Source organism: Somniosus microcephalus, chromosome 10, assembly GCF_052327205.1.
Source record: "Somniosus microcephalus isolate GS21.2 chromosome 10, FLI_Smic_1.0, whole genome shotgun sequence".
In the NCBI taxonomy this organism is placed as follows: domain Eukaryota; kingdom Metazoa; phylum Chordata; class Chondrichthyes; order Squaliformes; family Somniosidae; genus Somniosus; species Somniosus microcephalus.
Window position 1 is genome coordinate 145628637 of NC_140996.1, and position 288358 is coordinate 145916994.

Consider the following 288358-nt stretch of genomic DNA (forward strand, 5'->3'; position numbering starts at 1 on the left):
GGCACACCAATATGACATCGAGTACAAAGGAACTAAACAGCATGGAAATGCTGATGGATTGTCACGCCTACCGTTGCCGACGGTGGAAGAAGAAGACCTTGCAGTGGATCCAATGGAGTTATTCCACTCGACCATAGTCGAATGTCTCCCTGTGACGAATGCAAACATAGAAAAGGAAACATGGAATGACCCGACACTATCACGGGTCTATGATTTAACGGTGAAGGGATGGCCAGCACACGGCGAACCACTGCTGCCAGGATTCTCGCCGAGAAGAGAACAGCTGTCAGTGTGCAGAGGAACCTGATGTGTGGATCCAGAGTAGTAATTCCACCTAAGTTGACGGATAGAGTGCTCAATGAGCTTCATGAAGGTCATCTGGGTGGGGTAAAAACGAAGAACTTAGCCAGAGCGTTTGTGTGGTGGCTGGGAATCGATAGAGAAATCGAAGAGATGACCAAGAGCTGTGCAGGATGCCAGAAGGTCCAAAACGCCCCACCACAAGCTCCTCTGCATCCATGGGAGTGGCCCTCATCTCCATGGCAAAGGGTGCACATTGATTTTGCTGGTCCCTTCATGGACTCGATGTTTTTAATTGCGGTGGATGCACATTCAAAGTGGCCAGAGGTAATAAAAATGTCCTCAACCACCACGGAAAAAACTATCACAGTTTTACGAACCATATTCGCCAGGAATGGGCTGCCTGAACAGATTTGCTCTGACAATGGACCACAGTTTGTGTCTGAAGAGTTCCGGAAGTTCTTAAAGAACAATGGTGTTAAGCATTACACATCTGCCCCATATCATCCAGCCACTAATGGATTGGCCGAGAGGTTTGTCCAAACATTCAAGAAGGCTATCAAGGCAATGTGTAATGAAGATATACCCCTACAACACAAGGTGGACAACTTCTTGTTTGCCTACCGGAATGCGACACATGCGGTTACCAACCAAACTCCAGCCATGATGTTCTTCAATCGAAGACTACGATGCCGCTTGGATTTGGTTAAGCCAAACGTCCGAAGAGATGTGGAGAACAGGCAGTTTCAGAATATGAATGAAAGGCCGACCAGGAGTTTTAAGATAGGTCAACCAGTTTTGGCCCGGGACTACCGCACTGAGAAATGGCAGCCAGGAACGATTTGTACACGACAAGGACCTCTCATGTATACCGTGGACATTGGGGAGAGCATTGTAAGACGCCATGCTGACCAGATTCTAGAGTCACTGGAAAACGTCAACTCCACACCACGATCTGATACACCTGGTAATGAAATCGACGTTCCAATTGCAGCTACCGCAGAACCGGTAATATTGGAAGCAGATGAACCAAACAACGACATTGATCCCGACTCAACATTACCAGAAGAACCTGATACCCCAAAGAGGCGTTATCCAGGCAGAATCAGGAAGCCTCCTCAAAGACTGAACTTATAATTGCTTAAACTTAACCAATGTATCTAGCAACCGTAATTGTGATTGTAATTAGTTATCATTTAGTTGTTAAATGAATGTTATGTACTGTTTATCTAAAAGGGGAGGAATTGTTGTGTATGTACCTTTAAGAGAATAACTGGTCTCAGACTGCAGTACCGGCAGTGACCACCCCTGTATAAAAGGCGCTAGTGAGCCTCTGTTGTTTTCAGTTTCACTATTGACTTCCATCAGTAAAGACCTGTTTTGTTCAACTCCTGCTGTCCGTGTCTCAATCATTCATGGACGTAATACGTTGGAGCCTCTGTGGCTGTCTCTGCTCCTAGCAACAGTTGATCTGTGTGTCTTCTCCAGACGACGTCCTCAGCAGTCTCAACCGTGTAAGACACAGGGCCCATCTGCGCGATCACCGTAGCAGGAACCCATTTTGGTCCAGTGTTGTAGCTTCGAGCTAGGACGTGCTCTCCAGGATGAAACCGTCTCTCCTTGGCTCTTTTCTCTCTCCTTTCAACTTGAGCTTGTTGTTGATGATGGACAACCTGCTCTGCCCTTGAAGGTTTGAGTAAGTCAAAACTTGTCCGCAACTGCCTCTTCATCATGAGCGAAGCGGGGGAAGTTTTGGTTGTGGCATGCGGCTCTTTCCTGTAGGACAACAGGAAGCTATTCAGACGTTGGTGGATTGAGCCCTGACCTTGCGATGCCTTCAAGGCGTGCTTCAAAGTTTGCACGAACCTTTCTGCCAGGCCGTTAGTAGAGGGATGATAGGGCGCAGACCTGATGTGTTGGACACCATTCACATGCAGGAAGGTTGCAAACTCCTGTGATACAAATTGTGGACCATTGTCACTTACAAGTTGTTCTGGTGAGCCATAACGGTTGAACATCTCACCCAGTTTCTCAATTGTTTTCTCTGCCGTGGTAGACCTCATCACAGCGACCTCCGGCCACTTGCTATGCGCGTCCACAACCACCATAAACACCTTCTCTTCGAAAGGACCGGCGAAGTCCACATGTACTCGCTGCCACACTTCTTCAGGCCAATCCCAGGGGTGTAGGGTTGCCAGCTGTGGAACATTCTGGACCCTTTGACATGGGGAACATGTTTTGGCTTTCTCCTCAATATTTCCATCGAGACCTGGCCACCAGAAGTAGCTTCTTGCCATTTCCTTCATCCGAACCATCCCACTGTGGCCTGTATGAAGTTGTTGCAATATAAGTTCCCTCAGAGGTGGCGGAATGATGACACGGCATCCCCAAAGAAGACAACCTGCCTGGACGGAGAGCTCATTTCTTTTTGAAACGTAAGGTTTCAAACTAGGAGAATCTCCTATAGCTCTTCCTCGAAGGACATTGCCCATTACCTCAGACAGGACTGGATTGTTGCGGGTGTACCTTCGCACCTGAACGGCAGTGCTCCCTCCACTTGTCTAAAGTAGAAGATGTCTATCTGACGAGGCTCTGGGGGAGTAACAGGCAAGGGCAGCCTCGAGAGACCGTCTGCGTTGCCGTGCAAGTCTGATTTGCGATATTTGATGTCGTATGTGTGTCCTGACAACAGTAAAGCCCACCTTTGCATCCTGCTTGCAGCAAGAGACGGAATTCCGGTGTGGGGCCCGAAGATTGAAGTCAATGGACGGTGGTCCGTCAGGAGTGTGAACCTTCTCCCAAACAGGTACTGATGAAATTTTCGTATTCCAAAAACGATTCCCAAGGCCTCGCGCTCAATCTGCGCATAGTTACTCTCGGCCTTGTTCAAGGTGCGTGATGCGAAGGCGATAGGTTTCTCTTCCCCAGAAGGCATGATGTGGGATATGACTGCTCCCACACCATATGGTGATGCATCACATGCTAGCTGCATGGGTAGCTTTGGGTCGAAGTGTGTCAGGACCTCCGACTTCAGCAATGCTTTCTTTGCTTGGGCGAAAGCTTCGTTGCACAGTTCAGTCCATTTCCATGTTTTGCCTTGACATAGCAGCTGATGTAACGGCTTCAGCAATGTTGCTAAGTCTGGAATAAACTTCACATAGTAGTTAAGTAGCCCCAGAAATGAACATAACTGGCTCACATTCTGGGGTGCTGGGGCCTCCACGATTGCCTTGACCTTTGACAGCGCCTTATGCAGGCCAGTAGCATCAATCACATGCCCCAGGTACTCGACTGAAGACTGAAAGAATTCACATTTGTCTTTACGAACTCTGAGTCCGTACTTTTTCAGTCGCTGTAGTGTCGCATCCAAGTTCAGAAGATGATCCTCCTCATTTGTCCCAGTGACAAGGATGTCGTCCAGGTAGCACTGAACTCCTGGCAGTCCACTCAAAATCTGATCCATTGCCCTTTGGAATAGAGTAGGGGCCGACGTAATTCGAAACGGAAGGCGGCAGTACCTGTATAGCCCCTTGTGTGTCACAATTGTCAGCAGCTCCTTTGATTTGTCATCGACATGCATTTGTAGATAAGCCTGGCATAAGTCTATTTTGCTGAACTTTTGCCCTCCGGCCAGGCCCGTAAAAAGATCACCAATGAGGGGAAGAGGGTACTGTTCCGCAGACAGCACCGGGTTAATAGTCACTTTAAAATCCCCGCAGATTCGAACAGATCCATCCTTTTTCAGGACAGGAACAATGGTTGTGGCCCATTTGCTCACGCTTACAGGCTCCAGGACTCCATTCTCGACTAAGGCCTCCAAGTTAGCCTCAACTTTTGGCCTAATTGCATAGGGTACAGGTCGGGCTTTGTGAAACTTCGGCTTGCTGTTAGGTTTAATGTCCAGTCTCACGCTGATCTTTTTCATGCTCCCAAGTTCACCATTGAAGAGTTCTGCATGTTTGTTTAAAACTGCAGTTAGATCTGACTCCCCTTTTGACATCATGCGGACTGCAGGCCAGTCCAGCGTGATTTTCTCTAGCCACGCACATCCCAGTAGAGATGGGTAATTTCCCTTTACCACATATAGTGGCAGTTTCGCAGTCTGTCCATTCAATTTAACTGTCAACTCAATGGCGCCTCTCATGACCACAGGTTCGCCGGTATACGTCTTTAGCACAATGTTTGTTGGCTGAAGGGTAAGATGCTTTAGCATTTTGTTGTAGATAGTGTCTGAAACAAAGGACACAGCCGCGCCTGTGTCCACCTCCATCCACACTGATTGTCCCTCCACCAGTGGTGACACCCAGTAGCCATTTGGACCACCTGCAACCGTCAGTATGTGCACCTCTTCCTCCTCAGAGGTGTAACTCCCCTCTGTTTTGCTTGTTCCATCATACTGCACTGAATGAACACTCTTTTTCTTCTCTTATCCAAATACAGACATTTTGCTTTAATGCTTCCCAGCTCTGTCTGTTCTTTTTTTTTTACCTCTACAGGCACGTTTAATGTGACCTTTTTTTCCACAATTTCGGCATTCCAGCTCCGTACACCAGCAGTCATTAGCGTGATGGCCCGTTTTCCCACAACGGTAACATGTGCCGTTCCGCGCACCTTTAGGCTCAGACGACACCTTGTGAACTCTCCCTGTTGAACTCAACTGGTGAGCCTCCTTTTCCGCCATCTCCATGGAGACACTAACTTCAATGGCCTTTTCAAGAGTAAGGTGGTCCTCAGTAAGAAGGCGCTTCTGTGTGGCTGTACTTAGCAGACCACACACAAGTCTGTCTCTAATGGTGTCATTCAGCACCTCCTTGAACTCGCAGTGTTCTGACAACCTTTTTAAAGCAGCAATAAACAAACATCGTCACTGATTCCCCCTCCTCTTGATTCCGTTTGTGAAATCTAAATCTCTCAGCAATAACCAGAGGTTTTGGTGAAAAATGTGCTCCAAGAATTTCCACTAGTTGTTTATATGTTTTAGTTCCTGGCTTATCTGGCTGTACAAGGCTGCAAAGTAAATTGAATGTCTTTGCCCCCATTATACTCAAAAAGGTAGGCACGACCTTTTCATTTGCCACCGCATTCGCCAAAACAAAATAGTCAAAACGTTCTGTATAAGCGCTCCATTGCTCCACATTTTCATCAAAATCACTGATGTTTCCTAATATAGTAGCCATCTCACATTTCAAATTGTATTTTCTGTTTACTCACTGCACCCGTAACGTTAATGTGATGCTGCAATCTCTGTTCCGAGTGTTTTGTAGTCGAAAACAAGAAAGTTCCCACAACGCAGATTTATCCAATCCTCGTCGCCACTTTGTTGTGTCTGTACCTTTCTACCTAGACACAATTTAGTACTCGGAACTCAGAGATTCAAACATGAAGTGCTTTATTCAAAAAGAAGGTTCTGGAGGGTACCGAACAAAGAGAGCTAAAGCTTATCCAAGAGAACAACCCCAACCATTTATCTGCTGTGACAGCGCCACCGCAAGTGGGAGGAGAACACCCAATACATAACAGATAACCTCGCATTTATCCACGTTATATTGCATCTGCCATGCTTCTGCCCAATTACCCAACCTGTCCAAATTATACCAGAGTTTCTTGGCATCCTTCTCACAGCACACACGCCCACCCAGCTTTGTGTCGTCTGCAAACTTGGAGATATTACATCTAGTTCCCTCGTCCAGATCATTAATATATATTGTGAATAGCTGGGGTCCAAGGACTGATCCCTGCGGTACCCCACTAGTCACTGCCTGCCACTCGGAAAAAGAGCCGTTTATTCCAACTCTTTGCTTTCTGTCTGCCAACCAGTTCTCTATCCAAGTCAATACCTTGCCCCCAATCCCATGTGCCTTAACTTTACATGCTAATCTCTTATGTGGGACCTTATCAAAAGCCTTTTGAAAGTTGAAATACACCACATCCACTGGTTCTCCCTTATCTATTTTACCAGTTACATCCTCACAAAATTCCTGTAGATTAGTCAAGCATGATTTACCTTTTGTAAACCCATGTTGACTTTGTCCGATCCGGTCACTGTTTTCCAAGTGCTCTGCTATTACATCTTTTATAATGGACTCTAGCATTTTCCCCACTACCGATGTCAGGCTTACTGGTCTGTAATTCCCTGTTTTCTCTCTACAACCTTTTTTGAACAGTGGGGTAACATTAGCTACCCGCCAATCCATGGGTACTGTTCCAGAGTCTATCGAATTTTGGAAGATGACCAGCAATGCATCTACTATTTCTAGGGCCACTTCCTTAAGTACCCTATGTTTCCCGACATCTCTGGGAGGTTATTTGTGTCCTCCTTTGTGAAGACAGAACCAGATTGGAATTGTCCTGCTTTTTGTCGACAGGACATACCTGGGCAGTTTTCCACATTGTCGGATAGATGCCAGTGTTGTAGCTGTACTGGAACAGCTTGGCTAGAGGCGCGGCTAGTTCTGGAGCACAAGTCTTCAGCACGACAACTGGGATGTTGTCAGGCCCATAGCCTTTGCTGTATCCAGTATGCTCAGCCGTTTCTTGATATCATGTGGGGTGAATCGAATTGGCTGAAGACTGGCTTCTGTGATGGTGGGGACCTCAGGAGGAGGCCGATGTGGATCATCCACTCGGCACTTCTGGCTGAAGATGCCTTGTCTTTTGCACTCACATGCTGGGCTCCACCATCATTGAGGATGGGGATATTCATGGAGTCTCCTCCTCACGTTAGTTGTTTAATGGTCCACCACCATTCACGACTGGATCAGGAGTGTTGTGGCAACTAAAAAGTAGCTACATTTATTCTTCAAAGTATAAAACTTGGTAAAATTAATGGGGGCTGTACTGACAGCCGACCTCGCCCTCCAGGATCTACAGCGGAGGGAGCGGAGGCAGCGCAAAAGACTGGAACATGTGGCCAGAGGGAGGAGGAGGGCCATCAGGGCTCTCAACAGGAGGCCTTATCCTCTGAGGGTATTCCGAAAGCACTTCTCCTACTTCCAATTAAGTGAGGAGCAGTGTATTAGAAGGCTCCGCTTCACCAAGGAGGTGATCACAGAACACTGCCACCTTCTGCAAACAGACCTCCAGCCTCAGATCAGGGCGACCACGGCACTCTCAGTGGCAGTCAAGGTCACCATCGCCCTCAATTTCTTCGCCAGCGGATCCTTCCAGTCTGCAACAGGAGACATAGCTAACATCTCGCAGTTCACCGTCCATCGCTGCATCTGGGAGGTCACAGAGACTCTCTACAGCAGGAGAAGGGACTACATTTCCTTCCCCATCAACAGAGAGAAGCAGGACGAGCATGCATGTGGCTTTGCCAGGATAGCGGGCTTCCCCATGGTGCAGGGCGCCATTGACTGCACCACGTGGCTTTGCGGGTACCGCATAACAATCCTGAGATCTTCTGTAACCACAAAGGTTACCACTCACTTAATGTACAGTTGGTATGCGACCACAGACAGCAAATCCTCAATGTCAATGCCCGCTATCCTGGCAGCAGTCATGATGCCTTCATCCTGCACCAGACTGGTGTGCCAGCACTCTTCCAGCCACCACATCAAGCTTGCGGCTGGCTGCTCGGAGACAAGGACTGTCCGTGCTACACCTGGTTCATGACTCCTATCCGCAACCCCAACACTCATGCCCAGCACTCATATCATGAGAGCCATGCTGCAACAGGAACATCATTGAGCAGACCATCAGCCTGCCGAAGCAATGGTTCCACTGCCTTGACTGCTTGGGAGGAGCTGTCCAGTACTCGACTGAGCGGGTGTCCCATTTTGTGGTGGTCTGCTGCATGCTCCATAACTTGGCCATCATGAGGGCCTAGCCCTTTCCACCAGGGATTGCGGGAACACCTCAGGAGGAGGGAGAGGTAGAGGAGGAGAAGGAAGAGGATGAAGAGGAAGAGGAAGGCGAGAAGGAGGACGAGGAGGAGAAGGAACAGGAGCGAAGGAGGAGGCAGCCACTCAATCAGCCTTCCGGAAGGGCGGTCCATGATCGCCTCATCAGTCTGCGGTTCGAATGAATTAAACCCCAGATCCCTGTTGGTCCCCACATCCCTATCATTCTATCCCTCTTGCAGGCCATATCACAGCGCAAAGCTGGAATGAGACACACCACAAAAGAATTCAAACTGAATTAATAAATTTATCAAAAATCAGTGAACACATATTTACAACAAAAATATTAACTATTCACCCCTATGCAATCCCTTAGTGCCTTTCGTTACTGGGTCTTTGCCTACTCTAGTGCTCCTACAAAGTGTTGGCCCAGTGGCTGCAGCATGGCTGGCGGAAGGCTGCTGAGTGTCCGTGCGGGAGACTTCAGATGGCCTTGCAGGCTGCCCTTGACCCTAGGGATGGGCAATAAATGCTGGCAAGGCCAGCGACGCCCGCATCTCATAAACAAATGAAAAAAAAGCCCTGGGCCTGGAAGGCCCGTCTGTAGACTGCACCACCTCAGCATGGGCAGCAGCAGTCTGGGTTGGCTGGATGACAGGCAATGACAAGGGCAGTGGCAGAGTGGCAGTGGTGGGAGCAGGAATGCTGCCATCCTGAGGGAGGACAGCAGGTTCCTGCTCCACTGACCCACTGCCACTCCCCCGGGGCAGCACCTCAGCATCTCTAGCAACCTGCTGGAGCACAGATTGCTGGCCTGTTGCAACATTGTGAAAGCCCCAGTCGACGGTGGTAGACCCAACCACGATGGCAGCAGTCAGAGCTTGCTTGGCATCAAGCTGAGCCTGCATGAGAGCAGTCTGAGATTGGATGCCACCAAGCATAGACTCCATTATGACACTAAGACATTGTGTTGCTTCCGCCTGTGCTGCAAAGAAAGCTGCCTGATCGCCCATCACACGCGGCATCAGGTCTGGGTCGCCACCGTCTCTCTGGGAGTCTACCATCCTTTGCAGACTGGAAGTGATGGGCTCCATGGTGCGCGCAGAGCCTTGTGCAATGTTGGAGGCGGACCCCTCCACACTCCTTATCATTGCCGAGAGGCTCTCGGTGTGTGAAAATTGTGGTTCAGATGGTGGTATGTAGCATTTGTTGAAGCATTCACTCACCCTGACCACCTGAGTGAGGTTGTTAAATTTCTTCCTGCACTGTTTATGTGTCCTGGGGACCACAGCGCTGCCCGAGACCTGCTGCACTATCTCCCTCCACATGGTGCAGAAGACTTTTGGCGAGGGCCTCCTGCTACTTGCCGGGTAGAGCACCGCCCTCCGATTCTGCACAGCAAAAACCAACGCCTCCAATGCTTCATCGCAGAATCTGCGGGCTCTCTCCCTAGGGCATGGATCTGCCATGAGTACACCTGGTTCAGTCCTCCAGCTCCTTCTCCTTGTCTTGCTTCTGCTTGCTGAAGCAGCTGCTCAGCCAGCAATGCTGAGAATGAGGTGCTGCGGCATCAATGAATTTCCACTTTAAGTACTGAAAAAAGCCTGTGGCAATCATGACTTGCAATTAGACTGCACCTGATATTGGTCCACCCTTTGAGTGAATGCCAATGAGTTTAGGCTTTAGGGGGGAGAAATTCAGTATAGCCCCGTTTGGGGCGTTAAAACTTTAAAAGTTGAAAAATTAGCGCCAGGCACTAATCATTTTCGCCTCCCCCATCAGCTCCAATAGGGAAGTGGAGCGTTAAATCAAGTGCTAACTACTTCTCTTAGGGCGCTAACGTCCGAGAGCGGGGCGGTAGCAGCAGAGCGCTAAACAATTTCCAGCGCATTGTAAATGGCACTCTTTCATCACAGAGGCTGCTTCCCTCACTTAAAGGGAAGGGCCAATGCGGCAGCTGAAAATCATTCCCTTTAATTACTGCTCCCGAAGCGGCCAGCCGAGTTCACAACGCCACCTCTTGCTGTCGTTGTCGGCGTGAGGCGATAAAACGGGGCGAGAGTCAATTTTCCATCTGGGGCAACAATGGGGCGCTGCGCACTTTAAGAAGTCACGATCTGCAAGGTGCTAGAGGCCCAGGCGCTAAACCGGCATTCGCTGCACCTGGGCACAAACCCATTAGCGCCCTGTCAGCGCTCCCGCCAGGCACTAAGGGGAGGTGCTAACATACTGAATTTCGTGGCCACAGACTTGAATTAGGACTCCAATCATTTCTTTGAGCAGTGAGCATGAATTTTGCGTGCAGTCTAAAGCTAATTCTCCAACTTTTCTACTGACACCGCTCATTCCTATGCTATAATGCATTTCTAGCCCAGAGAGTTAGCATGCAGGTACAGCAACCAATTAGGAAGGCAAATGGCATGTTGGCTTTTATTGCTAGAGGGTTGGAGTACAAGAGTAAGGAAGTCTTGCTACAATTGTACAGGGCTCTGGTGAGACCACACCTGGAGTACTGTGCACAGTTTTGGTCTCCTTATTTAAGGAGAGTAAGCTTGCAGGGAACATAAAAACTGACTGTAAAAGCTTTTATAGATATGTGAAGAGAAAAAGATTGGTGAAGTCAAGCATAGGTCCCTTGCAGTCAGAATCAGGGGAATTTATAATGGGGAACAAAGAAATGGCAGACCAATTAAATACATATTTTGGTTCTGTCTTCACAAAGGAGGACACAAATAACCTCCCAGAGATGTCGGGGAACATAGGGTCTGATGAAAGGGAGAAACTGAAATAAATCAGTATTTGTAGGGAAATGGTGTTAGGGAAATTGATGGGATTGAAGGCTGATAAATCCCCAGGGCCTGATAATCTACATCCTAGGGTACTTAAGGAAGTGGCCCTAGAAATAGTAGATGCATTGCTGATCACCTTCCAACATTCGATGGAATCTTGAACAGTACCCATGGATTGGAGGGTAGCTAATGTTACCCCACTATTCAAAAAAGGTGGTAGAGAGAAAATGGGGAATTACAGACCGGTAAGCCTGACATCGGTAGTGGGGAAAATGCTAGAGTCCATTATAAAAAATGTAATAGCAGAGCACTTGGAACGGACAAAGTCAACATGGATTTACAAAAGGTAAATTGTGCTTGACTAATCTGCTGGAATTTTTTGAGGATGTAACTGGTAAAATAGATAAGGGAGAACCAGTGGATGTGGTGTATTTGGACTTTCAGAAGGCTTTTGATAAGGTCCCGCATAAGAGATTAGCGTGTAATGTTAAAGCGGATTGGATTGGGGGCAAGGTATTGACTTGGATAGAGAACTGGTTCGCAGACAGAAAGCAAAGAGTTGGAATAAACGGGTCTTTTTCTGAGTGGCAGGCAGTGACTAGTGGGGTAACGCAGGGATCGGTCCTTGGACCCCAGCTATTCACAATATATATTAATGATCTAGACAAGGGAACTAGATGTAATATCTCCAAATTTGCAGATGACACAAAGCTGGGTGGGCATGTGTGCTGTGAGGAGGATGCAGAGAAACTCCTGGATGATTTGGACAGGTTGGGTGATTGGGCAGAAGCATGGTAGATGCAATATAACGTGGATAAATGTGAGGTTATCCACTTTGGTGGCAAAAACAGGAAGGCAGATTATTATCTGAATGGCAATAGATTGGGAGAAGGGGAAGTGCAATGAGACCTGGGTGTCCTTGTGCACCAGTCGCTGAAGGTAAGCATGCAGGTGCAGCAGGTGGTTAAGAAGGCAAGTGGTATGTTGGCCTTCGTAGCGAGAGGGTTTGAGTACACGAACAAGGATGTCTTGCTGCAGTTGTACAGGGCCTTGGTGAGACCACACCTTGAGTATTGTGTGCAGTTTTGGTCGCCTTATCTGAGGAAGGATGTTCTTGCCATGGAAGGAGTCCAGCTAAGATTCACCAGGCTGATACCTGGGATGGCAGGAATGATGTATGAGGAGAGATTAAAATTTTTTTTTTTTTTAATTCATTGATGCGATGTGGGCGTTGCTGGCTGGCTAGGTCTGCATTTAGTGCCCATCCATAATTGCCCTTGAGAAGATGGTGGTGAGCCACCTTCTTGAACCGCTGCAGTCCATATGGTGTAGGTACACCCACAATACTGTTAGGAAGGGAGTTCCAGGATTTTGGCCCAGCGACAGTGAAGGAATGGCGATACTGGTCCAAGTCAGGATGGTGTGTGGCTTGGAGGGGAACTTGTAGGTGGTGATGTTCCCATGCGTCTGCTGCCCTTGTCTTTCTAAGTGGTAGAGGTCGCGGGTTTGGAAGGTGCTGTTGAAGGAGCTTTGGCGAGTTGCTGCAGTGCATCTTGTAGATGGTACACACTGCAGCCACAGTGCGCCGGTGGTGGAGGGAGTGAATGTTGAAGGTGGTGGATGGAGTGCCAATCAAGCGGGCTGCTTTATCCTGAATGGTGTCGAGCTTCTTGAGTGTTGTTGGAACTGCACTCATCCAGGCAAGTGGAGAGTATTCCATCACACTCCTGACTTGTGCCTTGTAGATGGTGGAAAGGCTTTGGGGAGTCAGGAGGTGAGACACTCGCCACAGAATTCCCAGCCTCTGGCCTGCTCTTGTAGCCACAGTATTTATATGGCTGGTCCAGTTCAGTTTCTGATCAATGGTAACCCCCAGGATGTTGATAGTGGGGGATTCAGCGATGGTAATGCCATTGAATGTCAAGGGGAGATGGTTAGAGTCTCGCTTGTTGGAGATGGTCATTGCCTGTCACTTGTGTGGTGCGAATGTTACTTGCCACTTGTCAGCCCAAGTCTGAATGTTGTCCAGGTCTTGCTGCATATGGACACGGACTGCGTCAGTATCTGACGAGTCTCGATTGGGTCGATTGGGCTTGTACTCGCTGGAGTTTAGAAGAATGAGAGGTGATCTCATTGAAATTTATAAAATTCTGACAGGACTGGACAGACTAGATGCAGGACGGATGTTCCCGATGGTCGGGGAGTCCAGAAACATGGGTCACAGTCTAAGGATAAGGGGTAGGCCATTTAGGACAGAAATGAGGAGAAATTTCTTCACCCAGAGAGTGGTGGACCTGTGGAATTCTCTACCACAGAAGGCCAATTCATTAAATATATTCAAGAAGGAGTTGGATATATTTCTTAAGGTTAAAGGGATCAAGGGGTATGGGGTGAAAGCCGGGACCGGGTACTGAATTTGGATGATCAGGCACGATCGCATTGAATGGCGGAGCAGGCTCGAGGGGCCGAATGGCCTACTCCTGCTCCTATCTCCTATGTTTCTATGTTTCTATGAAGGAGATACTTGCCTTAGAGGCGGTGCAACATGTTATGTCCGTGTATAATCAGACACAGACTGCGGAGAACGGTACAAACGGTGTTTACTCAACGTGGCTCAGACTGCAACTGAACTGTACAGATTACTACACAACGTTATATACAGGTGTGGTCACTGCCGGTACTACAGTATACATGAGCTGTAAAAAGTAGTTCTCCCCCTTAAAGGTACATACATTACAATTCCTCCCCTTTTAGATTAACAGTACCATAACACTCATTTAACAATTAAATATCAACTAATTACAATTAACACTTTTAACATGCAACATTAGCTGAAAATAGTCTATTTATAAATTCAGTCTTTGGGGAGGCTTCCTGATCCTTTCTGGATAGCGCCTTTGCCGAGTGTCTTGCTCTTGGTGCGGAGGCAATTCTGGACCCCTGTCGTCGGTTGGTTCATCAGCTTCCGATGCTACTGCTTCTGGGGTAGATGCGACCTGTATGTCGGGTTCATCACCAGGTACGTATGGGCGAGGCATGGGGTTGACTTGTTCCTGTGACTCTAGGATCTGGTCAGCATGGCGTCTCACGATGCTCTCCCCAACGTCCACTGTGTACATTAGTGGGCCCTGCCGTGTGCATATCGTTCCTGGCTGCCATTTTTCTGTTCGGTAGTCGCGGGCCAAGACTGGTTGCCCTACATTGAAGCTCCTTGTTGGCTTCTCATGGATGTGCTGGAATTGCTTACTCTCAACATCTCTTCGTACATTTGGTCTGAGCAAATCCAGGTGAGATCTTAACCTTCGGTTAAAGAACATCATGGCTGGGACCTGGTTGGTGACTGCATGTGTCGCATTCCGGTAGGCGAACAGGAAATTGTCCACCTTGTGCTGCAGCGGAATGTTGTCATTGTACATAGCCTTTATTGCCTTCTTAAAGGTTTGTACGAACCTCTCAGCCAATCCATTTGTGGCTGGATGATACGGGGCGGATGTGTAATGCCTTACCCCATTCTTTTGCAAGAACCTCCGGAACTCTTCGGACACAAACTGTGGTCCGTTGTCGGAGCAAATCTGTTCTGGCAAGCCATTCCTGGCAAAAATGGTCCGTAGGACTGCAATCGTTTTCTCCATGGTGGTGGAAGACATTTTGATGACCTCAGGCCATTTCGAGTGCGCATCCACGGCTATTAAAAACATTGAGTCCATGAATGGACCAGCAAAATCAATATGCACCCGTTGCCATGGAGATGAGGGCCACTCCCATGGGTGTAGAGGGGCCTGTGGTGGTGCATTTTGGACTTTCTGGCATCCTGAGCAGCTCTTGGTCAGGTCCTCGATTTGTTTATCGATTCCCGGCCACCACACATAAGCCCTGGCTAGGCTTTTCATTTTTACCCCTCCCAGATGACCCTCATGAAACTCATTGAGCACTCTATCCCTTAACTTGGGTGGAATTACCACTCGGGATCCACACATCAAGGTCCCCCAGCACACTGACAGCTGTTCTCTCCTTGTCGAGAATGCTGGCAACAGTGAGTCGCCATGTGCTGGCCATCCCTTTACCGTCAAATCATATACCCGAGACAGTGTCGGGTCATTTCGGGTTTCCTATTCGATACAAGCGTTAGTTACCGGTAGGTATTCAACTATAGTCGAATGGAATATTTCGACAGGATCCACTGCTGGTGCTTCCTCCGCGGTAGGCAGTGGCAGGCATGATAGCCCATCAGCATTTCCATGCTGTTTCGTGCCCTTATATTCAATCTCATAGTGGTGCGCCCCTAGAAAAAGTGACCATCTTTGTAGTCGTTGCGCAGTCATCACCGGTGTAGTATCCGAGTATAAATAATACACGGACTGCAGGAGAACAATAACAGGTATTTACTGAACAGAGGGTAACTTAAGACTGAAATACAGAAGCCTGCTATGGCTTTATATATAGGGGTGGTCGCTGCCGGTACTGCAGTATAGAATCAGTTCTTCTCTTAAAGGTACATACACAACAATTCCTCCCCTTTTAGATAAACAGTACATAACATTCATTTAACAACTAAATAATAACTAATTACAATTACAATTTTCTCTGTACTATATACATCAACTGAAATAATCATTTATAAGTTCAGTCTTTGAGGAGGCTTCCTGATCCTGACTGGATAGCGCCTTTCTCGAGTATCCTGTTCTTGCGGCGGAGTTGATTCTGGCTCATTGTCATTGGTTGGTTCGTCAGCTTCCAATACCACTGCTTCTGAGGTAGACGCAATCTGTACTTCGGGTTGATTACCAGGTGCACCTGCTCATGGTATGGGTTTGGCTTGTTCCTGTGACTCTAGAATCTGGTCAGCATGGCGTCTTACGATGCTCTCTCCAACGTCCACTGTGTACATTAGTGGTCCCTGCTGTGTGCATATCGTTCCTGGCTGCCATTTTTCTGTTCGGTAGTCGCGGGCCAAGACTGGTTGCCCTATCTTGAAGCTCCTGGTTGGCTTCTCATTTATGTGCTGGAATTGCTTATCCTCAACATCTCGTCTTATGTTTGGTTTGAGCAAATCCAGGCGACATCTTAGCCTTCGGTTGAAGAACATTATGGCTGGAACTTGGTTGGTGACTGCATGTGTCGCATTCCGGTAAGCAAACAAGAAATTATCCACCTTTTGTTGCAGTGGTATGTCGTCATTATGCATTGCCTTTATTGCCTTTTTAAAGGTCTGAACAAACCTCTCAGCCAATCCATTTGTGGCGGGATGATATGGGGCAGATGTGTAATGCTTCACCCCATTATTCCTCAGAAACCTCCGGAAATCCTCTGACACAAACTGTGGCCCATTGTCGGAGCAAATCTGTTCTGGCAAGCCATTCCTGGCGAAGATGGTCCGTAGGACTGCAATAGTTTTCTCCGTGGTGGTGGAGGACATTTTGATGACCTCTGGCCATTTCGAATGGGCGTCCACAGCGATTAGGAACATTGGCCTAGAAATTCAGTTGCCTTAGCGCCGCTTTTGAGGCGCTAGAGGGACTAGCGCCAGAGTTATGGCCAGTTTAAAAATTCCCTGGGGCCCTAAATCGGCGTTGCACCGGTAGCGCTGCGCCAGCACCGATGACGTCATCGGTGTGCGCAGCGTCCCGGTTGCCATGCTGACGGGCCCTAGCGCCGAAATTCAGTTGCGGCCGCCTCGCCCGTGGCAGCCGCAACTAAGACTCTGGCAACAGAGTCTTGCATGAGTTTGCGCCGGCGCATTAAAGGCCCCGCGGCGGCCGGCCGCTTTCCCGCCGGCCGCCTGCCCGCAGCTCCCTCCCCGGACTTCTCCCCCCCACCCCCCGGAACAGATGCAAGCCCGGCACTTGTCCGAGGTGCCGGGCTCATTTTTAGACAGATTTGCGCGGGCCGCGGCCGGGTGCAGGCAGCTCCTCCTTAACGGAAGGAGGAGGCCTGCACTTCCCGAGCCTGCCGCACCGCATCGGGTGCCGCAGCGCCGGAATTGCGGCGCAAAACGGCAGTTAGCGCCGATTTACCGCCGCAAAGACCCTTCAGTAGCGCCGGCAGCCGTTTGGGCGCGGCCCTGCTGAATTTTTGGTGCGCGCAGGGGGACTTAGCGCCGGCACTAACTTCCGGCGCTAAAGCCCTGGCTAAGCCAAAACTCAATTTCTAGGCCATTGAGTCCATAAATGGACCAGCAAAATCAATGTGTACCCGTTGCCATGGAGATGAGGGCAACTCCCATGGATGTAGCGGGGCCTGTGGTGGAGCGTTTTGGACCTTCTGGCATCCTGTGCATCTCTTGGTCATATCCTCGATTTCTTTATCGATTCCCGGCCACCACACAAACGCCCTGGCTAGGCTCTTCATTTTTACCCCTCCCAGATGACCCTCATGAAGCTCATTGAGCACTCTATCTCTCAACTTGGGTGGAATTACCACTCGGGATCCACACATCAAGGTCCCCCGGCACACTGACAGCTGTTCTCTCCTTGGCGAGAATGCTGGCAACAGTGAGTCGCCATGTGCTGGCCATCCCTTCACCGTCAAATCATAGGCCCGAGAGAGTGTCGGGTCATTTCGGGTTTCCTTCTCTATACTTGAGTTTGTAACAGGTAGACATTCGACTATGGTCGCATGGAATATCTCAACAGGGTCCACTGCAGGTGCTTCCTCTACCGTAGGCAACGGTAGGCGCGACAGCCCATCAGTGTTTCCATGCTGTTTCGTACCCTTGTACTCTATGTCGTACTGATGTGCCCCTAGAAAAAGTGACCATCTTTGCAGCCGTTGCGCCGTCAGCACCGGAACGCCCTTCTTTGGGTTAAAAATGGAGACCAGGGGCTGATGATCAGTCAGTAGGGTGAATTTCTGCCCCTGCAGATAGTGATTGAACTTCTTCACCCTCCACACCAGGCTGAGGGCCTCCCTGTCAATCTGGGCGTAGTTACGCTCAGCTGAGGTTAACGAGCGCGACGCAAAGGCTATTGGCCTCTCTGAACCATCAAGGAATTTGTGTGACAGCACCGCTCCGATGCCGTAGGGAGACGCATCACATGCTAACCGAATCGGTAGTGTTGGATTGTAGTGGGCCAATACTTCTTTTGAAGTGATTTGGCATTTACATTTCTGAAAGGCACGTTTACACTCATCACTCCATTTCCATGTTACTCCAGTTTGCAGTAGGGCGTTCAGTGGGTGCAGAATTGTAGATAAATTCGGCAAGAACTTATGGTAGTAGTTCACCAACTCGAGGAACGACCTCAGTTGCGACACATTTTCCGGTGCTGTAGCCTTGATTACAGCCTCAATCTTGTCCGGCGACTTATGCAACCCTTCCTCATCAATCATGTGGCCACAATACGAGATTTGTCTCCTGAAGAACTCGCATTTGGGGCGGTTGGCTCGTAGCCCATATTCCTGTAATCTAGTAAGCACCTGCTCCAGGTTGGCAAGGTGTTCACTGTCATTTTTGCCCGTAACCAGGATGTCGTCCAAATAACACTGGGTCCCCGGGATCCCTTGCAGGACTTGTTCCATCGCCCTCTGCCAAATAGCCAGGGCTGATGCTACCTCGAATACCAGTCGATTGTACTGGTAAAGGCCTTTGTGAGTGTTTATCGTGAGGTATTTCCTAGATGCTTCTTCCACCTCCATTTGTAGATACGCTTGGGCCATATCAATCTTTGTAAAGCGTTTCCCTCCAGATAGTGAGGCGATAATATCTTCTATCCGTGGAAGTGGATATTGTACTGTCTGCAGGACTGGGTTCACAGTCACCTTGAAGTCCCCACAGATGCGGACCTTCTTTGGTTCCCCAGGCGTGCTGCTCAATGTTTTCTTCATTACAGGAACGATGGGTGTGGCCCACTCGCTCCAGTCCACCTTGGACAGCACACCCGAACGCTCCAGACTTTCCAGCTCTGCTTCAACGGCTGGGCGGATCGCGTAAGGTACGGGTCTGGCCTTAAAAATGTTTGGGTTTGCGTTATCTTTGATTTTTATCGTTGCCGTTACTCCTTTTAGAGTCCCAAGTCCTTGTTGGAACACCTCTTTCACGTCAGTTAGAATTTTTGACAGTCATCCAGGTGTGACGTCATCATCCTTTTTATCAGTCACAGTTAGCGCCTGAATGGAATGCCAATCCAATTGTATTTTTCGGATCCATTCACGTCCCAATAATGGTGGTCCTCCATCTGGTAGTATATATAGATACAGTTTCTGTGTTTCCTTGCCGTTGTATTCAATTGGCACCCTTATTTTTCCTCTGGGGTAGACTTTTTGCCCCGTGTATGTCTTCAATACAATGGGCGTGTCCTTCAAGGGTATGTGTGAGAATAGCCGCTCATAGTCTCGTCGATTCATGACAGTTAGGGCTGATCCTGTGTCCAATTCCATCTTTACTGGGGACCCTGCTATCATGAGGGTGACCCAAATGGTTCGGTGGTCCTCCTTTGCGATCACGTTGTGTAACTTTAGACAACTTAGTCTCCTGCTCCTGGAGTCCTTATCGCTCTCCTGATCTTCCGAACTACCGTCTGTCAATTTCTTTACTTTCTTGTACTTTTCCTTAGTAGTTCTTGTAGTGTTGGTTTTCTTTCCCGACCTGCAGACTCTTGCTATGTGTCCCATTTTCCCACATTGCCTGCATACTTTGTCCTTAAACCAGCAGTCCTTCTGATCATGGGTTGTTCTGCCGCAGCGATAGCACTTTTCTGCTCCATACGCCATTTTGTTAGCGCTGTATTCTTGTGGTTTCTGTTGTATTTCCGCAGCTCCCCGTGCTGCTGCTTCGTAGGATACTGCCACGCTGAAAGCCTGTTCTAGCGTCAGGTCCTTTTCCGAAAGTAGTCGTTTCTGGGTTCCTTCACTCTGGAGCCCGCAGACAAACTTATCCTGTAAGGTATCTGCCAGTCCTGCTCCGAACTGGCAGTGCTTTGATAACTTGCGTAGTTCCGTAAGATAGTCAGCATTGCTCTCATCTTTGTGCTGGTTTCTTTTATGGAGCTTGAATCTTTCTGCTATCAGCAGCGGTGTAGGGTTTAGGTGTTCCTGTAAGATATTAACAATCTCTTCAAAACTTTTCTCCATTGGTTTAGCTGGGGTAATTAAATTCCGCAATAGGCCGTATGTTCTCGCGCCCATCAAATTTAATAATACCGACGCCTTATTTCCATCGGCCACCTCATTTGCCTTGCAGTACACTTCAATTCTTTCCACATACGTGGTCCAGTCTTCTACCTCGTTGTCGAAAGCAGTGATACTGCCACTTTTCGGCATCTTGGGTGATTTAAAATGGCGCCTCCCGCGCTTTTTCTTCTTCACCAATGGATTAAAATGGCACCTCCCGCGCTTTTCCTTCTTCCCCAATGGAATAAAAGGGCGCCTCCCGCACTTTTCCTTCTTCCCCTTGCTGCCACGCTGCTCCTAGCGTTCTGCAGGGTAATGGCGGCGACCCGCGGCTTCAGCGCGTCTCACTTTTCCTTCCCCTTGTTTTATTTTCGCTACGCTGCCTGGTTCTTGAGCACTGACCACGCCCTGTGCGCTCCACCCTCTCTCTGTCTCTTTTCCTCCCGACGACGCTACACGGCCCCTTTGCAGAGCCGCTCGATCGAGCTCGAGCCCGCCGCAGTCCGGAAGGATCAGCGCACTACCTGCTACCAGCACGATTTGCTGGAACACCTTGACTGGGGAGCCAAGCCCAGCTCTCCACAGCCTCTCCTGCAACTCTCCGAACTCCGATGAATCCTTGGGCAGTTGCCCGCGGTCGACGCCCGTTGTTCTGACTTCGACCTCCAAGAAGCTTCTTCTCAGGGAAAGATCCCCGTGAGGTGATGCAGTACTGCAGGTGAGTTTGAACCTGTTCGTCGCCAATGTAGTGTCCGAGTATAAATAATACATGGACTGCAGGAGAACAATAATAACAGGTATTTACTGAACAGAGGGTACTCTTTTTGTTTGGACCCAAAAAAACAAAACCCAATTGGACTGTAAATAAACAAAAGTTCAACTAAAACTTAACAAATCAAATTAAAATTTGGTTTACCGGGTTGATAATGCACTCCAGTCCCCGCGGCGCCCACCGGTCGCGGAAATACTCAAGCGCGCTGGTGGACACCGCGTGTTCCATCTCCAGGGCCACCCGGGCGCGAGCATGGCCGCGGAAGAGGGGCAGGCAATCCGGCTGGACGACCCCCTCGACCGCCCGCTGCCTGGACGAATTGATGGCTCTTTTAGCCAGGACCAGGAGCAGGCCCACAAGGAGGTCCTCCAACCTGTCCGCTCCCCTCCGCACTGGGTGACCATAGATCAAGAGCGTGGGAATGAAGTGCAACCAAAAATTGAGGAGCAGCCCCTTCAAGTAGTGAAAGAGGGGCTGCAACCTCTCACACTCCATATAAACGTGAAACACGGACTCCTCCAGGCCGCAAAAAATGCAGGTGGCCTGGGAGTCCGTGAACCTACTTAAAACCTTATTGCACGGGACCGCTCCATGCAACACCCTCCAGGCCAAGTCCCCGATGGAACAAGGGAGGACTCCCGCGTAGAGAGCCCTCCATTGGGGACCTCCGCCACCGCCAGTCGGCAAGACGCCACGCCAAGGCGTGTCTGGATGGTAGACGAAGATGGCAAAGTGGAGAGTGTGCAGGAGCAGCCCGTACAGGAAACCCCTCCACGCAGAATGAAAAGGCACGGAGGGTATTTCCTCGAGATGGCTCAAGTTGTGAGGCGCCGGTTCCCGAGGGGAGTTTCGGGATCGGGCGCCGATGAGGAATTCCGTCCGAACGGGGGTAAGCTCGGACGGGATCGCCCCACGTGCTTGAGCCACCTCGATACACCTAGTGGAGTCGGGGCCCAGTGCCGCTTTCACTGATTCGATGGCTTCGACCGCGAGCTGGACGTTGGCCCAGGACAGGCGCCGCGCCAGCTCCTCCGGCGCCATCCAGCCCGCTCCTCCACCATCGAGCAGGTCCCCGACTCTGGTCACCTTGCCAAGCACAGCCCTGCCCTCTGCCAGCCGCCCGAACCCGCGTTCGTGGAGGTGGGGATTCCTGAGCAGCGGCTCCCGAAGGAGAGCTGCCGCTCCTGACGGGGGAGAGCTCCGCCTGGAAGCGACGTAGTTCCAAACCCATAGCAGTTCCTGGTAGAAGACAGGCAGCTCCCCCAGGCCGGCATGCCTGCCGCCCACTTTCGCGAACAGGAGCTGCGTGTCGTAATTGAGGCCGTGCAGCTGGCGGAAGAAAAACGTCGCCAGCGCACACCATCTCGGAGGATTCTCGACGTACAGGTATCTCTACAGCATCTGAAGACGGAAAGTCGCAGCCTGGGTGCGAAGGCACACCAGCGCCTGACCGCCCTCCCTAAGCGGGAGACACAGAACCGCGGCAGAGACCCAGTGCTTCCTTTTGTCCCAGAAGAAGTCGATGAGCTTCTTCTGCATCTTGGCGACAAACGCAGGGGAAGGGATCAAAGTGACCAACCGGTACCACAACATGGCAGCCACCAGCTGGTTTATGACCAGCGCTCGACCCCTGTAGGACAACACTCGGAGCAGTCCTGTCCAGCGTCCGAGGCGAGCGGTGACTTTGGCCTCCAGCTCTTGCCAGTTCGCCGGCCAGGCGTCCTCGGCAGGGCTAAGGTAGACTCCCAAATAGAGGAGGTGCGTGGTGCTCCAGGTGAAAGGCCTGAACTCCTCCAGCAGGGAGTCCACCCGCCACTGACCCACCAGGAGTCCGGAACATTTCTCCCAGTTGATCTTGGCGGAGGATGCGTCCGAGTAAATCTGCTGGCATTCTCGCATCCTCCGCAAGTCAGCGGGATCCGTGACCGTGAGGAGCACGTCATCGGTGTAAGCCGAGAGGACCACCTCCACGCCCGGCCCTTGCAGAGCCAGTCCCGTCAACCTCTTCCGCAAGAGGCGCAGGAAAGACTCCACGCAAATGGCGTATAACTGACCGGACATGGGGCATCCCTGACGCACCCCCCTCCCGAAGCGAAGGGGCGCCGTCAAGGACCCATTAACTTTAATCAGACACTCCGCGGCGGCATACAGAAGTCGGATCCGGGCAACGAAATGCGTCCTGAACCCGAATGCGCGCAGAGTCCCGAAGAGATACTCGTGATCCACCCTGTCGAACGCCTTCTTCTGATCCAGGGAAAGGAAGGCGACCGACAGACCAGCCCTCTGGGAGTGGTGGACCAGGCCCCAGACCAGATGGATGTTATCGTGGATGGTCCGGCCCGGGACCGTGTAGGACTGGTCGGGGTGGATCATGTGGGCCAGCACGGTGCCAAGGCGAGCAGACATGGCCCTGGCAAAGATTTTATAGTCCGTGCTGAGGAGGGAGACCGGGCGCCAGTTCTTAAGGAGGCGGAGATCGCCCTTCTTAGGCAGCAGGACAATGACCGCCCTGCGCCAAGAGAGGGGCATCTCCCCGGTCGCCAAACTTTCCCCCAGGACCAGCGCGTAGTCGCCCCCCAAGACGTCCCAGAACGTCCTGTTGAACTCCACGGTCAGCCCGTCCAGCCCCGGGGACTTTCCCCTAGAGAGCTGGCGGAGGGCGCCGGTCAGCTCCGCCAGGCTTAGCGGAGTGTCCAATTTTTTGGCGCCCTCCGGGCCGACCTTCGGCAGGTCCTCCCACAAAACTCTGCGCGCATCCTCGCTGGACGGATCCGGAGAGAACAGAGCCCCGTAGTAAGCGCAGGTCTCCGCGCTGATTCCCTCCGGATCCGAGACCAGAGATCCGTCATCGGCCAGCAGCCCCAAGAGCTGCTTACGGACCCCCCGTCTTTTTTCCAGCGAGTAGAAGAAGGGGGAGCCGCGGTCCAGGTCCCGCAGGAGCTGGATCCGCGACCTCACGTATGCGCCTTGGGACCCGACGAGCTGCAGGTCCTTCAGCGCGCCCTTCTTCTCTTCGTACACCTTCCGCAGGGCCGGGTCCTCGACGACCTGACCGAGACGGGACTCCAGGTCGAGCACCTCCTTCTCCAACTGCCCGACCCGGGCCTCCCGCCTCTTGGTTGACCCCTTCGCGTACTCCTGACAGAAGAGACGGATGTGAGCATTGCCCACTTCCCACCATAGCCTCGAGGAGGGGAAGCCCCCCCGCTTTCTTCTCCAGACGGCTCAGAACCGCCGAAACGAATCCCGGAACCGCGCGTCCTCCAGCAGCAGGTTGTTAAAATGCCAGTACGCGGACCCCCCCGCGCGCGCAGCGGAGCGAGCTCCGCCCACACCAGGTGGTGGTCCGTGCATGGCACCGGCTGCATGGAAGCCGCCGGGACGCAGGAGGCGTACGCCCGGGAAATGTAGAGGCGGTCGATTCTGGACCTTCCTCCTCCAGACCTCACGCTAGAGAAGGCGCTGGAGTCAGGGTGGAGATTTCGCCAGACGTCCACCAAGTCGAAGGACCCGACCAGGTCCCTCAACTTCTCCATCGCCGCCGGGCTTCGCGGGGGACCCGAACGGTCCCTCGCCTCGAGGGTGCAATTAAAATCCCCCCCGAGGATGACGCACTCGCCCACTTCGACGGAGCCCAAAAGAGCGGACACTTCTTCGAAGAAGCGCACTTGCTGCGCACCGGTCTGAGGGGCATACACGTTCACTAGATGGAGCGGCATGCCCCCCAGGCGAACAGTGACCTGGAGCAAGCGGCCCGGCACGTGCTCCTTGACCCCCAAGATCTCCGGCTGAAAATGCGGGGCCAGCAAGATAGCCACCCCGCTGGAATTGTTGGAGAGGTGACTCATGCTGACCCCTCCTTGCCACTCCAGGAGCCACGTGGCTTCGTCTCCTGGAACGGTGTGGGTTTCTTGCAGGAAGCACACCGCATACTTCCCGTCCCGAAGGACCGAGAAGTTATTGAATCTGCGGCGCGCCTCCCTGCTGCCATTGATGTTGAGGCTGGCTATGGTTATCTTCATGTCAGAAGCATAGTGCAACCTCTACCTACACCTAACGGGGGGAGGAAATGCAGCCGCTGGTTAGCCGCCACTTCCTCAGCAGCCCAGTGAGAAACGTTCTGAGCCGACGCAGCTCGAGCGGGTTCACACCCTCGTCCGCGCCGATGATCTTAACGGCGGCGCGGACGGATACGATGATCAGCGCCAGCTCCGATCACCTGTCGAGGGCCAGCCGGACCTTATTGCGCCGACCCAGGCACGTGGCTATAAAATCCCGGAGTTCCCTTACGGGAATGAGGGGAGACTCGGCAAGGGGCATGAGGTCATCCATCGCCTCATCGGCGTTGGAGTCCGAATCGTCCTCCGTGCCCATCACCGAGTCCCCATCCTCCTCCAGGGGGTCGTCACCAGCAGCCGACCCGTCCACCGCGCAGTGCGCAGCGAACGGCTCGGCTGCACCAGCCAGCCCCGCCTCCGCCCGGATCCCACCCCCAGGATCGGCGGCAGAGGATTCCTCCCTGGGCTCCTCCAGGGGTGCTGGGCCAGAAGACGGCGGTGGTTCAGAGCTCCCCTCCGCCCCAGACACTGGAACGACCGGAGAAACCGGGGAGAGAACAATTCCCAGCTCCTCCAGTACGTCCGGCACCAGAGACGCAGCCAGGGGGCCATCCTCCTCCCCGCCACCAACCTCCGACCCAGCGGATGGGGTGTTTTGAATTAAAACCTCCACCAGGTCGAGCAGCCCCTGGGAGATGTCCGGGTCGCATTGGGTGAGCTCATTATCCTCGAGCTTGCCCGACGCAGACCCCAGGCCGCCCGACCCGACGAGGGGTAACGGCACCGATAGAATGTCAATTTCCGCCACGGGTTGTTCCGCGACCCCCCCCACGGGCAGGGTCTCGTCCCCATCCCCGGGAGGCACGCGCCGGACAGACACATCTGCCTCAGCCTCCCGAGGGACAGGCGACCCCTGCCGATCGCTGGTGATGACGACAGCGGGGGGGGGGGGCGCAGTACCCGCGGCGGGCGACGACTCCCCCTGCTCGGAGGGACCTTCCTCCTCCCGGTCCTCCTCCTCTTTCAGGGGGTTGCGCCTTCTTTTTAGCACGGAGGGAGCGAGGGAGACCTCCATGTCTGCAGAGCCCTCCTCCTCTGCTACCTCTGGCGGAGCAGGTTTGTCGGGTTCCTCGGGCCCGAGCCCGGCCGCAGGTATTGGCGTTACCGCTGCGGCGGTTGCGGCCACAGGCTCGGGCACGAGGCCCCACCCGCTCGCGTCTGCCCCGATTAACTCCGCGAGGAGCGCGGGTGTAAGGGGCTCAAGGGGCAAGGTCTGGCCCTCCATGTGGGGACCCGCCCTAAGGTGTTTTGATTTCATCCGCGCCTTCTTTCCAGCCGGACGCGCTCCCTCCCCCCCGCCGGAGGCCTTGGTGGCATCGGCCCCCGACGTCAACTGCGCGTCAGATGTTCTCGACGCGCGGGCAGATCCGGGGGGAGGAGCGGCGGCGGCGCCAGCCTCAGCCGCACGAGATGATCCGGTGGCCTTGGAGGCGGGGCAGTTATTCCTGATGTGCCCCACCTCCTTGCAGGCATGGCACCGCACACCGTCCGACGTCCAAAAGACGCGGTAGGCGGTCCACTCGTGGAGGACGACGAACGCCCCGTCGGTGTCCTCCTCCCGCGCCAGCTGGATAAACAGCTGGCGCTGGAAGGAGAAGACGTGGCGAAGGCTGGCCTCCCAGAAGCCGAGCGGGATGGGTGTGATCCGCGACCTCACCTCCCCAAGTTGGCGTAAATGGGGAAGGAGGAGCTCACCAGGAACATAGGCGGACGTTGGAAATGACGATCCTCTGCGCGGTGGCCTCGAGAGGATCCACCGGCAGGAAGTTCCCGCCCACGGTGAGCCCCTTGGCGACGGCCAGGGACACCGCCCGCTCCGACCCCAGGAAGAACACAGCCTTCCCATACATTTTTGAGGCCGCGACGATGGCTGAGGGGCCGACAACCCCAGCCATGGCTTTAACGCAGGCCACAATGGTCATAGTGGGGTGAGTGTAGCTCTTCACCCCAAGCTTTTTTGTCATCAATCTGAATGGTGACGGGGCAGCAGAAGCAGCGGGAGCAACTGTGGCTGTGGCTGTGGCTGCCACTCCCGCATACGTTTTGGTTGGCCCCGTCACCGGCGAAGATGCAGTCGCCATTCTGGGGTGGTATTATAAAGGGCTACACTCACCCCAAGTCACAGGCTTGAAGGTGGAAATGGCCTCAGGTATTTTTTGGTCCTCTATTGAACAGAGAGAGCTGTTTGAAATGAAGGCACACCTCTCCCCTTATTGACTGAGATTGGGAGAGGGGCCTTCTTCCCTCTGCTCAATAGGCAATTAATAAAAAGAGATGAAATTGAGGTGCCTCAGAGAAATAGGCAGAGAGAGACAAAGAGAGAGAGAGGGGGGGGGGGGTGGGAAGGAGGGTGGCCGCAAGGGCAGGGTTGCCACTCAGGATGGTGGGTGGATGTTGGCAGGGGTGCACTCTCCGATGGGAATTTAAAGTCTTTGAAGGTGGTCTTCTGGCAGGGGGAGAAGATATCTTCACCTGGGAAAGTTGGAGATGCCCCAGGCTCAGTCCCACACCAGGTCTTAACGATGTAATTGGACTTCACCTAGGCAGCTCCAGCTGTCCCAGGTCAGGCAATTGAAGGGATGCTTATTAGTGGTGTGTGTGGCCTAGATTTAAAAACAAGAGCCACACACACACACACACACACACAGACACCCCTTGTTGATCCAGCCTTGTTTCTTCTTTTCTCCCCCCACCTAAAATACAGTCTTTGGGAGAGTGCATCAAATAACACCCACCTGAAAGATGATGTTGTTCTTCCCTCCTTCCAAACAGTTGGTGGTTGTTGGTTGTTTCTCTCCCCTCTCTCCTTCTCCTGAAGTGGAGGCCAATTTGGGGAGGCAGTAATGGAAAGGCCTCTCCCCTGGTTGGTGTTGTTGCTGGCCTCCCTTCTCCTTCTCCTCCTCTGTCCTCTCTCTCCAGGCACCTCAGTTGCTGTGATGATGGTGGAGGTGGAGGTGGTGGTGGTCTATCGATATCCTCCTCTTCCTGGTCAGGAGACCACCACTTTCCACTCTCCTGGTTTGGCTGCTCCTTCTCCTCCTGCTGACTGAGGCAGCTGCACAGCCAGAAATGCTGGAACAGAGGGTAACTTAAGACTGAAATACAGAAGCCTGCTATGGCTTTATATACAGGGGTGGTCACTGCCAGTACTGCAGTATAGACAGTTCTTCTCTTAAAGGTACATACACAACAACCGGAACGCCCGTCTTTGGATTAAAAATGGAGACAAGAGGCTGGTGATCAGTCAGCAAGGTGAATTTCTGCCCGTGCAGATAGTGATTGAACTTTTTCACTCCCCACACTAGGCTGAAGGGCTCCCTGTCAATCTGGGTGTAGTTACGCTCGGCTGAGGTTAGTGATCGTGACGCAAAGGCTATTGGCCTCTCTGAGCCGTCCGAGAATTTGTGCGACAGCACCGCTCCAATGCTGTAGGGTGACGCATCACATGCCAACCGAATTGGTAATGCTGGGTTGTAATGGGCCAATACCTCTTTCGATGTGATTAGTGTTTTGCTCTTCTGGAAAGCTCGTCTACATTCGTCACTCCACTTCCATGGCACCCCAGTTTGCAGTAGGGTGTTCAGTGGGTGTAGTATTGTAGACAAATTTGGCAAGAACTTATGGTAGTAGTTTACCAGCCCGAGGAACGACCGCAGTTGTGACACATTTTCCGGTGCTGGAGCCTTGACTACAGCCTCAATCTTCTCTGGGGACTTATGTAACTCTTCTTTATCAATAACGTGGCCACAATACGAGATCTGTTTTCTAAAAAACTCGCATTTGGGCGGTTAGCTCGGAGCCCATATTCCTGCAATCTAGTGAGCACCTGCTCCAGGTTGGCAAGGTGATCACTGTCATTTTCGCCCATGACCAGGATGTCGTCCAAATAACACTGGGTCCCTGGGATCCCTTGCAGGACTTGTTCCATTGCCCTCTGCCAAATAGCTGGAGCTGATGCTACCCCGAATACCAGCCGGTTGTATTGGTAGAGACCTTTATGGGTGTTGATTGTGAGGTACTTTTTTGATGCTTCTTCTACCTCCATTTGCAGATACGCCTGGGCCAGATCAATCTTAGTGAAGTGTTTCCCTCCAGATAGTGAGGCGAAAATATCTTCAATCCGCGGAAGTGGATATTATACGGTGTGAAGGACTGGGTTCACTGTTACCTTAAAGTCCCCACAGATGCGAACCTTCCTTGGTTCCCCAGTCGTGCTGCTCAACGACTTTTTCATCACAGGGACGATGGGTGTAGCCCACTCGCTCCAGTCTACCTTGGACAGTACACCTGAATGTTCCAGACTCTCCAGCTCTGCTTCGACGGCTGGGCGGATCGCATAAGGTACCGGTCTGACCTTAAAAAATTTTGGACTTGCGTTTTCATCAATTTTAATCGTCGCTGTCATGTCTTTTAGTGTTCTGAGTCCTTGCTGGAACACTTCTTTCGCATCAGTTAGGATCTTTGACAGTCGCCCAGGTGTGACGTCGTCATCCTTTTTGTCAGCCACAGTCAGTGCCTGTATGGAATGCCAATCCAGTTGTATTTTCCGGATCCATTCACGTCCCAGTAATGGTGGTCCTCCATCTTGCAATACATACAGGTCTAGTTTTGGTGTTTCCTTACCGTTATATATAACGGTCACCCTTATTTTTCCTTTGGGGTAGACTTTTTGCCCCGTGTACGTCTTCAAAATAATTTTTGTGTCTCTCAAGGGTATGTGTGAGAATAGCCGCTCATAGTCCCGTCGGTTTATAACTGTTAGGGCTGATCCTGTGTCCAATTCCATCTTTACCTGGACTCCTGCTATCTTGAGAGTGACCCAAATGGTTCGGTGATCCTCTGTTGTGATCACATTATGTAATTTCAGACAACTCAGTTCCCTGCTTTCGGAGTCGTTATCACCCTTTTGTTCGTCTGAACTATTCTCCGTTATCTTATGTACCTTCTTGTACTTACCTTTGGTCGGTTTCTTATTGCTGGTTTTCTTTCCCGACCTGCAGACTTGTGCTATATGTCCTACTTTTCCACACTGTCTGCACACTTTGTCTTTGAACCAGCAATCATTCTGGTCGTGTGTTGTTCTGCCGCAGCGATAACACTTCTCTGTTCCATATGACATTTTGTTTGTGCCATATTCTTGCGGTCTCTGTTGTATCTCTGCAGCGCCCCGTGCTGCTGCTTCATTTGATACCGCAATGCTGAAAGCCTTTTCCAGCGTAAGGTCCTTTTCAGATAAAAGCCGTTTCTGGGTTCCTTCACTTTGAAGCCCACACACAAACTTGTCCCTTAAAGTATCTGCTAGTCCCGTTCCAAACTGGCAGTGTTTCGATAGCTTGCGCAGTTCCGTTAAATACTCAGCATTACTTTCATCTTTATGCTGGTTCCTTTTGTGAAACTTAAATCTTTCTGCTATCAGCAGCGGTGTGGGGTTTAAGTGGTTCTGTAGGATTGCCACTATGTTTTCAAAATCTTTTTCTACTGGCTTCTCTGGGGTTACTAGGTTTCGTAGTAAGCCATACATTTTTGCACCCATTGAATTCAACAATACCAGCGCTTTCTTGTCATCTGGCACTTCATTCGCCTTGCAGTATACTTCTATGCGTTCGACATATGTCGTCCAATCTTCTACTTCATTGTCGAATGCTGTGATACTGCCACTCTTCTGCATTTTTGGGTGTGGTTAGACTGGCTTAAAATGGCGTCTCCCGCGCTTTCCTTTCTTCCCCGCTGCGGCTTAAAATGGCGTCTCCCGTGCTGCTGCCAATGCCGCTCTTGGCGGTCCTCGTGGCAAATGGCAACGCCCTGTGGGTTTCGCGCGCTGCTCCTGCGCTGCTGCCAACGCCGCTCTCTGCGGTCCTCGTGGCAATGGCAGCGCCTCGTGTTTTCCTGCGCGCCTCTCTCCCCCGTTGACGCTGCTCGGCCCTTGAACACCAGCAGCGCTCTGCTCTCTCGTCTCTCTCCCCCGTTGACGCCGCTCGGTCCTGAACACCTGCTGCGCCCTGTGCGCTCTGCCCTCTCTCTCTCCTCCGTCGACGCTGCTTGGCCTTTTTCTGTGCCGCTCAGTCGGGCTCTAGCCTGCCGCTGTCCGGGAAGGGTCTGCGCAGTACCTGTTGCCAGCCCGTTTCGCTGGACCACCGTGACTGGAAAGCCAAGCCTGGCTATCGACAGCCTCCCCTGCGATGCTCAAATCTCTGCTGGATGACTGGGCGGTTGCCCGTGGTCGACGCCCGTGCTTCTGGACTCGACCTTCTTCCACTGTTCTCCAGGAGCGAATCCCTGGGAGGTGATGCAGAGTTGCAGGTAGGTTCGAATCTGCCTCGTTGCCACTGTTATGTCCGTGTATAATCAGACACAGACTGCGGCGAACAGTACAAACGATGTTTACTCAACGTGGCTCAGACTGCAACTGAACTGCACAGATTACTACTCAACGTTATATACAGGTGTGGCCACTGCCGGTACTTTACAGTATACATGAGCTGTAAAAAGTAGTTCTCCCCCTTAAAGGTACATACATTACACAACAAATGTTCACTAGATTGATTCCTGGGATGAGAGGGTTGTTCTATGAGGAGAGATTGAGTAGATTGGGCCTATGATCTCTGGAATTTAGAAGAATGAGAGGTAATCTCATTGAAACATAAAATATTCTGAAGGGGATTGACAGGGTAGATGCTGAGGGATTGTTTACCCTGGCTGGAGAGTCTAGGACTAGGGGGCATAGTCTCAGGATAAGAGGTCAGCCATTTAAGACTGAGATGAGGATGAATTTCTTCACTCAGAGGGTTGTGAATCTTTGGAACTAGGGGTTGAAATTGGGTGTTGCCCCATTTGGGGCGCTAACTTTTGAAAATTTAGCGCCAGGCGCTAGGGATTCTGAACTTCTACTAAATTGGGTGTTAGCGCCCCAGGAAGGAAGTGGGGTGCTAAATCAAGTGCTCATGACCTCAGTGGGGTGCTATAGGGGCTACCAGCAGAGCGCTAATGAATTTCAGGTGCAATGCATTCATCAATGATCCTTCACACCAGTTCCTTCCAGCTCTTAAAGGGGAGGTTGCATCATTGTGCAGATGCTCATTTGCAGCATTGCTGGCTTTGAGGCGACCTGTGAGCAAGTGAATCCCCTGATGGCTACGGCTGTTCCCACTCCCAGGGAGAGAGCTCGTCGGTTCACAGACGTGGCATTGGAGGCATTGGTGGCTGGAGTGGAGCAAAGGAGGGCAATTCTTTCCCCAGCCACTGGAAGGAGGCCATCGCCTCAGGTGTTCAGGGCAATGTGGAGGGAAGTGGCCCAGGAGGTCTCGGCCAGCAGTGTGGTGGAACGCAGGCTGACACAGTGCCGCAAGAAATTCAACGACCTCAGTTGGGTGGTCAAGGTGAGTACATGCTTTAACAGCTCCTGCATACCAGCATCTGAACCTCAGTCTGTGCACACTGCACAAACAACCACACCGCCACCACTCACCCACCAAACATCTTCACCTACTGAAACTCACATCCACATCTCACACCTTGCCTACAATCACAGCTGTTCAACGACAGCAGGCATATCTCCCAAACACATAGCTGGACTCTGACTCAAACACATTTGGTTCTCTTGCAGGCCAAGATTGGGGTTATGCACAGCTCCAGCAGCTCTCAGACCTTGAGGAGCAAGTGCTGCGACTCATTGGGCAGCAGGTCGTGGGCGCCACGGCCGTCGGCGATGTCGACCTGGTTGGGGGCAAAAACAGTATCTTCAGCCCCTCTCCTTCTCTCATCCCACTTCCCCCTCACACCACGAACCTTTCTCACTTTCCACCTGCTGAGAATGTCTGCATTCCTTGCTCCATTCCTGCCCCCCTGCCCTCACCTTAATGCGAGTGTTGTGCCTTTATGCTTTCAGATAATCAGCAACCAGATGACCAGCCTGTCCCTGAGCCCCCCACTGAGAGTGAGGAAGGAGAAGAGGAGGAGGAGCAAAGCACCGCGTCACTGCATCTCTCACCCGCAGGCACCACCTCAGATACTGGCACTACGTGATCTTTAGAGGCAAGTTTAGTAGAGGGGTCTGCACTGGATGATGCACTGGGGACAAGTGGGCTGCAGCAAGGCCAGGGGGAAAGGGTAGCTTGGAAGCCAGCTCCCTGGAGGGCGAGTTTGCAGGCAAGTTCGTGCGTGAGTTCTACTGCTGCACAGGACTCAGATGAGGACCTCGATGGGGAGGCGTTCACAAGAAGGGTGATGTTCATGCACAACGAGATGATAAGTGCAATGGCAAGAGTGCCCGAGAGCCTCTCGGCAATGGTAGGAGGAGTCTGCTGTGGGGGGTGGTGTGTGGGGTCAGCTTCACCTCTGACTTATGAGTGGTTTGAATTGCACCCACTCCCTTGGTTCTAGACCTTGGACTTATTTGGGGGTTGTGATAAAAGTGCAGCAGACAACTGGTTTTGGTGCAAGAACTTTGAATTTTATTTGAGAAAGAAAATACAACACAACAATCTTAACACTCTAATAAAATGGGGAAACACTTCGACATACACGAGGGAAAATTACAGCAGTCAAATATCTCACCCCTCCCAATCCCACCTTACTAGCTAAGTTAGGCTCTAAAGGACCAGGGATAATGCTCACCAAATGACTCCTTGACAGTTGAGCTGGTTCGCGATTTCGGGGTTCGCTAGATGTGTCGGTTGCAGCCTGCCGTACCCCGGCCGCGGTAGAGGACTTTACCTGCGTATCTGGTCAGCCTTTGCGAGTCCGCAGATGCGGTAGGATGCGTACTGGATCTATCAGGTGAGTACCCAATTTTCTTTGGTTAGAAATAGGGCTTAGAGTCTTTTTGAATAAAATCTTACCCAGGGGTAAGTCAGAATAGTTTGTAGAGTGGAAAAACTTGCGGATCTTCGGTTTCTTTCGAGTTGGTTTTCCGTTGGTCGCGGTGGCCCAATATTACCCGGTTGGCTGAGGGTAATATTCGGTTGGTTGTTTCGTGGGGCCCTTGGTGCCGCGAGGTGTCCGATGGTGTGTTACTTCACACAGAATCACACAGAATCCCCACAGTGCAGATAGAGGCCATTTCGGCCCATCGAGCCTGCACCAACACATATCCCACCCTATCCCCGTAACCCCACATATTTAATCCCCTAACACTAAGGGTCAATTTATCATAGCCAAGTCAACCTAACCCGCACATCTTTGGACTGTGGGAGGAAACCGGAGCACCCGGAGGAAACCCACGCAGACACAGGGAGAATGTGCAAACTCCACACAGACAGTCGCCCGAGGCCGGATTTGAACCCAGGTCCCTGGCGCTGTGAGGCAACAGTGCTAACCACTATGCCACCGTGCCCCCCTAAGATTGTGCCCCCTTGTTCTGGAATCCCCCACCAGAGGAAATAGCTTGTCTCTATCTACTCTATCGAATCTTTTTATCATTTTAAACACCTCAATTAGATCACCCCTCAATCTTATAAACTCAAGGGAATACAAAAAAACCTGCCCGTCGAGGAATTGAACCCCGGTCACCCGCGTGACAGGCGGGGATACTCACCACTATACTAACATGGTACTTCCTCTTCTTCTTCTTCGAGAGAGAGCTGCTTCGAGATGCTTGCTCCTTGACCTTGATGTTACTTGATGATGGCTCTTCTTGAGCTCCTTTCTTCAACTTGTACTTGGAACTCTTTTTTACTTCTTGAACAGGCCTCCAATTATACTAATTGAGGCCTGCTAATCTGCGCGCCAAATCAGTCTCGGTTCATTGTTAGATTTTGGCGGGCTCGATTTAACATTAAGTTGTTTAAAGTGGTTTCAGGATGGTTCCATGAGCTGTTGAAGTTTTAAGAATGTGTGAAGTGGTTTCGGGATGGTTTCCTGAGCTGTTGAACTCTTACTTGATTGTAGTGAAATTGTCCTCAGGCTTTGAGTTTCCTGTGGGGCCTGAGATTCTTTGTAGGTTGGCGAAGCGATTTGTTTTATGCATGTTTTTGGATGGGTCCTATAATTTGGGTGGTGACTGCTCTTCCGTGGGTCTATTGTTATAATGTAAATTGTCTGATAGGGGCTAAGTGACGTTTACAGTTCCCCCAGACAGTTTATTTAACTGATTAACTCCAATACTCAAACTGTCTATTAGAGAGGTTGATCCCAAATTCTGTAACAGTCTTTTCTTTACAAGCCCGAACATGTTTTTTTTTTAAATGCCAAGTCTGTTTTTAACCTTGAATCTCCCTGTTAGGCCCAACATGCCTTTTATCCTCCTGATGTTTTTAGCAAGGGTCCAAAGTCATTTTTAATAGGGTTTTCTTTCATTTTGGGGGATCTGTTAATTTTGAGAATCCTACACCGCCTCCAACATTGCACAGAGCTCTGCACACAACATGGAGCCCATCATTTCCACTATGCCGAGGATAGTGGACTCCCAGAGAGACCATGCGGATCCAGACCTCATGACGCGTGTCATGGGCGATGTGGCAGCTTCCATTGCAGCACAGGCGGAAGTGACGCAAAGTCTTAGTGCTGTAATGCAGTCAATGGTTGCTGCCATCGAGTCTCAGACTGCTCTCATGCAGTGTCAGCTTGATGCCATGAAAGCTCTGACTGTTGCCATCATTGCTGGGTCCACCACAATCCATCAGGGATCTCATGGTGTCACAGCAGCCCAGCGATCTGTGCTCCAGCAGATTGGTAGGGATGCTGAGGTGCTGCCCTGGGTGAGGGTCAGTGGGTCAGTGGTGCAGGAACCTGCTGTCCTCTCTCAGGATAACAGCATTCCTGAACCCACCACTGCCACCCCGCCATTGCATTTGCATCTGTCATCCAGCCAGCCCAGACTGCCGCCACCCAGCCTGAGGTGGTGCAGTCTACAGCCAGGCCTTCGAGGCCCAGAGCTGGTCGAGGGCGTCCTGCAAGGCCATCTGTAGTCTCTGGCACTGACATTCAGCAGCCTTCCACCAGCCCTGCTGCAGCCACTGGGGAGACACTACATAGGAGCACTAGATTAGGAAAAGGGACTGTAAACAGGGGAGGCAAGGGTTTGCACAAGGGTGATTAGTCAATATTGTTTTTGTATATATGTGGTAAATGGCTTTTGATAAATTTATTATGAAATGTTGCAGATTTGGTGCTGTGTCTCATCTCAGTTCTGGGATGTGGTTGGAATCACAAAGTGATGGAATGATGGCAGCATGCTCAGCAACCGGAAAGAGGACTCCAAATCACTGGAAACAAAGTCTGATGAGATGGTCACTGACCGACCTTGCAGAACGCCGATTGAGTGGCTGCCCCCTCCATCACTGCTGTTCATCCTCCTGTTCCTCCTGCTCCTCTTCTTCCTCCTCCTCCTCCTTGCCTTTGTCCTCATCCTCCTCCTCTTCCTCCTGAGGTGGTGGAGTTATGCCTGGTGGCAATGGCTGCATGACGAAAAGTGACACCCGCTCAAGCCAGGATGAAGGCATTGTGACCGCTGCCAGGATAGAGGGAATTGTCGGTCAGGATTCGCCATGTGTGATCACACACCAACTGTACCTTAAGTGAGTGGTAGCCTTTGCGGTTACGGAATACCTCAGGATTGTTATGAGGTGCCCGCAAAGCAATGTGGGTGCAGTCAATGGCACCCTGCACCATGGGGAAGCCCGCTATCCTGGCAAACCCACATGCACGCTCACGTTGCTTCTCTCTGGTCATGGGGAAGGAAATGTAGACCCTTCTCCTTCTGTACAGAGCATCTGTGACCTGGTGGATGAAGCAATGGACGGCAAACTGGGAGATGTTGGAGATGTTGGCTGTCGCACACTGGAATGATCTGCTGGCGTAGAAATTGAGGGCGATGGTGACCTTGACTGCCACTGAGAGAGCCGTGGTGGTTCTGACCTGAGGCTCGAGGTCTGGCTGCAGGAGGTGGCAGAGCTCTGTGACCATGTCCTTGCTGAAGCGGAGCCTTCTAACACACTGGTCCTCAGTGAAATTCATGTAGGAGAACTGCTGCCGGAATACCCTGGGTGGTTATGGCCTCCTGTTGAAAGCCCTGTTGGCCCTTCTACCTCTGGCCACAGTTAGCACTTTTCCTTTGTGCCTCAGTTGCCTCTGACGTTGACGCTGGAGGGCGAGGTTCAGTGCCAGTACAGTCTCCATGAAAGTATCCAAATATTGCACTTTCAAATCTCCCCTCAATGAAACTGAAGACTCTTTATGTGCCAGAACACTCATTAAAATGCAAAACATTCAAATCGGTCAAAAAGCCTCTTTGCCTATGTGAAACTAACAACGCAGCATTGTTGGCCGATGAAAACTAAACCGGATGTGGATGCCTTTAAATAGCGCTCCTCCAGGGGACATCTGACTGAAAACCGCCTCCTCTACCTGTCGTTGTTAATGGCAGGCGCACAAGCAGGGGCGAGAGGGAATTTTTCTTCCGGGGCGCTACCGGGGCTCTGTGCATGGTAATGACATCATAATCTCCGGGCGCAGGAGATCGGGGCGCAACGTCTTACCGCTGCCGCAAAACTCCCACCGAATTTAGCGGGAGGTGGTGATATCGCAGGCACTAACGGGAGGCGCAAAGGAGCCCAATTTCTAGCCCTGCACAGTCTCAAGAAAAGGAGCCGGCCTTTTAAGACTCAGATGAGGAGGAATTTCTTCACTCAGACGGTTGTGAATCTTTGGAATTCTTGGCCCTAAAGTGCTGTGGATGCTCAGTCGTTGAGTATATTCAAGGCTGAGATAGATAGATTTTTGGACTCCAAAGGAATTAAGGGATATGGGGATAGGGCAGGAAAGTAGAGTTGACGTCAAAACTCAGCCATGATCTTATTGAATGGCGGAGCAGGCTCGAAGGGCTGTATGGCCTACTCCTGCTCCTAATTCTTATCTTCTTATCTTAACTACACTCGGCACCAACAGCAGCACCGTACACCCGGCACCAACAGTGGCACTGAGCGGTGGGACCCTGCAACTACAGCTGGCAACCACACCAACCCCCGGTGGAAGTTGTGGCCAGGCTCAACAATCTACCAATATACATAGAATTTACAGCACAGAAACAGGCCATTCAGCCCAACTGGTCTGTGCTGGTACGATAACAAAATACTGCAGATGCTGGAAATCCGAAATAACAACAGAAAATGCTGGAAAAACTCAGCAGGCCAGGGAACATCCGTGGAGAGAAATTAGAGTCGACGTTTCGGGTCTAACCCTTTTCAAAACTGGAAAGGAAATGAAATAGATCGAAAGGCAGGGCTGGGACAGAACAAAAGAAGTGAAGAGACATTAAGAGGTATTCAAAATGAGACGTTTTGAATACCTCTTAATGTCTCTTCAAATCATTATAAGCTTGTTGTCAGACACTTAAGAGCCTTTTCCCCCCCAACATTTCAAATTTCCCTGCATGGCCACAGGAATCATGCAGCTTGGGAACTACATCTGTCAACCTGAGGTGGAAGTTGAGTGACCATTGCTCCAGCTGATTACTTGATAGCATCAAATGTACTATAAAAGCTCCCACCTCACAGCTGATCACTTTCCTCAGGCAGGAGCTGTTGCTGACTACATTGCCAGCACAGATTTAACTTTCTGCAGGCTGCAAGTGTTTCCAGCAAAGTCTTCAGCCTGTGTCACCTCATTGGAAGAATTTTTCTCACCATTAACAGATTGCTTCTGTCAACTCTACTTGACCTGCCATCTATTCCATCAGCATGGGTGCCATTTATACTGTCTCAATTTGGTCTTCAGAATCGGACCACGATGAGCCCCAACACCAGCAGCACCAGGCACACCAGCAGCACCAACAACAACACCAACCTTCTCCGCAATCACCTGATGCTGCACAGGACAGAGGGCATCAGCACCCAAGAACATTGCTGCCCGGGAGGCCAGGGATGGCACCATCATGGGGAGATTTAGTTAACTTTATGCTGTACACCCATATGTCTGCCACATGCTGTGCCAGGTTGGCACCACCCCACAGCAACACCATAAAGGATCCCTACAATAACCAAGCCATTCCTTTCACACTGACCATCATTGCTGGTAGTTCCGTTATGTCTCACCAGTCACTGCAACTCACTAAGCCACTTCCGAAGGTACACACAAATGTGTCCAAGACGATGAAAATAAAGATTTTAATGGTTGGCAATACATTAACGGAATCTTACCATTAACATTGACTAAAACACCCAAGTGTCCTTGTGAATCTACTTGTGTGTCATCTTTCTCTTCTGCATGCTTCTATGAAGTACTACCCCTGTGGCTTCAGCAGAGGTAGAGACAGCCTGCTCACTTCCCTGTTGCGACTGCTTAGACACTCTTGGCAGATGTCCGCTTGGTTTTGGAGCCTGTGATGGCCCCGCCAAAGTCTGCTCCTCCTGTGACTGTGCAGGGGCAGACTCGGCCATCACGATCCGAGAAGCCATCTGGGGCTCTGACTGAAAGGGTGGCAACAGGGGAGAAGTTTAAGTGCTTTGAGAGGAGCCCATACTTCCCTCTCCCCTCTCACCATCATCCCTCTCATGGGCCACCCGCACTTCCCTGCTTGCAAGGAGCTGGAGAGCACATTGATGCCCATCAGTGGGGCCATGAGGACCCACATCTACGTTGACATCCCTCCTAGACAGGAGGTCTATGAGCCTCTGCCATCTATGCTCCATAGATTGCCATCTATTCTCCATAGATAGCATGAGCTCCTGTGAGTGGCGCATTAGCTGCTCCATGCAGATGGCCATCCTATCCATGGAAGAACCTGCAGTCACCATCACCTGCGACACGGTGGTGCTCATGTTGGAGATGGACTCCTCCATTCTCTGAACATTTGCAGACATCACACTCGCAAAACCTGTCAGAGCCTCCTGCACTTCTTGCTGCACCTCCAGGATTTCCCTGTTTCTCGATGGCCCCCGAGGCTCAGCATCTGCATGCAGCTGAGCAGAGCTGGGAATGTCCTGCGCCCTCTGGCGAGGAGTCCCCACTGCTATCCCTGTCCCCACCATCTGCTCTTGCTCACTCATGACTTGTGACGGACCCAGTGACAACACTACTCTATCTCACGTTGGACCCACTGAGGTGTGCGTATCTGTGCTGGTGCTGGGTGCTGGGTGCGCTCATGTCTGATGATGCTGTGCCCTCAGAGGCTGGAGGCTCCTCTGAGGAGTCATCTTGCTCTTCCTCCTGGATAGTGTGGGGTGGGGGGGATGGGGACTCTTGATGGACCTGTGGGACAGTAAATAGATGAGTTAGCTATGCCATATGAAGAATGGGTGCACATACCATTATGCACATGATGACCATTCAGTGGTTGGTGACATAAGTCCCCGTATGAGTGATTGATGCCTACCATGTAGCTGTTTGATATGTAATTCTGTCACCAGGTTGCAGAGATGTTTCCCTATCTCCGTCTCCCACCTTCAGCTGCTCGGCCACTCTCAAGACTTCCAACGCAGCCTCCTCTGCTGTTGTGAGGGTCACAAATGGTGGATGCCCACCTCCAGTTCTCTCCCTCTCCCTCTTATTATGTGCTCTCTTCTCCTACAAGGAGGTAAAGAAGAGAAGGTTGAGTGAGAGTAATGGAATGAGTGTAAGGAATGGTTGGGTTACATGTGTAGAGGGAGACTATGATGGAGTGGGATGGCAATGCCAAGTGGGCTCCTTGCGTGTTGTTAGTCAGTATAATTGCATTAGGATGAGGGTGCGTGTGAGGGGTGGCTAGTAAGATAGGGATGTGATAATGTAGATAGAGAGGGATGGGTGGACGTGCAAGGTATGTTGGTGTGAATAAGGATGTGCAGGAGTAGGGTTGAGAAGGCAGAGTGATGTGGATGTGATGAGAGGCACAGCAGGATGAAGCTGAGTGTGGCTTTGTACTTACCTTTCCAAATCTAATGAGATCATTGAAACAATTGTGGCAATGCACCCAGGTCCTCCTAACACTCCTGCAATTTGGAGCCAGGCTGTTTTTGTCTCCTGGGGAGGTCTCTTCCGCCCATTGGAAGGGAAGAGGACCTCCCTGCATGCTCTGACTCCTTTCACAAGGATATGGAAGGAGTCATCGGAGAACCTGGGTGCAGCCATTTGCCTCTGTGAAGCCATCTCTCCAACTGGAGCAATGAAAACCCCCATTGTGCTGCCTGCACACTCCTAGATGAATGCAATGTGGCCATGGCCCCTTTAAATCTACCAGCTGAAAATGCGTCATGGGTGATGTCATCAGACCCACACCATTTAATTGAACTGGGTAACGCGCAGGGCGGCCATAATAGGGCCCATTATCGGAAAGTTGTTTTTTGCAGTGGGATGGAAGCAGCAAAGGGGTCGCGACCCGCCACGCTGACCGCCCGCACCCGACCCGCCCAGGTACAGAAAATTCCGGCCTATGAATTTAACCCACTGGCATTCAGTTTTTATCAGGATTGTCTATTAACGAGAATTTATCAGTGCCTTTTCTGCTAGACTGCAATTTCATTTGTCAGTATGGGGTCACGATTGATTGATTGGATGTAATTTGATAATAGAAACATAGAAACATAGAAGATAGGAGCAGGAGTAGGCCATTCGGCCCCTCGAGCCTGCTCCGCCATTCGATGAGATCATGGCTGATCATCCAAACTCAGCACCCCGTACCTGCCTTCTCCCCATATCCCTTGATACCTTTAGCTCTAAGAAATATATCTAACTCCTTCTTGAATATATTTAAAGACTTGGCCTCAACTGCCTTCTGTGGTAGAGAATTCCACAGGTTCACCACTCTCTGAGTGAAGAAATTCTTCCTCATCTCTGTCCTAAATGGCTTACCCCTTATCCTTAGACTATGACCCCTGGTTCTGGACTCTCCGACCATTGGGAACATTCTACCTGCATCTAGTTTGTCCAGACCTGTCAGAATTTTATAAGTTTCGATGAGATCCCCTCTCATTCTTCTAAACTCCAGTGAGTATAAGCCCAATCGACCCAATCTCTCCTCATACATCATTCCTGCCATCCCAGGGATCAGCCTTGTGAATCTTTGCTGAACTCCTTCCATGGCAAGAATATCCTTCCTCAGATAAGGCGACCAAAACTGCACACAGTACTCAAGGTGTGGTCTCACCAAGGCCCTGTACAACTGCAGCAGGACATCCTTACTCCTGTACTCAAACCCTTTCGCTATGAAGGCCAACATACCATTTGCCTTCTTCACCGCCTGCTGCACCTGCATGCTTACCTTCAGCGACTGGTGCACAAGGACACCCAGGTCTCGTTGCACTTCCCCTTCTCCCAATCTATTGCCATTCAGATAATAGTCTGCATTTCTGTTTTTGACACCAAAGTGGATAACCTCACATTTATCCATGTTATATTGCATCTGCCGCGCTTCTGCCCAATCACCCAACCTGTCCAAATCATCCTGGAGTTTCTCGGTATCCTCCTCGCAGCACACACGCCCACCCAGCTTTGTGTCGTCTGCAAACTTGGAGATATTACATCTAGTTCCCTTATCTAGATCATTAATGTATATTGTGAATAGCTGGGGTCCAAGGACCGATCCCTGCGGTACCCCACTAGTCACTGCCTGCCACTCAGAAAAAGACCCGTTAATTCCTACTCTCTGCTTTCTGTCCGCCAACCAGTTCTCTATCCAAGTCAATACCTTGCCCCCAATCCCATGTGCCTTAACTTTACACGCTAATCTCTTATGCGCGACCTTATCGAAAGCCTTTTGAAAGTCCAAATACACCACATCTACTGGTTCTCCCTTATCTATTTTCCCAGTTACATCCTCAAAAAATTCCAGTAGATTAGTCAAGCACGATTTACCTTTTGTAAATCCATGTTGACTTTGTCCGATCCTGTCACTGTTTTCCAAGTGCTTAGTTATTACATCCTTTATAATGGACTCTAGCATTTTCCCCACTACCGATGTCAGGCTTACCGGTCTGTAATTCCCCGTTTTCTCTCTACCACCCTTTTTGAATAGTGGGGTAACATTAGCTACCTTCCAATCCATGGGTACAGTTCCAGATTCCAGTGAATTTTGGAAGATGATCAGCAATGCATCTACTATTTCTAGGGCCACCTCCTTAAGTACCCTAGGATGTAGATTATCAGGCCCTGGGGATTTATCGGCCTTCAATCCCGTCAATTTCCCTAACACCATTTCCCTACAAATACTGATTTCTTTCAGTTCCTCCCTCTCATCAGACCCTATGTTCTCCAACATCTCTGGGAGGTTATTTGTGTCCTCCTTTGTGAAGACAGAAACAAAATATGTATTTAATTGGTCTGCCATTTCTTTGTTCCCCATTATAACTTCCCCTGCTTCTGACTGCAAGGGACCTATACTTGATTTCACTAATCTTTTTATAATAAATGTTGAATGTCTCGTAGTGAAAGGAAAGCTCCTGAGAGGCAAGTTTTAGTCATGTAGAAACTGATAGTGTTTATGAACCACACATAGTAACACCACAGAACCCCTTGGTTATGGTTGCTCCACAGAGATAGGCTAGGTGCAATGTAAATTAGTCAAGCAATTATTTGGGGACATAACTTTATGATGTTGTTGAAGAACAGATAAAATTAATTACTGAACAGGCCTCTGTGTGACTTCTCCACCCGGATTTTACTCCCATTGACATAACCCTCTATCACAGATCACCAGCAAAGAAAGCATTGATATACCAATATATTGCAAAGATGCTAACAGATGATATTACTAAACCAGTCTCAGACCCATTGACAGCTCCTCTGGTCACTGCCGCAAAGCCATATGGGAAGAATAGTTTATGTGTGAATTACATAAAATTGATTGAGGTGACTGTTAAAGATACTTGATGCCTTGAGTGGATGAGTTTCGGACTTCCTGTAAAAGGCCAAATATATCAACATATACTGGACATCGTTCTACATATTCACAAGTAGGCTGTACATTCTGGCAGCAGGTCCAAGGTGTCTTTTCATTCCAGCGGAAGGTTGTTCCAGTTCAAGTTACTACCATTTGAGCTGTGCATAGCCCCAGCTGTGCTCCAGTGCATTATAAATAATAGGTTGGCTGTTCTGTAGTGTACCTGGATGATGTGGCACCACCCAATTATTCGGGACCAGCTGAAGGATTTGCAGCAAGTGTTCTCCCATCCACAGAAAGCGAGATTGACTATAAACCCAAACATGTAATTTTTGTGAAATGAAATGGCATTCTTAGGACATGTTAGGAATCATTTTCCAACTTTGCATTCTCAGTGGGGAATCTCGTCCCCCTGCTCAAGGGCCATTAAATATGGAAATATGGGCATTCACTAGCACAATTTTCTGAGCATTAATTTAAATGGTCAGTGCCTGAATTTGTAATAAGCACTTCCTCCAAGTGCAGTCAGAAAATTACCCATATTTGCTGTGTGCAAATTGGCTGCCGTGTTTCCCACATTACAACAGTGACGAACTCCAAATGTACTTCATTGGCTGAAAAGCGCTTTGAGACGTCAGGTGGTCGTGAAAGGCGCTATATAAATGCAAGTCTTTCTTTCTTTCTCTCTTTCATCAAGCCAACAACGCTGATCCTCAGAAATAACAGCTATAAGTGCATTTCCACACCCTGAAATGGTGTCAAACGTCAGACAGTCTTTCAGAATGACAGAATGCATACTATAAAGAATTTATTAGAAACTATGCATGATTGCAGAACTACTAACTGCATAGACAATAAAGCAATATGGGGAATAAAGTGGCAGATGGAGTATGATGTAGGGAAATGTGAAGTTATTCACTTTGGTAGGAAGAATAGAAAAACAGAATATTTTTTAAATGGTGAGAAACTATTAAATGTTGGTGTTCAGAGAGATTTAGGTGTCCTCGTACAGCAAACACAGAAAGTTAGCATGCAGTTACAGCAAGCAATTAGGAAGGTAAATGGCATGTTGGCTTTTATTGCAAGGGGGTTGGAGTACAAGAGTAAGGAAGTCTTACTACAATTGTACAGGGCTCTGGTGAGACTGCACCTGGAGTACTGTGCACAGTTTTGGTCTCTTTATTTGAGGATTGACCTACTTGCCTTGGAGGTGGTGCAATAAAGGTTTACTAGATTGATCCCTGGGATGAGAGGGTGGTCCTATGAGGAGGGATTTAGCCTATACGCTCTGGAGTTTAGAAGAATGAGAGGTGATCTCATTGGAACATATAAGATTCTGAGGGGGATTGACTAGGTAAATGCTGAGAGGTTGTTTCCCCTGGCTGGAGAGTCTAGGACTAGGGGGCATAGTCCCGCTTTCTGTTAATTGGCCAGTAAGTTCGCAGTGCGGGCTCAACAAGGCCAATCAAGGGAAAATCAAATCTGTAGAGTGGAGGCAGCTGGGGGCAGGACTGGAACCCAGATACCAGCTGACCCACACCCATCCCGACACCGAGGAGAAAATCGCGGCCATAGGTTCGGTCAGTTTAGCTTTTGCAGTTAGAAAGACAAGAAGAAAAGAATACTTAAAAGCATGTTTAAAGGCTAACTACAAAATAATAGCTAAGCATATATAATGTGACCATTTATTGTTTTGTTCAAGAAGCTGATTAGCATAATATCTACTGAAAATATTTACGTGTAATATATTACTATTATATAGTACCATGTTCACCTTTTGCTCAATACATTTGCTTATTAGTTAAAGTTGAAATGAAGTCTGATGTTGTGATCCTTTGCCATTTTTCAAAGACAGAAGAAAGTTTCTATGAAGGCACAAGATAAATCCAGTAGCTAAAAGAATTTACTGAAAGGTTTTCTGCTTGTTATCCCACCCCAGGGGCTTTGCTCTATTGTACTTACAGCAACGGAGTAGGGCCCCTGGATTTTCCAGGCCTTGGAAATGTAATAGTTGAAGTGTTAGTTCTAATTATGCTCCGTATAGGCAGCTTGCCAATTGGGAGGGTGGGCAATCTGACAGGTGGCTGCTACCTAAAGGCACCTGCCTGCTCCTTTAATGGGGGGGGGGGGGGGGGGAGGGGGTGGAGAGCTGGGCAAGAAAGAAATAGTATGATAGGTAAGGAGGTGAATGAAGACAATATGAGTGGTAAATGTATATTGGCACCAGCACTTAGACTTACTTTAGCTACCCTTGTGAGGTCAGTGAACTTCTTCCAATACTTTGTAGCAGATCTTGGGTGATGGAGGTGGCACCAACTACCTCTTCCACCTCCTTCTATACAAACTGCAATACTCTCTTGTGGGGATTCTCACCCTCAGTGCCCAGCAATCTTACTATTCTGGCACTGACTTTGACCAAAAATGGGCTTCAGGTCTGGTTCAAGCATATGGCACAAATCCTGTACAGCCTCACAAATGAAGCATCGATTCCTTAAGCACTGTTCATGTCGAGGTAGGTGTGCCTTGCCCTGTTAATGCAGGGCAGTGAGTACCTACGAGTAGGTGGCAGATGCCATCTGTGTTGCCTGATAAGCCTGTCCTCCATGCATTGGTCCTCATCCACTTCTCCCTCTAAATAGCACAAGTAGAGAGGAATCTCTAATAGATGCAGCATTGCTGCCTGTGTTGAATGAGGTACATAAAGAAAGCCCCAGAAAACAAAGAACAACATTGAAACTAGTAGAAAGATTTGGATCAAAAAAGTGAAAAATTATTTTCAGCGATTGCTCACAAGCAAATTTATAGCAATTTGAAGATCCTATCCTAAAGGTTCACTTTAAATGCAGTTCTACCTGTCAGTATTGTCACTGAATGCCCCTTAATGGCATTCTTAGTGATGGGCCAACCACAAACAGAAATCAGGTAGTTGACATGAATGCCAGCGGGCTGTATTTTGATGGATGCATCTAGCCATTGTCCTAAGGTTTCCAACCGGATTGGCCTGGAGTCTCCAGGAATTGAAGGTTAATTGCCAGGACACTGCTGCAAGTAACCCTGGAGAAAAAAGTCATAGGGGCATTAAAAAATGAACACTTCTGTTTGTTAGTTATAAAAATATTGGCGCTGGGAAAAAAGGCTGTTTGACTGACAGTCAAGAATCATCCAATTGGGCAACGAAGAGTCTTTTTGCTTTCTAATTGGTGTGGGAAGGCAGTGCACCATGTGGATGGATGTTTTGGGCGACCAATGGCAGGAGTGTGGGTGGGAGGGGGGCAAGGCAGTTGGAGGCAGAAGATCATGTACTGAATCCTCCAGGAATATGTCCGACCAGAGTTGGCAATGCTACGCTGTCCTCATGTCAGAGGAACATGCTGATGGCCATTGTTAAGGGGGAAGTAATTCAGCGGAACACCTCACCAACCATTTTCGTCATCCGGCTGTCCCAAAACCAGCCAGGCAGTAAAATGGAAGAAATTCAAGGCCAGGGTAATTCATGCTTCAATTACTAAGAAGATGAAACTGTCCTCTTAGCTTATAATTGCTAGAACAAATCTTCTGTTTACTGTAAAACTAGTAGGAAATATGCTTTTGCTGGAATAATGGAGCCTGTGAAAGGTAAAATTTGTTTTGAGATGCCCTCCACCAGGTGATTATAGTTCTTTTGACCCAGCAAAGCCCTCTCAAGTTTGATTAACCTGCTGACTTGTCTGTTTATTATGACAAAAGACATAAAACAGTAATGTTTTTGATGTCTCCAATTATTATTTACTTTTTCATATAAAAGTGCTTTTTGTTAAAAAAATGTTAAGGCTTGTCCAATTACAATTGAGCAAGATTAACTTTACAATGATCTTTCCAGAAACATTGATGTGGACAAATTGAGGAGCAAGAATCTACAAGAATTTAGGCTCAAAATGAAAATGCATTTTTAAAATACAGAACTATCCATTTTTCGGTCAAGAGGACAATATATTTATACAATAGTCTTCATTTTTACAGTAAATAATACTGTAAAACCATAATGAATTCAGTTTAATACAAATTACTCCAAACAAGAGCATGACTGACTCCCGAGGCTTCATTCACATGTACATGCCTGTCTGTATCTTAATTACTATTATACAATTTTGCAGCTAATTATGGTAATTTGATTGGCTTGGAAATGCCAATTTTCAGATAACAGCACATTTCATCCAAAAATATAAAATCAAAGACAGCAGTGGCGAGGGTGTTTGATACCTTACGGCAGACTGAAAAGTAAACTAATTTTGTATATAAGTTAAATGCATTAACATTAGACAATTGTATACATTATACAATATTATAATTAAACAGAAAGATGTGCTTTGTAAGTAAATAATGCACTTTGACATATCAAACATTCCTTGCTGAAGGAGTAAAATTTGAACTATTTCACAAACATTACAAAGAGGAATAGGTGAAAAGACAATTAACAAAGAAATAAAAAGAGATGTGGCCTGTTGTGACTATAAATAATTAAATAATGGACTAATAATGAACTAAAATGATATTATGGATAAACAATAAATGTTCCCACCAAACTCTTTATTGCAAAAGTCAAAGATCCGACAAGTTGAATATGACAGAGCAGATGTAATGCTCAGTAAGATATTAATCTTTACAGCACTGCTATTACAGAATACTAATGAATTTAATCCCCTAAAGTCTATACTGGTAATAGCTGACAAAATATTACAGCTTAGCATTATAAAATAAAGGGGGAATAATCTCTAGATGAAATCTGAATTAAATTAAACAAGGTTCTAAATGATGATTTGTTGTCATCAATATTGTTATGCCCTTGAAAACCTGTCCCAATAGTTGACCCTGTTTATCTGAGGCTTCTATTTTACTAGTGCTATTACTTATTGCCTGATGACAGCTCTCATTACTATAGTGTAGCTTGGTGGTAGACAAGCAACTCGCCCACCCGACCTTATTGTATATTGTTATTCCTAAAATTAGCACTGAACCTAAAAAATATATTGTAAAAAAGAAAATTCATATTTAAAAATTTCTAGGAAACAGGATGAAGTAAAGACATTTGCTTCTTTCTTTGGAAAGTGTCCTATAACTGATGTTTTGAAGAATGGATTTTCCCATTTTAATTTTGGACTGACACTTCGCTTCCTTTTGCAGAAAAGGTATTTCCTATTGTTGAAATATCATTTACGTAGTATGCCTATTTACTGGACAGAATGTTGCTGGACTCTAGGGGTAGAATTTCCACAGGGGTTCCTCGATCACTGGCTGTAACTTTTGCAGAAGATCGGCAGAAATCCTGGGTCACTTCAGGTTTTCCGCTGATCTTACCCTGAAGTTATGGCAGAAGATTAGAAGAACCCCACGGAAATTCCAGGTGCAGGTCATCTGTGACTGTGTTGAAAATAGAAAGATGGGACAAATTTACAATATTTCCATAATGCTATCTGGACTACTGTACTGAATTTGAGAGAGACAAACATAGTTCTGTAAATAATGCCCAGAATTTTCAACTAACCTGAAGAATGCTAACCTTTATTTAGTTTTTGAAATGACACAATCCTATTTATAAAAAGTTTAATAGCATGAGGTGAGGCAGAATTTTATGTCAAAAACCTACCAATTAATATTTGAACCATAGAAAACCCTTTTAACCTACTCGAAATAAACTCAATGAATCATTTACAATTACTACACACACTCTCACTCATATTTCTTAGACAGCATTTACTTTTTCTAAATTGGAATTCCCTCTCTGTCATTATTAACACCATCATCAGTCTTAACTTAGTTGGTCTTCTGATTAATAGATAATCATTTATTACTTATTGCCATAAATTGCACTTACTCTTTTTACCTTTTGCTATAAAATAAGAATGGAATTTGATTATAATTTTAAATTACTTTATACAGTAATGTATCATTATAGGTAGAAACCTGCAAGAGAAAGAAAATAAAATGTTTGAAGTTTACACATGTATGGTTGTCTGTGAAGTCCCGTGAACAGTCAATATGAACAAATTTATTGTAACTCAAAGATTGTACTATTCAACAACTATAGACGGGTATTTCCTGATGTGAGAGATAGGAGAGTGCCGAGAGACAGGAAACAAGAGGAAAGAGTGCTGAAAAATTGCACTGGTGCTTCTTCAATCTCTTGACATATTCATAGACTGAAGCCTAATACTCTTTAATATCAAGGAAGAACCAAATTTAAGGCTTGACATTCCAATGCAAAGATTTCTTTCAATGTACTCAAGAGCCTTTGAGTAAACCAGCAGTTCAACACTTTAGAACTGAAAGTACATGTAAGCTGCTAATTGGTAAAGCCACTACAACATGTGATTACTGATTCGTATCCAATGCAGTCCTTGTTGAGTGTATTGAACAAGATGTGTCATACTGCTATGTAGTGTTATAGGTCCCATCCGTGCATCAAGGTCATGAAAGAACTCTGAAAAGAGAAGATACTAAAGTTACTTTGTAATGCAATGGGGCATAGATTTTTAAAAAATCACACCATGTCAAAAGTGAGAAGAAAAATAGTAAAACAGATTGGAAGTACATTGAAAAAACAACACAGCTCTATCAACTTCAATGAGTGACACAGAAAGATTTATTTTAAACAAAATAAATATTTCCCTAAAAATGCATGGTAATTGACAGGTCTGATGTAAATCCTAGTTTGATTGCTGGATTTAGGGTTGGCCTGGAAGTAGAAAAATGTATTTAGAAACCATTTTAATTGATCATGATCAGACTTTATCTTAAACTGTTAAATTCCATGGCCTAGAAATTCAGTGGCCTGCGCCACCAGTTTGCGCCCAAAGAGGGCTTTTGCGCCACTGTGCAAACCTATCGCGATATTTAGCGGGGCGCTAATGGTGGCGTTAGCCAGTAGCGCTGCGCCGCCACCGATGACGTCATCGGTGTGTGCAGCGCCCTGCTATCGGCCCGCTGGCCATATTTGGTTGCTGCCGCCTCCCCCGCGCCGGCCGCAAACAGCGACCGGTACACGGGGCCTACCTGTGCCGGTAGTGGGGCGAGTTAAGGTGGAGGTGCGGCCGGCTGCTTTTTCGGCGGCCGCCTGCCCGCACCTCCGTCCCCGGCCTCCTACACCCCCCCCCCACGGCATTGCCGGCTGTTTCCAGAGAGCCCGGCACTTCTCCTTGGTGCCGGGCTCATTTGCCAGCACTCGCGAGCGGGGATCGCGCTGCTGCAGGCACCGCCCCCTTAAGAGCGAGAGGAAGGCCTGCAGTACCGCAGGCTGCCGTGCCGCAGCGGGTGGCGCTGCGGCACTTTGCACGCCGATATTCAGTTTCAGCGCCCCAAGCAGGGCGCTGAAACCCTTGTTTAGCGGCCGGCTTCCACTTGGGGCGCTGAAACTGAATTTCCCGCTGGCGCAAGTGGCTCCGCGCGCAGCGGTAATTCCGACGCCCAGGCGAGCTGGGCGCCCCTAACTGAATTTCTAGGCCCATGTTAAATTTGAAAGTTCTCATTGATATGCAGGTTGCACCAAGGTTATATGATGTTGTATCATGTGACATTATTTGATGACATTCCCATCATTATATGACAATGAATAACTGGTTCATTAAAAAAAACATTAAGCAAACTTTGTAAGACCAATTTTGAGCAAAACAGACTAAGCTTACATCATCCTATTCAGCTGTACCTCAGTTACTATTGGGGATGTGAAAATTGTGTGACAGAAATGTAGGTCAAGCCAAATTATTTTCAATATTTTCATTATGCAGCAATAATTGCAGATTGTATCTAAACAACTGCAGGGAATATTGAGCTGAACATAGAAATATTTGAGATGCCACACTTGGAGTGAATTTGAACTGCCAAAATTAATTTGAACTGAAGGAAATAGAAATGTTATGATTTAAAAAAAATTATGAACATTTATTAACTCCTTTATGGATAATACTGTCAAATTTTCATCTCATGACACAGTTTGAAAGTATGCATGAAATGTAGGCACAGTACATTTGTCAGCTTTTCACCGTTAATTTCCTGTTTACATTCCAGTGGACATTTAGAAATGAAAATGACTTAAGTGTGAGGACTGGAACTTGGTGAACCCAACTGCAGCAAGGCAAACTGAGGCAGAGGTTAGGTTGCAAAAACAAAGATAGACTTTACTTGAAATAAACAAAATAACAACAACAGCACAGATACAGGCTAGCAGGCCGGCAAGCGGTATCACAAGGCAGTGAAACTCAAGACTGAGCAATGAACATAAACTGAGCACCACTTAAATAGTAGGCATATAACAATGCACAGGTGAGTACAATTAGGAATAAAGAAGGACACAATTAAGAGTTCATGGTGCCCTCTGGTGGCGACGCGAGGCAGAATCTGGGTCATTCCTGACAGGACCCCCCCCCCCCCTAGGAACGGCCCCTGACGTTCCCCCAGAAGGTCCATGGCGACGACGACGAAGAAAGTTCTGCACTAAATCGCGATCCAGGATGTTCCGGTCCGGGACCCAGGAGCATTCCTCCGGACCATATCCCTCCCAGTCCACCAGGAACTGGAGGCCCCTGCGAACCCGGCGAGAGTCCATCAGGCGATGGACCGTGTAGGCAGGCTGGCCTTCGATGATGCAGGGAGCAGGAGGAGGCCTCGTGGCGGACGCCAGGGAACTGATGGCCACTGGCTGGAGCCGGGAGACATGGAAGGTAGGATGAATCCGCATGGAGCAGGGCAGCTGGAGATGGTAGGACACCGGGTTGACTTTCCTCAACACCATGAAGGGACCGATGAAACGAGGCGCCAGCTTGTGGGACTCCACTCGCAGCGGGAGATCCTGCGTAGAAAGCCAGACCCTCTGACCAGGACGGAATGAAGGAGCCGGTCTGCGCCGCTTGTTGGCCTGGATCTGTCGCTGCCGAGAAGCTTGTTGTAAGGCCAGCCGCGCTCCCCTCCAGGTTCGTCGACAGCGCTGGACAAACTTCTCCGCGGAGGGAACCCCCACCTCGAGCTCCTGCAACAGTGGAGGCTGAAAACCGAACTGGCACTCGAACGGTGACATTCCTGTGGGGGAGCAGCGCAAGGTGTTGTGCGCGTACTCAGCCCAGACGATGTGACGACTCCAGGTCGCAGGGTTAGCGGACACGAGACACCTCAGGGTCGTCTCCAGGTCTTGGTTGATCCGTTCTGTTTGACCGTTAGACTGAGGGTGGAAACCCGAGGAAAGGCTGACAGTAGCTCCAATGAGCTTGTAGAAAGCTCTCCAAAACTGGGAGGCGAATTGTGGACCACGGTGAGAGACGATGTCAAGAGGCAAACCGAACAACCTGAAAACATGCTGGACCATGAGCTCGGCTGTCTCTTGGGCTGAGGGAAGCTTGGGCAGAATGTGTGTGTTGCCTTGAGATGGTGGAAGACCTGTGATGAAATCCACAGAGAGGTGTGACCAGGGGCAGGTGGGAATGGGGAGAGGATGCAGCAAACCCTGGGGGCGAGATCGAGGGTTCTTGTTTCGTGCACAAATGGCACAAGCTGCCACGAACGCCTTTACGTCCTTCTCCATGGTGGGCCACCAGAACCTTCTGCGAAGGAACTCCAGCGTCCTGGATGTGCCTGGATGACCGGTGAGTCGCGACGAATGCCCCCCCTGCAGGACTTGAGCGTGCCGTGTTGGGAACAAAAAGGCGACCGGGTGGGCCGTTGCCAGGGTCTGCCTCCCTCTGTTGCGCCTTTCTGACCAACGTCTCGATCCCCCAGCGAACCGGTGCTACAATTCGAGAAGTAGGAAGAATAGGTTCTGGTTGTCTCTCCTGCTCGGGTGGATCAAATTGCCTGGAGAGAGCATCAGGCTTGAGATTCTTGGATCCTGGACGATATGACAGACAGGGCAAAGTCAAAACGATTGAAAAACAGTGCCCAGCGAGCTTGACGAGAGTTAAGCCGTTTGGCCCCCTGGATATAGGCCAGATTCTTATGGTCTGTCCAGACAATGAACGGGTGTTTAGACCCCTCCAACCAATGTCTCCACTCCTCCAATGCCAACTTAACTGCTAGTAGTTCCCTGTTCCCAATATCGTAGTTTCGTTCTGCAGGAGTGAGTCGGCGAGAAAAGAAGGCGCAAGGGTGCAGTTTTTTGTCGCTTGACCGCTGGGACAAAACGGCACCCACTCCAATATCCGAGGCATCCACCTCGACAATGAAGGGGAATGAGGGATCCGGAATCACGAGGACAGGAGCAGACGTGAAGCGCCGCTTGAGATCCTCGAAAGCCTGCGCAGCCTCAGCGGACCAACTGAACCGGGTGGAAGCGGTTTTGGTGAGGGCGTTGAGAGGGGCAGCAATGGTGCCGAAGTTCCTGATGAATCTCCGATAGAAATTAGCAAACCCCAAGAAACGTTGCAACTGTTTGAGAGAGGTGGGTGGTGGCCAATCTCGGACAGCTTGGGTCTTGCCAGGGTCCATTTGGATGTTGCCACTGGAGATGATGAAGCCCAGAAATGAAACCGTGGAAACGTGAAACTCACACTTCTCAGCCTTGACAAACAAGAGGTTGTAAAGCAGACGTTGCAGGACTTGCCTTACATGCTGGACATGATTGTGAAGAGTTTTGGAGAAAATGAGAATGTCATCTAGGTAGACAAAGACAAAGCGATTCAGCATGTCTGAGGATGTCATTGATGAGCGCCTGGAACACAGCAGGGGCATTGGTCAATCCAAAGGGCATGACCAGGTTCTCATAGTGCCCAGTAGGTGTGTTGAATGCCGTCTTCCACTCATCCCCTTCGCGGACGAGGTTGTAGGCGTTGCGGAGATCCAATTTTGTGAAGACTGTGGCTCCCTGTAGTAGCTCGAAGGCAGTCGACATGAGCGGAAGAGGATAACGGTTTTTTATAGTAATCCTGTTAAGGCCACGGTAGTCGATGCAGGGGTGGAGACCTCCATCTTTCTTACTCACGAAGAAAAAACCGGCACCAGCAGGAGAGGTGGACGGACGGATGAAGCCAGCGGCGAGGGCGTCACGGACGTAATCCTCCATGGCGGCGGTCTCTGGAGCAGAAAGGGAGAAGATCCTACCCCTAGGTGGGCATGTCCCAGGCAGGAGGTCAATGGCACAGTCATATGGCCTATGAGGGGGAAGTGATGTGGCTCGAACCTTACTGAAGACCTCCTTTAAATCCTCATACTCGGGAGGCACTCGGGACAATTCAGAGTGCGATGGGGACTCCTGGGGCTGGGAAGGAGACTTGGAGCGAAGACAGGTGGTATGGCAGGCGGAGCCCCATTCCGTAAGCCGGCCGGCGGCCCAATCCATGCGAGGATTATGGCAGGCCAACCAAGGGTAACCCAGAACTAATGGAAACACAGGAGAGTGGATAAGGGAGAATTGGATGGTCTCAAAATGTTGTCCTTCCACGCCCAAACACAGGGGGGCAGTAAGATGGTGAATAGTTCCAGAGCCCAGGGGTCTTCCATCCAGGGCGACAACAGTGAGGGGGTGATCAGGATGGGTCAGGGGAATCTTGAGCTGTTTGGCTAAACCTAGATCCATGAAGTTACCATCAGACCCAGAATCCACCAGGGCCTGAAGATCATGTTGTTGATTGCCCCAGAAAAGGGAGGATGCCAGCAGGACCCTAGAAACAGTGGGACCGGGAGAGACGGTTACGCTCATCTCAAGGCCCTCCGTCCTGGACGAGCCCTGGCTTTTCCCACCAACTTTGGGCAAGAAGAGCGAAAATGGCCCGGCTCCCAACAATAGAGGCAAGATCCCTCTCTCATTCGGCGATCACATTCAGGCTGCAAGAGATGAGTTACTCCCAACTGCATGGGCTCCTCTGGATCAGTCAAAGATGGACTCGGGATGGCTCGGAGGTTCTCGGATGGCTTCGAAGCAGGGAAGGCTCTGGTCTCCGGAAGCGGGGTGAAAAAGGAGTGGCGTTCTCTTCGCCTCTCACGGAGACGATTATCCACTCGAATGGAGATATCAAAAAGAGACTCCAAATCACTCACCGGATCTCTGGAAGCCAGTTCATCCTTGATTTCATCCGTGAGACCGTGGCGAAAAGTGGCGATGAGCACCTCCAAATCCCATTGGCTCTCTGCAGCGAGAGTGCAAAACTCAATAGCGTAGTCCGCAACACTACGAGCCCCCTGGCGAAGCCGAAGCAGTTTGTTAGATGCTTCTCTCCCACTGACAGGATGATCAAAGACCCTTCTCATTTCCTCAGAGAAAAGTTGGTAGTTTGAACATGCCGGAGTTTGCTGTTCCCAGACGGCCGTAGCCCAGGTAAGTGCTTTGCCGGTGAGTAGCGAAATGATGTAGGCCACTCGGGAACAGTCACTGGGAAATAATGAACCTTGCAGTTGGAAAGCCAGGGAACACTGGGTGAGAAAACCTCGACATCCTCCTGGGTTACCGTCGTAGCGCTCGGGTGCAGGTAATCGGGGTTCTTTCAGAGGGGGAGGCGAAACCGGAGGAGCGGGTAACAGTGCTGGAGCAGCTTGGATCACCTGACTCTGGCTCTGGCTCTGATGGAAAGCAATGATGAGGGCCTCCAGCTTTCTTTGGCTTCGGGAGAATGACGTGGCGAGGCACCGCAGTTCATCCAAGATCAGTTGTAGCTGTTCAAAGACTTGTCATAGCCATTGGTCCTTCTCTGCTGGGTCCATGTTTTGGCTCAGTCTTGCTGTGAGGACTGGAACTTGGTGAACCCAACTGCAGTAAGGCAAACTGAGGCAGAGGTTAGGTTGCAAAAACAAAGATAGACTTTACTTGAAATAAACAAAATAACAACAGCACAGATACAGGCTAGCAGGCCGGCAAGCGGTATCACAAGACAGTGAAACTCAAGACTGAGCAATGAACATAAACTGAGCACCACTTAAATAGTAGGCATATAACAATGCACAGGTGAGTACAATTAGGAATAAAGAAGGACACAATTAAGAGTTCATGGTGCCCTCTGGTGGCGACGCGAGGCAGAATCTGGGTCATTCCTGACATTAAGAAGGTGCATAAATGGGTGGGCACGTGCTAATGAAATTAAAACGTGTTTCTGCCACTTGCCCTATTGAGAACTGGGCACAGGACCCAGCATCCAGTATTTTAAGGGTAGCAAAGGGGTCCTTGGGAATTCAATCAAAGAGAGGGGCCTGTGGCAACACTCCCAGTGTGCGGACCATGCACATACCCCATCAGTAGGAAAAAAAGATTTTTACACAAAATAAAATATTTTCTTCAGACAGCCCAGTGGCTGTCTTCTTTCTCCCACTGTGGCAGATCCCTAAAGTCTGGTGCAGTAAGTCTCCACTCCCAGTCTGATGCAACTCCCTGGTTCAGGATGGGAGACTACCTCCTGCATGCAAATAACAATGGTGCCACAAATATAGCTGGAGTCAGGGGCCATTTCCAGGGCAGGCAGAAACCCTGCTCTGCTGGTAAAGGAGCCAATCAGAAATCTTAGGTCTATGTGTTAGTCATTATAACATGTGTTATAGTCAATATTCTCCCTGTCCCTATATGAAGTGTGATATTTCTTATCTTTTTATATTGTTCTGATTACTTATCAATAAAACATCAATTAAACATTTAAAAAATCCTGAATTGTAAAATGTTGATAATGATCGTTTTGAGTATGGTAACTACGTTTATACAAACGTGTCAGAAACCACTATAGACATTTACAGGTTGTGATTTGTAATGGTGAAAAAGGGGGAGCTACACACAGGGGGCTTGGCAAACTTGTTTGATTTACTAGTAAATCCTATGTATTTAAATCTGAGCATGGAGCTTGCCTGAAGTGTTCTTTAAAACTACTTCCAAAATAATGGAGACACAAAATGGAAATCTATGAACGCCAGAGAAGGATAGGTAAAGGTGCATGTTTTCATATTCGAAGTTCACATTGTTCTGTTTCTGGACCTCATTTTGTGCATTTGTGAATATTATCTCATTATTATGTACTTTGGAATAAACACCTCAGACAGGCAAGCAGAAATGCCACTGTTAATGCAGTTCAAACTACTGTACGTCATCTCCAATTGAACCAAAATATATACCTTTGTTCTCCTTGGTCAGATTATCAGCCATTTCCCAGTAGTCGTAACTGTAGAGAATGCTGTTGGTGATGTTGACATGGTTAGCAGCCAACTGATGGATACGCTGTGGAATGTTAATGGTTGAAGAGGGGGATGATCCACTGGTACTGGAACTGCTCCCATGAGATCTAACTGAACTAACTGGGGAAGGTGTGGACAACATTGGTGAGGATGTTCTTATGCACCTAGAAAGGCAATAATATAAATATAACTGAAACAATACAGAAAGAACACTGACAGCTTTTTTTGTAAAACCTAAGATTTCTCTTTAAAAAAATCATTTTTTGAATTGTGAAGTTTTTGGGGGCTATGTCAGCTTTGTTTTTTTCCCCTGAGATTTTAGGTTATATATGCGGCTGCTCCTGGATATCTTGCAGGATTACATTTCCGTGCTCTGAAATGATGTGCAGATTCCTGGTGTGGTATTCTTTCCTATTCATGTATGCATTGGGGTTGACATATAGGGGGTAATTTTAACCTGGAGGAGCGTGTGGGTTTGGGTGAGGGTGGGGGTTTAAAACTGGCAAAAATGCGAGCGCATTGGTTAGCCGGCTCCAACCCGCCGACTTCCATGTTTAACTCAAGTGCATTAGGCTGGTTACGCGCAAACCTCTCGGGAGTGCCGGGTCGCCTATTAACATATGATAATCACTCAATTGGAGCGATATTCCACCCACATATGGCAATCCGCGCACCCCTAGATCAACCAGGAGTTCTCGTGAACCGCAAGGGCTTCCACTCCATTAATGTGTGGCTGGTGTGAAACCACAGAAAGATTTTTATGCAAGTGTGCACAAGATTCCCAGGGAGCTGCCATGATGCTTTTGTCCTGCGGCAGCCCAAGCTCCCTAACGTCTTTGGACAGGCAAGCACACTTAAAGAGTGGCTGCTAGGAGACAAAAGATACCCACTTCAAATTTGGCTGATGAAACCTGTCAGAAACCCGACCAATGAAGCCCAACAGTGCTAATATGAATGCCATATGACCACCAGATGTGTGATTGAACAAGCCATCAGCATGCTGAAGACGCACTTCAAGTGTCTAGACAGATCTGGAGGCACTCTTCAGTACACGCCAGCCAGGATGTGATGTGCTGCGCTCTGCATAACATTGCACAGCAGCGAGGTTGGACCTACAGGAGGAACAAGGTGCAGAGCGCAAATAATTTGCGGATGAGGGGAAGGAGGATGAGGAGAAAGGTGAAGGCGGCAATGCAGCACCAGCTACTCACTTTGCTGCCCGGGATGCCAGCGATGCCCTTATTAATGCAAGGTTAACTTAGGTTGCACCAGTGGACCTATGTCAGAACCACATGCAAAGGCTACTCTTCCCACCGCCCCCAATGCCACTGACATAAAGCAGTCCTGCAAACAACCAATGACCCCTTGCACATCCCCCCATTAGTCTCCATAAATTCATGTCTTCCCATTCATCATCAAGCAAGTAAAAAGGCAAGTTACCACCCAGCAACCAAGAATGGGCAAGACAGGAAAGTGGTGCAAAAGAATAACATTTATGTGATTCTACTAAACAGAAACTTCACAACATAACATGTTCTCATACACCAATGTGCATACCCTTGTGCAACTACAAAGGTTTACTCTTCCTTTTCCGACCGCTCCTACATGGTGCAACCCCTGTGGCTTCAGCAGAGGTAGAGGCAGGCTGCTCAGATCGCTGCTCTGACTGCTGACATGCTTTTGGCTGACGCCCTCTGGGTTTTGGAGCCTGTGAGGGCCCCGCCAAAGACTACTCCATCTGCACCTGTGCAGGGGCAGACTCAGCTATTGGAAGAGGAGGCAGCTTGTCGGGTACTGGCTGTGGGGAGGTGGGGGCAACAGGTGAGAAGAAGAACGGGCGCTTTGAGTGGAGCTCCAACTTCAATGTCCCCTTTCACCATCATCCCTCTCATGGGCTAGCTGCACTTCACTCACTGCTACCACTCTGCTGGAGAGCACTTTGGTGCAGATCAGTGCACCACTGTAAGGCCACGGCTAAGATATCTGTCATCCTATTTAAGGCAGCAGACATGTTGGCATCCAGACTATGCACGGCCGTGGTCAAGGCCTGCATGGACTCATTTGATTGCCGCGTTTGATGTTCCACGGATTTGGCCACAGTATCCATGCAAAAGAAGACATCATCACAAAGCCCTGCGACATCAACCCACTTTTGCTTGAGGCAGACTCCTCCATTCTCTCTGCTATCATGGTCCGTGTGCTTGGAAGGCCTGTCAGTATATAGCACATTCTCTGATGCTCCTCAATGATTATCCTTTTCATCAACAGCTCCCGAGGTACAGCATCTGTGTCCAGCTGAGCAGAGGCGGCTGCACCTTCCGATGTGGACTCTCCACAGCTGTCCCTGCCAACACTGTCTGTTCTTGCTCACTTGTGAAGTATGAGACACCAGGTGAAAACCCAACTATCTGAGCTGGTGCATGGTAAGCATGAGTCCTGTGATGGTGCACCCTCAGAAGGAATCAACTCCTCTGAGGATTTGTCATCATTTGCGAGCTCCATGGACTCCTCCTGCATGCGTGAAGGCCCTGGTGGAGAGAAAAGATATGAATTAATGCTGGCAAGGTAAGAATGTTGCAACTTATCATTATGAAGATGATCATATTGCACTCGCTGTTGAAATCAAGTCAACATGATTGGGTGCCGTATGACATGATATTTAATTGTGTCACCAGGTAGCTGGGAGGTCCCCATCTTCGATGGCCAGGACGGCGAAATGCCACTGATCTCTAACACTTCCTCCTCTGCAGTTGTTAGCTGTGAGGTCTGTGGAGGACCACGTCTGGTTCTCTCCCTCTCCCTAATGTGCTGTGCTCTCTTCTGCAACGGGGAAAAACAGACCTATGAGTGACTGTAATAGCATGTGTTCATTTGGTGGATGCAATGCATTTGGTAAGGGTGACTATCAGGGAGAGGCAAGAAATTGCATAAGGATGAGGGTGAGTGGCAGTGGTGGATGGATAGATGGGGATGTGAGGAAGTGCATAGAAAAAGAGAAGGATGGGTGCGCTTGCAAGGTAAGTATGTGTGAGGAGTGATGTGATGGAGTAGGCTTGACAAGACAGAGTGAGGAGGTGGGGTGATGTGCACAGCAGGATGTAGGTGAATGTGAACTCACTTTTCCTGTCCTGGTTAGGGCATTAAAGCGCTTCCTGCACTGAATCCAGGAAAGTGACACAATGTTCTTACTGCTAACCTCCTGGGCCACCTCTAGCCATGCCTTCTTTGTGACAGCAGCAGGTTTCTTCCTCCCATTGCTAGGGGAGAGTATCTCTCACTGGCTCCTCACAGGCCCCAGCAGTACATCAAGGGAGGCATCGGGCAGGATTTTCATTGGGCCGTGGAGTCGGGATTGGAGGCGTGCGGGGGGGTTAAAATCCCGAAATCAGGGGTCCCGACCCCATCCCGCACCCAAACCCGCCTCCATGCCAGTTTCAAAGGAGGCAGGTACCCGCCCCGCACTGGGACCTGCCTACCCGAGGCGGGAAGGGATTAGTGCCAATTAACTGCCTGTTAACAGGTAGTTAACAGGCAGCTTTTAGCCTAATCCCTATTTTTAATGCTGAAGTGTGGGATTCCCGATGGCTCCAAACCACGCCAAGTTAGAGGAGGCAGGCTGTCAGGTTGAAGGACTTGGAGGGGTCGAGATGTCGGTGTTCGGGTGAGTGATGAGTGCATGAGTGCAAAGGTAAGTGTGTTTGGTATGTCTAAAGTGATTAAATAAGTTTTACATACCTTTTCTTACCTTTTCAGCCTTCCTTCCTTTAGGTCTCGGGAGTCCCTCATCTCACCGGCACAGAAAGCAGAATGGCTGCGAACTGTCAAAAGTGACAGCCTGCAGCTTTCTGTGCAGGAGAGATTTCTAACTGAGTCTGTGGAGAAGGACTCATGTTAGAAGTAAGACTGTCAGTGTTTGACAGCTTCAAACAGCTGTGAAACGCTGATATTTCATCTGTCAAAAGCTCTTGACAGATGAAATTTCAGTCTGTGACATCACCTGTTGCTGGGTGGCCCTTGATTGGCCTGCTGAGCCCGCTGGGCAGGCTCAACAAGGTCAATCAAGTCAAAATCGCGTGGATTGGCCAAATCTCGATGGAGGTGGGACTACAACCCCGAAAGTTATAGTCCCGCCTCCAACCCGACTCCTGAATGAAAATCCTGCCCATCATTTAAGTGCGGCAAAGCATTTGAGCATTCTGAATCCATTGCCAAAGTTCTTCCTCTCTTGCTTCCAACTCCAAACTCCTCCAAATTCCATTTTGTATTGGCTCTTTAAATACTGGAGTTGAGATCGCGTCATGCGGGTCCTCATCACGCCCACTGCCATGCAATCAACGCCAAACCCGGAAGTCAAATGATAATGAGGCGGCTCCCTCCTATTGTGAGCCACCTTGGCCTGCAAGAGAAAGGAAAGTATGTGAGTGTGTGGAGCAATTTGTTTGGGTGATATGCCTGCTATAGTTGAATAGCTGTCATTGTGTGCAAGGTGTGAGATGTGGGTGTGAGTGTTGGTAGGTAGAGATTGTTGGTGGGTGAGTGCTGGGGGTGTGGTGCTTTGAGCAGTGTGTGAAGACTATGGTTCAGATGGTGGTATGTATCATTTGTTGAAGCATTCACTCACCCTGACCACCTGAGTGAGGTCATTAAATTTCTTCCTGCACTGTGTGTGGGTCCTGGGGACCACAGTGCTGTTCGAGACGTGCTGCGCTACCTCCCTCCACATGGTGCAGAAGACTTGCGGCTAGGGCCTCCTGCCACTTTCCGGGTAGAGCACCACCCTCCATCTCTCCACAGTGAACACCAATGCCTCCAATGCGTGATCGCAGAATCTGCGGGCTCTCTCCCTGGGGCATGGATCTGTCATGAGTACAGCTGCTTCAGTCCTCCGGCTCCTTCTCCTTGACCTGCTGCTGCTTGCTGAGGCAGCTGCGCAGCCAGCAATGCTGAGACTGTGGTTCTGCAGCATTAATGAACCTGCCCTTTAAGAATTGAAAAAACCCTGTGGCAATCGTGACTTGCGATTAGACTGCACCTGATATTGGTCCACCCTTTGAGTGTAACGCCAATGAGCTTGAGCTTAAAGACTTGAATTAGTGCTCCAATCATTTCTTTGAGCAGTGAGCATGAATTTTGCGTGCAGTTTAAAGCATTAGCGCCTGGCGCTAATTCTCCAACTTTTCTACTGACACTGCCCATTCCTTGGCTATAATGAATTTCTAGCCCCCAGACTCTTGGGAAACCTTCTAGATGGTAAAAGTTCTGCGTCCTTTCCAGATGGTATTTACTTTCCACTGGGAATGTAATGAAGGTGTTTCCCTTGGCAAACATGACATCATTCTCTTGTTTTGTCTACAAAGTAACTGTGCTTACACGTCAAAAGTAATTAATTGGTTGTGAAGTGCTTTGGGACATCTTGAGGATGTGAAAGGTGCTTTATAAATGAAATGTATTTTATACAGGATTTAACTGCAAACTGGTAGATGTCATAGCCTGGAAGAATTGTTTGGTGTAGAAGCTGAATACCATAATGACATTCACAGCAATGGGAAGAAATGTCCTAAGTCCTTGATGTCTGTGGATCAATGTACAGCAATTGGTATAACTCAGTTACTGTCTCTCTTATGAGGCAGAGGTGCCGATAAGAGCTCTCTTCTTGGATACCCAGGTCTAAAACGGAGTGCTTCCAAACCGAGTGTTAATGTTGGAAATTTGGACATAGTGGGAATTCAGAGCAGAGGGGAAAAGAGATGCTGCTTAGTGGCTCAGTTGGTAGCACTCTCGCCTCTAAGTCAGAAGGTTCTGAGGTTCAAATCCCACTCCAGCGACTTGAGCGCAAAGATCTAGGTTGACACTCCAGTGCAGTGCTGAGGGAGTGCTGCAGTGCCGGAGGTGCCATCTTTTGGATGAGACGTTAAACCGAGGTCCCGTCTGCTTTCTCAGGTGGACGTAAAAGATCCCATGACACTATTTCGAAGAAGAGCAGGGGAGTTAACCCCGGTGTCCTGGCCAATATTTATCCCTTAATCAACATAACAAAAAAAAAGATTATCTGGTCTTCATCACGTTGCTGTTTGTGGGACCTTGCTGTGTGCAAATTGGCTGCCGCATTTCCTACATTACAACAGTGACTTCAAAAAGTACTTAATTTGCTGTAAAGCGCTTTGGGACATTGGGTGGTTGTGAAAGGTGCTATATAAATGCAAGTTTTTCTTTTTTTCTTTCAATACGTGTAGTGCCTTGTGTTGCAGGTAAATATTTAATTTAATCTACCTATAACTTAATCTAGATAAAGTAACTAGTTAAAAAACTAAACTATAAGCTAAGTTAATTAAATGCATAAATTTCAATAAAATAAATAAAATAATGTTATTTAGGGATGGCAGTGCAGGTGGTGTTTGTGGAGAGCATCAAGTCTGCATTAAATGTCTGCATCTCGAGGAACTTCAGTTCAGAGTTGTTGAGCTGGAGTCCGAGGTGCAAACATTGCGGGACATCAGGGAGGGGGAGAGTTGCCTGGACACTTTGATCCAGGAGGCAGTCACACCCTTTAGGTTAGCTAGTGGTACAGGTTTGGTTAGTGGTCAGGGACAGCAGGGTGTGACTGCGACTCAGGCACGTCAGGGGACCCCAGGTGCAGTGCTGGAGGAGCCTAGGCCTTTGCCCTTATCCAACAGGTATAAGGTTCTTGCTGCTGTTTTGGATGAGGGCAGAGTTTGCAGGATGGATGAGCAAACTGACCATGGCACCATGGTCCAGGAGGCCATTCAAGTGGGGGGGATTGAAATGGAATGATGTAGTGGATGGGGACAGATTGGTCAGGGGGATAGATACAGTTCTTTGCAGCCCGAAGGCTGTGTTACCTGTCTGGTGCCAGGGATATGGATATCTCCTTGCGGCTAGAGAAGAATGTGGAGTGGGCGGGGAGGATCCAGTTGTCGTAGTCCGCGTAAGAACAAACGACATAGGTAAAACTAGGAATGAGGTTCTGCTGAGAGAGTTTGAGGAGCTAGGGTCCAAATTAAAACGCAGAACCTCAAAAGTAATCATCTCTGGATTGTTACCTGAGCCACGCGCAAATTGGCATAGGGACAAACAGATTAGAGAATTAAATGCACGGCTCAAAGAGTGGTGTGGAGGAAGGCGTTTCGATTCATGTGGCACTGGTACCAGTACTGGGGAAAGAGGGAGCTGTTCCATTAATAACTAGGGCTGTAGATATGACTTTAAAATAGAAAGGCGGGGGAGAGGGGTCAGGTGAGGGGAATTTTAGAAATCTAAAGAGAAAAGTCAAAGCAATGGAGCAGTGTAGTGATTTGGGTAAAGATAAACAGGGTGTGACAGGAAGGGACAGGGAATTTAACGGTAATAGTGTATCAGCGAATAAGGTGATAGCAGGGAATGATGGTGAAAAGTTAAAATTAAAGGCTCTTTATCTGAATGCATGAAGCATTTGTAACAAGATAGATGAATTAAAGGCACAAATAGAGATAAATGGGTTTGGTCTAATAGCCATTATAGAGACGTGGTTGCAAGGTGACCAAGGTTGAGAACTAAATATTCCAGTGTACTTGATGTTTCGAAAAGACAGGCAAAATGGAAAAGGGGGGAGGGATACCCTGATAATAAAGGATAACATAAGGACAGTAGTGAAAAAGGATATTGGCTTGGAAGATCAGGAAGTTAAATCAGTATGGGTGGAGATAAGAAATAACAAGGGGCAGAAAACACTGGTGGGAGTAGTTTATAGGCCCCCAAACAGTAGCTATACCATTGGGCAGAGTATTAATCAAGAAATAATAACAGCTTGTAACAAAGGTAATGCAATAATTGTGGGGGACTATAAAATCTTCATATAGACTAGGCAAATCAAATTGGCAAAGGCAGTCTGGAGGACTAGTTCATGGAATGCATTCAAGACAGTTTCCTAGAACAATGTGTAATGGAACCAACCAGGGAACAGGCTATTTTAGATCTTGTAGTGTGTAATGACAGGGTCAATTAGTAATCTCATAGCTAAGGATCCCCTGGGGAAGAGTGATCATAATATGCTGGAATTTCATATCGGGATTGAGAGTGAAATACTCAGATCCAAAACTAGAGTCTTAAACTTAAATAAAGCCAACTACATGGGTATGAGGGGCGAGTTGGCTAAGGTAGATTGGGAAATTAAATTAAAAGGTATGATAGTAGCAAGTGTCATAAGAACATAAGAAGTAGGAGCAGTAGTAGGCCATACGGCCCCTCGGGCCTGCTCCGCCATTCAATAGGATCATGGCTGATCCGAACCTAGACTCACATCCACTTCCCTGCCCGCTTCCCGTAACCCCTAATTCCCTTATCAGCTAGGAAACTGTCTATCTCCGTTTTAAATTTATTTAATGTCGCAGCTTCCACAGCTCTCTGAGGTAGCAAATTCCATAGATTCACTACCCTCTGAGTGAAGAAGTTTCTCCTCATCTCAGCTTTGAAAGGGCAGCCCCTTATTCTAAGATTATGCCCCCTAGTTCTAGTCTCACCCATCAGTGGAAACATCCTCTCCGCATCCACCCGATCAAGCTCCCTCACAATCTTATATGTTTCGATAAGATCGCCTCTCATTCTTCTGAATTCCAATGAGTAGAGGCCCAACCTACTCAACCTTTCCTCACAAGTCAACCCCCTCATCTCCGGAATCAACCGAGTGAACCTTCTCTGAACTGCCTCGAGAGCAAGTATATCTTTTCTTAAATATGGAAACCAAAACTGTACGCAGTATTCCAGGTGTGGCCTCACCAGTACCCTGTATAACTGAAGCAAGACTTCCCTGCTTTTATACTCCATCCCCCTTGCAATAAAAGCCAAGATTCCATTGGCCTTCCTGATCACCTGCTGTACCTGCATATTAACCTTCTGTGTTTCATGCACCAGGACCCCCAGATCCCTTTGTACTGTAGCACTTTGCAGTTTCTCTCCATTTAGATAATAACTTGCTCTTTGATTTTTTCTGCCAAAGTGCATAACCTCACACTTTCCAACATTATATTCCATCTGCCAAATTTCTGCCCACTCACTTAGCCTGTCTATGTCACTTTGCAGGTTTTGTATGTCCTCCTCACTCACTGCTTTCCCTCCCATCTTTGTATCGTCGGCAAACTTGGATATATTGCACTTGGTCCCCTCCTCCAAATCGTTAATATAGATTGTAAAGAGTTGGGGTCCCAGCACTGACCCCTGCAGAACACCACTAGTTACTGATTGCCAACCCGATAATGAACCCTTTATCCCAACTCTCTGTTTTCTGTTAGATAGCCAATCTTCCACCCATGCCAGTATATTACCCCCAATCCCGTGATTTTTTATCTTGTGCAGTAATCTTTTGTGTGGCACCTTGTCAAATGCCTTTTGGAAGTCCAAATACACCACATCCACTGGTTCCCCTTTATCCACCCTGTTTGTTACATCCTCAAAGAATTCGAGCAAATTTGTCAAACATGACTTCCCCTTCATAAAACCATGCTGACTCTGTCCGATTAAATTATGCTTATCCAAATGTCCTGTTACTGCTTCCTTAATAATGGACTCCAACATTTTACCAACCACAGATGTTAAGCTAACTGGTCTATAGTTTCCAGCCTTTTGTCTACCTCCCTTTTTAAATAAGGGCGTTACATTAGCAGTTTTCCAATCTGCTGGGACCTTTCCTGAATCCAGGGAGTTTTGGAAAATTACCACCAATGCATTCGCAATCCCTACCGCTACTTCTCTCAAGACCCTAGGATGTAAGCCATCAGGTCCAGGGGATGTATCCGCCTTTAGTCCCATTATCTTACCGAGTACCATCTCTTTAGTGATTTTAATCGTGTTTAGCTCCTCCCCCCCATAGCCCCCTGTTTGTCCAGTGTTGGGATATTTTTAGTGTCCTCTACTGTAAAGACTGATACAAAATATTTGTTCAGCATTTTTGCCATCTCCATGTTCCCCACTACTAATTTCCCGGTCTCGTCCTCTAAGGGACCAACATTCACTTTAGCCACCCTTTTTCTTTTTATATAACTGTAGAAACTCTTGCTATCTGTTTTTATATTTTTTGCTAGTTTACTTTCATAATCTATCTTCCCTTTCTTAATTAATCTTTTAGTTATTCTTTGCTGGCTTTTAAATGCTTCCCAATCTTCTATCCTCCCACTAGATTTGGCTACTTTATATGCCCTTGTTTTCAGTCGGATACTATCCTTTATTACTTTACTTAGCCACGGATGGCTGTCTTTTCTTTTACGCCCCTTTTTCCTCAGTGGAATATATTTTTCTTGAAAGTTCTGAAATATCTCCTTGAATGTACACCACTGCTCATATACCGTCTTACACCTTAATCTATTTTCCCAGTCCACTTTAGTCAACTCTGCTCTCATACCTTCACAGTCTCCTTTATTTAAGCTTAGTACGCTGGTTTGAGATCCAACTCTCTCACCCTCCAACTGAATTTGGAATTCAACCATGTTATGGTCACTCATTCCAAGGGGATCCTTTACTAAGACATTTTTTATTAATCCTGTCTCATTACACAGGACCAGATCTAAGATTGCCTGCCCCCTGGTTGGTTCAGTAACATACTGCTCAAGGAACCCGTCCCTAATGCACTCTATGAACTCTTCCTCAAGGCTGCCCTGCCCAATTTGATTTATGCAGTCAATATGAAAGTTAAAATCTCCCATGATTATAGCTGTTCCCTTATTACAAGCCCCAACTATTTCCTGATTTATACTCCGACCAATAGAGTTGCAACTGTTAGGAGGCCTATAGACTATGCCCACTCAGTAGGTGAATATTTAGGGAACAGTGATTATAGTATCACAAGGTTTAGATTAGCTATGGAAAAGGACAGGGAGCAATCTAGAGTAAAAATACTTAAGGCCAATTTCAATGGGATGAGAACGGATCTGGTCCGGGTAAATTGGAATCAAAGATTGGCAGGCAAAACTGTAGCGGAACAATGGGCTTAGGAGGAAATAGTTTAGGTACTGTCGAGATACATTCGCACTAGGGGGAAAGGTAGGGTAACTGAAGTCAGAGCTCCCTGGATGACGAAAGAGATAGAGAGTAAGATGAAGCAGAAAAAGAGCGCGTATGACAGATGTCAGGTCAAGAATAAATCTGAGAATCAGGCTAAATATAGAAAGTTCAGAGGAGAAGTTAAAAAGAAAGTAAGAGGGGCAAAGAGAAGGTATGAGAATAGAATGGCAGCTAACATAAAAGGTAATCCAAAAGTCTTCTATAGGCTTATAAATATTAAACGGGTAGTAAGAGGAGGAGTGGGGCCGATTAGGGACCAAAGAGGAGACCTACACATGGAGGCAGAGGGCATGGCTGAGGTACTAAATGAGTACTTTGTATCTGTCTTCACCAGGGAAGAAGATACTGCCATATACATAGTGAAGGAGGAGGTAGAGGAGATATTAGATGGGGTAAAAATTGATAAAGATGAGGTACTAAAAGGCTGGCTGTACTTAAAGTAGATAAGTCACCAGGACTGGATGGGATGCATCCTAGGATGTTGAGGGAAGCGAAGGAAGAAATCGTGGAGGTACTAGCCATAATCTTCCAATCTTCCTTAGAAACTGGGGTGGTGCCAGAGGACTGGAGAATTTCAAATGTTACACACTTGTTCAAAAAAGGGTGTAAAGATAAACCCAGCAACTACAGGCCAGTGAGTTTAACCTCGGTAGTGGGGAAGCTTTTAGAAACAATAGTCAGGGACAAAATTAACAGTCGCTTAGACAAGTGTGGATTAATTAAGGAAAGCCAGCATGGATTTGTTAAAGGCACATTGGCCTAGAAATTCAGTATAGCCACTTTTGGGGCGGTAAAGTCGGGCGGCCGCTAAAGTTTGCGCCCGGCGCAAAGTCGCGCCACCTTCGCCGATATTCAGTCGCATCGCCCCAAGAGGCTGCTGCTGCGCTAAAACAGGCGATGCACGACTATCATTAGGCGCTAAGCCAGCGATCTGGGGCGCTAACACCGAGGACAGGCGCAGCGCAGGTGCGGCAACTTGCTCAATGAAGGCAGACACGCTGGCGCCGGTCAGCTCTTAAAGGGGAAGGGTCGACTTGTTTGGCTGCCATGCCCTGCACACTGCAGCCCTGAAGCAAGGCCTGACCATTGCTGGTTCATCAGTTCCACGCCCTCAACCATGGGGAAGCCCGCTATTCTTCCAAATCCCATTGCACGCTCTTGCTGCTTGTCCAGGGTCATGGGGAAGGAGATGTACTGACGTCTCCTTCTGAAAAGGGCATTGTTCACCTGGCGGATGCAGCAATGTTCCGCGAACTGGGAGATGTTGGCAATGTCCCCAGTAGCGGATTGGAAGGAGCCAGTGGCATTGAAGTTGAGAGCCACTGTCACCTTCACTGCCACTGACAGAGACGTCCTGCTCCTCAGCTGTGGCTGCAGATCTCTGCGAAGCAGGTGGCAGATCTCAGTGACCACCTCCCTTCTGAATCGCATCCTCCAAACACACTGCTCCTCAGACATGGTCAGATATGAGAACTGCTGGCGGTATACCCTGGGTGGGTAAGGCCTCCTGTGCCGACGCCTGTTGGCCAATCTCCGTCTGGCCATGACTGGCACTCTCTCACGGCGTCTCTGATCCCTTTGAATGCAATGCAGAAAGCCAACGTTTCCACCCATTGCAGCCCCCATTATATGTGGCGACTCAAGGCTATGGCACTGAAAGTGAAATCCAAGTGCAAAGCTCTGGCCTGTAGCCACAAGTACCTGTGCGAGCGCTGAGTCCAAGCAGAAAGCTCTCTGCCTTTGTCTCTCTCCAAATATCCGTCTCTCACACAGAGGGATTGGCACAAAATGTCTGCCACTTAGACGGCAGGAGGAGTCCCCTTTAAATAGCGCCCCCGCGCCCCGCATCGGCTGAGCACCGTTCCACTCTAACAGTCGCTAGGGGTGCCAGGCGCACAATGGGGCGTTGCCACTGAAGTTCCGGTTCGGGGCGCACAAAGGGCGTTGCACGAGGAAATGACGTCATGATCTGCGCGCGCAGCTGAGCGCGCGCAAAGACTTTGCGCCGCCGCTAAATCTCTAGTGAAGTTGGGGCGAGGCGCAGATCGCGCTGCGCCCGGGCGCTAGCCACCTAGCGCCCGACATCTGCTCTGCCTAAGGCGCTAGCGGCTGGCGCAACCAACTGAATTTCTAGGCCATTGTGTTTAACCAACTTGTTTGAGTTTTTTCATGAGGTAACAGAGAGAGTTGATGGGGGCAATGCCAAAAGTCATTCAACAAAGTGCTACATAATAGGCTTGCCAGCAAAGTTGAAGCCCATGGAATAAAAGGGACAGTGGCTGCATGGATACGAAATTGGCTAAGTGACAGGAAACAGAGAGTAGTGCTAAACGGTTGTGTTCAGACTGGAGGAAGGTATATAGTTGTGTTCCCCAGGGGTCGGTTCTATGACCACTACTTTTCTTGATATATATTAATTACTTGGATGTGGGTGTACAGGGCACAATTTCAAAATTTGCAGATGACACAAAACTTGGAAGTATAGTGAACAGTGAGAAAGATAGTGATAGACTTCAAGAGGACATAGACAGGCTGGTGGAATGGGCGGACACGTGGCAGATGAAATTTAACTCAGAAAAATGTGAAGTGATACATTTTGGTAGAAAGAATGAGGAGAGGAAATATAAACTAAAGTGTACAATCCTAAAGGGGGTGCATGAACAGAGAAACCATGGGGTATATGTGCACAAATCATTGAAAGTGGCAGGGTAGGTTGAGAATGCAGTTAAAAAGGCTTACGGGATCCTGGGCTTCATGAATAGAGGTATAGAGTACAAAAGCGTGGAAATTATGATGAACCTGTATAAAACACTGGTTCGGCCTCAACTGGAGTATTGTGTCCAATTCTGGGCACCGCACTTTAGGAAGGATTTGAAAGCCTTAGAGAAGGTGCAGAAAAGATTTACAAGAATGATTCCAGGGATGAGGGACTTCAGTTACGTAGATAGACTGGAGAAGTTGGGGTTGTTTTCCTTAGAACAGAGAAGATTGAGAGGAGATTTGATAGAGGTGTTCAAAATCATGAGGAGTCTGAACAGAGTAGATAGAGAGAAACTGATCCCATTGGCAGAAGGGTCGAGAACCAGAAGACACAGAGTTAAGGTGATTGGCTAAAGAACCAGAGGCGACATAAGAAAAAACTTTATTATGCAGCGAGTGGTTAGGATCTGGAATGCAATGCCTGAAAGGGTGGTGGAGGCAGACTCAATTACGGCTTTTAAAAGGGAGTTGGATAAGTACCTGAAAGAAAAGAATTTGCAGGGCTACGGGGAAAGGGCGGGGGAGTGGGACTAGCTGAGGTGGTCTTGCAGAGTGCCGGCACAGGCTTGATGGGCCGAATGGCCTTCTTCCATGCTGTAACCATTCTATGATTCTATGATACTATAAGCAGTGGCAAACATTTAAAGAAATATTCCAAAATTCTCAACGAATATACACTCCATTGTGAAATAAAAACTCCACAGGAAAAGTGATCCATCTGTGGCTAACTAAAGAAGTTAAGAATAGTATTAGATTAAAAGAAGAGGCTTATAATGTTACAAAGAATAGTCGTAAGCCTGATGATTGGAGAGCTTTAGAAACCAGCAAAGTATGACCAAAATTGATAAAAAGGGAGAAAATAGAATGAGAGTAAACTAGCAAGAGATATAAAAACAGATTGCAAGAGCTTCTACAAGTATGTAAAAAGGAAGAGAGTAGCAAAGTAAACATTGGCCCCTTAGAGGCTGAGACAGGAGAAATTATAAATGGGGAATAAGGAAATGACAGAGACTTTAAACAAATATTTTGTATGTCTTCACAGTAGAAGACACAAAAAGCATACCAAACATAGTGGGGAAACAACAGGCTAATGAGAAGCAGGAACTTAAGATTAAGATTAGTAGAGAATAAGTATTTGAGAAACTAATGGGTCTAAAAGCTGACAAATTCCCTGGACCTGATGGCCTACATCCTAGGGTTCTAAAAGAGGTGGCTGCAGAGATAGTGATCTACCAAAATTCCCTAGATTCTAGAACGGTCCCAGCAGATTTGAAGGTAGCAAATGTAACCCTGTTATTCAAGAAAGGAGGGAAAGAGAAAACAGGGAACTACAGGACAGTTAGCCTGTCATCAGTTGTCGGGAAAATGCTGGAATCCATTATTAAGGAAGTGGAAACAGGGTACTTAGAAAATCATACGATTAGGCAGAGTCAACATGGTTTTATGAAAGGGAAATCATGTTTAACAAATTTATTAAAGTTTTTTGAGGATGTAACTAGCAGGGTAGATAAAAGGGAACCAGTGGATGTAATATATTTGGATTTCCAAAAGGCATTCGATAAAATGCCACATAATGCAAGATAAGAGCTCATGGGGTTGGGGGTAATATATTAGCATGGATAGAGGATTGGTTCACAGACAGAAAACAGAGAGTAGGGATAAATGGGTCATTTTCAGGTTGGCAGGCTGTAACTTGTGGGGTGCCGCAAGGATCAGAGCTTGGGCCTCAGCTATTTACAATTTATATTAATGACTTAAATGAAGGGGCCAAAAGTAATGTATCCAAGTTTGCTGACAATATAAAGCTAGGTGGGAAAGTAAGCTGTGAGGAGGACACAAAGAGCCTGCAAAGAGATATAGACAGTTTAAGTGAGTGGGCAATAAGGTGGCAGATGGAGTATAATGTGGGGAAATGTGAGGTTATTCACTTTGGTAGGAAGAATAGTAAAACAGATATTTTTTAAATGATGAGAAACTATTAAATGTTGGTGTTCAGAGGGATTTAGGTGTCCTCGTACAAGAAACACAGAAAGTTAGTATGCAGGTACAGCAAGCAAATAGGAAGACAAATGGCTTGTTGGCCTTTATTGCAAGGGAGTTGGAGTACAAGAGTAAGGAAGTCTTGCTACAATTGTACAGAGCTTTGGTGAGATCACACCTGGAGTACTGTGCACAGTTTTGGTCTCCTTATCTGAGGAAGGATATACTTGCCTTAGAGACAGTGCAACGAAGGTTCACTAGATTGACCCCCTGGCGATGTCCCCATACTCTCTAAATTTTTCCCTTCAAGTAGTTATTAAATTCCCTTTTGAAAGTTACAACTGAATCTGCTTCCACCACCCTTTCAGCGAGTGCATTCCAGATCACAACAATTTGCTGCGTAAAAAATGTTTTCTCATGTCACCTCTAGTTCTTTTGCCTATCACTCTAAATTTGTGTCTTCTGGTTACCGACCCTTCTGCCACTGGAAACAGGTGCTCCTTATTTACTCTATCAAAACCGTTCGTAATTTTGAACACCTCTATCAAATCTCCTCTTAACTTTCTCTGCTCTAAGTAGAACAACCCCAGCTTTTCCAGTCTCTCCACATAATTCCCTCATCTCTGGTACTATTCTAATAAATCTCTTCTGTACCCTCTCTAAGGCCTTGACGTCCTTTCTGAAGTGTGGTACCCAAAATTGAACACAATACTCCAGCTGAAGCTGGAGTGTTTTATAAATGTTTAGCATAACTTCCTTGCTTTTGTACTGTATGGGCTGAATTTTGATACTGGAGGCGTGTAGGAGGTGGGACTTCAACTTTTGGGGTTGTACATAAGAACATAAGAAATAGGAGCAGGAGTAGGCCAATCGGCCCCTCGAGCCTGCTCCACCATTCAATAAGATCATGGCTGATCTGATCCTAACCTCAAATCTTCTATCACTCTCCATCCCACCCGAACCCATGTGATCTCCCGGGAGAGGCGAAAAACCAGATAAAAAACCCAATGGCCAATTTGGGAGAAAAAATCTGGGAAATTCCTCTCCGACCCATCTAGGCAATCGAAACTCTTCCAGGAGATCACTCTGTCCCTATATTTTCTACAGTACTTACCTTCTGTAAAGGCGATCTCCACCCCAGCCAGGAACAGGAATAAAACCATCTCCTGAACTCTAACACAGAATTAGAACACAAGAAGTAGGAGCAGAACCAGGCTACACGGCCCCTGGGCCCGCTCCACTACCCACAGGGCCATGACCATTCCAAACCTAGATTCATGTCCAATTTCCTGCCCGCTCCCCGTAACCCTTAATTCCCTTTACTTCTAGGAAACTATCTATTTCTGTTTTAAATTTATTTAATGATGTAGCTTCCACAGCTTTCTGGGGCAGCAAATTCCACAAAACTACCACCCTCTGAGTGAAGAAGTTTCTCCTCATCTCAGTTTTGAAAGAGCAGCCCCTTATTTTAAGATTATGCCCCCTAGTTCTAGTTTCACCCATCATTGGGAACATCCTCACCGCATCCACCCGATCAAGCCCCTTCACAATCTTATATGTTTCAATAAGATCGCCTCTCATTCTTCTGAACTCCAATGAGTAGAGTCCCAATCTACTCAACCTCTCCTCATATGACCACCCCCCTCATCCCCGGGATTAACCGAGTGAACCTTCTTTGTACTGACTCGAGAGCAAGTATGTCTTTTCTTAAGTATGGACACCAAAACTGTATGCAGTATTCCAGGTGCGGTCTCACCAATACATTGTATAACTGCAGCAATACCTCCCTGTTTTTATATTCTATCCCCCTATCAATAAAAGCCAACATTCAATTGGCCTTCTTGATCACTTGCTGCACATGCATACTAACTTTGAGTTTCGTGCACCAGGACCCCCAGATCCCTTTGTACTACAGTACTTTCCAGTTTCTTGCCATTAAGATAATAACTTGCTCTATGATTTTTCCTGCCAAAGTGCATAACCTCACACTTTCCAGTATTGTATTCCATCTGCCAAATCTCTGCCCACTTACTTAGCCTGTCTATGTCACTTTGCAGGTTTTTTATGTCCTCCTCACTCACTACTTCCCCTCCCATCTTTGTATCATCTGCAAACTTTGATATGTTACACTCAGTCCCCTCCTCCAAATCGTTAATATAGATTGTTAAGAGTTGGGGACCCAGCACTGACCCCTGCGGAACACCACTAGTTACTGATTGCCAGTCTGAGAATGAACCATTTATCCCAACTCTCTGCTTTCTGTTAGAGAGCCAATCCTCCACCCACGCCAGAATATTACCCCCAATCCCGTGATTTTTTATCTTGAGCAATAATCTTTTGTGTGGCACCTTGTCAAATGCCTTTTGGAAGTCTAAATACACTACGTCCACTGGTTCTCCTTTATCCACCCTGTATGTTACTTCCTCAAAGAACTCAAGCAAATTTGTCAAACATGACTTTCCCTTCATGAAACCATGCTGAGTTTGTCCTATTAAATTATGTTTATCCAAATATCCCATTACTGTCTCCTTAATAATGGACTCTAACATTTTACCAACCACAGATGTTAGGCTAACAGGTCTATAGTTTCCAGCCTTCTGCCTACTACCCTTTTTAAATAAGGGTGTTACATTAGCAGTTTTCCAATGTGCCGGGACCTTTGCTGAGTCCAGGGAGTTTTGGAAAATTATTACCAATGCATCCACAATCCCTACCGCCACTTCCCTCAAGACCCTAGGATGTAAGCCATCAGGTCCAGGGGATTTATCTGGCTTGAGTCCCATTATTTTACCAAGTACCACTTCCTTAGTGATTTTAATCGTATTTAGCTGCTCTCCCCCTAGAGCCCCCTGTTTGTCCAGTGTTGGGATATTCTTAGTGTCCTCTACCGTAAAGACTGATACAAAATATTTGTTCAGCGTTTTTGCCATCTCCATGTTTCCCACCATTAATTTCCCGGTCTCATCCTCTAAGGGACCAACATTTACTTTAGCCACCCTTTTTCTTTTTATATAACTATAGAAACTTTTGCTATCTGTTTTTATATTTTTTGCTAATTTACTTTCATAATCTATCTTCCCTTTCTTAATCAATCTTTTAGTTATTTTTTGCTGTCTTTTAAAGACTTCCCAATCTTCTATCGTCCCACTAGATTTGGCTGCCTTATATGCCCTTGTTTTTAGTCGGATACTATCCTTAATTACTTTACTTAGCCACGGATGGCTATCTTTTCTTTTACACCCTTTTTCCCTCAGTGGAATATATATTTTTTGGAAGTTGTAAAATAACTCCTTAAATGTACACCACTGATCATGTACCGTCTTACCCTTTAATCTATTTTCCCAGTCCACTCTAATCAATTCCGCTCTCATACCTTCATAGTCTCCTTTATTCAAGCTCAGCACGCTTGTTTGAGATCCAACCTTCTCACCCTCTACTTGAATATGGAATTCAACCATGTTATGGTCACTCATTCCAAGGGGATCCTTTACTAGGACATTTTTAATTAATCCTGTCTCATTACACAGGACCAAATCTAAGGTTGCTTGCCCCCTGGTCAGTTCAGTTACATACTGCTCAAGAAACCCATCCCTAATACACTCAATGAACTCATCCTCAAGGCTGCTCTGCCCAATTTGATTTGTCCAGTTAATATGATAGTTAAAATCCCCCATAATTATAGCTGTTCCCTTATTACAAGCCTCAACTATTTCCTGATTAATACTCCGTCCAACAGAGTTGCAACTGTTCGGAGGCCTATAGACTACGCCCACTAGTGTTTTTTTCCCCTTATTATTCCTTATCTCCACCCAAACTGTTTCACTATCCTGCTCCTTTGACCCAATATCATTTCTCTGTATTATAGTGATTCCTTCCTTTATTAACATAGCCACCCCACCTCCCCTCCCTTCCTGCCTGTCCTTCCTGATTGTTAAATAACCTGGTATGTTTAATTCCCAGTCATGCTCACCCTGCAGCCATGTTTCTGTAATGGCCACAAGATCATACCCATATGTAGTTATTTGTGCTGTTAACTCATTCATTTTGTTACGAATGCTACATGCATTCAGATAAAGAACATTCAAATATGTTTTGTGACACTTAGTTCCTGTTTTTTCCCCTTTTACTACTTTACCTTTTACTCCATACCTTCTGTCCCTTCCTGACACGCTCTGTTTTTTAATTTACCCACTGCTACCTAAGTCTATGACCTTCTCTGTTGTCATTTCTGTTATTTGCACTCTAGAAACCTCCCCCCCACTAATTAGTTTAAAGCCCTCTCTACAGCCCTAGTTATATGATTCACCAGGACTCTAGTCCCAGCACTGGCCAAGTGGAGTCCGTCCCAATGGAACATCTCCCTCCTGTCCCAGTACTGGTGCCAGTGTCCCAAGAAGCAAAACCCATTTCTCCCACACCAGTCTTTGAGCCACGCATTTAACTCTTTAATTTTATTTATCCTAGCCAAATTTGCTCGTGGCTCAGAGATTATTACCCTTGAGGTTCTGTTTTTTAATTTGACCCCTAGCTGCTCATACTCCTTTAACAGAACCTTCTTCCTTGTCCTATCTACGTTGTTTGTACCAACATGGACCACGACAACTGGATCCTCCCCCTCCCACTCCAAGTTTCTTTCCAGCCCAGAAGAGATGTCCTTAACCCTGGCACCGGGCAGGCAACACAGCCTTCGGGACTCCCGCTCTTGACTGCAGAGAACCCTATCTATCCCCCTAATGATACTATCCCCTACCACTACAACATTTCTTTTTACTCCCTCCACTTGAATGGCCCCCTGTACCACGGTGCTGTGGCCAGGTTGCTCATCCTCCCTGCAGTCCCCGCTCCCGCCCTCACAGGGAGTAAGAACCTCAATCCTGCTTGACAAGAGCAATGGCTGCGGCTCCTTCAACACTACATCCTGGATCCCTGTACCTTCCTCACTCATAGTCACACCGTCCTGTCCCTGACCACGGACTACATCTGCAGTAATTAATTTCATAGGTGTGACCACCTCCTGAAACAGAGAGTCCAGGAACTTCTCCCCCTCCCTGATGTGTCGCAGTGTCTGAAGCTCGGTCTCAAGCTCTTTAACATGGAGCTTGAGTTCCTCTAGCAGCAAACACTTATCGCAAATGTAATCACCGTGAGCCTCAATGGGGTCCACCAGCTCCCACATTTCGCAACAGTGACACATCACCTGTTCACCCATATCTGTGTAATTAATTAAATTTCTTATTATTAGTTATGAAGACCCTCTGCCCCGATATAGATGATAATATTACACCACTATTTAATAGGACTTACCAACTTAAAGGTATAGAAGAGAAGGAAGAGGACCTACCAACCAGCTGATCACCAACCTCCCTCGTGAATGCTGTCTAGGGGACCTGTCCGGTTGAATTGTCTTGCTGCTCCACATCTGCAGTGTTGGATTAGCCTGAGAGTGGGAAGCAAAACAGAGCAAAAAGCACCCCCTCACCTCCCACTCGCCCGAGCTCTCCCACTTACCAAACTCTACTTACACTCAATGCGACCGCACTCAGCGCTGCCGCACTAAGTCCGCCCCTTTTTATACCCGGATTCTACTTCTGGTTTAAACTCCCCAACAGCTTAATTTACTCTAAAAAATTAAACTTACTTCAAATAATTCACTTTTTTACTCACTAAAATTCATCGAGTTGTGGCCAACCCACGCGGTTTTCACTTGATTGACCTTGTTGAGCCCACCCAGTGGGCTCAGCAGGCCAATTAAGGGCCACCCGGCAACAGGTGACGTTACAGATTGACATTTCATCTGTCAAGAGCTTTTGACAGATGAAATATCAGCGTTTGACAGCTCTTTGAAGCTGTCAATCACTGACAATCTGTACACTAAGTTAATTCCTTCCTCTCAGGCTGATTTAGAGATCTCTCCAGAACAGAAAGCTGAATGCTACAACTTTTGACAGCTCGCGGCCATTCTGCTTTCTGTGCCGGTGAGATGAGGGCTCCAGAGATCTGAAGGAAGGAAGGCTGTAAAGGTAAGTAAAGGTAATTAAACTTCTTTAAACACTTTACACACACCAAACACACTTACCTCTGCACTCATGCACTCATCACTCACCTGAACACCGGACATCTCGAACCCTCCAAGCCCTTCAGCCCGACGGTCCACCTTGCTAACTTGGCGTGGTTTGGAGCCGTCAGGAATCCCACACTTCAGGAATAAAAATAGGGATTAGGCTAAAAACTGTCTGTTAACTACCTGTTAACAGGCAGTTAATTGGCACTAATCCCCTTCCCGCCTCGGGGAGGTGGCTCCCAGCACAGGTCGGGTATCCGCCTCCTTTGAAACTGGCATGTAGGTGTGTTGGGGGCGGGATGGGTTCATGCCCCCCGATTTTGCAATTTTAGCCCCCCACATGCCTCCAATCCCGCCTCCATGGCCCAATGAAAATCCTGCCCTATGCCTCTATTAATAAAGCCCAGGATCCCATATGCTTTTTTAACGGCCTAGTCAACTTGTCCTGCTACCTTCACAGATTTGTGTGCAAACACCTCCAGGTCTCTCTGTACCTGCACCCCCTTTAGAATTTAGTTTATATTGCCTTTCCTCATTCTTCCTACCAAAATTTATCACTTCACACTTCTCTGCATTAAATTTCACCTGCCATGTGTCTGTCGATTTCACCAGTTGGTCTATGTCCTCCTCAAATCTCCTCATTGTTTACTACATTTCTGAGTTTTGTTTCATCTGAAAACTTTGAAATTATGCTCTGTATACCCAAGTCCAGATCATCATTAATATGTTTCAAAAAGAGCAGTGGTCTGAATAGCAACCCCTGGGGAATACCACTGTATACTTCCCTCCAGTCAGAAAAACAACAGTTCATCATTACTCTCTGCTTTCTGTTTATTAGCCAATTTCATATCCACACTGCCACTGTCCCTTTAATCCCAATGGGCTTTAATTTTCCTTACAAGTCTATTATGTGGTACTTTGTCAAAAGCCTCTTGAAAGTCCATGTTCACAATATCAATTGCACTACCCTCATCAACCCTTTCCATTTCTTCATCAAAGAACTCAATGAAGTTAGTGAAACAGGATTTGCCTTTAACAAATCCATGCTGACTTTCGTTAATTAGCCCAGTCTTTTCCAAGTGCCACTTAATTTTGCCCTGGATTAATGGCCCAGAAATTCGGGTCGGGGGCTTCCCGCTGGTGCAAGCCTCCGACCTGCACTTACTTAGCGCGACGGCCGTTGAGCTGTGGGCCCGCATGGGATTCCGATCCTGGGCCTCCTCCAACTGCCGGTGCGCAGTACTTGCGTATCCCAGGGGCGCAATTAGTTCGATGCATCCCCTGGGATCACGTGGGCCATGGAGAGCCAATGGTAGCAGGGAATGCTTCATTCATAAGTTTGACAGGAAGAGCTGTCAAACCTATAAATACTATAAGCCCCCAAACATCACTAAAACTTCAAATAAATTAAAAAAAATAAAATCACATTTTTAAAATAACTATAAATTACATGAGATAACTATTTTAAACAATAATTTAAATTTTTGAAAAAATTAATTACATTTTCTAATGGGACTAAAAATAAACTTACCTTTCTTTAAAGTATTTAAAAATAATAAACCTGTGGAAAAAATGTTTTAATTTTAATTAATTCACCACTTACCTTGTGCCTGCTTTTTAAAAGTGTAACTGCTGGAGACTTACACTCCCGGAGAACCCTGCAAAAAAAACGGAAGTTCCATGTGCACGCGCTGCCTCTCAGGCGCACTTGTTCCATCTGTCAACCCCTTCTTTCAGGGGAACGGAAGTGTCGGTTTCCCGCGCATGCACAATGCATGCACGAAACCGGCACTTTCGATGGGCCTACGTGAGAGTACCCCTTGCGTACTCACGCGTTGGGACCCGAATTTCTGGGCCATTATCTTTAAAAGTTCTCCCACCAAGGACGTTAGGTTGACTGGCCTGTCGTTGCTGCGTTTGCCCTCTTTGTGCCGATAATTGCACCCCAAATGGGGCGATACTGAATTTCTCCCCCGGGGCCTCAGTGAAACATGTGAAATTTGGCGAGGGACTCAATTTAATAATTAGGGTAATACGGGTTGCATATGCTTGCAACAAGGCCTCTTCATTTTGCTCAAAATTACCCATTGGAAAAATAGGCATCAAACGAGTCAGAGGCATGTGGTGAGGTGCTGAATTTTACAAACTACGCCTGCCACCAGTGATGCTCTGTGCTGCTGGCAGAACCTCAGAACAGCTGGGGTTTAAAGTCATCAACATAGCGAATAGATTACTGTTTAGTACTATAAATACTTACTCAAGCTGAAGCATTGAAAGGGAATTAGGTCGATTCCTGACTTAGTAGGGATTAGAGAGATGTGAATATGGTGCAGGAAATAAAAAATGGAAAATGGTTGGATACTGAAACAGGTCCTGGACAATATAGTATGCTTGATGGGCTGAATGGTTTTTTTCATTACTATAATAAGCTTACATGCAACTGACAGGGTATAGAGGCAGTGGAGAAGATTCTGAGTTGGGTAATGTACATGATTCCAGGTTTTAAATCATTGAGCTAGGAGGAGAGCCTAAGGAAGTTAAAGGTACCATTTTAAAACAATGAAACATAGAAACATAGAAGTTGGAGCAGGAGTAGGCCATTCAGCCCCTCGAGCCTGCTCCGCCATTCAATGAGATCATGGCTGATCATCCAAATTCAGTGCCCTGTCCCTGCCTTCTCCCCATATCCCTTGATCCCTTTAGCCTTAAGAAATATATCTAACTCCTTCTTGAATATATTTAATGAATTGGCCTCCACTGCCTTCTGTGGTAGAGAATTCCACAGGTTCACCACTCTCTGGGTGAAGAAATTCCTCCTCATCTCTGTCCTAAATGGCTTACCCCTTATCCTTAGACTGTGACCCCTGGTTCTGGACTCCCCGGCCATCAGGAACATCCTCCCTGCATCGAGTCTGTCTAGTCCTGTTAGAATTTTATAAGTTTCAATGAGATCCCCTCTCATTCTTCCAAACTCCAAAGAGTATAAGCCCAATCGACCCAATCTCTCCTCATACGTCATTCCTGCCATCCCAGGTATCAGTCTGGTGAATCTTCGCTGCACTCCCTCCATGGCAAGAACATCCTTCCTCAGATAAGGCGACCAAAACTGCACACAATACTCAAGGTGTGGTCTCACCAAGACCCTGTACAACTGCAGCAAGACATCCCTGTTCCTGTACTCAAACCCTCTCGCTACGAAGGCCAACATACCATTTGCCTTCTGAACCGCCTGCTGCACCTGCATGCTTACCTTCAGCAACTGGTGCACAAGGACACCCAGGTCTCGTTGCACTTCCCCTTCTCCCAATCTATTGCCATTCAGATAATAATCTGCCTTCCTGTTTTTGCCACCAAAGTGGATAACCTCGCATTTATCCACGTTATATTGCATCTGCCATGCTTTTGCCCAATCACCCAACCTGTCCAAATCATCCTGGAGTTTCTCGGCATCCTCCTCACAGCACACATGCCCACCCAGCTTTGTGTCGTCTGCAAATTTGGAGATATTACATCTAGTTCCCTTGTCTAGATCATTAATATATATTGTGAATAGTTTTACACGCTAATCTCTTATGCAGGACCTTATCGAAAGCCTTCTGAAAGTCCAAATACACCACATCCACTGGTTTTCCCTTATCTATTCTACCAGTTACATCCTCAAAAAATTCCAGTGATTAAGCAATCAATAATGTGGTAATAGGAAGGTATTTCGTGTGACATGCACAATGTTAGTCTTTTCCCATTCTTGCCAATTTTCTCCTCTTTCCTGAAGACATTTGAGTCCTCATTGGAATATAGGTCCAGGTACTGCAGCACCTTATGGTCACTTGCCCCACTGCCATCCCAGCTGAGATTAGCTAACTCAGCTTGCACTGGGAATCAAACCTGAGATACTCCTAGTTCTTATTGCTCATGGCATAAAATTCCCTGAGAGCACAGGCACGCCTAGGAAATTAATTTTAACTGTGAGAGGTGGATGTTAGTGACAAGTAGCAAGGAGACTTGTTGAACTCACAATTGCTTGAATGGGAAACCAATGCTGTAATTAGCAGGCTGGGAGAACAATCACAATCATTCTTCACAAGCTTATATTCTGTTTGACTTAAAAATATTGAAAACATTGTAAACATTGTAAGAAGACCATTTTAATTGAACTACTGTAGTTTTATTTATAGTTTTAAGATAAGACACATAAAGGCACTGCGAGCTATTTTCAAGGGTACTGTCTGAAGAAATACATATCAGTTATAGTACAACTGTTGAGGTATTGGGCCGAACATTTAGCTTGTGGGGTGGCGGGGGGCGGGGGGGGGGGGGTGCGGGATGGGGGTGGCGGTGGTGGTAAGGCGTAAAATGAGTGATATTGGCCTCCCATTATACACCCCGTTCGATTTTGCTTTCCAAATGTGATGTACAACAAAAGCCGATCTGATATTACCCGCTTTATGGCACTGCCAAAGTTGAACGCTCAGGCCATTGTTTTAGTTTTACTTTCATGAAGTTCTATTTTAGGTCAGAAGAAAGAAAAGCATACTTACTTCCCACTGGCACCCCACGTGTTTGAAGTTTGAGCTGTTTCACCAGAGCCCTGTAGTATTAAAATAAATCTATTTCAGACAGAAATTTCCAAATTTTTGTGTGCATGACAAGCCATTTTTGTGTGTTTTAAAATCAAATTTATTTAGAACAACAATATAGCTTGTCAAAAGCAATAGGAAATTAGGTGTAGCCGGGCACTAAAGGAGGATCTAGATAGGCTGAACGGCCTTCCTCACAGAATGTTAGAGCACAGAAACAGGCCATTCAGCTCGTCGGGTCTGCATTGGTGTTTTTCTTCACATCATCTAAACAAATCCCGCCCTCCTGTTTGTTCCCCATACTCATTAATATTCCCCTTTTTCAAGCAACTGATACCCATTTAAAAGAATTTATGGACTCAAACACAGTTTGTGGCAGTGAATTCCACATTCTAACTATCCTCTGTGCAAACACATTTTTTCCAACCTCCCCATTAACTCATTTTTGTGATTAGCTTAAGTTTTTGTTCTCTTCTTACCATCTCAGCAACCAGTGAAAATAATATTTCACTATTTACCTTCTATCACCTTATCATAACTCCTCATAATCTTAAAGACCTTTATCAGATCACCTCTTAACCTTCTCAGCTCTAGTGAATAAAGTCTTAACTTCTCAAGTCTCTCTTCATAACTGTAACCCCTGATTCCTGCCAATAACCAACTGAATCTACATCTTCCTATTGCTTTTATCTCCTTTCTTCAATGGGGACCCAGAACTACACAGAATACTCCAACAGTAGCCTAACTAAGTTCTTGTACAAGTTCAAGATTTCCTCTGGCTTTTGTATTCTATACCTCTAGATACAAACCAAAGGATTGTGCATTTTTCATCGCCTTATCTACTTGTACTGCCACCTTTATGACCAGTGTATCTGCAAAACAACGTCCCTCTACTTCTCTACTCCATTTAAAATCTTGACATTTAAGGTATATTTCCTTTCCCTATTTCTACTTCCAAAATGTAATAATTCACATTTATGTACATTGAACTGTATCTGCCACCTTTCCACCGATCCTGCTGCCCTACTTATGTCCTCCTGCAGTTCTTGACAATCCTCATTCCAATTTGCCTTACCCACAACTTGGTGTCATGAGCAAATTTTGAGATTTTTGATTTTTCATGATGGAGAATTAAATATATATCTGAGCAGAGACTTTCAGCCAGTTTACTGCTGATCTGCTTAAAGTGTCCTTGGGTGAAGCACTGTTCAGATGATTAAACTGCATGTGAGCAAAGTGCAGTACACAAAAGCCCCAGTGGTAGGGTAGTTGGTGCTTAGCAGCCCTCTCTCACCAATGACAACATGAGCCAGTTAATGTAAAAATCATAGCAAAGTCCATACAGAACAAATACACTGCCAAAGAGTTTACGCCTCCATTGTTGAATTAACTCTAGTTCTACAGTTAGGCTAATTCCTACTTAGTTGATTTAATTTCTTCCAAGGGAAAACTGTAACATTTTTCTTTGAAAGTTCATTAACAAAGCCTTGCCAGGTTTTCACAACAGCAGATTAAAAATAAAGTTACCAAAGTCACTCCCCTTTTTTGGATTGAAAACAAAGCGGTATTACAGAAAAAGAAAATAAATGGCAGTTTCAGCACATAGCCTGGTTTTCCAATAATTTTAACATTCACTTTTGTGATCATTACTGTTAAAAGCAACAGCAGAGAATAGTTGCCCATATTCCTTTAAACACCACATTCTTATATTTAATTTTACATTCCTTATATCAGATATGTGTTGGTTGTTCCCATGATATCACACACCTATTCCCTTCACTTGTACAATGACTTCATTATGACTTTAGTCACCTATCATTTTTTACAAAAGGAAACAGATCAAAAATGTACTTGCAGATTCTATGGCACAAAGTTCTACGATTCAGTTGTCACATAATCTGCTTTAAAATGACATTTGCTGTAGAAATTGGTTTTGCTGAACATCAGTCAAAAAATGTATTTTAAAATATCAATACCTCTTTTTGTCTAAAACTGCAGCAATGGCGGGTGTGTGACTGAGCTTTGAACTTGAGTGGTTGACTGCAGTACTGATGTGTGCACAGGTCCTTCTGATGCACAGCAGCGTGTGCAATACCACTGTTTATTACTTCTTTTCTGTTGCACTGAGGCCAGAGAGCAATAAAACATAGTTAATTTGGTCAGCGAGTCTTCTGTTAATGACTAAATGAAAAAACAATAAGGCCAATATTAAAAATGTGTGCCTCTGTTATAGGTGGCCCACAATTTTCTAATGAGCATGGCTGTGGGCAAGGCTCCTGAGCTAACCTGCATTTGTGAAAAATGGCTCGACTGCATATGAGAAGAAAATCAGTATTACTGATGCTTCAAATAGCATTTGCAGTTTAAATGTCATTTTCAGAAAATTGCTTTGAAATGGTGCAGCTTTTAATTTTCTTCTATCAAATTAGAAATATTTTACCAAAGGATTCCATTTCCTTTGATATAAAATCCCAGAGCCATCATTTATATTAGACACAGTAATAGCCTCTCAGGAAATGCATTACAGCTATCTCTATTAAGTCTTTTGATGGTTTTGGACTTGTGTGTACATACTTGCTCTAGATCAACTCAGGACTGCAAACATATCTGTGATTCACCTCTCACCGTCCCCTTGTTAAAAAAAACACAGAATCACTAACAGCCATGCACTAGACTCCCCAGGAAATTACCGTAATCCTTTATTTGGAGAAATGCCAAGTCTGAACAGAAGCCAAAAATAAATAAATTGAAAAACTAACATTCAAGCTATTATTCAATAACTCCAATTATATTCTCACAATGGAGTATCAGCTAGTGTTTATGAAGTAACAGAAGATTCAGAAAATGTAGCAAATATTTACCTTGAAATAGTTGATCAGGGCTTTAGAATACTTAACAGCATTGTCCCTCTTAAGTCTGAACATCCTCCAATAAAGGAGAGCCAAACAACGGTAACTGCAGAGATGAAAAGTAAAGATGTCAAAAACTGTGCTCAGATTTACAATCGGACAGCAATGGTGCATGCTCATAATCACATTTGTTAGTCTACATCTAAAAAAGGAAACAGTTCTATGAATTCAATAATCTTTGGCCGGAATTTTCACATTGCAGAGCATGTGGGTTTGGGTGTGGGTCGGCGGTTCAAAGTGCTGAAATTGACAGCATGTCGGGAACCCACCGTCATCCCGCCGACTTCCCAGCGCGCCATGGACCCGCTCGGGAGAGGCGGGCAACCTCATTGAGGTTTAGAGACCCTTAACAGCCTTTGTAACGCGAGGATTCAACTTTAACTGGTTGTGCACGGGATTCACGGACCTCGGGAAGCTCACCTGTGAAGGGGAGGCGGGAGCTCAGTCATTGTGCGACTTCATTAAGTGACAGCTGGAAAAAGCACGTCAAGACAGGCAGCTTACACTTGCTTCCTTGCCTAAGGGAAAGGCTCTTGCTGACACCATTTTGTGCAGAGATTTTGCTTTCAGGAGTTTGCAGGTGATTTCTACAACCTCAGAAGTCACTCTCACTACACTGGAGGATTATGCCTCTGATCTCCACTTTACCTGGCATCTATCAGATCAGCATGGGTGCTGCTTATGCTGTCTCACCTTGGACCTCAGATTCAGACCAAGATGAGCCCCAGCACCAACAACACCAGCCGCAGCAGCAACAACACCAGCAGCAGCAGCAACAACACCAGCAGCAGCAGCAACAACACCAGCAGCCTTCTCCTCACCGACCTGATGCTTCAGAGAGGGGATCAACACAGGGGTGCACGGACCACAGGTGATACCCGAACACAGGGTCTACAGGCAGAGGATAAGCTTCTTGGACATGAATGAACAGCAGTGCTTCAGGAGGCTCAGGCTATCACACCAGGTCGTGGCAGACACTTGTAGCTTGCTGGAAGAAGACCGGCTGCCCAGAGGTCCTGGTGGACACGCCTTACCAGTGGTCGTCAAAATCACCACCGCCCTCAACATCTTTGCCTCAGGCTCCTTCCAGGGATCTGCAGCAGACATTTACAGGATCTCGCAGTTGGTTGCCTATAAATGCATCACCCAGGTGACCGATGCCATGTTTCACAAGTCAGCCCCCTATGTAAATTTTGCCACTGATGAAGCCAGTGTTACTGAATGGATGCTCAGCTTTGTGGCTCTGGCTGGCTTCCCACAGGTGCAGGGCATCATCGACTGCACACATGTGGCCATCAAGGCACCCTCAGATCACCCAGGAGTGCTTGTGAACCAGAAGGCCTTCCACTTCTCCATGTGCAGCTCGTCTGCAACCATAAAAAGATCATCATGCATGTGTGCGCCAGATTCCCAGGGAGCTGTCATGACTCTTTCATCCTGCACCAGTCCACCCTCCCTCAACTCTTCACACCTCCGAACAGACTTACCGTCTGGCTGCTTGGAGACAAGGGCTATCCACTGAAGACGTGGCTGCTGACATCCTGAAGGAGTCCAAGCACTGAGGTCGAGGAGCACTATAATGAAAGCCACATGTCCACCAGATGTGTCATAGAGCAGACAATAGGGATGCTGAAGATGCGTTTCAGATGCCTTGGCAGATCTGGAGGAGCCCTTCAGTACGCACCAGCCAGGGTCTCCAGAATCATCGTGGTCTGCTGTGCACTGCACAACATAACGCAGCAGCAAGGATTAGAGCTGCAGTAACAGTAAGGTGCATAGTGCACAGCCTCTTTGGAGGAGGAGGAGGAACAGGTAGCACACGAGGAGGAGGAGGAGGAGCAAACTGAGGTGGAGCCAGCAGCAGCGCACATTGCTGCCCGGGAGGCCTGGGATGGCCTCATAATGGTCCGATTTACTTAAGTTGCACCAGTGCACCTATACGGCTCTCAGATGCTGTACCAACTTCCCCCTCTCCACCACCACCACCAAGCAGTCCTAAAATGACCAAACCATTTCTGTCAACCAAACAAACATTGCTCGAGGTTAAGTAATGTCTCACCATTCAGTTCAAGTGACAAAGCCACTTCCCAGGTAGCAGGCAAAATTGGACAAGATGGGAAAGTAGTGCAAAGAAATAAATTTATGTGCATCATAAATAGAACTGAAACTTAACACTAACATGTAGACAAACACCCATGTGCATACCCTTATGCATCTACGATTGTGTCATTTTTTTTCCAAGTGCTTCTACGAGGTGCAATCCCTGTGGCTTCAGCAGAGGTAGAGGCAGGCTGCTCACTTCCCTATTCTGACTGCTTAGACACTTTTGGCAGATGTCCTCTGGGTTTTGGAGCCTGTGAGGGCCCTGCCAAAGGCTGCTCCTGCAACTGTGCAGGGGCAGACTCGGCCATCGGGATCCAAGGCAGCATGTGGGGCTCTGACTGAGGGGGAGGCAATGGGGGAGAAGTGGGAATGCTTTGAGCAGAGCTCTCACTTCCATGTTCCCTCTCACCATCATCGTTCTTATGGACCACCTGCACTTCCCTGCTAGCAAGCAGCTGCACAGCACCTTGCTGCACATCAGTGAGGAGATGAACGCCCAAGTCTATGTTGGTATCTCTCCTTGAAGATGAGGTCAATGAGAGTCTGCAATCTGTTGTTCACAGCAAGCATGTTCTCGTTCGACTGGTGCATTAGCTGCTCCATGCAGGAGGCCATCCTTTCCATGGAAGAGCACATTGGGCCAGAAATTCGGGTCGGGGGCTTCCCGCGGGTGCAAGCCCCCGACCTACACTTACCTAGCGTGCCGGCAGTTGACCTCTTGGCCTGCGTGGAATTCCTCTCCGAGGCCTGTCCCAGAGGCCGGCGCGCTATGCTGGCGTGTCCCAGGGGCGTAGTTAGTGCGAAGCGTCCCCTGGGATCACGTGAGCAACAGGCAGCCAATCGGAGCAGGGAATGCTCCATTCATAAGTCTCGACAGATAGACCTGTCAAAACGTATAAATGCTGAGGCTGTAAAACTGTACTTTACCTTCAAATAAATTTTAAAAAAAATCACACTTTGTAAATAAACTATAAATGACATTAAATAACTATTTCAAACAAAAATTTAAATTTTTGAAAAAAATAATTTTATAAAAAAAACGGGGCTAAAAATAAACTTACCTTGCTTTAAAGTATTTAAACGTAAAAAACCTGTGGAAAAAATGTTTTAATTTAAAATAATTGACCACTTACCTTTGAAAATGAAGTCCTTACGGCTGCTTTTTACATTTCTAAAATGTACAGACTTACCCGCACGTTAAAACCTGAAAAAAAAAGGAAGTTCAACGCGCACGCGCAGACTCCCGCGCGCACGCGTTCGACCTCTGAACCCTTGGTTCAGAGGATCGGAAGTGCCGGTTTCCCGCGCATGTGTAGTGCATGCAAGATTCCGGCACTTCCATCGGGTCCACGCGTGAGTACTCCGTCCGTGCTCACGCGTTGGGACCCGAATTTCTGGGCCATTGTCAACATCGCATGCAATATGGTGCTGCTCATGTTGGAGATGGACTCCTCCATTCTCTGGACAATCGCACACATCGCGGCTGGAAAAGCTGCCAGAGCCTTGTGCATTTGTTGCTGCTCTTCCAAGATCAACCTTTTTGTCGACGGCTCCCGAGGCTCAGCATCTGCATCCAGCTGAGCAGAGCTTGGAGCATCCTGCACCCTCTGGCAAGGACTCTCCACTGCTGTCCCAGTCTCCACCATCTGCTCTTGCTCACTTGTGATGTGTGAGACACCAGGTGACAACACAACTCTATGTCTCGCAGGGCCCACCGACATGCAGGTATCTGCGCTGGTGCTGGGTGCACCCTCAGAGAGTGGAGCTTCCTTTGAGGAGTCGTCTTCCCCCTCCGACTGGACGGTGGGGGGAGAGGCAGGGGGCACTTGATGGACCTGTGGGAGATTAAAGAGATGAATTAGAAGTCTTGTGATAAGAATGTGTAACGTTACCATTATGACATTTCACTGGCTGCTGACATCAAGTCACCACGAGTGGCTGTTTATGCCATGTGGCTGTATGATATTTAAAACTGTCACCAGGTTGTTGGGAGGTCCCCCTCTCTCTATCTCCCACCACCAGCAGCTCTGCAATTCGACTTATTTGTCGTACCTCCTCCTCTGCTGGAGTCAATGTGCTGTAAATTGGAGGGCCACCTCTGGTTCTCTGTCTCTCCCGGATGTTCTGCGCTCTCCTGCAAGGAGGGAAAGAAGTGAACTTTGAGTGAGAGTGAAGGAATGAGTGTAAGGGATGGATGGGCTACATCTGTAGAGGGTGACTATGAGGGAGTGGCGTGACATTGCCAAATAGCCTCCTTCTGTGATGTTACTTCCTATGATTGCATTAGGATGAGGGTGAGTGTCAGTGGTGGTAAGTCATATGGGGATGCGAGTAGGTGCATAGAGAGTGAGGGATGGGTGCACCTTGCAAGTTAGGTTGGTGTGAGGAATGATGTGCAGGAGTAGGCTTGGGAAGGCAGAGTGATGGGGTTGGGGTGTCACACCCATCAGGATGTAGGTGAATGTGGCATTGCACTCACCTTTCCTGTCCTCATGAGATCATTAAATCTTTTGCGGCACTGTAAACAGGAGCGGCTGACTACATCCCTGCTGCTGACCTCCTCGGCGATCTCCAGCCATGCCCTCTTGGTCTCAGTGGATGGTCTCTTGTGCCTGTCTCCAGGGAACAGGATGTCCCTGCCTGCTTGAAATCGCTGGAGCAGGACTTCCACAGATGAGTCCGAAAATCTGGGTGCTGCCTCTGCCGTTGGAACTCCATGCTTCCGTCAAGCCTCAGATCGAAAATCTTTTGTGTCTCACCAACAGCATTTCTCCCAAAGACCTGTGACCCTCCTCCAACAATCTTCAAGTGTGATGCGTGGAAGGCCCCTTTAAATATCTGAGGCGAGTCATTGATAACATCATCAGACCCGCTCCATTTAATTGGCTGGGAAACCCGCATGCCTAACTCAACTGATCTAATTCAGTTAAAGACAAAGTGGACAGCACGCTGCCGAGAGGTTCGTGAGGCCAACCCGCTACGCGGCCCCTCCTGCACCCGACTCGCCTCACAGGTAAAAATTCCGGCCTTTGTCTCCAATCCAAAGCATTTTAAAATCACTACTGTAACTTCTTAGAAACAGCCTCTTTCACACCCACAAATAAAAAAAGAAAAACACAATGACCCTGTTAGATCCGTGTATTAATGGAGACACGGAATGCAGGAGTTGATTTAACAAGTGTTTACTGAACAAAGTCTGGAGGTGAACTAACTACACAAGACGCTACACAGGCTTATATACCCGAGTGGTCACTACTGGTACTACAGTATACAGGGGCTTCAAAAACATAGTTCCTCTTAAAGGTACATACACTACAATTCCTCCCCTTTTAGATAAATAGAACATAACATTTTAAGTAATCATTAAATAACATTTTTACAAGAACAATAATATACACATTTGCTGAAGTTAATCAATTACAAATTCAGTCTCTCTGGAGGCTTCCTGACTCGGTCCGGATAACGCCTCGGTGGTGTAGTAGGTTCTTTTGGCAAGGTCAATTCGGCTTCAATGCCAGTGTCGGGTTCATCTGGTTCCAGTATCACTGGATCGGAGGTAGATACTATGGGTATCTCTGCTTCATCACTAGGCGTATAGAGTTGTGGTGTAGGTTGTCCTTTTTCGGATGACTCTATGATCTGGTCAGCATGGCGCCTTATTATGCTTTCTCCAATGTCCACGGTATACATCAGCGGTCCTAGTCGTGTGCAAATAGTTCCAGGCTGCCATTTCTCGGTACGGTAGTCCCGGGCCAAAACTGGTTGACCTATCTGGAAGGTTCTAGTTGGTCTTTCATTCATGCTTTGAAATTGCCGGTTCTCTACGTCCCTTCTGACGTTTGGCTTGACCAAATCCAGCCGGCATCTTAGGCTTCTATTGAAAAACATCATGGCGGGGGTTTGGTTTGTAACCACATGTGTTGCATTCCTGTACACAAACAAGAAGTTATCTACCTTATGTTGTAGATTTATGTCTTCATTACCCATGGCCTTTATGGCCTTCTTGAAGGTCTGGACAAACCTTTCAGCCAATCCATTGGTGGCAGGATGGTATGGGGCGGACGTGTAGTGCTTAACCCCATTGTTTTTTAAGAACTTCCTGAATTCTTCGGATACAAATTGCGGTCCATTATCAGAACAGATCTGTTCAGGCAGCCCATTCCTGGCGAATATGGTCCTTAATACTGTGATGGTTTTTTCCGTGGTGGTGGAGGACCTCTTTATTACCTCCGGCCACTTGGAGTGTGCATCCACTGCGATTAAGAACATTGAGTCCATAAATGGACCAGCAAAGTCGATATGTACCCTTTGCCATGGAGATGAGGGCCACTCCCATGGATGTAGAGGGGCTTGTGGTGGGGCGTTTTGGACCTTCTGGCATCCTAGACAGCTCTTGGTCATTTCTTCGATGTCTCCATCGATACCTGGCCACCACACAAACGCTCTGGCTAAGTTCTTCATTTTCACTCCACCCAGATGCCCCTCGTGAAGCTCCTTTAGCACTCTATCCTGGAGTTTGGGTGGAATCACCACTCTGGATCCACACATCAAGATTCCTCGGCACACTGACAGCTGTTCTCTTCTTTGCGAGAATGCTGGCAACAGTGGTTCGCCATGTGCTGGCCATCCCTTCACCGTTAAATCGTAGACTCGTGAGAGAGTCGGGTCATTTCGCGTTTCCTTTTCAATGGTAGAATTTGTCACCGGTAGACATTCCACTATGGTCGAGTGGAACATCTCCACTGGGTCCACTGTAGGCGCCTCTTCCACCGTTGGCAACGGTAGGCGCGAAAACCCGTCAGCATTCCCATGCTGTTTTGTTCCTTTGTATTCTATGTCATATTGGTGTGCCCCTAGGAAAAGGGACCACCTCTGTAGCCTTTGTGCTGTCATAATGGGAACGCCCTTTTTAGGGTTGAATATGGAGACGAGGGGTTGATGGTCAGTCAACAAGGTAAATTTTTGTCCGTGTAGGTAATGGTTGAATTTCTTCACTCCCCATACCAGGCTGAGTGCCTCCCTGTCGATCTGGGCATAGTTACGCTCAGCTGAGTTCAATGAGCGTGACGCAAAAGCTATCGGCTGCTCCGAGCCATCAGGGAATCTATGCGATAATACCGCTCCCACACCGTAAGGGGATGCATCGCACGCCAGTCTGATTGGCAGTGATGGGTTGTAATGAGCCAACACTTCCCTGGACGTGATCAAGCCTTTGCATTTATGGAAGGCAGGTTTACAGTCTTCGCTCCATTTCCAAACTACTCCCGTTTGTAGCAGTGCGTTAAGAGGGTGCAGAACCGTCGACAAGTTTGGTAAAAATTTATGATAGTAATTTACTAATCCCAGGAACGACCTTAATTGTGAGACATTTTCAGGCGCTGGGGCCTTTACGACCGCTTCAATTTTTTCAGGTGACTTATGCAACCCTTCTTCGTTAATGACATGGCCACAATATGATATTTGTTTCTGGAAAAATTCGCACTTGGGGCGATTTGCTCATAGGCCCCGTTCTCTCAGCCTCGTGAGCACCTGCTCCAAGTTGTCAAGGTGCTCGTTGTCGTTTTCTCCTGTTACAAGGATGTCGTCTAGGTAGCATTGAGTCCCCGGAATCCCTTGCAGGACTTGCTCCATAGCTCTTTGCCAGATAGCCAGAGCTGATGCCACTCCGAAAACCAGTCGATTGTACTGGTACAGGCCTTTGTGTGTGTTTATCGTGAGATACTTTTTAGAGGCCTCCTCAACCTCCATCTGTAGATATGCCTGTGCTAAGTCAATTTTGGTGAAACATTTCCCTCCGGATAGTGAGGCGAAAATATCTTCTATCCTCAGAAGAGGATACTGTACCGTGTGAAGAACCGGGTTTACAGTCACCTTGAAGTCCCCACAGATGCAAACTTTTCTCTGTTCTTCAGATTTATCATTATTCAACGTTTTCTTCATGACCGGGACGATGGGTGTTGCCTACTCGCTCCAATCTACCTTGGATAACACGCCTGCTTTTTCAAAATTCTCCAGCTCTGCCTCGACGGCTGGACGAATTGCGTATGGCACCGGCCTTGCCTTAAAAAACTTGGGAATTGCCGCATCTTCCACTTTTATTGAGGCGGTGGTGCCTTTCAGGGTTCCTAGTTCCTGTTGAAACATTTCTTTGGCGTTAGCCAAGATTTCTTTTAATCGTCCAGGTATGACGTCATCATCGTTTTTTTTCTTACTGGTCACCGTCAGTGCCTGAATGGAGTGCCAGTCTAAACGTATCTTTCTGATCCATTCACGTCCCAACAACGGTGGAGCACCCTCTTGCAGAACGTATAAATACAACTTCTGTATTTCCTTGCCATTGTATACAACAGGCACCCTTATTTTCCCTCTGGGGTATACTTTCTGCACCGTATATGTCTTCAAGATAATGGATGTGTCTTTCAAAGGTATATGCGGAAATAGCCGCTCGTAATCCCGTCGACTCATGACGGTCAGAGCTGATCCTGTATCTAGCTCCATTTTGACTGGGGACCCCGCTATCGTGAGGGTAACCCAAATGGTCTGGTAATCTTCTTTGGCAATTACATTATGTAATTTGAGACAGCTTAGTCTCTTGTTTCCGGAGTCGCTATTGCTCTTCTGGTCTTCGGAGCTACTGCCCGTCATCATTTGTACCTTTCTGTACTTTTCCTTATTGACCTTTTTACTGTCAGCGGATTTCTTTCCAGATCTGCATACACGTGAAATGTGTCCCATCTTTCCGCATTGCCTGCATGCTTTGTCCTTGAACCAGCAGTCCTTCTGGTCATGGGTGGATCTGCCGCAGCGATAACATCTCTCGAAACCCTGTGTCATTTCATGGGTGCCGAAGTCCTGTGGCTTTTGCTGTATCTCTGCAGCTCCTCTTGCTGCTGCTTCGTATGATACAGCCACACTGAAAGCCTTGTCCAGTGTCAAATCTTTCTCAGAATGTAGTCTTTTCTGTGTTCCTTCGCTTAGGAGACCGCAGACGAATTTGTCTCGTAGATAATCTGCCAGTCCTGCCGCGAATTGGCAGTGCTTTGACAGCTTTCGTAATTCGGTGAGGTAATCAGCGTTACTTTCATTCTTGTGCTGATTCCTCCTGAAGAATTTGAATCGTTCCGCTATCAGCAGCGGTGTTGGGTTTAAGTGCTCCTGTAAGGTATCAACAATCTCCTTAAAATTCTTGTCCATCGGTTTGGCTGGAGTGATCAAGTTTCGTAACAGCCCGTATGTCCTTGCGCCCATCAGATTTAGAAGTACCGATGCCTTTTTATCATCCGCTACTTCATTCGCCTTGCAATATACCTCCACTCTTTCCACATATGTGGTCCAATCTTCTATATCACTATCGAAAGCAGTAATATTGCCAGTCTTCGGCATCTTGAAAATCTAAAATGGCGCTTCCTGCGCTTTTCCTCCATCCCCGATGGATCAAAATGGCGCCTCCCACGCTTTTCTTTCTTCCCCGCCGAGTTAAGATGGTGCCTCCCGCACTTTCCCGCCGCTGCCGCTGCTGCCAACGCTGTTCTCCGTGGTTCCCGTTGCGACCTGCAGCTTTTCGCGGTATTTCTATTTTTTTTTAATATATCGCTTCAATAGTTTCTCCGTTACTTGGAGAACCGTTCCCGTCGTGGAGCGGACCCTCTGGAACTTTCCCCTCCCTCTGCTCGGTCCGAACGCCGACCTGCTTTGCAGCACCGGCCGCGCCCTGAGTGCTCCACTCTCTCTCTCTCTTTGCTTCTGCTTCCCGACTCACTGCCCGGCCCCGTTGCAGAGCCACCCGATCGAGCTCTAGCCTGCCGCAGCCCAGGAAGGATCAGTGCACTACCTGCCACCAGCCCGTTTAGCTGGTGAAACCACAGTTTTTTGTTTTTTTTTGCTTCTGGCTTCGACCTTCGTCTGAGGAATCGATCCCCTTGAGGTGCTGCCGAATTGCAGGTAAGTTCGTTTCTAACTCGTCGCCACTGTTAGATCCGTGTGTTAATGGAGACACGGAATGCAGGAGTTGATTTAACAAGTGTTTACTGAACAAAGTCTGGAGGTGAACTAACTACACAAGACGCTACACAGGCTTATATACCCGAGTGGTCACTACTGGTACTACAGTATACAGGGGCTTCAAAAACATAGTTCCTCTTAAAGGTACATACACTACAGACCCGGATTTTGCTGTAATATTGGCATGGATTTTCCGGGGCCTATGACTGCATACGCGATGCGTAAGTACCCCGCAAATTCTGAGTTTACGCATGGGCTGCGCATGCACGAAAACCCGGAACTTGTCCATTTCCCGGGGATGCAGAGGATCTGTCAAGAAGATTCCGCATCCCTGGGAAATGGACATCCGCTGGTGGAGAGTTGGGCTATTTGCCCAACTCTTGCCCAGCGAGTGCCCATGAAACTTACACCTGGTAAAAGCAGGTATAAGGCCTTCTTTTACCAGTGTAAGGGTGAAAATAAATATTAAAATAAAAGTTTTAAAATCATTTTAACATTCAAAAACCTTTAAAGTTAGTTTGTGTTATTTTTGGCCCCTTAAAAAATGTTTACATTTATTTTTCAAAAGATTACATTTTTGTTTTAAATGTTTAATGAAATAGTATTTTAATTAATTTTAAACATGTAATGACTTTTTATTTCAAGGTTGTGTACATGTGTTTTTTGGGTGATTCCTATTAAGCTTATGGGGATTCCGTACGTAAATAGAATCCTCATAAGCATAATGGGGATCCCCTTTCTGATTGATTGGGCCAGGCCATGTGATCCAAGGGACGCTTGTGAACCGCTTGCGCCACTGGGATATGTGGGCCTCTACACAGGCCTATGCATAGAGGCCCAGGACCGCGAGTATCCGTGGATCCAGGACCATCAGGTAGGTGCGTAGATTTATTGCGGTTTGGAGGTATCCACCAACAGGAAGCCGCCAACCGCAAATTCAGGCCCAATAATAAAGCGCTTGTCATTATTTGAGGGTAAATATGACAGCAACTTCTGGCGTCCGCACATGCACAGTTAAACATGGAAATCCAGAAATTGCTGTCGGAGATACCATGTGCGTCCACAGAGTACACTGTATCCAGTAATAATGTGAGAGGCCAGTGCCGGGAGGAGCAGGGAGCAGCGGTACAGTGAGTACTTAAACTCACTTTTGTGGGCTTTTTTACAGAGGCTTACCAATCTCACAGACCAGTGGTGGCATTCCGGAGCCATGTCACGATTCAAAAATGACGCGGGCAAGAGGAAGCAGCTGATTGGGTGAGTACGGCCAGGTGAGTATTTATACTATATAGTTTGACAGTTAAGATTAATAGTTTATAAAATTTAGAAAGTCTTAATTTGTATGGTTATAGTTTCTAAGGTCTCTGTTGTGTATCGAGGAGTGCTAGTAACCAAGGGCCCTTGAGTATATCATTTAATTGTAGTGTAATTAGTGGTATTGATTTGATTTAATTTAATTTAAAATAATTAAAGGGTAAGTCATGGCAGCACAGCTCGGCCCGTGGCATGCTCCTCCTGCGCTATGTGGGAAATCAGGGACACGATGGGCCGAAGGGCCTCTTTCTGTGCTGTAAAACTCTATGACCATGTGTGTGGGAAGTGTATCCGGCTGCAGCTACTGACAGACCGCATTGTGGCGCTGGAGCTGCGAATGGATACATACTGGAGCATTCGCGATGCTGAGGACATCGTGGATAGCACATTTAGGGAGTTGGTCACACCGCAGGTAAAGGCTGCACAGGCAGGAAGGGAATGGGTGACCACCAGGCAGAGTAATAGGTGCAGGGGTCCCCTGTGGCCATCCCCCTCTCAAACAGATATACCACTTTGGATATTGTTGAGGGAGATGGCTTATCGGGGGAAGGCAGCAGCAGCCAACTTCCTGGCACCATGGGTTGTTCTGCTGCACAGGATGGGAGGAAAAAGGGGAGAGCTATAGTGATAGGGGATTCTATTGTAAGGGGAATAGAGAGGCGTTTCTGCGGCTGCAAATGAGACTCCAGGATGGTATGTTGCCTCCCTGGTGCAAGGGTCAAGGATGTCTCGGGGTGGCTACAGGGCATTCTGGAAGGGGAGGGTGAACAAGCAGTTGTCGTGGTGCATATAGGTACCAACGATATAGGTAAAAAATGAGATGAGGTCCTAAAAGCTGAATATAGGGAGTTAGGAGGAAAATTAAAAAATAGGACCTCAAAGGTCATAATCTCAGGATTGCTACCAGTGCCACGTGCAGAAATAGAAGTAGAAATAGAAGGATATTTCAGATGAATACGTGGCTAGAGAAATGGTGCAAGGGGGAGCGATTCAAATTCCTGGGACATTGGAACCGGTTCTGGGGGAGGTGGGACCCGTACAAACTGGACGGTTTGCACCTGGGCGGGACCGGGTCCGATGTCCTAGGGGGAGTGTTTGCTAGTGCTGTTGGGGAGGGTTTAAACTAAATTGGCAGGGGGTTGGGAACCTGTGCAGGGAGACAGAGGAAAGGGAAGCAAGGATAGAAACAAAAGACAGGAAGGAGAAAAGCAAAAGTGGAATGCAGAGAAATCAAGGGTGTAAATCAAACAGGGCTACAATAAATAATAATTCTAACAGGACTAAGAATGCTAAAAAAACAAGCCTAAAGGCTTTGGCCTAGAAATTCAGTTGTTAGCGCCAGCCGCTAGCGCCTTAGGAGGAGGAGAAGTGGGGCGCTAAGCGGCTAGCACCCGGGCGCGGCGCGATCTGCGCCTCTTACGAACTTCACTCAAGATTTAGCGGCGGTGCAAAACCGCAGTGCCCGCTCAACTGCGCGCGCAGATCCTGACGTCATTTCATGGTGCAACGCCCTTGGTGCGCCCCAAACCGGAACTTCAGTGGCGCCGCCCTTCTGTGCGCCTGGCGCCCCCAGCGACTGGTAGAGGGGAACGGTTCCCAGTCGCTGCGGGGCGCGGGGGGCGCTATTTAAAGGGGACTCCTCTTGCATTATAAGTGGCAGCCATTTTGTGCCAATCCTTCTGTGTGAGAGACGGATATTTGGAGAGAGACAAAGGGAGAGAGCATTTTGCTTTGACTCAGTGCTTGCACAGATACTTCTGGCTTCAGGCCAGAGCTTTGCACTTGGATTTAACTTTCAGTGCCATAGCCTTGAGTCGCCACATATAATGGGGGCTGCAATGGGTGGAAACGTTGGGCTTCTCCATTGCATTCAAAGGGCTCAGAGACGCTGTGAGAGAGTGCCAGTCAAGGCCAGATGGAGAAAGGCCAACAGGCGTTGGCACAGGAGGCCTTACCCACCCAGGGTATACTGCCAGCAGTTCTCATATCTGAACATGTCTGAGGAGCAGTGTGTTCGGAGGCTGCGATTCAGAAGGGAGGTGGTCACTGAGATCTGCCACCTGCTTCGTGGAGATCTGCAGCCACAGCTGAGGAGCAGGACGTCTCTGTCGGTGGCAGTGAAGGTGACGGTGGCTCTCAAGTTCTATGCCACCGGCTCCATCCAATCCGCTACTGGGGACATTGCCAACATCTCCCAGTTCGCGGTACATTGCTGCATCCACCAGGTGACCAATGCCCTTTTCAGAAGGAGACATCAGTTCATCTTCTTCCCCATGACCCTGGACAAGCAGCAAGAGCGTGCGATGGGATTTAGAAGAATAGCGGGCTTCCCCATGGTCCTGGGCGTAGAACTGATGAACCAGCAATGGGCAGGCCTTGCTTCAGGGCTGCAGTGTGCAGGGCATGGCAGCCAAACAAATCGGCCCTCCCCCTTTAAGAGCTGACCGGCACCAGCATGTCTGCCTTCAATCAGCAACTCGCCGCACCTGCGCTGCACCCGCCCTCGGTGTTAGCACCTTGGCTGCCGGCTTAGCGCCTTATGATAGTCGTGCATCGCCTGCTTTAGCGCAGCAGCAACCTCTTGGGGCGACGCAACTCAATTTCAGCGAAGGTGGTGCTAAGTTGCGCCGGGCGTTAAATTTAGCGAATGCCCGGCTGTAGCGCCCCAAACGTGGCGATACTGAATTTCTAGGCCTTTGTGTCTTAATGCGAGGAGCATTCGTAATAAGGTGGATGAATTAGCTGTGCAAATAGATGTAAATGGATATGATGTAATTGGAATTACGGAGACATGGCTCCAGGGTGACCAAGGCTGGGAATTCAACATCCAGGGGTATTCAATATTCAGGAAGGACAAGGAAAAGGGAAAAGGAGGTGGGGTAGCATTGCTGGTTAAAGAGGAGATTAACACAATAGTAAGGAAGGATATTAGCTCTGATGATGTGGAATCTGTATGGGTAGAGCTGAGAAATAACAAGGGGCAGAAAACGTTAGTGGGAGTTGTATAAAGACTCCCAAACAGTAATGCTGAGGTTGGGGATGGCATTAAACGGGAAATTAGAGACGCGTGCAATAAGGGCACAGCAGTTATCATGGGTGACTTTAATCTACATATAGATTGGGCTAACCAAATTAGTAACAACACTGTGGAGGAGGAATTCCTAGAGTGTATATGGGATGGTTTCCTAGACCAATATGTCGAGGAACCAACTAGAGATCAGGCCATCTTAGAATGGGTATTATGTAATGAGAAAGGATTAATTAGCAATGTTGTTGTGCGAGGCCCCTTGGGGAGGAGCGATCATAATATGATAGAATTCTTCATTAAGATGGAGAGTGAAGTAGTTGACTCAGAGACTAGGGTCCTGAATTTAAATAAAGGAACCTACGATGGTATGAGGAGCAAGTTGGCTAGGATGGATTGGGGAATGTTACTTAAAGGGTTGACGGTGGATAGGCAATGGCAAACATTTAAAGATCGCATGGATGAACTACAGAATTTGTTCATCCCTGTTTGGCATAAAAAAAAATAAAAAAGGTGACTCAACCATGGCTAACAAGGGAAATTAGGGATAGCATAAGATCCAAGGAGAGGACATATAAATTGGCCAGAAAAAGCAGCAAACCTGAGGATTGGGAGCAGTTTAGGATTCAGCAAAGGAGGACAAAGAGATTAATTAAGAGGGGGAAAACAGAATATGAGACTAAGCTTGCAGGGAACATAAAAACTGATTGTAAAAGCTTCTATAGATATGTGAAGAGAAAAAGATTGGTGAAGTCAAGCGCAGGTACCTTGCAGTCAGAATCAGGGGAATTTATAATGGGGAACAAAGAAATGGAAGACCAATTAAATACATACTTTGGTTCTGTCTTCACAAAGGAGGACACAAATAACCTCCCAGAGATGTCGGGGAACATAGGGTCTAATGAGAGGGAGGAATTGAATGAATTCAGTATTTGTAGGGAAATGGTGTTAGGGAAATTGACGGGATTGAAGGCTGATAAATCACATGGACCTGATAATCTACATCCTAGGGCACTTAAGGAAGTGGCCCTAGAAATAGTAGATGCATTGCTGGTCATCTTCCAAAATTCTATAGACTCTGGAATAATTCCCATAGATTGGAGGGTAGCTAATGTAACCCCACTATTTAAAAAAAGGTGGTAGAGAGAAAATGGGGAATTATAGACCGGTAAGCCTGACATCAGTAGTGGGGAAAATGCTAGAGTCCATTATAAAAGATGTAATAGCAGAACACTTGGAAAGCAGTGACAGGATTGGACAAAGTCAATATGGATTAACAAAAGGTAAATCATGCTTGACAAATCTACTGGAATTTTTTGAGGATGTAACTGGTAGAATAGATAAGGGAGAACCTGTATTTGGGCTTTCAGAAGGCTTTCGATAAGGTCCCGCATAAGAGATTGGCGTGCAAAGTTAAAGCACATGAGATTGGGGGTAAGGTACTGACTTGGATAAAGAACTGGTTGGCAGCCAGGAAACAAAGAGTTGGAATAAACGGGTCTTTTTCCGAGTGGCAGGCAGTGACTAGTGGGGTACCGCAGGGATCGGTGCTAGGACCCCAGCTATTCACAATATATATTAATGCTCTAGATGAGGGAACTAGATGTAATCTCTCCAAGTTTGCAGACGACACAAAGCTGGGTGGGCGTGTGTGCTGTGAGGAGGATGTAGAGAAACTCCAGTATGATTTGGACAGGTTGGGTGATTGGGCAGATGCATGGCAGATGCAGTATAATGTGGATAAATGCGAGGTTATCCACTTTGGTGGCAAAAACAGGAAGACAGATTATTAGCTGAATGGCAATAGATTGGGAAAAGGGGAAGTGCAACGAGACCTGGGTGTCCTTGTGCACCAGTCGCTGAAGGAAAGCATGCAGGTGCAGCAGGTGGTTAAGAAGGCAAATAGTATGTTGGCCTTCATAGGAAGAGGATTCGAGTACAGGAGCAAGGATGTCTTGCTGCAGTTGTACAGGGCCTTGGTGAGACCACACCTTGAGTATTGTGTGCAGTTTTGGTCGCCTTATCTGAGGAAGGATGTTCTTGCCATGGAGGGAGTGCAGCCAAGATTCACCAGACTGATACCTGGGATGGCAGGAATGACGTATGAAGAGATTGGGTTGATTAGGCTTATATTCGCTAGAGTTTAGAAGAATGAGAGGGGATCTCATTGAAACTTATAAAATTCGAACAGAACTAGACAGACTAGATGCAGGAAGGATGTTCCCGATGGCGGGGGAGTCCAGAACCAGGGGTCACAGTCTAAGGATAAGGGGTAAGCCATTTAGGACTGAGATGAGGAGGAATTTCTTCACCCAGAGAGTGGTGAACCTGTGGAATTCTCTACCACAGAAGGCAGTTGAGGCCAACTTATTAAATATATTCAAGAAGGAGTTAGATATATTTCTTAAGGCTGAAGGGGTCAAGAGATATGGGGAGAAAGCAGGGACAGGGTACTGAATTTGGATGATCAGCCATGATCTCATTAAATGGCGGAACAGGCTCGAGGGGCCGAATGGCCTACTCCTGCTCCTATCTTGTATGTTTCTATGTTTCTAACCTGTGCCATTTACCCAGTGGTTCTGCACTAAAGGTTGATGAAAAAGTTAGGGCTAGTGCATTCAGGAGTAAATGAGTTTTTAATGGTGTAATAAGTGATAATTATGCTGAGCAACCTCTGTGGTCCTGAAAAATTTATTTTAGAAGTGTGGAGTCTCATTTCCTCAGCAGAAAATTACTGCTGCAGATTAAAACATTTTTTTTTTAGTTTTTCTCTTTAATCGCTCTCTTAATCCCATCTGTGTGTCCCAATCTTTATTTTGCTTCCTGTACAATTATTTAAATGTAATTTATATTTCCTGTTTTTTACTTCCTTGTTTGCAGTCTATGTGGCACAGTGAGGATACTTCAATCTGATTGGTGGAAGAGCCTCACTATTGCTTGCTTGCTCACAGATCCCACAGATCCCCTGTAGAGGGTGCTGTGCTGCATCTGATACCCGATTAGTGGAAATCCCCACTGACAAGCCCGCAAAAAGTCTTTGGGCAACTGTACGCAAGGTGAACAGTGAAAGACATTATTTCGTCGCTGTGAGCAAAATCAGGGCCAATGACATCTGGGATGTCACAAAAACTATTCAGATAAAATGCAATATGAAACAAAATAGAATATTCATTATTTAGTAAGTTATATTGCTACATTTAGGGATTTCTTTGGACCATTTTTTCCATAGAAAGGATTTCAAATGTTACATTAAAGTGTTGCATTTTACATTAAAGTGGATTGATGTAGATTTCTAAATCAGCTTACAGCAATATGCTGCATCTGCTGAGACAAAGGGCTGAATTTTTACCTGTGAGTGGTTTCGGGGGCGGGGCGGGCGGGCGGGGGGGAGATGGGGGGTGGTGGTCAGCGTAAAGTGTAGCCATCACAAACTTTCCATCAGCGCGCTCCCCATTGTGTACTTAACTTAATTAGATCAATTGACTGAGTCATGTGGGTTTCCGGACAATTAAATGGAGCGGGTCTGATGATGTCACGATTACTCGCCTTCAGCTCACCTATTTAAAGGAGCCTTGCACACATCAGAGTTGAAGGTTGTTGTAGGAGGATCTGAGGTGGTTGTGAGAGGTGCCTGTTGCTGTTACATTCAATACTTTGACTGTGAGGGTGCAATCATTTATAGCCAACGAAGGAGTTTCAGCGCCAGAAGGCTGTGCCCAGGTTTTCTGATTCCTCCCTGGACATCCTGCTCCAGGGAGAGAGAAAGGATGGAGGTCCGGTTCTCTGCGGTTGGCAGGAAGAGGCCAGCCAGTGAAACAAAGCAGGCATGGCTGGAGACCGCACACAAAGTGAACAGCAGAGGTGTTGTCAGCCGCTCCTGGATGCAGTGTAGGAACAGATTTAATGATCTTATGAGGTCAGGAAAGGTGAGTTCAATGCCACATTCAACTACATCCTGATGTGTGTGTCACCCCAATCCCATCACTCTGCCTTCCCAAGCCTACTCCTGCACTTCACTCCTTACACCAACCCAACTTTCAGGTGCACGGATCTCTCACTCTCTATGCACCTACTCACATCTCCATCTGACTATCCACCACTGACACTCAACCTCAGTCTAATGCAATTATAGAAAGTAATGGCACAGAAGGAGGCTATTTGGCAATGTCATGCCACTCCCTCGTAGCCACCCTCTACATGTTGCCAATCCATCCCCTACACTCATTCCATCACTCTCACTCAAAGTTCTCTTTTTTCCCTCCTTGCAGAAGAGAGTGCAGAACAACAGGGAGAGACAGAGAACCGGAGGTGGCCCTCCAATTTACAGTATATTGAGGCCAGCAGAGGAGGCGGCGCTGGAATTAAACGGAGTGACAGAGCTGCTGGCGGTGGGAGATGGAGAGAGGGGGACCTCCCAACAACCTGGTGACAGAATTAAATATCATACAGCCACATGGCATAAACAGTCACTCATGCTGACTGATGTCAGCAGCCAGTGAAATATCATGATGTGCATAATGGTAACGTTAAACATTCTTATCGTAAGAGTTCTAATTCATGTCTACTCTCCCACAGGTCCATCAAGTGCCACCGCCCCCCCTCCCACTGTCCAGCTGGAGGAGAAAGACGACTCCTCAGAGGAAGTTGCGGTCTCTGAGGGTGCACCGTCAACAGACCCATGTGCACCAAGCACCAGCACAGATACTTGCACGTCGGTGGGTCCTGCAAGACATAGAGTAGTGTTGTCACCTGGTGTCTCACACATCACAAGTGAGCAAGAGCAGATGGTGGAGACAGGGACAGCAGTGGAGAGTCCTTGCCAGAGGGTGCAGGATGCTCCAAGCTTTGCTCAGCTGGATGCAGATGCTGAACCTCGGGGGGCCGTCGACAAAGAGGTTGATCTTGGAGGAGCAGCAACAAATGCGCGAGGCTCTGGCAGCTTTTCCAGCTGTGATGTGTGTGATTGTCCAGAGAATGGAGGAGTCCATCTCCAACATGAGCAGCACCATGTCGCAGGCGATGGCGACGATGCACTCTTCCATGGAAAGGATGGCCACCTGCATGGAGCAGCAAATGCGCCAGTCAAATGAGAACACATTTGCTGTGAACAACAGCTTGCAGACCCTTATTGAACTCACCTCTAGAAGGGATAGCAACGTAGACGTGGGCGTTCATTGCCTCATTGATGTGCAGCAAGGTGCTGTCCAGCTCCTTGCTAGCAGGGAAGTGTGGGTGGCCCATGAGAGGGATGATGTTGAGAGGGGACATCGAAGTGGGGGCTCTGCTCAAAGTGCTCCCACTTCTCCCCCATTGCTCCCCCTCAGTCAGAGCCCCACATGCTGCCTCAGATCCTGATGGCCGAGTCTGCCCCTGCACAGTTGTAGGAGAAGCAGGGGCATTCACAGGCTCGAAAACCTGGAAGACGTCCACCAAAAGTGTCTAAGCAGTCAGAACAGGGAAGTGAGCAGCCTGCCCCTACGTCTGCTGAAGCCACAGGGGGCATACCTTGTAGAAGCACTCGGAAAAGAAAAATGACACAATCGCAGATGCACAAGGGTATGCACATGGGTGTTTGCCAAAATGTTAGTGTTAGGTTTCAGTTCTATTTATGACGCACATAAATTTAATTCTTTGTCCTGTCTTGTTCATTTTTGCCTGCTACCTGGTAAGTGAATGGTGAGACATTACTTAACTTTGAGCAATGGGTGTGTGTATGACAGGAATGGTTTGGTCATTTTAGAACTGCTTTGTGGTGTTGGTGGTGGTGGTGGAGGGGGGGGGGGCGGTGGGGAAGTTGGTACAGCTGAATTGTGAATTGTGAATTGCATTGGTGCAACTTAGTGAAATCGGGCCATTATGAGGCCATCCCGATTAGCAATGTGCACCGCTGCTGGTGCCAAGTCCACCTCAAGTTCCTCCTCCTCCTCCTCCTCCTCCTCATTTTCCACCTCCTCCTCCTCCTCCGAAGAGGCTGTGCGCTCTGTGCCTTGCTCCTCCTGCAGCTCCAATCCTTGCTGCTGCACTATGTTGTGCAGTGCGCAGAATACAATGATCATACTGGAGGCCCTGGCTGGTGCATATTTAGGGCTTCTCCAGATCTGTCAAGGCATCTGAAATGCATCTTCAGCAAGCCGATTGCTTGGTCTATGACACATATGGTTGTCATGTGGCTTTCATTATAGTGCTCCTCGGCTTCATTGCTTGGCCTCCTCAAAGGTGTCATCAGCCATGTCTTCAGTGGATAGCCCTTGTCTCCAAGCAGCCAGCCGGTAATTCTGTTCGGAGGTGTGACTAGCTGAGGGAAGGTGGATTGGCACAGGACGAAAGAGTCATGGCAGCTCCCTGGGAATCTGGCACACATATGCATGATAATCTTTTTATGGTTGTAGACAAGCTGCACATTGAGAGAGTGCAAGCCCTACTGGTTCACGAACACGCCTGGGTGATTTGGGGTTGCCTTGATGGCCACATGTGTGCAGTCGATGACGCCCTGCACCTGTGGAAAGCCAGCCAGAGCTGCATAGCCGAGCGCCCGATCAGTCACACTGGCTTCATCAGTGGCAAGGTGAACATAAGTGCCTGACTTGTGAAACATGGCATCGGTCACCTGGGTGATGCATTTGTGGACAGCCGACTGCGAGATCCTGCAAATGTCTGCTACAGATCCCTGGAAGGGACCTGAGGCAAAGGAGTTGAGGGCGGTGGTGACTTTGACAGCCGCTGGTAAGGAGTGTCCACCAGGACCTCTGGGCAGCAGGTCTTCTTCCAGAAAGCTACAAATGTCTGCCACGTCCTGGCGTGAGCGTCACGATAGCCTGAGCGTCCTGAAGCACTGCTGTTCAGTCATGTCCAGGAAGCTCATCCTCTGCCTGTATACCCTGTGTTGGGGTATCGCCTCCAGCGAGGTGCACCCCTGTGCTGACCCCCTCTCTCCTGTGGAGCATCAGGTTGGTGAGGAGAAGGCTGCTGTTGCTGCTGCTGCTGTTGTTGGTGCTGGGGCTCATCTTGATCTGAATCTGAGGTCCAAGGTGAAACAGCATAAGCGGCACTCGTGCTGATCTGATAGATGCCAGGTGAAGTGGAAATCAGAGGCACAATCCTCCAATGTAGTGAGAGTGGCTTCTGAGTTTGCAGAAATCACCTGCAAACCCCTGAAAGCAAAATCTCTGCACAAAATGGTGTCAGCAAGAGCCTTACCCTTAGGCAAGGAAGCAGGTGTAAGCTGTCTGTATTTACGTGCTTTTTCCAGCTGTCACTTAATGAACTTGCACCATGCCCACTGAGCTCCCGCCTCCCCTTCGCAGGCGAGCTTTGTGAATGCCATGCACAAGCAGTAAAAGTTGAAACCTCAGGTTAAAAAGCCTCTTAAGAGTCTCTCAATGAACTGTTAACTACTTCAATGAGGTTGCCCGTCTCTCCTGAGCGGGTCCGTGGCGCGCTGGCAAATGCGCCTGAGTTAATTGCGGAAGTTGGTGGGATGAAGGCGGGTTCCCAATGCTCTGTCAATTTCAGTGCTTTTAACTGCTGATCCGCTCGCGAACCCGCACTCTCTGCAGTGTAAAAATTCCGGCCAAAGAGCAATTTATGTGTTAATGAACCGTGCATTGAAGATGTGTTTGTGATGAAATATTCCATTCATCACTCATCAGTATTTCTCTGCCTGTGACTGTGGTTGGTTTCAGTTTCATTTCCATTGTATTGTACTGTGTGTAGGGCTCCGCCCATACCTGGCTCCTATGTAAGCTGGCCCAGCCTGCAGCACAGCCAGTACGGCAGACCTCTGGATGGAAGATACATTCTCCTCTGTGTGTTACCTTCTAAGTCAATAAAAGCCTTGTTTTGTTTCGCTAACATCGAGTCTCGGATTTATTGAGGCACATCAATTTTATTGACTTAATTTTCAACACAATGGATCAACTCTTGAAACCCGAACGTTTGGATTTGGACCAGCATGCTTTGGACGCATCGGCACGCTTCGGACACTGGTTTATGTGTATGGAATTCTTCCTGGACAATTCCGCAGCCGTCAAAGACGCTACGGACGCTGAATCTATGTGCGAGCGTGATCTTGGGCCTGGATTTCCAGTACTACCACCAAAGCATCACGCTCAATTACGGTGGGTCCCAGCCGCCCCTCACAGTGTGCGGTCTGGCTACCCTGAAGGTAAAGCCGCCTTCGCTATTCGCGAACCTTACCCCTAACTGCCGGCCAATAGCAACCAAAAGCAGGAGGTACAGCTGGGAGGACAGGCGGTTTATCGCGACCGAGGTAGACAGGCACCTGAAAGAGCGCATTATTGAACGCAGCAACAGCCCGTGGCACGCCCAAGTGGTAGTGGTAAGGGGTAGTGAGAAGAAACGGATGGTGATCAACTATAGCCAAACGATCAACAGGTACACCCAGCTAGACGCCTACCCGCTACCCCGCATATCAGAAATGGTGAACCAAATCGCCCAATACCGGGTGTTCTCCACCATCGACCTCAAGTCAGCGTACCACCAGCTCCCTATCAGACCAGAGGACCGCCCGTACACCGCCTTCAAGGCGAACGGACGCCTCTACCAATTCCTCAGAGTCCCCTTTGGGGTGACGAATGGGGTCTCGGTCTTCCAGAGGGAGATGGACCGCATGGTCGATGACCACCACTTGCAGGCAACCTTCCCCTACCTCGACAACGTCACCATCTGCGGTCACAACCAGCAGGATCACGACTCGAACCTCGAGAGGTTCCTGAAAACCGCACAAAAACTCAACCTCACCTACAACGAGGACAAGTGCGTTTACAACACCACGCGCCTCTGCATACTAGGCAGCGTGGTGGAGAATGGGGAAATCGGACCAGACCCCGACCGATTGCGCCCCCTACGGGAGCTGCCCCTGCCCAACACTCCCAAAGCCCTGAAAAGGTGCCTGGGGTTATTTTCTTATTATTCCCAATGGGTTCCCAACTACTCCGACAAAGCCCGCCCCCTCTTGAAAGCATCCTCTTTTCCGCTCTCTGCTGAGGCCCATGCCGCCTTCAAAAGCATTAAGCAGGATATTGAGCGGGCCACGCTACAGGCAGTGGACGAGAACACTCCCTTTCAAGTGGAAAGTGATGCGTCTGACTTTGCCTTGGCGGCCACCCTCAACCAGGCGGGGCGGCCCGTAGCTTTCTTCTCGAGGACCCTCCAAGGGCCCGAGATCAGACACTCCTCCGTAGAAAAGGAGGCCCAAGCCATCGTGGAGGCAGTGCGCCACTGGCGCCACTACCTAGCCGGCAAACGCTTCACCCTACTTACCGACCAGCGGTCGGTAGCGTTTATGTTCAATAATAAACAGAGGGGGAAGATTAAAAATGATAAGATTCTCAGGTGGCGGATCGAGCTCTCCACCTTCGATTATGACATCATTTACCGGCCAGGGGCCCTTAACGAATCCCCCGACGCCCTCTCACGAGGGATGTGTGCCAGCGCCACCGGGGATCGGCTACAGACCCTCCACAATGACCTCTGCCACCCAGGGGTCACGCGGCTGTTCCACTTCATAAAGTCCCGCAACTTACCCTACTCGATTGAGGAAGTTCGGTCCCTGACCAGGAACTGTCGCACTTGCGCTGAGTGCAAGCCTCGGTTCTACCGCCCAGATAGAGCCCACTTAATCAAAGCTACACGGCCCTTTGAGCGGCTCAGCTTAGATTTCAAGGGCCCCCTCCCGTCCGTCGACCGCAATGTTTACTTCCTGAACATTGTGGACGAATACTCTCGTTTCCCATTCGCCTTCCCCTGCCCAGACATGACCAGCGCCACGGTCATTAAATGCCTCAACAGCCTGTTCTGCCTGTTCGGTATGCCAAGCTACATCCATACGGATAGGGGGGCGTCCTTCATGAGTGAAGAGCTACGCCAGTACATGCTGTCCAGGGGGATCGCCACGAGCCGTACCACCAGCTACAACCCCCGGGGTAACGGTCAAGTGGAGCGAGAGAACGGGACAGTATGGAAAGCAGTCACTCTAGCTCTAAGGACCAAAGGCCTCCCTATCTCCCGCTGGCAGGAAGTCCTCCCAGATGTGCTCCATTTGATACGGTCGCTATTGTGTACTGCCACTAATGCCATGCCTCACGAGCGAATGTTTGTTTTTCCCTGGAAATCCACCTCAGGCGTATCCATGCCGTCATGGCTCTCCACCCCAGGTCCGGTATTCGTGCGAAGGCATGTGAGGGGCCACAAGACGGACCCTCTCGTGGAGTCAGTGCACCTACTCCACACCAACCCCCAATACGCGTATGTCCGGCACGCCGATGGAAGGGAGGACACCGTGTCCATAAAAGACGTCGCCCCAGCCGGTAACGACAACAACCACGACAACAGCAGCAACAACGACCACAGCAACTCTTACCCACCCACTACTCTCTCATCACCCCCGGAAGAACATCGACCAACGGTACCCCCACCAACTACCCCTTCAACAACCCTGGCGGCACCCCCGGCAGAGACCCAGGAGGCCACCGGGGACACCCAGCCGACACCCGCGGCACCACAACAGCCACGTCGGTCGCAGAGGACTATCAAACCCCCGAACAGACTAAATCTATAGAAGGGGTGAATGTGATGAAATATTCCATTCATCACTCATCAGCATTTCTCTGCCTGTGACTGTGGTTGGTTTCAGTTTCATTTCCATTGTATTGTACTGTGTGTAGGGCTCCGCCCATACCTGGCTCCTATGTAAGCTGGCCCAGCCTGCAGCACAGCCAGTACGGCAGACCTCTGGATGGAAGATACATTCTCCTCTGTGTGTTACCTTCTAAGTCAATAAAAGCCTTGTTTTGTTTCGCTAACATCGAGTCTCGGATTTATTGAGGCACATCAGTGTTTCCACAATGTCTTGGGACAATGGCTTCCTATTAAAATCCACGCCTATTATCATTGTGATGACCTATTAATTTGAGCCTTGCATGCCAAGAATCCATGTTGTGTGTGTGTTGTGGGGGCGGGGAGGAGGTAGTTGATTTTACTGACAGGCTTACTGTAGAATAATGGAATGGGGAAGAAATTGGAGGGATAGCCCAATGACATCCTGTGGTTCAGAGTAACAAAATTAGAGAAAAAACAACGTTCAAGGCCAATCAGTTCGGTCTGTTAAGGGAGCGGAGTCTAGCTAGGGAAAACTCACTGATCTTAAGCTTTGACCCGGTCAGGACCAGAAAGCTAACCAGGAAAAGTTAAGTTAGTCCACTAATATGGGATAATGTGGTTTATTATTTCTTTATTCATGGTGGGTTGAAGTGAAGTGTGAGTGTGTTTTGATTATAACTGTCTCTCTGTACTTTCACTTGCTATGTGGCTTTGTCTCAGTCTGCCTACTGAAGAATTAGAGAAGTACATGCAAGGGCACAGGTGAAAGGCATGATCTCCAGTTCAGATCACAAGAAGGTACTACAGGTACTGTTATAGAACTGGATTACACTATTGTATAATTAGCTATTGGGCAGTATAGGCTCACTCCTGAATGTAAGATGCAGAGACTGCTTACAGGAGCAACCAGCACCTCTGAAGTGGAGAGAAATTTGTAACACATATTAAACAAAGGTTGAGTAAACCAAAACAAATGTAAAAATGTAAAACAGATGCTTTCAAGTTTTTTTTCCCTGTTGTAAATATTTTCATCATATTTTTGTTAGTTACCACTTTGATGTGCTGGGAGGTTCTTAAGATCCAGCTGAGGTCCCAGATTTTTTTATTCCCATCTCTTTTACAGAATGTTTATCTAGTTTCAACCAATGGTTTCTACTAACATGCTGTGTTTAAAAATATATCCCTGCACAGCCTCATGTGCCAATACCACAGTTTCGGGATTCCTATTGTACCTAGTAAAATAAGATGAATTAGAACAGAAGATGGATTTACAATCATACATACGCTAGGAGAAAATATTAATGAGTTGTTAATGAGTAGGATTTCAAAATGTATTTATTTGTATTTTGAGGACGAAACTCCTTAAAATATTTATATTTGATCTTCTTTCTCCTTTCTATAGATTGTCCCGTAACATTGTAGTTGAGAAGGCCGGATGGTGAACTGCTCCCAGATCACTTCTGAGCCATTGTTAAACCTGTTCCTGAAAGTTAAGATAGAATTACTTGTTCCCCAGTTTTCCCTCTCTCTAGAGAAGTTTCTACTTCTAGTTTCTACTCAATGCATCGCCATGGTGGCATGGGTGAGAATGAAAACGCAACGTATGGTGCGGTGGGGGGTGCGTGGGCGGCAGGGGAGAGTTTTGAGGTCAATCCATATTTCACCACACTACAATGCTCTAAAATGCGGCCTTAATGCACCACTTATTGAAAGACAATGACAGACACAACTAGAAACAATAGGATTTGATTTTTAAACAAAATATTTCTGTATGTAGTTAAGATGTAAAATGGAAATAAACAGAAAATGCTGACGGAAGGTCATCGATCTGAAACGTTAACTCTGTTTCTCTCTCTACAATGCTGCCTGACCTGCTGACTATTTCCAGCATTTTCTGTTTTTATTTCAGATTTCCAGCATCCGCAGTATTTTGCTTTTGTAAAATGCAAATTCTTAATTCAGTTTCTATGTTAGAAAAATGTTTCACAGACTAATATAAAAAAAAGTTAATGACTGATAGTCATTTATACCAGGAAAATAAGAAAATGTTTATGTAAAGGGTATTAATTTGCATACTCATAATTTAGAAACTCACCACAAAGCAGCTAGCTGCTTATCTGCTTGAGTGGCTGTTGCACCTGAATGAGTCTTCAGTCTCATAGCATACCTTTAAACAAAACTCAAATTTAAGCAGAGATATAAATAAAACATCAAAACAAAATTATTTACATTTCACCAGGTTCAGTGCCAAGATGAGACACTCAACATATAAGTAAATTATAAGTTAAAGTGTTTTAATTTGATACTATTTTAGGCAATGCCTGGATAAAAGTGCGAAAACATTAATTCATTTTAGTTCAATTAACCTGCAGCATTTCAAATATGCTAAACAAATCTGTGCTATTAAGTAACTTGTGTTATCCATGTAAAGGGACTTTGCTAGGTTTTATACCGGACGTGGTTATGTTACTGGACTAGTAATCCAAAAGCTAGACATCTGAGAGCTGTCCCACAGTCTAGTCAAGCAACAGCCTGACATAGTCATACTCACAGAATTGTACCTGTCAGCCAATGTCCCAGACTCCTCCATCACCATCCCTGGGTATGTCCCGTCCCACCGGCAGGACAGACCTACCAGAGGCGGTGGCACAGTGGTATACAGTCAGGAGGGAGTGGTCCTGGGAGTCCCCAACATTGACTCCGGACCCCATGAAATCTCATGGCTTCAGGTCAAGCATGGGCAAGGAAACCTCCTGCTGATTACCATCTACCGCCCTCCCTCAGTTGATGAATCAGTACTCCTCCATGTTGAACGCCACTTGAAAGAAGCACTGAGGGTAGCAAGGGCACAGAATGTACTCTGGGTGGGGGACTTCAATGTCAATCACCAAGAGTGGCTCGGTAGCACCACTACTGACCGAACTGGCAGAGTCCTGAATGACATAACTGCCAGACTGGGCCTGCGGCAGGTGGTGAGAGAACCAATGCGAGGGAAAAACATGCTTGACCTCATCCTCACCAATCTACCTGTTGCAGATGCATCTGTCCATGACAGCATTGGTAGCAGTGACGACCGCACAGTCCTTGTGGAGACGAAGTCCCGTCTTCACACTGAGGACATCCTCCATCGTGTTGTGTGGCACTACCACTGTGCTAAATGCGATAGATTCAGAACAGATCTAGCAGCTCAAAACTGGGCATCTCTGAGGCGCTGTGGGCCATCAGCAGCAGCAGAACTGTATTCCACCACACTCTGTAACCTCATGGCCCGGCATATCCCTCACTCTACCATTACCATCAAGCCAGGGAACCAACCCTGGTTCAATGAGGAGTTCAGAAGAACATGCCAAGAGCAACACCACGTGTACCTAAAAATGAGTTGCAAACCTGGGGAAGCTGCAACACAAGACTACATGCATGCTAAACAGTGGAAGAAGCATGCTATAGACAGAGCTAAGCGATCCCACAATCAACAGATCTGATCAAAGCTCTGCAGTCCTGTCACATCCAGTCGTGAATGGTGGTGGATAATTAAACAACTAATGGGAGGAGGAGGCCCCATGAATATCCCCATCCTCAATGATGGCAGAGCCCAGCACCTGAGTGCAAAAGACAAGGCTGAAGAGTTTGCAACCATCTTCAGCCAGAAATGCTGAGTGGATGATCCAGCTTGGCCTCCTCCCGAGGTTCCCACCATCACAGAAACCAGTCTTCAGCTAATTCGATTCACTCCATGTGATATCAAGAAACAACTGAGTGCACTGGATACAGGATGGGAATCGGGGAAAACTCTCCACTGGCTGGCGTCATATCTAGCACAAAGGAAGATGGTTGTGGTTCTTGGAAGTCAATCATCTCAGCCTCAGGAAATCGCTGTAGGAGTTCCTCAGGGCAGTGTCCTAGGCCCAATGACCTTCCCTCCATCATAAGACCAGAGGTGGGGATGTTCACAGATGATTGCATTCACAACTCCTCAGAAAATGAAGCAGTCCATGCCCGCATGCAGCAAGACCTGAACGACATTCAGGCTTGGGCTGATAAGTGGCAAGTCACATTTGCGCCACACAAGTGCCAGGCAATGACTATCTCCAACAAGCAAGGGTTTAACCAAAGCCACTTGACATTCAACGGCATTACCATTGCCGAATCCCCCACCATCAACATCCTGGGGGTAATCATTGATCAGAAACTTAACTGGACCAGCCACATAAATACTGTGGCAACAAGAGCAGGTCAGAGGCTGGGTATTCTGTGGCGAGTTTCTCACGTCCTTACTTCCCAAAGCCTTTCCACCATCTACAAGGCACAAGTCAGGAGTGTGATGGAATACTCTCCACTTGTCTGGATGAGTGCAGCTCCAACAACACTCAAGAAACTCAACACCATCCAGGACAAAGCAGCCCGCATCCACCACCTTAAACATTCACTCCCTCCACCACCAGTGTACCATGGCTGCAGTGTGTACATCTACAAGATGCACTGCAGTAACTCGCCAAGGCTTCTGCGACAGCACCTCCCAAACCCGCGACCTCTACTACCTGTATTGATTTGTTTGTGGGTTCAATGACGAGACATTTATGAAAGAGAATGTCTTTTTATCTAAAGCTTGTTCAACAATTTAACAACATTACAGGAGACACCATCTTAGGGATCCATCTAAAACGAAAGTAAAACTAAACTGCTTGTCTCTGTCACATGCCCTCTGCTGGTCAGGCATAAGTAATCAATCAGGCAAACATGCTGGCAAGGCATCATAATCAAACAGGCAAATACCATCACTATTTGCTGATATCATTACATCTCCCTTTCTTAAAACAAAAGTATTTTACTTTTAACTAACAACATGTTTTCTTTGTATTAATCTGCATTTTAACTGTAACACTTAATGAACTTACATTATCATTATGATCAAGGTTTTTTAACCTTGCTTTGTGTGTTCACATGAAATATGTAAATACACTAGAACTTGAAGAAAGAATAAGATAACATTACTTCCTTCTATAACAATAGTCCTTAAATTTGCTCAATGAGTCTCTCAGGAGGCTTCACGTGTCTTGAGGATTTTCTGATTGAGTGTCCTTGAATCTGAGTTGTTGCCTCCGATGATGTTTTCTCAGCTGTGTGATCAGGTTGTTCAACAGTATCAGTCTTTTGACCTGCTGTGTGATCAGGTTGTTCAACAGTATCAGTCTTTTGACTTGCTGTGGCTGGTCCCATGAGAAGATCTCGATGATTTCTTCTTAGAACAGCACCCTCATCTGTCTGAATGGTGTATGATCTTGGTTGAACTTCACTCAGGACAGTTCCCTTCTGAGTCCATATGTTTGTTTTGTCTTTGAACCTTACTTGGTCACCAGTGTGGAGTTCAGGTAGGTTTTGTGTTCCTCTGTCATAGTAGTACTTTTGCTTTTCTTTCTGTTGTTCTTTGAACTTCCTCACTTTCTCCCCCTCTTTTGTTTTCAGGAGGTTATCCGGGATGGGTAGGTTTGACCTTAGCAGACGTCCCATAAGGAGTTGGGCTGGTGACATACCACACTCGAGCGGCGTTGTGCGGTATACAAGCATGCTCTGGTAGAAGTCAGTTCCACTGTCTTTTGCCTTGTACATCAGTCTTTTCACTGTCTGGACCGATTTTTCCACTAGTCCATTGGACTGTGGAAAGTGAGGACTTGACGTTGTGTGGACAAAGTCCCACTCTTTGGCAAAGTGTCGGAAACTTGCATTGTAAAACTGGGGTCCGTTGTCTGTGAAGACCTCGCTTGCCACGCCATGTCTGGAGAATATGGCTTTCATACATGTTATCACAGCATCTGCAGTGGTGGTGTACAGTCTACAAACCTTTGGATACAGGGAGTAATAGTCTGTGACTACAAGATAGTCCTTCCCTTGACATACGAATAGGTCAGCGCCTACCTTCTGGTAAGATCTGTCTGGCGCTGGGTGTGGCTTTAATGGTTCTACTGGATTGCTTGCTCGATATTTCAGGCATATTGTGCAGTTTGACACCTCATTTATCACATCTTGGTTGATTCGTGGCCAGTACATCACCTCTCGTGCTCTTTTCTTACACTTTTCGATTCCCAGATGTCCTCCATGGATCCTTTTTAGCATCTCTTTTCTCAGACTCTTTGGGATAACTATTTTACTTCCTTTGTAGATGATGTCTTCGACCAGTGATAGTTCCGCCCTGCAGTTCCAGTACTTTGCCATGTCAGGTGAGCAGTCTTGCTTCATGTTGGGCCATCCATCCAAGATGCTTTTCCTCAGTCGTCTCATTGTTTCATCTTTGTTTGTCTCAGTCTTTATGAGCTCCATTTTTGCATCTGCTATGGGCAGTGCACTTGTGATCATGTCCACGTAGGCGTTCACTTTTTCATCCATTTTGGTGTTTGCGGGCTCACTTGGGTCAACAGCTCTGGACAACATATCTGCTGTATACATCAGCTTACCCGGTGTGTACGCAACATTCAGTGTATAGCGTTGCAGCCTGATCATCATTCTTTGTATTCTAAGCGGACAGCTATTTAGTGGCTTTTGGAACAATGCAATCAAGGGCTTATGGTCAGTCTCTACACTGATTGCTTGTCCTGCCACAAACTGGTGAAATCTTTCACAGGCGTATGTGATGCTGAGCAGCTCCTTTTCTATTTGAGCATATCGCGTCTCCGCGTCTGTCATTGAGCGCGATGCATATGCAATAGGTTGCCAGTAATCATATTTTTGCAGAAGAACGGCACCGAGCCCACTCTGTGATGCATCTGATGATATCTTAATGGGTCTCGCTGGGTCATAAAACCTCAGAACTGGTTCCTCTGTGAGCAGTTTCTTTAGATCGCTCCATGACTTCTCATGCTCATGATTCCATTCCCATTCTATGTTCTTTTCAGTTAGTCTTCTCAGTGGCGCCATCTTTTCTGAGAGGTTGGATATGAATTTACCCATGTAGTTGATCATTCCATTAAACCTCTGCACGTCCTTTTTGCATTGTGGCTTTGGCATATTCTCAATGGCGGACACCTTTCTGGGATCTGGTCTGATGCCCTCACTGCTAAGGATATCTCCCACGAATGTCAGTTCTGTCACCCCGAGCTGGCATTTCTCTCTATTCAGCTTCAGGTTTGTTTTCCTTGTTGCTTCCAGCACTTTTTTCAGTCTCTCGTCATGCTCAGTTCTCGTAGTTCCCCATACTATGATGTCATCCATCGATGTATCAACTCCCTTCAGGTGCTCATAGATCATATGGATAGTTTTGTGATACACTTCAGGAGCTGAGGCAATGCCAAATGGTAACCTTAGGAATCTGTATCTGCCAAATGGACTGTTGAATGTGCACAGTCTTGAACTTGCCTCGCCCAATTTCATCTGCCAAAATCCTGATGATGCATCTAACTTGCTGAAATACTTTGCATTTGCAAACTGTGACATGATTTCCTCACGTGTAGGAAGCTTGAAGTGCTCTCTCTTTATTGCTCTGTTTAGATCTCTTGGATCCAGGCAAATTCTGAGCTTTCCATTCTTTTTGTCCACAACGACGAGGGAACTCACCCACTCAGTTGGCTCATCTATCTTCTGAATCACTTTCAGGCTTTCCATCCTGTCCAACTCTGCCTTCAGTTGCTTTTGAAGAGCAAACGGAACTTTTCTGCATGGATGTATGACCGGTGTCATACTTTTATCTACTCTGATCGTGTGTTCTCCTGGAAGGCAGCCTAGACCCTTAAATAGGTCGTTGTACTCTTTCATGAGTTCATCATAGACTGTCTCTCCTTCGCTTTCCACAACGAGGACTCTCTTTACCAGGTTCAGTCTCTCACAGGCTTTTAAACCTAGTATGGCTTGCACATCCTTTGGCACCACGATTAATGCTAGCGTGTGCTCTCTGTCCTTGTGTGTCACTTTGACAATGCATCTTCCTTTCACTGGTATATTAGTACCTGGGTATCCTGTCACTTTCACTTTTATTCCATGTATCTTTGGTCTGGGTCTAATTCTCTTAAAATCGGTCTCTGATATCACATTAACTTGTGCTCCAGTATCCAATTTAAATGGAATGTGTATGTCATTCACTTTTAGTGTCAACATCCAGTCTTTTTTCTTTTTTGTTTTCAGACACAACATCTACATAGAACTCCTCTATCTTGCTTTCATCTACTGTATGGACCTTGCTTTGTTGCGCTTGGTTCTTACAGCAACGGGCATAATGGTTGTTTTTGTTGCAACTATTGCATTTTTTACCATATGCTGGACACTTTTTTGGTGTATGCTGTGTACCGCATCGACTACATGACTTTCGATTGTCCCTTTCATTTTCGTTCGCTGGCCACGCCTCTTTTTTCACATTGGCGCTTTTTGTTAAACGGTTTGTGTCCGTTCTTTCTCACTGCATCCACGTTGCAGCTACTGTCACTGAACAGCTCTTTTGCCTGCGACTTCACAGTCTCTGTAGCCCTACACAGTGCTATGGCTTTTCCCAGGTCTAGATCTTGCTCTCTTAGCAGTCTTTCCCTTAGACCATTATCTGGAATACCACACACCAGTCTGTCTTTTATCAGCGAGTCTGTCAGTCCCCCAAATTCACACGATTTGCTCCTGTTTCTCAGTTCAGTCACATACTGATCAATAGTCTCTCCCGTTTTCTGTACACGTGAAGAATCTGTGCCTCTCAAACATCACGTTACGTTTAGGTATGCAGTAGGCCTCAAACTGTTCCATTATTTTATCAAGCTTCATTTTGTCTCCATCAGCAGCGAATGTGAAGTTATTATACACCTCCAGCGCTTCATCACCCACGACATATAAGAACAATGACGCTTCCATTTTTCACTTTGTTAGCTATTCTCCAATGGTAAGTAACGATGTTCTCTTTTGGCTTGCTAATATGTGGAGAGCTGATTTAACTTCAGATTTTTCCTCTTCATCTCTTTCAATCACTTCTGACACCATGTATTGATTTCTTTGTGGGTTCAATGACGAGACATTTATGAAAGAGAATGTCTTTTTATCTAAAGCTTGTTCAACAATTTAACAGCATTACAGGAGACACCATCTTAGGGATCCATCTAAAATGAAAGTAAAACTAAACTGCTTGTCTCTGGTCACATGCCCTCTGCTGGTCAGGCATAAGTAATCAATCAGGCAAACATGCTGGCAAGGCATCATAATCAAACAGGCAAATACCATCACTATTTGCGGATATCATTACACTACCTAGAAGGACAAGGGCAGCAGGAGCATGGGAACAGCATCACCTGCAAGTTCCCCTCCAAGTTACACACCATCCTGACTTGGAAATATATCGCCGTTTCTTCATCGTCACTGGGTCAAAATCCTGGAACTCCCTCCCTAACAGCAGTTTGGAAGTACCTTCACCAGACAGACTGCAGCGGTTCAAGAAGGCGACTCACCACCACCTTCTCAAGGGCAATTAGGGATGGGCAATAAATGCTGGCCTTGCCAGTGACACCCACAACCCATGAACGTATAAAAAAAAATAACCTCTGTTTTGATTTATCATGATTTTTTCTGTTTAGTTTCAGTTATCAGCAAGCCTCCTCTCATCTAAATCAGGTATCGAAGTAAAGTCGAATTCAGCTAAATCAATTCAGGCATATCTGAGTTTCTCTGATTTAGACCCTAACTCCAGATTTAAAATGCAAATTTAATGTGAGTGCAAATCTAAAATAGCTAAATTTGCAATGTAAATGCATCCTAAAACAGTTCAGAGAACAGATAGAATGACAGACACAAAGTACATCTGAGTAGGGTGGAATGAGGGAAAGGAAATTGTAAAGGGATCTAATAGATCTTGCTTAGCAGATAATAATATTTTAATGACAGATGATCTCTGGTAACTTTTAGTCAAATCTGGCAGCATAAAACAATTTTGTTAGACAGGTAGAATTTGAACTAGAGGTTAGTCTCATTTAGCACAATTCCAAGCATTGGTGACAGATGAGGTGAGACAGTAGTTCTGCTTTATAGAGGAAATGGGCAACATTCAAGTAATAACTGTAAAACTTTGAACTGTAAAATGTATTTAACAACAACTCTCAGGAGACTGTCTGGAGTATGACTTACATTTTATTCAAAATATCTGCTTTCCTCCTATGGGCTGAGATTTTCCACTTTGGAGTCCTAAGCACTCACCAAGGGTGCATATCAGGAAATTGCACACCCCAGGCTGTGATTTTCTATCCTTTGAAATTAACGGTCAGAAAATTGTGGGCTAAAAGGGTGCAATTACCTGATATGCTCTTGTTTACACCAGGAGCACTTAAGTGGAAAATCCTGATAATGGTGTTTGTACATCAATCTTATCTCTGACCACTAGATGGCGCTATATAACTTGACATACATCATTGCATCGCACCCTTTTGCAAAATTCAAATAAATTTGAAACCGTAACAATTATATTATTATATGTTTATATTATCATACAGGTAAAAAAGTGGCTTTCAGATCTTGCTTGGGTATCTCTTCCAAATCTCAGGTTTAGTTTGTTGTTACACTGCTTTAATTATTTTATTGGCTCACTCCAGTCCCAGCCTTTCAAATGTTTTATTGAGATCTCTTAGGTTCCTTCTCAACTATGTGGGAGAAATGCCTTAATAGTTGCTTTAAATGTGCCCTCAAAATGTAGTCAATATTATGACTGAATGGTAGGAAATGTTATCATGAAGGTTTATACAAACAAAACATTTGTTACAGAGGACAAACTTTCAAGAGCACAGGCCAATAGATGGCTCATTAAGTATGTCCTGCCTTGTCTGGACCTGTGTGAGGCCCTTTTTTAGAAAAGACCTGAAGCTATGGAGTAAATGAGTGATCTGGCACGTCTAGGTGCTGGTGCTTCATGATTTGGAGGTCATCAAGGACACCTACAGGGCTGTGTGAAGTGATTGACAACAGATTGGCTGAACTTGTCTAACACATGTCATTTAGATTGATCAACAGAATTGAGGAGCATTTTTTGGAAATTAAGAATATATAAGATAGTGTTTTAGACAAAAGTTCAGTTTCAGTTCTCAATCTTCAGTTTTCAGTCTTCAGTTCTTACTTTAGTTGTAGTTCTTTTTGAAGTACTTTGTCTAGTATTTGTAGAAGGGTGCCTAAGATTGAAAAGTGCATCTCTGGCAGAGAGAAAGGTTACAGAAGTTAGGATTGTACGGCTATACTAGCCAGAAATAAGTATGTCACTTAGATGTACCAGATCAAGGTAGATGGAATTCAAGCCAGATAGTTCAGATACAAGCATATACCCAGGAGCAGAGGATTCAGGAGAAATGGATAGCACTTTTACAGATGGAGATTCATCTCTCTGATGTTTCAGAAGGCTAACACCATCCTCCCAGAGGAAGATGAGGCAATCAGTTCAACTATGCCTGATCATAAAACGAAGTATATGTCCTGGAATCATTGCCAACTATGAGCATATAGACTTTCATCTATTAAAATAGACTGGCTATCTAATGCTGTTAACTTGTCAGCTATCTAAGGAGTCTAATCATAAATTAATGTCACCAATTTACATCAATCTCAGACACCAATCTCAACTGTAAATTTATAATCAACAAGCAGTTACTGCTGAACTACTGTGACGTAACTGAACTGCCTTTGTAAACTTTCTTTTATTTTTTCAATTAACCCAATCTACTAATTAGTTGGATACTCAGTGTTTAAGCTTAAGTGTTGCTAACTATGATTCTAAGGTTAATAATTAGTTCATGACGTTGTTGTCTAACATCTTTGATAATTGGCAAGAAAGGGTCAGTAGCTTTTGTGTATCCTAATTGGAGGTTGGTAACACAATCCAAACTGCTTGATGTAAAACAAATTTGGCTACTATTCAACCTTTGCATAAACTGCGTGGCAAATCCCAGATAGTTCCTCGACAAGAAGATAAGGTGAAGGATTAAGGATTTGTTTGGTGACCTTGATCTATATTCTTGTTGTGATATATATCCGTGTGTTGTTACAGCTATTTATCACTTGCTCTTATAATATATGATCTCTGCTCATCGCTCTTACGTAGAACAGTTATAGGTTTCCATTTATTTTGCTCAGGTACATGCACTCTCATTGTATTTCCTGGTAGTAGTAGTAATAGTTTTAAACAACAACATCCTCAGTCAAAGTAAATATTTTCCTTACTTTTGTTGTACTTGAGCTGTTATGAAAGTCCTTTCTTTGATGAGTTTTATTTTGAGCAGTCACTTGAGGTAGGAAGTGATCTATGGTTCATCAACACAGACAATTCCCCAGATTTTCCTGTTAGCAATGAAGGAACGGCGCTTGCCGTTCACCTTGCTGACAGATGCCCACAAAGTTTTGACGGCTTTAGAGTGCAGACTTCCTATAATTGGGCATCTGTTTCAGTGCAGTGTCATCTCCAGGGGCTCTGTGGCATCTGTGGACAGGACAAGAAACAGCAAGGCTCTTCAACCAATCAGATTGAAGAATCCTCACTAAGACACGGAGTCCAAACCAGCAAGTATAAAGCAGGAAATATAAATTAGATTTAAATGATGTAGAGAAAACAAAATAAAAATTGGGAAATATAGATGGGATTAAGGAAGAGAGATTTACAAAAATTAATTTTTGTTTTAAAGAATCTGCAACATTAATTTTCTTCTGAGGAAATGAGATGCGTCACTTGTAAAATTAATTTTTCAGGGCCAGAGAGGTTGTTCAGTAGTAATTATCACTTATTACGCTGTTAAAGATTCACTTACTCCTAAATGCACTAGACTTAACTTTTTCAGTTGTCTTTAGTGTGGAACTAGTGGGTAAGTACCCCAAGTTCATGCCATTACAGTGATTTCAGTGCCGAGTCTATTGACGAGGACTGCAACAGTACACCCTGTGGAGGAGCAGGGTATCTCGGACAGCCACTTCTGGATTAACAGTAAAAGGGTTTTCAGAAGAGGCTAATTAGGGACCAAAATGGAGATCTATTAGTGGAGCCAGAGGCATGGCTGAGGTACTAATGAGTACTTTGCATCGGTGTTTACCAAGGAAGAGGACTTGCCAAAGCTATGATAAACAAGGATACTGGAGGAGATAAAAATAAATAAAGAGGAGGTACTAGGAAGGCTGGCAGTACTTAAAGTAGATAAGTCACCCGGTCCGGATGGGATGCATCCTAGGTGGCTGAGGGAAGTAAGGGCAGAAATTGCAGAGGTGCTGGCCACAATCTTCCAATTCTCCATAGATACAGAGGTGGTACCAAAGGACTGGAGGATTGTAAATGTTACACCCTTGTTCAAAAAGGGGAGAAGGATAAACCTGGCAATTATAGGCCAGTCAGTTTAATGTCAGTGGTGGGGAAGCTTTTAGAAACAATAATCCGGGAGAAAATTAACAGCCACTTGGACAAGCATGGACTAATAAAGGAGAGCCATCATGGATTTGTTAAGGACAAATTGTTTTTGACTAACTTGATTGAGTTTTTTGATGAGGTAACAGAGAGGGTGGCTAAGGGCAGTGCAGTTGATGTTTTGTATAGTCTCTCTCTCTCCCAGTCTCTCTTCTCTCTTTCCCCAAAGTCTCTCTCTCTCCCCAGTCTCTCTCTCTCCCTCTCTCCCCAGTCTCTCTCTCTCTACCCCAGTCTCTCTCTATCTCTCCCCCCAGTCTCTCTCACTCCTTCAGTCTCTCTATCTCCCCAGTTTCTCTCTCTCTCCCCTAGTCTCTCTCTCACTCTCCCCGTCTCTCTCTCCCCCAGTCTCTCCCTCTCCAGTCTCTCTCTCCCCATCTCTCTCGCTCTCCCCATCTCTCGCTCTCCCCACGGAGACATGGTTGAGGGAGGGTCAGGACTGGCAGCTCAATATTCCGGGGTATAGAATCTTCAGGCGAGACAGTGGGGGGTGTAAAAGGGGAGGGGGTGTTGCAATATTAATTAAGGAATCAATTACTGCTGTAAGGAGGGATGATATATTAGCGGGTTCCTCTAATGAGGCCATATGGGTAGAACTTAAAAACAAAAAGGGGGCAAGCACTTTGCTGGGAGTGTACTATAGGCCCCCGAACAGTCAGGGGGAGATAGAGGAACAGATATGTAGGCAAATCTCAGAGAAGTGCGAAAATAATAGGATAATAATAGTGGGGGATTTCAACTTCCCCAATATTAATTGGGATAGTCAGAGTGTGAAAGGCTTAGAGGGTGCGGAATTCTTAAAGTGCATCCAGGAGAGCTTTTTGAGCCAACATGTAGAAAGTCCTACAAGAGAGGGGGCGGTACTGGACCTAATTCTAGGGAATGTAGCCGGGCAAGTGGTGGAAGTGTCAGTAGGAGAGCATTTTGGCGACAGTGACCATAATTCGGTGAGATTTAAGGTAGTCATGGAAAAAGACAAAGACGGCCTGGAAATAAGGGTTCTAAATTGGGGAAAGGCCGATTTTAATATGATAAGGCAGGATCTGGCCAAAGTGGACTGGGAGCAGCTACTTACAGGAAAATCCACATCAAAGCAGTGGGAGACTTTCAGAAGGGAAATAGAGAGAGTACAACGCCAACATGTTCCTGTAAAGGTCAAGGGTGGGACCAACAAGCAAAGGGAACCTTGGATGACAAGGGATATACAAAAATGCATTAGGAAAAAAAGGGGGGCTTTTGGCAGTTACAAAAGACTAAAGACGGAGGAAGCCCTAGAGGAGTATAAAAAGTGCAGGGGCATACTTAAAAAAGAAATTAGGAGGGCGAGGAGGGGCCATGAAATAACACTGGCGAGCAAAATAAAGGAAAATCCTAAGATGTTTTATAAGTATATTAAGGGCAAGAGGATAACCAGGGAAAGGGTAGGGCCCATTAGGGACCAAAGTGGCAATCTGTGTGTAGAGCCAGATGATGTAGGCGGGGTTTTAAATGAATTTTTTGCATCTGTGTTCACTATGGAGAAAGACGATGTAGACATAGAAATCGGGCAAGGGGACTGTGACATACTTGAACATATTAGCATCGAGAGGGAGGAGGTACTAGCGGTTTTAGCAGGCCAAAAAGTGGATAAATCCCCAGGCCCGGACGAGATGTATCCCAGGCTGTTGTGTGAGGCAAAGGAGGAGATTGCAGGGGCTCTGACACAAATTTTCAGAACCTCTCTGGCCACAGGGGATGTACCAGAGGACTGGAGAACAGCTAACGTAGTACCATTATTCAAGAAGGGTAGCAGGGATAAACCAGGGAATTACAGGCCAGTGAGCCTAACATCTGTGGTAGGGAAATTATTGGAAAAAATTCTGAGGGACAAAATTAGTCTCCACTTGGAGAGGCAAGGATTAATCGGGGATAGTCAGCATGGCTTTGTCAAGGGTAAATCATGTCTGACCAATCTGATTGAATTTTTCGAGGGGGTGACTAGGTGTGTGGATGAGGGAAATGCTGTGGATGTGGTTTACATGGATTTCAGTAAAGCCTTTGACAAAGTCCCGCATAGGAGACTGGTCAAGAAGGTAAGAGCCCATGGGATCCAGGGTGCCTTGGCGCGTTGGATCCTAAACTGGCTGAGTGGCAGGAGGCAGAGGGTGATGGTCGAAGGTTGCTTTTGTGACTGGAAGCCTGTGTCCAGTGGGGTACCTCAGGGATCGGTGCTGGGACCCTTGCTGTTTGTGATCTACATAAATGATTTGGATGAGAATGTAAAAGGTATGATCAGTAAGTTTGCAGATGACACGAAAATTGGTGGGGTGGTAAATTGCGAGGAGGAAAGCCTCAGGCTACAGGACGATATAAACGGGTTGGTCAGATGGGCAGAAAAGTGGCAAATGGAATTTAACCCTGAAAAGTGCGAGGTGATGCATTTTGGACGGACAAATAAGGCAAGGGAATACACAATGAGTGGTAGGACCCTAGGAAGTACAGAGGGTCAGAGGGACCTTGGTGTACATGTACATAGATCCCTGAAGGCAGCGGAACAGGTAGATAAGGTGGTTAAAAAGGCATATGGGATACTTGCCTTCATTAGCCGAGGCATAGAATATAAGAGCAGGGAGGTTATGATGGTGCTGTACAAAACGCTGGTGAGGCCACAGCTGGAGTACTGTGTGCAGTTCTGGTCGCCTCACTATAGGAAGGATGTGATTGCTTTGGAGAGGGTGCAGAGAAGATTCACCAGGATGTTACCTGGGATGGAGCGCCTCAGCTATGAAGAAAGACTAAACAAGCTGGGGTTGTTTTCCTTGGAGCAAAGAAGGCTGAGGGGGGACCTGATTGAGGTGTACAAAATGATGAGGGGCATAGATAGGGTAGATAAAGAGGAACTTTTCCCCTTAGTAGGGGGGTCAATAACAAGGGGGCATAGATTCAAGGTAAGGGGCAGGAGGTTTGGAGGGAATTTGAGGAGGAACTTTTTCACCCAGAGGGTGGTTGGAATCTGGAACTCACTGCCTGAAAGGGTGGTAGAGGCAGGAACCCTCATAACATTCAAGAAGCATTTGGATGAGCACTTGAAATGCCATTGCATACAAGGCTATGGACCAAATGCTGGAAAATGGGATTAGACTGGACAGGGATTGATGGTCGGCGCAGACACGATGGGCCGAAGGGCCTCTTTCTGTGCTGTATAACTCTATGACTCTATGACTCTATGACTATGACTCTCTCTCTCCCCTGTGTTTCTCTCCCCATGTCTCACTCTCTTTCCCCTGTGTCTGTCTCTCTCTCCCCATCTCTCTCTCTTTCTCCCCAGGTCTCTCTCTCTCTCTCTACCACAATCTCTCTCTCTCTCTCTCTCCCCCCCAGTCTCTAGCTCTCTCTCACTCTTCCCCAGTCTCTCTCTCTCCCCCCCACTCTCCCCCAGTCAATCTCTGTCTCCCCATCTCTTTCTCTCTCTCCCCGTCTCTCTCTCCGTCGCTCTCTCACTCCCCTGTCTTTCTCTCTCCCCAGTCTCTCTCCCTCTCTCTCACAGTCTTTCTCTCTCCCCATCTCTCTCTCTCCCCATCTCTCTCCGACTCTCCCCAGTCTCTCTCTTCCCATCTCTCTCTCTCTCCCCGTCTCTCTCTCTCCCCCAAGTCTCTCTCTCTCCCTGTGTCTCATTCCCTTTCCCGTGTCTGTCTCTCTCTCGCTCTCCCCAGTCTCTCTCCCTCTCTCCCAGTCTTTCTCTCTCCCCATCTCTCTCTCTCTCCCCATCTCTCTCTTCCCATCTCTCTCTCTCTCCCCCGTCTCTCTCTCTCCCTAGTCTCTCTCTCTCTCTCTCTCTCCCAGTCTCTAGCTCTCTCTCTCTCTCTCTCTCACTCTTCCCCAGTCTCTCTCTCTCTCTCTCTCTCTCTCCCCAATTCTCTCTCAATTCAATTCAATTCAAATCGCTTTATTGGCATGACAAGTTACATCTTATTTTGCCAAAGCATTGGAAAACATTCATGTTTGTTCACAAAAATACAGATCTATCCATACAGTGTATAAACAGATATATCCCTGAGTGTATAAATATACTTTCATATAATTTATATATACTCTTATCTTATCTTTAGTGGTTGTCCCTCTGTTTATGGCAAGCTGTAACATAGTGTGCCGCCAGTGTTATGCAACTTCCCATACCTACTAGGGGAAGAGAGAGTTCTCTCTCTCACTCTTCCCCAGTCTCTCTCTCTCTCTCTCTCCCCAATTCTCTCTCTCTCTACCCCAGTCTCTCTCTCTCCCCAATTCTCTCTCTCTCTCTACCCCAGTCTCTCTCTCTCTCTCAGTTCAGTTCAGTTCAGTTCAAATGCTTTATTGGCATGAAAGTTTACAGAGAACCATATTGCCAAAGCTTACATAGCAAAAAGGTACAGTTTTCCAACATTCTGTAGGTGTCAATCGATTTGACATTTGTTGGGTACATACAATATTACTTTTAAACAATATTAATTTTAAACAGTCTTTCTACTTCATTTGGTACGTTCAATATTAATTTTAAACAGTCTTACTTTTAAACAGTCCTCAGGTTGTGACATGTTGTTACATATTTGGCCCCAAGGTATGGTCTGTCTCCTTCTCCTAGGACTAATCTCAATTTTGACAGATCATCCAATTCCTTGAAATCTGGGGTTGTTTGGCTTAGCTTGTTGAATAATATGTTTCTTGATGTGTTGAATTTTTTGCATTTTAGGAGGAAATGCATTTCTGTTTCAACCTCGCCAGCCAGACATTGATCGCATATTCTATTCTCTCTAGGCTGCCAGGATTTCTTGTATCTGCCTTTTTCAATTTCCAGTTGGTGGTCGCTTAGTCTGTACCTGGTGAGGGTCTGTCTCTGTTTTGTGTCTCTGATGGTCGTGAGGTAGTCTGCCAGTTTATATTCTCTTTTTAGGGCCCGGTAACATTCTAATCTGCTTTGGCTTTCGGTTATTTTGTTCCAATGTTCCAGGTAGGTTTCTTTGCATTTTTTAATGATTTGGTTCACTCGGATTGGTGTTTGGACGGCTGTGTTGGTCTGGGGCTGGTCAGGGTCCGGCTGAGTACTTAGTTTCAGTAGCAGCTGACTCAGGGGACTCTTTTCTGGGTTTAGCTCTTGGGTCTGAAAGGCTTTGAAATGAAGGGTGTCTGGGGAGCTAGATTTGAGGTGATTTAGGAAGTTTAGTGCTCATTTTTGGATGTTTATTATCAGTGGGTATCTGCCTAGTTCGGCTCTGCATGCATTTGTTGGCGTTTTTCTTTGGGTGTGAAGGATGCTTCGGCAGAATTCTGCATGTAGGGCTTCTATTCTGTGTTTTTCCCATTTAGTGTAGCTTTGGTGATTTAGCGGGCCCCATACTTCACTACCGTACAGTGCAATGGGCAGGATTATGCTGTCAAATATTTTGAGCCAGATTTTGATTGGGATTTGGATGTTGTAGAATTTTCTTTTTATTGCATATAGGGCTCTTCGGGCTTTTTCTTTTAGTGCATTCACTGCTATGCTGAAGCTCCCTGATGCTGTAATAGTTAGACCAAGGTAGGTGTAGCTCATAGTGTGTCCTATAGTGGTATCACTGAGGGTAAACTGGTATTTGTTTTCCTGACATCTGGGTCTTTTCTGAAAAATCATGATGTTGGTTTTCTTTAGATTTACTGTTAGAGCCCAATTTTGGCAGTATTTGTCGAGTAGGTCTAGTTGTTGCTGTAATCCCTGTTCTGTGGGAGACAGCAGAACCAGGTCGTCCGCATAGAACAGGGACTTCACTTCTCCATCCAGGAGACGGAGACCTGGTGACTCGCTTTGCTCCAGCATGTCTGCTAATTCATTTATGTATATGTTGAACAGGGTCGGGCTCAAATTGCAGCCCTGCCGGACGCCTCTTCTCTGGGTGAAGAAATCGGTGCGTTTGTCTCCAATTTTGACCCCGCATTTGTTTTTCAGATACATTGATTTAATAAGGTCATAGACTTTGCCCCCTATTCCACACTGAAGAAGTTTATAATAGAGCCCTTCGTGCCATATAGAGTCAAAGGCTTTCTTTCTCTCTCTATCTCTCTCACTCTTCCCCAGTCTCTCTCTCCCCAATTCTCTCTCTCTCTCTACCCCAGTCTCTCTCTCTCTCTCTCTATCTCTCTCACTCTTCCCCAGTCTCTCTCTCTCTCTCCCCAATTCTCTCTCTCTCTCTACCCCAATCTCTCTCTCTCTCTCTCCCCCAGTCTCTAGCTCTCTCTCTCTCTCTCTCTCACTCTTCCCCAGTCTCTCTCTCTCTCTCCCCCAGTCTCTAGCTCTCTCTCTCTCTCACTCTTCCCCAGTCTCTCTCTCTCTCTCTCCCACTCTTCCCCAGTCTCTCTCTCTCTCTCTCCCCATCTCTCTCTCTACCCCAGTCTCTAGCTCTCTCTCTCTCTACCCCAGTCTCTTTCTCTCTACCCCAATCTCTCTCTCTCTACCCCAGTCTCTCTCTCTCTCTACCCCAGTCTCTCTCTCTCCCCCCAGTCTCTCTCTCTACCACAATCTCTCTCTCTCTACCCAAATCTCTCTCTCTCTACCCCAGTCTCTCTCTCTCTCTACCCCAGTCTCTCTCTCTCCCCCCAGTCTCTCTCTCTACCCCAGTCTCTCTCTCTCTACCCAAATCTCTCTCTCTCTACCCCGTCTCTCTCTCTCTACCCCAGTCTCTCTCTCTCTACCCCAGTCTCTCTCTCTCTACCCCAGTCTCTCTTTCTCTACCCCAATCTCTCTCTCTCTACCCAATCTCTCTCTCTCTACCCCAGTCTCTCTCTCTCTACCCCAGTCTCTCTCTCTCTCTCCCCCAAGTCTCTCTCTCTCCCTGTGTCTCACTCTCTTTCCCCTGTGTCTGTCTCTCCCCAACTCTCTCTCTCTCTCTCTCTCTCCCAGTCTCTAGCTCTCGCTCTCTCTCTCTCTCTCTCTCACTCTTCCCCAGTCTCTCTCTCTCTCTCCACAATTCTCTCTCTCTCTCTACCCCAATCTCTCTCTCTCTCCCGCAGTCTCTAGCTCTCTCTCTCTCTCTCTCTCTCTCTCTCTCTCTCTCTCCCCCGGGTCTCTCTCTCTCTCTCCCCCAGTCTCTAGCTCTCTCTCTCTCTCTACCCCAGTCTCTCTCTCTCCCCCCCAGTCTCTCTCTCTCCCCCCAGTCTCTCTCTCTCTCCCCATCTCTCTCTCTCTCACTCCCCATCTCTCTCTCTCCCCATCTCTCTCTCTCCCCCAGTCTCTAGCTCTCTCTCTCTCTCACTCACTCTTCCCCAGTCTCTCTCTCTTTCTCTCCTCAGGTCTCTCTCTCTCAATTCAATTCAATTCAATTCAAATCGCTTTATTGGCATGACAAGTTACATCTTATGTTGCCAAAGCATCGGAAAACATTCATGTTTGTTCACAAAAATACAGATCTATCCATACAGTGTATAAACAGATATATCCCTGAGTGTATAAATATATACTTTCATATAATTTATATATACTCTTTTCTTATATTTGCTGGTTGTCCCTCTGTTTATGGCAAGCTGTAACATAGTGTGCCGCTAGTGTTATGCAATTTCTCTCTTCCCCTAGTAGGTATGGGAGTTTTTGGTCGTCATTCAAATTTCTGAATTCCGGGCATATTTTTGTGAATTTTGGGTAGAAATTCTCCCTTATGTCCTGATATTTTCTCTCTCTCTCTCTCTACCCCAGTCTCTCTCTCTCTACCCCAATCTCTCTCTCTCTACCCCATCTCTCTCTCTCTACCCCAGTCTCTCTCTCAATACCCCAGTCTCCCTCTATCTACCCCAGTCTCCCTCTCTCTACCCAAATCTCTCTCTCTCTACCCCAGTCTCTCTCTCTCTACCCCAGTCTCTCTCTCTCTACCCTAATCTCCCTCTCTCTACCCCAGTCTCTCTCTCTCTCCCCCAGTCTCTCTCTCTCTACCCCAGTCTCTCTCTCTCTACCCCAGTCTCTCTCTCTCTACCCCAGTCTCTCTCTCTCTACCCCAGTCTCTCTCTCTCTACCCCAGTCTCCCTCTATCTACCCAAATCTCTCTCTCTCTACCCAAATCTCTCTCTCTCTACCCCAGTCTCTCTCTCTCTACCCCAGTCTCTCTCTCTCTACCCCAGTCTCTCTCTCTCTACCCCAGTCTCTCTCTCTCTACCCCAGTCTCTCTCTCTCTACCCCAGTCTCTCTCGCTCTACCCCAGTCTCTCTCGCTCTACCCCAGTCTCTCTCGCTCTACCCGTCTCTCTCGCTCTACCCCAGTCTCTCTCGCTCTCCCCCAGTCTCTCTCGCTCCACCCCAATCTCTCTCTCTCTCCCCCAGTCTCTCTCCCTCTCTCCCACAGTCTTTCTCTCTCCCCATCTCTCTCTCCCCATCTCTCTCCGACTTTCCCCCAGTCTCTCTCTTCCCATCTCTCTCTCTCACCCCGTCTCTCTCTCTCCCTAGTCTCTCTCTCTCCCCCAAGTCTCTCTCTCTCCCTGTGTCTCACTCCCTTTCCCCTGTGTCTGTCTCTCTCTCTCTCCCCATCTCTCTCTCTCTCTCTCTCTCTCCCCCAGTCTCTAGCTCTCTCTCTCTCTCACTCTTCCCCAGTCTCTCTCTCTCTCCCCAATTCTCTCTCTCTCTCTACCTCAATCTCTCTCTCTCTCCCCCAGTCAATCTCTGTCTCCCCATCTCTTTCTCTCTCTCCCCATCTCTCTCCCCATCTCTCTCTCTCCCCCCATCTCTCTCCGACTCTCCCCCAGTCTCTCTCTTCCCATCTCTCTCTCTCCCCGTCTCTCTCTCTCCCTAGTCTCTCTCTCTCCCCCTGTGTCTCGCTCTCTTTCCCCTGTGTCTGTCTCTCTCTCTCTCTCCCAGTCTCTAGCTCTCTCTCTCACTCTTCCCCAGTCTCTCTCTCTCTCTCCCCAATTCTCTCTCTCACTCTTCCCCAGTTTCTCTCTCTCTCTCTCCCCAATTCTCTCTCTCTCCCCAATTCTCTCTCTCTCTACCCAATTCTCTCTCTCTCTACCCCAGTCTCTCTCTCTCTACCCCAGTCTCTCTCTCTCCCCCAGTCTCTCTCTCTCTACCCCAGTCTCGCTCTCTCTACCCCAGTCTCTCTCTCTCTACCCCAGTCTCTCTCTCTCTACCCCAGTCTCTCTCTCTCTACCCCATCTCTCTTTCTACCCTAATCTCTCTCTCTCTCTACCCCATCTCTCTCTCTCTACCCCATCTCTCTCTCTCTACCCCATCTCTCTCTCTCTACCCCAGTCTCTCTCTCTCTCTCTCTACCCCAGTCTCTCTCTCTACCCCAGTCTCTCTCTCTCTCTCTACCCAGTCTCTCTCTCTCTCTACCCCAGTCTCTCTCTCTCTACCCCAGTCTCTCTCTCTCTACCCCAGTCTCTCTCTCTCCACCCCAGTCTCGCTCTCTCTACCCCAGTCTCTCTCTCTCTCTACCCCAGTCTCTCTCTCTCTACCCCATCTCTCTCTCTCTACCCCAATCTCTCTCTCTCTCTCTACCAATCTCTCTCTCTCTACCCCAGTCTCTCTCTCTCTCTACCCCAGTCTCTCTCTCTCTCTCTACCCCAGTCTCTCTCTCTCTACCCCAGTCTCTCTCTCTCTACCCCAGTCTCTCTCTCTCTCTCTCTACCCCAGTCTCTCTCTCTCTCTACCCCAGTCTCTCTCTCTCTCTACCCCAGTCTCTCTCTTTCTACCCTAATCTCTCTCTCTACCCCAGTCTCTCTCTCTACCCCAGTCTCTCTCTCTCTACCCTAATCTCTCTCTCTCTACCCCAGTCTCTCTCTCTACCCCAGTCTCTCTCTCTCTACCCCTGTATCTCTCTCTCTACCCCAGTCTCTCTCTCTCTACCCCAGTCTCTCTCTCTCTACCCCAGTCTCTCTCTCTCTACCCCAGTCTCTCTCTCTCTACCCCAGTCTCTCTCTCTCTACCCCAACTCTCTCTCTCCCCCAACTCTCTCTCTCTCCCCATCTCTCTCTCTCTCTCTCACTCCCCATCTCTCTCTCTCCCCGTCTCTCTCTCTCCCCATCTCTCCCTAACTCTCTCTCTCTCTCCCTCTCTCTCTCTCTCTCTCCCCATCTCGCCTCAGAGCAGCAGTGGCAGGCGGGCGGACCTGCCAGTGAACGAGGCGGCTGAGCGGCGGCGGTTAAAAGCAGCTCCGAGACCAGGTAGGCCTCAGAGCAGCAGTTGCAGGTGGGTGGACCTGCGAGGGAACGAGGCGGCTGAGCGGCAGCGGTTAAAGGGATCAAGGGGTATGGGGAGAAAGCAGGGACCGGGTACTGAATTTGGATGATCAGCCATGATCGCATTGAATGGCGGAGCAGGCTCGAGGGGCCGAATGGCCTACTCCTGCTCCTATCTTCTATGTTTCTATGTAACCACTCCTTCAAGTTCATCTAGGATTTGTGACATTTAAGTTGGAACATCTGTAGAGATGAGGTGCTTCTAAAAGGCATTTGAGTATACACATATCTGCTAAAAGGACTATTAAATGTCCACAACTTTAATGCAGACAAGTGGCAGATGGAATTTAATACAGAGAAGTGTGAGGTGATGCATTTTGGCAGAAGGAAAAGAGAGAGGCAATATACACTTAATGACACAGTTTTAAAGAGTGTGCAGGGACAGAGGGACCTGGGAGTTAATGTGCATAGGACCCTGAAGGTGGCGGGACATATTGAGAGAGTGGTAAGCAAAGCTTATGGGATCTTGGGCTTCATAAATAGAGCTATTGAGTACAAAAGTAGATAAGTTATGCTGAACTTTTATAAAGCGCTGGTTAGGCCTCAACTGGAGTATTACGTCCAGTTCTGGTCACCACAATTTAGGAAGGATGTGAAGGCACTTGAGAGGGTGCAGAGGAGATTTACCAGAATGGTTCCGGGGATGGGCGATCTTAGCTACAAGGACAGGTTGGAGAAGCTGGATTTGTTTTCATTAGAGCAAAGGAGGTTGAGGGGTGATTTGATAGAGGTGTACAAGATTATGACGGGTTTGGATAGGCTAGATGGGGAAAGGCTGTATCCACTAGTTGATGGTACAAGGACTCGGGGACACAGACTTAAGGTTTTGGGCAAGAGATACAGGGGGGACGTGAGGAAAAACTTTTTTAGGCAGCAAGTGGTGAGGACCTGGAACTCGCTGCCGACGGAAGTGGTGGAAGCGGAGACACTCAGGGCTGGATTTTCTCAGCCCCGAGGAGGCAGGTATGGAAGCGGGACTGCTGGTAAAGTACCAAAAAGCGGGGGCAGATGACAAACCCACCCCCATCCCGCCTCCGTGCCCTTTTGCCAGGAGGCGGGAAGATGCGCTGCTTTGGGTCCCGTCTCCTGGAGGCTGAAAAGGGGTTAAATCCTTTTAACTGCCTGTTAACAGGTAGTTAACAGGCAGAAAACAGGATTAGTCCCATTTTACCTTTTTAGGTGAAGGCTTCCCGACCTTGGAGAATCCTGCCGGGTTTGAGGAGTCGAGTAGGAGGTCTGCGGGGGTCGGAGGGATTTGAAAGTAAGATGTAGAGGTGAGTGATGGGTGCAAGTAAGTATGGAGTGGTAAGTATGTGAGGTGAGTGTTAAGTGTTAAAAAATGTTCACTTACCTTGGTTTCTGCCAACAAAGCCTTCATCCGCTCTGGATCGGGAGTCCTGACATCTTGTCGATTTCACAGACTAGCTGTTGGATCCTCTGAACCAACAGCCATCTGAAATCTACAAAGTTGAAAGGTCTGATGAGTCCTAAACACAAGGGCCTAGAAATTCAGTATAGCCACGTTTGGGGCGCTACAGCCGGGCGGCCGCTAAAGTTTGCGCCCGGCGCAACTTCGCGCCACCTTCGCCGATATTCAGTGGCATCGCCCCAAGAGGTTGCTGCTGCGCTAAAACAGGCGATGCACGACTATCATTAGGCGCTAAGCCGGCGGCCCGGGGCGATACCCCCGAGGGCGGGCGCAGCGCAGGTGCGGCGAGTTGCTGATTGACGGCAGACACTCTGGCGCCGGTCAGCTCTTAAAGGGGGAGGGTGGATTTGTTTGCCTGCCACGCCCTGCACACTGCAGCCCTGAAGCAAGGCCTGACCACTGCTGCTTCATCTGTGCAATGCCCAGGACTATGGAGAAGGCCAGGGAGAGAGCGCAGCGCTTCAGCGACGGTGACCTGAGGGTGCTGGTTGGCGCAGTGGAGCGCAGGCGCCATGTTCTGTTCCCTGAAGGTGGCAGGAGGCCGCTGCCCAGCGCCTATCGGAAAGCCTGGAGGGAGGTGTCAAACAGGGTGACCTCCAACAGCGTGGTTGCCAGGACTCCTGTGCAATGCCGGGAAAAGTTCAACGACCTCACTCGGGTTGTCAGGGTGAGTACCCTTTCCAGTGTCCTCCTCATCCCTGCATGTGCACCTCAGTTTATGGGCAAAGGGACCTGAAAGCCCTAATGCCCAGCCCTCATCCAGCAGCTATGGGACTGTCATGAAAATCACTTGCACATTCAGCACTTCACACACTGTACAAGCTATTCGATCATGGGAGGCAGTACAGCCAAGATCAGGGCTTTACACTGTCAGGGCTAGTCCACCATGGGAGGCAGTGCAGACAAGATCAGGTCTTCACACTGTACTTAGAGGCCGTCCTTTCTCTTGCAGGCCAAGGTGGCGCACAACCGGAGGCAGCAGCGTGAGACCGGGGGAGGCTGTCCTGACCTCAAAGAGCTCTCCGACCTGGACCAGCGTGTGGAGCGCATTATGGCAGGCCGGCTGATTGGCCCCGTCGCCAGTGGAGATGCCGACCCTGTTCTGGGCCCCAATGGTAAGGGCATCACCTTTTTGACCTCTCTCTTTCCACTTGCGCCTCAGAACAGCATCCTTTGCCACTGTCCGACCAATGCAGTGCATAGCAGCACTCATGCCTCCCTCGCTGCCGCCCTGTCCTCACTCTAAAGCAACTCTTGTGCCTCCCTGCTTTCAGATGGTGAATCGCCAGGTGAGGAGGCGGGCCCTCAAGCTGCCACTGTCAGTGATTCTGAATTCAAGGAGGGGGAAGAGGAAGCCGGCCCATCAGTGCCACCCTCAGCCGAGGCAGCCCATGGCGATGATGGGGACACGTCTTCCCTGGAGGGGAGCCGGGGGGGGGGGAAGGGTCGGAGGAGAGTGAAGCTCCGGGGCCCAGCGGCCTGCAGCAACGCGGGAGGGTTGGGGAAGCTCGGCGGACTTCTCCCCGGAGGGTGAGTGCGGCCTCCAGTCCTGCGATGGTGAGCGCAGAGGAGGTGCGGCTCCTAGAGGAAATGGCCGCCCAGGCTGAGCGCAGGCACACTGAGCTCATGGCTGCAGTGACAAGGATGCCTGACTCCATAGAGTCACTGTCAAGGAGTGTGCAGGAATTCGGGGCAGCACAGGCGGCTTCTAGCCAAGTGCTCAGTCGTGCCGTCCATTCACTGGCTGGTGTCATGCGGACACAGACCAGGGCCACACGGGCACTAACTGCTGCCACCCTCGCTGGATCGGCCAGGCATCGCCAGGGCATTCGCCGCGCCGCAGCAGCCCAGCAGTCTGTGCTTCAGCAGATTGCTGCGCATGCTGCAGTGCTGGCCCGTGCGAGTGCCACTGTCTCAGGCGACCAGGGAGTACCTGTGATCTGTCAGGTTGGCAGCATTCCTGCAGCCGACACTGCCACTCCTCCATTGCAGCTGCCACCAGCCGCTGGACAGAGTGCTGCCGCACAAGCAGAGTTGCAGCAGTCAGCAGCCGGCCCCTCCAGGGCCAGAGCTGGTCCAGGCCGACCCCCAAGGGCATCTGCCGTCTCGCCATGTGACCCTCAGCAGCCTTCCCCCAGCCTTGCTGCAGCCACTGGGGTCCCATTGAGGAGGAGCTGCAGGGCGGGCAGGGGCCAGTCACGGATGCGAAAGGCATCACCCTCATAGGCCAAAAAGTAGAAGGTGTGCCCAAATGTTTGGTTTCACATGCAAAGGCCGAGACTGTTCGTTTTGTGTTTTTTGAAAGGCCGAGACTGTTCGATGTGTGTTTTTTGAAAGGCCAAGACTGTTCGATGTGTGTTTTTTGAAAGGCCGAGACTGTTCGATTTGTGTTTTTTGAAAGGCCGAGACTGGTCGATTTGTGTTTTTTGGGGGGGCTTCTCTCCATTAGTTTGTAATGTGGGAAGGGCAGAGGTTTCCAAGTAATAAATGTTCTTAAATCGCACTGTCCATGCTTTATTTTGGAAGTCCTGGTTGCCCTGCTCGGCTGAGGGCTTGTGTAGCGGCTACATTCATCTGGTGACATTGGCACAAGCCATTCCCTGAGAGGGGGCCTAGAACTGACGTTCAATAAGCCGCCGACGGGCGGCCCTTGCACTTTCTGCCTCCCTCCTGTGCTGGTCCTCCTCCTCCTCCTCCTCAGGTGGTCCTCCAATCTCTGGTGGCAGTGGCTGAGTCCTGCGGCTAGCCAGGTTGTGCAGCATGCAGCACACAACCGCGAAATGGGAGACTCGCTCAGGCGAATATTGTAGGGCTCCTCCGGAACGATCCAGACAGCGGAACCGTTGCTTCAGGACGCCGATTGTTTACTCAATAATGTTCCTGGTTGCTTGATGGCTGTCATTGTATCCCTCTTCAGCAGGGGTGCTGGGCGCACGGAGCGGGGTCATCAGCCAGGTGCACAAAGGATAGCCTTTGTCCCCGAGAAGCCATCCTCGTGGGTGAGGCTGGGCCTCGAACATGTCTGCCACAGAAGTCTGGCGCAGGATGAAGGCATCGTGGCTGCTGCCTGGAAAGCGGGCATTGACAGCTAGGATGAGCTGCCTGTGGTCACACACCAACTGCACGTTGAGCGAATGGTAGCCCTTCCGGTTGCGGTAATCCTCGGCATTCCCCAGAGGTGCCCGCAAAGCCACATGCGTGCAGTCAATGGCGCCCTGCACCATGGGGAAGCCCGCTAATGCTGCAAAGCCCATTGCACGCTGTTGCTGCTTGACAAGGGCCATGGAGAAGGAGATGAACTGACGTCTCCTTCTTAAAAGGGCATTGGTCACCTGGCGGATGCAGCAATGTACGGCAAACTGGGAGATGTTGGAAATGTCCCCAGTAGCAGATTGGAAGGAGCCGGTGGCATAGAAGTTGAGAGACACCGTCACCTTCACTGCCACCGACAGAGACGTCCTGCTCCTCAGATGTGGCTGCAGATCTCCGCGAAGCAGGTGGCAGATCTCAGTGACCACCGCCCTTCGGAATCGCAGCCTCCGAACACACTGCTCGTCAGACATGTTCAGATATGAGAACTGCTGGCGGTATACCCTGGGTGGGTAAGGCCTCCTTTGCCGACGCCTGTTGCCCCCTCTCCGTCTGGCCATGACTGCCACTCTCTCACGGTGTCTGTGAGCCCTTTGAGTGCAATGGAGAAGGCCAACGTTTGCACCCATTGCAGCCCCCATTATATGTTTGCAATCAATGATATGGCTCTGAAGTTAAAGACAAGTGGAAAGCTGTGGCCTGAAGCCACAAGTACCTGTGCGAGTGTTGAGCCAAACCAGAAAGCTCTCTACCTTTGTCTCTCTGCAAAGATCCGTCTCTCACAAAGAAGGAGTGTTGCAAAATGGCTGCCTTTTCTACTGCCGGAGGAGTGCCCTTTAATTTGCGCCCCCTGCGCCCCGCAGTGACTGAGAACCGTTCCCCTCTACCAGTCGCTAGGGGCGCCAGGCGCACAATAGGCCGGCGCCACTGAATTTCCGGTTTGGGGCGAACAAAAGGCGTTGCACGATGAAATGACGTCAGGATCTGCGCGCGCAGCTGAGTGCGCGCAAAGGCTTTGCGCCACCGCTAAATCTTTACTGAAGTTGGGGAGAGGCGCAGATCCCGCTGCGCCCGGCCGCTAGCCGCCTAGCGCCCAACATCTCCTCCTCCTAAGGCGCTAGCGGCTGGCGCAAACAACTGAATTTCTAGGACAAGGACTCATCAAACTACAGAGAATGTCAGTGTTTGACAGCTTCACAGAGCTGTCAAATGCTGACATTTCTTCTTTCAAGAAGTCTTGACAGATAGCACGTGCTCTGTCAGTGACTTCCCCCCTCATTGGCCTGCTGAGCCCGCAGGGTGGGCTTAATAAGGTCAATCAGGGGAAAATCCCGCTAGTAGGCCAGAAGATGATGGAGGCGGGACATAGACCCGACAAGTAGCAGTCCCGCCTCCAACTCGTCTCCATTGCGAAAATCCAGCCTTCAATGTTTTCAAGGGGAGACTGGATAGGCACTTGAGGAAAATAAACTTGCAGGGCTACGGTGAGAGAGCGGGGGATTGGGACTGACTGGAATGCTCTACAGAGAGCTGGCACAGATGCGATGGGCTGAATGGCCTCCTTCTGTGCCATTATGACTCTATGGCCTAGAAACTCAGTTGTTTGCGCCAGCCGCTAGCGCCTTAGGAGGAGGAGAAGTGGGGTGCTAAGCGGCTAGCGCCCAGGCGCAGCGCGATCTGCACCTCTCGCAAACTTCAGTTAAGATTTAGCGGTGGCGCAAAACCTTTGCGCGCGCTCAGCTGCGCGCGCAGATCCTGACGTCATTTCATGGTGCAACGCCCTTTGTGCGCCCCAAACCGGAAATTCAGTGGCGCCGGCCTATTGTGCGCCTGGCGCCCCTAGCGACTGGTAGAGGGGAACGGTTCCCAGTCGCTGCGGGGCGCGGGGGGCGCTAATTAAAGGGGACTCCTCCTACAGTAAAAATGGCAGCCATTTTGCACCACTCCTTCTTTGTGAGAGACGGATCTTTGGAGAGAGACAAAGGTAGAGAGCTTTCTGGTTTGGCTCAACACTCGCACAGGTACTTGTGGCTTCAGGCCACAGCTTTGCACTTGTCTTTAACTTCAGAGTCATAGCATTGATTGGAAACATATAATGGGGGCTGCAATGGGTGGAAACGTTGGGCTTCTCCATTGCATTCAAAGGGCTCAGAGACGCCGTGAGAGAGTGCCAGTCATGGCCAGATGGAGAAGGGGCAACAGACATCGGCAAAGGAGGCCTTACCCACCCAGGGTATACCGCCAGCAGTTCTCATATCTGAACATGTCTGAGGAGCAGTGTGTTCGGAGGCTGCGATTCAGAAGGGCGGTGGTCACTGAGATCTGCCACCTGCTTCGCGGAGATCTGCAGCCACATCTGAGGAGCAGGACGTCTCTGTCGGTGGCAGTGAAGGTGACGGTGGCTCTCAACTTCTATGCCACCGGCTCCTTCCAATCCGCTACTGGGGACATTTCCAACATTTCCCAGTTTGCGGTACATTGCTGCATCCGCCAGGTGACCAATGCCCTTTTCAGAAGGAGACGTCAGTTCATCTCCTTCCCCATGACCGTTGACAAGCAGCAACAGCATGCAATGGGCGTTGCAGCATTAGCGGGCTTCCCCATGGTGCAGGGCGCCATTGACTGCATGCATGTGGCTTTGCGGGCACCTCTAGAGAATGCCAAGGATTACCGCAACCGGAAGGGCTACCATTCGCTCAACGTGCAGTTGGTGTGTGACCACAGGCAGCTCATCCTAGCTGTCAATGCCCGTTTTCCAGGCAGCAGCCACGATGCCTTCATCCTGCACCAGACTTCTGTGGCAGACATGTTCGAGGCCCAGCCTCACCCACGAGGATGGCTTCTCGGGGACAAAGGCTATCCTTTGTGCACCTGGCTGATGACCCCGCTCCGTGCGCCCAGCACCCCTGCTGAAGAGCGATACAATGACAGCCATCAAGCAACCAGGAACATCATTGAGTAAACAATCGGCGTGCTGAAGCAACGGTTCCGCTGTCTGGATCGTTCCGGGGGAGCCCTACAGTACTCGCCTGAGCGAGTCTCCCATTTCGTTGTCGTGTGCTGCATGCTGCACAACCTGGCTATCCGCAGGACTCAGCCACTGCCAGCAGACATTGGAGGACCACCAGAGGAGGAGGAGGAGGAGGAGGACCAGCACAGGAGGGAGGCAGAAAGTGCAAGGGCCGCCCGTCGGCGGCTTATTGCAAGTCGGTTCTAGGCCCCCTCTCAGGGAATGGCTTGTGCCAATGGCAGAAGATGAATGTAGCCGCTCCAGGAGCCCTCAGCCGAGCAGGGCAACCAGGACTTCCAAAAGAAAGCATGGACAGTGCGATTTAAGAACATTTTTTACTATGATATCTCTGTGCCCTTCCCACATGACAAACTAATGGAGAGAAACCCCCCCAAAAAACACAAATATACCAGTCTCGGCCTTTACAAGTAAAACAAATATACCAGTCTCGGCCTTTACAAGTAAAACAAATATACCAGTCTCGGCCTTTAATTATGAAACAAATACACCAGTCTCGGCCTTTAAATATGAAACAAATACACCAGTCTTGGCTTTTATAAGTAAAACAAAACATTTGGCCACACCTTCTACTTTTTCCCCTGCGAGGGTGATCCGTTTCGCTTCCGTGACTGGCCCCTACCCGCCCTGCAGCTCCTCCTCAACGGGACCCCAGTGGCTGCAGCAAGGCTGGGGGAAGGCTGCTGAGGGTCAGATGGTGAGACGGCAGATGCCCTTGGGGGTCGGCCTGGACCAGCTCTGGGCCTGGAGGGGCCGGCTGCTGACTGCTCCAACTCTGTTTGGGCGGCAGCAGTCTGTCCAACAGCTGGTGGCAGCTGCATTGGAGGAGTGACAGTGTTGGCTGCAGGAATGCTGCCAACCTGACAGATCACAGGCACTCCCTGGTCGGCTGATACATTGGCACGCGCACGGGCCAGCACTGCAGCATGCGCAGCAATCTGCTGAGGCACAGACTGCTGGGCTGCTGCGGCACAGCGAGTGCCCCGGCGATGCCTGGCCGATCCAGCGAGTGTGGCAGCAGTTAGTGCCCGTGTGGCCCTGGTCTTTGTCTGCATGACAGCAGCCAGTGAATGCACGGCATGACTGAGCACTTGGCTAGAAGCCGCCTGTGAAGCAGCGAAGTCCTGCTGACTCCTAGCCTGTGCTGCCGCGATGTCCTGCAGACTCTTGGCCTGTGCTGCACTGAATTGTTGCAGACTCCTGGCCTGTGCTGCACTGAATTGTTGCAGACTCCTGGCCTGTGCTGCCCCAAATTCCTGCACACTCCTTGCCAGTGACTCTATGGAGTCAGGCATCCTTGCCACTGCAGCCATGAGCTCAGTGTGCCTGCGCTCAGCCTGGGTGCCCATTTCCGCTAGGAGTCGCACCTCCTCTGCGCTCACCGTAGCAGGACTGGAGGCCGCACTCACCCTCCGGGGAGAAGACCGCCGAGCTTCCCCACCGCTCCCGCGTTGCTGCAGCCCGCTGGTCCCCGGAGCTTCACTATCCTCCGACCCTTCCCCCCTGCTCCCCTCCAGGGAAGACGTGTCACCATCATGGCCATGGGCTGCCTCAGCTGAGGGTGTCCCTGATGGTCTGGCTTCCTCTTCCTCCTCCTCTATGTCTGACTCGGACACAGTGCCAGCTTGAGGGGCCGCCTCCTCACCTGGCGAGTCACCATCTGAAAGCAGGGAGGCACAAGAGTTGCTTTAGAGTGAGGACAGGGCGGCAGCGAGGGAGGCATGAGTGCTGCTGTGCACTGCATTGGTTCGATAGTGGCAAAGGATGCTGGTGTGAGGTGCAAGTGGAAAGGGAGAGGTCAAAAAGGTGATGACCTTACCATTGGTGCCCAGAACAGGGTCAGCATCTCCAGTGGCGACGGGGCCACTCAGCCGCCCTGCCATGATCCGCTCCACTCGCTGCTCGAGGTCGCTCAGCTATTTCAGGTCAGGACGGCCTCCCCCGGTCTGTTGCTGCTGTCTTCTGTTATGCGCCAGCTTGGCCTGCAAGAGAAAGGACCGCCTCTAAGTACAGTGTCAAGCCCTGATCTTGCCCACACTGCCTCCCATGGTCGATTAGCCCTGACAGTGTCAAGCGCTGATCTTGCCCGCACTGCCTCCCATGGTCGATTAGCCCTGACAATGTCAAGCCCTGATCTTGCCCGCACTGCCTCCCATGGTCGAATAGCCCTGACAGTGTCTAAAGTCCTGATTGCGCAAGTGCTTTTCATGACAGTCCCATAGCTGCTGGATGAGGGCTGGCCATTAGGGCTTTCAGACCTGTTTGGCCATAAAGTGAGGTGCACATGCAGGGATGAGGAGGATACTGGAAAGGGTACTCACCCTGACAACCCGAGTGAGATCGTTGAATTTTTCCGGCACTGGGTTGGTGCCCTGCCAACCACGCTGTTGGGCGTGACCCTGTTTGCCACATCCCTCCATGCTTTCCGATATTTGGCGGGCAGCGGCCTCCTGCCACCCTCAGGGAAGAGGATATGGCGCCTGCGGTCCACTGCGCTAACCAGCAGCCTCAGGTCACCCTCGCCGAAGCGCTGCGCTCTCTCCCTGGCCTTCTCCATTCTCCTGGGCATGGAGCTGTTCCAGAAGCAGTGTTCAGGCCTTGCCTTAGGGCTGCAGTGTGCAGGGCGTGGCAGCCAAGCAATTCCACCCTCCCCCTTTAAGTGCTGACCGACGCCTGACTGTCTGCCCTCAATGAGCAACTCGCCGCACCTGCGCTGCGCCCGCCTTCGGTGTTTGCACCCCGGATCGCCGGCTTAGCGTCTAATGATAGTCGTGCATCGCCTGCTTTAGCGCAGCAGCAACCTCTTGGGGCGATGCAACTGAATATCGACGAAGGTGGCGCTAAGTTGCGCCAGGCGCAAAAGTTAGCGAACGCCATGCTGTAGCGCCCCAAACGTGGCTATACTGAATTTCTAGGCCTATGACTCTATGAATCTCCACATAAGTGTACTTGCCAATAGCCATAATTTGCACCAATTTAAAGATTTGAGCATTTGATACGCATGACACTATTATCTGATGAAAGGTCATCGATCTGAAACCTTAACTCTGTTTCTCTCTCCACAGATGCTGCCTGACCTGCTGAGTATTTCCAGCATTTTCTATTTTTATTACACTATTTCCTCTGTTGGTCTGCATTGGATAATGTTCTCTTTATTTCGTTATATTGGCTCTGAAATTGCGGTCGGAGGCTTACCTCCGGAGTACCCCTCCGACCCTCGAAAGAATTACGAAACTACCTGCTGGCAGCAAGGCTGCGAAAATTTGCAGTCTCAGGCTGCGAGGCAGAGGGCAGCATAATGGCCCACTGATCCTAGGGACGCAGGTGGTGCAGAAGCGTACCTGGGATCATGTGGGCCTGGTCCTCCAATCGCAAAGCAGAATACCATTTTAATCATTTCCGAAGGGACTCCCCTAATGAGTTGTAATGGAATCCCGAAATCTGATCTAATTACAATTTACAGAATTGGAATTTTATTCATAATTACCTTCATTCCACCAAGCTCACTAAAAATGTAATTTTTTGAAAATTTTAAGACATTAAAACTGTAATCTGGGCTAATATTTGCAGAAACTCATTTCATACAGCGTATGTGTATAATTTACGATCTGAAAATGTTTAATTAATGGCTTAGATATCCCCTTACGCTGATGCAAACAGACCCTGCGTCTGTTTGCATCAACCATAACACTTACGTGCACAATTGCTGGCCAGTCTGTGCCAGTGATTGCTTTTTTGTGGCCTGTGTGAATGGCTTGTCAATGCGTATGCAAGTGCATGCAGAAATCCTGAACTTGCGGTGGATTTCAAAGGAGATTTGGCGGTGTACTTTCAGAGTACGCTGCTATACCGCATGCAAAATCGGGCCATTAAATCTTTAGGGTTGAAGCATGTTCATACCTGCTTGGTTTAACTACTGTTACCATACTGCTGATCCACAGGCTTGGTTCTTTAACTTTATTACCTCAGGTTTCTCCATTCTATCTAGCTCATCATGTGTTTTATCACAGAGTGCAACTGGCATTTTCCTTGCTAGATGTAGTCATATGCTGTGCTTTCCTGCTATGATTTCTAAGTCATTAAATACATTAGCAAACTTCTCTAACACTGAATTTATTGTTAGTAGTTACATCAATTCTTTTCATCAGTCCTAAATGTTAGTACACTTGCAATCTACTTGACTGTGACATGATGTTAAATTGAGCTAATTTAAAATTAACAGTTCATGGTCTGTCATTTATCTTGAAGTTGACCTGCATATTCAACATAATCTCCTGTCTGAATCTTATCCATAAAACAAATCATTCTCACTCTATCTCAGATTACTCTTCCATTCTATTAACGTTTTTCTTTTATTTATCTGATCAGGATGCTTTTGCTTTGGCTTTGCACACTTTGGCAAAATGATTTTGTTTTTCGTACCACATAGACATTTGGCCTTACTCTGGGCACTTTTTCCTTTTATGCAATTTGCCACAGTAACTGCCATGATCTGTTATCAGCTACATATGATGTTTCTTGTCCCCACTGTACAAAGTGACATCTCTGCTCCACTCATTATTTATAGAACTGACAGTATTACATAGATGCTTTAACTATGTTTTGCTGGCTTCTGTTGCTATACAAATATCAACTGTTCCCTATAAATCTAAAACTCTTGTTTTAGGCTCTTATTTGATCATCTTTTATTCTGTATTCAATGAGGGGTCCATGCTGACAAAATTTGTGCCAGTAATTTCTGCGGGGTTCTCCGATCTCCCGCCAATAATTTCAACAGAAGATCAGCGGAAACCCCCGAAAATGGTGTAAACGCTGTACATCCCATTTCTCTGGGGTTTCCCCATACCTTCCACCTAAGTTATGGCAGGGGACCGAGAACCTCTGCGGAAATTCTACCCCTTGGTCTTTGTTCACAAACCTATGAGATACTGATCAATGCTTTCTCCTTGAGCTTGAACCTAGTATTAAAGGCATATCTTTTGTATATAAGAGTCTTCTGAGGTGTGAAATATTCCTCAAGCTTGGCCATGAATAGCTTCATGTTTCATTTACCCTCTTCCTCTCCATAGGTAAATGTAATGTACACCTCTATTGCTTTCTCAGTTGTTGCATACATTAAAGCTCTGGCCTGCAGATTGTCTATTTTGACTTGTTCTCCAGTTACTGTTGCAATACTTTAAGCATTGTTTCAAGTGTCCCCATGCTTCATGAAATGTTGTTCTAGTGTGATATGATTTGGGAGCTTTAAACCTTCCATTTCTATTCTAGTTTTAACATCATGTGGGTCACCTATTTGAACTACAGTTCTTAGGAGACTGTTTACAATATCTCAAGCTTTATTCAAAATACCTTCTTCCTTCTCTGAGCACAAAGGTAAAGTTTCCAGGTCCTCACACACAGTGAGGTACCATGCTACATGCTTGCATTGGAAAATTGTGAGCCCACCGCCTGCAATTTTCTCTCATAGCGTTCCAGTGTGTGCTTGAGGTGTGGGAACACTTGGAAAATCAACTCTATGAACACTAGATGGCTCTAAACAGCTTTACACATATGAAGGCAGATTCCATGTTCCCGCACTTCCAGCAGGAAGTGGAGCTGACAAAGAGTGCACCATGGGAAATCAAATGCACACATCCGGCAATTTTCTGCCCACTGAAATTAATGGATGGAAAATCATCAGCAGTATGCTTGCAATTTCTTGCAATCAAGTCCCTGTGAGTGCCACTCCTTGCTGTGAAGTACACTGGATAGGGTAAATAGCTTTTTCTAATTCTTATATTGTTATATTCCTAATATTGAAATAACATTAAAAAATGTTGAATGAGTTTATCACGATAAAGGATGTTAGCATTGAGGAGTGAAACAGTTTCCTATTTCAAGGACCCAGTGTCAGTAACAAGTAGGTCAGGAATTGCACAGCAACCGCAGAGTAAAACTCACATAAATCTGTCCAACAACGTGCCTTAGCCCAACCTCACAATTGTATTCGCTACAGCACTAATGTGTTATTTTCATTTATCAAGACCAGCCATACTTTCAGTCTTCTTGAAGGTCTTGCACAAAAGACCCTCAAATTCCAAGAACCTGAAGGTAGAAAAATGCCATTGTCTGGGCAAGTGGGGGCAGAATTTGCCCATCAGAAATTCTGTCTGAAGTGGGGGTGGATACATAATATCCCTGTCCACATACGGGCGGGCATGTTGTGATGGTATTCAAATGAGGAAAATAAGTCATATAACATATTTCCCATCATTTGTAGCATAGCACTGCTTGGCTCCTGAAAGCCAGTGTTGCAAAGTGCCTCGGGGAGAATTTAAAGACTAGTTTCCTGAAAGCAATCAATCACAGAAATTGTCTTAATTGGAAAGTGGCAGAACTTAAACCTTTTTAAACATGTTGGACCAGGACTGCTGGTCCAGTTAGCTGCGGCAAGAAAATTATTTCCCCTACCCGAGGTAGGTGCCCCATTAGCATCGTAAATGACACGGACATCTGCCTGCAATATGTAAATGACCCTTACCCCAGTAAATGAGTCAGGGTCAGGGGTGCAGCCATACCAAACAGGCTTTCCCAGGAATTTCTGGGCCAACGTCCATGCTCACCTATATGCACTGTTTTATTGCACTTAATCGCTTTAGCTAAATCTTTGCATTAACTATATACACTGTTATCCATTTTCTGCAATCAATGATCTTATGATTTTTAACATACCTGATAAGTTCCACTGTTTCAGAGTACATTGTATATGGAGATTTAGCTTCAAGGGGTCCATGCTCCATTGCATTGCCACACTCAATAAAAGACAATGCTGCATCTATATAATTGACTGCCTTTCCAAACTTTTCCACCTAAACCAAACAAAAATAGCCTCAACATTGAAATGTTCTCATGAGGACATATTAAAATGTATAGTAACATTAACAGATTTCACAAGGTTAATATATTCAAATCATAATACAAAACTACACATACCACAGCATCAGCTTTGTGCTTCATTCTTTTTGCCTCCTGCATGTAATAGTCTGCATTGTGTTGCCTACACAGATATATATCAAAAAGTTCCAAAGTAGTTGAATATTTTCAAGGTAGATTATTTACAAAAATGGTATAAATCAAAGGAAAATTGCTAGAGGTTACATAGTGTGTACAATGTTGATTATCCTTTTAAGTATTTAACTTAACACTTAACATAATTATAATGTAACATTTTCAAAGTGCCTTACTCACTTGTCATCAAGTACAAGACTAGGTCTCCTGGAATCTTTTTGTCCCTTTGATGCTGATGACCATGAACTTGCTTGAAGTGGTTGAGATGATTGATTATTGCAAACGTGATTGCTCTCTGAGTTAACGTGGAGCCCTTTCTGCATCATAATTACAGCAAAATAATTTTAGTACAGTCTATTACAAAAGAGAGGAGAATAAAGAACATGTTAATAATATTCTACACAAAACCTGAAAATGATGGTTTCGACAGTATGACAGACCGTAGCTATAATGTGCTGATTAGCAGCTAATCAAACACTGCATTACAATAGTTTCACTGAACAGTGACAGTTCAGTTGATTCATTGTAAAACTGTTTTGTAGACCAATGAGGCTGCTACGAACTATATTAGTGATTTCTGTAAGTTTGATTCCATGGGCAGGAATTTTCTGTACCTGGGCAGGTTGGGTGTGGGCGGTCGCAACCTCGTTCTTCATTCCATCCCCCTCCTGAGATCGACTTTCCGTTAATGGTGCCTATTAAGGCCGCCCTACGCGTTACCCGGCCCTATTAAATGATGCAGGTCTGATGACGTCATCGATGACACGTTTTCAGCCGGGATATTTAAAGGAGCCATGGCCACCTTGCATTTGAAGGTTCATCTAGGAGTATGCAGGCACTGCACTGGACAATTGGAGTGTTGGACAGACTTGGAAACATGACTGCACAGAGGCAGAGGGCTGCACCCAGGTTCTCAGATGACTCCCTCCATATGTTTGTGGAGGGAGTGAGATCACACAGGGAGGTCCTCTTCCCTTCGAATGGGCGGAAGGGACCTCCCCAGCAGATCAAAGGAGCCTGACTCCAAATAGCAGAGAAGGTCAACAGCAGGGATGTTGTCAGGAGGACCTGGGTGCAATACCGGAAACATTTCAATGATCTCATTATATCAAGAAAGTTGAGTGCAAAGCCACACTCAACTTCATCCTGCTATGTCACTCATCACATCCCCATCACTCTGCCTTCCCAACCCTACTCCTGTACATCATTACTCACACCAACATACCCGCATGCCTATCCATCCCTCTCTCCTTCTATCTACATTATCACATCCCCATCTTACTAGCCACCCCTCACACTCCCCCTCATCCTAATGCAAATTGTACCAATTAACAACACACAAGGAGGCCACTTGGCAATGCCACCCCACTTCATCATAGTCACCCTCTAAAGATGTAACCCATCCATCCCTTACACTCATTCCATCACTCTCACTCAACCTCCTCTTCTTTCCCTCCTTTCAGGAGAAGAAAGCCCACAATAGGAGGGAGAGGGAGAGAACCGGAGGTGACCCTCCATCATTGGCTACTTTAACAGCAGCAAAGGAGGTTGCCCTGGAAGTGTCAAGAGTCACAGAGCAGTTTGAGGTGGGAGACAGAGAGAGGGGGACATCTCAGTAACCTGGTGACACAATTACATCTCATACAGCCACATGGCATACAGCAGTCACTCATGTGGGGACTGATGTCAGCGGCGAGTGAATGTTCATCATGTGCATAATGGTATCTGTACCCATTCTTGATATGACATATCTAACTCATCTCTTTACTGTTCCACAGATCCATCAAGAGCCCCCCAGCCCCACCCCCACTGTCCAGGAGGAAGAGGAAGACAACTCCTCAGGGGAGCCTCCAGCCTCGGAGGGTGCACCGTCAACAGACATAAGCGCACCCAGCACCAGTGCAGATATACTCACCTCGGTGGGTCCAACACGAGATAGAGTAGTGTTGTCACCTGGTGTCTCACAACTCACAAGTGAGCAAGAGCAGGTGGTGGAGACAGGGACAGCAGTGGAGGCTCCTCGCTGGAGGGCGCAGGATGCTCCCAGCTCTGCTCAGCTGCATGCAAACGCTGAGCCTTGGGGCCATCCAGACAGAGGGCGATCCTGGAGGTGCAGCAAGAAGTGCAGGAGGCTTTGACAGGATTTGCGACTGTGATGTCTGCAAATGTGCAGAGAATGGAGGAGTCCATCGCCAACATGAGCACCACCGTGTCGCTAGCGATGGCGACTGCAGGCTTTTCCATGGATAGGATGGTCACCTGCATGGAGCAGCTAATGCGCCACTCACAGGAGCACATGGTCTCTATGGAGAATAGATGGCAGATGCTCATCGACCTCCTGTCTAGGAAGGATGTCAACGTAGACGTGGGTCCTCATGGCCCCACTGCTGTGCAGAAAGGTGCTCACCAGCTCCTTGTTAGCAGGGAAGTGTGGGTGGCCCATGAGAGGGATGATGAGGAGAGGGGACATGGAAGTGGGGGCTCCTCTCAAAGCGCTCACACTTCTCCCCTGTTGCCCAACCCCCTCAGTCAAAGCCCCAGATGGCTCCTCGGATCGCAATGGCCGAGTCTGCCCCTGCACAATCGCAGGAGGAGCATACTTTAGCAGGGCCATCACATACTCCAAAACTCAGAGGACATCTGCCAAAAGTGTCTATGCAGTCGCAGCTGCTTCTACCTCTGCTGAAGCCACAGGGATCACACCTCGTAGAAGCACACGTAAGAGAAAGATGAAACACATATTTGTGTAAAGTTTCCGTTACTGTGATGTCACAGATAAAAATATTTATTTTGACCACTTTCATGGTCATGGGCAAATTTGTGTGCAACTTTGGAAGTGGCTTAGTGAGTTGGACTGAATGGTGAGACATAACGGTACCTCCAGCAATGGTGGTCAGTGTGAAAGGAATGGCTTGGTCATTGTAGGGATGCTTTATGGTGTTGCTGTGGGGTGGTGCCAACTTGGCATAGCATGTGGCAGCCATATGGGTGTAATGCCTGAAGTTAAATAAATCTGGCCATGATGAGGCCATCCCTGGCCTCCCAGGCAGCAATGTGCTCGGGTGCTGGTGGGATCTGGACTGCAGGTTCCTCCTGCTCCTTCTCCTCCTCCTCTTCTGAAGAGACTGTATGTTCAGAGCCTTGCTCCTCATACAGCACTAATCCTCACTACTGCGCTATGTTGTGCAGGGCGGAGCAGACCACGACGATTCTGGAGACCCTAGCTGGTGCGTACTGAAGGGCTCCTCCAGATCCATCAAGGCATCTGAGGTGCATTTTCAGCATGCCTATTGTCTGCTCTACGATACAGCTGGTGGAAATGTGGCTTTCATTATATCTCTCCTCGGTTTCAGTACGCAGTACTTGGCCTCCTCAAGGGTGTCAGGAGCCACATCTTCAGTGGATAGCCCTCGTCTCCAAGCAGCCAGCCTGAAAGTTTGTTTGGAGGAACGAAGAGCTGAGGGAGGGTGGACTGGCGCAGGATGAAAGAGTCATGGCAGCTGCCAGGGAATTTGGCGCACACATGCATGATGATCTTCCTATGGTTGCAGACGAGCTGCACATTGAGGGAGTGGAAGCCCATGTGGTTTACAAAGACTCCTGGGTAATGATAGGGTGCCCTGATGGCCACATGTATGCTGTCGATGATGCCCTGCACCCGTGAGAAGCCAGCCAGAGCGGCAAAGGCCAGCGCCAGCTCAGTAATACTGGCTTCATCAGTGGCAAAGTTGATATAATTGGCTAACTTGTGAAACATGACATCGGTGACCTGTGTGCTGCATCTGCGGGCAGTCGACTGTGAGATGCTGTAAATGTCTGCTGCAGATCCCTGGCAGGAGCCTCAGGCGAAGAAGTTGAGGGTGCTGGTGACTTTGACAGCCACGAGATAGCATAAGCCTCCTTTGGCACTACTGCTCAGTCATGTTGAGGAAGCTCATCCTCTGCCTGTATACCCTGTTTTGGGGGTATCGCCTCTGGCATGGTGCAGCCCTGTGCTGATGCCCTCTGTTCTGTGCAGCATCAAGTTGTTGAAGAGAAGGTTGGTGGTGTTGTTGTTGGTGCTGCTGTTGTGCCTGGTGCTGCGGGTGTTGGGGCTCATTGTGGTCCGATTCTGAGGACCGAGGTGAGGCAGTATAAACGGCACCCATGCTGATGGAATAGATGACAGGTCAAGTAGATATGACAGAAGCAAGCTGTTAATGGTGTGATAGATTCTACCAATGAGCTAACAGTGGATCCTGACTTTGCTGAAAAGACTTGCAACCTCTAGAAAGCTAAATCTGTGCTGACAATCAACTCAGCAACAGCATCTGCCTTTTAAAGTAAGCAGGTGTCAGGTGTGAGCATTTATTGTGCTTTCCATGCTGCGCACTAATAAGCTGGATCAATGGCCACTGAACTTCCGCCGCAGGTTCACAGACGTGGTGCCCGAGCTGTGTGATTCCCGTGGTCATCCAAGGAAATTTGAAAGGTAGGGTTAAAAAGAGATTTAAGGGTCTGACAAGTACCTAATGATCATCTAAATTATCTCTGCCACCTCTGCCGGTTGTGTCACTGCCGCGCTGGCAAACGCGCCCAAGGGAAAGGAGTGTAGGGGCGGGTTCTCGACCCGCTCCAAGGTATTTCAAATTTCCCTCCTGACCCACCTCCAATCACGCCCGCACGGACGGCAGAAAATTCCGGCTAGCATTTAAAGAAATATTTCATAATTCTCAACAAAAATACATTCAACTCAAACAAAAACTCCACGGGAAAAGTGATCCAACTGTGGCCTAATAAAGAAGTTAAGGATAGCATTAGAGTGAAAGAAGAAGCTTATAATATTGCAAAGAATAATAGTAAGCCTGAGGATTGGGAGAGTTTCAGAAACCAGCAAAGGTTGACCAAAAAATTGATAAAAAGGGAAAAAATAGAATATGAGAGAAAACTAGCAAGTAATATAAAAGCAGATTGTAAGAGCTTCTACAAGTATGTAAAAAAGAAGAGAGTAGCAAAAGTAAACATTGGTCCCTTAGAGGCTGAGACAGGAGAAATTATTATGGGGAATAAGGAAATGGCAGAAACGTTAAACAAATATTTTGTATCTGTCTTCACAGTCGAAGACACAAAAAGAATACCAAAAATGGTGGGGAACCAAGGGTCTAATGAGGGTGAGGAACTTAACGTAATTAATATAAGTAGAGAAAACGTACTAGAGAAACTATTGGGGCTAAAAGCCGACAAATCCCCTGGACCTGACGGCCTACATCCTAGGGTTCTAAAAGGGGTGACTGAAGAGATAGTGGATGCAATGGTTTTGATCTTCCAAAATTCTCTAGATTCTAGAATGGTCCCAGCGGATTGGAACATTGCAAAAGTAACACTGCTATTCAAGAAAGGAGGGAGAGAAAAAACAGGGAACTACAGGCCAGTTAGCCCGTCATCAGTTGTCGGGAAAATGCTGGAATCCATTGTTAAGGAAGTGGTATCAGGGCACTTAGAAAATCATAACATGATTAGGCAGAGTCAACATGGTTTTATGAAAAGGAAATTGAGTTTGACAAATTTATTAGAGTTTTTTGAGGATGTAACTAATAGGGTAGATAAAGGGGAACCAGTGGATGTAGCATATTTGGATTTCCAAAAGGCATTCGATAAGGTGCCACATAAAAGGTTATTACACAAGATTAGAACTCATGGGGTTGGGGGCAATATAGTAGCATGTATAGAGGTTGGTTAACGGGCAGAAAACAGAGAGTAGGGATAAACAGATCTTTTTCAGGTTGGCAGGCTGTAACTTGTGGGGTGCCACAAGGATCAGTGTTGGGGCCTCAGCTATTTACAATCTATATTAATGACCTAGATGAAGGGACTGAGTGTAATGTATCCAAGTTTGCTGATGATATAAAGCTAGGTGGGACAGTAAGCTGTGAGGAGAAAACAAAGAGTCTGCGAAGGGATATAGATAGACTAAGTGAGTGGGCAGTAAGGTGGCAGATGAAGTATAATGTAGGAAGAATAGAAAAACAGAATATTTTTCAATGGTGAGAAACTTTCAAATGTTGGTGTTCAGAGAGATTTGGGTGTCCTCGTGCAAGAAACACAGAAAGCTGGCATGCAGGTACAGCAAGCAATAAGGAAGCAAATGGCATGTTGGCCTTTATTGCAAGGGGGTTGGAGTATAAGAGTAAGGAAGTCTTGCTACAATTGTACAGGGCCTTGGTGAGATCATACCTGGAGTATTGTGTACAGTTTTGGTCTCCTTATCTAAGGAAGGATATACTTGCCTTGGAGGCGATGCAACGAAGGTTCACTAGATTGATTCCTGGGATGAGAGGGCTGTCCTATAAGACATTGTGTAGAATGTGCCTGTATTCTCTGGAGTTCAGAAGAATGAGAGGTGATCTCATTGAAACATACAAGATTCTGAAGGAGATTGACAGGGCAGATGCTGAGAGGCTGTTTCCCCTGGCTGGAGTGTCTAGAACTAGGGGACATAGTCTCAGGATAAGGGGTAGGCCATTTAAGACCGAGATGAGGAGGACTTTCTTCACTTGGTGGGTTGTGAATCTTTGGAATTCTCTGCCCCAGAGGGCTGTGAATGCTGAGTCTTTGAATATATTCAAGGCTGAGATAAATAGATTTTTGGACTCTAGAGGAATCAAGGAATATGGAGATTGGGCGGTAATGTGGAGTTGAGGTCGATGATCAGCCATGATCTTATTGAATGGCGGAGCAGGCACGAGGGGCCGTATGGCCTACTCCTGCTCTTATTTCTTATGTTCTTATGTGTTTTCAACTATGAAGCATGATCCGCAAAACATAATTGTTAACGACACTGCACAAGAGGTGAAATAGAGTACAATATTTAGTACTGGCAGAATCTCTGACAGATGATAGTCAGAGCCAGCAAGAGTCTTGAGAAGGAATGAATCACAGAATTAGTGGCATTAGCCTTGAAAGGGAATGAATCATTTAATACAGAGGCTAAAGCTGCCATCCAACTCTTGGATTGCATTTGTGGATTAGTATTGGCAGATATTAAGGAAGAAATCGTACAGTCCCACCCTCCCAGCTGGTGGAGAATGGCTGGTGCACAGTAGCCTGCAAAATGAGAAATTGTGAAGGAACTAGAAAGGAACAAATACATTTTTAAAAAGTAGCATAATATTATATTTGCTTCTTCAGGACAGCACAAACTGTCCTTCACAAAATTCTCAAAGTGCCACAGATCCTTTCACAATTAATTACACAGCAGTTTTAACTCTAGATATTTATAAAACCTAAAGGCTTGTTAATAGCCTTTAGAAACATAGGAATATAGGAACAGGAGTAGGCCATTTAGCCCCTCGAGCCTGTTTCGCCATTTAATGAGATCATGGCTGATCTGTGACCTAACTCCACATATCCACCTTTGCCGCATATCCCTTAATACCTTTGGTTAACAGAAAGCTATCACTCTCCGATTTAAAATTAACAATTGACCTAGTATCAACTGTCATTTGTGGAAGAGAATTCTAAACTTCTACCACCCTTTGCGTGTAGAAGTGCTTCCTAACTTCACTCCTGAAAGACCTGGATTTAATTTTTAGGCTATGTCCCCTAGTCCTGGATTCCACAACCAGCAGAAATAGTTTCCCTTTATCTACCCTATCAGTTCCCTTTAATATCTTCAAAGCTTCGATAAAATCAACCCTTAATCTTCTAAATTCCAGGGAATACAACCCTAGTTTGTGTAATCTTTCCTTTTAATTTAACCCTTGGAGTCCAGGTATCAGTCTAGTAAATCTACGATGCACTCCCTCCAAGGCTTATATATCCTCCTTAAGGTGTGGTGCCCAGAACTGGACACAGTACTCCAGGTGTGGTCTAATCAGGACTTTGTATACTTATAACATGACTTGTAACCTCTTGTATTCTAGTCATAGAGTCATAACGGCACAGAAGGAGGCCATTCGGTGCATCGAGTCCGTGATGGCTCTCTGTAGAGCAATCCAGTCAGTCCCATTCCCCCGCTCTATCCCCATAGCCCTGCAAGTTTATTTCCCTCAAGTGCCTATCCAGTCTCCCCTTGAAAACATTGAGTGTCTCCGCTTCCACCACTTCCGTTGGCAACAAGTTCTAGGTCCTCACCACTCGCTGCATAAAAAAGTTTTTCCTCACATCCCCCCTGTATCTCTTGCCCAAAACCTTAAATCTGTGTCCCCTAGTCCTTGTACCATCAACTAGTGGGAACAGCCTTTTCCAGTCTAGCCTATCCAAACCCGTCATAATCTTGTACACCTCTATCAAATCACCCCTCAACCTCCTTTGCTCTGATAAAAACAAATCCAGCTTTTCCAAACTGTCATTGTAGCTAAGATCTCCAATTCCCGGAACCATTCTGGTAAATCTCCTCTGCACCCTCTCAAGTGCATTCACATCCTTCCTAAAGTGTGGTGACCAGAACTGGATGCAATACTCCAGTTGTGGCCTAACCAGCGCTTTATAAAGGTTCAGCATAACTTCTTACTTTTGTACTCAATACCTCTATTTATGAAGCCCAAGAGCCCATATGCTTTGCTAACCACTCTCTCAATATGTCCCGCCACCTTCACGGACCTATGCACATTAACTCCCAGGTCCCTCTTACCCTGCACACTCTTTAAAACTGTGCCGTTAAGTGTATATTGCCTCTCCCTGTTCCTTCTGCCAAAATGCATCACCTCACACTTCTCTGTATTAAATTCAATCTGCCACTTGTCTGCCCATTCTACTAGCTCATGTCCTGTTGCAGTCGATTGGTATCATCCTCACAGTTTGCCACACCCCCAAGTTTGGTGTCATAGGCAAATTTAGAAATTCTACTCTGTATTCCAATATCCAGGTCATTTATATATATCAAAAAAAGTAGTGGCCCCAGCACTGACTCTTTGGGAACACCACTGTCTACCATCCTCCAGTCTGAAAAACAGCCATTTACCACAACTCGCTGTTTTCTGTCCTTAAGCCAATTCCTTATCCAAGCTGCCACTGACCCACCTATTCCATGAGCCTCAATTTTGATAACCAGCCTTCTATGTAGTACTTTGTCAAACGCCTTCCTAACATCCATGTAGATAACATCCATTGCATTCCCTTCATCAATCCTCCCTGTTATTTCATCAAAAAAATCAATTAGTAAGTCAAACACAACCTGCCTTTTACAAATCCGTGTTGGCTCTCCTTAATTAGCTTAAACCTCTCCAAGTGCCCATTAATTTTTTCCTTGATTATTGTTTCTAAAACTTTACCCACCACTGATGCTAACTGTAGTTACTAGGATTGTCCTTACACCCTTTCTTGAACAATGGTGTCACATTTGCCACTTTCCAATCCTCAGGCATCTCCCCTGCATCTAGGGAAGATTGGAAAATTATGGCAAGCCCTTCTGCTATCTCCTCCCCCAATTCCCTTAGTAACCTGGGATGCAAGCCATCTGGACCAGGCGACTTATCCACGCTAAGCATACCCAGCCTTTCTAGTACATCCTGTCTATCAATTTTCACTCCTTCCATTGCTTCTAACTTTTCCACTTCTACCAATATTTTGTCAGCATCCACCTCCTTAGTAAACACCGATACAAAGTACTCACTGTGTATTCTAGCCTTGCCCTGTGCCTCTAAGCACATATCACCTTCTTTGTCCCTAATAGTCCCCACCCCACCTCTTACTACCTGCTTACTGTTTACATGCCGGTAGAAGATTTTTGGGTTCCCTTTTTTTTTCGCCCCTTAATTAAGGTTTTTTTTTCTTTGACGCAGCCCCATAGCTGGGGGTGACCATCACCACCCCATTACTGGGGTGTGACTACGCTTGATCTTAGCCAAAAGGCCTTTTATGTTAACCGCCATTCTACTCTCATATTCTCTCTTTGCCAATCTTATTTTCATCTTCACTTCCCCTCTCAACTTATTGTATTTGGTCTGGTTCTTCCTTGAAGAATTCACCTGACATGCATTATACACCCTCTTTTTTTGTTTCATCATCTTCTCAATCTCCCTCGTCATCCAAGGAGCCCTTGCTTTGGTTCCCTTACCCTTCCCTCTTGTTGGAATGTACCTAGCCTGTACTTGGAACATCTCCTCCTTAAAGAACACCCATTGTTCCATTACAGTTTTTCCTGTCAGTCTTTGGTTCCATTTTACCCTGGCTAGATCCTTTCGCATCCCATTGAAGTTAGCCCTATTCCAGTTTAGAAGTTCCACTCTAGATTGTCCCTTGCACCTCTCCATTGCTAATCTAAGTCTTACGATACGATGATCACTTTACCCAAGTGTTCTCCCACAGACACTCCCACAGTCCTCTAAATATAAAGGTCACAATTCCATTAGGCGTTTTGATTATTTTTTATACCTGTCCTTGGCATTTTAATGATTTATGTACATGGACCCCCGAGTCGCGGAAATTGCCAGCGCGTTGGGAACCCGCCATCATCCTGCCGTCTTCCACATTTAACTCGGGCACGTTTCCCAGCACGCCATGGACCCGCTCGGGTGAGGTGGGTGACCTCATTGAAGTACTTAAATGCTTGTTGAGAGACCCTTAAGAGGCTTTTTAACATCAGGTTTTGGCTTTAACTTTTTGAGCACAGGATTCACTCACCTCGGGAACCTCGCCCGTGAAGGGGAGGCGGAAGCTCAGTGGCCATTGTACGAGTCCATTAAGTGACAGCTGGGAAAAACACAAATACTCCCACATTATACCTGCTTCTTTGCCTAATGGAAACATAGAGACATAGAACATAGAAAAATAGGAGGAGTAGGCCATCCGTCCTTCGAGCCTACTCCGCCATTCAATATGATCATGGCTGATCTTCTATCTCAATACCATATTCCTGCTCTCTCCCCATACCCCTTGACACCTTTTGTGTCTAGAAATCTATCTATCTATCTCCTTCTTAAATATATTCAGTGGCTTGGCTTCCACAGCCTTCTGTGGTGGAGAATTCCACAGGTTCACCACCCTTTGAGTGAAGAAATTTCTCCTCATCTCAGTCCTAAATGTCCTACCCTGTATCCTGAGACTGTGACCCCTCGTTCTAGACCCCCCAGCCAGGGGAAACATCCTCCCTGCATCCAGTCTGTCTAGCCCTGTCAGAATTTTATACATTTCAATGAGATCCCCTCTCATTCTTCTAAACTCTATTGAATTGGGGCATCCTGTGCCCTCCGGCGAGAAGTCTCCACTGCTGTCCCTGTCAACACCATCTGCTCTTGCTCACTTGTGATGTGTGAGACACCAGGTGACAACACTACTCTATCTCGCACAGGACCCCCCGATGTGTGCGTATCTACACTGATGCTGGGTGCGCACGGGTCTGCTCCAAAACCCAGAGGGACAGTGCACCCTCAGAGACTGGGGCTTCCTCTGAGGAGTTGTCTTCCTCCTCCGGCTGGACAGTGGGGGGCACTTGATGGACCTGTGGGAGAGTAAAGAGATTAATAAGAAGTTTTAGGATAAGAATGGGTAACGTTACCATTATGCACACGATGACATTTCACTGGCTGCTGATATCAGTCTCCATATGGGTGACTATTGTATGCCATGTGGCTGTATGAGATTGAATTCTGTCACCAGGTTGCTGGGAGGTCCCCCTCTCTCTGTCTCCCAGCGCTAGCAGCTCTGCAACTCCAGAGATGTCTAGGGCCTCCTGCTCTGCTGGTGTCAAATCTGTGAAGACTGGAGGGCCACCTCTGGTTCTCTGCCTTTCCCTATTGTTGTGGGCTCTCTTCTCCTGCAAGGAGGGAAAAAAAGAACTTTGAGTGAGAGTGATGGAATGATTGTAAGGAATGGATGTGCTACATCTGTAGAGGGTGACTATGAGGGAGTGGTGTGACATTGCCAAATGGCCTCCTTCTGTGGTGTTATTTCCTATGATTGCATTAGGATGTCAGTGGTGGTTAGTCAGATGGGGACGTGAGTAGGTGCATAGACAGAGAGGGATGGGTGGACCTGCAAAGTAGGTTGGTGTGAGGAGTGATGTGCAGCAGTAGGCTTGGGAAGGCAGAGTGATGCGGTTGGGGTGTCTGGCACATCAGGATGTAGGTGAGTGTGGCATTGCACTCACCTTTCCTGACCTCATGAGATCATTGAATCTCTTGCAGCATTGGATCCACGTTCTCCTCACCACAGTCCTGCTGCTGACCTCTGCGATGTCTAACCATGCCCTCTTTGTGTATTTTGCAGGTCTTCTTCTGCCATTCGCAGGAAAGAGGACCTCCCTGCATGCTCTTAGTCCCTGGACCAGCACTTTCAGGGAGGCATCTCGGAATCTTAAGGCTGCCCTTTGCCTTTGTGTCTCTATGACCCACAGAATTGTCAATGTTATTCAGCAATTTTGAGCACTTGAAACCACCTTCAACACTCCTACAGCAACCTTCAAATGAGATGTGTGCAAGGCTGCTTTAAATATTCGCGCTGAAAACAAGTCATCGGTGACGTCACTGGTCCTGCTCCATTTAACTGGGTCGGGTAATGCACATGAATCTTTTAATTGGTGCCATTGAATTAAACACGCAGTGCAGAATGCGCTGTTCAAATCTTCCGGATGGCGACCCGCTATGCGGCCCGCACGCACCCGACCCAACTCCAAGGTAAAGGTTGCGGCCACTGACTGTGAGACTGCAGTACAACCTCCCAAGGACTAATATCCATAAAGTCAGCCCCATAAATCAACCAGGCTGCCAGAGAACCTATAGTAAGAAAAGCAGTTCCAGGCTTTCAGAAAACCAAGCAGGCCATGACTGTTTGATCATTAAGAAACTAAAGATTTTATAACCATTAAAGACAGAACACCCCACTGCCAAGCTGGCCTGGACAATGAAGGATCAGATTCTGGGGCATTGGAAATAGTTTTGGGACAGGACTGAACTATACTGATGGAACGGTTTACACCTGAACAGAGCTAGGACTCTTTTGAACAAACATAGGCTGTGTCATTTATTCAGTTAAATGTATGATGGCTAATTAAATCTGAGTGTCAGTTAAAAAACATCTAAACAGGCCACGGCAACTGGTGAAAGAGTGTATAAGTGGTTGGCTCTGTTTGTTAAGCGGAGCTATTAGAAGATAGTCAAACCAAATAGAATCGTCACAGGAAAAGATAAGGTAGACTACAGTAGTAAGCTCCCATAGTCAGAAAACATTACAAGGAAGAAAAGGACTATCCATATAAAAATTATCAATAAGTTAATAGCTTACTTAGTATTAATGTAGATTCTAGGGGTTCTGACAAAAGCTCATTGATCTGAAACGTTAACCCTGCTTTTCTCTCTCCACAGATGCTGCCTGACCTGGTGAGTGTTTCCAGCATTTTCTGTTTTTATTTCAGATTTCCAGCATCTACAGTACAGTATTTTGCCTTTTGTCATCAGATTTTTATTCCATTGAAATCAATCAGGCAGGCTCCAGTTTTTGACCACCAGTCTGCTTCTGACACCAGACAGATGGCCAGTCAAAGGCTGGCAGAGACACATAACCAAATGCACCCAGTTACATATAGAGAATAGTAAAAATTATTCAGCATTGTTGTCAAATATATACTGTATGATGAATAATGCGGATAAAATGATTGTGCAGCGTTTGGTTGTTTTGCCCATGCAATTAGATATTCTATTGAAAGAAATCAATTGACTTGTTTCTTTGAGCTGCCAGTATAACTGGAATTTTGAGATGTAATTTTTGAAATGCCAATATTTATCTCCGTATCAACTGCACCACATCTGAAAATAGACCATTAGACAACAGAGGACGAGCAAATTAGCCAGGAGAGTTATGCTGCTTTCTGCCTTTTTATACTTTAAGTAAATAATAATAATTACAATGTCATTTTTAAGCAGTGAAGAACTAGTGCAGACTTTGCAATGAGTCACCTTGTCCCAAAACAGACAATAATTACAGTGCAGTTATAGAATGCACTGAATTAGTCAATAAGCCAACCAAAGAAAACTTAATTAATGAAATTTTCTGTTATAGACTAACTTAATTTGGTCATTCTTTTTTCCCTTGTGATCTAACAACAGTCATGTCATTGTGGTTCTGGCTTCAACCACATGCTTGTAGACATCTGCTGATTGCAACAAAACTGAAATTTACCAGTTCTACAAAGAAATGCTTTATTTAGTCAACTGAATATGAACAAAAATTCATTATGCACACTTGTAAATACTGTCAGACTTCAAATAATAGTCATCAGAAAATTTCTTGGGAGTTCTCCCAAATGGCTACCGTAACTTTGGTGGCAAATTGGTGGAAACCCCATTTACCCCCTATCTGGGGTTTACACCGAAGTTATGGTGGTCAATTGGGAGAACCCCCGAGAAAATTGCTGATGATTGTCTCTGCAGCTTGCAGGAAGTTAATACTTTACAACATGCATTGTATTTAGATTGTTAAATGCAAACATAGTAAAGAATAATGGCTTGGAATTTGCGGTCAGCGGCAAAGGAAAGGCCTTCACCGCTGACCCCAAAGTAAGCTTCACACAAAGATCTTGCGATTCCTGTGACGAGACGTTTGGGTTTTCCGACACGTAATTGAAATCAACGGAAGCTAATGGGGATTCCCAGCGAAGAGTGCTGTGATGGCAACAAGCTGTCTAAACAGCCAATCAAAATGCAGAATTCCCACAGACAGTGAATGAGGAAGTGGGTAAGCTCCTTTGATTCTAACCTTTTAAAAATGTTAGAGAGAGCAAAACAAAGATTGGGGCTCTCACATGGGGAAAAGGCAAACCTGAAATAAAGATGAACAATTTTTTTTAAAGTTTCTTAAAAATTTTAATTTTTATTAAAATGGGTAAATTTGACACTCCACAAAATTAAAATTAGTTTGTCAGGGCCATAACCTTTGCTTAGCAGTCAATACGCTGTTAAAACCCCAGTTACACCTAATCCAACGAAGTCGAACTTTTAAAGGGGAATTTAACAGTAGTATTACCGTGGAAGAGCCGATGTTTTTGTCAGTTTCCATGATTTGAGCGATTACGCTGATTGCCGGCTATGTGGGGGGTGAGGTGGGGGTGGGGGAGGGGGGGGGGCACAGCGCAGCCTGTGGAGGAGCAGTGAATGACCGACCGCAACTTCAGGATTTACGCATTAGGTTGCGTATGCGCTAAATCCTGAAGTTGCGGTCAGTTTCAAAGGCGAAATGACAGCGAGCACTACCAGTTCGCTGTCATCAGGACCGCAAATTCTGGGCCAATAGGTTCAAGCAACTGCTGTGCCCCTGGGCCAATCAATTTAAATTTTCAGATCATGCAGTGATGCTGAAAATAATTTTAATATTACGACGGCAAAGCTACTCAAGTATCAGGAATAGGTTTAGTTCTGTAATATTAATCCTAAGCTACTAAAATAAATGTGCAAGTCAAAAGCTGGCCTTAATACCAAGTGATTTTATTGACAAGAACAGATTCTCCAATAGTAATCTTACCTCAGGGGAAGGGGGAGTTCAGAGCAGGGGTGGCCTATACTTTCCCTGTGAGGCCTGGAGGAGGTATTAGTGTAAACTTTGTCAGTAACAGCAACTTCTAGGCTCAACTTCAGCGTTCTTTCCCATATTTTAGGTACATGCATTCATAGAATGGAGCTGCATCATGTAGCACTATCACTGTGCCACTAAAACTGCAATCTAAACTTGTCCAGTAGTCCCATAACACAATTAGACTTTAAACATCAGATTTATTTCCATTCTGTTTTTCCTGTATATCTTCCAGTTCACGTACAAATGGCAGTACACCAGGGAACACTATGAAACTTTCTACAGTTTTCTTTGTGTCCTAAATCCTATGCATACAGAATGCTTAGCTTCTCTAATTCTCTCACTCCTGCTTCATTCGTTGTCATTGTGAGCAGTGTGGGTGTACTACAACAAAATGGCCACTAAAATTCTGTAAGATTTCTCAATTATTTATTTTGTCAGAGAAACATGGCAATCAGTTTCATGGTTTCCAATGAGTATTAGAAATCCTGTAATTGAATTTACAGCACAGAAACAGGCCATTCGGCCCAACTGGTCTATGCCGGTGTTTTTGGTCCCATGAGCCGCCTCCCACCCTACTTAATCTAACCCTATCAGCATTTCCTTCTATTCCCTTCTTCTTTGTATACTTATCTAGCATCCCCTTAAATGCAGCTATGAATTCTTTCTCTATATGTCTTTTCTGATCTGGAGTTCTCTGAAAAACAAGAATTTCTGCAGATATGATAGCAATATCTCGTGTACTTTCCCACATTATAATCTCCACACTCTCCTCCATCAGAGCAAATGCTGGTTTGTTATGTAACATCTCAAATACATAAATGGAAAAAGGCACTATTTTTGTGACTCCACTAAAGATTTATTTCACATGCTGTGCTTCATCACAACCATCCTACCCTGCTATCACTATATGGATGCTTGGTGTACCACAAAATCTATCAACAGTTTTTGTAATGAATTCTTTAAAATGATAAAGCAAAATATATTACCCCCAGCAAGTTATACTACTACACGTTGTACAGAGTTTGAATGTTGTATTTACTTACACTCGAGTCTTTAGTGCAAGACCGTGATTTACTCTCAGATTTCCAATGTTTTAAGGAAGAGAAGGATGTTGAGGAGCTGTTTGGTAAAACAGGATCATTGTTTCCTGCAATGGTTGTGTTGTTTTCAATGGGGTACTTTTGATCTGAGATGTAGGATAACGGTGAAAGTGGAGGCTGAAGTATTTTCTCTCTCTCATTTGCTTGCTTGGATAATCTACATTAAGATAATGACAATAGGAAAAAGTGAAATTCAAAATATTGGCGTTTAAGGTAACAATAACATTAAAGAACTATTTGGCATTTTTCATATATGTTTAGTTTCTGATTATTGTAACCTAGATATTGAGAATAAGAATTCTGCTGGGATGCAGTGTGCAGTGCACAGGTGCCCTCATTTACACTAGCAGCATGGTTTGGGGCATGTTTTGATAGCGTGGAGGATAGGGGTGGAAAATCTACAGCAGGAGCTTAAAATTGCAGGTGTAGCTCCTTGAAGAGCCACCTGCACTTCCTATTGTGAAGAATTTGTTGCTACTTCCTGTTGTTGCTACATATTTCATATGATGAGCTCTGAAGTTGCAAGTACCTGGGGAAGAGGGAAGACAGCTCCTTTTCAGAAGCAACACCAGAAGTAATGCTCAGAGAGGTGATGCAAGGGACAGTTATCATTTTTGGTTGTGAGGAGCACCCTCCTAAGAAATCATCAGATAGGGTTGCATAGGGGGAGGTGGTGGAGCAGGTGAATGTAGTTTCTGTTGCTTGAGGTCTTCCTCCCAGATGCTGAATATTTTTGAAATAACTGAGAATATATAGACTGGTATACAATAAATACATTGCAGTAGTTTCCAAGGTACCTGACATCTATCTGCACAATGTGGTTCTGATGATCACTTAAAAACTGCAAGTTGATGGAATGGTGTCCCTTCCTGTTCAGAAATGCTATTGCATTGATGCAGGGAGCCTATATGTGCACATGGCTTATATCGATGAAGCCTAGTGTTTTTGAATTGTCATCCACTAAAAGGTGAAGAGCCCTATTTTGCTATTAATCATTGTCCTTAGGGAAATTGATAAAGTCCTTGGCCCCAACAGACAATGCTTCATTAACCTGATGTATGCACTGGTGCACTACAGCCTGGTTGATCTGATAGATGTCATACTTGGTAGTCTGAAAAGAGCCAGTGGCATAGGAAGTTCAAGTCAGTCATGACTTCCACTGCCACAGTAGAGCCATGCTAGTTGCAGAGGGAATTTGGAGATCTGGTAAAGTGTAAGCAGCAAGGACTCAGCTCCTCTGACATGTTTAGTTAACTGTGGTGTTTTCTATACATGCACTCCTTAGGCAGGCATGGATTCACTGAGCCCACTACTGATGCAGGCACACCTGCCACTACTCATAGCTATAGAACTCCTCATCTTCCAGTTCTCTGAGAGCAAAAAGAATTTTCAGATGACTGCTCATACTTTGCAAAGGGGGCTGTTGACAATCTCAGTATATCTCTCTTGTATATGTAGTAGATGGTAAAAAGAGGCAAATAAATAAAAAATAAAAGGATAAGTTAAAGTGCAGTGCCAATAAATACAATGCAACTAGAGTAATGCAAAGTGAGTAAACAAAAATGGTAAAAAAATGATGCAAATAAGTCACCAAAACCAGCGTTAAGAAGAACCGGAATGCCTTCTACTGGCTGTGAACCTACTTTGATTTCCGTAATTTGAATTTTATCTATCACTGTTCCACCTATTTTCATAATTTATCTAGTTTCTTTTGTGGTTCTTTGGCTGCCTCATTTGACTCAAATGCCTTCCCCCAAATTTAGTGTTGTCTGCAAATGTGATCAATTTGCTTTAAGTTTCTGATTCCAAATTGCTGAGATTAGAAACAGCAGGCACCCCACCATCAACTACATACAGTAACTGCCTCACACCTGATTCACTTCCCTAACAAAAACCCATTGCTCCTTTTCCTTCTGCCACTTTCTTATCAGGTTTTACTTTGCTTATCAAAGCTAATGTAACAGCCTCTTGTGACGACTATTGTTGATTGGCTTTCCGGAAGCATAGGTACATCATATTATAAGGTTTTCCACAATTTACTTATAATGCTATTTCCTCAGAAAAGTCAAGAAGGTTTATCTGGCAGGATCTTCTCTTCTGAAAGAGTGTTGGCTGCTATTTTCTATTTGATTGAATGCTTAAAATTCCCACTGTTTTAGAATGAGAAATAGTTGGCTCCTGTTTACCAAAAGAATCAATGGACAAATAACAACACCTACTCATTGATGGCCATGGCTTTTTGACTTGGCACATAAGAGCTGTCAGTGGAGGGCAGTAGTGCAATGAGAGGCTCTTTGTCTAAATGGTTCTTCTTATTTTCACTGTAAATATCGTTGTTTTCAGACTGCAAAAATATATAATGGTAAAAGTTATTACAGAAGCTTGTAAATATGCAGCAAACATTTCAAAGCCACTTCACAGAATCATAGAGCATCACAGCACAGAAATAGGACATAGAGCCCATCAAGTCTGTGCAGTGGTTTTTTTCCATTTGGGCAACCTAGTCTAACCCATTCTCCTGCTTATCCCATACACTTTAACATTCCATGTTTTTAAGTAATTATCAAATGACTTATTAAAAGAATTTATGGATTCTACTTCAACAAGTAGACAATGCTGTGGTGGAAATAAACAATCTTGGTAATGTATAGGATATATGTGTTTTGAAGCTCAGCTCTGGGTCAAACAGAACATCGGGGTTGTGCGCAGTCTAGTTCAGCATGAACAAGCAGCCAGGGAGGGGGACAGAGTTGATGGAATGCATGCAGAATTTTGCAGGGGGCTGTAAACAATGGCTTTAGTTTTCCTGATGTTCAAGTGGAGGAAATGTTGACTCTTCCATGACAATCAGGCAGTCCAATAGCATGGATGCCTAATATAAATCTACCTCCCCCTCCACCACTTCACTCAACCTTGGCCCTCTGCCCTCTTCTAGTCTCCATTGTTGCAGTTGTCCCTTATCCCTGGTCCAATTATCTCCTCCTTCTAATCCCACTTGACCTGAAGACTAACTTGGTGTTGACTACCTATGTGCAATACCATGGGAAATTGACTAGCAATATACATTGACACTAGAGACAAGCACTCTTTAAGCATGCTGCTTCAATCAAAAATGTTTGTCTGCAACATAAAAACGGATGCATGGCAACCTGCCACTATAATGGTAGAAACATTTAAGTACAAAGGCTACAATTTGTCTGCCACCCTTTTATTGGAGACAAGGGACAGGATGTTTTGTTCTCGACATCTCAGTGTTTTGATGATGATCTAGGTGGCAAATTTCCAATCATTTCAATATTTCCAGACCAGATTTTTTTCCAAATTATTGAAGCACCCAACAAATTATTACAATATTTCAATACCTATCTACTGAAACACCACAACTTTGTGATAACCTGTTTGTCAATACTTTGCCAACAGTTAAATAAGATTCATTCTCTATTGTGACCTTATAGTGAATGAGAGTTTGTTATCTACATAGGAGTCATAATGTTATTATGCATGCATGAATCTTGACTAAATCAAGAGGCTTAAAGAATCTGCACACACGAACCTTGCACATGGACAAAAAGTGTGAAGTTACAATTGCAAATTTATGCATCTGGCCCTGGGACAAGGTCTCTACAGGCCAGCAATGCTAAAGGTTTATTACTAGCTTGCATACAGGCAGTTTCCAAATGGCAACACGTTGGCCTAGAAATTGCGGTCGGAGGCATACCTCTGGAGTATGTCCCCAACCCACAGAACATTTACGAATTTACCTCCAGGCACCCAAGCTGTGAAGAGTTGTGGTCTCAGGCCTCCAGGTGTACGGCAGCATAAAGGCCCACGGATCCCAGCGATGCAGGTGGTTCATAAGTGTCCCTGGGATCACGTGGGCCCGGTCCTCCAATGACAAAGGAGGATTCCATTGCAATCATTTACAAAGGGAATCTCCTAATGATAAGCAATGGAATCCCCAAATAATTATACAATTTACAGAATTCTAATGATTATAAATGTACTGAATTGCAATTTTATTTATAAATCCCTTCATTGCACCAACCTGAATAAAAATGCAATTTTTTGATAAATAATTTTAAACATCTTAATCCGGGCCAATATTTGCATAAACTCATTTAAAGTGTATGTGCATAATTTTGGATTTTAAATGTTTTATTTAAGCCTTACATATGCCCTTACGCTGATAAAAGCAGGCCCTACGCCTGCTTTTACCAGCCATAAGAGTTGCTTGGGCAATTGCTGGGCAGTTGTTGGGCAAATAGCTCAACTCTACGCCAGCAATACTCATTTTTCAGTCAGTTTGGATGATCTGTCAAGGCGTACCTTGACAGAGCGCAAGTTCTGGATGGTCACAGAGACCGCAATTTCTGCCCCATTGTCAAACACCTTCACACAAACTGTTTATTTTTGCTGTTATTAGTATTTTGATTTGGAGACAGAGAGTAAAAACTATTGTAGGAAGTTTTCATTGCCTCCGCTAGCAAATTTCTTGGGGCATTTATACTGCATGGTTGTAGCACATAAGGGAATTAGATTGTAAATGTTAAGAGTATAAGCCATTGTGATATAGCCAAATGCTATGGTTTACAAAAATGTAAAAATTAAGAATAGGAAGATGATTCTTGGAGAATTAGGTATTAATTAGACCATTTAGCAACAAAGATGTTATATGTCATATTTTATACAATGGTCACCTCGATTGCAGCTTTACAATGCAGGCAACTGAATGGCCAAAGGGTGAATCAGGATAGCTGGAAATTTCTGGGAATGCAGGTTAGTTTAGAGGAGGAAATCATTTAAGGGGCCATCCACTCTAATAATAGTGTGATGGGAGCGACATGCACATTTTAAAGAAAGTAATAAACTGCGATCTCTTCTGCGATGGTGGCCAGAGGGTGAGCGGGAGAAGCAGGCCACCACACGTGGAGCCGAGCCGGCAATAGTGAGGAGGAGGCCGCGGTGACGAGGAGGACGGAGCGGCTGAGGGACATCGTGCTCCCACTGCCACTGGATGCCAAAGAATTGACTTTCTGAACACGGTGCTGTAAGAATAGCTGACGTGTCCCTACAGGGAGTAAGCATTCCATTGTCCTAGTTACATATGGCAAATAAAATTGAATTGAATTTCTTACGACTCAGCTTCTCTTTTTCCCTCTATTCTCTGCTCCCTCTTCCTGATTATTTAGCTGTACCAAGTATTGTTAGCAAGTTAAATGTCATGTGATTCAGAAAGTATACTCATAACTACTGTGTACAAAACAAGTATTTGTTTGATTTGTTACCTTACACAACTGTATCGACTTCTTCATTTCTAAGGTTGAGACTTCTGCTGCTTCCTCAATTTCCTTCTCCCTGTTGTAAACTGAGTCTCCTACCTACTCTAACCCTGAGCACTTGCCATTTTCCAGTTTCTCCCCCCATCTCTCGCCTTACCCTTTTCAAAGTAATTTCTTCCGTGCGACCCATTCCCTGCTTCCATGATCCCCTCCCCAACTCCTGACCACTGAACTTCCCTCCTACCTATCTGAATGCAGCCAGTGCATTTCCAGCAATGATTCTTTTTCCATCCATATACTTCTGGAGTCCTCCAAGAATCTATCCTTGGCTCCATCCTCTTACTCATCTATATGTTGCTCTTCGGTGATATCATTTGCAAGTGTGAAGTCAGCTTCCATATGTATGTTGATGACTCCCAACTCTGCCTTTCCACTTCTCTCAACCCCACAACCACCCCTTTGCTGTCAGACTGCTTTTCTGATATCAAGTCATGAATCAGTCATAACTTCTTCCAACTGAACTTGAGGAAGACTGATGCCATTGGTGACAAAAATGAAGCCGTTCGGTCTTGTTTGAGCTTTGTTTACCTTCCTTTAAATTAGTCAGCTGTCATAAGTAGTTTAAAAAAACTAACTACATTCAGAATCTTATTCCAAGATTAACTGAGTATAAATTTTGCAAGTTTTGTCAGTTGTCTGCAAAACTTAAGACCTTTTGTACAAACACAGACTGTGTGACTTGTTCCATTATTATAAGTATATACAACAGTAAGCTATTTTCAAACATGCCCAACATTTATTTAAATCCATGAACTCTGATAACTGTTTTGGGATATTAAGGATTTGTAACTGTTTGAATCTAAGGCCCCAATATTTACGGGGAGGGAGCGGGGGAGTACGGTTGCGTGAGGGTGGGGGAACCCGGAAATCCCGGGAACACGGAGGTCCTGCCGAATTTAACGGCAGGACCTCATTATCATTTTTTATTCCATTTCCCACCCAGCAGTTGGCGAGATTGACAGGAGCACGGCAATCGGGAGGAATAGAGAGAGGCAAATATTGGGGCATGTATGGGGGGGGGTGCTCAGAGCACAGCAATCGGGAGGGAGTGAGGCAAAGATCGGCGGTTGGCTGATCACGGCAGCGAGGAGAGGCTGTGATCGGCAGATGATTTGCTTGAGGGGCTGGGGGATCACTCTGGCTCCTCCTGGCTCACAAGTTGTGCTATAAAAAGCACATACCTGCTTGATCCAGCTGCTCCCATCTCCATTTAGCTGCCGGGTTCCCGAGCCCTGGGAAACACAGGCCAGTGTTAAATTTAAATCAGGCTCCCAACCACATGGTGGGAGCCTGATTTAAATATTATAATGAAATGTCCCGCCTCTTGAGAGCGGGACAGAGACACACCATGCGATCCACCACCGTAAAAATGGCGGCAGGGGCTTATGGGGCAGGTTGTAGTCATGCTTCGTGAGTTTTAATTTTAACCCCCCCACCCATTCCCGTCCATTGTGGGGGGTTAATATCGACCCCTAAGAGTAAGATTTAAACTTCCAAGAGATATAATTCAGACTAAGACAGCTCCCCCAGTGGTAAGAAATGCAAGAAGAAAGAAAACACTGTTTATATAAGAATTATTTTTAAAAGAATAGCTTATCATTTAGAATGTTATTTTCACGTGTTCATCTTTATTGTTTGCCTTTCAAGGAGCTAGGTATAAGGACTTCTAATGTAAATGTACTGATGTATTCAAATACTGTTACTTTCACTTGTTCATCTTCTGTCTCACAATTGTTGGCCGAGCCTTCAGCTGACTTTACCCTGTTCTTTGAACTCTCTCCCGAAAACCCTCTGCCTCTCCATCCACCTTTAAAAATCTTCCTAAAACCCATCTTTTTGACCAAGCTTTCAGTTGCCACTCCTAAGCCCTCTTCTTATATCTTTATCTCCATTTCCTTATTCACCTCTATTTGTGAAACACCTTGGGATTTTTTTAATGTTAGAAGTGCTATGTAAATCCAATTTGTTGTTATTATACATAGAGTGAAGCCAGTTAAAGTAGGGCTATGATAGTCCAGTTAGCTGTGTTATTGTAGTTTTGGATTAACAATCCAGTAGAATGTGAGTTCAAATCCCACCATGGCAGTTTAAAAAAAAATCTGGAAATAAAAACCTGGTATTAGTAAAAGTGACCATGAAGCTGTCGAATTGTCATAAAACCCCAATTGGTTCACTGATGTCTTTTAGGGAAAGAAACCTGCCATCCTTACCTGGTCTGGCCTTTACATGACTCCAGTCCCACAACAATGTGGTTCACTCTTAACTGTCCTCTGAAGCGGCCTAGAAAGCTACTCAATGGTATCAAACCGCTACGAAGAATTAATGGGTGGTCCATCACCATTGTGTAAGGGCAACTAGGGATGGGCAATAAATGATGGCCTTGCCATCGATACCCGAGAATAATTCTTTTAAAAAGCTTTGTGTGTTATCACTTGTTGCGGAATAGACATATGGCCTATTGTACTGCCTTCTAGCCTGTCTCAAGAACCTGCTTTTATTTTATTCAGCTGCATTCATCTTATTTAGGCATATAAAGTGGAAGTCAGAGCACATCCAGAATGCCATGCTGATAGGCAGAGATAGGCAAGAAAACAATCGGACAGTGATTGTTTGTATTAATTAAGAAATAAACTGAATATATTATGCACTTAAAATAAAAGTGTCCTGAAAGTTTGTAGGCACTCCCATCCTAAGTATAATTCCCTGCATCAGGGTGGTGTGGCCAGGGGGAGAGGACTCCTAGGCTGGCCTAGGATCTGCTGGGTAGCCTCTATGTTGAGTGAAATGAGCCTCCTGGCCAGTGTAAGTGGATCCCACCTGGGGGGGTCCAGGCTTGGGTCTTAGCCTGCAACCCTGAAAAATTGTTGACAGGCTTCCAGCCTGATTAACAAGGGGGCTGGTAGGCATATTTGAAATTTCCCATTTTGGCTGCATTGCATGAGGGTGGGTGGCCTTCACTGCATCTCTTGCCTCCCCCTCCCACTGGCAGATCACAAACTACACATCAAATAATGATAATATTTTCCATTTATTAATAATTATACATTGACATACCTTGCGTTTTCTTCTTGATTTTGTTGATGGTTTCTCCTGTGAGGGACTGGAACCTTCATTAACATTGCTATTGCAAATCCCCTCAGCAGTATCTTTTTGGGTTAGAGACTCTTTGGGTAACTGTCCAGGAATTCTGGATAAAAGTGTCAAATCTATTTTTACCCAGAGAGACTTGAGTTCCTCGTTGTCCTTTAAAGGTGAAAGAAGTTCATTTCGACCAAAAGGGACTAAAGCAAACAGCTGTGCCTCTGAGTCATTGGTTGATTCATTAGTAGTCCTATTGACAGAGCTGACTGCACTGCAGCTCCTGACTCTGCTAAGACTATTGCTACAGTCATGTAATTTGTGGTTGTCTGGCGAAGTAGAAGTTGGTGGAAATTTGGCTGGAAGAAATTCTTCATTATCGGAGTCTTGTCCTGAGCCTGATGAAGTTGAAGATGACGAAGATTCAGTGTCAATAAATTCTCTGGATTTAGGTATATTTTTACCAGCTCCCTTGTGCTTCCTTTTTTCGCAAAGAAATCCTGTCTGCAGTTCTCTTTTAGGCCCTACTTTGTTAGCATTAGGTTTGGTTTTGTGCTGTTCTGATGTACTGGAGTCCTGGCTTCCTTTTCCCTTAGAAATTATGCATTGATTCTCTGAGTTCAGGAAGCTGAGATTATCTCCAATAGACATTTTTCCTGTCTTCCTGGGCTGCTTTTTTCCCAATGTCCTTCTCTGGAAGGCAGATTCATTATGAGTAGGTAACTCTTGTTTACCACTTTTAGTTTTGTGATCAGTTCTAGGCCTTTGCTTTTCTCTATTAGGACTTTGGTTTTCTCGCTCTTTGAAGTCTGTTTGGCTGAGTACAAGAGCTTTTGCCCTTTCCTGGTTCTCATACTGCTGTATACTATGAAACTGATTGTTGCTGAGTCCATAATTGCCATTCTCGCTCACAGTGGTGTTATTGTTATGTGAGTTCACTTTGTTTAACCATTTGTCAAGTTGCCACTTGTTAGTTGAGGTCTGCTCTGGCTGGAAACAGATGCAAATTTAATATAATCTTTCAACACAATAAAATATATTAAAAAAAGATGCACTATTAAATCAGTTATAATTGCAGAATGGAGGCTAATTAACTGACAGTGATTACACAACAGTATTTTTTTAGGAAGACTTGTATTTATTAGTTGCTTTTGGCCTTAAATCGGTTTTGGAATACAGCTCAGCACTATAATAACTTGCATTGTTAAATTCCTAGGGTGAAAGATAAAATCTAAAAGTTTCTTGCTTATAATATCTTATATTCAACTATAAATGGCAATAGCATTAATTAAGGGTAATAAAATAAATTATTTCATGCATTTCAGACATTAATTAAGGTTAGATCAACTGCCTGCTGACGGTGCAACACTGCCCAATGTCCTTTTTTTTACAGATAAATATATGGGAAAGATACTGTAATAATTAAGTGGGTTTAAAAATATTATTGCACTGATCGTAATACTTTGCTTTAAAGATCTTTGTTTTAAAGAAAACAACCCTCTGGTGTGTAATGATGCTTACTTTTTGCCACCTGCCACCCTTTTTAGTGGTATTATTATCCTGTTGCTTACCTTTAATACCAATTGTTATTGAGAAATGTGTTCCTACCTCAGGAGTAGTGATGTGTGAAGGTTTGCTGCTATTGGTGTCACTGGAGCAACTTTCAGCCTCAGAGTCAGACTCTGAACTGCTTTCTGATTCGCTGGAACTGCTTGGCTCATCGCTGTAATGACCTGAAGCTGTGCCTTGAATCTGTTGCATTGGACCACTGTAAGAAAGTATAATGCATGTTACAAATTAAAGAGGTATCTGTTTCCAATCCCTAGCAATAATATTCACTTAGGGTGTATTATTACTTTTGCATTGCTGAGAAGTGGTTTCTGTTTCATAGGAATGCAAAAGTAACCGTATAAGGTCAGAGTCCTGATCTTCTGGAGGAAGCCATCTGTTTTGGTTTGACACCAAATAGAATAAAACTCAGTCCAAGTCTAGTTTAAAGAGTACTGAGAGGGTCATTGGAACATGGCCAGAGGTTATTTAAATGCTTGAGAGTAAGAGCACGCTCATCTATGTTTTCAATATATTTTAAAGTTACTGGCTATATATTTTAAAGTTCTACTCATGAGTACAAACACACATGTGTACAGTTGTAGGCTGGACCCCAGAATCAAATTCACAGCTAGACAGTATAAACAAGTGCTGCTGGTTGTGAATTGCTACTTTAACTGAGATTGGTAGCTGTGACTGCAGCTTCAGTTAACATGCACAGATAGCTGACATCTTTTACAACTTAGTTTTTAAGTCATAAAAATGGGTAGTGGATTGGCTGCCCATTTTGCACTCTGCTCAATTTTCCTTTCCTCGGACGGAGCGTATAATGGGCGGCCAATCTGCTACTGCCCATTTTATGCCCCCAACCTCAAATTCTGTCCATAGTGTCTGTTTCTTTTGCTGCAGAGTAATTTTACTTCTAAAGTTGTCCTCAAAGCACTGTGATCCATAAACAGAAATCATTTTTGTTACTCTTCCCTGCATCCCTTCTAATGAATCAGTCTCTTTGAAAGTATTATCATCAAAACTTTTAACAAAATTATAGGGCCAATTTGAACCCCTCGCGGCCGATGAGAATGGGGTGTGCATGGTGGTTAAAATAGAGGCAGCGTCCTGCCCTCCAGCCTAGTGCCACACTCACAGCCTCTATGTTAACTCCTGGGTTTCGGGAGTTGTGTGAGGCCCTCGCTGGGAACACCAGGTGCCAAGGAGCAGCAGACCCAGAAGAGGGCTGAGGAAGTATATGAACTTAATTTTGTAAAGGTTTCCTTGTGGGCCCAGAGGAGCTCTCCTGTTCCCCATGCCCCCAATGTTCCTCTTCTCCCTCTGATCTGAGGGACGGCCAGGCACAGGCCTAATTTCAATTTCTTTTGGTGGAGGGGGGGGGGGGGGGGTGCATTCCTGTGTCTGGGTGGCCCCTGGCAATTTCAGAGGAAAAAGGGGCGGAAGGCCTCCTTTCCAGACATCCCACCTCATTTGTATGGCTGCCCTATACTTGTGCAAACACTTCACTCCCCCTTGGGAGAATCCCCAAGAAATTCCCTGGGTTGCATAAAGGGGGCTAAGAATTGGTGCAATGAATCTCCTCCCCTTTTTCCTCTCATTTGTGCCTGGAAGCTGATTATTACCCAGTAGCAAAGGAAATGGAAATCTGCCCCCCATGTTTCTTCATGCATATTAATGACTTTTAATAAAAATACTGGACATAATAGAAAATATTTTAACTTTGGTAATCTAGCATAAAATATTAACCTTCTGAACACTGACTTGGTGAGACAGTTTCAAAAAAGGTCGATAGGACAAATTTTGACGTGATCCCTTTCATCGGGTGGGAGTGGGCAGAGTGAGCCTGTCGCCTGCCCGGCGAAAGTGGTCATAGGCCTAAACCATTTTAATTATCGGGCCTCATTACCATATTTGCAGGGAGCTTCCTCCTCATTCAGCGTAGCAAGCCGATTGAGGTTTGGGGTTGATGGGGAAGGGGGGAGGTGACAGAGTGGTGACAGTTGATTTAAGATAAAGTAGGAGGGCCATGTAGGTTCAGGCATTGAACTGAACATTTTTTGTGGGGGCAGGAGGAGCAGTAACATCCTGCTGACCCCACAGAAATCACTAGGAATCCTACCTGCTCTGACTTTAGAGCGGTCTGCAGCAGTCCCTTTAAGGACTCCTGGTTAGGCTGCTCTACGTCCAGTACTGCTGGGCAGAGCACGCACCATGCATAGTGTGGACTCTGCCCAGTGATACTTGAAAATTGCATTGGGGTCCTTTTGATGTTGTAGTGCCCCAATTTGCATTTAATAATGAAGCTCCCACCTGCTTTGGCCACCTATTTGAGGGCTCCAATCAAAATGGCAGTAGAAGCACCGACTGTGAAAATGAGCAAAATTAATGGACAAATCCTTGGTTTTTGCACTACATCACATTAAAACATCAGCCATAAGCTTAGGATTGCATTAAATAAATAAACAGCAGATTAGTTGTAATATAACATTTCACATACAAACAGATTTATGTAGTTTTTATTGTCCTCTTTGAGTTAAGTTTAACAGAGAAATAGAAATAAATAAATGGTCACAAAAATCCTTAGAGATCAGAAATGGGCCTTTCTATTGCTTTTTTGAGAGTTCAGAGTACTCTCATACTGAAATATGCTCACGGAAATAAGCCAAAAAACCTTTGATTATTAAGGATTGTTATGGCCCTGTTCTTTGAGAATTCCTTTGCTCAGGCTATAAAAGGAAATTTATGCTACATACACGTATTTAGTCCTGTAAGTTAGTTAAGAATGGGCAAGATGCCACAGTTTAAACAGAGTACTAACAGAACACAGTTGCAGATTTAGGGGAATGGGGTTTATTAATCTGGCTCCAAATGTTAGTCAGGACCTAAAATAACTAGTGATGTCACCCTGGACCTGATTTAACTTCTGCTCACAAATCACATACTCAAATGAAAGAATTTACAGCTGATTTGTCAACACTATCAATATGGAAAGGATTGTCATGTGGGGATAATAATATTGTTCTTGGTGCCTAAAATGCTGATGTGTATCAGGTACAGGAGATCCATATTATTGGACTCTGGGGCTGTTGTGCACCCATTCCATGGGATGGTGTAATGAAGAAGTGCTGAGGGCTTGTTTACTAGGCATCTGTAGACTCATTAAGGCCTCAAAAAAGTGTTAATAAGATTCTGGCTCCATGATGCAGTCTCACTACCTTTACAACATTGCTAGCGCTTAACACTTACATAAAATGGGTAATGGATGATTAGCTTGTTCAGACATGTTGGGGGAGAAATTTGTGTGCTTTGCGCCACATGTTTGCACCACAAGACGGCACTAAAGTGCCATTGACAGCTGTAATGACAGCTGATGCTGGTTCCAGCACTGCACGCCATATTGGTGTTGCTGGTAGCGCTGCCGGTAAACTCGATTGCCAGGGACCTCACCATCATGGAGATCGTGACATCAGTGAGTGTGCAACGCTCACTAGATGTCTGATCTCCCAACTTCGTCATAGCCACTTACCTTAATAGCAGTGCAGAACAACGACAGGGAGAGCTGGTGTCTACTAGCAGGAAGCAGGCTGCAGCCCCAATCAGCTGCAACTAACATGGTTCTGCAGTTTCAGTACCTGTTTGCTACTTCCTGCAACTGAAAAAGCTTTCTTTAGTTATTCAAGTTTTTTTGGTGACAGGGAGTGTTGGTTCAAGTGCAGAAGTCACTCATTATTTGTTAAAGGCTTCTGGTCACAACACTTCCTCACAGTCATGGGGGCTGCGGGATTGCGGGATTAACTCAAGAGGATGATGAGGAGGAAGAGGATGAGGAGGAAAAGGACGAGGCAGAGGAGGATGAGGAGGAAGAGGACGAGGAACAGGAGGGAGGGCAAAGGCAGCAAGACAATCGGCTTTCTGGACAGGCTGTCCATGACCAGCTCATCAGACTCTGATTCACAAGAATGAAGCCCCAGATCCCCGTAGCTCACCACATCCCCATCATACAATCGCTGCCTCATGCCATATCACAGTGTCCTCCTGGTCACAAAGGTGAAACAAGAGAGACCACAAAATATTCCAAACACACTTAATAAATGTATCTATAAACATAGCACACATATCACATCAATTCTAATAACTAATGACCCTTGTGCCTGCCATAGTTGAATAGCTGCCAAAGTGTGCAAGGTGTGAGATGTGGGTGTGAGTGTTGCTAGGTAGAGATTGTTGCTGGGTGAGTGCTGGGGGTGTGGTGCATCGAGTAGTATGTGAAGTTTGTGGTACAGATGGTGGTATGTAGGATTTATTGAAGCCTTCATGCACCTTGACCACCCGTGTGAGCTCGTTAAACTTCCTCCTGCACTGTGTGTGGGTCCTGGGGACCACAGTGCTGCCCATGACATGGTGTCCCACCTCCCTCTACATAGTCTGGCCAACTTGTGGCAAGGGGCTTATGCTAGTTGGAGGGTATGGGACCACCCATCTTCTCTCCACTGCTAAGACCAATGCCTCCAAAGCTTCCTCGGAAAACCTCTGGGCTCTCTCACTGGGGCAGAGATCTGCCATCAGGATTTGTAAATAAGTGCTCCTTCTTCTTATGGTTGTTGAGGCAGCTGAGCACACCCAACAATGCTGAGAATGAGGTGCTGTAGCATCAATGAACCTCCCCTTTAAGTAGTGAAAAAAGCCTGTGGCAATCATTACTTGCATTTAGATTGCCCCCGATATTGGTCCATCTTTTCAGTGTAATGCCAATGAGCTTGAGCTTTTAGACTAGAATCATGACTGCAATCATTTTAATGAGGAGTGAGGATGAATTTTGCATGCATCCTAGATGACTTTCAACTGGCGCTACTTAACCATTTTTAGTCTAAACACTGCCAATTTCTTGACTATAATGAATTTCTAGCCCGTTGGCTCTTATTCCTTAAAGAATAGTTGCATCAAGTTGCTGTATGTTGACCCAGAAATGTCACTGTTTATTTCATGTAGTTATTCACACCAGTATGCTTCTAGGAATGTGTTATAGACATCCAAACCAAGAGAAGGAAAGGGAGTTGCAGATGTATAATTAAATCACTAGATAGCCAATGAAGAGTAGCTAGTGGTGATGGGAGATTTCAATTAGCCACTCATAAGATGGACAAATGAAGGGCAGTCACAAGAGATGGAAGGCTCTCAAGAAGCATTTATTGATGCGATCAATAATTGCTTTTTAATTCAGCACATGAGGACTAGTACTTGAAGAGATAATATCTTGGATTTAGTGTTCAACAATGAATCACAGTTGATAGGTGACATGGAGATGGGGAGCACCATTCTGATTCAGATCATTCCATTATAAGATTTAAAGTATGTGACTGTAGCAAGTTTAGGGATAATAGCATGTGCCACATTTTAGAAAGGCTTGCTTCACAGAAATGAAGAGAGACCTAATGGTGGTTAAATGGGAGAGGAGCTGGGTGAGGATAATGAAAAGCAATGGGGTACTTAAAAAAAAATTCTGAAAGGCTATGAAGGCATATACGTCTATGAAAAGCAAAACAGTATATAAAGAGAAAAAGTCACTAGTTTCATGAAGAATTGGTTTGGCAACTTGTGTTATTACAGGCTATTTCAAATGAGTAATTATCTTTTAGGCTGGGAAAGGTATAAAAACCGGTTGGCACTAACAAAATGAAATATTATTCAAGTTAAATTGAATCTACAGAGAAGGAGAATAGAAAATATCCATAATAATGAGAAAGCATTTTTTCCTTGTTAATGAGTTAGAAGTTGGTTAGAGAACAAATAGGTCCATTGCAGGGTGGCTCAGGCAGAATTATAAATGATGACAAGGGCATGGCAGAAGAGTTGAACAGATGCCTTACATCTGTTTTTAAGTGTGAGAAAGTTGGATCTGCCCACTGTGTAGCAGATAAAACTGAAACTCAAATGGGTTGACTGCACATCTCAAGGAATTGATACAGGCTAAATTAAAAGGTTTCAAGGTGTGAAAACCACCAGGGCCAGATTTAATATACCTTAGGGTATTGAATGAAATGGCAGAGGTCATGAGTGATGCTATCTGAGAACAGGGGAAGTGCCAAATGATTTGAGGAGGACAATGTGGTGCCCTAATTTACAAAGAGGATTAAAATCACAACCTGGAAACTATAGAACTGTGAGTTTAACCTCTGTAGTGGGGAACATACTCGAAAGCATCATCAAATATTTATGAGCATCTGAAATGCTCAGGTTTGATCGGGGACAACCAACATAGTCCTGATTGACAGACCTGAGCCAGGTTTTTGAAGAATTCACTAGAGTGGTGAATCAGGGAGCTCCGGTAGATGTCATCTATTTGGATTTCTATTTTTTTACAAAGTATTCTGTGTGCTAAGATTAAGTGCCATAGTATGAAAGGTAATGCATCAAGATGAATTGCAAATTAGGGAAGGATTGATATCAAAGGGTGGTTTTGAATGGGATTGTTTCATTAGTGGTATAATGCTAGGTCCCCTCTTGTTTATTTTTATTTTTTTATTCGTTTATGGGATCAGGCATCGCTGGCAATTTATTGCTCATCCCTAGTTGCCCTTGAGAAGGTGGCGGTGAGCCGCTTTCTTGAACTGTTGCAGTCCGTGTGGTGAAGGTACTCCCACAGTGCTGTTAGGCAGGGAGTTCGAGGATTTTGACCCAGTGATGATGAAGGATCAGTGATATACTTCTAAGTCAGGATGGTGTGTGACTTGAAGGGGAACTTGGAGGTGGTGGTGTTCCCATGTGCCTGCTGCCCTTGTCCTTCTAGGTGGAAGAGGTCGCGAGTTTGGGAGGTGCTGCCGAAGAAACCTGGGCAAGTTGCTGCAGTGCATCTTGTAGATGGTACACACTGCAGCCACAGAACACCGGTGGTGGAGGGAGTGAATGTTTTAGGTGGTGGATGGTGTGCCAATCAAGCGGGCTGCTTTGTCCTGGATGGTGTCGAGCTTCTTGAGTATTGTTGGAGCTGCACTCATCCAGGCAAGTGGAGAGTATTCTATCACACTCCTTACTTGTGCCTTGTAGATGGTGGAAAGGCTTTGGGGAGTCAGGAGGTGAGACACTCGCTGCAGAATACCTAGCCTCTAACCTGTTCTTGTTGCCACAGTATTTACGTGGCTGGTCCAGTTAAGTTTCTGGTTAATGGTGACCCCCCAGGATGTTGATAGTGGGGGATTCGGCGATGGTAATGCCATTGAATGTCATGGGGAGGTGGTTAGACTCTCGCTTCTTGGAGATAATCATTGCCTGGCACTTCTGTGGCGCGAATGTTACCTGCCACTTATCAGCCCAAGCCTGAATGTTGTCCAGGTCTTGTTGCATGCGGGCATGGACTGCTTCATTATCTAAGGAGTTGTGAGTGGCACTGAACATTATGCAGTCATCAGCGAACATCCCCATTTCTGATTTTATGTTGGAGGGAAGGTCATTGATGAAGCAGCTGAAGTTGGTTGGGCCTAGGACACTGCCCTGAGGAACTCCTGCAGCAATGTTCAGGGGCTGTGATGATTGACCTTCAACCACCACAACCATCTTCCTTTGTGCTAGGTATTACTCCAGCCAGTGGAGCGTTTTCCCTCTGATTCCCATTGACTTCAGTTTTACTAGGGCACCTTGATGCCACACTCAGTCAAATGCTGCCTTGATGTCAAGGGCAGTCACTCTCGCTTCACTTCTGGAATTCAACTCCTTTGCCCATGTTTGGACCAAGGCGGTAATGAGGTCGGGAGCCGAGTGGTCTTGGCAGAACCCAAACTGGGCATCAGTGAGCAGGTTATTGGTGAGTAAGTGCTGCTTGATAGCACTGTCGATGACACCTTCCATCACTTTGCTGATGATCGAGAGCAGACTGGTGGGGCGGTAATTGGCTGGGTTGGATTTGTCCTGCTTTTTCTGGACAGGACATACCTGGGCAGTTTTCCACATTGTCGGATAGATGCCAGTGTTGTAGCTGTACTGGAACAACTTGGCTAGAGGCACGGCTAGTTCTGGAGCACAAGTCTTCAGCACGATAGCCGGAATGTTGTCTGACCCATAGCCTTTGCTGTATCCAGTGTGCCCAGCCGTTTCTTGATATCATGTGGAGTGAATCGAATTGGCTGATGACTGGCTTCTGTGATGGTGGGGACCTCAGGAGTAGGCCAATATGGATCATCCACTCGGCACTTCTGGCTGAAGATGGTTGCAAATGCTTCAGCCTTGTCTTTTGCACTCACGTGCTGGACTCCACCATCATTGAGGATGGGGATATTCATGGAGTCTCTCCCTCCTGTTAGTTGTTTAATGGTCGACCACCATTCACGACTGGATGTGGCAGGACTGCAGAGCTTTGATCTGATCCATTGATTGTGGAATCGCTTGGCCCTGTCTATAGCAGGATGCTTTCGCTTTTTAGCATGCATGTAGTCCTGTGTTGCAGTTTCCCCAGGTTGGTACCTCATTTTTAGGTATGCCTGGTGCTGCTCCTGGCATGCTCTTCTATACTCCTTATTGAACCAGGGTTGGCCCCCTGACTTGATGGTATTGGTAGAGTGAGAGTAATGGACCATGAGGTTACAGATTGTGGTGGAATACAATTCTGCTGCTGCTGATGGCCCACAGCACCTCATGGATGCCCAGTTTTGAGCTGCTAGATCTGGTCTGAATCTATCCCATTTAGCAAGGTGGTAGTGCCACACAACACGATGGGGGGTGTCCTCAGTGTGAAAGATGGGACTTCGTCTCCACAATGACTGTGCGGTTGGCACTGCTACCAATACTGTCATGGACAAAAGCATCTGCGACAGGTAGATTGGTGAGGACGAGGTCAAGTTGGTTTTTCCCTCATGTTGGCTCTACCAGGCCACTCTTGGTCATCGACATTGAAGTCCCCACCCAGAGTAAATTCTGTGCCCTTGCTACTCTCAGTGCTTCTTCCAAGTGGTGTTCAACATGGAGGAGTACTGATGCATAAGCTGAGGGAGGGCGGTAGGTGGTAATCAGCAGATGTTTCCTTGTCCATGCTTGACCTGAAGCCATCAGACTTTATGGGGTCAGGATTCAATGTTGAGGACTCCCAGGGCCACGCCTTCCTGACTGTATACCACTGTGCCACCACCCCTAGTGGGTCTGTCCTGCTGGTTGGACAGGACATACCCAGGGATGATGATGGAGGAGTTTGGGACATTGGTTGAAAGGTATGATTCTGTGAGTATGACTATGTCAGGCTGTTGCTTGACTAGTCTATGGGATAGCTCTCCCAATTTTGGCACAAGTCCCCAGATGTTGGTGAGGAAGATTTTGCAGGGTCGACTGCCATTGCCGTGTCCGTAGCCAGTGCTGAGGTTGATGCCGGGTGGTCCGTCCAGTTTCATTCTTATTATTATGTTTCGTAGCGGATTGTTACAACTGAGTGGCTTGCTAGGCCATTTCAGAAGGCAGTTAAGAGTCAACCATATTGCTGTCGGTCTGGAGTCACATATAAGCCAGACCAGGTAAGGATGGCAGATTTCCTTCCCTAAAGGATATTAGTGAACCAGATGGGTTTTTACAACAATCCGATAGTTTCATGGTTACCATTACTGATGCTAGCTTTTTTTACATTCCACATTTATTTAATTAACTGAATTTAAATTTCCCAGCTGCCGTGGTGGGATTTGAACTCACGTCTCTGGATCATTAGTCTAGGCCTCTGGATTATTAGCCCAAGTGACATTACCACTATGCTACCGTTCCCCTAATTGTCCCATTCCGGGCTGTGGAGAAGTAAAGAGGATGAGCAGAGATAAAATAACACAGTCACTATCACAGAGGATGTTATTCATGACTTTGGTTCATGTAACTTTGTTATTATTTAAGCATGTATAGATTTTAAGTTGATTACATAAGCAAATTTATATGCAAATTAGGGTATATACTAATACATTTTTGAGATCACAAAAGTTTGTATATAATATATTTCGCTTTATATAGCATAAGAATTTAGCAGAACCTGAGGTTTCTCTCTGACTGAAGCACTTTGATCAGGGTTTTCCGCACATTATTTTCCACCCATTTCTTACTTTACTGGAGCATTGTCAAGGGGAAATGTTTAGTACTTCCGTCATTGACAGCACTCACTAATATAAATGACCTGACCTTCAGTATTCTGACAGCAGCACAGACTCAGATTTTTAAGGGGTCTACCAGTCTGCTATCTGATACCTCTGTTCCATGGCTGATCTGGTTGACACTACCGAGATTGCACATGCACAGAATTGAGGCTATTGTGCTGCCTAAATTATGATGTGCTGAGGTGCAAATCTCATCAGATGTTTTCTGTTAGTTTTGAAGCTATGCACTTTCAGTTGAAAAGAAAAGATCAATAGACTTTAATGCATTCCTGTGTTCTCATTGTAACCTATGGATATGTCACTCAATGGAGCACAGTGGAAGTGGTCTCCATATTACACTTCAGCCTAACACTGGGTAAGTAATATATATGGGGAAAAGATTCAAGTGTTATTCTGCCAAAACAGGATAAAAACTCAGCAGTATTGCAAAAACGCCTACAAATACCACGCTGGATAGGCATCATTGTGTATGCTTCTTGGCGACTCTTTTGTTCTGATGTTAATCTGATTCCTGTTGCTGCATACTCTGATGTTGTATTCCTCAGAAGATCTACAGATGTTCTTGTTGGACAGTCCATATTTCATTTGTAGGTATACAACATAAGGGAGCTTCCTTGCAGACTGCATGATTTTTAATAGTTTTAAAATGTACCTGACCTCATTACTATGTTTTGAAAAAAATAAAGTTTAGATTTTGAATATTTTATTGAGGTTTCCAGGATGGTGGCTATTAATATATTTCACCTATTGTAATTTCCATGCGCAATGTCATACATTCATTCTTTTTACTTTTAAACCATTATCTTATGTGTGTGGCTTATTGTAACTCAACAACTGCCACCTTTAGGAGAATTATATTATTATTGTGTCACTAATGTATTTACTGAGCCAAACCAATATCTTTGTAAATTATGCCTTTTCTGTTCATTTCTCTTATCTCTGTATGCAGATCACTTAAATCATGTAAAAAGAAATTCAGAATGTGTTGGTTCAGAAATCATGTTGTGTAATAGCAAGATGACAGATGTGTTAGCAGACTGGAGCCAGATTAGAGTGTGTGTTTCCTTCTGTTGCCAAATGCTTGCTTGTCTAGCGAGATAAATGAGGCTTCAACAATGTTTTATTTGACCTCTTGAGAAATGTAAAGCAGTTATGACTTTGTCTGTATGTTTGTCATGGATCCTACTTCAGCTTCGTATGAATTAATGAAGCCAAGGAAAACTCACAAATTACTTTACTGTGGCTTTATAATATGCAAGGTATATTTAACTGATATAAACATTTAATATTTTTTGGGGAAAAATTCGGTATCAACCATTTTGGGCCACTAACAGCACTAATTAATGCAAAATTGAGTTTCAGCACACCAAGAGGGAAGTGGAGCACTAAATCAAGCATTACACGCTTCTCTTAGGGTGCTAACGTCGGAGAGCGGGGCGCTACCTTCAGAGCGCTAATCAAGTTCCGGCGCTGTCAATTAGAAAGTCGTCAGACAGACTGGCGCCTTCCAGTTCTTAAAGGGGAGGTTTAATCATGCTGCACTGCCTCACACTGATCATTGCTGCTTGTGAACTGGGCCTGCAAGGAGCTGCAAGCCTTCACTCAAAGAAGTCAAGGCTGATCAGAGGCCCAGAGAGAAAGCTCGCCGGTTCAGTGACCATGCTTTGGAGGCTCTGGTCGCAGCCGTGGAACGCCGACGGGCAGTGCTCTTCCCGGACACTGGCAGGAGGCCATTGCCACAGGACTTTAGGAGGATGTGGATGGAGGTCACCCAGGACGTGTCAGCCAGAAGAGTGGTCCACAGAACTCTCATCCAGTGCCGGAAGAAATTCAACGACCTCACTCGGGTAGTCAGGATGAGTACATGCTTTAAAAACCTCTGCATGCCACCATCTCAATGCACACACTATATAAACCGCCACATTCCCAACACTCACCCACCAACTGTGCCCACCTACTAAAAGTCACATCCACATCTCATGCCTTGCATACATTAACAGCTATTCAACTATGGTAGGCACATCTGCCAAACACATAGCTGCACACTCACTCCTTTTTCTTGGAGGCCAACAGGAGGGAGCAGCTACGAACCGGAGGAGGTGAGGTGCACCTGAACCTCCTTACAGACCTGGAGGAGCAAGTGGTCCACATCATTGGGGCCCAGGTCATGGGTGCTGTGGCCGTCGGAGACGTCGACCTCATTGGGGACAATAACGGTATGTTCATCACCTCTCCCCCTTCTCTCATACCACTTCCCCCTCACACCACAAGCCTTTCCCACTTTCCATCTAAGTATACTGTCTTCATTCCTTGCTCCCTTCCTGCCCCCATCCCCTGACCTTAACCTCACTCTTGTGCCTTTATGCTTTCAGATAATCAGCCACCAGCTAACCAGCTTGCCCCTTAGCCTCCCAGTGGCAGCGACGCGGGAGAGGAGAAGCAGGAAGAACAAGCCAGAGCCTCACTGCCTGTGTCTCCCGAAGGCGCTAGGTCTAATAATGGGGCGACGTGGTCGCTGGAGGGGTGCCTGGTAGATGGGTTTGATGTGGGTGAAGCTCCGGGACCCAGCGGGCTGCAGCAATGTCACAGGGAAAGGGAAGCTCGGGAGCCATCTCCCCGGAGGGTGATTTTGCGCACGAGTTCTGCTGCACAGGACTCAGATGAGGACGGCGATCTGGAAGTGTTGATCAGACGGGCGATGGGCATGAACACCGAGCTCATGGGTGCAATGGCAAGGGTGCCGAAGAGCATGGATGCACTGGCAAGGAGCGTGGAGGAGTCCACTTCCAACATTGCACTCAGCTCTGCTCACACCGTCAAGCCCATCCTTGGCAGTTTGCAGAGGAAGGTTGACTCACAGAGAGAACGTGGGGACCCAGACCTCATGCTGCGTGTCATGGATGAGGTGGCAGCAGCTATTGCAGCACAGGCTGAAGCAACGCAACGGCTTAGTGCTGTAATGGAGTCAGTGGTTGCTGGCATCCAATCTCAGACTGCCCTCACATAGTCTCAGATTGATGCCACGCAAGCACTGACTGCTGCCATTGTCGCTGGGTCGCACACAGTCCACCGTGCCACAGCAGGCCAGCAATCTTTGCTCGAGCACATTGCTCCGGATGTTGAGATTCTGCCCTGGGGGAGTGGCAGTGGTCGGTCGAGTAGGAAGGTGCTGTCCTCACTCAGGATGACAGCATTCCTGCTCCCACCACTGCCACTCCGCCATTGCACTTGTCGCAGCCTGTAACCCAGCCATCCCAGACTGCTGCCGCCCATGCTGAGGTGGTGCAGTCTGCAGCTGGACCTTCCAGGCCCAGAGCTGGTCAAGGGCGTCCTGCAAAGCCATCTGCAGTCTCTGGCTTCCAGACTCTGCAGCCTTCCACCCTCACAATTATTCTACTCCCTTAACCTGAACCTATTTTCTGTCAACTTTTTAATTTATAAATTCTGATGACCACAACTATAATTACACCCTCTCGCTAGAGCATCAGTTTTGATCTCCCAGTTAATCAATCTACTGCAGACAAAGTCCTCTGCTCCAACCAACTTTACTTCTGTTTCCCAAATTGCTGTACGTTTTGCAATTTAATACAGAGAGAACTCTCCTGCTAACCAAAGCTGGGAACTGAATGTTCCAGGATACTCAACATTTAGGAAGGACGGACAAAAAGGAAAAGGAGGTGGCGTAGCGCTGTTAATAAGGGATGAGATCGGTACGGTAGAGATAAAAGATCTTGGCTCGGCAGATCATGATGTAGAACTGGAATCAGTTTGGTTGGAGCTAAGAAACAGCAAAGGGCGGAAAACATTGGTGGGAGTTGTGTATAGACCACCAAACAGTAGTGGTAATGTAGGGCACAGTATCAATCAAGAAATTAGAAGTGCATGTAACAAGGGCAATACAGTAATCATGGGGGACTTTAATCTACATATTGACTGGGCAAATCAAATTACCACTAATGGTGTGGAGGACGAATTCTTGGAATGTATGCGAGATGGATTCCTGGATCAGTATGTGGAGGAACCAACCAGGGAACAGGCTATTCTGGGTCTGGTACTGTGTAATGAGAAAGGGCTAATCAATAATCTTGTGGTAAAGGGGCCTTTAGGGACAAGTGACCATAATATGATTGAATTTTACATTAAGTTTGAGAGTGATGTAGTCCAATCTGAAATTAAGGTCTTCAATCTAAACAGAGGAAACTACAAGGGTATGAGGGACAAGTTGGCCAGGGTAGATTGGGAGACTACACTAAAAGGTATGAAGAACATAAGAAATAGGAGCAGGAGTAGGCCAATCGGCCCCTCGAGCCTGCTCCGCCATTCAATAAGATCATGGCTGATCTGATCCTAACCGCCAATCCACTATCACAGAACCATCTCCTGAATCTAACAGAATTAGACACACGAAATAGGAGCAGGATCAGGCTACACGGCCCCTGGGCCCGTTCTGCTACCCACAGGGCCATGACCGATCCGAACCTAGACTCATGTCCAAATTCCTGCCCGCTCCCCATAACCCTTAATTCCCTTTACTTCTAGGAAACTGTCTATTTCTGTTTTAAATTTATATAATGATGTAGCTTCTACAGCTTTTTGGGGCAGCATATTCCATGGACCTACCACACTCTGAGTGAAGTAGTTCCTCCTCATCTCAGTTTTGAAAGAGCAGCCCCTTATTCTAAGACTATGCCCCCTAGTTCTAGTTTCACCCATCATCGGGTACATCCTCCCCGCATCCACCCGATCCAACCCCTTCACAATCTTATATGTTTCAATAAGATCGCCTCTCATTCTTCTGAACTCCGATGAGTAGAGTCCCAATCTACTCAACCTCTCCTCATATGTCCATCCCCTCATCCCCGGGATTAACCGAGTGAACCTTCTTTGTACTGACTCGAGAGCAAGTATGTCCTTTCTTAAGTATGGACACCAAAACTGTACGCAGTATTCCAGGTGCGGTCTCACCAATACGTTGTAAAACTGAAGCAATACCTCCCTATTTTTATATTCTATCCCCCTAGCAACGAAAGCCAACATTCCATTGGCCTTCTTAATCACTTGCTGCACCTGCATACTAACCTTTTGAGTTTCGTGCACCAGGACCCCCAGATCCCTTTGTACTTCAGTACTTTCCAGTTTCTTGCCATTAAGATAATAACTTGCTCTACGATTTTTCCTGCCAAAGTGCATAACCTCACACTTTCCAGTATTGTATTCCATCTGCCAAATCTCTGCCCACTTACTTAGCCTGTCTATGTCCCCTTGTAGGTTTTTTATGTCCTCCTCACTCACTACTTTCCCTCCCATCTTAGTATCATCTGCAAACTTTGATATGTTACACTCAGTCCCCTCCTCCAAATCGTTAATATAGATTGTAAAGAGTTGGGGACCCAGCACTGACCCCTGCGGAACACCACTAGTTACTGATTGCCAGTCTGAGAATGAACCATTTATCCCAACTCTCTGCCTTCTGTTAGATAGCCAATCCTCTATCCATGCCAGAATATTACCCACAATCCCGTGATTTTTTATCTTAAGCAATAATCTTTTGTGTGGCACCTTGTCAAATGCCTTTTGGAAGTCTAAATACACTACGTCCACTGGTTCCCCTTTATCCACCCTATATGTTACTTCCTCAAAGAACTCCAGCAAATTTGTCAAACATGACTTCCCCTTCACAAAACCATGCTGACTTTGTCCTATTAAATTATGATTATCCAAATGTCCTGTTACTGTCTCCTTAATAATGGACTCCAAAATTTTACCTACCACAGATGTTAGGCTAACCAGTCTATAGTTTCCAGCCTTCTATCTACTGCCCTTTTAAAATAAGGGTGTTACATTAGCAGTTTTCCAGTCTGCCGGGACCTTTGCCGAGTCCAGGGAGTTTTGGAAAATTATTACCAATGCATCCACAATCCCTACCGCCACTTCCCTCAAGATGGACATACAATGGCTACAATTCAAGGAAATAATGCATAATTTGCAACAAACATATATTCCTCTAGGGCATAAAGACCCAAAAGGAAAAGTGATCCAACCATGGCTAACAAAAGAAATTAAAGGTAGTATTAAGTCAAAGGAGGAAGCTTATAAAGTTGCCAGAAAAAGCAGTCAGCCTGAGGATTGGGATCTTTTTAGAAATCAGCAAAGGGTGACCAAGAAATTGATAAAGAAAGGGAAAATGGAATATAAGCACAAACTAGCAAAAAATATAAAAATGGATTGTAAAAGCTTCTATAGGTATGTGAAAAGGAAAAGACTGGCGAAGGTAAATGTAGGTCCTTTACAGTCAGAGATGGGAGAATTTAAAAACCTTCCAGAAATACGAGAAAACCAAGGGTGTGGTGAGAATGAGGAACTTAAAGAAATTATTAATAGTAGAAAAACAGTACAGTACTAGCAAAATTAATGGGACTAAAATTCGATAAATCCCAAGGACCGGATGACCTACATCCTAGGGTTTTGAAAGCGGTCACCATTTGGGATAGTGGAGGCATTGGTTGCCATCTTCCAAAATTCTATAGATTCTGGAATGGTTCCTGCAGATTGGAGGATAGCAAATGTAACCCCGCTATTTAAGAAAGGAGGGAGAGCGAAAATGGGGAACTACAGACCTGTTAGTCTCACATCAGTAGTTGGGAAAATGCTGGAATCTATTATAAAGGATGCAATAACTGGGCACTTAAAAACTAATAGTAAGATTGGGCAGAGTCAACATGGATTTCTGAAAGGGAAATCCTGTTTGACAAACCTATTGGAGTTCTTTGAGGATGTAACTAGTGGAGTAGACAAAGGGGAACCAGTAGATGAGGTGTATCTGGATTTTCAGAAGGCCTTCGATAAGGTCCTACACAAGAGGTTGGTGAACAAAATTAGGGCACATGGAATTGGGGGTAATATACTAGCATGGATTGAGAATTGGTTAACAGACAGAAAATGAAGAATAGGGAGAAACGGGTCTTTTTCGGGATGACAGGCTGTGACTAGTGGGGTACCGCAAGGATCGGTGCTTGGGCCCCAGCTATTCACAATCTATATTGATGATTTGGATGAGGGGACTAAATGTAACTTTTCCAAATTTGCTGATGATACAAAGCTAGGTGGCAATGTCAGTTGTGAAGAGGCTGTGAAGAGGCTTCAAGGGGATCTCGACAGGCTCAGTGAGTGGGTGAGAACATGGCAGATGGAATATAATGTGGATAAATGTGAAGTTATCCACTTTGGCGGAAAAAAACAGAAAGGCAGAGTATTTCCTAAATGGTGAAGGATTGGGAAATGCAGATGCTCAAAGGAACCTGGGTGTCCTTGTACATGAGTGACTGAAAGTGAATGTGCAGGTGCAGCAAGCCAAGGCAAATGGTATGCTGGCTTTCATTACAAGAGGATTTGAGTACAGGAGTAAAGAAGGCTTACTCCAATTATATAGGGCCTTGGTGAGACCACACCTGGAGTACTGTGTACAATTTTGGTCTCCTTACCTAAGGAAGGATATACTTGCCATAGAGGGAGTTCAACGATGGTTCACGAGATTGATTCCTGGGATGGCGGGACTGTCGTATGAGAAGAGATTGAGTAAACAAGGCCTGTATTCTCTTGAATTCAGAAGAATGATAGGGGATCTCATTGAAGCATATAAAATTATTGCAGGGCTTGATAGGGTGGATGCTGGGAGAATGTTTTCCTTGGCTGGTGTAACATTTGCATATTGATCTATCATTGGCCCGCAGGCATCTGCAAGGAATACCTATTATATTCACATGTGATCACATGCTGAGTTGTCATTGGCCTGCAGGCATCTGTAAGGACTGCTATTGTTTTAGAGGACCCAGGGTCCTGACTCCATTTTGTCCACACGGTGCTGTACTGCTGGGAGTCAGATCACAGACCTGATGCTTCATTAAAAGAGTTTAAACTGTATTACTCCATTGTCCTGCAAATTATTAGTTTTGTACAAAGTGTGCAAAACAAGACATGGTGTCAGAACAGGGATTTGAAATGGACATTGTTGGAGCTCCCTTACCCCGAATGAATTGGGAATCCTTGAACTTACATAGAGAATGGTGCAAGTTCAAGCAACACGTGGAATTAATGTTCTCGGGTCCATTGAAAAGAAAAGGAGAGGAAGAAAAATGCAGCTACCTACTCCTGTGGATCGAAGAAAAACGGAGAGACATTTTTAACACATGGTCTCTCACCGCGGATGAAGCAAAGGTACTGAAAAGTTATTTTGGCCGTTTTGAAGCATATGTGATGCCCAAGACAAATACGATATTCACTAGGTACAAGTTTCAGGAGAAAGTACAAGGAGCTAGTGAATCGTTTGAACAGTTCGTGACTGAGTTAAAACTGCTGGTAAAAGACTGTGTATATGCAGATAAAGATGAGATGGTCAGAGACCGCATCGTGTTTGGAATACATTCAGCAAAAGCGAGAGAGAAACTTTTGAATGTTGGGTCCGGGCTAACGCTGGACAAAGCTATGGACATAGCTAGATCGCACGAGATAGCCCAAGCACAGTTGAAAACCATAACCGGCGCCACGAACAGCTCGAGTGAACAGACAGTGCACGCAGTTAATAGACACATACCAAAGAACACCGCCGAGAGAGCGCGTTTCAGAGTTCTAAAAATGAGCGACACATACATAAAACGCTTCAAAAACTGTGGATATTGTGGAAACAACTGGCATGGAGAAAAGGAGTACTGCCCTGCCAAAGGAAGGCAATGTACTAAATGTGGTAAACGGAACCACTTTGCTAAAGTTTGCAAGACTGTTTTTGGAAAAACAGTACACACAGTGAGTGACAGCCAAATGCCAGATAGAGAGCCAAATGCAGAGGAACTGTTTATTGATTCTGTGTCACAGAAAAAACAGATTTCAGGGACTGAGCAAGCCTATGCCGATATTGAGATAGGAAAACAGGGCACAGAGCTTAGGTTTAAACTAGACACTGGACCTCAGGTTAATGTAATTCCTCTGAGTGAGTATCACAGCTTGAAGGATGAGTGTGAGCTACAGCCCACCTCATGCAGACTGACCGGCTATGGGGGTGAGCAGCTCATTGTAAATGGCACATGCGTGATGAAATGCAAGTACAAAGAAAGCGACATGATGTTGGATTTTTACATTGTTGACACTCGAGCACCTCCAGTGCTAGGTCTAAAGGCATGTTTAGACATGGACCTCGTCAAGCTAGTGCTATCATTGACAGCACCAGTTGAGAAGCAGACAGTCATGGAGGAGTTTGCTGATGTTTTCAAAGGAATCGGACTATTCCCAGGTGAATGCACTATTCACCTTGACCCAGCAGCAACCCCTGTGGTTTGCCCACCGAGAAGGATACCACTTGCTCTACGTAGTCGCCTGAAGGAGGAGCTGCAGAGCATGGAGAATACAGAAATCATCGTCCGGGAAACAGAACCGACAGAGTGGGTCAACGCATTAGTAGTGGTTGAGAAACAACGTACAGGCAAGCTCAGAGTCTGTCTCGACCCCAGAGATTTGAACAAGGCTATCAAACGCCCTCACTACCCAATTCAATTCAATTCAATTCAATTCAATTCAATTCAATTCAATTCAATACCAACGCTAGATGACATCACATCCAAGCTAGTGGGAGCACGTTACTTTAGTGTAATGGACGCACGATCAGGATACTGGACTATCAAGCTCATGGAAGAGTCATCTAAGCTAACAACGTTCAACACACCATTTGGACACTACCGATTTCTGCATTTACCATTTGGTCTTATCTCAGCTCAGGATGAATTCCAGCGGAAGATCGATGAAACCTATGAAGGCCTCGACGGAGTAGTCGCAATCGTAGACGACATCCTCATCTATGGCAGGAATAGAGAGGAACATGACAGGAACCTCCGTGCGATGCTACAAAGATCACGGGAGAAAGGTATCCGGCTCAACCCTGAGAAAAGCATAATCAGATTCACCGAGATCAGTTATTTCGGGCATCGCCTCTCAACTGATGGCATTAAGCCGAATCCAGAGAAAATCTCCGCCATCAAGAAGATGGAGCCGCCGAAGAACCGCGCAGAGCTAGAGACAGTACTAGGCATGGTTAACTACTTAGCCAAATTTGCCTCGAGCCTCTCCGAAATCAACGCACCCATGCGTTAGTTGCTCAAACAATCCAATGAGTTCCTGTGGGACAAACAACATGACACAGAATTTCAGAAAATGAAAGACCTAATCACCAGAGAACCAGGACCAGTTCTTGCCTACTTCGACCCCAACAAAGAGCTCAGACTACAAGTGGACGCGTCAAAGTACGGACTAGGCGCAGTATTACTGCAAGAAGGAAAGCCCATTGGCTATGCTTCCAGACCTCTCTCAGACAGTGAAATCAACTATGCTCAAATCGAGAAAGAGCTATATGCAATTCTGTTTGGATGTAAGCATTTCCACCAGTACGTCTATGGCCGACAAGTCATTGTGGAATCCGACCACAAGCCCCTCGAGTCAATCATGAGGAAACCACTAGCCGCAGCCCCACCAAGGCTACAGAGGATGATCCTTCAGCTACAGAAGTATGACTTCACAATCATTCACCGTCCAGGCAAAGACATTTCTGTCGCAGGCACGCTCTCCAGAAAGTCTGTTAGCTACCAGGACAGCAGCCTCAGTGAAGACATGGATGTGCAGGTGCACATGGTGTACAACAGCTTACCTGTGAGTGACTTAAAACTGAAGGAGATCTGAGCAGAAACAGAGAAAGATGCACAACTCACACTGCTGAGCAGTCATACATGAAGGATGGCCTGAGGAAAGGAGGAAGTGCCCTCAGAGCATATCTGAATTCTGGAACCACAGAGACGAACTGTCATAAATCAACGGAATCGTCTTCAAAGGGGAGAAAATCATCATTCCTACCAGTCTCAGAGAAGAGATGTTGACAAAAATTCGTGCTGGACATATGGGCATGGAAAAATGCAAACAAAGAGCACGTGACATTATGTTTTGGCCCGGAATGTGCAAACACATTGAGGACATTGTCGGAAAATGTTCCATTTGTCTAGAACGCCACCCATCAAATGTCAAAGAGCCCATGATTCCTCAACGTATCCCAGACAGGCCCTGGCAGGTCGCGGCAACGGATCTGTTCACATGGAACAACGAGGACTACATAGTGACTGTTGATTACTACAGCAGATTTTTTGAATTGGACAAGCTTCACAGCACCACATCTGCAGCTGTGATCCACAAGCTAAAGGCAGCCTTTGCCAGGCATGGCATGGTAGAGACTTTAGTCTCAGACAATGGCCCCCAATACAAATCAAAAGAGTTTGAGTCGTTTGCCAAGGCATGGGATTTCACACATGTCACATCAAGCCCACATTACCCTCAAAGTAATGGCCTTGCTGAAAAAACTGTCCAGATTGCAAAAACACTCATGGACAAAGCCAAAGCAGACAAAAGAGACCCCTACATCAGTCTCCTTGAGTACCGCAACACTCCGGTTGACAACTTCACGTCACCAGCACAGCTGTTGATGAGCCACAGACTTCGCTCAATCCTTCCAAGCACCAACCAGCAGCTGCAGCCAGAGGTCGTCAACTGCAAGCAAGTGCATGCAAAACGTGTACAGAGACAGCAACAGCAAAAGAGATACTATGACAGGTCAGCTAGACTACTGCCGCCGCTGCACAATGGAGAATCCGTCAGAATCCAGGAGCATGACTACTGGAAGCCAGCAGTCGTCATCCAGCCAGCTGACACTGAGCGATTGTATCACGTCCGCACCCCAGAAGGACAGGTGTACCGCCGCAATCGCAGGCACCTCCTGAACACCAAGGAAAAATACCGTCATTCCGATGAGAGGATCAGTTCAACAGAGTGTGATGAACAGAGCAATACACAAAACACATCATACTTACCTGAACCTAAACCTTAACCGGAATTGTTGACCGATTCAGGAGCATGCTCAGTTCCATACCACACAAGGTCGGGACGAGAGGTCAAGCCTAGAGTTATCCTTGACTTGTGAACTGCCAAAGGGTGTAGGCGGTTCGCTGCCCTAAAAAAACTGTACATCGTTATTGAAACGTTGAGATGTTTTCAGTGCTAGTTAAATGTTGAGTTTACTTATGTTGATGCGACTGAGAACATTATGTAGAAGAAAGGTTCAAAAGTAATGCATAACATTTTTCTTTTAAAAGAAAGGGGATGTAACATTTGCATATTGATTTATCATTGGCCCGCAGGCATCTGTAAGGAATACCTTGTGGTAAAACCACCAATGAACTCCTGTACAAATGAATAACTGTCTTTAAAGCAAAGTTACAGCACCTATGTCCATTTGCTGAGTGTAAACAAGGTTTCTGTAAAAACCCTGAAACAACGCGATGACGTCATCACGTTGGTCACGTGGTGCCCTGAGTGGCGGGAAACGTGATGATGTCAGAGGTGGGAGGTTCTGCGTTCAGACCTCGTGGAACTAGTTACTGTATAGACCTGTTTGCTGTTGCTCCTGCTTGTTCGTGGAACTAGTTACTGTATAGACCTGTTTGCTGTTGCTCCTGCATGTTTTTGTTTTGTTCATCAGTTTAATTAAATTCGGTTAATTTACTGAACTGCCTCGACCTCAGTGATTTAGATAGGAACCCGTTGATTCCTACATTGGTGATCCCGAAGCTTCGCGGACGAATTTCGTGGAGACAAGCTCGAGAACAAGATGGATGTAAATGCAGCGAGTTTGAAGCTCCCTCAATTTTGGGAACAACAGGCAGCCTCCTGGTTCGTTCAAGCGGAGGCTCAGTTCCAACTGCGAAACATAGTGCTGGATCAGACCCGTTACCTGTATGTGGTCTCCGCACTGGACAGCTCGACGGCTTCCCGCATTATCAGCCTGCTGGAGACCCCCCCGCGGAGAACAAGTACGAAATGCTCAAGGCGCGCCTCCTGCAGGTATTCGGTCTCACAAAGGCGGAGCGCGCACGACGCTTGCTCGCACTCCCCGGGTTAGGCGATGCTAAGCCTTCCGAGTTGATGAGCCACATGCTCACCCTCCTCGGGTCTGAGCTGCAGTGTTTTATATTTCGTGAACTGTTCCTCAGCCAGCTCCCTGAGCCGGTACAAGCAGCCCTGGCCAGGTCGACGGCTACGGACGGTGTGGCGCTCGCGGCTGAAGCCGACACCATTTACGCGGTGATGCAACAGTATTGCACCACCTCGACGTGCCCCGCCTCCAAGAACCCCACCTCAGCACCTCCACAGACCGGCTTTTGCTACTACCACGCTCATTTCGGTCAGAAAGCCAGATGCTGCCGACCCCCGTGTAAATTCGTGCCACCGGCACCGAGAAAGCAGCAACACCGATTGTGTGACCGGAAGGGAAGCCCCGAGGTCGGTTTCGCCTCCACAATGACAGTTGGTGATTCCGGGAAATTGTTGTACATCGCTGACTCCAGTTCGGGCCGGCGTTTCTTATGCGACACGGGCGCTCAGTGCAGCATCCTCCCCGCTTCGGTTCTCGACGTCCGATCTGGGCGGCGCGGTCCTTCACTACAGGCCGCCAATGGCAGCGCCATCCGTACATACGAGAAGTGGCGTATCCGATTGTGTCTCAGCGGCCAACTCTTCCACTGGGAGTTTATCACCGCCACGATACCACTGGCAATCCTCGGTGCCGATTTTTTTCTGCATGCATGACCTACTGGTCGACGTACGTAATCGCCGCCTGATCCATGCCGCCTCACAAGCCCCCATCCCCGGTTTTCGGGGCCTCGGCATGACCCACGCGGTTGCCCGCACCGAGTCGCCGCCCGACGAGTTCGCCCGCCTGCTCAAGGAATTTCCGGAGCTCGCTCGACCCATTTTCTCTGCGACGACTGCCAAACACGGTGTTGAACACTATATCGCGACAACCGGCCCCCCGGTTTACGCCCGGGCTCGGCGATTAGAGGCCAGTAAACTCGAGGCCGCGAAGGCGGAATTCGCCACTATGGAGCGGTTGGGCATCGTTCGCCAATCTGACAGTCCCTGGTTGTCCCCGCTACACATCGTGCCAAAGCCCGGCGGTGGGTGGCGGCCCTGTGGTGATTATCGGCGCCTCAACAAGGTCACAACTCCAGACCGGTACCCGATACCATATATTCAAGATTTTTCCGCCCATTTGGCCGGCATGTCGTGGTTCTCCAAGATCGACCTCGTCCGCGGATACCACCAGGTGCCCGTCCACCCTCAGGACGTCCAGAAAACGGCGGTCATTACCCCATTTGGCCTCTTTGAATTTTTACGGATGCCTTTCGGGCTTAAAAATGCGGCGCAGGCGTTCCAACGCCTCATGGATTCGGTGCTCCGGGGCCTCAAATTCCTTTTTGTATACCTCGATGACATCCTCGTCGCCAGCGCGTCAAAGGAAGAACACCTACGTCACCTGCGTGTCCTTTTCCGTCGTCTCCAGGAGCACGGCCTTATAGTTAACCCAAACAAGTGCCAATTTGGTCTGAGGCAGATCGATTTTCTGGGCCACCGCATCACCGCGGAAGGGGCACTGCCACTCAGGGCGAAAGTGGCAGCCGTCGCGGCGTTCCCACGGCCGCAATCCATCAAGGCGCTCCAAGAATTCCTCGGCATGGTAAACTTTTACCATCGCTTTGTCCCCCGGGCCGCCTAGCTCATGCGGCCGCTCTATGAGGCACTCCGAGGGAAACCGGGGAAAGAACCGGTGATCTGGTCGTCGGTCATGGACCGCGCATTTGGGGACATGAAGGAGGCCCTCGCCAATGCGACGATGTTAGCGCACCCGCTGCCCGGCGCCGCCGTCGGCGCCGTGCAAGAGCACTGGGTCAACGGGGTATGGCAACCGCTGGCGTTTTTTAGCCGCCAGTTACATAGTAACGAACGTAGCTATAGCACATTTGACCGAGAGCTGTTGGCGTTGTTCCTGGCCATCCGCCACTTTCGTTTTTTATTAGAAGGACGCCAATTCGTCGCTTTCGTGGATCACAAGCCCCTGACGTTTGCCATGGCCAAGACAACTGAGCCGTGGTCGGCCCGACAGCAACGGCAACTCACGTTCATCTCCGAGTTTACCACCGACATCCGTCATGTGGCCGGCAAGGACAACGTGGTTGCCGACTGCCTTTCGCGTGCGGCCGCCCAGGCCGTCCAACTGGGTCTCGACTATTCACTAATGGCAGTCGACCAAGCGGCTGACCCAGAGATGCACGCTTTCCGTTCCAATTCGTCCGGCCTGCGGCCAGTGGACGTACTTTTCCACTAGACGGCACATCCTTGCTCTGCGATGTCTCCCTGGGAGACCCACGCCCGATCGTTCCGTCATCCTGGTGCAGGAAAGTCTTCGATATCATGCACAACCTTGCCCACCCGGGAGTGCGGGCGTCACAGAAGTTGTTAGCATCCAAGTTTGTCTGGAGGGGAATGCGAAAAGATGTGCGCGACTGGGCCAACACCTGTGTCGTGTGCCAGAGAGCGAAGGTGCAGCGCCACGTTAAAGCTCCTGTCGCCATTTTTGAGGTACCAGAGCGGCGATTCGATTATGTTCATATCGACCTCGTGGGCCCACTACCACCGTCACAAGGGTTCACGCATCTGCTGACAATTGTCGACCGTACCACCAGATGGCCGGAGGCCATTCCATTGACATCCACCACCTCCGCGGACGTCGCCCGGGCTTTTCTTTCGTCCTGGGTTGCCCGTTTCGGCGTGCTGTCGGACATTTCATCGGACCGCGGGCCACAGTTCTCCTCTGCTCTGTGGAACGCCGTGGCTTCAGAATTGGGCGCCAAGCTCCATCACACCACGGCTTACCACCCGCAGGCCAATGGGTTATGTGAACGCTTCCATCGTTCTCCGAAGGCATCGCTGCGGGCCACCCTCCAAGGGACCGCGTGGATGGATAAGTTGCCATGGGTAATGCTCGGGTTGCGCACGGCGCCTAAAGAGGACCTGCAGGCGTCGGCTGCCGAATTGGTCTACGGCCAGCCGCTCCGGGTCCCCGGCGAGTTTCTCCCGTCGCCGACGCGTCCGTGGTCCGCCACTGAACAGCTGAAGGCTCACCGAGCCGCGGCACACGCTTTCCGGCCCATTCTGACTTCAGCATGGACTGCCTGCATCACTCGTTCCGCCAACGCTCATGAGGGCTAAATTCGTTTTTGTACGGCACAATACCCACCGTAGTCCCCTCATGCCTCCATACACGGGCCCCTTCCGGGTACTGAAGGTGGGCGCCAAGAGTTTTCTGGTAGATGTCGGCGGGACGCCCAACTACATTTCCGTGGACCGCCTCAAGGCTGCACACCTGGATCTCGGCCAGCCAGTCAAAACAGCGCAACCGCCGCGACGTGGACGACTGCCCGCGGCCGCTACGCCTGGCCCACCGACCCCGCGGCCCAGCTCCTCTCCTGCACCATCCATTCCTCTCCGGGAATATCGGAGTCGCTCCGACAGGATTGTCCGACCTCCTCGGCGATTGACTTTGATGATTAAAGACACTTCTGGGGGGGCGCATGTGGTAAAACCACCAATGAACTGTACAAATGAATAACTGTTTTTAAAGCAATGTTACAGCACCTATGTCCGTTTGCTGAGTGTAAACAAGCTTTCTGTAAAAACCCTGAAACAACGCGATGACGTCATCACGTTGGTCACGTGGTGCCCCGAGTGGCGGGAAACGTGATGACGTCATGACATCAGAGGTGGGAGGTTCTGAGTTCAGACCTCGTGGAACTAGTTACTGTATAGACCTGTTTGCTGTTGCTCCTGCATGTTTTTGTTTTGTTCATCAGTTTAATTAAATTCGGTTAATTTACTGAACTGTCTCGACCTCAGTGATTTAGATAGGAATCCGTTGATTCCTACAACCTATTATATTCACATGTGATCACATGCTGCGTTGTCATTGGCCTGCAGGCATCTGTAAGGACTGCTATTGTTTTAGAGGACCCAGGGTCCTGACTCCATTTTGTCCACACGGTGCTGTACTGCTGGGAGTCAGATCACAGATCTGATGCTTCATTAAAAGAGTTTAAACTGTAATACTCCGTTCTGCAATTTATTAGTTTTGGACAAAGTGTGCAAAACAAGACAGCTGGGGAGCCTAGAACCAGGGGCCACAGCCTCAGGATAAAGGGTAGGCCATTCAGGACTGAGATGAGAAGAAATTTCTTCACACAGAGGGTGGTGAATCTTTGGAATTCTCTACCCCAGAGGGCTGTGGAGGCTCAGTCATTGGGTATATTCAAAACAGAAGTCGATAGATTTCTGACTAGTAAAGGCATCAAGGGATATGGCGATAGGGCCGGTGAATCGAGTTGAGGCAGAAGATCAGCCATGATCTCATTGAATGGCAGAGCAGGCTTGAAGGGCTGAATGGCCTACTCCTGCTCCTGTTTCTTGTGTTCTTATGTACTTCTTCAAATAGTGCCATGGGATTGTTTATGTCCACCAGATATAATCATGGTGTAACTTTTCATCAGAAAGATGGCACCTCCAATAATGCAGCACTTCCTCAGTACTGCACTGCAATGTCAACCTAGATTATGTCATCAAGCCCTGGAGCTACCCATATTTTTCAACCAGTACGTAATACTTTATGGGGGTTAAATTGGTACCTCCCGAAAACAGGCATGACGATCGCGATACGCGATTAAGCCATGCCCGTTCATTGCATTGCATGCAGCACGTTAAATTCATGCTGCCTGCTGTTTTAAATGATTGCTGCGTGCAGTCAGCGCTACTGTTCATTGGCTGCACACATCAGCAGGGGTCCCGATATTGCGAGTGGCTAGCCTGCACCTCTTTAAAGGGGAGGTGAATTGTGGCTGCAAGAAGTGGTGGGAGTTTTTTGGAAAGTGAATCTGGACTGTGATACTTTGAGGAATGGCTGAACATGTGAAAGAGTGTGCACCAAGGTTTTCTGACACTGGAGGTCTTGGTGCAAGACGTAAAGGGAAGGAGAGACATCCTGGGCTGGATTTTGTCACTGGGGAGAGCTGGGGTCGTGTAATCCGCTTTTCGTGTTAGCCACCCGATTCTAAATCGATGTGGGAGAATGATGCGATTTTAACTTAAGTGGGCAATTGAGTTCCAACGTGTGGGAACCCATGGCCCAATTAGTTTTTTCAGTCTGAAACTTGCCTCCAATGACGTCATCATTGCTGCTGCATTTACGGTCTGCAACAAGCCTTGCTTCTTCTGCAGACTGCCAACCTTTTGCCCTTTCATGTTAGAGGGACCTGGAGGCAGAATGATCAGTGAGAGACCTAGGTCTGCTCCCAGGTTTGATGACGTTGCCCTGCAGGCTTTAGTGGAGGGAGCAAGAGCCAATAAAGAGGTGCTCTTCCCTTCTTCAGGGAGGAAGAAGCCTCCCCAGCAGACCAAGGCTGTGTGGATCCAGGTGGTCCAGGAGGTCAAATCTTTGTCGATGACCCGCAGACAGGAAGAGGTTTCATGATCTTCTGCGCACTGGAAAAGTGAGTATGACTTTCCCATCACCCTCAATCTGATCCCCATTGCCTCTCCTCACCAGCACTCAGATTTAGCAATCTCTTCCTCCACATCCCACTTGACACTTACATCCATGCACCCTTACCCATTCCCTCTCTCTCTATGGTCACATTCACCTAACTATTTGAATATGCAACCCTCACACTCCCTATCACTGTGATGCTATGAAAACAAATTACAACACACAGGGAGGGCCCGTGGTCTTGCCACCTCACTCCATCTTTGTCTCCTTCTAAGCATCTATGCTATGGATTCTCTACACTCACTCCTTCATTCTCACTCAAACTCCACTTATCTCCCCCATTGCAGGAAAAGAGAACTCACAATAAGAGGGAAAGAGCGAGGACAGGAGGAGGGCCACCCTCAGTAGCCCACCTCACCCCCTGGGAGGATGCGGTCCTGGAGATCGTGGGAGTGGAGGACGATACGCAAGTGGGGGACGGACAGACGGGTGCATCACAGCAAGCTGGTGACAGAATAGTTTTCCATCTCTCTCATTGACATTGCATGAGTCGCTGATAATGATTCTGAAGCTCTAACAGATGGACTTACGAGCATCTGCAATATGCAATGTGCTACACGTGTAACCTTGGCATCACATCTCTGACTCTTTCCTTTACTCCCCCACAGGACCATCGCAAGCACCCGTCCCCACTAGCCAGGCGGAAGAGCCTGAGCATCCAGACTCCTCAGAGGAAGCTGCAACCTCTGAGGGCACAGCGTCAGCAGAATTCAGCGCGCCCAGCACCAGCGCAGACACTCACACCTCAGTGGTACCTTTGCGAGATAGTGCAGTGTTGTCGCCTGGTGTATCACAGCTCACAAGTGAGCATCAGCAGATTGTGCAGACAGGGACAGCAGTGGAGAATCCTAGTTGGAGGGTGCAGGACTCTCCCAGCTCGGCTCAGCTGCATGTTGACCCTCTGCCTCTGGGTCCATCCACAAGATCAGCGGTGCTGGAACTCCAGGAACAGATGCAGGAGTCTTTAGCAAGTTTTGTCTCCAGGGTCGCTGCGAGTGTGGAGCGAATGGAGGAGTCCATTGTGAACATGAGCAGAGCCTTTGTGGAGTCATTGGCGCATGAACGCATCACCATGGAAAGGATGGCAACCTCCATGTAGGTGATAAGTCGCCAGAGTGCAGAAAACACGGTGAGTGTTCTGAATAGAATGACATCTCTGGAGGAGCGATGGTCATCTATTGAACAGAGAAACCAGACCTTCATGGAAGTCCTTCTGAGTAGGACTGCCAGTGCAGGTACAGGTCCCCATGGTCCCCCCTGATGTGCAGCAAGGTGCTCTCAAGCCACTTGCAAGCGCTGAGGGGGACTTGACCTATGAGAGGGAAGTTAGTGGCAGACATCAAGGAAGTGGGGGCTCCTCTCCAAGCGCTCACACTTCCATGCCACTGCAGAGCCCTCGGTCAGAGCCCCACCAGAGTCCCCACCCAACTGAGATCGGCATCTCAACCCCTGCACAGCCGCAGGAGCAGCAGACTGGCGAGCCCTCACAGGTTCGCAACCCCAGAGGACGCCCGCCAAAGGTGTCGAGACAGCAGCAGCAAGCAACTGAGCAAGGGGCCTCCACATCTGCTGAAGCCACAGGGGAAGCACCACGTAGGAGCACGCGTAAGAGAAGATACTGCACAAATAGTCACAAGGGTAGTCACTTGGGTGAAATTTGATGTTTAATGTTAAAAAGCCATCAGATGGTTACTGTAAATAAAAAATCTGATGGCTACTGCTGCAGTTGTGGCGTGTGTCATTTTGCTAATGGGACTTCCACATTGAGGGCTTAGGATTACTTGCAATTGTCAGTATGGTGGTCAAATTGTTAGGAATCCGTTGGTTCTTGGCCATTGTCGAAGCTCTGGTAAGAAGCTGCGAGGCAAAAGTGCTTGATTGGCTAGGCTAAGCAAATCTGGCCAAGATGAATGCGTTCCTTGCATCCCGGGCAGCAATGTTCTCGCGTACTGCTGCCGCTGGTTGATGGGCCTCTGCAAGATGTTCATTTTCGCTCTCCTCCACCTCCTCCTCCACCTCCTCCACCTCCTCCTCCACCTCCTTCTCCTCCTCCTCATCTGAGGAGGATATGTGAGGAGCCACTTGGTCCTCAGGAATCTGCAAGCCACGACACTGTGCCATGTTGTGAAGTGCACAGGAAACCACGACGACTCTGGAGACCCTGGCTGCTGAGTATTGCAGGGCTCCACCTGATCTATCCAGGCATCTGAAGCGCATCTTCAGCAAACCGATGGTTTGCTCGATTATGGATCTGGTGGAAATGTGGCTGGAGTCGTAGCTCTCCTCAGCTTCATTGGATGGGCTCCTCAATGGCGTCATTAGCCACGTCTTTAGGGGATAGCCCTTGTCTCCAAGTAGCCATCCGTTAAGTTGGCCTGGCGGACTGAATAGCGGAGGCACACTAGACTGGCGCAGTATGAAGGAGTCATGGCAACTGCCAGGGTACTTGGCACAAACATGCAAAATTTCCTTCTTGTGTTCACACACCAGCTGTACGTTGAGGGAGTGGAAGCTCTTGCGGTTGACAAAAATACCTGGGTTGCGATGGGGTGCCTTAAGGGCCACATGTGTGCAGTCAACAACGCCCTGCACCCTTGGAAAGCCTGCCAGATTAGCTAATCCAACCGCACGAGCTGTGAAACCTGCTTGATCCTTGATGAAATGGATGTGATTGTGCGCGATGGCAAAGAGGGCATCGGTTACCTGCGTGATGCAAGTGTGTGCGGCCACCTGGGAGATGCCGCTGATGTCTGCTGCTGATCCCTGGAATGAGCCGGAGGCAAAAAAGTTGAGTGTGGTGGTGACTTTGACGGCCACTGGTAAGGAGTGTCCACCTGGTCCTCTGGGCTCCAGGTCTCGTTGCAGCATTGTGCAGATGTCACCCACTACCTCTCGCGAAAGTCAGAGCCGCCTTTGGCACTGCTGCTCAGACATTTTGAGGTAGCTGACCTTGTGTCTGCAGACCCTGTTTGGGGGGGTATCTCCTGTGCCGACGGGCTTCCATGCGCTGGCCCCTTCTGGCCTGTGCAGCTTCAGGTGGGTGAGCAGCAGCTTGGCATTCCTGTTGTTGCTGCTGATGTTGGTGCTGCTGTTTTTCATGGTTCTGTTGGTGCTGTGGCTGGTCTTCATCCTCATCTGATGTCCAGAAGGGAAGGAAATAAATGGCTCCTATGCTTCTGGTATATGACTCAGTTGAGGAAGCGCTCAGTCAAGGTGGCGAGAGGGGTTTCCCAGGAGGTCACACTGGAGGTGGGTGGCAGGCTCCAAACTTCCACAGCTGTGGTTATTGTTGTGTCTGTGTATAATAAGACACAGACTGCAGGAGAACGGTACAACAGGTGTTTACTCAACGTGGCTCACACTGGAACTGATCTGTACAGATTACTACTCAGTGTTATATACAGGTGTGGTCACTGCCGGTACTGCAGTATACATGAGCTGTAAAAGATAGTTCCTCCCTTAAAGGTATATACATTACAATTCCTCCCTTTTTAGATTAACAGTACCATAACACTCATTTAACAATTAAATATCAAACTAATTACAATTAACACTTTTAACATGCAACATTAGCTGAAAATAGTCTATTTATATATTCAGTCTTTGGGGAGGCATCCTGATCCTTTCTGGATAGTGCCTTTCCCGAGTGCCTTGCTCTTGGTGCGGAGGCGATTCTGGCCCCCTGTCGTCGGTTGGTTCATCATTTGAGGTAGATGTGACTTGTACGTCGGGTTCATCACCAGGCACGTATGGCCGAGGCATGGGGTTGACTTGTTCCTGTGACTCTAGGATCTGGTCAGCATGGCGTCTCACTATGCTCTCCCCAGCGTCCACTGTGTACATTAGTGGGCCCTGCCGTGTGCATATCGTTCCTAGCTGCCATTTTTCCGTTCGGTAGTCGCGGGCCAAGACTGGTTGCCCTACATTGAAGCTCCTTGTTGGCTTCTCATGGATGTGCTGGAATTGCTTACACTCAACATCTCTTCGTACGTTTGGTCTGAGCAAATCCAGGTGAGATCGTAACCTTCGGTTAAAGAACATCATGGCTGGGGCCTGGTTGGTGACTGCATGTGTCGCATTCCAGTAGGCGAACAGGAAATTGTCCACCTTGTGCTGCAGCGGAATGTTGTCATTGTACATAGCCTTTATTGCCTTAAAAGTTTGTACGAACCTCTCAGCCAATCCATTTGTGGCTGGATGATACGGGGCAGATGTGTAATGCCTTACCCCATTCTTTTTCAAGAACCTCCGGAACTCTTCGGACACAAACTGTGGTCCGTTGTCGGAGCAAACCTGTTCTGGCAAGCCATTCCTGGCAAAAATGGTCCGTAGGACTGCAATAGTTTTCTCCGTGGTGGTGGAGGACATTTTGATGACCTCAGGCCATTTCAAGTGCGCATCCACGGCTATTAAAAACATTGAGTCCATGAATGGACCAGCAAAATCAATATGCACCCGTTGCCATTGAGATGAGGGCCACTCCCATGGGTGTAGAGGGGCCTGTGGTGGTGCATTTTGGACTTTCTGGCATCCTGAGCAGCTCTTGGTCAGGTCCTCGATTTGTTTATCGATTCCCGGCCACCACACATAAGCCCTGGCTAGGCTTTTCATTTTTACCCCTCCCAGATGACCCTCATGAAGCTCATTGAGCACTCTATCCCTTAACTTGGGTGGAATTACCACTCGGGATCCACACATCAAGGTCCCCCGGCACACTGACAGCTGTTCCCTCCTTGTCGAGAATGCTGGCAACAGTGAGTCGCCATGTGCTGGCCATCCCTTCACCGTCAAATCATATACCCGAGACAGTGTCTGGTCATTTCGGGTTTCCTTTTCGATACAAGCGTTAGTTACCGGTAGGTATTCAACTATAGTCGAATGGAATATTTCGACAGGATCCACTGCTGGTGCTTCCTCCGCAGTAGGCAGTGGCAGGCGTGATAGCCCATCAGCATTTCCATGCTGTTTCGTGCCCTTATATTCAATCTCATAGTGGCACGCCCCTAGAAAAAGTGACCATCTTTGTAGTCGTTGCGCAGTCATCACCGGAACGCCCTTCTTCAGATTAAAAATGGAGACAAGTGGTTGGTGATCAGTCAGCAAGGTGAATTTCTGCCCATGATTGAACTTTTTCACCCCCCACACTAGGCTGAGGGCCTCCCTGTCAATCTGGGCGTAGTTACGCTCGGCTGAGGTTAGTGATCGTGACGCAAAGGCTATTGGCCTCTCTGAGCCATCCGAGAATTTGTGTGACAGCACCGCTCCAATGCCGTAGGGTGACGCATCACATGCCAACCGAATTGGTAATGCCGGGTTGTAATGGGCCAATACCTCTTTCGATGTGATTAGTGTTTTGCTCTTCTGGAAAGCTCGTTTACATTCGTCACTCCACTTCCATGGCACCCCAGTTTGCAGTAGGGTGTTCAGTGGGTGTAGTATTGTAGACAAATTTGGCAAGAACTTATGGTAGTAGTTTACCAGCCCGAGGAACAACCTCAGTTGTGACACATTTTCCGGTGCTGGAGCCTTGACTACTGCCTCAATCTTCTCTGGGGACTTATGTAACCCCTCTTTATCGATAACGTGGCCACAATACGAGATCTGTTTTCTAAAAAACTCGCATTTGGGGCGGTTAGCTCGGAGCCCATATTCCTGCAATCTAGTGAGCACCTGCTCCAGGTTGGCAAGGTGATCACTGTCATTTTCGCCCGTGACCAGGATATCGTCCAAATAACACTGGGTCCCTGGGATCCCTTGCAGGACTTGTTCCATTGCCCTCTGCCAAATAGCCGGAGCTGATGCTACCCCGAATACCAGCCGGTTGTATTGGTAGAGACCTTTATGGGTGTTGATTGTGAGGTATTTTTTTGATGCTTCTTCTACCTCCATTTGCAGATACGCCTGGGCCAGATCAATCTTAGTGAAGCGTTTCCCTCCAGATAGCGAGGCGAAAATATCTTCAATCCGCAGAAGTGGATACTGTACGGTGTGAAGGACCGGGTTCACTGTTACCTTAAAGCCCCCACAGATGCGAACCTTCCTTGGTTCCCCAGGCGTGCTGCTCAACGACTTTTTCATCACAGGGACGATGGGTGTAGCCCACTCGCTCCAGTCTACCTTGGACAGCACACCTGAACGTTCCAGACTCTCCAGCTCTGCTTCGACGGCTGGGCGGATCGCATAAGGTCTTTAAAAATTTTGGTCTTGAGTTTTCTTCAATTTTAATCGTCGCTGTCATGCCTTTTAGTGTTCCGAGTCCTTGCTGGAACACTTCTTTCGTGTCAGTTAGGATCTTTGACAGTCGCCCAGGTGTGACGTCGTCATCCTTTCGTCAGCCACAGTCAGTGCCTGTATGGAATGCCAATCCAGTTGTATTTTCCGGATCCATTCACGTGCCAGTAATGGTGGTCCTCCATCTTGCAATACATACAGGTCTAGTTTTGGTGTTTCCTTACCGTTATATATAACGGTCACCCTTATTTTTCCTTTGGGGTAGACTTTTTGCCCCGTGTACGTCTTCAAAATAATTTTTGTGTCTCTCAAAGGTATGTGTGAGAATAGCCGCTCGTAGTCCCATCGGTTTATGACTGTTAGGGCTGATCCTGTGTCCAATTCCATCTTTACCTGGACTCCTGCTATCTTGAGAGTGACCCAAATGGTTTGGTGATCCTCCATTGTGATCACATTATGTAGTTTCAGACAACTCAGTTCCCTGCTTTCGGAGTCGTTATCACTCTTTTGTTCGTCTGAACTATTCTCCGTCATCTTATGTACCTTCTTGTACTTTTCTTTGGTAGGTTTCCTATTGCTGGTTTTCTTTCCCGACCTGCAGACTCATGCTATGAGTCCTACTTTTCCACACTGTCTGCGCACTTTGTCTTTGAACCAGCAATCATTCTGGTCGTGTGTTGTTCTGCCGCAGCGATAGCACTTCTCTGTTCTATATGACATTTCGTTTGTGCCATATTCTTGCGGTCTCTGTTGTATCTCTGCAGCGCCCCGTGCTGCTGCTTCATATGATACCGCAATGCTGAAAGCCTTTTCCAGCGTGAGGTCCTTTTCAGATAAAAGCCGTTTCTGGGTTCCTTCACTTTGAAGCCCACACACAAACTTGTCCCTGAAGGTATCTGCCAGTCCCGCTCCAAACTGGCAGTGTTTCGATAGTTTGCGCAGTTCTGTTAAATAATCAGCATTGCTTTCATCCTTATGCTGGTTCCGTTTGTGAAACTTGAATCTTTCTGCTATCAGCAGTGGTGTGGGGTTTAAATGTTCCTGTAGTATCGTTACTATGTCTTCAAAACTCTTTTCCATTGGCTTCGTTGGGGTTACAAGATTTCGTAATAAACCATACGTCTTTGCACCCATTAAATTTAACAATACCGACGCTTTCTTGTCATCTGACACCTCATTTGCCTTGCAGTATACCTCTATTCGTTCGACATATGTAGTCCAATCTTCGACTTCATTGTCAAATGCGGTGATACTGCCACTCTTCGGCATTTTGGGTGTGGTTTAAAATGGCATCTCCCAATGGCTTAAAATGGCGTCTCCCGCGCTTTCCTTCCTCCCCCGCTGCTGCTAACGCCGCTCTCGGCGGTTCTCATGGCAATGGCGGCGCCCTGTAGGTTTCGCGCGCTTCTCCTGTGCTGCTGCCAACGCCGCTCTCGGCGGTCCTCGTGGCAATGGCGGCGCCTCGCGGGTTTCTGCGCGTCTCTCTCCCTCTCTCCGATGCTGCTCGGCCCCTGAACACCGGCTGCACCCTGTGCGCTCTGCCCTCTCTCTCTCTCCCCCGTCAACGCTGCTCGGCCCTTTGCTGTGCCGCTCGATCGGGCTGTAGCCCGCCGCTGTCCGGGAAGGGTCTGCGCACTACCTGTTGCCAGCCCGTTTCGCTGGAGCACCTCGACTGGAAAGCCAAGCCTGGCTCTCGACAGCCTCCCCCCGCAATTCTCGAGTCTCTGCTGGATGACTGGGCTGTTGCCCGTGGTCGACGCCCGAGTCTCTGGCGTTGACCTCCAATCCACTGATCTCCAGGTACGAATCCCCGGGAGGGGATGCAGAGTTGCAGGTAGGTTCGAACTTGCCTTGTCGCCAATGTTGTGTCTGTGTATAATAAGACACAGACTGCAGGAGAATGGTACAACAGGTGTTTACTCAACATGGCTCACACTGGAACTGATCTGTACAGATTACTACTCAGTGTTATATACAGGTGTGGTCACTGCCGGTACTGCAGTATACATGAGCTGTAAAAGATAGTTCCCCCCCTTAAAGGTATATACATTACAGTTATGCCTTCTAAAAGTTCCCCCAGAACTGAGACAACAATGTCCTGCCACCTGCAAATGATGGCTGATCAAATATCCTATTTAATGGTGGAGCTGCAGCTAATAGTCAGCAATCCAATTGTGCTCCCGTCAGGTTTCATCGTCGTGTTTCAGAGCAGGCGTGCTTCACGTGGGAAAAGGGTTTTTTAACCCTTAAGGGCCTATCCCGCCTCTTGGAGGCGGGACGGAGACGGGAGCAGTAAACACGATTTCTTGGAAATTGCTTGGAGGCGGGATGGAGGCGGGGTTGGGCCTGCCCGCCAATTTTTGTAATTTTAACACCCCACACGCCTCCATTCCCGCCTCCATGGCCCTGGGAAATTCGAGCCCCCTATATCCACAGGAGGGCAGGAGGCCCTCCAGACATATGCTCAGGCGGCAGTGGGAATAAGTAACGGTAGAGATCAATGCTAGGAGTGTAGCTTTCAAGAACATGGATGTAGTGCAGGAAGAAGTTTAATGACCTGACACGAGTTGTCAAGGTAAGTGAGTTCATCTTCAAATGGCATATCCTACCAACTGCATCACCAGCCTCATCCACTGTTCAATGCACTACACCCCCATCACCCACCTACCAACAATCTCTATCAATCAGTACTCAACTCTTCAATTCATATGCTTTACTTCACCCTCACACATTTAGCACTGTTGCAAACCTCACACCCACAACTCACGGCTTGCACACACCAGCAGCTATTCAACCATAACAGTCACATCACCCAAACATATTACAGGACACTCACTGACACACTTCCCTCTTTATTGCAGGAGGAGATGATAAGGAACTGGAGGAGGACAAGCACACCTGCATGTTTTAACCCCCATGGAGGAGACAGTTCATTTAGATTGAAAAATTGTGTATGTCATTCTGCTGTTTAAGAATGGTGAGAGAGGGAAACCAGGGAATTATAGACCAGTTAGCCTAACATCTGTTGTTGGGAAATTACTAGGGGGAAAAATTGGGTTGCTTTGCGCCTCCCGTTAGCGCTCCCCTAATGAGGCGCAAAGCACCTAGCGTTCGGGCGCGGCACCGCTAACGCCTCCTGTGAAATTCAGCGGGAGGTTAGCGGCGGCGGTAGCCAGTAGCGCCCTGAGGCGCTGTGCCTCTGGCGATGGCGTCATCACTGTGCGCAGCGCCCCGCTCGCGCCCAGGCCACAAACTTCGGCTGCGCCCCCTAACCTATAACCAGACGATATGTATGACAGGGTCAGGGTGGCGTTTGTGCAGCTGCGGTGGCGGTATTTAAAGGGCTGCTTTCCCGGCACCCCGCTCCCCGGTGGTCCAGCAGGGCCCTGGTGTGCGCAGCGCTAGGCCCCTCCCCTTTAATCAGGGGAGGGAGGCCTGCAATACTGTGGCGCTTTGTGCCGACGCGCGTGGCGTTGTTGCATGTAGTTCCGCGATATTCAGTGGTAGTGCCCCAGGAAGGAGGTGGAGCACTTCCAGTAGCACCCCGCCTCCTGCTTGGGGTGCTACCACTGAATTTATGCCGCAGAGGCGCTAACTTTTTCGGGGTGCTAAAAGTAGTGCCCTGTCAAAGTTAGTGCCCCAAAGGGCGTGCCACCGAATTTTTCCCCCCTCGTGTCTATGTGGGAAAAATTCAGCTGTTTGCGCCTCCCGTTAGCACCTCAAGAGGGCGCTAATGGGGCGCAAAGCAACTAGCGCCCGGGTGCGGCGATGTTTGCGCCGCTCGTGAAATTAACTAAACATTTTGCAGCGGCGCTAAACACTACCGCCACGATCTCCTGCGCCGGCAGATCATGACGTCAGTCGAGTGCGCAACGCCCCGGTAGCGCCCCGGACCGGAAATTGAGTGGCGCCCCCTGCCTTACCGCCTGCCACTAGCAACGACAGGTTGAGGGAAGCGTTTTGCAGTCAGAAAGGGACTGGGGAGCGCTATTTAAAGGCGACCACTTTCTGCCTTTTTTTGTTGGTGACATTTTTGCACCACGCATTCTGAGAGAGAGAGAGAGACTTCTGGAAAGATTCAACGCTGTGTGAAGGAGTTTTGGGTACTGAGCAGCACTTTGCAGGTTCATTTTGATTTGCCCTTCCTTGCTTCACCAGCGCTCTGAGGTAGCGCCTCTCTCCTCGGGCTTTGCGCCTTAAGGCAGGTGTGAAGCACCTGATTTAGTGCTCCAATCACCTCCAGGGGCGATAAAAGCCAAGTTTGCCGTCAGAGGCAATAATTAGCGCCAGGCGCTAAACTTTGCGCACGGCCGATAATGGCGCCCCAAATGGGGCGATACTGAATTTTCCCCCTGATAATTAAGGATAGGGTGACTGAACACCTTGAAAATTTTCAGCTGATCAGAGAGAGCCAGCACAGATTTGTAAAAGGTAGGTCATGTCTAATGAACCTGATTGAACTTTTTGAAGAGGTGACTAAAGTAATGGACCGGGGAATGTCTATGGATGTTATTTATATGGACTTCCAGAAGGCATTTGATAAAGTCCCTCATAAGAGACGGTTAGCTAAGGTTGAAGCCCATGGAATTGAAGGCAAATTATTGAACTGGTTAGGAAATTGGCTAAGCAGACAGGAGACAGGTAGTAGGTACTGTAATTGGCAGGATGTGACTAGTGGTGTCCTGCAGGGATCTGTGTTGGGGCCTCAACTATTCAACGTATTTATTAATGACTTAGATGATGGGATAGAAAGCCACATATCCAAATTTGTCATGGCACAAAGATAGGTGGCATTGTAGGCAATGTAGATGAAAGTATAAAATTACAAAGGAATATTGATAGATTAGGTGAATAGACAAAACTGTGGCAAATGGATTTCAATATAGGCAAATGTGAGGTCATCCACCTTGGATCTAAAAAGGATAGAACAGGGTACTTTCTAAATGGTGAAAAGCTAAAAACAGTGGAGGTCCAAAGAGACTCATGGGTCCAGGTACATAGATCATTAAAATGTCATGAACAGGTACAGAAAATAATCAAAAAAGCTAATGGAATGCTGGCCTTTATATCTAGAGGACTAGAATACAAGGGGGTAGAAGTTATGCTACAGTTATACAAAACCCTGGTTAGACCAGACCTGGAGTATTGTGAGCAGTTCTGGGCTACACACCTTAGGAAAGATATATTGGCCTTGGAGAGAGCGTAGGTTTATCAGAATGATACCCGGACTCCAGGGATTAAATTATGAGAAGAGATTACACAATCTAGGGTTGTATTCCCTGAAATTTAGAAGTTTGAGGGGTGATTTGATTGAAGTTTTCAAGATATTAAGGGGAACAGATAGGGTAGACAGAGAGAAACTATTTCCGCTGGTTAGGGAGTCTAGGACTTGAGGGCATGGTCTAAAAATTAGAGCCAGACCTTTCAGGAGTGAAATTAGGAAACACTTCTATACACAAACGGTGGTAGAAGTTTGGAACTCTCTTCCACAAAGGGCAATTGATGTGAGATCAATTGTTAATTTTAAATCTGAGATTGATAGATTTTTGTTAACCATAGGTGTTAAGGGATATGGGGCAAAGATGGGTATATGGAGTTAGGTTGCAGATCAGCCCCTTGACATTCAATGGCATTACCATCACTGAATCCCCCACCATCAACATCCTGGGGGTCACCATTGATCAGAAATTTAACTGGACCAGCCACATAAATACTGTGGCAACAAGAGCAGGTCAGAGGCTAGGTATTCTGTGGCGAGTGGTTCACCTCCTGACTCCCCAAAGCCTTTCCACCATCGACAAGGCACAAGTAAGGAGTGTGATGGAATACTCTCCACTTGCCTGGATGAGTGCAGCTCCAACAACACTCAAGAAGCTCGACAACTTACAGGACAAAGCAGCCCGCTTGATTGGCACCCCATCCACCACCTTAAACATTTTCTCCCTCCATCACTGGCGTACCGTGGCTGCAGTGTGCACCATCTACAAGATGCACTGCAGCAACTCGCCAAGGCTTCTTCGGCAGTACCTCCCAAACCCGCAACCTCTTCCACCTAGAAGGACAAGGGCAGCAGGTGCATGGGAACACCACCACCTCCAAGTTCCCCTCCAAGTCACACACCATCCTGACTTAGAAGTATATTGTCGATCCTTCATCGTCGCTGGGTCAAAATCCTGGAACTCCCTCCCTAACAGCACTGTGGGAGTACCTTCACCACATGGACTACAGCGGTTCAAGAAGGCGGCTCACCACCACCTTCTCAAGGGCAGTTTGGGATGTTCGATAAATGCTGGCCTTGCCAGTGACGCCCACTTCCCATAAAGAAACAAATAAAAAAGAAGCCATGATCTCATTGAATGGCGGAACAGGCTCGAGGGACTAAATGGCCTACTCCTGTTCCTGTGTTCTAATTCTGGCAATCATGGGAAGGGGCATTGCTGAGGCTGTGGCCACTGGTGGGGCTGGAGGGATTGATGATGAGGGTATCTGCCTACCTAATTCTCCTTCTCTCATCCCACTTTTCCTTAAAAAAGGTATAAGGAAACAGAAAGATTTAAGCTAAGAGCTTTAATATGGAGTTAAGAGTCAACAAAAGCGCATTCCATAAAACTTTCATATAATCAACAATATTTCAGTGTTTCAATTTTTGCTCCTCTCATCAGTTTTATCAAACTCCACAGGGGAGAAATTGAACATCATTGCGCCTGTTTTTTGAGTGAAAAATCAACATCCCCACTAGAGTTGAGTTTACCTCCTCTACTGATACCAGAATCAACCCTCAATAAAAAAGCTGCCATCTGATGGCACTATATCCTAAGAATATGTTAAAACTTTGGAACCATTATGCCATTTTTGCATCTAGTTTGTCAGCAGGACTGATCAGATGCCATGCTTTCCTCATGAAGAATTGAAAACCCTTAAGACAACAGTGCCCTTCTCTCTTTTTATCTTTTTTGTTTTTAATGGGAACAATTTCAATAACATTCTACATGTAAACAAGCATCATATTTAGCTTTGAGTTATTTCTGATGTGCTTAAAGGTCACTGGTCTTTTCTTTATCAGAATTTTTGGCCTACAGAAGCATCAAGGGGTAGTGGGCTATGATAAATTTAATGTATTTGTAAATTATGTATTTATAAAAATTGCAATTTGCTATAGTACCACAAGCTGAAAGTGGGTATGAAAAAAAATACCAGTAACAAATTGTATTTGTAACAACCAGAGAGAACAGGGACAAGGCAGAGAAAGTTGGATTCAGTGGACAGGAGACACAGGTAGGACTGCTATTTGTAGTCACGTTTAAAATTGGGCAAAGGGTGCTCTTGGAGAAAATTTGTGTTACGGAAGTTATTTCAATTATTGTGTGTTTTCCATTTTTGCATACATTTCTTGTGGGGCCTATTGAGCATGGCACTAAGCACTGCCTTTTTGCACACACTGTTTCATTGGGACAAAGGTTAAAGGTGAAGGTGGTGGTGGTCCAATTTTCTGTTGAAGGCGCTGCCAGGTCCCAGTGTTTCCAATACACATATTTCACACCCAAAGTGTGTCACTGGTAGGCCCTTGTTAAATTGGTGCCATGTTTTTCTTTTAGAGATTATGGGGTAGATGTTAACTTTCACCACCAGGCAGAAAATTGAAGTCAACGTAAAGGAAAATCGCGTGGCATGTATAACAAGTGGCCAATCTGCTACCACCAGTTTTTTGCCTGGTGGAGAAAGTTAACATCTATCCCTTAGTATTTTAACTTGCTTATTTGAGCCATTGAGAGATGTGCTTTTCTACAAACAGATTTAACACACCATCCTATATGTTTAATGAGGTAGAAATCCTGCCACATCCAGACGTGAATGGTGGTGGACAATCAAACAACTAACGGGAGGAGGAGGCTCCATGAACATCCCCATCCTCAATGATGACAGAACCCAGCACATGAGTGGAAAAGACAAGGCTTCAGCCAGAAGTACCGAGTGGATGATCCATCTCAGCCTCCTCCTGAGGCCCCCACCATCACAGAAGCCAGTCTTCAGCCAATTTGATTCACTCCACTTGATAGCAAGAAATGGCTGAGCGCACTGGATATAGCAAAGGCTATGGCCTTGACAACATCCCGACTGTAGTGCTGAAGACTTGTGCTATAGAACTAGCCGCACCTCTAGTCAAGCTGTTCCAGTACAGCTACAACACTGGAATTTGCCCGATAAAGTGGAAAATTGCACAGGTATGTCCTGTCCACAAAAAGCAGGACAAATCCAATCCGGCCAATTACCGCCCCATCTGTCTACTCTCAATCATCAGCAAAGTGATGGAAGATGTCGTCAACAGCGCTAACAAGCGGCACTTACTCAACAATAACCTGCTATTATATAGAGTCATAGAGTCATAGAGTTATACAGCACGGATAGAGGCCCTTCGGCCCATCGTGTCCGCGCTGGCCATCACGCCCTGTCTAATCTAATCCCATATTCCAGCATTTGGTCCGTAGCCTTGTATGCTATGGCATTTCAAGTGCTCATCCAAATGCTTCTTGAATGTTGTGAGGGTTCCAGCCTCCACAACCCTTTCAGGCAGTGAGTTCCAGACTCCAACCACCCTCTGGGTGAAAAAGTTCTTTCTCAAATCCCCTCTAAACCTCCCGCCCTTTACCTTGAATCTATGCCCCCTAGTTATTGACCCTTCTACTAAGGGAAAAAGCTCCTTAGTACCCATCCTATCTATGCCCCTCATAATTTTGTACACCTCAATCATGTCCCCCCTCAGCCTCCTCTGCTCCAAGGAAAACAAACCCAATCTGCCCAGTCTCTCTTCATAGCTGAAGCGCTCCAGCCCTGGTAGCATCCTGGTGAATCTCCTCTGCACCCTCTCCAAAGCTATCACATCCTTCCTGTAGTGTGGCGACCAGAACTGCACACAGTATTCCAGCTGTGGCCTAACCAGTGTTTTATACAGCTCCATCATAACCTCCTTGCTCTTATATTCTATGCCTCGGCTAATGAAGGCAAGTATCCCATATGCCTTTTTTACCACCTTATCCACCTGTTTCGCCGCCTTCAGGGATCTGTGTACTTGCACACCCAGATCCCTCTGACCCTCCGTCTTGCCTAGGGTCTTACCATTTATTGTGTATTCCCTTGCCTTGTTAGTCCCCCAAAGTGCATCACCTCGCACTTTTCCAGGTTAAATTCCATTTGCCACTGTTCCGCCCATCTGACCAACCCATCTATATCGTCCTGCAGACTGAGACTACCCTCCTCGCTATTTACCACCCTACCAATTTTTGTATCATCCGCGAACTTACTGATCATACCTTTTACATTCATATCCAAGTCATTAATGTAGACCACAAACAGCAAGGGACCCAGCACCGATCCCTGTGGTACCCCACTGGCCACAGGCTTCCAGTCACAAAAACAACCTTCGACCATCACCCTCTGCCTTCTGCCACTAAGCCAGTTTTGTATCCAACGTGCCAAGGCACCCTGGATTCCATGGGCTCTTACCTTCTTGACCAGTCTCCTGTGCGGGACTTTATCGAAGGCCTTACTGAAATCCATGTATACCACATCCACTGCGTTACCCTCATCCACACACCTAGTCACCCCCTCAAAAAATTCAATCAAATTAGTCAGACATGATCTTCCCTTGACAAAGCCATGTTGACTATCCCTGATTAATCCTTGCCTCTCCAAGTGGAGACTAATTTTGTCCCTCAGAATTTTTTCCAATAATTTTCCCACCACTGATGTTAGGCTCACTGGCCTGTAGTTCCCCGGTTTTTCCCTACTCCCCTTCTTGAATAATGGAACTACATTAGCGGTTCTCCAGTCCTCTGGCACATCCCCTGTGGCCAGAGAGGTTCTGAATATGTGTGTTAGAGCCCCCGCAATCTCTTCCTTTGCCTCACACAGCAGCCTGGGATACATTTCGTCCGGGCCTGGGGATTTATCCATTTTTAGGCCTGCTAAAACCGTCAATACCTCCTCCCTCTCGATGTTAATATGTTCGAGCATATCACAGTCCCCCCGCCCTATTTCTATGTCTACATCGTCCCTCTCCATAGTGAAAACAGACTGGCAGGCAAGGCCTGTTGGGTGTTGGTGGGGAACTGGATGCTGAGAGGGGAGGAGCTAGAATGGGACGTCATTAAGCTGGATGATCTTTGTGGGGCCCGAAGAGGTAATACTCTCCTCCTGGCCCCACAAAAATCATTTTTTTTAAATGTACCTTTTTGGGAGAGGCCTTTAAGGACCACCAGTTTGGCCTCTTAATGCCTGCAGAAAGTGAGTCTAGCATGAGCCATGCATGCTTCACCTGTTTCTCCCGGAAAGTTGCAATCTGAGTCCGACAACAAGCATAGGACCCCGATTTGAATATTTAAACAATCTCCCACCTGTTTTGCGCGGGAGTGCTAGGCATCCATTGAAAGTTGATTCAGGAGGGCAAATGGGTGCACAAGGTCCCTACCAGATTTTTAACTGCAGGTTGCCCATTATCCAGGTGAGGAATAAGCTAGCAGATGAAAGTCAAAGTAGAATTTGAGAAAAAATATACTAAACTTTTTTACAATTTACTTCCTACGCATCTGAGAATCCAGCTGCACCATTTCAAACTACGAAGGAAAGCACCAACCTGCTCCCACACTCTACCAATGCCCTGTGACAGGTTAGTAGGATGTACGGAAAAATTGACGATAGCTGCGTTTATACTGTTCAGCTTTTAATTTAGATTCTGTAAACTGGCATCTGTAAGCTGGCTCCAGGCATGTATGCCAATAAATCCATTTTCCTTAGCTTGGCGTCAGATGTGTAGACACAGGTAAGGAAAATTGTGGGGGGCGTCCCTGATTTCCTAATAAGCGCTACTGGTAGGCGAGGCTCCTCATCAGGACCATGATTTTGTAAAATTGGCCCTGTTGTCTCTGATTTTCCTTTTTCAGTACCTTCGTGCCTACCCTTAGGGCTCTGTTTGAGATCATGGAGCATAATTGTTACAGCATATGTTCTTCTGTTCTGTGTTGCAGTAGTTCTGCACCATAAGAGCCATATTGAACATTTAATAAAAAAAACCTCAGATGCCAGTATTCTCTGAATAAAAAAGTGTAACCTTAGGCGTTTTTCTTTGTGAATTAGTACTTCTGCGATCCTCAAAGGGTTACATTTGGTTAACACATTAGTGCTATCAGTATTAGGTGAAGAAATCCAGAAAAAATACCTCTCAGAAATAGTCCTAAGAACGGACTTCTGTGATACCTGCTGAAAGAAAAAAAAAGTTATTTTTGTAGCTGAAATATATTGCACAACGTATTATGCTGAACAGTAATTTGATAACAATGCATTTGGTTAGTTAAAAATACCAAAAATCATTAGCCAGAAGACTGACAGTAAGACTTCCTCTGGCATTACAGTGCAGGCCAAGAGTACGAGTGTATCATTTCCTATCTATTTATAGCCTTGAATCGTGCAAATGTTAACGTCAAAATAAACAATGTAAAAACTTAATTTGAAAATAAAGATACTGCGATATACAAAAGGTAAGTAATACTTATGGGTTTCCACAATTTCTGAAGTCATGAGCCCAGATCATCTATTGAAAAACTTTACTGGTTTAAAGTTTCTTAATTTAATGTCATCGCTATAGATTATGCTTTAAAGACAAGAGTTCAATATGTAGGCATCTTATTGATTTCTTAAACAGCAGTCAAGATACATTAAAATAATAATGAAACAGTTAAACTAAGATCTGCACCCTTGGACTCCCTCCTCTTCTGATAAACAGTGATAAATCACAAAGACGAAGCTTTTTCATTGCCTCATACATTGATACCTGAGAAACTGCACACAGTAAATCATTTAAATTGTTCAATTTCACTACCTCCTGAGTCACACAACAAAAGCGACCCGGCTTGTCTCTGCTGAAATGGGTTATGGATACATTTACTGCCAAGTTCATTGATCTGCGTACAGTTCATTTATCATTCATGAAAGATTCCAGCTCTACCCCAGCCTATTAGATGAAACAAGTTCTATTGCCTGCCAACTGCAATCATTTGTCAACTTCCCATTCCCAGGAGATTGCATCTACTGTGCTGTCCCTATTTCAGCAAAATTACTTAGCAACACAATCAGCAGGCTTTCAGGTTTCAATGTGCTAAATGAAAGGTCCAAATTAGTCTATGCCACACATCTTTCCGAGCTTTATGACCATGCCATGTGTTTTTTGAGGGAAAAGCAGGAGATAATGGGCCCAATTTTTTAAGAATGTCATTTCACAAGTGCAACTGTGCTTACTCTGTGACTTCCTTTTACGTTAAAAAAAAAAATGGTATCGTCAGCATCCAAATGCATGGTTTTGAAGGTGTGTATGTGTGCGGCTGATTAATTTATGTCATTTCTATTGCACCAGTGAGTCTGAAAATACAATGCAAACTGTATTCCGTGTTGCTTCCTAGTCATAGAAAAATAAAAATAAAATCTGAAATTAGCCACTACAGAACTGAAGTTCCTTTCCTGAACAATGCAGTTTATTTTACCATTTCTCTTGCTAACTTACTTTCTTTAAATTTAGTATTGTGCTACATTTATTATAACTAGATAATACATGGGGCTTAGCTGTAGATGCACAGCATATTTAATAATAATAAAGGATTAGGATCTTAAGCCCACCCAGTATGACCCTTGGCAGCAATCCAGAGCCTTGTCTGCTCACAAGGCAATGCTCAGAGAACAGAGTGCAGGTGAATGGGATCTTCTGCAGGTGAATGCCCATGCCTCTTGGTCCCAGTAAGTTGAGCCCCAGAACAATTTAGGATAACAGGCTCAGCATATTTCACAATTCAGTGAATAATTGCTACATTCTCAGCCAAATATTTGAGACAAAAGTAATTTGATGCATCTGGTTGCAAATGTGTGCCAAAATTCAGAATCTGCTATTTTCAAGGATTTTAACCACAAATAATGATGCTTAGATTTTTGCCACAAATATCTATATTCAATAAATTGCTGTATATTTTCCCCCATCAATGCTAGCATTTCTTCTCCTGAAGTTGATGCCTCATGCTGGGGTACAGTTCTTTCAGCACCAACAGTGCCCTGATATCTCACCCAAGTAGTTATTCTTCATATAAAAAAAGAAAATGCAGGAAATACTCAGCAGGTCAGGCAGCATCTGTGGAGAGAGAAACAGAGTTAACATTTCAGGTCTGTGACCTTTCATCAGAACTGGAAAATGTAACAGGTTTTAAGCAAATGCAGAGGCAGGGAAAGGGATGACGGTGCAAGGCAAAATGGGGGTGGTACTGGGACAAGTAAAGAAACAAAAAATGGGACTAGAAGAGGTGTAAATGAGAATAGCAGAATCATCAACAGCTGCTGCCCAAAAAAATGGGGGCAGAGGTTATGATCTGAAATTGTTGAACTCAATGTTGAGTCTGAAGTCTGTAAAGTGCCTAATCCATCTTTTGTTTCTTTACTTGTCCCAGTACCACCCCATTTTGCCTTGCACCATCATCCCTTTTGTCATTCAATCTCTTCTGCCTTCCACCTTATCACAGACCTTCCCTTTTGTTCTTTCCTCCCATCCCTCCTTTCCCTGCCTCTGCACTTGCTTAAAACCTGTTACATCTGTAACATTTTCCAGTTCTGATGAAAGGTCATCGACCTGAAACGTTAACTCTGTTTCTCTCTCCACGGATGCTGCCTGACCTGCTGAGCATTTCCAGCATTTTCTGTTTTTATTTCAGATTTCCAGCAGCCGCAGTATTTTGCTTTTGTATTAGTTATTCTTTATGTGTAGGTGTCATGTTTCAGAATTTTTTGACCATTATTCCACAGAAAGGATTTGGTAATACACTTTCTTTTAATGCTGGAGCCTAGAAATTGGATAAGGCTCGAAAATGGGCGCGGGGATCATGATGCGCAATCAATCCACGCCCGTTTGGAGCTCGTGGACTTCGTGCTGCCTGCTGATTAGCATGATTGTAGTGTTCAGTCCAGCGCTGAACGCATTGCCGAGTGGCTGAACGCTCAGCAGGGGGCCCAAGTTCATGCGAGGCTAGCTCCAATTAGAGCTAGCCTGCACTACTTAAATGCAGTCTGCACCTCTTAAAGGGGAGATGCCTTCTGCCTGCAACAGGTGATTGAAGTGGCTGGGAAGACAGTGGAAAACAAAAGTTATAATGATGACACAACAGGGCACCTAGGTTCTCCGATGCTGTACTGCAGGCCTTGGTCTAGGAGGTCTACTCCAGCAGAGAGGTCCTCTTTCCATAGGGGGCCAGGAAATCCTCCAGGCAACAGACCAGAGTGGAGGGGAAGCAGATAGCCACTGTGGTAAATGCCAGCAGTGTAGCCCCGAGGACCTGGATTCAATGCAGGAACAAGTTTAGTGACCTCACACGAGTGGTCCAGATCAGTGAATTCATCTTTAAATGTCATATCCCACCATCTGCACCACTAGCCTCACACAATACTCAATGTACCCCACCCCCATTACTCACCTACCAACAATCTCTACCAAACATGACTTATACCTCACATTCATAGCTTCACCTCACCCACACACACTTACCACTGCTGAAAGCCACACACCCACATCTCACAGCTTGAACGCACTGTCAGCTATTCAACTATGACCGCCACATCACCCAAACACATTACACCACACTCACTGACACACTTCCCTTTCTCTTGCAGGAAAAGGTGGTGTATAACCGGCACCAGCAGAACTTAACCAGTGGGGGCAGGCTTGCCTGCATGACCTCAGCCCCATGGAGCAGACAGTGCTGGCCATTCTTGGCAGGGGCATGGCTAAACCCATGGCCAGAACCGGGGCTGAAAGAATACAAAATGCTCTTACGCTATTCTCCTTCTCACATCCCACTTCCCTCTCATCCCACAATCTCTTCTGACTTACAATCTGCACATGGTGTAAGCATGCACCTCTTGCTTTCCCCTCTACCCTTGTGCCTTTCTCATTTCAGACACCCAAGAAATCCAGCCTGCCCAGCCAGTGCTTCAACAAAAAGAGGGAGAGGAGAACGAAGAAGAAACACCACCACTCGATTTCACACTCCCAGCCACCAGCTCAGATACTGAGGCTGGAATTTTCCCATTGCTGCGTGTGCAGGTTTGGGGATGGGTCGGTAGTAAAAATGCCGAAAATAGCGACGGGAACCCACCATCATGAGCATTTAACTCGGGCAGCTTTGAAGGCATGACACGGACCCAATCCGCAGAGGCGGGTGACCTCACTGAAATCATTAAATGCTTGTTTACAGACCCATAACAGTGATTTTAATGCTAGCTTCTGAGTTTTACTGCAAGAGCACGGGATTCATGGAGGTCGGGTGCCTCACATGTGAAGTGGAGGTGAAAGCTCAGTGGCCATTGGTGAATTCATTTATTGACAGCTGGGAAAAGCGCATAAATACTACAACATTATACCTCATTACTTGCTCTTGCTCACTCCATTTTGTCCACAGATTTGGGTGCCAGCAATTTGCAGGTCATTTTTGAACCCTCGGAAGCCACTCTCACCACATTGCTACTCAGTATCACAACATTGAGGGATTGACCATATCATCTCCAGTGTACCTGCTATCTACTACATCAGCATGGGTGATGCTTATACTGTCTCACCTTGGTCCACAGAATTGGACAAAGATGAGCCGCACTACCAGCAGCAGCAGACACTCCAGCAACAGCAGCAGCAATCACAACAGCAGCCTTCTCCTCAACAACCTGATGCTCCACAGGAGAGAGAGGGGCACCACAGGGCTGCAGCATGCCAGAGGCAATATCACCAACACAGGGTATACAGGCAGAGGATGAGCTTCCTCAACATGACTGAGCAGCAGTGCTTCAGGAGACTTAGGCTATCTCGCCAGGTCATCGCAGACATTTGTAGCTTGCTGGAACAAAACCTGCTGCCCAGAGGTCCTGGTGGACACTCCTTACCAGTGGCTGTCAAAGTCACCACCACCCTCAACTTCTTCACCTCAGGCACCTTCCAGGGATCTGCAGCAGACATTTGCCGGATCTCACAGTCGGCCGCCCACAGATGCATCACCATGTGACTGATGCCATGTTTCACAAGTTAGCCAATTATATCAACTTTGCCACTGATAAGGCCAGTGTTACTGAGCGTCCACTTGGCTTGGCGGCTCTGGCTGACTTCCCACAGGTGCTGGGTGTCATCGACTGCACACATGTGGCCATGAAGTCACCCCATCATTACCCAGCAGTGTTTGTGAACTGCAAAGGCTTCCACTCCCTCAATGTGCAGCTCATCTGCAACCATAAAAAGATGATTAAGCATGTGTGTGCCAGATTCCCTGGCAGCTGTCATGACTCTTTCATGCTGCACCAGTCCACCCTTCCTCAGCTCTTCGCACCTTCAAACACACTTACCGGCTGGCTGCTTGGAGACAAGGGCTATCCAATGAAGATGTGGCTCATGACACCCCAAGTTCTGAGGCCGAGGAGCATTATAATAACAGCCACATGTCCACCAGATGTGTCATAGAGCAAGCAATCGGCATGATGAAGATGCGCTTCAGGTGCCTTGACAGATCTGGAGGAGCCCTTCAGTATACACCTGCCGAGGTCTCCATAATTATCGTCATCTGCGCACTGCACAACATAGTGCAGCAGGGAGGATTGGACCTGCAGGATGAGCAAGGCGCACAGCACACAGCCTCTTCAGAGGAAGAGGAGGAGGAGGAACCTGAGGTGCAGATAGCACCAGCAGCGGTGCACATTGCTGCCCGGGATGGCCTCATCATGGCCAGATTTACTTAACTTGCTCCAATGCAGCCACATGCCTGCCACTAAGTTCCAGCCCCCCAACAACACCATAAAACATCCCTACAATGACCAAGCCATTCCTCTGACCCAAAGCCCCAGTGCTCGAGGTTAAATAATGTGTCAACATTCACTCCAAGTGACAAAGCCACTTCCAAGGTTTGAGGCAAAAATGGACAAGACCCAAAAGTAGTGCAAAGAAAACCATTTATGTGTGTCATCAAAATAACTGAAACTTACCACTAACATTTTTGATAAACCCAGGTGCATACCCTTGTGCATCTACTTTTGTGTAATTTTTCTTTTCCACCTGCTTCTATGAGGTGCAACCCATATGGCTTCAGCAGAGGTAGTTGCAGGCTGCTCAATTCCCTGCTGCACCTCATCAGACACTTTTGGCGACGTCCTCTGGGTTTTGGAGCCTGTAAAGGCCCCGCCAAAGTCTGCTCCTCCTGCAGGGGCAGACTTGGCTATCGGGATCCAAGGAGGCATGTGGGGCTCTGACTGAGGGGGAGGCAATGGGGAGAAGTGTGAGTGCTTTGAGAAGAGCCCCCACTTCCATGTCCCCTCTTACCATCATCCCGCTCATGGGCCACCTGCACTTCCCTGCTAGCAAGGAGCTGGCGAGCACCTTGGTGCACAGCAGTGGGGCGATGAAGGCCCAAGTCTACGTTTACATCTCTCCTTGAGAGGAGGTCTATGAATGCCTGCCATCTATTCTCTGCAGCTAGCATGTGCTCATGTGAATGGTGCAATTGCTGCTCCAGGCAGGTGGCCATCCTTTCCATGGAAGAGCACATCGTCGCCATTGCCTGCGACATGGTGGTGCTCATGTTGGAGATGGACTCCTCCAGGCTCTAAACATTTGCAGACAGTGCAGCTGCAAAAGATGCCAGAGCCTCATGCAATTGTTGCTGCCCCTCCAAGATCACCCGCTTTTTCGATGGCCCCCGAGGCTCAGCGTCTGCATGCAACTCAGCAGAGCTTAGACAGTCCTGCGCCCTCTGACGAGGAGTCTCCACTGCTGTCCCTGTCAACACCACCTGCTCTTGCTCACTTGTGAATTGTGAGACAGCAGGTGACAACTCTACTCTATGGTGCAAAGGACCCACCAAGGTGTGCGTATCTGCACTGGTGCTGGCTGCACTTGGGGCTGCTGACACTGCACCCTCAGAGGCTGGAGGTTCCTCTGAGGAGTCGTCTTCCTCCTCTGGCTGGACAGTGTGTGTGGGGGGGGCGGTGTAGTTGATGGACCTGTGGGAGGGTAAAGAGATGAATTAGAAGTGTTATAATATGAATGGGTAACGTTACTATTATGCTGACATCAGTCACCATATGGGCGACTGTTGTATATCATGTGGCTTTATGGGATGTGATTCTGTCACCAGGTTGCTGTGATGTCCCCCTTTGTCCGTCTCCCACTGTCAGCGTCTCTTGAGCTCCCGAGATCACCAGAGCCCCCTCCTCTGCTGCTGTTAGGTGTGCAAAGACTAGAGGGCCACCTCTGGTTCTTGCCCTCTCTGTCTGGGCTCTTTGCTCCTGCAAGGAGGGAAAGAAGAGAAGTTTGAGTGAGAGTGATGGAATGAGTATAAGGAATGTATGGATTACATCTGTAGAGGGTGACTATGAGGAATTGGGGTGCCAATGCCAAATGGCCTCTTTCTGTGGTGTTACTTGCTATGATTGAATTAGGATGAGGGGGAGTGTGAGGGGTGGTTAGTCAGATGGGGATGTGAGTATGTAGATAGAGAGAGGGGATGGGTGGACCTGGAAGGTATGTTGGTGCAGGAGTAGACTTGGGAAGGCAAAGTGATGGGGATGTGGTGACAGGCACATCAGGATGAAGGTGAGTGTGGCATTGCACTCACCTTTCCTGACCTCATCAGATCATTGAATCTCTTCCTGCACTGGGCCCAGGTCCGCCTCACGACCTCTCTGCTGCTGACCTCCTCTGTTATTTCCAGCCTGACCCTTTTAGTCTCTTAGGGAGGTCTTGCGCCCATCTGCTGGGAAGTAAACCTCCCTGTGTGCTCTTACTGCCTCGACCTGAATCTGCAGCGAGGCATCTGTAAAGCGGGGTGCAGCCCTCTGCCTTTGGGTATTCATATTTTTCACTTAGCACAATAACTCCACCCTTTCCAATGCTTCTTCCACACTCCTTTACCAACCTTCAAATCAGTTGTGTGCAAGGTTGCTTTAAATATGTGTGCTTGAAATGAGTCATCGATGACATCATCAGACCCACACCCTATAATTGGGCTTGGAAACGCACATGGCTGGTTTAATTGGGGCCATTATGCTTAAGTCGTTCTGAAGAGCGGGCTGATCAAGACATCGCGTTCCCGACTGCTACGCGGCCCGCACGCAACTGACCCAACTCAGAAGGGAAAATTCTGGCCTGACACTCCGCTTACTTTAGAGGATAGTTTAGACTCGGGATCTGCATGTGGTGAGACACTGGGCATGAGTGGGCTGCAGCCAGGGCAGTGGGAAAGGGTAGCACAGGTGCCAGCTCCCTGCACACAAGTTCTGCTGCACCAGACTCAGATGAAGACTTCGATGGATATGCATAATGAATTGCTTGGTGCATTGGCAGGCTTGCCAGAAAGCCTGAATGTATTGTCAAGGAGCATGGAGGAGTCCAGTTCCAACCTTGCACAGGGCTTTGGGTAGAGCTTGGAGCCCATCCATTCCAGCGTGGAAGGGGTGGGCAGATCCATTAATGCACTTGTGGACCCAACCATCATGCCACCTCTGATAGCCGAAGTCTCAGCTTCCATTGCAGCACAAGTAGAAGCCACCCAGCTCAGACTGATGTCATGCAAGCTCAGCTTGCTGCCACGCAATCACAGACTGCTGCCATCAAGGTTGGGTTTACCAGTGTTGAAAGGGGCTTGCAGGGTGTCACAGCAGTCCAGCAGTCTGTACTCCAGCAGATTGCTAGATTGCTGAGGCGGTGCCCTGGGAGAATGGCAATGGATCCATGGAGGCTGACCCTGCTGTCCTCTCTCAGGATGACAGCATTCGTACTCCCACCACTGCCACTCTACCAGTGCCCTTGCTATTGCCTGTCAGCCAGCCAGCCCAGACTGCTGCCGCCCATGCCGAGGTGGTGCAGTCTGAAGCTGGGCCTACTAGGCCTAGAGGTCCTTGAGTTTGTCCTGCAGTTTCCCCCACTGAAAGTCAGCAGCCTTCCACCAGCCATGCTGCAGCCACTGGGGTAGCACTGCGCAGGAGCACTAGGACAGGCAAAAGCACACGGAAGACAGGCACTAAGGGATTGCACAAGAATGATTAGTTGACTTTTGATGTAATATTGGATGGATAGATGTATAAAGTTGGATTGGAACGTTTGCTTTGTTGTGGCTTTTATTTCAGCATTGTGGCCAAGTGGAAGCTGCGATGGTCAGTAACAGAGAGAACGTAAGGTGTGGGACTAAGGCTGAAAGGAGAACTGGGGTTGCGTTCACTGGTACAGCAGGTGGATGATTCGATCCCGGATATTCCAGCCAGAAAGGGGCTGCCTGGGTTGCCTCCTTCCTTCAGCTTCCCCCTCCTCGTCTTCCGCTTCCTCTTCTTCTGCTTCCTCCTCTCCCTCCTCCTCCTTCTGCTCCTGAGCTGGTGGTTGTAACCCTGATGGCAAGGTCTGTGCCCTCATGATAGCCAGGTTGTGGAGAATACAACAGACCATCATGAATCGGGACACATGCTCCAATGAGTACTGTAGGGCTCCTCCAGAGCGGTCCAGGCACCGAAAATGTTGCTTCAGCACCCCAATGGTCTGCACTATGATGTTTTGTATGGCATGCTGGCCACATGTGGTTGGGTTGTGGAGCGGAGCCATATGCCAGGTGGGCAACGGCTAGCCCTTATTGTCCAGCAGCCACCCTTTGGTTTGTCTTGGTGACATTTATTCTGCGCCAGTCCGCTGTTCCCTCAAAAACTGGCGCAGAATAAAAGCTTCATGACTGCTGCCAGGATACTGGGCATTCACCATCATGATGTGCTGAGCATGGTTGCACGCCAACTGCACATTCAGCAAGTGGAAACCTTTGCGGTTGCGGTACATCTCAGCATTTAGAAGTAGTGCCCGCAAAGCCACGTGCGTGCAGTCGATGGTGCCCGGCACCATGGGGATGTCTGATATCCTGGCAATGCCATGTGCACGCTCCCCCTGCCTCTTTCTGGTCAGAGAGAAGACAATGAAGTCCCCTCTCCTGGCATAAAGAGCTTTTGTCACCTCTCTTATGCAGCAGTGGATAGTGAACTGGGAGATGTTACAGATGTCACCTGCTCCAGCCTGGAAGGATCCCGATGCAATGAAATTCAGGGTCAGGGTCACCTTCACAGCCACTGGCAGTGCTGTCCTTGCCCTGGAGTGAGGTTGCAGTTCTTGTTGCAAGAGGTGGCAGAGTTCTGTGAACACCTCCTTCATAAAGCGCAGATGCCTCAGACGCTGCTCCTGGCTCAGGCTGAGGTAAGAGTATTGCTCTCGGAAGACCCTAGGTGGGTAAAGCCTCCTTCTGAGAGCCCTTCTCCCCTTCCCCCTCCTCCCTCTACGAGCAGCTTGTCCTCTTCTTTGCTACCTCTGCTCCTTCTCCCTGTCATGCTGCAGGACAAGGTGGATGAAACTACAGCACCCATGACTGGGAGCAAGTGGTCTGACCAGAACCCTTGAAGTCAGAACCAAGGCCTTCTCCACTTGCAGTCACTTCACCAACTTTAAACAACTCTAGAAAACTGCAAACACTTCCACAAACTTACACAGAGCCAGTAGAAATCAAAAAGCAAGTTACCTGTACTTGAAATTTGTTGATGATCCCTTTAAATAGCACTGGTGGGGGGTCCTTCCTACTGCTGAATGCCTGTTCAGCTGTACGAGGTTAAGAGAGGATGTTAGCTCCAGCGATGATGATGAAAATGGCAGCATTGGTGTCAAATCAGCCTTGCACGCTGATTGATGTCACGATCTGCCTATTTACCATACTTCCAGCACACGCTCCTAATGGCTACCCTACCGCCCTCACCAATATGGCATCCGGCACGGACCGCACCAGAAGTGCGCGGGTTCTGTTCAGATGCCATTTTGGACCCAATTCGGCAGCCGTAGCGCCCAAACAATGGATGCTATGCAACCGAATTTTTAGCCCTTGGTGTTTGAAAGCAATGTGTATTCACATAAGTTTTTTTCAAAAAAGTGCACCCAGTCAAAGGATTAATGTGCGAAACAAAAGTTGTTTTTCCCAGAGGCTAAACAATAAACATTTCTTTAGCTTGTCTGGGTAATTGTAAGAATCATCTCTCACCTATTGTGCTGGAAAAACCTTTGATCTGTCTGTCTGTGAAACAGGGGAAAAGAGGAAGACGCCAGCACACCAACAAGGTAGTTTAGCTTTTTCAGCAGAGAAGATGCTGAGGCAGAGCTGGCCCAGGAAAGGCAAGTTCAAAAAGTAAAAGTAAAAGTAAAGTGAAAAGAAGTTGGTCTGTTTCAGTCAGATAGACAACCCACTTCAGAAGGGTAGCATTGCATGTTCATTATTTTTGTTAGCTTGTGGAGATAAATTGTACTGATTGAACTAAATGACTCTAATTATAATTATTGCTTTGTACATTAACCTTATTGTGGACTAAAGCAGCTTAATGATTTGAACGAAGTGTTGCCTCATCTAGTGTCAACTCAGTCCGCCATCGCAGTGGTTAAAGAAATCCGCGTTAAAAGACACGGATATCTGTGGTGTATGTAACCTGTTCCACCTTAAGAGAACTTAAGCCTGTTCCACCTTAAGAGATGTACTACTTTCTCTGGCTGCTGTATACGTAATACCGGTGGTGACCACACCGGTATATAAGCACTGTGTAGTAATATTGTATTCAATATAGTCCCGACCTCCAACCAGTAAAGACCTGTTGAATTTACTCTCTTAGTCTGTGTAGTAATTATCACTATAACACACAGACTTAACAGTGGCGACGAGTCCGATTCTTACCCTGCGGCAGTTATTTCCACGGCGGCTTCATCCACAGACAGGACGTCGAAGAGAGGTTTCCACCCTCATCACCCTACTGGAAGACACGTCGAGCGGCAGGCATCGAGAAACCGGAGTGCAGAAGACATCCTGACCTCGAAGCCTCCATCAGCGACTGTCAGCTTTCTTCTTCTACCTCGGTGGTGGGTAAGCCGGGCAGCGACGCGACAGAAAGTCAACCGCGTTGGCTGTACAGACAGGGCTGGGAAGACGGAGGAATAAGGGCAGTGAGATCGATCGCGACCAGAGATAAGGGCCGGGCCGCTTTTGAGCGAGAGGCGCAGCGCGGTGACATCGATCGCGACCGGAGATAAGGGCCGCATTCGGGCTAAAAGGCGCAGCGTCTGGGGAAACTGAAGGCGCGAGAGCCGCGGTGAAGCGGAGACAGCGTCGGGGGACGGTTGAAGACCGCCAAGCGCGGGAAAACCGCCATTTTGTGGGCGGAGGATGACGACAAAGAGCGGGAAGCCGCCATCTTGGATAACATAAAAATACAATAAATTGCAACGATGCCTAAACATGGGAACATTAATACCTTTGATAGTGACATCGAAGATTGGGCCATGTATGTAGAACGCATACAAAATTATTGTAAGGCAAATAAAATTCCTGATGCAGATAAAGCACTAACATTATTAAATTTAATGGGTGCGAAGACATACGGGCAATTGAAACACCTGTTATCACCAGATGAACTGGCGGATAAGACGTTCGATGAGATTGTTACTGTCCTGAAAAATCATCTAAACCCCACGCCGCTGATGCTAGCGGAACGATTTAAATTTTACGACAGAAGGCAGCTGCAGAATGAAAGCAATGCTGAATATTTGATGGAATTACGTAAGCTAGCAAAATATTGTCAGTTTGGAACGGGACTGACAGAGGCACTACGAGATAAATTTGTGTGTGGTTTATTTAAACAGGATACACAAAAGCGACTGCTCGAGGAGAATGAGCTGACGCTTGAGAAGGCGGTCACTATGGCAGCAGCACACGAAGCCGCAGTGAGAGGCACGGCAGTAATGCAGCTACGGTCACCGGAACTCGGTACAAACAAATTGGGTTTGAGTTCTGTCAAATGTTATCGTTGTGGAAAGACAACGCACGATCAGAACCAGTGTTGGTTTAAAAACCAAGAATGCAGAACGTGTGGCAGGCTTGGCCACATAGCTAAAGTATGCCGGTCAGGAAAGAAGACCAGCAACAAAAAGTCACCGCAAGGAAAATACGCAAAGGTACACAAGGTGACAAAGAACAGTTTGACCGAACAGAAGTCAGATTCAGACGCTAGCAGTAATGAACTGGATAGCTTAAGAGTACACAACGTTGGTAAGGATGCAGATCTCCAGACAATTTGGGTCACTCTTCAGATAGCAGGAGTCCAAGTAAAAATGGAATTGGACACTGGATCGGCATTGACGGTCATGAATAAGAAAGATTACAGAAGGTTATTCCAACATATTCCCCTACAGGATACGGAGATTATATTGAAAACATACACGGGGCAAAGAGTGTACACCATCGGAAAAATAGAGGTAGAAGTGGTCCACAAGGGCAAAGAAAGCCAAGTAATGGACTTATATGTGCTACCTGAAGGAGGTCCACCACTACTAGGACGGGAGTGGATTAGGAAAATGAATATGGACTGGCACTCCTTGAAGGCACTAACGGTAGATTCCGGGGAAACAGATGTCAAACCTAAACGATTGTCCAGAATATTGGATGATGCTAAAGAGGTGTTCCAGCAGGGACTGGGAACACTGAGAGGAATTACGGCAAACATCAAGATTGATGAACATGCACAACCAAAATTTTTTAAATCCAGACCGGTACCCTATGCAATACGACCTACTGTTGAAGCGGAACTGGAAGCACTAGAACGTTCAGGTGTACTGTCTAAGGTAGATTGGAGTGAGTGGGCTACGCCCATTGTTCCCGTTATGAAACGTCCTGCGAGCAACAAGCCAGGAGATCCAGGGAAGGTTCGCATCTGTGGAGATTTCAAAATCACCGTTAATCCGGTGCTTCACACGGTGCAGTATCCGCTTCCACGGATTGAGGATATTTTCGCTTCATTGTCTGGCGGGAAACACTTCACCAAGATAGACCTGGCGCAGGCGTACTTGCAGATGGAGGTTGAGGAAGAGTCACGCCAATACCTCACGATCAACACGCATCGAGGGTTGTACCGGTACAATAGGCTGGTTTTTGGAGCGGCATCGGCTCCAGCAATTTGGCAGAGGGCCATGGAGCAGGTATTACAGGGAATTCCAGGCACACAATGTTACCTGGACGATATTCTGATCACAGGTGATGGTGATGAACAACATCTCGCAAACTTGGAACTGGTGCTCAACAGACTGAAAGAATATGGACTTAGATTAAATCGGCAGAAATGTGAGTTCTTCCAGAAGCGGATCACGTACTGTGGCCATGTCATTGACCGGGAGGGGCTTCATAAGTCTCCTGACAAGATTGAGGCAGTTGTAAAGGCTCCCGCTCCGGAGAATGTCTCTCAGTTGAGGTCGTTTCTAGGATTAATTAACTATTACCATAAATTTCTGCCAAATCTATCCACGGTACTGCACCCGTTAAACGCTCTTTTACAGAAAGGGGTACCATGGGAATGGGGCGAAAACTGTAAGAAGGCATTTCGCAAAAGCAAAGAATTGATCACCTCAGAGGAAGTGTTGGCTCACTTCAACCCGACACTGCCTATTCGGTTGGCTTGTGATGCTTCCCCATATGGTATTGGGGCAGTACTCTCACACAAGTTACCAAATGGCACGGAAAGGCCAGTCGCGTTTGCATCCAGATCATTGACATCCGCTGAGCGCAACTATGCGCAGATCGATAGGGAGGCTCTTAGCCTTGAATGGGGAGTGAAGAAGTTTAATCATTACCTGCAGGGCCAAAAATTCACACTTCTGACAGACCATCAACCATTGGTATCCATTTTTAACCCTAAGAAGGGTGTTTCGGTGATGACAGCGCAGCGTCTCCAGAGTTGGTCTCTTTTCCTAGGGGCACATCAATATCAAATAGAATTCAAAGGTACAAAACAGCATGGCAATGCTGATGGGCTGTCGCGCCTGCCACTACCTGAAGAAGAAGACACGATGAAAGTTGACCCTGTTGAGTTATTTCATTCGACCATCATCGAGTGTTTACCAGTCACCAATGCAAGTATTGAAAGAGAAACCAGGGACGACCCGACACTGTCCAGAGTCTACAAGGTGACAGTGAAAGGATGGCCAACACGGGGTGATCCTCTGTTACCGGCATTTTCGGCAAGGCGAGACCAGCTGTCCGTCTGCCATGGTACCTTGATGTACGGGACAAGAGTGATTATTCCTCCCAAGTTAAGGGAAAGAGTTTTAAACGAACTGCATGAAGGTCATCTGGGGGGAGTTAAAATGAAAAGTCTTGCTAGGGCTTATGTATGGTGGCCGGGTATTGACCAACAGATTGAGGAGTTAACGAAAAGCTGCGCTGGGTGCCAAAAAGTGCAAAATGCACCTCCGATAGCACCGCTACACCCATGGGAATGGCCTTCAGCCCCATGGCAACGCGTACACATTGACTTTGCTGGTCCATTCATGGACTCCATGTTCCTAATCGCGGTAGACGCACATTCCAAATGGCCAGAAGTCATCAAGATGAATACCACTACTTCAGAAAAGACAATTGCGGTGTTAAGAACAATATTCGCAAGGAACGGATTGCCAGAACAGATCTGTTTGGACAACGGACCACAGTTTATATCGGAAGAATTCCGACAATTCTTAAAGAAGAATGGAGTAAAACATTATACCTCTGCCCCATATCATCCGGCGACAAACGGGTTGGCTGAAAGATTTGTCCAGACATTCAAAAAGGCAATTAAGGCCATGAACGATGATCAGATTCCGCTGCAACACAAGGTCGACAAGTTCCTGATGTCGTATCGAAACGCCGATCATGCAGTGACTAACCGAAGTCCTGCCATGATGTTTTATAACAGGAGGTTGCGGTCCAAGTTGGACTTGTTAAAACCAAATGTGCGGAGGGAAGTGGAAAACAAACAGTTTCGGCATATTAACAACAAGACCACTCGAACTTTCGACGTAGGACAACCAGTGTTGGCAAGGGGCTATGGAAACGAAAAATGGCAGTCCGGAACAATTCGGGCCAGACAAGGACCTCTGATGTACACAGTAGATATTGGTCATAATGTGATAAGGCGTCATGCGGATCAACTGGTAGAGTCGAGAGCAAGGGTCGAACCCATGGTTGTGACAGAGACAACTGTGGAAGACGTTAATGAACCTGAAGCATCTACCTCGGCAGGGAATGTACTTGATGATGATGACACCCAATACATTGGAAACCAAATAGAGGAGGCACCTCAACAACAAGAATCAGAGACTACTGAGAGGCGTTATCCAAGCCGCATCAGAAAGCCTCCTGAGAGACTGAACCTTTGAACTGTTAGACCTGAAGTTATATATGTATATATGTTATTATGTTATGTTAAATGGGGATATGACTGTTAAGCTAAAAAGGGAGGATTGTGGTGTATGTAACCTGTTCCACCTTAAGAGAACTTAAGCCTGTTCCACCTTAAGAGATGTACTACTTTCTCTGGCTGCTGTATACGTAATACCGGTGGTGACCACACCGGTATATAAGCACTGTGTAGTAATATTGTATTCAATATAGTCCCGACCTCCAACCAGTAAAGACCTGTTGAATTTACTCTCTTAGTCTGTGTAGTAATTATCACTATAACACACAGACTTAACAATATCTGGTTCAGATCACAAGGCGTGGGGAGGGGAATGAGGAGGTTCCATTGTTACACGCACGGGCCATACTATTGTGTAAATAGATAAACGGCAGTTTGAGTCAAGTCCTATAAAAGTAAGACACGCAGACGCTTACAGGAGTGACTGACACCACTGAACCCAATTAGATATCTATAGCACACCTGAATTTGTGACAGAGACCCCTCAAAAATCTTTGGCCTTTGATCCATGTGTAAGTGACAGAATTGGCCCGACAGGAACCTCTGCTGCTGACCTCGTCAGATAACAGGCTCACGGCGTTTCCCTGATTTACATAACACTGGTGGGTAACCATGCTGTTATGGATGCATCTTGGGCACATGCCAGAGCTGTAGGGTTGAAGAAGTAGTGGTAGCCAAAGGGCCAATTGACCCCCTTGTAAAGGGGGCTGTATCCTGACAGCAGGCAGAAGACTTTGGGGCTTCAGGCCAAGAGCCAGTGGCCTTCGCCTTTAAAACTATACCACAAAAGAGGAAGGGAGCGGGAATAATTGGAGGAAAGAAAAGTTACTCAGCCCATTTGATGGTTGCTGTCTCATTACATTAATAAGTTAAGCACTTAAGAGCATCTGGAGCTCACGCCTGAGCCAAGGAAACTCCCGGCCATGGCCTCTATGACATAGGCTTTCCATTGCACTCCCAGGGAAACTATGCTGGAAGTGCACTGGAAGGCCCATAGATTTTGAGTAACTCTTTTTGCTCCAATTTTTGCTCTCCCTTCTTATTGGGGAATAGTTTTAAGGGCGAAGGCAACTCACTCTCAGGTACCTTGATCAAGTAACCAGTATTAATGTGTAAGCTTCGATAGTGAGTGCTAATAACTATCTGACTGTGGAAGACATCACATGTGTGCCTTATCCTGTGCTCACCCAACATCCATATACACATTCCCAGCAGAGGTTTCTGAATAGCTAGCAGGAGGGTAATCTTGGCTGATTTTCCCTTCACTAATCCAGGGGTGCTGTGGCCATTTGTAGCACCTCAGCTGAGATCAGCTAATTCAGCACAGATCAGGAATTGAATCTAGGAACTTACTGGTCTGTATAGCTCAGAAATCATGCCATCTAAGTGGCTATTTCAAGTAATTTCAATGTATAGGTATACAGGTAATATGAGAAAGCGTGCAATAACATCAAGCAGGCAGCTGGCAGTGCAAGTCCTCGATTAAAATAAACCCATCGTCTTGGGAAATGTATAATGACACACGGTAAACTGTTAACAGTGGAATCTTTGCAGTATATGTATTACATGCACTTTGGAAAACCCCATGAAAAAACACATTGTTAATACAAACAGCTTCAGTCCTGCAAAATTACAGCATGTATAGCCTTTAAGATATCATAAATGCCGTTTAAATTCTGAACTAAGGAAAAGCTTGGAATCATTTCATCCTCTCATCATTTATAACCTATCATCGAGAAGTATACTACTCATTTATTTCACAAGCACTGCTTATTATAATCTACAACAAAGTAAATGGAAATAACACAAAACTGCTTTATATCCACACAATTAACTTAGATTATCTATTGGTCGTCTTAATAAACCCTTTATCTTTAGTTTGTACAAGAATACTGCTTAAATTTGCCCTTTTGAAACATTACAAAGTATCTGAGGAATGTAGCCACACACACTAAGGAGCCAATGATTATAAATCCCATAGGACGTGGAAGTGCAGTGAGCTGCTAAACTAAAGGAACAAATTACAGATGAACACAATGGATCCATTTAGTCAAGAGTTGGCAGTCTGGATGTAGACTTACTCAGTAGGTAATAAATTTTCACATCCACCAAACATCAACAGCAAACGGTTCAAGAGTCACAAAAAGAACTTTGTAGTAAAATAGGTCTGTGTTGTATAAATAGTCTAACTTTCAATTCAATTTGTTACAATAAATTGTTTCTTTAGCTATTTTAAATGACACCATTTATGTATTCTTAAATCTGACTGATTATAACCTGATTCATCTGTAACTACATGACTCATGGAATGGTGAATTTTACCAGTTAAAGATCAAAAGCTGAATCCAATCTTTTCTCTATTTTCTTTTCTTTAACACTTATTAAGAAAGTGTACACAAAATTACAGAAATATTAACTTTGAAACCATGCAGTCACAGAAAGTGTTATCACTTAAGCATCCAATTTCATAGTTCAATTTTATGGTGTCAAAATGGACCTATTGTACCAGAATCTACCAACACCAAATTTCTGCAGCATATACGTATTTAAAAGGAGAAATATTTTTTATTTTCCTTTTGTAACTTCTTTTAGAAGTGTAATATTATTTTTTTTCATAGTTAATATACAGCTGTTTATATGGCAGATGTTGTGCTCGCAGTGGTTGTTTATAGGTCTCAGACGCCACTACTGAAACGATTTTGCAGGGTTGCTGTGCATGCCCCAAATACCTTTTGCTTTCCGGCTGCCCAACAGTCGTGCTCTCATTCTCACCAGTTTGTTTATGTTGCGTAGCTCTCCTTCCTCCCCAATATCAGTTCTGGTTGTTCTTTCACAGAGCTCCCTGATTTTCAGTGCAACCAGCTATCCAGGCTAAACTTCCAATAACAAAAATCTCCAACAAACCTTTACACTAATGGCATCATACTGTAAACCATCCCTTCTCCTCTGCATAACACAAGACATCAAAAAGTCAAAAATAGGGCAACAAAAAAACAGCTTGTTAAAATAAAATGCAGGCACCATCTTGTATACTATCAACAAAAACCACATTTAAGGGCGGGTAGATTGTAGGAAATAAACTATTCAGATAAACCATAATGTGGTTAACATAATGCCTACATCATTCAGGAGTTAAATGGTCAGGTCACATTAATAATTTGCTTACGCAATTCATTGCTACCCAATATGCTTTTCTATGTAATTATAGATTTGATATAGCTTATTTTGTTTAGAATGATGATTTTTATCATGGATAATTATTATATTACAAAACAATTTAGTTGTTGAATGACCTTTGTAGCTCATAAATTGTGTTTCTTTGCACAACTTTCAAATTATGATGCTTAATTGAAAATAGTTGATACTCAGCAGTACAATAAATAACTGTGTAAGGAGACACACCTTGCCACTTACTGAAGCTTCACTACCTGACTACACTTTCCACCTGTTCCACCTAAACCACCAGGATGGCCCTTATCCCCAAGTCACACCTTGGTCTCCCCCCACTTCTCTGATTCCTTCTACTCCTTCTGTTGTATCCGTGTGTTAATGGAGACATGGAATGCAGGGGTTGGTTTAACAGGTGTTGACTGAACAAAGTCTGGAGGTGAACTAAAAGATACAAGACGCTATACAGGCTTATATACCCGAGTGGTCACTACCGGTATTACAGTACACAGGGGCTCTTAACGGTACATACACCACAATTCCTCCCCTCTTAGATAATCAGTACATAACATTTTAAGTAATCATTAATTAACATGTTTACAAGAACAATAATTTACACATTTGCTGCAGTTAATCAATTATAAGTCAGTCTCTCTGGAGGCTTCCTGACTCGGTCCGGATAACGCCTCGGTGGTGTAGTAGTTTTCGGTGGTGTAGTAGGTTCTTTTGGCAAGGTCGATTCGGCTTGAATGCCAGTGTCGGGTTCATCTGGTTCCAGTATCACCGGATCGGAGGTAGATACTATGGGTATCTCTGCTTCATCATTAGGCGTATAGAGTTGTGGTGTAGGTTGTCCCTTTTCGGATGACTCTATGATCTGGTCAGCATGGCGCCTTATTATGCTTTCTCCAATGTCCACTGTATACATCAGCGGTCCTAGTCGTGTGCAAATAGTTCCAGGCTGCCATTTCTCGGTACGGTAGTCCCGGGCCAAAACTTGTTGACCTATCTGGAAGGTTCTAGTTGGCCTTTCATTCATGCCTTGAAATTGCCGGTTCTCTACGTCCCTTCTGATGTTTGGCTTGATCAAATCCAGCCGGCATCTTAGTCTTCTATTGAAAAACATCATGGTGGGAGTTTGGTTTGTAACCACATGTGTTGCATTCCTGTACGCAAACAAGAAGTTATCTACCTTATGTTGTAGATTTATGTCTTCATTACCCATGGCCTTTATGGCCTTCTTGAATGTCTGGACAAACCTTTCAGCTAATCCATTGGTGGCGGGATGGTATGGGGCGGACGTGTAGTGCTTAACCCCATTGTTTTTTAAGAACTTCCTGAATTCTTCGGACACAAATTGCGGTCCATTATCAGAACAGATCTGTTCAGGCAGCCCATTCCTGGCAAATATGGTCCTTAATACTGTGATGGTTTTTTCCGTGGTGGTGGAGGACATCTTTATTACCTCCGGCCACTTGGAGTGTGCATCCACCGCGATTAAGAACATTGAGTCCATAAATGGACCAGCAAAGTCGATATGTACCCTTTGCCATGGAGATGAGGGCCACTCCCATGGATGTAGAGGGGCCTGTGGTGGGGCGTTTTGGACCTTCTGGCATCCTAGACAGCTCTTGGTCATTTCTTCGATGTCTCCATCGATACCTAGCCACCACACAAACGCTCTGGCTAGGTTCTTCATTTTCACTCCACCCAGATGCCCCTCGTGAAGCTCCTTTAGCACTTTATCCTGGAGTTTGGGTGGAATCACCACTCTGGATCCACACATCAAGATTCCTCGGCACACTGACAGCTGTTCTCTTCTTTGCGAGAATGCTGGCAACAGTGGTTCGCCATGTGCTGGCCATCCCTTCACCGTTAAATCGTAGACTCGTGAGAGAGTCGGGTCATTTCTCGTTTCCTTTTCAATGGTAGATTTTGTTACTGGTAGACATTCCACTATGGTTGAGTGGAACATCTCCACTGGGTCCACTGTAGGTGCCTCTTCTACCGTTGGCAACGGTAGGCGCAATAAACCGTCAGCATTCCCATGCTGTTTTGATCCTTTGTATTCTATGTCATATTGGTGTGCCCCTAGGAAAAGGGACCACCTCTGTAGCCTTTGCGCTGTCATAATGGGAACGCCCTTTTTAGGGTTGAATATGGAGACGAGGGGTTGATGGTCAGTCAACAAGGTAAATTTTTGTCCGTGTAGGTAATGGTTGAATTTCTTCACTCCCCACACCAGGCTGAGTGCTTCCCTGTCGACCTGGGCATAGTTACGCTCAGCTGAGTTCAATGAGCGTGACGCAAAAACTATCGGCCGCTCCGAGCCATCAGGGAATCTATGCGATAATACCGCTCCTACGCCGTAAGGGGATGCATCGCAAGCCAGTCTGATTGGCAGTGATGGGTTGTAATGAGCCAACACTTCCTTGGACGTGATCAAGCCTTTGCATTTATGGAAGGCACGTTTACAGTCTTCACTCCATTTCCAAATTACTCCCGTTTGTAGCAGTGCGTTAAGAGGGTGCAGAACAGTTGACAAGTTCGGTAAAAATTTATGATAGTAATTTATCAATCCCAGGAAGGACCTTAATTGTGAGACATTTTCAGGTGCTGGGGCTTTTATGACCGCTTCAATTTTTTCAGGTGACTTATGCAACCCTTCTTTGTTAATTATATGGCCACATTATGATATTTGTTTCTGGAAAAATTTGCACTTGGGGCGATTTGCTCGTAGGCCCCATTCTCTCAGCTTAGTGAGCACCTGCTCCAAATTGGCAAGGTGCTCATTGTCGTTTTCTCCTGTTACAAGGATGTTGTCTAGGTAGCATTGAGTCCCCGGAATCCCTTGCAGGACTTGTTCCATAGCTCTTTGCCAGATAGCTGAAGCTGATGCTACTCCGAAAACCAGTCGATTGTACTGGTACAGGCCTTTGTGTGTGTTTATCGTGAGATACTTTTTAGAGGCCTCCTCAACCTCCATCTGTAGATATGCCTGTGCCAAGTCAATTTTGGTGAAACGTTTCCCTCCGGATAGTGAGGCAAAAATATCTTCTATGCTCGGAAGAGAATACTGTACCGTGTGAAGGACCGGGTTTACAGTCACCTTGAAGTCTCCACAGATGCAAATTTTTCTCTGTTCTTCAGATTTATCATTATTCAATGTTTTCTTCATGACCGGGACGATGGGTGTTGCTCACTCACTCCAATCTACCTTGGATAACACGCCTGCCTTTTCCAAATTCTCCAGCTCTGCCTCGACTGCTGGACGAATTGCGTATAGCACCGGCCTTGCCTTAAAAAACTTGGGAATTGCCGCATCTTCCACTTTTATTGAGGCGGTGACGCCTTTCAAGGTTCCTAGTTCCTGTTGAAACACTTCTTTGGCGTTGGCCAAGATGTCTTTTAATCGTTCAGGTATGACGTCATCATCATTTTTTTCCTTACTGGTCACTGTCAGTGCCTGAATGGAGTGCCAGTCTAAACGTATCTTCCTGATCCATTCACGTCCCAACAGCGGAGGACCACCATCTTGCAGAACGTATAAATATAACTTCTGTATTTCCTTGCCGTTGTATACAACAGGCACCCTTATTTTCCCTCTGGGGTATACTTTCTGCCCCGTATATGTCTTCAAGATAATGGATGTGTCTTTCAAAGGTATATGCGGAAATAGCCGCTCGTAATCCCGTCGACTTATGACTGTCAGAGCTGATCCTGTATCTAGCTCCATTTTAACTGGGGACCCCGCTATCGTGAGGGTAACCCAAATGGTCTGGTAATCTTCTTTGGCAATTACATTATGTAATTTGAGACAGCTTAGTCTCTTGTTTCCGGAGTCGCTATTGCTCTTCTGGTCTTCGGAGCTACTGTCCGTCATCATTTGTACCTTCCTGTACTTTTCCTTATTGATTTTTTTTCTGTCAGTGGATTTTTTGTTTCCAGATCGGCATACACGTGTAATGTGTCCCATCTTTCCGCATTGCCTGCATGCTTTGTCCTTGAACCAGCAGTCCTTCTGGTCATGGGTGGATCTGCTGCAGCGATAACATCTCTCGAAACCCCGTGTCATTTCATGGGTGCTGAAGTCCTGTGGCTTTTGCTGTATCTCTGCAGCTCCTCTTGCTGCTGCTTCATATGATACAGCCACACTGAAAGCCTTGTCCAGTGTCAAATCTTTCTCAGAAAGTAGCCTTTTCTGTCTTCCTTCACTTAGGAGACCGCAGACGAATTTGTCTCGTAGAGAATCTGCCAGTCCTGCCCTGAATTGGCAGTGCTTTGACAGCTTTCTTAATTCGGTGAGGTAATCAGCGTTACTTTCATTCTTGTGCTGATTCCTCCTGAAGAATTTGAATTGTTCCGCTATCAGCAGCAGTGTTGGGCTTAAGTGCTCCTGTAGGGTATCAACAATCTCCTTAAAATTCTTGTCCATCGGTTTGGCTGGAGTGATTAAGTTTCGTAACAGCCCGTATGTCCTTGCGCCCATCAGATTTAGAAGTACCGATGCCTTTTTATCATCCTCTACTTCATTCGCTGTGCAATATACCTCCACTCTTTCCACATATGTGGTCCAATCCTCTATATCACTATCGAAAGCAGTAATATTGCCAGTCTTAGGCATCCTGAAAATCAAAAATGGCGCCTCCCGCGCTTTCCTTTCTTCCCTGCCGAGAAAAAATGGCGCCTCCCGCGCTTTCCCGCCGCTGCCGCTGCTGACAACGCTGTTCTCCGCGGTTTTTATTTACACAGATATTTTTAATAGTTGGAGACTCGTTCCCGCCGGACTCTGGGACTTTTCCCTCCCTCTGCTTGGTCCGAACGCCGACCTGCTTTGCAGCGCCGGCCGTCTCCCGAGTGCTCCACCCTCCGTCTCTGTTTGCCTCCGCCTTCCGACTCGCTGCTCGGCCCCGCTGCAGAGCCACCCGATCGAGCCCCAGCCCGCCCCCCAGGAAGGATTAGTGCAGTACCTGCCACCAGCCCGGCTAGCTGGTGAAACCACAGTTTTTTTTTTTTTTCTTCGACCTTCGTCTGAGGAATCGATTTCCTTGAGGTGCTGCCGAATTGCAGGTAAGTCCGTTTCCAATTCGTCGCCACTGTTGTATCCATGTGTTAATGGAGACACGGAATGCAGGAGTTGGTTTAACAGGTGTTTACTGAACAAAGTCTGGAGGTGAACTAAAAGATACAAGACGCTATACAGGCTTATATACCCGAGTGGTCACTACCGGTATTACAGCACACAGGGGCTCTTAAAGGTACATACACCACACCTTCGAGCACCTCATTTTATTCCACCCTTCTCACCCCTTCTTTAAAAACCTAATTGTCTACAGTTCACTCCTCTCCCAAGCCCTACTCTGAGTTTCTCTCTGAGATATCTTACTTCCTTTTCTCCCTGTGCATCTGCACTGAGCGACTCTCCATCCTTGGTGTTTTCAATCTGCATCTCAGCTCCCCTTGGCCTTTCTCCTGTGAAATCACTGCCCTCCTGACTTTCTATATCTCTCCATCCATATAAACTCTCCTACCCATATTCAGGGCTGTCCCTTTGGCTTTGCTATCACCTGTGGCCTCTCAATTCCCATGGTCTCAATCACTGACATGGTCGTCTCTGACCACTTCCTTGTATCCCTCTCCATCACAAAGACCGCTTACTTCTGCCTCCGTAACACTGTCCACGTCTGCCCTTACCTCAACTCAACTGCTGCTAAAACTCACATCCATGCCTCAGTCGCCTCCAGACTCAACTATTCCAATGTTCTCCAGTCCGTCCTCCCATCCTCCACTCTGAGTAAACTTCAGATCATCAAATTCTGCTGCCTATATCCTATCCCATGCTAAGTCACGTGCACCCATCACCCCTGTTCTTGTTTAACTACATTGACTCCTGGTCTCCCAATGGCTCCAATTTAAAATTTGCATCCTTTTGGTTAAATTCATTTGTGGCCTTGCTCCTCCCTATCTCTGTACCCTCTTCCAGCCCTACAAGCCCTCCGCCCAATCTATCTGTTGCTCTCACTTATGCATCCCCCCACTATCAGCAGCTGTGCTTTCAGCTGCCTAGGGCCCACAAATTCCCTCCCTAAACTCATCTTCCTCTCTACCTCCCTCTCCTCCTTTAAAACATTCCTTTAAACCCACCTTTTTTCACCCCTTCTAATATCTCCTTCTTTGGCTTAGCATCCTTTTTTTAATTTCACCTCTTCGAAGTGCCCTGGGTTTTTTTCTACATTAAAGGCACTATATAAAACCAAGCTTCTGTCATTTGGAACTGCAAACCTCTTCTCCATTTGCAATATTCTGTGAAAAAAATTAAAAAGTCAACCTTGTATTTTTTTTAAATGTTAGTTTATATTCTTAAAAGTGACACTGTAACTTAATAAAACTTTTGAAACCACTAGCTCAGTCAAGGAAGAGGGCTTTAAATCATACAGGTGCATGGAAATACTTTGGTCTCTTTCTTTGGGTATTTTAATTATCCTAATATTCAGACAGTATTATTTGAAGTTTGGCAATTATATTCTGGACTATACTCTACTCATGATCTCAAAGTCAGACCTTCTTTCCCTGCTTTTTACAAGTTATGTGAATTCTTTTGGAAAAATAAGAATTAAAGCCAGAACATTTGTAGATTTGGGAAAGTTGGCACCTATATTGTAATGATCGCTCAGGCTCTTATCCATGCAAAAGGATAAGAATTACATCCAGCTGAATGCCAGACTTAAACAGAATTCACATATGGAAATCTGACATCCTTTCTGCCAGATGAAGATGGTTCGGAGGTGTTATGTATTGTGTGTTCTATTGTGTGTTCTCCTCCCACCTGTGGTGGCGCTGTCAGAGGAGATAAATGGTTGGGTGTTCTCTGTTAAGTTTTAGCTCTCTTTGTTCGTAACTTTCCAGAACTTCCTTTCCTTCCAATAAAGCACTTCATGTTTGAATCTCTGAGTTCTGAGTCCTAAATTGTGTCTAGGTAGAAAAGTACCGACACAACAGGAGGTTGACTCTTAACTGTCCACTGAAGTGGTGTAGCAAGCGACTCAGTTGGCACCACCGCCTTCCTTGGGCAACTAGGGATGGGCAATAAATGCCAGCCTTGCAAGCAACACACATATCCCAAGACTGAATAAATTTTTTAAAAAACAGACTATCCTACACTCACCAGTGTGAGTAAATCTGTGGTTCCTGCATGGGCTCATCCGTCACCAGTGGATGCACCAAAGAAACTGAGAAACTTCTGATGAAGAGCACTGGGAACTACCTGATTATCAAAAGGCGGAACCATCAGCTGCTTCGAGTCCAAGTCACATCTACAACTTCTACACTGGATGTCTAGGTGAGGCAGTGCCTCACTTGCCTTAACTGACAAGCTGCCTCTATGCATAGTGCACTAGTAGTGCAGTGACCTGACCTCACCTGAGTTTACAAGATCAAGTCATTTAAATAATTAGAGTATACTCTGTGAACCCATTGCCACAGGTGCAGCAAGTGTGGTGTTGGAGGGAGTGGGATATCTTACGTGTCATTTAAAAGTAAAAGGCTACATGGTAGAAAAGGTTTTTCCGGCTTCAAAACTTTTAAATATTTATCAATCTTTCCAAAGGCTGCATTGGAACAATGAAGTGGCAGACCAAAAACAAGGAAAAGCAAGACCAATGTATTTGCAAGGAACCCAACTATTGTTTGATGGCTGGCAATGTAATGTGCTGCTGCATGATTTTGATGTGAGACAGTTTTCCCTATTTGGCACTCCGGAACATTATCACATAAGACAGCAACACATTGTGCCTGGCAGGTGGTATTGACTAGGCTCAATGCTGTGTACAGTACCAGTAAGACATAGGAACAGATGGAAAAGATGGCAAACTTTAAGGAACCTGGCAAAATAAAACTATCCAACAGTGCCTTGCAGATGGCCCAAGATTATATGCCACAAAATATTGCCTCTCAACCTGTTACATCTTTATTGTTCACCTGTGCAAGGGCTCCAATGAACCTACAGCTCTTTCATTGCATCTCATGCATTCCCATACTTCAGTACAGCTCACATTCAAGGTGGAATTTACAACTGAAAGCCTTGCCACACTCAAATCTTCCAAGGGCTTCAAATGACAAACCACTGTAACACACTTATTGCTAATCAGGGCAAGTTACAGGTTGGGCATTTGCCACCTGTTTGAGACATGTGTATCAGCATATTAGCTAATATTGCAGTGCTGGCTGGGAATGAATCCCAGGCATAACATTTTACGACATTGGTGACCCTGCCAGCCGCTGGCAATACATTCCCTATGTTCTAAGTTGGTTGCAGATGCTTTGATGCAGATGGCAAAACTCTGTAACTAGCTTCCTACTGACACTGAGCTAGATGAGTCAGATAGGAATGCCAAGTCTGCAAATAAAGTCTGGTGTTTACTGATATCCTTGGCATGCCTTGTTTCGTCTTGTAACATCTCAATGTTGTATCCGAGGCACTTTATAAAAAAATATTGGCCCTTAAAATATTCCCCAAAAAATTAATAAAAATTTTAAAAATAAAAAAAATGTCTCATAAAACAATACAGTCCCAAAAAGGTAATGTAAAAATTGCAAAAAGAAACATACAAAGCTGGCACCACTTTAAGAGTTCCTTCACCCATGGAGCGACCTTTGCTCACGTTCCAACTGGGTACACAAGAAAAAAAACTATCGCAGATCCTGCAGAATTGTGCTAGGTATATTCATATAAATATTTTTGCACAAATCCAGGGTCTTAATGCAGGTAGCACACTATATGGGTGCAACATTCGACCACATAAAAGCTGGGATGATCTGCAGCACAATTGTGGCATGAATGTGGCACAGTGCAACACTCGCTGCTGTGCTATTTAAATATTTAAATGCATAATGCTTCTCCTAGCAATGTTAAATGCTCATTGTATATAGGTGTAAGCAGTGTCCAGTGTTACCAAGCAGGTATGATGGAAAATGTGACGTATGATGTCGTACCATCATTATTGTGTCATTTAAACATGCTCACTCATACATAGGTGGGAAAATCTAGCATTTGGTGGAAGTGATGCCGGGAGGTCAGTATTGTCATACAAATTAGCAGCGATCTGACAGTATGGGTTTTCACTGGCTCCAGTATCGCCAGAAAACCAGTGGTTAAGTCCTGCGCAAAATATAACAGAGTGCTAAATTACAGCCCATTAGAAAATGGTTTCAGGGCCTACTCTCCCAATTCTGGGACTCTCCTGTGCCCATATTATGCCTGCTCTTCTGCCACACAGCACTGCAGACCTATAGAAACAAAGATATGCCAGTCATCTGTGATATAACAAACAAGGTGAAGAGATTCAGTAAACATATTGAATGTGATCTGCAGAATGTTGATGTGGGATGACAAGATTAACACTTAATTAATTCATTTCAAGATAGTGTACAGAGTTCATGTGAATTATCCTGAATGGAGCAGAAGTCAGGTAAATGCTGCAGGAGGTATCTGTCAGGAGAGTAAACCCTATGCTTCATGTTGTAGGATGTAATAATATGTGGCTACTGTAGACAAACTACTTCTGCTGCTTAGTCTCAGTTTACTGCTGCATTCTCAAGAACTGTTTTTGTTTGGAAGATACTTTCGTGCTATTGATATAAATGGGCTTGCAACATTAACAGCTGGTAATATCCAGGAATGCTGCCACAAAAAAGATGCATGTATGTTATTTCCAAAACACAAGTGAAAACAATTCACCAATATTATGCATTTTATCAATTATGTTCAAGAAATAATGCATTAAAAGGAAACTATAGTGCAATAAGTACCATAAATTGCAAGTACTTATTTATGGATCAATGGCAGTTTAATAATTTTTTCCTCCAGCAATGACCTATTACAGGTACAACAATCCTTATTTACAGGGCCCCTTCACAGAACTCTGTGATTTGGAATGATGAAGGTCAATGGGATCACCTTTCAGTATGTTCACTCTTATGGTCAAAGAAAAACTGATTACGATTGGTCTTGGATGTTTTATTTTCCTTTCAGTTTCCGTGCACACAAATAATAATGCATGCCATCAGTCTACAAACAAACCAACCCTACTGCCATGCATGCAAATGATGCAGAGCAAATCTGTTGAAAGATTATCTCTATGCCCTATGTTTCTCTACTTCATACACCCTATTGAAATGGTTGAACACAGAACTCCTCTGATGACTCTGCAAGCATATCCAGTGAGGAACTAAGCCTTAGTGACCTCAGCTAAAAATTCGGTTGTGTAGCACCCGTTGTTTGGGTGCTACGGGTGCTGTTTTAGTTCGAAAATGGCGTCCAAGCTGTGTGTGCACACTTCTGGTGCGGGCCCCGCCAGACGCCATTTTGGTGAGGGCATCAGCGTCGGTGCTGGGAGTGTGCGCTGATCGTGATGTCTGTGCTGCCTCTCCCTCTAACTTAACCTCACTGTATATATTTAACTTACTTATATATGTATAACCTACCTGTTGGGGCCGTTGCCCCTTTAACTTACCTTTTAGGGCCATTGCCCCTTTAAGACGCGCCTTAGCGTGCTGACGTCACGTCACGTACAACGTAGCGTGCTGACGTCACGGCACGTACGACGTGATGTGCGTGAGGCGGCTGCCGGCCCGACTCGGCCTTCCAGAAAGGCTGCCGGCACAGCCCGGCCTAGCGTCTTCGGCCGCATCTACCAGCCGCCGGGAGCGACGCGATCTTCCGCTCCCGCGGCAAGCATCGGCTCAGCCTGGCCTCCAGCTCCCGCTCCCGACTTCGGCCTCCACGGCCAGAAACGCGACCACGCGCATCACGTGACGCCCCAAGCGCGGACAAAGCTACCGAGCGTGATGAGGTCATCACGCTCCCCACAGGACTGCTACGTAGTCCTCGTGGAGTCCTCGCTGGGACACAGACCTACACCACGGTGCTCCTACAGCAGCACAGGCTCCGGGCAGTTGTATTGTCCCCATGCTTGAGTCTTGGAAATTGTTTGTCTTTTTACAATAATAAGAATCTTTCAGTAAAGCGTTACAAGAAAAGTCAAGCCTTGTGATTTTTATGGGAAGATATCAAGTTGTTCGCTATCTGTCTAGCTCTGCATAGGATCGCGTTGCGAGGGCAGAACAGTAAAAAGACAACAGCACAGCGGGCTCAAGCGCAGGAAGATACCACTCAGCTACCATGAGTCTACGCTCAGGAAAACAATATACCCTAGAGGACGTTGACCAGTCAAGCGAGAAGCATGAGCCTCTCCTAGCTAACGATGCCAAGTCACAGCCCTCTAAAGTATCCCCTAGGTCATCTTGGCGGTCCAGCAGACCGTCGTCATCGACAGCTTCTGCAGCCGTCAAAGCACGTGCCAAGGCAAAAGCTGCCCAGGCTCAATTGTCCTTCGCTGAAAAGGAAGCTGACCTTATGAAGCAGAGAGCTGACCTCGAAGCTAGTATGATGAAGCAGAAAGCTGACCTTATGAAGCAGAGAGCCGACCTCGACGCTAGTGTGATGAAGCAGACAGCACAGTCCTCTAAAGTAGCCACTAGATCATCTCGGCAGTCCAGCAGACCGTCGTCATCGACAGCTTCTGCAGCCGCCAAAGCACGGGCCAAGGCAAAAGCTGCCCAGGCTCAATTGGCCCTTGCTGAAAAAGAAGCTAGTGTGATGAAGCAGAAAGCTGACCTCGACGCTAGTGTTACGAAGCAGAGAGCTGACCTTGCTGCCAGTCTCCACATTCTCCAAAGCCAGAGAGCTGCCGCTAAAGCTAAAGCCGCTAGGGGGTTGGAATATAAAAACAGGGAGGTATTGCTGCAGTTGTACAAGGTATTGGTGAGGCCGCACCTGGAATACTGCATAGAGTTTTGGTGTCCATACTTAAGAAAAGACATACTTGCTCTCGAGTCAGTACAAAGAAGGTTCACTCGGTTAATCCCGGGGATGAGGGGGTGGTCATATGAGGAGAGGTTGAGTAGATTGGGACTCTACTCATTGGAGTTCAGAAGAATGAGAGGCGATCTTATTGAAACATATAAGATTGTGAAGGGGCTTGATCGGGTGGATGCGGTGAGGATGTTCCCAATGATGGGTGAAACTAGAACTAGGGGGCATAATCTTAAAATAAGGGGCTGCTCATTCAAAACTGAGATGAGGAGAAACTTCTTCACTCAGAGGGTGGTAGGTTTGTGGAATTTGCTGCCCCAGAAAGCTGTGGAAGCTACATCATTAAATAAATTTAAAACAGAAATAGATAGTTTCCTAGAAGTAAAGGGAATAAAGGGGTACGGGGAGCGGGCAGGAAATTGGACATGAGTCTGGGTTCGGAATGGTCATGGCCCTGTGGGTAGTGGAGCGGGCCCAGGGGCCGTGTAGCCTTGTTCTGCTCCTACTGTGTTCTAATTCTGTTAGATTTCAGGAGATGGTTTTATTCCTGTTCCTGGCTGGGGTGGAGATCGCCTTTACAGAAGGTAAGTACTGTAGAAAATATAGGGACAGAGTGATCTCCTGGAAGAATTTCGATCGCCTAGATGGGTCGGAGAGGAATTTCCCAGATTTTTTTCTCCCAAATTGGCCATTGGGTCTTTATCTGGTTTTTCGCCTCTCCCGGGAGATCACATGGGTTCGGGTGGATGCAGAGTGATAGAAGATTTGAGGTTAGGATCAGATCAGCCATGATCTTATTGAATGGTGGAGCAGGCTCGAGGGGCCGATTGGCCTACTCCTGCTCCTATTTCTTATGTTCTTATGTTCTTATGTGAGGAGAACGAAGGCGGGGAGCCCAGCCAGGAAACATATGTTCTGGGACAGCCCCTCAGTCCAGTGCAACGTACAAGTGAGTACGTCCAACAACACTCCAAATTGTTCTCCAAGGAAACATCCAACCATCTCGACGCAGAACCAGCTACTCACCACAGTAGCAAACAGCCTGTCTTTGGAGACACTGAGCTTAAAGGAGAAGAAACAAGCAAGACTTACCTACATAGACCTCCACAGCACTCGGCCAATCCGGCCAAGCAGTCCCCACCCGAGCCACAGGGTACACAGGACCTCGCTGGGTGCCTTATCCGCCGAGAGTTGTTGAGTTCGGGCCTTCTGGAGTTAGATGGCCGTCCTGAAAGTTGTTGGCCATGGAAAGAGTCCAACCCAAGACTACACAAGGTAGCATCGAACAGTGGACAGGTGATGGAAGCCTTCCCTGCAGAGGACCGTGCCAAGGATCTGAAGGATTTGCACCTTGGAGTGGATCCTCCCCCCCTTCAACGGAGCCTGGGGCTCTCCTGGAACCTGGAAACAGACAGCGTCACATTCCTGGTGTCCCGTGAAGAAAGGCCATTCACACGGAGAGACATCCTGTCCACAGTCAACAGTTTGTACGACCCTTTGGGGTTCGTAGCTCCCATAACAATGCAAGGAAAAGCATTAGTACGGGAACTCTCATCGGATCAGAGTGAGTGGGATGCTCCACTCCTCCCAGAAAAAGAAGCAAAATGGAACCTACAGTTGATCAGAGACAAGATTGACATCGATGTGGGCGCCGTCAAGTTCTTCACGGACAGCAAGATTGTACTTGGTTACATCCACAACTCCACAAGAAGGTTTTACGTGTATGTTTCCAACTGGGTGACTCGTATCAGACGATCCACTCACCCTGACCAGTGGTGCTATGTCCCCACGGACCTGAACCCTGCAGACCATGCTACCAGGTCTATACCAGCAGCACACCTACAGCAAAGCAGTTGCTTCTCGGGCCCCTCTTTCCTGTCTAATGTCAACACAGAGGAGACTCCTGAGTCCAATCCCTTCACCCTTGTGGAGCCTGAAGCTGATACTGAGATTCGGCCTGAAGTTATGACCCTGGTCACCAAAGCCTCAGAATCTCAGTTGGGCTCACAAAGCTTCGAGCGATTCTCAAGCTGGAGAACACTCTGCCGAACCACAGCCCGACTCATTCATGTAGCAGCATCCTTCAAGGGGAATTCGGACAACATAGAACGCAAAGGATGGAAATGTTCTAAAGAAGTATCCAGCACAAGTGAGCCTTCACAAGCCAAAGGTGTGATCATTCGCTCTGTCCAGCATGATGTCTTCAAGGAGGAATTCAAATGTCTTGAAGAGGGACAGACATTCCCCAAGCAAAGAGGAGAGTATTTGTCCACCCTACAGAGCCGTAGGAAATGGACAGAAGACAAGCCAAACGTCAAAGTGAGAGACGTTGTCTTGCTGAAAGACAGCCAAGCACGCAGAAATGAATGGCCAGTGGGCCTGGTTGTCAAAACTCTGCCGACCAGGGACAAGAGGGTCCGCAAGGTGGAGGTGAAGATTGTCAAGGAGGGGCCTATCAAAGTGTTTCTGAGGCCAGTCTCAGAGATCCTCCTTTCTGAAGTAACCTAGAGAACGGACTCTGAGTATGTTGTAGCCAAAGGACGTTTTCTTCAGGTTTATTTTGTATCTGTAGTGGTACAATGGAATTGTACCAAGCGGGGAGTGTGCTGCCTCTCCCTCTAACTTAACCTCACTGTATGTATTTAACTTACTTATATATGTATAACCTACCTGTTGGGGCCGTTGCCCCTTTAACTTACCTTTTAGGGCCATTGCCCCTTTAAGACGCGCCTTAGCGTGCTGACGTCACGTCACGTACAACGTAGCGTGCTGACGTCACGGCACGTATGACGTGACGTGCGTGAGGCGGCTGCCGGCCCGACTCGGCCTTCCAGAAAGGCTGCCGGCACAGCCCGGCCTAGCGTCTTCGGCCGCATCTACCAGCCGCCGGGAGCGACGCGATCTTCCGCTCCCGCGGCAAGCATCGGCTCAGCCTGGCCTCCAGCTCCCGCTCCCGACTTCGGCCTCCACGGCCAGAAACGCGACCACGCGCATCACGTGACGCCCCAAGCGCGGACAACGCTACCGAGCGTGATGAGGTCATCACGCTCCCCACAGGACTGCTACGTAGTCCTCGTGGAGTCCTCGCTGGGACACAGACCTACACCACGGTGCTCCTACAGCAGCACAGGCTCCGGGCAGTTGTATTGTCCCCATGCTTGAGTCTTGGAAATTGTTTGTCTTTTTACAATAATAAGAATCTTTCAGTAAAGCGTTACAAGAAAAGTCAAGCCTTGTGATTTTTATGGGAAGATATCAAGTTGTTCGCTATCTGTCTAGCTCTGCATAGGATCGCGTTGCGAGGGCAGAACAACGTCTATCAGCATGTAACACTGATGTGACGCCAGCGCTGCCATTTCCGACCTCAAGGCTGGAGCTAACATCCTTTCTTAACCTCGCACAGCTGAACATGCATTCAGCAGCAGGAAGGACCCCCCCCCACCAGCACTATTTAAAGGGATTATCACCTACTTACAGGTTAGTTGCTGACTGATTTCTACTAGCTGTTGCTGAGTTAGTATAAGGGTTTGGTGCTTTCTAGACTTTTTTAAAGTTGGCTAAATTCTACAAGGAGTGGTGTGGCACGTGCTCAAGAACTTGGTACTGACTTGCAAGGGATCTGTTCAGACCAGTTGCTCCCAGGCATGGGTGCAGTAGTTTGTATCCCACTTAGCCTGCAGCATGACAGGGAGAATGAGCAGAAGCGACACAGAGCAGGACAAGCTGCTAGAAGAGGGAGGGGGAGAAGGGCTCTCATCAGGAGGCCATATCCACCTAGGGTCTTCAGGGAACAATTCTCCTACCTCAACCTCAGCGACAAATAGTGTGCGCAACATCTCCATTTTACTAAGGAGGTGCTCAATGAAATATGCCACCTGCTGCAGGCAGATCTGCAAACTCAGTCCAGGGCGAGGGCGCCATTGCCAGTGGCTGTAAAGGTGACCATGGCCTTGAACTTCTTTGCATCGGGCTCCTTCCAGGCTGGAGCAGGCGACATCTGTAACATCTCCCAGTTTGCCGTCCACTCCTGTATAAGGGAGGTGAGTGAGGCTCTGTATGCAAAGAAAGCTGAATACATTTAATTCTCTTTTGCCAGAGAGAAACAGGCGGAGCGAGCATGCAGCTTCACCAGGATAGCAGGCTTCCCCATGGTGTAGGGTGCCATTTACTGCACATACGTCACTTTGTGGGCGCCGCATCGCAATTTGGAGGTGTACCGCAACCGGAAGGGATTCCACTCCCTCAATGTCCAGCTGGTGTGCGACCATACTCAGTGCACCATGCAGGTCAATTCTCGCTATCCTGGCATGATGCCTTCAATCTGCGCAGTCTGCTGTACCATCAGCATTTGAGCCACCACGACATACCAGAGGATGGCTACTGGGCGACAAGGGCTATCCGCTGACCACCTGGCTCATCACTCCGCTGCGCTACCCAACCACACATGGGCAGCATGCATACAATGAAAGCCATGCTGCCACATGGAATCTGCTAGAGCAGACCATTGGCGTCCTTGAACAATGCTTCCGCTGCCTGGACCGCTCTGGACGAGTCCTGCAATACTTTCCAGAGTGCATTGCAAGATTGGTCGTGGTCTACTGCATGCTCCATAACCTCATCATCATGGGGGCACAGCCCTTGCCACCAAGCATCTGGCAACCAGCTGAGGAGGAGGCAGAGGAAGTGGAAGAGGAGGAGGAGGAAGGGAGGAGGCAACCCAGACAGTCCCTTTCTGCCCGGGCTGTCCGTGATCAGCTCATGTGACTCAGGTACCAGTGAACGCAACCAATTCCCCATTCACCAATAGTCCCACACCTTACCTTCCCTCTGTTACTGACCATCACAGTATCCTCTTGGCCACAATGCTACAATAAAAGCCACCTCAAAACAAACATTCCAAACCAATTTTATTAATCAAACCATTAAAATATTTAATTCAAAAGTCAACTAATCACCCTTGTGCATTCCCGTAGTGCCTGTCTTCCGTGTGCTTTTGCCTATCCAAGTGCTGCTACGCAATTCTACCTCAGTGGCTGCAGCATGGCTGGTGGAAGGCTGCTGACTTTCAGTGGGGGACACTGCAGATGGCCTTGAAGGACGACCTCGAGCAGCTCTGGACCTAGTAGGCCCGGCTTCAGACTGTACCACCTCAGCATGGGCGGCAGCAGTCTGGGCTAACTGGCTGACAGGCAACAGCAAGGGCACTGGCTGAGTGGCAGTGGTGGGAGGACGAATGCTGTCATCCTGAGAGAGGACAGCAGGTTCATCCTCCATGGAGTCACTGTCACTCCTCCGGGGCAGTGCCTCAGCAATCCTAGTAATCTGCTGGAGGACAGACTGCTGTGACACCCTGCAAGCCCCTTTCAACATTGCTAACCCCAGCCATGATGGCAGCAGTCTGTGCTTGCATGACTTCAGTCTGAGTTTCCATTGCAGCACTCGGACATTCGGTGGCTTCTGCTTGTGCTGCAATGGAAGCTGAGATATTGGCCATCAGACGCTGCATGATGGTTGGGTCCACATGTGCACTAATGGATCTGCCCACCCTTCCATGCTGGAGAGGATGGGCTCCAAGCTCCGCGCAAAGCCCTGTGCAAGGTTGGAGCTGGACTCCTCCATGCTCCTTCACATTGCATTCAGGCTTTCTGGCAGGCCTGCCAATGCACCAAGCATTTCGTTGTGCATACCCATCAACTTTGTTCGGTAAGCTGCACCATTGAAGTCCTCATCTGAGTCCTATGCAGCTAACTCATGTGCAACTTCGCCCTCTGGGGAGTTGGCACATGTGCTACCCTTTCTCCCTGCCCTGACTGCAGCCCACTCGTGCCCAGTGACTCACCACATGCAGATCCCGCCTCTAAGCTACCCTCTAAAGTCTACACAGTGCCAGTATCTGAGCTGGTGGCTGTGAGTGTCAGATCGAGTGACAATGTTTCTTCTTCAACATCACTCTCCTCTTCCGCTTCCTCTTCCTCTTCCATCACTGCCTGGGCAGGTTGGATTTCTTGGGTCGTTGAAATGAGAAAGGCCCAAGGGTAGCGTTGTGGTGAGGGGCGGGGGTGGTGGGGGGTGGGGGGAAGCAAGAGGTCCATGCTTACACCATCTGTAGCTTGTAAGTCAGAAGAGATTGTGGGATGAGGAGGAAGTGGGATGTGAGAAGGGGGATCAGGTATGAGTATACCATCATGTTCAGTGGTTTCAGCGCCGCCTCTGGCCACGGCCTCAGTCACAGCCAGTCCAATTATGCTGAGCATCATCTTCTCGAGCGGGGTGAGGATATGGATGCGTGCCTGTCCTGCTCCGGTTAGCTGCTGCTGCCTACGGTTGTATGCCACCTTGTCTTGCAAGAGAGAGGGAGGTGTGTCAGTGAGTGTGGTGCAATGTGTTTGGCTGATGTGGCTGTCATGGTTGAATAGCTGGCAGTGCTCCCTTATCTTGACCGCTTGTGTGAGGTCATTGAACTTCTTCCGGCACTGCATCCAGGTCCTCGGGGCAATACTGTTGGCATTGACCTCTGTGGCTATCTGCTCTCACTGTCTTCGCACTGTCTGTCTGGAGGGCCTCCTGGCTCTCTGTGGAAACAGGACCTCCCTCCTCCTCTCCACCTCCTGTACTAAGGCTGCCAGTGCTGTGTCTGAGAACATTGGAGTCCTCTCTCTGGCCTGTTGTGCCATTGCTGAATGTTTCCCAGTTGAAACTGCCTTCTGGGCTGATTTCCAGCTCCTGGTCTCGTCAAACTGCACCTCCCCTTTATGAGGTGCAGGCTGGCTTTAAGAGGTGCAGGCTAACTTTAATTGGTGCTAGCCTCGCACAAACTTGGGCCCCTCGCTGAGCATGCAGCCACTCAGCAGCACGTTTAGTGCTGGGCTGCACATCACTATCATTTAAATTAGCAGAAAGCACAAAGGTTTTGTGCTGCCTGCATTACTTTGAACGGGTGTGAGTTAAATGCACATCACGATCCCTCGCCCGTTTTCAGGCGCTATCAAATTTTTAGCCCCCTATGTTTCATCCATGGTCTGTGCTGAGATAATTAATCACAGTCATGGAGGTGTTTGGAACACAATAATTTCCGTTAGTGCCTCTGAGTTAGGGAAGGGAAAATGTTCCATCTTGCAAGTTCATCCTACTGTACGTGTAACTCGGGTAAGGGTAGAACCAGGTCCGGCTGACATTCACATGAGCGAAGTATCAGAGGATGACAAGTGCCCATCGGACTGTAGCTCAGCCAGATATCAACATCTTCAAAAGGGAAGGGAGGGGAGAAAATTGTAGAAAAAAATGTGTTAATTTTACCAAAAATACAATTGTTGATTATTGCGATAATGAGGTTGATAGAAAAAATAAAAAGGCAGCAGAAACCTCTGTTACCTTTACCTGCTGCACTTATTTCCAGTACTTATCAGTATTACCTCCCACACTATGGAGGGACATTTCCAAGTATGTGCTGGCAGTGTGGAACCTTGCCTACTGCACTGGTGGCAGGCAAAGGCTTATAGTTTCTCTTTAAATCTTTGTAAAGGACATGAATTAGGGTACAATGTCATGCAACCTTTTGGATGTTAAGATCTATTTCTAATAATGGAAAGCCAGGTTAGATCCAAACAGTTTGCAATCACTGTCATCTTTGCAGTGAGCAGTCTAATACCTCCTGTGTTATTATTAAGAATAACTATGCTGACTCAGCACTCTGCTGTACATTATCTAAGGGTAGATCTTCCTCTTCCTTACCCATGGTGATTTGGAATTCCCCAGGCATATGAAAGAGGAAAAAGTGGCGTTGACCCTTTACAGCAGATCTCTACTCCCCTGTCCTGCCATGGAATGTTGTGGGGCTTTCCCTGCTGATGTAGGCACAGTCCCAGTGTTTCTATTGCAATGAGGGTGGGAGGGGGTGTTTCTGGCCTCTTGCCTCATTGTCCAGGGATAACATCTGAAGAAAGCTGGTGCAATACTTGCCTACAGATCAGGAGGTCAGTCAGGGTACAATGGTGGGCCAAACACTTTGGGCCCGATTTTGTGGATTGTGTGGGAAATGGTCGGATTCCCCCGAATGTGGGGTTCTGACACACAAAATAATGTGTCAGCCAGCTCCACGCAATTTTCCCTCAAGTGGCCAATTAATTTCCAGTGTGTGGGCAGCCTTGCTAATTGTCCATTTCCAGTCAGGAAGCCCCACAGTATGATGTCATCATTCGTGATGCTTTCAAGGTCCACAGCAAGCATTACTTCCTCTGTTGGCTTCCAAACGAACTTTACAGGATGGCAGAGGAGCCTGCAGCAGCTGTGGCCAGTGACAGACCCCAAGCTGCCTCCAAATTCGACAAAGCTTCACTGCAGGCATTATTGGATGGGGTTAGGGCTGTAAGATTCGCAATTTTCAGCAAAAATCACGCAAGAAAACTGGATAAAATAAGACTGTTTATTGACCAAAGTAAGCTTGCACAGAAAAATCTTTGATAAAAGGGCATACAAAATGGCCGCCAGGCCCCGTGATCAGTTTCTGAACCATTTTATTTCTGTTACTGCAAGCCAGACAGGCTTGTGGATTGAAGACAGTGAGCCCGCGAAAGCCAGTATCTGGGAACCGAAACTCAGAGGAACAGCATACATATTCAATGGATTACAAGTACAGGATGGGGCCCATCAAGATATGGGCGGACAATGCAAAATCACTCATACCCATTTATTGTACAAAGGAAAAACCGTTTAGCAGCCATCAAGGAAAATCCCCGGACCGATCAATATGCGAACCGAGCCACGGTGACAATGCAAAAGACATTGAAAGACATTATTGGCCAGGAAGGCCAGTTTAAGTTATCACCGGCTCCGTTACAAGACAAAGCGCCCCTGCAGAGATTTCTGCCCGCCAAAATTAATACAAAGACAGGACTATGATTTGGCGGGAGATAAGACTGTCCCAAAAGAGTATAACTATGGATTGAAAGTCCATCTAAGGTGCTTCGGACTTCGGGTTACTTGAGCAACTTCGCTTGACTGAACGACGGCTACTTCTTCAACTTCTTCGGACGGGGCCAGGATCGGCGCCTCTTCCACTTCGGCAGATGCAGAATCGATGAAAACGTTTTCGTCTTTTTAAAGACGGACGGTTTCGGTAAAAGGACAACATGGTCGGTGTTCAGCCAAACAAGGCTCGGCCACGACGAGAAGACGACGAGGGTGGCCCGGGTACTGGGGTCGGGAGATCATCGACGACCCAGGCCGACGGAGAAGAAACCCTCTGGAGAATCGACCAGGCCGGAGACAAAAGGACAGTCCGGGCCTGACACTTCCGTGTCTCAACATCCCATTGGGTTGTTGTTCTACTCCATGAACAAAAATCCACGACAGGCTTAGTGGATCTCAACCTTGACGAGTGCTCATCGAGGCTGTGTCTACCCCACCACCTCGAGGGAAAGAAAACATCGACTGCGCCAGAAGTTTCCAAATCCACGTGACGACGGAAAGCGGTGCCAAAAGGCTGCGAACCCCCCCCCTTTCTCACGATTTCGAGAGTGGTGAGCATGATCCCAGGTTCCCCAGGTCGAAACTTAGTTTAGGTATAGGGGAGGGAGTTAAGGGAAATCGTAATGTGTTTCCCCTTTTACGATGTGCCGTGTGTTCCCCATTTCCATAGAATCAAGTTCATAAATTTGTGCATGATTGTAGTTACTTTAATCTGTGCCTATGACATGTATTTTGTAATGCTTCAGACTGTTTAAAAATAAAAACATCCATTCCGTGCTATTCAGCCTGGTCTATTGAGTCCTTTTCTCTGCACTACTGTTCTCTGCATCTAAGTCCAAGGTCTAGAACCGTAGGGGGAGTGGGTCGAACCACTCAAGGGTAATTCTTGCACGAAGCCTGGCAGGAGGCCAGAACGGGCAAGAGAGCAGGAAAAAAACCCCTACAGGGCCCACAGGGAGGTCCTCTTCCCTAGGTCAGGCAGGAAGAGGCCTCCCACTGAGACCAAGGCTACATGGATGCAGGTGTCAGCAGATGTCAACTCGAATGTGCATGTCACCTTGGCATCACATCTCTAACTCCTTCCTCTACTCCCCCACAGGACCATCCAGAGCCCCTGTCCCCACTGTGGAGGAGGAAGAGGCTGTGCAGCCAGACTCCTCAGAGGAAGCTCCAACCTCTGAGGGCGCAGCGTCAGCAGAAGTAAGTGCACCCAGCACCAGCGCAGACACTCACACTTCGGGGGGACCTTCGGGACATAGAGTAGTGTTGTCACCTAGTGTATCACAGCTCACAAGTGAGCATCAGCAGATGCTGGAGTCAGGGACAGCAGTGGAGAGTCCTCGTCGGAGGGCGCAGGACTCTGCCAGCTCAGCTCAGCTCAGCTGCGTTGCATGTCGACCCTCTGCCTCTGGGTCCATCCGCTAGAGAAGAGGTGATGGATCTCCATGCACAGATGCAGGAGTCTCTGGCAGGTTTTGTCTCCAGGGTCGCTGCGAGTGCGGAGCGAATGGAGGAGTCCATAGCGACCATGAGCAGAGCCTCTGTGGAGTCATTGGCGCAGGAACGCATCACCATGGAAAGGTTGGCAACCTCCATGGAGGAGATAACTCGCCAGGGTACGGAAAACATGGTGAGTGCTCATAAGAGAATGACATCTCTTGAGCGTTGGCCATCTATTGAACAGAGAAACCAGACCTTCATGGAAGTCCTTCTGAGTAGGACTGCCAGTGCAGATACGGGTCCCCATGGCCCCCTAAAGCGCAGCAAGGTGCTCTCAAGCCACTTCCAAGCGCTGGCCCCTTCTGGTCTGTGCAGCTTCAGGTGAGTGAGCAGCAGCCTGGTGCTCCTGGTGCTCATCCTGCTGTTCCTGGTTCTGCTGCTGCCGCCTCTGCTGCTGAAGATCCTCTAATAGTAAGAAGGGAAGGAAGAAAAGGCGTCCCATGCTGCTGGTAGATGCCTCCGCTGAGGAAGCGCTGAGTGAGGGTGGTGAGAGGGGCTTCCCAGGGGATCACATTGGAGAAGTGTGTGAGGCTCCAACCTTCCACAGCTGTGCCTAAGCCTTGAAGAAGTAGCCCCAAACCTGCAACAACAAGGTCCTTCAACATACAAATGCTGTCCCTTTAAATTGCAGCTTTCCCGAATGAGCTGCAGCTGAGAGGAAGCAAGCCGGCAAGCTTCACGCCAGGTTTCATCAGCGGGGTTCCCTGCAGGCGTGTTTAGCGTGGGGAACCCCTGAAAATCACAAGGGCACCCTAAAATCAGCTTAAACATGGTGATAATTGATCATTACTGTTCCGACGGCCAGTCCCGCCAGCGGCGGGCGGGTCTGAATTGGGTCGCGGAGAAACGGCAGTCCGAAAGTCGGATGGGGCGGGGAATCAGGCGGGGAGGGGGGGTCGCGACCCGCTTTTTCGGCGATTTTCGGCCCCCGGCCGCCTGGAAAGCCGCCTGATGGCTGGCAGAAAATTGGGGCCTTTATCTCCAGGACAATTGGAAGCACTGGTGGCCTTCTGACTACTACTTTCCAGCATCAGCCAGAAGGCCCCAATCTTGGTGGCCAGGACTCCGATTTCCTCCTGCAGCTACTGGTATTAGGGCCCAGCCAGGGTGTGTGTCTGGACCTAGAGTGCACCCAGGCCAAGCAAATGGCCCATGGAAGGAAAAATGCAGGCAGCTGTCTCCTTTCACACATAACGCACTTCATGGGGGAAAACCTTTTATTAATTTTTCTTTTTTATTCATTCCCAGGATGTGGGTGTCACTGGTAAGGCCAGCATTTTTTGCCCATCCCTAGTAGCCCTTGAGAAGGTGGTGGTGGGCCTTCTTCTTGAACCACTGCAGTCCATTTGGTGAAGGTACTCCCATAATACTGTTAGGTAGAGAGTTCCAGGATTTTGACCTAGCCACGTTTAAGGAAAGACAATATATATCCAAGTCAGGATGATGTGTGGCTTTGAGGGGAACCAGGAGGTGAAAGTGTCACATCCACCTGTTGCACTTGTCCTGCCTGGTGGTGGAGGTTGTAAGTTTTGGAGGTGTGATTGAAGAAGCCTTGGTGAGTTGCTGCAGTGCATCCTATAGATTGTACACACTGCAGCCACAGTGCGCTGATGGTGGATGTTTGAGATGGCTGCCGAACAAGTGAACTGCTTTGTCCTGGATGGTTTCTTGAGTGCTCTTGCAACTGCATCCATCCAGGCAAGTGGAGAGTATTAAATCACGCTCCTGACCTGTACCTTATAGATGATGGAGAGGCTTTGGAGAGTATGGAGGGGAGTTACTCGCCACAGAATACCCAGCCTCTGATCTGCTCTAGTAGCCACGACATTTATGTGGCTGGTCCAGTTGAGTTTCTGGTCAATGGCAGCCCCCAGGAAGTTGATAGTGAAGGATTTGACGATGGTGATGCCATTGAATGTCAAGGAGAGGTGGTTCGACTCTCACATGTTGGAGATAGTCATTGTTTGGCACTTGTGTGGTGCGAATGTTACTTACATTACTGTTCTGAGTTTAAGACAATGTTTGAAATTGTATTTCATAGAATCATAGAAATTTACGGCACAGAAGGAGGCCATTCAGCCCATTGTGCCTGTGCTGGTCGAAAAAGAGCTATCCAGCCGAATCCCACTTTCCAGCTCTTGGTCCGTAGCCCTGTAGGTTATGGCACTTCAAGTGCATATCCAAGTACTTTTTAAATGCGATGAGGGTTTCTTCCTCTACCACCCTTTCAGGCAGTGAGTTCTAGACCCCACCACCCTCTGGGTGAAAAAAGTTCTCCTCAACTCCCCTCTAATCCTTCTACCAATTACTTTAAATCTATGCCCCCTGGTTATTGACCTCTCTGTTAAGGAAAATAGGTCCTTCCTAGCCACTCTATCTAGGCCCCTCATAATTTTATACACAAATTATATACAGTTTTCACATTTATATATAGTTTTCATACATTCAGCCTGGCTATTAAGATTTATATATTTCTATTTTTTATTAATTATAAATAAGTACTAGTGTGTCCCTTTGCTGTATTTGTTTACAGCATATTTTTCATTCATGCATTTTTGGAAATGCACAAATCAAAAAATAGAAAGAGTGCAAATATGCTAGCTCTAAAAAGACTGCTGCAGTAATCCATTTTCCAATAACTGCATGCTAATCAAATATCACATACTCAATCAACCAGTTAATGCTATATTTGAGAGTTTGAGTTGATCACGAAATGAACCCATCATTGACTAGCTTTACACACATTTTAAAGAAACATTATTGTGATGAAAATTACATGACTATAAATAGGGTCAACATTCAGGTTATTCTAAGATGTTTGCATAGCTCTATAAAAGCTTACCTCGACAATGGACTGAAGATTTCAACAGCTACCATATAAACAAATAAGAGATCACAGTGCATACCACTTTAAAAATGTTACTATTTATCAAGAAGTAATTCATTTTGAGTAAAATTTTATTTAAAGCAATGTGATCAAAGGAAATGTAGGTTTCAAACAATAATATTTAAATAGGTATGAGTGGGCCTCCCATGATGCTGCTCATGAGTGGCAATGCTTGGAGTTGGACTCTGGTTGTGCATCCATAGAGATCCCAAAGATGCATTGAAGGGCACAGACCTTGCATATGCATGAAGCCCAGGAAATATCAAGATGGATGGCTCAGGGATGTGTTGAAGCAGTAGGAAAGGGGCTTACTTCAACTCAGAATCTAACTTCCTATAGCCATCTTAGTTAGGGAAAGAAGACTGGAAAATATGATCTTAAATAAATATGGACTATGAGTATGATCTGGAATGTTTAATGTTAAATGGGATTGACTGCAGCACAACTTAAATTGTAGACATTAAACTACACTGCACTAGAATTTAGATAAACAAGGAAAATAGAAATTAGGTGCTGTGGACCTGAGAACAAATTTTCCCAACTTCATGCTCCTGGCAGATTGCCTTGCCCGACAGGAGTGTATGTTGGAAATTAATGGTCAGAAAATCATGTGCAATGTGTGACTGAATTTCTAATATACACTCCCAGTGGGCAAGGCTCCCCACTGGGAGTGCAAAGTGATAAAATTAGCTCTTATTATAGGATTTGAGGTTTTGAGATTTTATACTGAATGTATTTATTTTCCATTGGCTTAGTAAAAAATAATATCCTTAATATTGCACAATGTACAGTACTGCACAATGAATCATTGTTCAAACAAGATTTTAAAAGTGAAAAAAACAGACAAAGGTCGCTGTTTAAGAGTTATGTTAAAATATTGATGTGATTACCGAGTAGAGAGCCAGTAACTTAAAAGTATATTTAAGTACAATGTGTAAACTACAAAAAGTAGGGAGTAATATATCAGCAAACAAATATGTATTTTTTCAAAGGCTTAAGATAGAAACTATGCAGATTCAATAGCTTCTTTTCCATGAAACACATTTTGCACAATTACACTTCCATCATGAATAAGATGCTTGTATAGTAACTCAACAGAACACATGTCTATAATCAATAAATAATGTCAGTCCTACATTCTTGCAAGTTACTTCATTTCATGCCCAGTAAATTATTTCCTTTTAATTTCATATACAAGATGAACAGGCTAATGTACAGAGGGAAAAAAAGTGCAGTTTCAAATTTTTATTAATAACTAAAAGATAGAGGCATCCTTTAAAAAAACTGCAGGCTATGCTAATTTTGTCTAACATATTAACTAATTATGATAATTAGACATGATTTACACACATTATGTTAGGTTAAATAGAAAATTAACATTCTCCTAAAATTCAAAAACTGCAAGCTTTATCTTGAAATTTTGAAAGTATAATTTTCATGCCAGCATGGATAACCTGTTAATGAATCATAGTAATCAGATCCCATTTACATATGCAATTAAATTACTTACAAACTAGACTTTGCTTTTTAATTAAACGGCTACAAGTCCTATCTTGTAGCTCCGTTGCACTTATCTTATTCGTTCCATAATAGTCCCTGGTACTGATTTTGTGACGATACTCAAAAAAATTATGGCCTAGTTATCCTGGCTGCTCACACTAGTTGCACTGATATGAGGAAGGCTCTGGGAGGTCAACATATGTGTGCTAGCTATCTGCACAAAAGATGTCCTGATGTCCTGGACTAAGATGCTCCACTCTCCACATGTGTATCATTGAACCTGTTTCTGACAGAGCTGGAGACTTCATGGCTTTTATTATTCCTTATAATATAACATCCTGACCACAAGCTATACTGATCTGGAAACCTTAGAGCCATGCAAGTCTGCATGCATACAGTGATATCATCCTGTGAATGCATTATAAAATGAACTGTGGGGCTTAGAACTGGTTTGAAAATGTAGGCTAGCAGTCATCCTGCTGCTTACAGACCATGGGGGAAAAATTGGGTTGGTTTGTGCCTCTCGTTAGCGCCCCCAGGAGGCGCTAACGGGGCGCAGATCTCTGAGTGCCCAGGCACGGCGCCGCTAACTCCTCCCGTGAAATTCAGCGCAAGGTTAGTGGCGGCAGTAGTTGGTAGCGCCCCGCGCCGCCGGCGATGACGTGGCCGCAAACTTCCCTTGCGCCCCCCGACCTATCGTCGGACAATATGTGCATCAGGATCAGGGGGTGGTTTGGTAGCGGCGGCGCAAGTTAAAGGGCAGGTGTCAGGCGGCCATTTTAATTTTGGTCGGCTGCCAGCAACTGCCCCCTTTCGCTTTTGTATGCGGGGTGCCGGCCACAATCGCTCAGCCCGGCACTACTCTTGAGAGCGGGGTGCCGGGCTATTTTCACGGCACCCCGCTCCCCAGTGGTCCTGCAGGGCCCCGGTGCACGCAGTGCTAGGCCCCTCCCTTTATTCAGGGGAGGAGGCCTGTAATGGCGCGGTGCTACGTCCTGCTTGGGGCGCTACTACTGAATTTATGGCGGGGGGGGGCGCTAACTTTTTCGGGGCACTAAAATTAGCACCCTGGTGATGCTGGTGCCCCAAAATGTGCGCCACCCAATCTTTTCCCCCACATCTTTAGATGCTTCTTCAATGGTTTAAGGATGGCATTGGCAAAGTTATCCTATATACTTGGAAGCGGTTTTAAAAACGCATTAGCTCACTACCACTCCTGTTATGTCCAGGATGAGGTGAAACTTATACAGTACATGTTGACAAAACTGAAACCATCCTGTTTGGCTCTCACCAGCCAACTCCAGCAACATCCTTTTTTGCTCTTTTGGACTGAGCCCAGTGGTGTGCAACCTTACTGTTTCCTTTGAACAGAATTTTCAACACCACATCCAGTTTGTGGTCAAGACTGCCTTCTTGCACCTCTGGAACATTGCTCACTTACAATCATATATCACCCCATTTGCTCTTAATATTCTCAACTTCCAGTACATCTCCTCGTAGATTGAGACTTCAAATGTTCTTTTCACTGAATTCCCCACCTATAGTTTTCACAAACCTCAGGTGGCCTGAGTCCTCTCCCATGCAAATTCCTACACATCATTCACCACTGTCCTTATTCAGCTCTACTGGCTCCCTCACCTTATTTGGGAAAACTTCATCCATATATCTCAGTCCAAACCCTTTGTTACTCTGGCTCCAGAGTACTGCTTATTCCCAACCTCATCGGCTTCACTAGTGCGGCTGATCCTTCAGCCACGCTGCCACTGCACTTTGCATTTTCTTCCTAAACCATTTCAGCTTGCCATTTCACTCTCTGCACTCAAAAACCTCCTAAAAACATATCTCTTTGGTTGTGCCTTACTCTCTCCCCCCTTCTGCCTCCAAAATCCTGCTTGGCTTCCATCCCTTGCATTGTAAAACTCTACACAAATTTAAATTGTTATTGTACAACAGGAGTAGTTATATAACCTGGAAGCCATTGGCAGTGCTGTAAGTGGTCTAATTATAGGCAACAGTATATTGTACTTCAAAATGAAAAATTAATTTTCAATGTTGCATAAACTGTGGAATATTACATTTAAATCTTAACACACCATGGACGAGTTTACTCATCTGGGCTTCTTCTCTGTGAGCTGAGAAGTATACTTTAGCTCGTAAAACTACATCAGAGGTTGTTCTGGTCACACAGAACCACATCAATCTTTACCTTTCTAGTGTTCAGCTGGTTAAAATAAATGATGTTTGACACAGGGACTTAGACAATCAAAACTATTTCTTTTTAACATTAGTCCATCCTCCAAAGTGGAATGTAGAGGATAAATCTTTCAAGACCAGAATGCAGACTTGCTCAAAGGGACCGTGTATCAGAAAAGTGAGTGCACCTAATTCTCTGATCTAAGCCTTCGTCGAATGAGGATCCAATTTATCCTTAGGAGGAAGGAGGGAGAAGGTAGTAAAATTTTACATTTTTTTTTAAAGAAGAATAAGCTATAGAAAAGATTGGTTAGGTTAATTTAGGTACCCAAAAACATCAAGTTGAAAAAAATAAATATAGGACAGAAATTCCTCCAGGTTTGGGCCCTTTTCCTTGAATACTGCGAGTGATGTGTACATACGGAATCGCCCTAGCTCTGTCAGACCCCAGAAAATCTGGGGACACTGGAGCTTGGATTTTCTGATTGCTGTTGTTTTAATGTCAATCGTAACCCATTTACGTAAATGAGTTAGTGTGGAGGTTTAAATATTGCTGATCAGAATATCCAGCCTTGGGACTGAAGGGCTTTCATCTGTATTTTCATCTCTGCTTGGATTATGAACTGCTCTGCATTCCCTCCTGTGGTCCTGCTATGGCTTGGGAAGTTTTGCTGCTAGGAGATGGGAACAATTTTATTTTGCCCTGTGAATACACTGGCCGGCATCCCAGATGAGTCCAATTCTTGTGGTCCTTTTGATTTCTTCAGCTGTCTTGCTATATAATTTTGGTCAGCTTCTGGGCACTAGCTTTGTTCATCCACTTCATGCACTTTTGTTACATCACTTCATTGTGATTACATCCTTTAGGTTACACCCTGACTGTTATTGTTACCATAAGTAAGTTCAATGCAATTTATCTGATTCTGCAATTTTTTAAAAGACAAAACGTGAAGTAACAAGTTAAAAAGGAGAGGACAGATTTGGCTAGATGCCCCTCTTCTATTAACCTAGGGACAGATCTGGGGCAGGATGGAATTTCTGCCCACCCCATGAATGCGCCCATGAACACTGTCTTAAATTCCAGGGTCAGGGTAATATGCACAATATGGATGCCTTTTTTGGTGCTACTGGAGTGCCTACCCCAGTGGAGAGTATGGTGTGAGGGGGATTTCGCAGTAACATCTTGCTGTGGGATTGATTGCTATAAGGAGGCAGCCTTTTGAATAATACTGAGTCCCACTTCTAAAAGGATTAAATCCTGGCATTACATTGAGGGCAATGGAAGCAGAACTAGCAGGATTCTGGGTGAAGGATGTCATCCCGCCATACCCGCCTCTTCTGGTGAAATCCATGTAAAAGTGGGGGTTGGGGAGATGGATGCAAGAAATGCCTACTCCCACTAGCAGAATTTTAAAATATAAAAATAAGTGGTGGAGATCCGTGGTTACCAAATCCTACCTAAATTTCCTTCCCCACCTGTCAGAACACCATGACTTTACTTCACCAGAATGCAGGAATTTCGGGCTAAAATGAATAGGATAGGAAAGAGGGATGACATGGCGAACTGAATTAAAAGTGTTTAATTTTTTTAAAATTTCAATTAAAATTGTTTTCTAAGTATTTGTTCTTGTAGTCCAACATTAGCATTACAGTAATTAAATTACTCCTGCTATTTCAGTATCTTTATTATTGTAATATATTTGTATGGGATGAATTTCCTTCATGTTCAGCATATTAGTGGGCATATACAGGGCAAGAACATTTATTGTGGCAGAAAAATCAGGCAGAAGCTGATTCTGCCTGTGTTCCACCATTAAATCGCTTCCCTTGAGTCCTTTTGCACTTTTTGGCCATTCCTACAATCTGTCTGCCGTGTCTCAAGTGCCCTCATTCAATATATGCTAAAGGAGGCTAATGGCACTGCAGCTCAGAATTTCCTGATTTTATACTCACAATGCACTCAGGCTTAGACTGAGATTTTTCTGGAGCAGATGCTGCCAGGAGTAGCTGAGACAGCAAGTTTGGAGCTTCTGAGACTGGAAAGTTTGACTAGTGATTTCTGCAGCTGGAACAGTTTTTTTTGCAGTATTTTTATTGCTATTCTGCCTACACAGATCTGGACTTGTTTCCCAATGTTTCTGACAGGGTCAGACCACCAGCAGATTTTCTGCCTCCACCCACCCCACCTCCTACCCACAGTGAGGGCTTCTTAGGAACAGGTATGGTACTCCTTATGGGCATACCCTTGTATGCCATTGGAGGAGGAGGAAGAGGAGGAGCAGTACAGGATTGAGCAAATGTGAGGCAGCATTTAAGGAGGCTGTAGGCAACCAGATATAACTCCCCTGGCTAAAAAATATGCAGGCAGTACAGGTCATTTAGGACCTTACTAAGGAGATGTGTCTAAGAAGAGTGTGCTTCACCAAAGATTCAATAGAGCAGCTCTGTCATCTACTACATGACAATCTGCACATATGCCTGCACTGCTCCTTCTGTGGCTATGATGGTGACCACCACACTCAACTTTTATGACACTGGCTCATTTCAGGTGGATTTGAAAGGGTAAATCACTAAGTTGCTGAAAACAGTTTTGTTTAGTATAGGGGGGCAGTTGAAGCATATGATGTGCAGTACCTGCGTGGTGTGAGAGGTTGTGGATGCTATGTGTGTTCATGTTGAAGCATCGCCAACTATTTGTGCTCAAGCTCAAGATTTCTGAGCTTGAGAAGCAGTTGGTGGCGCTCCCGTCATGTCCAGGAGGTGGTTTCCCCACAGGCAGAAAAAATAAGTGAAGAAAGGAAGTGCGTGACTATCCATTGGAGTAGGAAGAGGTGTCAGGATGCAGTGCAGTGATCCCCTGACAGTATTCAAGTATCCTGTGACAATGAGAACAACTCAAAAGAGGTCAACCATGAGCAAAACCACAGCAGAGTAAGAGGGAGAAGTGAAAAGCAGAAATGTAGTGGTAGCAACAGGCAATTCCACAAGGAATAGACAGCCGCTTTTGTAGCCACAGCCGAGAGTTCCCAAATTGTGTCTTTCCTCCCAGATTACCAACTATTGGATATCACTGAGCAGGTGCAAAAGATTTTGACGAGAAGGGGCCTAACCAGAAGTTGTGAACAATAACCTAGGAAAAAATAGGTGCAATGAATAATGGAAACTTGGGAAGGAAGGATACATATCTGTAAGGGAATTCACCCAATTTTATCCCTATTTAATTAAATGGCTGGAAAATCAGGTTGGCCTCCTTACGAACATGCAACACTTCTTGCCCAGTTTTCCTCTATCTGTTGCAGCCAGGCAATCCAATATGCCCAGGTACAGCTAATGGAAAATCTGTCTTTATTTCTTCCTGTTATTGGGGGAATTTTAACCCTCGGGCGGCTGGCTGGCAGAATGTGTGGGCCGACCATCTGGAATGTACATAGGGAGGCTCAGTCCATTTTAACAGCCAGACCTCATTTAAATAAAGCCAGAAAGCTTGCTGGGTTTAGGGAGGTCAATAGCGGACAACCCAGAGGCTGCTCGGCTGACAGCAAGGCAAGACGTCGGAGGTGGGGTAGTTCGGCAGGGTTTCAGGAATGCAGAAGGGTGGGACCCCGGCGTGGCAGCGGCCCAATCAATTTTTGTGGGGTCTGAAGGAGCCTTAGAGGGCCTCTGCATCTGGTCTGACAGCTTCTACTGAACGGAGCGTCCACAATGAACGCTCCACTCAGTAGGCCACCAATAGGCCATAAGCTGGGTAATAGGACCCTGATTAGTATAAATTCATAAAGCTCCCGCCTAAGACAGGTCAACGCCTCAGCTTTAACATAGCTGTTGGGTGGAAAACAAAGGCAAGTGGACCCCTTTGATTTTAACTCCTGTTTCCAGCAGGCTCAGGGAGCTAAAATCCTTTCTACTGTTCCCAACACACTACAATCTCTGGCCATTCCACTCTCCTCACTAAAATCTACAATCCCTGACAATTTTCTTCATACCTCCTCTTATGCTGCGATTTTCCGAGTGGAGGCAGGTTGGAGGCGGCTTTGATGTTCGGCGGGTCCCGATCCCGCTGCCGGTTTCAGCTGCCCTGGAATTAAGATTTTTGCTTAAGTGGGTTGATTAAGCCCGTCGTGCGCGCTACCCGGCCCAATCAGTGGGTTCGGGTCTGCTGCTCGCCTCTGCTGACGTCTCTCAGCCAGCTGTATTTAAGGGGCCCATGCAGCCTTGTTTTTGATCCATCCTTTCCTGCTGCTTCTCGGTGTGGCACTTCTGAAAATGACTGCTGCTAGACCCAAGGCATCTCCCAGATTTGATGATGACTCCCTCCATGCTCTTGTGGAGGGAGTGAGAGGGTGCCAAGAGGTACTGTTCCCCTCAAACGGACGGAGGAAGTCTCCTCAGCAAACCAAAGCAGCCTGGCTGCAAATTGCTGAGCAGGTGAGCGCCAGGCCTTTGTGTGGTCACATCTGGGTTCAGTGCAGGAAAAGGTTCAATGATCTAATACGCTCAGCAAAAGTGAGTATAACATCACACTTACCTTCAATCTGCTCCCCATCTCCTCTCATCACCAGCACTCTGCATTGTCAACCTACTCCTGCACATCCCACTTTACCCTTACATCCCTTGCACCCTTAACCATCCCTCTCTCTCTATGTACAGAATCACTTCACTATTCTACTATGCACCCCTCACACTCACTATCACTGTTATGCAATGACAACAACTAATAATGCACTGGGAGGGCCCTTGGTATTGGCACCTCAATCCATCTTTGTCTCCCTCTAAGCATCTATGCTATGGATTCTCTACACTCACTGCAACATTCTCACTCAAACTCCACTTGTGTCCCTCATTGCAGGAAAAGAGAGCCCACAATAAGAGGGAGAGGAGCAGGATAGGAGGAGGGCCACCTTCCATTACCCAGCTGACCACCTCTGAGGAGGCTGCTCTGGAGATCATAGGAGGTTCTGAGGATCTGGAAGTGGGGGACGGTCAGACAGGCGCAGTAGAACAAGCTGGTGACAGAATAGATTTGCAACCCTCTCATTTAGATTGCATGGGTGACTGATAAGGCATCTGATCATCATACAGATTGAGTTCTGATCATCTGCACAATTCGATGTGCCTGCTACGTTAATATTACATGTCTAACTCATGCCTTTACTCCTCCACAGAACCATCGAGCGCCCCCCTCCCCACTATCCAGGAGGAAGAGCTGGAAGACTCCTCAGAAGAAGCTGCAACCTCTGAGGGCGCAGCGTCAGCAGAATTGAGCGCACCCAGCACCAGCGCAGAGACGCACACCTCGGTGGGTCATTCGTGAGGTACAGTACTGTTGTCACCTGGTGTATCACAGCTCACAAGTGAGGATCAGCAGATGGTGGAGACAGGGACAGCAGTGGAGAGTCCTCATCGGAGGCCGCAGGGTGCTCCTAGCTCTGCTCAGCTGCATGTGGACCCTGTGCCTCTGGGGCTATCCAGAAAGAGAGCGGTGCTGAAACTTCAGCAACAAGTGCAGGAGTCTCTGACAGGTTTTGCATCCACGGTAACTGTGAGTGTGCAGAGAATGGAGGAGTCCATCTCAAACATAAGCAATGCCATGGTGGAGGCAATGGCACATGAGTGTGCCACCATGGAGAGGGTGACAACCTCCTTGGAGGACTTAAGTCGCCAGACTCAACAGAGCATGGTGACTCTTCTAAATAGATGGTCTGCTATGGAGGATAGATGGGCAGCTATTGAGGAAAGATACCAGAGGTACATGGACGTCCCCATTATGAGAACTGTCAGTACTGAGACGGGTCCTCATGGCCCCACTGATGTGCAGCAAGGAGCTCTCCAGCTACTTGCTAACAGAGAAGTGCGGGCAGCCCATGAGAGGGACGTTGATGGTCGACAACAGGGAAGTGTGGGCTCCTCTCCAAGCGCTCACACTCCCATGCCACTGCGGAGCCCTCGGTCACAGCCCTAGATTCCTCACCCAACTGAGATGACTGTCTCAGCCCCTGCACAGTTGCAGGAGCAGCAGACTGTTGCAGAGCCCTCCCAGGCTCCCAAACCCAGAGGACATCTGCCAAAGGTGTCGAAGCAGGAGCAGCATGAAAGTGAGCAAGGTGCCTCCACATCTGCTGAAGCCACAGGGGAAGCTCCACGTAGAAGCACGTGTAAGAGAAAGTTAACACACAAATAGTCACAAGGGTAGTCACTTGGGTGTTTTGATGTAATACATATTTAAGATTATGATTTCAATTGTAATAAAGAAATGCGATGGGAAACATTCAAAGTGTTGGCCTATGTGTGCCCAGAAATGGAAATGTCACAGTGAGGTGTCAGGGCGCCTTTCATCTGTAATGATGGTGGTGAGAGTGAAAGTGATAAGAACCCACAGTCGTTTGTAAAGATTGTATATGGTGTGTTAAGAAGGTGGCAGCCACATGTGTTTACTTCGTGAACTTAAGCGAATCTGGCATGGATTAGTGCATACCTTGCATCACGGCCAGCAATGTGATCGCGTGCTGGTGGAACTGGCACATCTGCCTCTGCAAGGTCTTCCTTCTCCTCCTCTGAGGAGGAGGCTGAGCGTTGGGCCACTTGTTCCTCAGGCAGCGGTAAGCCACGCTGCTGTGCGATGTTGTGCAGTGCACAGCACAACACGATGATTCTGGAGACCCTGGCTGGTGCATACTGTTGGGCTCCACCTAATCTGTCGAGGCATCTGAATCGCATTTTGAGCAAGCCGATGTTTGGCTTGATGATGGCTCTAGTGGAAATGTGGCTGGCATTGTAGCGCTCCTCAGCTTCGTTTGATGGCCTCCTCAACGGCGTCATTAGCCACGTCTTTGGGGGATAGCCCTTGTCTCCAAGTAGCCATCTGGAAATTTGGGTTGGCGGATTGAAGAGCTGAGGCACAGTAGACTGCTGCAGGATGAATGAGTCATGGCAACTTGAGTCAGGGAATTTGGCGCAAACATGCATAATGTTATTCCTGTAGTTACAAACCAGCTGGACGTTAAGGGAGTGGAAGCCCTTGCAGTTGGCAAATACAGCTGGGTTGTGATGGGGTACCCTAATGGCCACATGTGTGCAGTCTACGATGCTCTGCACCTTTGGCAAGCCTGCCATCTTTGCAAAGCCAACCGCACGCACGGTTACACTTGCTTCATCCATGGAGAAGTGGATGTAATTGTGCGCCTTTGCAAAGAGGGCATCGGTAACCTGCATGATGTAAGTGTGTGCGGCCGACTGGGAGATGCCGCTGATGTCTGCTGATGATCCCTGGAAGGACCCTGAAGCAAAAAAATTGAGGGTGGTGGTGACTTTGACAGCCACTGGTAAGGAATGCCCACCCACTCCTCTGGGCTCCAGGTGTTGGTGCAGCATTGCGCAGATGTCAGCGACTACCTCTCGCGAAAGTCTCAGCTTCCTTTGGCACTGCTGCTCAGTCATGTTGAGGAAGCTCATCCTCTGCCTGTAAACCCTGTGTTGGGGGTATCTCCTGCGGCGAGGTGCAGCCCTGCGCTGACGCCCTCTGCCCTGTGCAGCATCAGGTGGGTGAGGAGAAGGTTGGCGCTCCTGTTGTTGCTGCTGCTGTTGTGCCTGGTCCTGCTGCTGCCATGGCTGCTCTTCCTCCGATTCTGAGGACCAGGATGAGAGAGTATAAATGGTTCCCATTCTGCTGGCATATATCTCAGTTGAGAAATAGATGTTATAAGCACTCAGGCAATGTGGGGAGTGGGTTTTCCAAGGAGGTCATATTGCATACTGCATTAAGCAGCTGCTTAACCACTTACAAGTTCAATAGACCTGCAAAAAGTGTATCGACACCTCAAAAAACAAAGTTCTGTCATCTGAAACTCAGCCATGTTACAGGTCTGTTTTTATGCTGCAGGTGCAGCTGTCAAGAATTTGCGTAGTTCCTGAACCTGGCACAATCAGCTGCCGTGTTTTGCGAATGGCGTGGAACATGCTGAAAATGTCCTAAAATGAGAAGAGCCTGCTAAACTCGGATTATGTAGGCAGTTAACAAGCTGTTAACTGCCTTAAGTGCCTCCCCGCCGCTTGGTGACAGGTCTGAGCGGGACTCCCAGACTCGACACTTGGCAAAGTTGTGAGGAGGCGAATTTAACCTCTGACCCACCTCCAAACCTGCCCTCTGAGCGCCAGCAAAATCACAGCCTTAGACTTTCAAATTGTCAGCTAGGCTCAATGATAGCACCCTTGCCTCTGCGTCAGAAGGTGTTGGGTTCCAGCCTCATGCTAGGAACTTGAACATATAGCCTAAGCTGACACGTCAGTGCAGTACTGAGGGAATGCTGCATTTTTGGAGGTGTTGGGCTCGATTTTAATTCCCGAGTCGGGTTGCGTGGTGGGCGGGTTCCGGAGCCGCTTCCGGCGGGAACAGCTGCTGATGTCCGATTTGAATGAAATCAGCTTGTTAAGTTCATTGGGGCGCGCTGGCCAGTCCAATGAGTGTGAGTGCTTCCCTTCTCTTCTCATCACCAGCACTCTGTGTTGTAAGCCTGCTCCTCCACATACCACCTTACCCTTACTTCCCTTGCACCCTTACCTATCCATCCCTGTTTCTGTACTGAATCACTTCAGCATCCTGCCTATGCACCCCTTAGACTCGCTCTCACTGTTATGCAGTGACAACAACTAACAACGCACAGCGAGCTAGCTTCCTCTTGGCACCTTATCCTATCTTCGTCTCCCTCAAAGCTTCTGTGGTAGGGATTCTTCACACTCACTCCATCACTGTGGTTGAAACTCCGCTTGTGTCTCTCCTTGCAGGAAAATGTTGCCCACAATAAGAGGGAAAGAGCACTGACTGCAGGAGGTACACCTACCCTAGCAACATTGACCAGTGCTGAGGAGGCGGCACACAAAACTGTTGGAGGTAGCGAGGATCTGGAAGTGGGCGATGGAGAGACGGGCATATGAGAAGAAGCTGGTGACATAATAGAGTTTCATCCCTCTCATTGACATTTAGTGACTGACTGCAATGGCATATGATGTTCATAGAGAATCGTGTTGTACCATCTGCTCAAAAGGATGTGTCTGCTACATCAATATCAGATGTCTAAATCATGCCTTTACTCGCCCACAGGACCATCGAGCGCCCCCCTCCCCACGATCCAGGACGAAGAGCCAGACGACTCCTCAGAGGAACCTGAAGCCTCTGAGGGAGCAGTGTCACCAGGACTCAGCGCACCCAGCACCAGCGCAGCAACGCTCACCTCGGTGGGGCCCTCGCGAGTTAGAGTAGTGTTGCCACCTTGTCTGTCACAGCGCACAAGTGAGCATCAGCAGGTGGTGGAGACAGCGACAGCAGTGGAGAGTCCTTGGCAGAGGTCACAGACATCTCCTAGCTCTGCTGAGCTGCATGCAGACGCTGTGCCTCTGGGGCCATCCAGAAAAAGAGCGTCTCGGGAAATACAGGAATAAGTGCAGGAATCTCTGGAAGGGTTTGCCTCCAGGGTTAGTGTGAGTGCGGATAGAATGGAGGAGTCCATTTCTAACTGTCGTGATGGAGGCAATGGCGCATGAATGCATCACCATGGATAGGATGGCAACCTCCATGGATAGGATGGCAACCTCCATGGAAAGGCTGGCTACCTCCGTGGAAAGGATGGCTACCGCCATGAAGGAAATAAGTCGCCTGAGTCTGGAAAACATAGTGACTGTTCAAAATAGAATGTCATCTCTGGAGGAGAGATGGGCAGCTAGTGAGCAGAGCCCACCAGAGCTTCATGGACGTCCTTGTGATGAGGACTGCCAGTGATCTCCAGCCACTTGCCAGCACTGAGGTGCAGCTGACCCATGAGAGGGGTGTTGTTGGCAGAACACAAGAAAGTGTGGGCTCCTCTCAAAGCGCTCACATGACCATGTCACTGCGGAGTCCTCGGTCAGAGACCCACTTTGCGGAGACAACTGAGACGGCCGTTTCAGCCCCTGCACAGCTGCAGGAAGAACAGACTGTTGAAGAGCCCTCCCAGGCTCCCAAACCCAGAGGACACCCGCCAAAGGCATCTAAGTAGGCGCAGCATCCTAGTGAGCAAGGTGCCTCTACATCTGCTGAAGCCACAGGGGAAGCACCACGTAGAAGCACATGTAAGAGAAAGATTAAGCGCATATAGTCACAAGGGGACTCATCTGGGTGTTGTGTCTTTTTTTTTCTGACTGTACTTGGTTTATGATCCTTTTGTCATGTGTAAAAGAAAAGTTATGGCAAATAGTTGATTGTGTGGCCTATGTGTTCTGGGAAATGGCAAAAGTGCATTGAGGGCTCAGGGAGACTTGCTTTTGTAATGCTGATGGTGAAAGTGATAGGAAATAACCAGGTATAGCAGAGATAATATGTGACATTGGATAAATGTCACCTACAATTACAGAGCCATATGGTAGCCACCTATGGTTGAAGAGTAAGCTTATGCGAATGTGGCATGGCAGTGTGCATACCCTGCTTGATGGGCAGCAGTGAACTGGACGGATGCTGCATTGGTCACAACAGGGCATGCAAGGCACCCCTCATCCTCATCCTCCTCCTCTTCCCAGGAAGATCTGCGCTGAGCCACACAACTGCTGCTCCTCCGATTATGAGGACCAGGATGAGAGGGCATACATTTTTCCCATCTCCTTGCTATAGATTTTTAAAGTAAACAATTGGCCCTGCTTTATTCTTGCCCAAGGGGCTAATGCAATACAGTTTAGATGCACCAGAGGTTAAATTGTTATATCTAGTCAGATTTAATGACTACATTGAGTTTACTGACAGTTCTTTAAAAAAAACTGCACGAATAAAACCAATTTGTCTACTTTTTTATAATGGAGAAAATGCATATTGTAAATATACAGGAGGTTCCATTCCTTTTGTTTTTTGATACTGTTAAGATGATTAATAGAAATACCACTGTAAACCGCTTTTTTGTTTTATGTGATATTGTTATTTTGTGTCTGAAATGTCAGTGAAACATGCTATATTCAAGTCGATCTCCTGCAGCATTGCTCATGGTGAGGCAGTAGATGCATTGTTTTATAATGACAACAAGAATGTTATAACATGCAATGTACAATGTATTACTATATAATATTTAAGTTTTGTTTTTAGGGTTTGTGATGTCAACAGAACTCCCTGAATGATAAGCTAACTATTGGATGGTTGATCTTACCTGTTCACTTTCTTCATCACTGCTGATATTAAGATCGTTTTCTAACATTCTGTGGATAAAAAAACAGAAAGATGAGGAACTCAAACTATTAAACATGCTTTTTCTTACTGATCCAGGTAACTAAATGACAACAGGATGTCAAAGATATTTTGAAAGGATAAGTGTAGAATATAAACTCTCCTTAATGTACTGCCCATAGTGAATCTGGACTTTGATAATTACTAGAACTAAGTAAACTAATGTTCAAACAAAAAATTCCGGTCGGAGGCGTACCTCCAGAGTACCCCACCGATCCGTGAAAGAATTACAAACCTACCTGCTGGCAGCGAGGCAACGAAAACTTGCGGCCTGAGGCTGCAAGATGTAGGGCAGCATAATAGCCCACGGATCCCAGGGACGCAGGCGGTGCGGAACCATATCTGGGATCACATGGGTCTCGTCCTCCAATCACAAAGCAAAATTCCATTTTAATCATTTCCGAAGGGAATCCCCTAATGAGATGTAATGGAATCCCGAAATCTGATCTAATTACAATTTACAGAATTGGAATTTTATTCATAATTACCTTCATTCAACCAGCCTCACTAAAAATTTAATTTTTTGATAATTATTTTAGACATCATTAAAACTATATTTGCAGAAACTCATTTGATACAGTGTATGTATGTAATTTACAATATGAAAATGTTTAATTAATGGCTGAGGTCTCCCCTTACACTGATGGAAACAGGCCTTGTGCCTGTTTGCATCAACCATAACATTTCCATGCGTAATTGCTGGTCAGTTGGTGGGCAAATAGCCCAACTCTGTGTCAGCGATTGCTTTTTCGTGGCTCCCGCAGATGGCCTGTCAAAGTGTACGTTGACAGGCCACAAGTTCCGGATTTCGGGCATGCGCAAGCGCATGTGGAAATCCTGAACTTGTGGTGAATTTCAAAGGAGGTATGGCACATCGCCATACTGACTGCAAAATCCGGGCCAATATATATATTAATTCGGCTTTGTCACATTATTCACCAGTGTCTCAAGAATTAATTGACATAATTTGTGGTCAGCGGCGAAGCAAAGGCATTCGCTGCTGGCCCTGAAGTAAGCTTCGTACAAAGATCTTGTGATCTCTGTGGCGAGAATTTCGGCTTTTCCGACGTGTAATTGAAATCAACGCAAGTTAATGGGGGTCTCCTAGTGTGAGCTGCTGTGATGACAACAAGCTGTCTAAGAAGCCAGTCAAAATGCAGAATTCTCACAGACAACGAACCAGGAAGTGGGTAAGCTCCTTTGATTCTAATTTTTTTTAAATGTTAGAGAGAGCAAAACAAAGATTGGGGCTCTCACATGGGGAAAAGGCAAACCTGAAATAAAGATGATGAAACTTTAAAAAACATTTTATTTTAAGTTTCTTAAAAATTTTAAATTTTATTAAAATGGATGAATTTAACACTCCACAAAATTAAAATGAGTTTTTCAGGGCCATAACCTTTGTTTAACAGTCAATACGCTGTTAAAACCACAATTACACCTAATCCAAAAGGGTCTAACTTTTAATGGGGTATTACTGCAAAAGAGCCGAAGTTTTCGTCAGTTTCCATGATTTAAAAGATTACACTGTTTGCCGGCTCTGTGGTGGGGAAGGGGGCGATGGGCACAGCGCAGCCTGTAGAGGAGCAGTGAATGACAGACCGCAATTTTCTAGAGACTTGAGCACATAAAGCTAGGCTGTCACTCCAGTGCAGTGCTGAGGGGTTGCTGCATTGTTGGAGGTGCCGTCTTTCGGTTGAAACGTTAAACTGAGGCCCCATCTGCCCTCTCAGCTGGACGTAAAGAATCCCATGGCACTATTTCAAAGAAGAACAGGGGAGTTATCCCCGGTGTCCTGACCAATATTTATCCCTCAATCAACATCACTAAAACAGATTATCTGGTCATTATCACATTGCTGTTTGTGGGAGCTTGCTATTCGCAAATTGGCTGCCTCGTTTCCTACATTACAACAGTGACTACACTTCAAGAAGTACTTCATTGGCTGTAAAGCACTTTATGACATCCGGTGGTCATGAAAGGCGCTATTGAAATGAAAGTCTTTCATCTTCCTTTCTTTCTTTCAGGATTTCCGCGTTAGGCTGTGCATGCTCTAAATCCTGAAGTTGTGGTCAAATTCAAAGGCGAAATGATGGCGAACTCTACCAGTTCGCTGTCATCATGACCGCAAATTCTGGGCCATTAATTAAATATCTGTGTACTTTTTTTGCAAGTCTTTAAGCGTATTTAAAAAAGATGACAATATATGTGAAACTAGTAGAAATAGTTTATGAATACACTAAGCTTAACCATTCTATTGCAGATCCTGAATGTTAATCAACCCCTTCCTTTTAGGGGACAAAATACTTTTTACTGTTCAGTGGGGCTCTTAATGGTGCTATTTATATAATAAATAGAAAACCATAAGCAGCTGCATAAATTGAGTGGGCTCCACAATACTTTTGCATACCAGGGCTATTCAAGAGCATTCATTAATGTTAGAAGCAAAGGCTAACACTTTTCAGTCCCACTCCCTAGTCAATCAAACTGAACTGTTATGACCCATTGTCATTATATTCCAAGAAATACATTATTTATCCAAACACAGAAGTATAACTATAATCCTTTGGTAGACCCTTCACTAATTTTCTTTTTTTGTTAGAAGAACAAATTATGCTGGCAGAAATTATGAAAAAGAAAATGACCTAAGAGATCTGTTCCCCAGCCACATGGCTTTTTATCAGTGTCTGACTTCACTAAGCTCTGTGGTACACTGAGTAAATACACCATGGCAACAGAAAACCAAATTATATAAACAGCCTTTTTTGTGATTCACTTCCAATCTTTGACATTTATTAACATAGGATTTAACAGAAAATGGTCATTATCAAATATTCAATTGAATTTATTCAACAGAAGTATCCAAACTTGAAAACTCGATAAAATAATGAATGGTGCAGTTTTACAACAGTAAAAAAAATGTTGCTGTTATTTCTGTCTGAAATCCTACAGCATTCACAAATGGTACATTTGTATGTAATGATAGTTAAGAAAAATGCGGTGATATTATCGATTATAGTTGTACTGTTTAACTGGGTTGTTTGTAACTTAAATAGAAAATTATAGAAAGCTGAGTGATTATTTTCACAGGTTTAAATCCATAAGCAGGGTGGAAAAGTGTCAAACTATAGAAAGGCCAGTGGGCTAGTGTTGGAGCAACCAAGGCTCGATAATTACCGTCCCCTATAAAGAACATAAGCCTCCAGACTGTAAAGTCATAGTTTTCATGTTCCATCTACGTCCTTAAGATGTGCCCAACAGCTAGAAACTTTATACGTCAATGGGGTAATTCAGCCGCCCATTATACATCTTTCCCAATTTTCATTTCCATTAACTTCAATGGAGGCTGAATGGATATCATGGTCCTTGTGGGAGCCAATGATGTAGGTAAAGAAAGGCCTGAAATCGTGCAAAATGAATTTAGGAAACAAGCTTAGGAGCAGGACATAATGGATAGCAATCTGAGATTACTTCCCCAGGCTTCCACTAGAATAGGGAAGGACAATAAGATCAATGCATGGCTATAGATGTGCTTTTAGGAAGAGGGATTCCACTTCATTGGGCATTGGCACCAGTTCTGGGACAGATGGAAACTAGCTGCAAGAATGGGTTAAATGAACAGGGAGGCTGCTAATGTACTAACAAAATGGTTAAATAGGGAAGTGATGAAATATTTAAACTAGGAAAGAAAATAAAACCCACCAGGATCAGCTAATAGTGAAGGGAGAAATAGATAAGGATAATATTGATGTAGAAAACAATTTAGCAAGAGGGATATGGTGAAGAGGAATAAAATCAATAGACTACTTATAAAAAAGGGAAAAGACTGAAGTAGAGGTAGGGGGTAGCTTAGACAAAAAAAAATGGGGAAAGGCGTAGGGGAAAAAATTCGGTACCTTAGCGCCTCCCGTTAGCACCAGCAGATGGCACTCAGGGGGCGCTAGAGCATTATTGCCAGGGCAAGGTAAATCCAATGCTTCATGCCAAATCCCACCTCCCTCCGCAGCGCCGCCGCTAACAGTTATCACCGGGAGCCTCAACGGCAGGTGGATCGTGACGTCAGTGAGAGTGTAACGCTCATTGGCCACCCAATCTGCAAAATTGATTGTCGCCACCTACCTTAATGCCTGGAGGAACCAGTGACAGGGAGAGCTGGTATGAAACAACAGGAATCCGGCTCCAGTGACATTACTTAAAGGGATTATCAGTCAATGAGTCAATGCCCGCTATCCTGGCAGCAGCCACGATGCCTTCATCCTGCGCTAGACCGGTGTGCCAGCACTCTTGCAGCCACCACATCAAGCTCGCGGCTGACTGGTCGGAGACAAGGGCTATCCACTCTCCACCTGGCTCATCACTCCCCTCCGCAACCCCAACACCCCTGCCCAGTACTCATATAATGAGAGCCATGCTGCCACCAGGAACATCATCGGCCTGCTGAAGCAACGGTTCCGCTACCTTGACCACTTGGGAGGAGCCCTCCAGTATTCGGCTGAGCAGGTGTCCCATTTCGTGGTGGTCTGCTGCATGCTCCACAACTTAACTATCATAAGGGCCCAGCCCTTGCCACTAGGAATTGTGGGGCCACCTCAGGAGGAGGAGGAGGATGAAGAGGAAGAGGATGACGAGGAGGATGAGGAGGAGGAGGAATAGGAATGAGGGAGGAACAGGAACGAGGAAGGAGACAACCACTCAATCGGCCTTCCGGAAAGGCAGTCCATAACCGCCTCATCAGACTGCGGTTTGAATGAATTAAACCCCAGATCCCCGTTGCTCACCACATCTCCATCATTCCATCCCTGTCACAGGCCATATCACAGCGCAAAGCTAAAATGTGACACATCACAAAAGAATCCAAACTGAATTAATAAATTTATCAAAAATCAGTGAATGCATATTTACCACAAAAATATTAACTATTCACCCCTGTGCAATCCATTAGTACCTGTCGTTACTGTGTCTTTGCCTACTCTAGTGCTCCTACGAAGTTTTGGTCCAGTGGTTGTAGCAGGGCTGGTGGAAGGTTGCTGAGTGTCCGTGCGGGCGACTTCACATGGCCTTGCAGGAATCCCTCGACCAGCTCGACTGGCTGTAGACTGCACCACCTCCGCATGGGCGGCAGCGGTCTGGGCTGGCTGGATGACAGACAGCAACAAAGGCAATGGCAGAGTAGCAATGGTGGGAGTAGGAATGCTGTCATCCTGAGAGAAGCATTCACTCATCTTGACCACCGGAGTGAGATTGTTAAATTTCTTCCTGTACTGTGTGTGCTACCCGAGATGTGCTGCGCCACCTCCTGCCATTTGCTGGGTAGAGCACCGCCCTCCGTCTCTCCACAGCGAACACCAACGCCTCCAATGCTTGATCACAGAATCTGCGGGCTCTCTCCCTGGGGCATGGATCTGCCATGAGTACAGCTGCTTCAGTCCTCTGGCTCCTTCTCCTTGACCTGGTGCTGCTTGCTGAGGCAGCTGCAGAGCCAGCAATGCTGAGAATGAGGTTCTGCAGCATCAATGAACCTCCCCTTTAAGAACTGAAAAAAGCCTGTGGCAATCCTGACTTGCGATTAGACTGGACCTGATATTGGTCCACCCTTTGAGTGTTATGCCAATGAGCTTGGGCTTAAAGACTTGAGCAGTGAGCATGAATTTTGAATGCAGTCTAAAGCATTAGCGCCTGGCGCTAATTCTCCAACTTTTCTAATGATACCACCCATTCCTGGGCTATAATGAATTTCTAGCTGGTAGTATTTAATATAAAGCAAGAAAAATAGGTTAAAAAGCAGATGCAGGGAGAATGTTTCCCCTGGTTGGGGAGTCTAGAACCAGGGGTCACAGTCTCAGAATAAGGGGTCGGCCATTTAGGACTGAGAGGAGGAGAAATTTCTTCACTCAGAGGGTGGTGAATCTTTG

General features: G+C 46.9%; 1 protein-coding gene across 1 annotated transcript; it reads right to left on the bottom strand.

Moving 5' to 3' along the window:
- Window positions 1-46743: 46743 nt before the first annotated feature.
- Window positions 46744-223044, bottom strand: LOC147111733 (AF4/FMR2 family member 3-like). The gene is made up of 14 exons (XM_085998922.1): window positions 223006-223044; window positions 176994-177153; window positions 175362-176375; window positions 169188-169312; window positions 166912-167125; window positions 150566-150702; window positions 150311-150374; window positions 150050-150186; window positions 114313-114384; window positions 87107-87200; window positions 86222-86368; window positions 84207-84256; window positions 57759-57982; window positions 46744-50172 (listed from the first exon to the last, which is right to left on the bottom strand). Exons 2-14 carry the CDS (start codon window positions 177144-177146, stop codon window positions 50051-50053), a joined length of 2553 nt encoding a protein of 850 aa, XP_085855048.1. The 5' UTR covers window positions 177147-177153; window positions 223006-223044; the 3' UTR covers window positions 46744-50050.
- Window positions 223045-288358: the final 65314 nt, after the last annotated feature.

What these genes read in the sequence shown, in the direction of transcription:
- LOC147111733 (XM_085998922.1), bottom strand. Translation starts at nt 177,146, where the DNA reads ATGCAACAGATTCAAGGCACAGCTTCAGGTCATTACAGCGATGAGCCA. An exon ending in CTTGCACTAAAGACTCGAGT is followed by an intron (nt 150,703 to 166,911) that starts GTAAGTAAATAC and finishes ATTATGATGCAG; the next exon opens with AAAGGGCTCCACGTTAACTC. An exon ending in CCCTGATCAACTATTTCAAG is followed by an intron (nt 86,369 to 87,106) that starts GTAAATATTTGC and finishes CTCTGGCCTCAG; the next exon opens with TGCAACAGAAAAGAAGTAAT.